Genomic DNA, 288358 nt, shown 5'->3' on the forward strand with positions numbered 1-288358 from the left:
ATACACACATGAAGAAATGCTCAACCTCCCTAGCCATAAAAGAAATTCAAACCAAAACAACATTAAGATACCAATTCACCCAGTTAGAATGGCAAAAACCAAAAACTCTAATAACAACAGATGCTAGAGGAGATGTGACAGAAGGGAACCTTACTTTATTGTTGGTGGGAGTGTAAACTTCTTCAACAATTTTGGAAAGTAGTATGGAGGTTCCTCAAAGACTCCACATAGAGCTCCCCAATGACCCAGCAATGCCACTTTTGGGCATTTACCCAAATGTTTGCAAGCAAGACCACACTGAAGCTACCAGCACAACTATGTTTAATGCAGCATTATTTACTATAGCTAAGATATGGAACCAACCAACCCAGATGCCCCTCAGTAGATTAAGGGATCAAGAAAATGTGGTATATATACACAATGGAATTCTATGCCTCCATCAGAAAGAATGACATTGGCCCATTTGTTAGGAAATGGAAAGACTTGGAAAAAATTATATTAAGTGAAGTAAGCCAAGCCCAAAGAAACATAGGTCCCATGGTTTCCCTTATTTCTTTGTTGCTTTGTATGTCCCTCCCCCACAGTGTAACCCCTGCTTTCACTGTATTTGATGTCTATATAATTTGTAGAGTGGAAGGGGACAAACAAATCGTTTAAATAAGGATACTGTTGGACCCGTTGCAACAACGAGAAGTACAAGTTGTCATGTCGAAAATGAACTTTACAACTTTGGTGGGGTGGAGGAAGCTTGGGTGGGGGGCGGCAGGAGGCTGGGAAGGGATGGGAAAGGGAAACAGAGGAGGAGGCAACAATGCTTGATAAGAAATGTACTCATTATCTTGCCCATGTAATTGTAACCCCTCTGTACAGTATTTTCACAATAAAATATTTTAAAAAAAGAAAAAAGAAAGGAAAGAAGGAAGGAAGGAAAGAAAGAAGGAAGGAAGGAAGGAAAAAAATGAAGGAATGAAGGAAAGAAAAATGGAATGAATGAAGGAAGGGATAAAAACAATTTAATTTAAAAAATCTGCTATTTAGCCCAACATAAATTTCATGTAAATTAACCCTTTAGTAAATGCAAGTTTGCAATTGTCACTTCTCTGCCTGTTCTCTGTCCATGAATGAAACCAACAAATGTAGTATCAGAAATAACCACGTTAGTGTTTGCATCTGTAGTAAATATGCACACAAATCGTTTTCTCGGGCTGGGAAGGTGGCTCAGTGGTAAAGCACTTGCCTTGCATGCCTGAGGCCCTGGGTTTGATTCCTCAGCACCACATAAGCAAAACGAAAAAAGCCGGAAGTGGCGCTGTGGTAGAGCGCTACTCAAGTGGTAGAGCGCTAGCCTTGAGCTGAAGAGCTGAGGGACAGTGCCCAGGCCCAGAGTTCAGGCCCCATGACTGGACCGAAAAACAAACAAACAAACAAACAAACAAAATCATTTTCTCATTTTCTATACATTATCAAATAACTATTTACAAACAATTTACATTTAGTTATAAGTATTCTAAAAATTGATGTAACCAAAGGCTGTCAATGTATTATATAATGTTAACACTAGTATTTATAATGCTAATAATATTACAGTCTTCATGTTATATTAATTATAACAATTATATTATGTATTTTATCAGAGAAATTATCATCCTCTAATTTTGGTGTCTGTGGGAGCCCTAATAGCAGACATTATTAAAATCAAAGGAGATCTGTATTGCTGAAAGCAATTAAATCAGTGGAGATTGTTCGAATACATCAGAAGGGCTTAGAAAGGTTGCACCATGTTTAAATGATTACCTCTGATGTAATTCAAGAGCCACTAAACAATCATGTCACTTTGCCATCACTATAATTATTCCATTTGTAAGAAGAATCATTCACATAATTGACATGATATAGGTTTGTCCTTAAGATATTATTTTCTATGAAATTATATCCAAATGATAAACTACACTGAGAGTTAAAGCAAAAGTTGCCAAATATATTGGACGATGTAACTCCTTCCAGATACTCATTTTGAAATTGTATTTCCGTCTGGTTACATTATAATCACCCTTTCAGAGATGACCCTGAAATAATGATCCTGATAAAAGAAGCCCAATAAAACGACCCTGCCATGTGAACATCCAGCAAATAAAGTATAATGATCCAGAAATTAGACGGCCATAAGACAAGGAATTCATTTGTATAACCATTTTTATAATCCATGTTCAAGCTTCTAGAGTATGGATAATATACTCCTGATGTTTTTAAGCCACGTACTTTGAGGTATTCTCTTATAACAGCCCAATGGTTGACAAAAAGCAAAGTAGTTTTGATTTAAATTTCAAATTTTCAGAAAAAAAGATTCATAATGTTTTATTATTTGAATTTTATTCTCCAAACCTCCAGGTTAAAAATATTTTTAAATGAGAAATAATTGAGGGGCAACTCTCTATTCAACTATCATAATTTATTGACTATTTTAGTATCTTTAAGTAGTTGTACAAAGGAGTTGCCATTCACTGAAACAGTTTATGGATGCAGTGCATCTTGATGAATGTCACCTCTTTCAATACTCTCATCCACTCCTCCCAATTAACCCCAGTCTTTAGGTATCTAAATATTATGTTATGTATGGAATTACTTGCCATTTAACAAAGCAGTTTATGTGTACAATGCACCTGGAATTGTGTTACCACTTCAACATCTTCACTTTCATTTCACACTACCCCTTGCTTTGTATATTTCAATTCTGGGAAGTATGCAATGGTTTCTTGCCTGTATTCTATCCTTTACCGCTTCAATTTCTTACCCCTCTCACACTGCCCATCACTGTCCGCTCTTGCAGTACACATTTAATGGTATTTATTTTGTTGGGCTTTGACTTAATCTTTTAAGAGCATAATAGTATTTCCACTAACTATGGACTCTGACACTTCAGATAATTCATTTGTACCTGCTTGCATACCATCCAGTATGTTTAACCCCAACGGTATAACCCCCGCTTTCACTGCATTTGATGTTGGTATAATTTGTGGAGTGGAAGGGCAAAAACAAATTGTTTAACTAGGGATACAGGTGGACCCATTGCAACAATGAGATGTACAAGTTGTTATGTCGAAAAAGAACTTTACAACTTTGGTGTGGAGATCAGGTGGGGAGAAGGGGGGAAGTATGGGAAAGGATGAGAATGGGAAAAAAGGAGGCAATAACGCTTGATAAGAAATGAACTCATTATCTTGCCAATGTAATTGTAACTCCTCTGTACGGTATTTTCACAATAAAAATTTAATTAATTAATTAATTAAAAAATAATTTTACCTTTATAAGCCCCTGGTATCTACCACAAATGAGGAAAATCAAGCAACGTAAGTTTCTCTGGGTGCAATTAATTTCACTTAACATTATTATTTCTAAGTGTTTCATTTTCCTTAAGAATAGTGCAATATTATTCTTTTTGATGGATTAATGGAATTTGATTATTTATGTATATATTTGTATGTATACGTGTATACATGCATACATATATACATACTTGTAAATTGGGATCAATAATTTTGTATATATATGTATATATGTACATATGTGCATATGTATCTGTGTGTGTGGGTGTGTGTAAGTTGCCTGATTTCGCTCATTTGTTGTATTAGAATGTGCCTATAATTTTACAAGTAAACAAACTTGGATGGTAAAAGAGAAAACATTAGGCTTGGACAAGATAAATTATATGGGAGTCTAAAAATTTATGCAGTGAGATCAAACGGAGGATGCTCTTGGGAGAGGATCACAAAGGCTCAATAGCTATATGAATATTATCATATAAAATAATATTCAGCAAAATGATCTCCAAGAAATGATTATAGTTTTATTATTTTGCTTTTCCTTCTGTCGTCTGTTGCTGTTTTGATTTTTGTACCTTTGGTCTTATATGTAAGTTTGTAAAGGGCAAGGGGAAACACAAATGCTGGGACAAAGAGTGAACAAATCTAGCAGTGCTACTCACTAAACACTACATTAAAAATGAACTATACTACCAGCATCCTTCAGTGAAGTTACTCCCTTTTTCCTTTTGTAATAATGAAAAACTGGGAAAGGTACTTTGAGATTATGTAAATATCTTATGTCTCATTAAACGTTTACTCACTAATTATAAAAATTAAAATTAAAAAAATGAACTATACAACTTATGGGGGAGGAAGGTTGAAAGGGAAAATCTGGGAGAACATGACGGAAGAGGTGACACTGTTCAAAAGAAATGTGCCCAATATCTGATTATGGAATTGTAACCCTTCTGTACATAATCTTTTTTATTTTTTTAATTGTGAAAATAATGTACAGAAGGATTATAATTACAGGGGCAAGATAATGAGTACATTTCTTATCAATCCTTGTAGCCTCCTCCTTTGTTTCCCCTTCTCATCCCTTCCCATCCTCCCCCCACAAACCGAATCAACCTTCACCCCTCCACCCCCTCACCCAATTTGTAAAGTTCATTTTTCGACATAACGATTTGTACATCTCATTGTTGCAATGGGTCCACCTGTATCCCTATTTAAACAATTTGTTTTTTCCTTCCCCTCCACAAATTATACCAACATCAAATACAGTGAAGGCAGGGGTTATACCATGGGGGAGAAACATACAAAGCAACAAAGAAATAATCTTATAAATATGTTGGAAACAATCGCAGAAAGAAAAAAAATTTGAATACATATATTAGGGTTCAAAAATTAAAAATGAACTTCATAAGCAGGCCAGAGTAGGTATACAAAATTGGATAAAATAGGCTTTAAATCAAAAATGGTATGAAAGTAAAAAGAGACAAAGAAGGACATTAAATATTGACAAAGTAAACCCTCCATCACGGGGATATAACAATTCTAAATAAGAATGCCCTGAATCCTAGGGCTTCCAAGTTGATCAAATACTACTTAACCTAAAAATACACATACATCCAAACACATTGTTTGTTGCTTGAGCACATCATTCTTAACTCTGGACAGGCCAACCAGGTAAAAACTTAGCAAAAAAACTTCAGAGCTAAATAACTGCAATGACAAGCTATACCTAATAGATAGCTACAGAATATTTCACCTACCAGCATAACAAAATATATCTCTCTCAGCAGCCCATGGAATGTTCTCCAAAATATATATCTTAAATCACAAGGAAAATCTGTGAAAATTCCAAAATAAAAATGAAATTACTCTTTGTATCCTGTCAGACTATGATGGGACCAAATTAGATCTTGGCATCAAAAGGCATCACAGAAAATTCTGCAACTCACAGAGACTGAATGACACATTGCTAAATCATCTGTGAATCACTGAAGAGATATGGAGGGAAGTTCCAAAGTTTATGGAATTCAGTGGAAGTGAACACACAAAATACTACCTCCTCTGGGACACAACAGCACAGGCAATACTCAGAGGAAAATTTATAGCTTTGAGTATGTACAGCAATAAATTAGAACAATCTTGTATCACAGCACTAGGTCATTGAAAAAAGGAACAAGCCAAACCAAAAATCAGAAGACAAATAATACAAATTAGATTAAAGAAGTAAATAAATCAGAGTCTAAAAAACCATACAAGCAATCATAATTGACTTTTATCTATTAGTAACTCAGAAATTTGCCCAATGAATGTCAATGTAGCTATTTTCAGATAGACTCAACCAGCTCAAACTAGTGAACAAAAAATCTTCTAGAATTCTAAGAAGTAACATTCTGTTTGACTTAAAAAAATTCTCTGTTGTTATTATTAAGCTGATTCATAGAGGGATTACGATTACATGAGTTAGGTAATGAGTACATTTCCTTTTGTGAAATGTCTTTGGTTCCCTCACTTGTTCCTAGTCCCTCCCTCCTGTCCCCATCCACGTGTTAAATAGTTCACCTTCATAAATGTTCAATTAACTCCACTGTTGCAATTTTTCACCATTTTCCCTAAAGCTCTGTCCCCACCCCTCACCTTCCTGAAGACCTTCAATGAATATACCGGCATAAGGTAAAGACAGAATCATCACAAACTATAAAGAACAATAAAAACAAAACAAAAAAGGAGACTTCTGTTTCCATGTTTTATAGTTTGTTTGAGTATGTATATCATGTTATATAAATATAATTGTTTTTTATCATAAAGTCAACTCAGGCACTAAAGTATGATAAGTTATAATGTTGCTTTCTATTTAATAATGCTTTTTATTTTAACATTAAAATTGTAAGTAACACAATTCAAGTCCTAGTGAAATTTTCAGATTTAAAGTTAAATTTTCAAAATGTCTAATAGTTCCATTTTGGCAACCAAAATGAAAAATAGGGATGTTTTATGCTCAATAATGTCATTATTACATATGTACAAAAGTAAAATAAATGTAATATTAATTCAGTGGAAATAAGAAATCAAATATATACGCAATGAATCAATTCCATATATTAATAGATCTATTGATAAAATTAGTGAAACTAGTAAAGTTGTTTTTTCGACATAACATCTTGTACATTTCATTGTTGTGATGGGTCCGCCTGTATCACTTTTTAAACCATTTATTTTTACCCTTCCCCTAAACAAATTATACTAATGGGGAGATGGGAAGGAATGGGAAGGGGAAACAAAGGAAGAGGCAACAATGCTTGATAAGAAATGTACTTATTACCTTGCCAATGTAATTGTAACCCCTCTGTAGGGTATTTTCACAATAAAAAATAATAAATAAATAAATAATAAAACCCAGGACTGGCAAAAGAAATTATTTTAAGAGAAAAAAATTAATAAAACTTGTTTTAAGTAGATTACTTAAGACATGAAGCAAGTGATAATTTTCTTTTCCAGGTGAAGTTGATATACAAATCAAAACCCAAAGATTCCAGAGTTCTGTGTGCTTAATACGTGTCAATTTACACATTTGCTTGATTCATCTCAACACTATATGAAGATAACTGAAAACAGGACTAGAATAAAAAACATCATTGAAAATGTTTATTTTGTGAATGAATATGTCTTTTTTATATATCTTTATTTAATTTGAAAAATCTGGTAATTAATTTAAGTCACATCAACAATAATGAGAAATAAACAGCCTCTAGCTCCTTAAAAGGCAATCAATAAGACAAAAAAGAAACAACAAAGAAGAATATTGAACCTCATTTTGCACGTAGTCTTTGTATATTGTGGTGGCTTGTAACTGTAGGTTATGTGCCTATCCCATGAATATGGGCTCAAATCACTTCGGTTACTAGACGAAAATTTCAAAATCTAAAGCAGCTAACATAGCTGTGCAACTGTTGTGGGTTTCTCTACAGTAGCAGCTGGGCATAAACTGTACAAGGGAAATAATTTTAGTGCTTTGCAGGCAAGAATGTGATGAAAAGCATACTTTTATCTTCTTAGATGAAATAAGAAGACCACATTTTAAAAGCTTACTAAATGACCAACCTTTTAAAGAACAATGCCATTTTTAAGGCACTCTAGATAATTCAAGTCTTTCATTCCAACCACAAACATTGCTGCCATTCACAAATCATTGCCAAGGTGAATTTCCAGTTCTTTTTGATATTTCAAATGGTTTAGGAGTAACATAAACAATAATTCAAATTGTTGAGAAAATATAATTTAGAATAAACGAACGAATCAGATTCAACTCCATAGCATAACCTTTAGGAAAAATGAACTAAAGAATATGGGGTATCCTTTGTAATGTAATATTAGACATTAGGGAAAAATGCCAGAAACAGACTCTGCAAAGAAAAAGAAGTCTTTGATAAGATATACAAAAGATTACCCAGGTAAAAGTAATTTTACCTACATGTTCTATTATGTAACATGTTTTTGTCTGCTAATCAGAGAGACTCAAAAATATTTTTAATTATGATATGAAAAATACATTGTCATAAATGAATTAAATCAGGGAGTTGATGGTATAGGAACTGGGTGATTCTGTTAAATATTCTCAGTATTTTAAATGATCTGGTATTTTTGTATGTGTGGAATTATGAATGTATTTTATGTCTGGGCAGGAAAGATTGATTATTAGATGATTGTCTGGTACCCAATGTCAGGAGCCTAACCTGAGTCAGAGTGGTAAATCTGTGTGTGTGTGTGTGTGTGTGTGTGTGTGTGTGTGTGTGTGCCTGGAAGCATGTATTTCGAAGAAAGAATCTTATTTTCCTCAAGGTATATACTTAACTGTGTTAGTTATACTATATTAATGCAGCAGATAAAAGTAATTAACATTGCTGGGAAGGTGGCTCATTGCTAGAGCGCTTGCTTTGCATGTATGAGGCCCTGGGTTTGATTCCTCAGCACCACATAAGCAAAAAGAAAAAAGCCAGAGGTGGCGCTGTGGCTCAAGTGGTAGAGTGCTAGCTTTGAGCTGAAGACCTGAGGGACAGCGCCCAGACCCAGAGTTCAGGCCCCACGACCGGAGCCCCCCTCCAAAAAAATTAATTAATATTTTGGTCATATGTTTATGTTTCTATGATTGCATGAATAAACTAAAAAGTTATGTTTGGGATATGAGTTTTATGAAAGGTCAGCTGAAAGTCTAAACATTTGGAATCTTGAGAAAGCTATCAATGGCAATCATTTCAGTGTAGGTCAGTTTTAGGCAACACTTGCAAGGATACTTAATTCTATATGAAAATGCAACATTTATTGATTTTCCAAAGCAACACTATTCTCTATATTTGTAGAAAAACAAGCTAAATTATGGAAACATAAAAATGTGATTATTTATTGCAGTTTTACACTTTAGTTTTGTCAAATCAAAATACCCTTTATTTCTACTGTATAGGAAGTAAAACCCTAAATATTACAGTTTGTGCCATATTTCACATTGGGAAGCTTTTTCTATATAAATAAGATTATTTCTTTTGTTTCTGCTTTCCTATTCATAATTCTATTTCTCATAGTACTTTTCTAAGGACTTTTTCTCTCTCACAATTTGGGGCTTGAACATAACTCATGCTCAGTTTGCTAACAGTAGTCAGTCTATCATTTGAACCATGCCCCAGCCCAGAAATTTTTGTAGTTAATTGGAGGCACAACCTCATGAACTGTCCTACCAAACTGAAAACCATTATCCCCCAAGTCTCACCTTTCTTAATCACTACCATTATAGATGAGTCATGGGACCCAAGAGTCAATGACTTTTTATGTTTTATAGACTACACGTGTTTGCTAATAATTGTAATAATAAACTACCACAGATTGAATAACATTAATACTGTAAATACATTTCCTCTGAGGTCATGGAACTAAAACTCCAAGATCAGTGTTTTCTTCTTCTGAGTCCTCTTTCCTTGTATTTTCAAGGCCTTCTACTTCTCGTGGAAGCTTCCACTTAAATGCTACTTTTGAGATTCTGTTTCCAAATGCAGTCACTTTTTAAGGCATTGGGTTTTTTATCGTTAGCATGATTTCAGTGGGACAGTATTCAACAGATAACATATTACTTAATGGATAGGAAAAAATCTCTAATAGGAAATTATTTGATTTGGGCATGAAAGTTATGGTATATTTTTGTAAAAATAGCAAAAGGGGTAAAGATTTCATTAGAGCTTGTAAAATGAGTATGAAGTCTTGACCTTAGACATGCCTAATTTTTACCTTGTCATACTCTTAAGTGCCTACTGTTACTGGAGGATTAAACCCAAAACCCTATACTTGTGAAACAGCATGTCTGCTACTGCCATGCCTACAGATTGTAATTGGATTGCTTATTTTGAGGTAATATCACTATTCCTGGGCCTGCTTGGACTGTGGTCCTCCTAACAAAAGCAAAACACTTTGCACCCAGCAAATGCTTAGAGTTTCTGGAACTTCTTTTTTTATCTGGGCTTGCCTGGAAGTGGAATTTTCTAATCTCTGTTTTCCAAGCAGATAATATTACAGGTTTGAGCCACTTTATTCAGTAAAATATACAATTTCAAAACATCTTGATATTGCCTATATTTGTGCTTAACATATATTGCTAACCTTTATTTTCTCCCTCTTTTCTTTAGTACTCTGAGTTGAAAACATTGACTTTCTTGATATGCATGGCTTTGTTTTGGATGGAATCCCCTCACAATCAAAAAAATCTCCCAAAAGTTTATGTCAAAAATCATGGAAAAGAAGGCTTCAGGTTGGAAAAAAACACTGATCTTTAAGTTATAATTGCAGTATATTTATAGTGTTAGTCAATGCGTTCTGAAGTATGAGAAGAGAAAGAAGGCAGAAATGTGAAAGGTGTCAAGTCTCTGTAGAATCTCTGTAGTTTTCACTTCATGTTATCTTTCTTCCTTAAGGCTTGCTTTATTAAAGCCCTCTGGGGACTGGGACGGTGTCTCAATGGTAGAGTGCTTGCCATGCATACCTGAGGCCCTGGGTTTGATTCCTCAGCACCACATAAGTAAAAAGAAAAAAGCTGGAAGTGGTGCTGTGGCTCAAGTGGTAGAGCACTAGCATTGAGCTGAAGAGTTGAGGGACAGCACCGAGGCCCAGAGTTCAGGCCCCACGACTGGACCCAAAAAATAATATAAAGTGAATAAAAATAATATAAAACCCTCTGGGTGGATATTGGTTGGACTGATTCGTAACCTTACCCAGGAAATGAAGCAGATTTTAGAAGGCAAATGGTTTGGTAAATAAAGAATGATGAAAATGAGCACAGATATTGTCACAGAATGAGCTGACAAGGTTCAATTGCTAAACAGCAAAACAAAGCAGTTTCAAGTCAGATAATCCAGATAGAAACATATATAGATAGATACATACACTTATACATATACACATATGTGAAAAAGTAAATCTCCAGTAGAATATAGAAAAATTTGGTGTGACAAGTATTAAACTATATCAAACTGATTGCAGGAAAGGTACAGTAAAAAATCAATAGTTTAGCATAGATTTTGCATGGATTTGTAAAGGATGAAAATTCTTCCTTCATTTTATACTTTACAAATACCCTTCGTATGTTTTAAACTTTTTTTTATATTGTATTTGGGGCATCTATACAATGCTGAGAATTGAAATTATATAAATTATGTAACATGTCTAGGCCAGCCTGAATAAGAACGTTCATTAGATTCTTATTTGCAATTAACCACAAGGAGAAATGGAGTTCCAGATCAGATTTTATGTAGAGCACTGGCCTTGAACACAAAAGCACCATCCAGGCCCTGAGTTTAAGCCATAAGATCTACAGAAACAAAAACACAAAATACAACATGGAGTTAGATATTTTATAATAAAGCACATTTTTATATACTCCACATTGTTAGAAAGACTAGAATTCTGTGTTAGCTTTATAACCTACCATAATAAGTGATAATGTCCATTTATTAAGCAGAAAGGCTTACTCAGATTTACAAGTTGGAAGGCTTCAGTGTATGTTCAGTTGGTTTTATTGCTTTGGGGGGCCGTGACAAGACAATGTCAAGGTGGGTAGTATGTCAAAGAGAAAAGTTTTTGACCTAGAATGGTTAAAAGATAAAAGAAGAAAGTAGATGAGAGTCCATGTTCTCATAGGTTTCACTCTGAAGAACATAATCTCCAGAAAAATTATTCAGATATTCTCCACAGCATGGGAGGAAGTGGAAAGTCATTTTTCATTAACACATATGTCTTTTTGGGACATTCTAATTTCAAATGGCAACATCTTCACCAATGATAATGACTTGCCCAGGGGTTGAAGCAAATAGATATTGCTATAAATTCGAATCAGATCTCAGCAGACTAAATATTTTATGGAATTCCTATTGAAATGTTTTATTGAAGACTGGGTCTTCATATTTCACATGTGTATATCTGCGTGTACGTGTGTATGTCTGAAGGTGGCTCAGTGGTAGAGCGCATGCCTGCATGCATGTGGCCCTGGATTCGATTCCTCAGCACCACATAAGCAAAAAGAAAGCTGGAAGTGGTGCTGTGGATCAAGTGTTAGAGCCCTAGCCTTTAGTTGAAGAGCTGAGGGACAGCGCCCAGACCCAGAATTCAGGCCCCACAACCGGACCCCAAAATTTTTTTTAAGCTAGGGATGGGAAGGTGGCTCAATGGTAGAGCACTTGCCTTGCACGCATGAGGCCTTGGGTTCAATTCCTCAGCACCACATAAGCAAAAAGAAAAAAGCCATAAGTGGTGCTGTGGCTCAAGTGGTAGAACACTAGCCTGGAGCTGAAGAGCTGAGGGACTGTGCCCAGGCCCAGAGTTCAGGCCCCATGACCATACCCAATAGATAGATAGATAGATAGATAGATAGATAGATAGATAGATAGATAGATAGATAGATAGATAGATAGATAGATAGATAGATAGATAGATAGATAGATAGATAGATAGATAGATAGATAGATTGTAGAACACTTTAGCCAGAAAATTGAAGGAGTATACATTATAGGATTTAATTTAAATATTTATTCACTGAAATGGATATTCTATAGTCACAACTTAGAGCACTTTTAAACTATATAATTACAAACCTCATCTATTACCATCTTCCATGAAGACAGTCCTTGCTGAAAACAATCCAAATATGGTAAACCAGTTAAAATGTACGCCTTTGTCAAATGCTGTTGTTATAAAGCATGGAAGTGACAGAGCAGTTAATGCAATTCTACAAGGCCTTCAAAACAGAGCTCACACCAATATTCCTCCAACTCTTCAATGAAATTGAAAGAGAAAATTCACTATCGAACTCATTCTAGGAAGCCATCATACCCCTCATTCGAGATCTATAGACCCATTTCTTTGAACACCGATGCAAAACTTCTCAAAAAATTTTGGCCTATAGACTTCAACAATTCATCCAAAAAATTCATACACCACGATCATACAGCATTCATTTCAGGGATGCAAAGCTGGTACAATATACCCAAATCAATTAATATAATTCATCACATCAATAAGAGCAAGCATAAGAACCACATGATTATCTCAATAGATACAGAAAAAGCATTTGACAAGATATAAAACCCATTTATGATCAAGGCTCTTCAAAAATTAGGAATCCAGGGAACATTCCTCAATAGAATAAAGGCTGTATATGACAAACCTACAAACAGCATTACGCTTAATGGTGAAAAACTCAAGCCATGTCCTCTTAGGAACGACACAAGGATGTCCACTTTCTCCACTCCTCTTCAATTTAGTATTAGAATGCCTAGCTCTAGCAATAAAACAAGATGAAAACATTAAAGAGATCCAAATAGGGAAAGATGAAGTAAAACTCTCCAGATGACATGATCTTATATTTAAAGAATCCCAAAGCCTCCACTCACAAATAACTCATGGTCATTGAAAACTTTAGCAAAGTAGCAGGGTATAAAATTACCCTCATAAATCAATGGCTTTTCTTTATGTCAACAATGAGAAAAGTGTGGCTGAAATCAGGAAAGCAACTCCATTTGTAATAGCGCCACAAAAAAATGTAATACCTAGGAATCAACTTAACCAAAGAAGTGAAGGACCTCTATGATGAAAAACATGAAAAAGGAAATCAAAACAGAACTTAGAAACTGGCAAAAAATAAAAAAACAAAAAAAATGCTCCTGTATTGAAAAGATCAACATCGTGAAAATGGCAATACTTCTCAAGCTATCTACAAATTCAATACAATACCTATCAAAATTCCAACCTCCTTCTTCAAGGAAATAGAAGAGGCAATCCAAAAATTCATATGGAAACATAAAAGACCACAAATAGAAAAACGATCCTTAACAAACAGAACTTTACAACTTTGGTTGCGGGGAGGGGAGGGCTGGGTGGAGTGGCGGGGGGAGGTTGGGATGGGAAGAGGAAACAAAGGAGGAGGCTAAAATTCTTGATAAGAAATGTACTCTTTATCATGCCCATGTAATTTTAACTCCTCTGTACAGTATTTTCACAATAACATAAAAATCTTAAAAATAAAAAGTCCCATAAAAAAAGAAAGTGGCAAAACCTCCCATGCTCCTGGATTGGGAGGATCAACATCATGAAAATGCCAATACTTCCCAAAGCTATCTAAAATTCAATGCAATACCTATCAATATTCCATCCTTGTTCTCCAAGCAAATAGAAGAGGCAATCCAAAATTTCATATGGAACAATCAAAGACCACAAATAGAAAAATGATCCTTATCAGACAGAACAGTGCTGGAGGAATATCAATACCAAATTTCACACTTTACTACAAAGCCATAGTAATCAAAAGAGCTTGGTACAGGCACAAGAACAGTCTTCAGGTCCAAGGGAATAGAATTGAAAACCTAGAAATGAACCCACAGACCTATAACCATCTAATCTTCAATAAGGGAGCTAAAAAAACAGAATGGAAGAAAGACAGCCTCTTCAGTAAATGGTGATCTTAAAATTGGTTAATCACTTGTAGAAAACTAAGGCTAGACCTTATATATCACCCTGCATCAGAATCAACTCCAAATGGGTCAAAGTCCTGGAGTCATATCAGACACACTTGGTCTACTTGGCACAGGCCAAAATTTTCTTAATAGAGACTCAGAAGCACAACACATCAAAGAAAGGTTGGACAAAATGGGATTTCATGAAATTGCAGAGCTTCTGCATGGCAGTGGATAAAGCTATCAAGATCAATAGAAAGCCCACGGATTGGAAGAAGATCTTCACTAGCCATACAACAGACAAGGGTCTCATAAATAAAATATACCTGGAACTCAAAAAATTAAATTACCCAACAACAAATTCTCAAAGGCACATCTGCCCAATAAATAAGTGAGCTAAAGACTTAAAGACAAACTTCTCTGAAGAAGAAAGAAAGATAGCCAATAGACACATGAAGAAATGCTCAACCTCCCTAGCCATAAATGAATTGCAAATGAAAAGAACATTGAGATGCCACCTCACCCCAGTTAAAATGGCTATAAATAAGAACTCTAATAACACCAGAACCTGGAGGGGATGTGGAGAGTAGGGAACCCTATTGTGTTGGTGGTGGGCATGTAAACTTGTTCAACCACTGTGGAAAGTAGTATGGAGGTTCTTCAAAAGACTCAATTTCACTTTTGGGCACTTACCCAAATGATCACAAACATGACCATACTAAAGCTACCAGCACAAGTATGTTTATTGCAGCATTATATACCATAGCTAAAATATGGTACCAACCCAGATACCCCTCAGTAAATGAATGGATAAAGAAAATGTGGTATATATACACAATGGAATTCTATACCTCGATCAGAAAGAATGCAATTGCCTCATTTTATTAGGAAATTGAAAGACTTGGGAAAAATTATATTAATTGAAGTAAGCCAGACCCAAAGAAATATAAGTCTCATGTTTTCCCTTATTCGCAATTACTAGTATATGTCTTGGACAAGCAGAAATGATCAGATAAGTTGATGTTAGGTGAAATGAACCCAAAGATAAGGACTCAAATTTCTTTTTTCTCTTGCTATTGTTTTTAGCATATTTATAAGATGATTTCTTTGTTGCTTTGTCTGTCCCTCCCCTGTGACATAACCCTTGTTTTCACTGTATTTGATGTTGGTATAATTTGTGGAGGAGAAGGGAAAAACAAGTTTTTTAATTAGGTATACATGTGGTCCCATGCAACAATCAGATACACAACAACTTATGTCAGAAAATGAATTTTACAACTTTGGCGCCTGGGTTGCTTTGGGGGGAAGATGGGCAGGAATGGTAAGGGGAAACAAAGGCGGGGGAAACAATGTTTGATAAGAAATGTAATCATTACCTTGCTCATGTAATTGTAACCCTTCTGTATGTATTTTCACAATGAAAAATCATGAAATAATAAAGTAAAAATCCATGTCAATTTTTTTTGGTGGTCGTGGAGCTTGAACTCTGGGCCTGGTCGCAGATTTCAATGAGCTCTTTAACTCATTTATACCACTGTACCACTTGAGCCACAGTGTGGTTTCTAGTTTTCAAGTGGGTTATTGGAGATAAGAGTCTCACAGACTTTTCTACCCAGGCTTGCTTTGAACCACTATCCTCGATCTCAGACTCCTGAGTAGTTAGGATTATAGACATGAGCCACCAAAGCCCAGATCCAAGTCATTGTTTACGAAGCAAGCTTACTGAAACTTCTGGCTTTTTCCAATAAACAAACTTACTTTCTAGCATTAGTTTATAACTATGAGTTATTTTTAGATGTAACTGTGAACTTTTTAATAGAATCAAATATAATTTTTAATATTGCTCAGTATCTCACAAAATCCACTGTAATTGACTTTCCCCAAAGTTAATTATTACATACTATATTACTCACTATTATTACAGTCAATATTACATATAGTGTGAAGCGAAAATAGTTTGGACCATTTCACATAAATTAGTAGATGCTATTTTAGCATCATAAATTCACATCTGTGATTTTAAAAGATGGAAAGAAGTTTTTAGAGTTAAAATCAATTATAAATGTGTAGTGTGTCCCAATGAAAGCAAAAATTCTGAGTTCATACAGACAAAATTATTTTATTTCCACTAAAGACTTTGAAGTAATACTGTTTGAAATAGTGAGGCAGTAAGAGTAAGAATTCAAATCATGTCAAACAATGTCTCTGTTATTCTACTACCCCCTCCACTAACAAGACCTATCTGGTCCCAGATGTCACAAAACTTCAAGTATCTGTCTTAGAAATCTATTTTGAAAAGTTCTAAATCACTGATTCTTTTGGTACTTTCTGTTATATGAAAAAAAATATAGACACAAAACAATTGAAATAAAATGCACAGATATGTTGAAGTCACCACAGCTGGAAAAACAACCAAAAAAGTAGAACTCCCTCAGGAACAAAAACATGTGCTCAGTTATTTTTAAGCACAAAAACCTAAAATACATGTTACCCTTGACTAGAACCATAAAGATAACTGTGTCTCAGAAATACGGTTGTGTTCATTTGTAATTCAATTCATCTACATGAACCTAATATAGCAAATCCCTTGAATGGATCAAATTGTTTAAAAGAAATGTGACTGTAAGTGGAGTGAGATCTGCACATATTTAAGAGAATAAAATAACAAAAATCATGACATTTTAAAAAATTCAGAAATGCAATGAATGTCTAATAGTATCCATATTGAGACATAAATCCTACTGATTTAACAAGAACAAAATATGCAAATAGTAGAATCTAAGCAGTGTACCCGAGTGTACATAATTTTAAACTACTCCAAATTACACTTTGTAGAAGATAGAATGTGGTTTATCTAAAAGAAAATATCAACCCATGATATAAATGACATTAAAAATCTCATGAAAAGGGCTGGGAAGGTGGCTCAGTGGTAGAACACTTGCCTTGCATGCATGAGGCCCTGGTTTCGATTCCTCAGCACCACAAAAGCAAAAATAAAGAAGGCGGAAGTGGCGCTGTGGCCCAAGTGGTAGAGCACTAGCCTTGAGCTGAAGAGCTGAGAGACAGGGCCCAGGCCCAGAGTTCAGGCCCCATGACCGGACCCTAAACAAAAATCGAATGAAAAGAGAGTAGTAGTTTCTGGAAAATAATAGTTTAATAAATGTTGGTCAAAAAATCTTTCTACTACTGACAAAATTGCACACATATTTAGTTAGATCTAAAAAAGACCAAAGATACTCAAGCTCATTTGAAACTTTGCCAAAGTAGCAGGATACAACTGTAACATTATTATGGATGTTGACTCTGGCATGGAATTCATTTCCTCTTTGATCTGACAAATGAATATATGAAAAAACCGAACTTCAACTAAATATCAAGACCTAACTAAACATATAACCAGAAAAGTCATCATGCAAGCCATATTGCAACTGGGATAAAAGAAAAATCATTCATACTGATTCTGTATTTATTGTAAATGTTGACTTTTTCATAAATTATTTCCTTTAGCTTGCATTTTTAAAACATTGTTTTAAGTGTATATCTTGGTAACTAATTTTGGATTCCTCCTTCAATATAATTCTGAGTATAATGTCTCACATCAATTCCTAACCCATGAAATGATTTGTTGATTACAAAACAAATGGTAATAACCACTGTCTATAATACACAAAATCTCATAAGCATGACACCAGTAAGCATTGGTTAACATTTGGTGTCATGGTCTCATGACTGATGAGGCCTATCTGCATGAGCATAATTGTACCTAGATTACTTAGCCTAAATTTAACAACTGTTAAAAAATGTTTATATCTTTTTTTGTCACCCATCAGAGATAAAACCTGAATATAAAGCCTAAGGAAAATGATACGGTAAGAATTTAACTTTTCTAAATATAAAGTAAACAAAATGCAGCACAGAGTAACTCTGGTGTAAAGTCAATCTATTTGTCCAAAACATTCTAAGCATTTCCTTACAATGTGTATTATTCTCAAGAAATGAATGGGTAATGTGAAAAGAGGACTAACCAAGCATTGTCTTCAAATATACATAAATTGGATTTACCTCTTTATTTTGCTATAAGCATTTTTGATAAAAAACAGTTTGAATAATTGATTTCCAGATCAAGTATAATATATCCTACTTGCATATACCAAAGTACATTCAGAAAATGGTATATAGCAATTAAAGTCCCGGAAGAAAAAATCGCATTTCTATACTATGTGATCCCCAATTCTTCGGTATTTCATTCTGCCTCCATTTAATGAATGTGATTATTTAAATGCTTTATAAAGTATTAATTAAAATCGATCAGTGTCCTAGAATACAATTTTGTATAATTTTATCCTAGAATCATGCAAGAACTGCCCAATCAATCATGACATACATCACATTCCATTGGTATTCATATGGATAGGAATGAGTTTCTTAGGATCTCCTGCCATTTGGAAGTGGCAGGACCAGGATTCCAACTGTGGGCTCCAACTCCCACCACTTAAACCTGAGGATAGGGAACTCACGGGTGTGTCCAAGAACATCAGCAAAACCAATGATGAGGCAGGCACCAGTGGCTCCTCCTTGATACTTACAAGGCTGTGATAGGAGGATCATGGTCAAAGTCACTCTAAGCCAGAAAATCCTTGAGACCCTGTCCAACTTCAATGCCAACAAAGCCAGAAGTAGAGCCATGTGGCTCCAGTGGTAGAGAGCTAGCCTTGAGCAAAGAAGCTCAGGGACTGTGCCAGATGCTGAGTTCAAGTTCCGAGACTGGCAACAAACAGACATACACAACAATTTGTGCAGCCATGGGGCTCAAGCAGGTCACCTGCTTGTCTCCAACTGAATTGGACAGAGTTCCCTGGGAAAGGGGCTGGGGGAACCACTGTCATCTTAACTCTGCCCATTCTGCCTGCATCACAGGATGCTGGCCACACCCCCCATTATTTCATGATTCTTTCTGACCAATGGAATACAAGAATTGTGGCCACGCCCACATTCCATGTTGCCTGGTAGATGGATACACTGAGGTTGATATCTACATGGGGGAAATCATACCACAGGAGCTTCAGGCACCTGGCCCACCTGGCAGCTCAGTGCCAGACTGAGCTGGAGCTACAGCACCCAGCCCCATGAGCTGCCACCACAGCATTCATGATGATGGGAAGTGGGACACGTGGGCGTCCAAGAAGAAAATCTGCTTCGTCCACAACCTGCCTGATGAGGTGGACTTCCAGAATCCACCAGGTGAGCTCCACCATCGATGCAGCCAGCTGTCAGCACACATCCAAACTATTGAGGAGTCCCTAGTGGCGTGTAAAGAGCAGATGTTAGTCCTGAATGAGCTGTTTTGGGAGAAAGACGAGTTTGTGTGCTGGTTGTCCCAGAAGAAGATGGAGAAGAGGAGAGTGCTGCAGGAGCTGCTGTCAATCCTCACAGGGGAAGGCATGGACAGCAGGCTCCAGATGCCAGCACAAGCTGAGCCCCCCCCCCCACCAATGCTGCTTCAAATGCATCAGGGCCTGTGGTGGATGAAATGAGGGAGGAGCAGAAAGGTTTTGAAGAATTGCAACTTGAAGACAGTGTGGAAACTGCCAGAGGATAGGTCAGGGTTCTCGTCACATAGAGGCCTCCCCCAAGGAGCATGTCCTGCTGAAGATGCCCCAGGAACAGATCTGCCCACAGCTCAGGTGAGGAGTGCTCCCTCCCTTTCTTCTGTAGACTGATGCAGATAATGACTCTCCATGTGACATACTGACTCTCAAAAGCCTTGGCAGCGACCAGAAGTAGGTGGTCAGGTGGCCTTCTCTCAGGCCTCCATCTGCTGGGTGATGGGAAAGTTAAACTGGGGGTTGGGTAAGGCAGAGGCTGCCAGGAGGTGGCCCAAGCTCAAGGGACATCTAATGGCTCATTGTTGGCCAGGGAAGAGGCCCATGTTATGCTTATCACAAAGAATACATTGTTTTCAAAGGGGAAAAAGCCTCCAACAAGGATTTATTCTTCCAGTCCTGGGGCTTGAACTAAGGGCCTGACCACTGTCCCTGAGCTCTTTTAGATCAAGGTTGGTGCTCGACCAGTTGGTCCCCACTTCCCCTTCCAGCTTTTTCTGCGGGGAATCAAGCACAGGGCTTCAGTCATGCTAGGCAACCATTCTAACACTGAGTCACATTCGCAGCTAGGATGATTCACCACTCCCAAACCCATATGGCCATTCCTCAGATAAATGGGAAGTAGAGGCTAGGATGAATATGAAGCACCTCTGCTTCACACCAAAATACTTCCCCGCCCCCTATTCCCACATCCTTAGTTGAAGTTTCTCTTCTACCATTGAGGAACGAGGGCGGGAGTGTGGAGTCCCGAGAGAGGAGTATCAACAACAGTGGCTCCCTGAGCCCCACATCCTCCCCCACACAAGGGGTCCTCCAGATTCCAATCTTACCTGACTCAATGTGGAGTCTACACTGTCTTCTCACCACTGCAAGGCTCAGGATGAAATAAAAGTCAACCCTGGGCTCAGCCCACACCCAGGGTGGAAGCTCCTAATCCCAGACCTACTTCCACCGCTTACTGCCTGGAGTTAGGCCAGATCCACCCCTCACCACTATGTTGGCGGTGATGACCTCATGGATGGATTGCAGGAAGAAGGTCTATGGCAAAGAGCAGAAGCAGCAAGGTGAGCATGGCAGAAGGAGGTGGGGTGATTGCTCTGGGATCTTCCTCCTTGGAGCCCTCCCTTCCATCCAGAGCCATGCTGACCCAAAGCATGGACATGGCCAGGGGTTGAGACAAGATGGACCAGCATGGGACTAAAGGAGGCACTGCTTTGTTGTGGAGCACTTGAAAATTCCAAATATATTTGGCCAATGCCAATCCCAAAGCCAACGTGCAAAGCTTCTCCTTGTTGTTGTTGGCCATGAACACCCTCCCTGAGCTCTTATTCTCAAGGCTGGTACTCTACCACTTGAGTCACAGGACGAGTTTTGTTTTCTGACGGTTCATCAAGGACAAGAGTCTTGCTTGGCACCATGATCCTCCAAATCTCAGCTTCATGATTAGCTAGGATGCCAGGCATGAGCCACCAGTGCCCAGTATGCGATGACTTTTAAAGGCATCTTGGCGGTTTTGTAAAGGAGCTCCAAAGGGCCTGGATAGACCATAACCAAATCAAGGAGCTGGGATCGGATAAGGATGACCTTCTCCCCATTCTGTTCCCCAAAATTGAAGATGCCAGGTAGTGGTGTATGCATCAAACACCTAGGCCAGCAGCCACCAGGCTTAGTGGGGAAAAAGTAGAGAATACCCAAAGATTGCAGTGTAGAAATCTCTATTTGCATGCATGTGGGGTGTGTGTGTGTGTGTGTGTGTGAACTCAGGGCCTAGGCTCTATTCATGAGTTTTCTTGCTCAAGGCTACTGCTCTGCCACTTGAGCCACAGCCCCACTTGCTTTTCGATTGTTAATTGTAGGTAAGTGTCTCAAGGATTTTCCTGTCCAGGGTGACTTGGAAGCATGATGGAGACCCCAGGGAAGCAATAGTAAACACAACTCACAGGTACAACCCCTATGGTGGGCGACTCCTGCACCCTGGTGGCCAGATGCAGGATATGAGGTCCTGTGCCATTGTCCTCTAGAGTTCAATTTTGAGAAGTGACCAGGGCCGAGCTGATTTTTGCTCACCCTGGGTGCTGATGCCAGAGCAGGTCTGTTCCACCCTAGCCCAAGAGAGCTCCAAGAGGCCCAGCTTCCCAGGGGCACAAGGAAGAGAGAGGTCAGCTCCAGGCTGAGCTAAGAGCCTTTGCCCACATACAACCCAACTTGGCCTTCCTTATCACCATAAGACCTGTCAAAGAACAGCCCCCAAAAAACCAAAATTGGAGCTGTGCCTCCAAATGGTAGAGCTCTAGCATTGAACCAAAGAGCTCAGGGACAGGGCCCCTAAACTTTGAGTTCAAGCCCCCAGCTGACCCTCCCCCATAAAACACAGGTTGGCTAAATGTGAACTACTACGATTTGTGAAGTGTTTCTGAAGAATGGGTATACTGAAGAAAGCACCCTAATTCTAATGAAAGCAGAACCTGTGACATACAGCTATGTGCTGAGTCCTTCAAAGAGCACTATTTGCTGGGTCCTTCCCACATGGGGGTTTTGTGCTGAGTCCTCAAAAATGTGCTGTTTACTGAGTGATCCCAAAGGGTGCTATGTGCTGAGTCCCTGAGAAGAGTGGGCCGTGCTCGGTTTTTCAAAGGGTGCTGTGTGCTGAGTCTGTTACATGATGTACTGTATGCCAAGTCCTTCAAAAGGTGTGGTGTGCTAATTCATCCCAAAGGGTCCTGTTATGTGCTGAGCCCTTGAGAAGAGAGGGATGAGGTGAGTTTTTTTAGTGCTGTGTGCTGAGTCCTTTACACAGGGTGCTCTGCACTGTCTTTCATATATTGCTGTGTGCTGAGTGCTTTCACAGTGTGGTATGTGCTGAAACCTTCAAAATTGTTCTATGTGCTGAGTTTTTGAAGGGTGCTGTGCATTGAGTGTTTTACACGGGGTACTTTGTACTCAGCCCTCCAAAGGGCTGTGTGTGGAGTCTTAAAACAGGGTGCTATGTAATGAGCCCATGGGAAAGAGTGCTATGTGCTGAATTTTTCAAAACATGCAATGTGCTGAGTCCTTTACACTGCAAGCTATGGACTCCCTCCTTCAAAGGGTGCTGTATGCTAATTACTCTACACAGGGTACTATATGCTGTGTCATTCAAAAGGAGCTGTGTGCTGAGTCCTTTGCACGGGTACTTTGTGCTGTTTTTGGAAGTGTGCTGTGTGTTGAGTCATCCCAAAGGGTGCTATGTTCTGAGTCCTTGAGAGGTCATCCTCAACAATCACACACACACAAACACACACACAAACACACACGAGGGTCACCATGCACCTGCTTAGTATGTGGAGTGAAGGAGATGGAGGAAAGTCTCCTCCAGCGGTGGGGCTGAGGAGAGATTCGATCCCTGGGCCAGGTACTGGGATTGGGGGGGGGGGGAGTGCTAAGTTGAGGTAAGGCTGCAATTGCCATGGCCTGGAAGCCTTAGAGCCCAGTCAGGGCTGTGATTGCGGCCAGGGGTAGGATGTGTGCCCTAGGGGGGAGGGGGGCCTAATGGAGGAGGAGTCGTGGCCCTGGGGTGCGCTGTGGTTGCAGCGATGGGGGGAGCAGCTGCACCTGCATGGTGGCCCAGGAGTGGAGTGGGGCAGCAAAGAGAGAGAGAACAGAGAAAAGAGCAAGCACAAGCAGGAGGGGAAGCCTTTTCAGTGGCTGGTGGCCGCTGCAATCAAAGCACAGTCCTGGACAGGAGCGTAGAGCACTCAGAGCCAGCAAGGCAGGCACATCACCTTGGGGAGCCCCACGGGGGCCCAGCGGCCATGGCTGCCCTGAATCTGGCATGGGAAGCATGGTGGCGGCTTCGGTTGTGGAGGCAGCTGAAGCAAGCAGCTGAGGAGGCGGTGGCAGCGGTGATGGTGGGGTGGCCGCTGGTGCAGCCTGCCTGCAGCTGCCTCTACCCCTCCCAGCAGCGCAGCATTTCAAACATGGCTCTGTGGGCTCAGATCAGTGCCCTCTCGCATTGTCCCAGCGGAGATGTCAGGTCCCTGGCTGACTTGCAACCCCGACCCGGTCCCGGCCCCTGGTCCTTGCACTCCGGGCCTGGGTGCACCCAGAGCCATTGCCTACAGCTTCTCCCACCAGCAGGCTTGAGTGGCTCTACATGGGCCCGCATTTGGGGACTCCCACACACTGCGAACCCTCTCCCTCCTCCCTTCCTCGCAGACCCAGAGCGCCTCCTGCCTCCTCTCTCCAATTCTGCCCAGGCCTCTCCTGTGCCCAACAGTCCACCCTGGCTCTGCCACAAATATGCCCCAGGAGTGGGGGATGGGTGTCGACCCGGGGATCCCACCCCCATCCCTAGTGGCCAGTATCCAGGAAAAGGGCAGATGCAGGGATGGGTGCGGAGGGGGCACCAGAGAACCCTTGGCCTAGAGCAGTGGAAGCACACAGCCACATCTGCACCCTTCCTCTCCATGGTGGAAACCTTGTGGCTTTAGTCAGAGGTGGGAAGCAGCACCTCCACACCTGCCTTCTCGGGTTTTTTCCTTTTTGCTGGAGGTGATGGGTGTTGGATGCAGAAGATAGGCCTCCCTTGCTGTGTGAACCCTTGTCTTCTGTGTTAGGTTACGCTTTTACCTGAGGAGGGTCGCAGACAAGCCCACTAGGGAGGTGAGGGCACTGGGGGTCAGATAGAAGGTAACTATCTGGGAGGAACACACCCCCTCTGAAACACATACACCTGTCCTGTCCTTCCCCCACCCCAGCTGTGAACAGCACTCACAGGGTGATCAAATTTCCCAGCTCTGCCAGCCTCTGCTGGTGCTCCTGGTCCATCTGGTCTCCTAGTCCTCCCCAGTCACCCAGTAGCATCTAGGCTGGAAGTAGGTGCCGGAACCAGCCGGCAACGAAAGGAAGTCCTGATTTAGGGGGCGAGGATGGAAAAATAAAGACATAAGACAAAGGATGGGGTCGGGAGGTCTGCAGCTCAAGACTGCAGCCCCGTTTATTTTTAACTCTCCTTATTTATACTATTAGAAGTCAAGAGGTAACCTAAGGTCACCATAGTGCAGAAAAGCAAGAAAAGTCTTTAAGAAAAACAAGGGTGCAGAAAGAAACAAGAGAAGGTCAACTGCTAGAAAGTAAAGCAAATTCTACAGACATAGCAAGGTAAACCGGGACACCTGGTGTTTTTCTTGAAAGCCAATTCCTTGTACGTGCCTTCAAGTGAGCACAAGGGTCAAGATGACCTTGGAGCTTTACTGTCAGCTCCCAACAAGTAGGGAGTGCATCCATGTATGTAGCCTTTAGGATCCCATCAAATTCCCCAACAACGCTCCCACCCAAGGTCAGACAGCCCTCTGGATGCACCATGACCACCTGCTTTGTTTTCTGTCCCGGCTCTGAGGAGTCACCTGTCTCGGCATTCCTTCACACAGTGTCCTGGCGTAGGGTTTTGGTGAATGGGGAGTCAAGGGTGGTTGTTCCCAATGGGAAGGGTTTGGCCCTGGGGAAAGGGAGAGGCAGGGTGGTTCTGTGTTGTTAGAATGGTGTTCCCCTTGGGTGGGAGCCCCTGGTTCTTAAAAGGGAACCCCCATGCTTGACCTTGTACATTGCCCAGATGAGGAACCAACAAACTCAGGAGAGGCACTGCTCTAAGTCTGTGTGCTTGTGTGTGTGTGTCTGTGTGAGAGAGAGACAGACAGACAGACAGAGATCATCTTTCTCCTTGTACAGCCTGACTGTGCTTAGGTGAGTGATCAGTTGGCATATTGCGGGTGCTGCATGGTGAGTGTTCTGTGACCAGTTTGGATTTGTGTGTGTGTGTGTGTGTGTGTGTGTGTGTGTGTGTGTGTTGGGAGAGCAGGGAGATGATAGAAATGAAAATATATTTAAGTCACCATATTTAAAAAGAGCAAAAGCATTTTATTTGTGTGTATGTGTGTATTTGTTGTTCTTTTTCATAATGCCCAGTATGAGCCCAGCCACAATTTTTGTTTTCTCCTTCACTGTTTCATGGCTCCTTTGGGGAAGGTTTCAGTATATATTCATTTCCACCTCTTTCCACCTCCCTCTTCCCCTTTCCTGTAGCCCACAGTAGCTGCTGGACCTGCGTGGGTCTCTCCTAGGAGGCCTGTGTGAACTGAGTGGACACTTATCATTCTGTCTTCAGCCAGAAGGCTTGTGAGGCTAGTGGGACCACAGCTCACTCATCCAGCCAGACATTCTGCTCTCATGTGTATAGTTGGAGCTAATTCAAGGGTTGAGAATGTGTCTGCCAAACATAATTAAGGAACAAGATAGGTGGGAGTAGGGCAGGGGCTGTGTAGCTTGGGGAGTGGTGAACACTGTGACATGGCAAAAGGTTCACCACAACCGAGGATGAGAGGAGAACCTTACCCAGGGCATTGATGGTGTCTGTGGGCATCTGAGAAGGGGGATCTGGACCCTCACTGGTGGCATGGATTCCCTCCTGGGCCAGTGCATCCATGTGCATTCCTCCCTGGAGTCCTGCAGTCTCCAATCTGTGTCCCTCCTGGCCATTTCCAGCTGGGCAGTGGTAGGTAAGTGTGTTTCCCTTCCTGGAGCTTGCTCAATATCAGGCTGTGACAGTTAGCTAGGGCTCTCTGAACGCCAATTTCTGTAACCTGCTCCAGACTGCCTGGAAGGAAAAGGGGACCACTGACTTTGGAACCCTTTAAGATTGATTGGGACAAGTGAAATGCCACCTTTTCCAGGTTTTTTTCTTGAAGCTGGCAATTTCCACTAATACAACTAACAGCCAAAAAGAAAATGCCAGAAATGGATGTGTACCTCAAGCCATAGACTGGTGGCCTTGAGTAAAAAGGCTCAGGGACAACACCCAGGCTCTGAGTTCAAGGCCAGGAGTGAGACAAAGAAAGGAAACAGAGAGAGGAGGGAAGGATGAAGGGGAAAAAAGGAAAGGAAGGAAGAAGAGAGCATGCGAGCCTTGGTTTGGAGTCCCTATATCAAAGGAGCCAACCATTCACAATCTCTGTGAGTAACATTTCAGAGCCTAAAGCCAGTATGTAGGACTAAGCCACTGAGCCTTCAGCAACTTCATGACATCTAGGAGCTCTGTGGAAACCAACAGCAGGGTTGAAGCAGCCTCGGGTAGACACGAGGGCTCAGGGTGGGTCACCAGGTTTCAGTCATCTGGGCCCCAGCAAGTTTGTTTTCTGGTCAGATAAAAAGAAAGTGTCTAAGGGCTAGGGAGGTGTTGGGTGTTGGGGTGAGGGAGTGTCAAGGGCAGGGCAAAGGATAAGCAGGAAGATGAAAAGGGAGGACAATCCCAGGTCAGGTGTGTCAGGACATTGGGGCTATGACCTTGCAAGACAACATAGACCACCAGTTATACAGTCTTTGACCCAGCCACACTTCTATTAAGAGTCCTAGCACCTTGGATTCACCATTGACTGCCTGGCTGTCGTCCACTTCAGGGTGCCTGTGGAGTACATCCTTGGGGACTGGGACTTTCGATGGCTCAATCTGAAGATGACACCTCCGGTGTTCATTCCTACACCAGAAACAGGTAAGTGGACCACTGGCACAGGACAGCCAGGGAATGAGGACAGAAGTCGGGACCTGAGTTACTTCGAGGCTTCCTCTAGGGGGCGTAAGGACCACGTGTCTGCCACTCTCAGAGGCAGAGGTGGGTCTCTTTGCTGGCTCAGACTTTAGTCTACATGGCAGATCTGGGATTCATAGAGGGCTGACTGAAGGTGGGGCAGGGTTGGGTAGAGGCTGGTGGGAAAACAAAAGGCAATGGGGTCTGAGCAGGGTTGTTTCTTTGAGGAAATTCACAACCAAAGAACATTGCTGCGATGGATCAGCCCTTTTCTCCTTCCTGAGAGAGAGGGACCTAGAGCCCTCCAGTCTGAGTCCCTTGGCTGAGAAATCCTTTCATATTCACATCCTGTGGTTGGATAACTAGAACTCATCTTGCTGCTCAGTGTCAAGGCAGGACAGTGAGAGATCCTGAGTCGTTGATAAGATCAGGGGATCCTCAGTGTGAGATTGTACTTGAACGTCCTAACTTGGTGCATGGTCAGTCCCATCTAAGACTGCCATGATGTAGGACATAGAATATAGAGAATCAGAGCAGGATGGGGTCTGTTCTGGGAGGCTTGAGTATTTTGTGTGAGCTTTGAGCTCCCGTGTGCCCACCTGCTTTCCTTTCTTGGGTGGGTCTTTGTGAGAAAAAACTTGAAACCAAGGATTGGGTCTTGTCCCTTGTCTTTGATGCTCAAAGATAGTACTCTACCATTTGAACAAAAGCTCCACTTCCAAATTTTTTGGGTGTTTAATTGGAGATAAAGAGTTCTCATGGACTTTGCTGCCAAGGGTGGCATCCAACTGCAGTCCTCAGATCTCAGTTTTCTGAGGGGATAGAATGAAAGGGATGGAAAAGTATCTTTGGCCGGGTGCCAGTATCTCATGGCTGTCATCCTAGGTACTCAGGAGCTGAGATCTGAGGATCACAGTTCAAAGCTGTCAAAAAAGACCTTGAGACTCTTATCTCCAACGAGCCACCAGAAAACTGAAAGTGGTGCTGTGGCTCAAGTAGTAGAGTGCTTGCCTTGAGCTGAAGAGCTCAGGGACAGCACCCAGGCCCAGAGTTCAAGCCCCACAATGGAAAAAAAGAAAAAAAAGAAAAAAATCTATGCCTGCAAAGGATGGTAGAGGTGTGTGGGGTGGAGGGTGTGGGGGTGCTGTGGTTGGGAGACCAGGCTTCACTGTACAGACATTTCCTCCCCAATTTTTCCCCAGTTTGAAGCCAAAGCTTCAAGAGGACATGGCCTGTGACAGGCAGGGAGTGGGCGAATGGGTGCAGTGGTGGGATTGTTGTGTCTGTATTCTCTCCATTGAAGGATGGATTTGGATGCTGGGTGACAAAGTCTGATATGAAGGGTTGCAAGAAGTTTGTAGCCTGATGAAGTTGGGTTTCCTCTGGGTATGCGAAGGTGGCTGAAGCCTAAAGCCGCTGGTGGCTCACAACTGTCATCCTAGCTACTCAGAAGGCTGAGATATGAAGACCATGGTTCCAAGCCAGCTTGTACAGAAAAGTCTGTGAGACTTGAAGGCCAATGGAACACCAGAGAACAGGAATTGATGCTGTGGCTCAAGTGGGAGAGTGAACACCTGAAGATCTAAGGGACAGTGCCCTGGCCCAGAGTTCAAACGCCATGACCAGCTACAAGAAAAGAAGGGGCTAAGTTTTCTGCACAGCGGTGTGTACAGTTGGAACTGCCATGCTGGACTATGAGACATTCCAGATATGTAAGAGGCTTACTGGTTTGTCTATAGTAGGTCTGATGAGGGTAGTGCCAACTTCTTGAGGGTGGGATGTGATCCTAATGGAGAGAGTTCATGGTTCTGTTCTCAGGAACTGCTGAAGCCTTGGGCTGGGCTGTCCATGTGTGTGTGTGTGTGTGTGTGTGTGTGTGTGTGTGTGTGTGTGTGTGTATGTGTGTGGGTGTGTGGGTGTGTAGGTGTGTCTGTCTGTCTGTGTCTGTATCTGTGTTTGTGTGTGTTTGGAGGTAGAAGACCTGGAGCTTGAACTCATGGCCTAGGTGCTGTTCCTGAGCTTCTGTGCTCAAAGCTATTGCTCTGACACTTGACCCACAGCTCCACCTCTGGCTTTTTGGTGGTTCACTGTAGATAAGAGCCTCACAGATTTTCTGGCATGGGCTGGCTTTCAACCGTGGTCCTCAAACCTCAGCCTCCTGAGTAGCAAGGAAGACAAACATGAACCACCCCTATCGGGTGTGTTTGTGTGTGTGTGTGTGTGTTTGTATGTGTGTATGTGTGTGTAGAGTGGGCTGTAACAAGGACTGCTGGACCCTTTGGTAACTTCTGACTGCTTTTTTGGGGGAGGTACATGGGCTTTGTGGCTGAGGTCTGGGGACCTGGAAGGGTGAGATGCTTGATGGGGACTCAGTACCGTTAAATTATAAGACCAAGGTATCTGTGTGCCCTGGAGCTATCTACTCCCTTGGGCCTGGTTGGTGGCAGAGGGAGCTTGAAGGACGTGGGGGTTATGCCCACAGGGGGTGGCTCCCCAGTGGGACAGAGAGCATGGCCAGCACTTAGTAAGGATGAGAGCCCTGTTACTATGGAGCGCACTGTTATGGGTCAGTCTTTGGGTCTTCTCATCATGATATCTGATGGGCGAGGCCAACCCTATTTTTAATATTGACCCGTGATCTTCAGATGTCAGCCTCCTGAGTAGCTAGGATTATAGGCATGAGCCTCTGGCACCCAGCCTCTGATTCTTTTTGGTATATTAGAGTTTGAATTCAAGGCTTAAGGTCTTCTACCGTTTGAGCAAAGACTTTCTGTCTTGGGCATTTCCAAGATAGAGAATATATGCTCAGCCTGGTCTGGATCAGGATTCCCCACTGCTACCTTTCTGGCCAGACCCTGTTTATAAGAAAGTGATTTCACTCCATGTCTATTTCGCTTTGCTGGGGTGTTTCATTTCAGCGAGTGGAGGTGGTGTGAAGAGGAAAGACCCCAGAATTGACACCTCCTGGGGGACCTTTGTTCTTGTGACAGAGCCAAGTTATTACTGTGTATGACGAAGAAGCTGCCATCAGACTAACCTGGAACAATGCTCAAAGGTACGTAGGCTGTTGAAATATCAAACCCACCCATGTCTGCTTCCCACACACAACAAGGGGGGAGTGCAGCGCAGGTGGTCCAGCACTGACCCTAGGTGATTATAAATGGATGGTGGTGGTCAGGTGCCGGTGGTTCCCGCACATCCTCCTGGCTATTGGGGAAGCTGAGGTCTGATGGACATGACTCAAAGCCAGTCCAGGCAGGAGAGTCTGTGAAATTCTTCCATAAACGAACAACCCTCCCTCCCACAAAAAAAAGGCCAGATGTGGTGCTGTGGCTCAAGTGGATAGAGCCTCAGCCTTGAGTAAAAGAAGCTCAGAGATGACAACCAGGCCCTGAATCCAAGCGCTAGGACTCACAAAAAAAAGTAATGAAATAAATGAATTGTGGCACCTGTTATCTTACTACCAAAAAGGATGGATTCAATCTTCTCTCTGGTTCTTATAGCCAAAGGTAATGGGCTTCTCTTGATGTTCCTCTAAACCTCTCCTTCTCTCCATTTTCTTTCCAGGCTTCAGTTGCAGGATAGAATTCAGATCATTCCACTCGATATAACCTTATGTACCCTCCCCTACCCGCCTTCCTTGGGGTGGAGATCCTGGATATACTCACCTTTGGGAGGATGAGGCACCGGAGAGATAGGGTAGGTATCCCGAAACTTACACATACACAAACACACACACACACACACGCACACACACACAAACACACTCACACACATTCACCCAGGCAAACTCAGACTAGCCTTTTCCAAAGACATTTTATCCCTTTGGATTATTAACTGAACTAAGAGAGGAACTTGATTTCCTGTAACTGAGTATTTAAACTAGGGCTTGCTAGTTGACATGAAATAAACAGAAGCTCAAAAGAAAGGCTCTGGTGCCTATCACCTCTGGCTCAGGCTCACACCTGAAATCCTGGCTACTTGGGAGGCAGACATCTGAGGATCAAAGATTGAAGCCAGCCATAAGCTGGAAAGCTGGTGAGACTATCTCCATGGAGCCACCAAAAAGTCAGAAGTGGAGCTTTGGCTCAAGTGGTAGAGCACCAGCCTTGAGCACAAAAACTCAGAGAGACAGCTCCCAGATCCTCAGTTCAAGCCCACACAAAGAAATGGACCCATCTTGTTGCCCCAGACTGCCTCGGCCTCGAGTGGCCTCTCATGGAGTGTGATACAGCACCAGTCCCTGGGTAGTGTATCAGAGCCTTCAGAAATTGGGTGGTGGAAGCCAGGCCTTCCCCTTCGTGTGCTCTCAACCCACACCAGCAGGAAGGCAGAGCATGACAAGGCCAACAGCCTGCAGAGCAGAGAAGACCCCCACTCTGCCAGGGTGATTGGAGCAGGCTTCTTAAAAGCAGCACTTAAAAAGGGGTCTTGCTTAACAAGGAGGATCTGACAGGAAGCACAGAGAGTTAAGATGCTATACATAAAGGACAAGATAGAGGAGTATGTTCATTTCCAGCCAGAGCTGCTGCTGAGAAACTCGGTACAGATGTGCAAGACTGTCCTGAGACAGGCCCGAGGGGTTACAGAAGAACAGCTATCCAGGGTTGGAATTGTGTCTTAGCAGTGCTGGGCTTGCCTAGCACACAGGAAAACCTGGGTTCGATTCCTAGGTCCTGCATACACAGAAAAAGCTAGAAGTAGCACCGTGTCTCAGGTAGAAGAGCCCTCGCATTGAGCAAAAGAAGCCTGGGTACAGTGCCGGGCACCAAAGTAAAGCCCCAGGACTATCAACATAAAACAGCACTCTGAGGGACCTTGGAGACAGCTGGATGGCTATGCCCTGTAGCTCTTAGTAGATCCATTCATTTTTTTTGTGTCTCCTTCTTTGACAGAGGGGAGCTGGACACACCTTCTGCCCTGGTACCCCTTGGACCCAGTTATCAACAACCCTCTCATCATCTTCCACCAGGAAATTGAGCAGCTGGCCCCAGAAATCCTCAAATACCAGTTGGGTGGGGAGGGGGAGATAAAGGGCAGGCCCTAGAATTCCTAGTTGGTCTGATCTGCCTCAGATGACCAGGCCATCCAGAGGAGGCAGAGGGGAGCTTAGAGAGAGGTATTGATGTGGAAGGGACCCTTTAATGCCTATGGCCCTACCCAGATTCTGAGCCTCTCCTTTGCTGTCCCTGAAGGATCTAGAGGAGTGACCAGTTGGTAGTGTCTAGAGGGGGACTAGTTGGAAATTCTACAGAACGAAACACCATAAACCATGTGCCAATAGCTCATGCCTCTCATTCTGGCTAATAGGGAGGCTGAGATCCAGAGGATCTTGTTTCCCCAGCACAGGCAGGAAAGTCCCATGACCGTCTCATCTCCAATCTGCAACCAGGAGTGACACCATGGCTCAAATGGTAGAGCACTGGCCTTGAGCAAAATTCATCATCAGGGACAGTACCCAAGTCCTGAGTTCAAGCTCCTCAACCAAAAAAAAAAAAATAACAAGAAAGAAAGACACCCCTTGCCTGCAAGAGATGGTGAAGGAGTGGGGTTGCTGTGATTGGGACACCAGCTTCTGGACTTAGTGTACAGACATTTCTAAGAATTCCCCAGTTTTGCCCGTGTAAAGTTACACCATGGTGGGCGTTGCCTTACCAAGAACTCCAGAAGTCGTGGCCTTTCTTAGGCAGGGAGTGATTGAATGGGAACAGGAGGGGGAGGGTAGTGTCAATTATATTCTCTCCATCCATGGAAGAAAGTTTTTGCATGCTGGTGTCAAAGTTTGAAGTGAAGGGTTGCATGTGGTTTGTGGCCTGACAAGTTGGGTTTCCCCTGGGTGTAAGAAGTTCGCTGAAACCAGGTGCTGCCAGTGGCTCACAACTGTCATCCCAGGTATTCAGGAGACTGAGATCTGAGGATTGCGTTTCAAAGCCAGCTTGGGCAGGAAAATCTGTGAGACTTTATCTCCAGTGAACCACCAGAAAACTGGAAGTGGCGCTGTGGCTTCAGTGGTAGAGCATGCACCTTCAACTGAAGAGCTGAAGAACTGTGCAAAAGTCCAAAGTTCAAACCCCATGACCAACAACCAAAAATAAGGTAGGTGCGTTTACTACATATTGGTGTGTAGAGCAGGAAATGGCATGCTGTGTCATGAGCAATTCCAGACATGTGAGAGGCTCTCAGTTTTGTCTACAGTTGGTCTGAGGATGGCAGTGCCATCTTCTCAAGGGTTGGGATGTTCAGGTGCTCAGGAACTGCTGAGGCCTTGGGCTACTCATGTGGTGTGTGTGTGTGTGTGTGTGTATTTTTCCTTCATCTTTCTCTGTCCCCTTCCTGGGTTCCTGTCTGCCTCTCTCTGACCTCAGATGGTGCCCCTACTCTGCAGCAACCTTGCCTTTAGCCCCCTATCAGGGTCTACAATATGTCATAAATTGCCAGAGACTTGCATATTCCAGCTTTTCTTTGGGACCCAAGTCCAGTTGTCCATATCTTTGGCAACCTCCAGGGGATTCTGGGTTAGCAGGGCTGGCTGGCACAGGTTCTCCCCTGCCACAGGGTAGGGGGGGCGGGGGCTCAGTCATGCAATGTCCTGTCCTTTTCCTCTGCTGGGCCTCTGGCTTCATGTCCCTCCCTGGAGGCAAGCAGTGGAGTGGGGGAAAGGTGGTTGCCAGTGGCTCTGGCCAACTCGAACCTGATAGCTGACTGAAAGCTAGCCAAGCAAGGAGGATCCAGGGCTACATGTGAGGTGAGGCCAAGGTGGCTTGGAAGTTAACCGTCGGTGTCTAGGAAATGTCAATGTACTTTACCACAGGAAAGTCTGTCTTTTGGCCCCAGCTGGGCCTCTGTAGGTCCTTTAGACAATTCCAGATGCCAGATGTCCAGAATACAGAGGCACAGACTTTTGATTCCTGGGCCAGGGAACTGGGGGATGAGAGACTGGTATGGCCAATACCTCAATGTTCTGGGGCATTGGCCTTGATGTTGCGATGCCCCTCTTGTGTATGTTCACTTCTTAATCCAGTGCTGGCCACACACTGGCCACTTGTGGAAGTGCTGTGGAAGTGGCAGGAGCGGAAGTGAGATATAGGATGACCAAAATCTGGATTTATGGTCTGTGGGAATGGGGATGGAAAGGGTGTCCATTAAGAAAAAACATCTCAGAGCTGGAACTCAGGGCCTAGCCACTGTCACTCAGCTAACACTCTACCACTTGAGCCCCAGCTCACCTTCCATCTTTTATAGTAGTTTAGTGGAGAGAAGAGTCTCATGGACTTTCCTGCCAGGGCTGGCTTCAAGCTGCCATCGTAAGAGCTCATTCTCTTGAGTAGCTGGGATTGATGGTATGAGCCATTGGCAACTGCTAAGGATGTTACCGTGTGTACGTGCATGTTTGTGCACGTGTGTGTGTGTGTGTTTACGAATCTTGAACTCAGAGCCTAGGTGGTATCCTTTAGCTTTTTCGCACAAGGTTGGTGCTGTACCACTTGAAATATGGTAACTCCGCTTCCCAGCTTTTTGGTGATTCATTGGAGAGAAGAGTGCCCAGGCTAGCTTTGAATCTTGATTGATACTCAGGTGTCACTCTTGAGTAGCTAGGATTAAAGGCATAAGCCACTGGCATCCAGGTACAAGGATGTCTTCTCATACTCTCTTCTGTTCTAACACATTGTCTACTTGCCCTGGCCTAGATCCTCTGACCTTCACATCAGCTCCCAGAAGCCGCTGACTGTGTGGAGAACATAAAGCTCAAACTTGATCCTATTTCTTTGTCCTCACGGGAGGGAATGTTTCCTCTGAAGCCTGGGGTAGAAGGGGTAGCTGCAGATGGGTTCTGGGCTGGGAGAGAGGTACTCTGTTTTAGCCAAGAAGGGAGGTGTGGCCAGATGCCAATAGCTGAAGCTGTCCTATTCCTAGCTCCTGGAGAGGCTGAGATGTGAGGATTACCATGCAGAGCCAGTCTAGCTAAAAGAGTCTGTGAGACTCTCTTCTGCAAATAACCAACCAAAAGCTGTAAGAAAAGCTCTGGCTCAAGTGGTAGAGTGGTAGCCTTGAATGATAAAACTGAGGGACAGAGCCCAGGCCCTGAGTTTAAGCCCTAGCAAGAAGATGCGTGGGTGCCCGTGCATGCACACACATGCTCACACACAAACACACACACACACATCCCCCCCCCACACACACACAAAGAGGAAGGTGGTAATGATGAGCTGAGCTAGAACTGGGGGCAGTCCTGAGGCATAGTCACAGTAAACTCTCAAGGCAGATCAAGTGGTTTCTCCCTAAGTCCTTCTTGGGCTGAGTGGGTCTGGGCCATGGCAGTAAGTTCCATGGAATCTGCCCCTCCATCCGTGCATGGTGCCATAGGACGGAGGAAAGGACACTATGGGTGCTCCTTTGTAGTCAGTCCACAATTGCAAACTTTTATCTATCCCCAAGCACTGGAGAGGAAAGCAGGGCTCCAAGCCCTGGGACTCCTGGCATAGCGACTGCTACAAGCATCAGCCAGCCGGCTGTGGATTCCTGAGCCTACAAGTCTGTCACGAGCCCAACTAAACACCTGCCCAAAGTGTGCCTATAGATTCACACTCTTGTGATACCCACGTGAGTGGGCATTACCTGCTATGCCATCTTGTAGCTCCTGCCCCTCCTGGCCCAGAACTATGATCTGAGATGTCAGTTTACTGCTCAGATGCACACTGCACCCATGACTGATGCCATTCTGATGACCCGGTTGATGACCTCCATGCCCCAAGGCTGGACCCTTCTCTGATACTCTGGCCTATTCCATACACAAAGGCCGCCAAAGAGGCTGCTCTGAAGACACCTAGACATTGGGTGACCCGACCCTCAGGGGCCCATTGGAAAGTAGTCTGCCTAGAACCACAGAGTGAGGTCCAAGCAGGTGTGGGTCACGGGGCTCAAACTCTGGGCCTGGAGACTGTCCCTCAGCTCTTCAGCTTACCACTTGAGCCACAGAGCTTCTTCTGGTTTTCTGGTGGTACCTTGGAGATCAGAGTCTCCTGGATTTACTTGCCTGGGCTGGCTTTGAACCACGATCCTCAGATCTCAGCCTCCTGAGGACCTAGGAGGACATGTGTGAGCCACATGCGCTTAGCTGATCTGGCCTTTCACCACAGTGGGCTAGGAGCTTCTGAAAGCTTTTCTTTATTTTTTTCTCTGCCAGTACTGGGGCTTGAACTCAGAGTCTGGGCCCTGGTCTCTTAATTTTTTCTCAAGTCTGGCACTTTACCACTTGAGCCACATTTCCATTTCTGGCTTTTGGTAGTTCATTGGCAAGAAAAGAGTCCCACTACCTTTCTTCCCCTGAGCTGACTTTGACCCACGATATCTGATCTCAGTCTCCTGAGTAGCTAGGATTTACAGGGGTTAAGCCACTGGTGACATCTTTTGTTAAAGAAGAGTTCTTCCCTGCATTTGCCCTGACTCCTCCATGCAAAGGAGGCCTCTAAGGGTCAGGAGCTGTTAAAAATAAGCTTCCAGCCACTGGAAATGGCTGGGGTCCGTGGTGAAAAGCCAGGCTAATATTTCCCCTGGGCCCCATTCTGGGACCCCACCCTCTGCCCTACCTGTGACTCAAGTACAAACTTGACCCAGTCTTGAATGTCCTGCCAGACTTGTCTGAAGCCACAGAACCTTCATTCCACCCACACCACCTGCTCTAAACCACACCTCAGGAACTTTACCCATGCTGTACCTTCTGTCTGAGGATCTCTGTCCTGTTCCACATCTTAGAACTCCTGTGGAATTTTGGCACTGGTTATATCACCTCCTGGAGCAAGTCTTTCCTTCCCTTTTCCCTCTTTTTTTTAATATTGAATTGCTACTGATGGAACTTGTGAAGACTGACTGGCAAATGGTCTATCTTGGTGTGTGTTTGTGTCAGTCTGGGGGTTTGAATTCATGGCCTTGACAGTATCCCTGAGATTTGTGCTCAAGGATAGCACTCTAGTACTTGAACCACAGTTATACTTCTGCCTTTTTGGGTGTTTAATTGGAGAAAAGTGTCTCATATAGTCTTTCCTACTTGTAATTTTGACCCTCAGATCTCAGCCTCCTGAGTAGCTAAGATTACAGGACACCTGACCTCTACCTCTTACTTCTAACCTCGGCCCTCCTCTGAGTCCTAGAAGAATATGTCTCACCAGGGTCCGGTTTTTGCCAGTCTTGGGGCTTAAACTCAAGGTCTGGGCATGTTCTTGAGCTTCTTTTGCTCAAGGCTAGTACTCTATCACTTAAGTCACAGTGCCAATTTTGGCTTTTTCTTTTTCTGTGGCACTGAGGAATTGAACCTAATCATGGAAGGGTGCTAGTTAAAGTTACATAAAACATGAATTATAATGTGAATGAAATTCATGGTTCCATTACTTGCTCTAAGAAAACAATTATGCCTTTTGTTTTCAATTATATTTCTTTGAGAATGTGTAACATTCATAGATTTCACTCTTAAAATTGATAACAATTATATTATATCAAGTTGATTCAAACTTGTATTTGAAAATTGCACACTTAACACAAATATACTCCCACTTTCTTTAACACATAATAAAAATAACAGTATAGCAAAACTTGGTGTTAGCCGTTCATTTGTAGAATCCTAGAAACTCAGGAGGCTAAGACCTGAATATTTTAGTTAAATGTCAGTGCAAACAGACAAAAATGTGAAAAATTACCTCCAATTATCCAGCAAGGTGAGGATGTGGCTCAAGGAATAGAGTGTCATCAGCCATCAGCAAAAAATATAAGGGAGACCATTAAACATTGAGTTCAAGCCCTAAATATGGCACATACACATAAGACAACAACAAAAAAGTAGGATGAGCATCAATAATGAAGACAAAATAGGAAAGATCATGAGAAATGTGTAAACATCTTGCAGACAGAAATCATTTGACAGAATTTTGATTCATGAGAGGGAAAAGTCACAGACTCATTTGTACAATCTTATTGTAGTCATTTGTGTTGAAACTTGGCTATGGGTAACTTGTGAAAGAACAGACTAGACTACCTGACAGTGCAGACATTGCCTGTGACTATGCACCATCCCATTCTGCAAAAATCTAAAATAGTGCTTGTAAATTTTTTGTAAAAAAAAAAAAACCACATTAGAGACTGGTCCACACAGACTAGGGTCCTTATTTTGAGGCTTCAGACCAGTGCTTTTGTTGATAAACAGTCATATTTTATGTCTCTTCCTTTGTGCAGCTATACCTTACTTAGCTGGCACCAACCCAAGGCTTTGAACTAGACCCCTGCCTAAATCCCTCCCTTTTTTCAGCTACAACTCATTTCACATGCTATCTATGTTTTAACATTGTCTTCCTATTCTCCACAAGAAAACTCTTATACTCATGTAAACCCACTACACATAATCTAGGTAGATAAGGGAGTAAGGGTTTAGCATTGGCTGAGGCTCTCATCTGTTGGTTTGCTCCCTAATAAATCTGTGCTATACTATCTCTTTTTTCTTCATGGCTTTTGAGTCTGACAAATGATTGATTTGGTTTCATGTAATCCCATTTATCCAAATTTACTTTGGAAGTTTTGACCTGTGCCAAGGAGACCTTGTGTTTCCCCTAACTCTTCCTGTAACATTCTCAAGTTATCCCGACTTACATTGAGGTCTTCGATCCACTTGGGATCAATTCTGGTGCAGGGGTATATATAAGGATATAACTAAAGTTTTCTGTGTACAGACAATTCTTTCAGCACAATTTTTGAAAGAGGCTGTCTTTCTTCCATCCTGGGTTTCTGACTTACTTATCAAAAATTATGTGCCTATAGGAGTAGCTTTATTTATGGACCTTCACTTCTGTTGTATTGATTAAATTCTGGGCTTCCTTTGGAAAGAATGGCATTACCCATTCCTGAGGAAATGGAAAGAATGGAAAAAAAATGATATTAAGTGAAATAAGCCAGATCCAATTAAATATATGCTGCAAGGTTTTCCTCATTTGAAATAGCTGCACTATGTCCATAAATCTACAAGTTAATCCAATAGATAGTAAAAGACAAATAATTCCTCTTGGACATGATTAACTAACAGCACTCTAAATATTCACATGGCAAGAAGAAGGGAAGCTATTCTTAGGAGAGGATAACAATGGCTCAAAATGTATGTGCATATGACCAGATAAATGTTGCTGTTGCCATAAACTCTAAGAATCAATCATACATGTGAAGTGCATATATCTGTATATAATTTTAAAAGATGTCATAGAAACAACCTACTTCTCTGTAAACTCAACAGCAAGATTCTAAGTTTAGAAGATAAAATTGAGGAAAGTTTTCAACACAAACTAAAATGCACAGTGGAAAAGGTGGGAGAGAAAAGAGAAGATGAAAAGTAGAATAGCTAACTATTGAAGAATTCATAAACAATTTCCAAACTATACAAGAGAGCTGGGGTACAGTTCAGTTGTAGAAACAGACTAATATATACAAAGCCATGGGTTCAATCTCCAAGAAGGCCTAATAATAAGTTAATAAATAGTAGTAATACAATAGTTACTTGAAATATATACTTTCATATTAGAGAGGCCTGAGTCCTCAAAAAGTAAACAAAATATTTTCAATTCTTGTACCCATTGACATAAAACTACAAGAATGAAAAGGAAATAGTTTCCTTTTCTATACTTTCTTTTCCTTTTCTGTTTTCTTCTTTTCTTTTTTCCTTTGGCACTACTGGTGCTTGAATTTGCTCAGCCTCTAACCACTTTAGATTATTTTTCTGGCCAAGCCTTTCTTGAGCAATCATCTTTTACCTGTGATTTCCACAAACGTGAGATAACAGGGAAATTACACTATATCTAGCTTACTTTGGTTTTGTAATTTCTCACTATATTTTTGTCAAAACTGGCCCTGATATCAGTCTTCTAAATCTCTGCCTTCTAATTAGCAGGGTATATTTCATCTGAAGCTTGGACCCAGACTATTTTTCAATGTAAACATTCAATATTGACTTCTGTTTTCTAGATATCAATAAATTCTATTGAGGTTAGTATGGATCTTTATGAAGTTATAAGAAGAACACAGAGATATCCTTGGAAAAATTTTCCTGATTTCTTTAAATATTTATAGTATGACATCACAAGTAGGACATTAATATTTCACAAGTACTTTATGCAGATTTCAGTAGTTTTATTTTGCACACATATTAAGTCCAATATAATTTTATCAATTCTATATGAATATACCATATTTACAGATACGTTTCTTTACCACAAATGAGTCTGTCTCATGCTTCCCTTTTATAATTAAACCCACTACTTCTCTTTGTCCCATCCCAAACCTATTTCATCCTGGCAAACATGGCAATTTTTTTCTCTGAATTATAGATCATGCAATAAATAAGCTTTTAAGATTGCCTTCAAATATATGATAGATTATTCCCAGTTATTGTATGCTTTAATATTGTATTGTATTCACTCGAGTTGCTTTTGGTTCTGTCAATAGAGAATGTAGTACAATTTGTTTCCCATTCACCTGAAGAAAGACTGAATTGATTTCCATTTCTTTGACTAGAGGAAGTAATGCTGCTATAAACCTCTGTGTTTTGGCCTTTGGGTAAATGTTACATTTTATTTCTATGAGACAAATCCTAAAGAGCTCAATTCCTGTGCTATACTGTGCGTGCTTGCATATTTCATATTCTAGGAACCTGTCACAATGTTTTTAGAAGTGGCTTTCCCATTTGACATTCCTTCCTGCATCCAGTTTCTCTGTTTCCTGATAGCATTTAGTATGGTCATTATTGTATTATGAGGAGTAATTCTCATACATGTTTTATGATGTCATTTTAATTTTAATCTGAGGATGTGCAGAACAACAATTAAGTCACATAAAGAAGAACGAAAGAGAAGAAAAGGTGAAAAGGATAAGAAAGAAAGAAAGAAAAAAGATCAGATACACTTTAAATCACATCAAGGTTATATCTATTACCATCATACATGTAACAGTATGTAAATAGTAGTTTTATTGCATATTGGGGAAACAAATTTTTTCCTGAATATTTTAAATTTCTGGTTGGTTAAACACCTAGATGTGGGAATTCTGGTTACTGAAGGTTAACTCTATAAAGTACTTCATTGGTTTCAGGTATCCACTTGGAATGTATATCCAGAGGCTAAGCAGGAATTACTGTAAAGATCAACAAGAAACTTGAACCTCTTGTTTTGCCATAATTATTCACTAAATACAACATAGATAAATTGGATTCTGTACCTCCTCCTCTTCCTCCTCCTCCTCCTTGCTCTTTTACTTCTTCTTCTTCTTGCTCTTCTTCTTCTTGCTCTTTTTCTTATTGATCTTCTTCTTCTTGCTCTTCTTCTTCTTGCTCTTCCTCTTCTTGCTCTTCCTCTTCTTGCTCTTCTTCTTCTTGCTCTTCTTCTTCTTCCTTCTTCTTCTTCCTTCTTCCTTCTTTCTTCTTCTTCTTCTTCTTCTTCTTCTTCTTCTTCTTCTTCTTCTTCTTCTTCTTCTTCTTCTTCTTCTTCTTCTTCTTCTTCTTCTTCTTCTTCTTCTTCTTCTTTCTTCTTCTTCTTCCTCTTCTTCTTCTGTTTCTTCTTTTTCCTCTTCTACTTTTCTCAGTGCTGAAGATCCAACCCAGGTCCTCTCACATGCTAGGCTTGGTCTTTACCAGAGTTCTACATCCCAACCCTCTACAGCATCTAAAAAGCTAGTTTGATAGTTTCTCAATGTTTAATAATCAACATAAATTTTTCTTTTCCTTTCTAGTCTCCAATACAGGGAAAAGTGGTGGGGGAAAAATGGGACAGTCATCTAGGGAAAACTTTTCTGATTATCATATTTTAGTATTTTTGTTCAGTTGACAATTAAAAATATGTTAACATATAATTTAAATCCTATTTTTAAAATTTCTTCATAGGAGCAAAGACCAACTAAAAATTTTGGTCAATTTTATGTATAAAGTTCACAATGCTGTGAACGATTCTATAAGAATCTTTTAAAACATTCTTCTGACATGACTTTTACCATCTCCTTCGAGGCAAAGCTGAAGTCTATAGATTAAATATTCGAATCATTGTATGCATTAGAAACAATGAAAAATATGTCAAACAATAAAAAGGACAATTATCAATCAAACAGATGCTTATCATCTTGACAGGTGGAAAACAACTGTCTGAGAATGTGCAGAATTACTGAAAGGACAATACTTGAATTCAAAACAAAAAGAAATCATTTAAAATATTGAAAGACAAACATGCACCAATAGGTCATACCTGTAATCCTAGATGGTCAGGAGGCTCATTAATGGCTAAAGAAAAGCAAGAATAACCTGGAAAACATCAAGTGATAACCTTTCATAATTCAAAGGACACTATCACAGAAGTGAAAACATATCTAACAGATAGAGGACACATATTTGTTAATACTACAATGTTAATACTACAATTATCCTGAATCTTAAGTATTTATATATCTTCTAATTCTATATACATTTTTTGTGAATAGGATATTTCTTTAAAGAACATATGTAAATTAATAGTCAAAAGGAGGAGCATATGAAATAAGCTCCTCTTTAGTATCTAACAAAAATTAAAAGAAAATTCACTAATGTGACCATTATATAAAAAGACGACACAAAATATAGTAATGCATTTGTGGAGAAATTGATATACTCCACATAGCGTATCAAGTTGTATAATACTGCAATCATTTTAGCAAGCAAGTTTTCAAGTCTTTGAAAGGTCAAAGAGAATTGTATACGATCATGCCATTACATTTCTATGTATGTATTAAGGAGAAGTAAAAAACTTTTTTGGACTGGTAATGTACTTCATTGACAGTGCACTGGAACAGTACATGTGCGATCCTGGAAATAATCCCCCAAAACAAATTTTGAAAAGACACACTATAGATGATATATGCTGGACAATTTCATGTACAAGATAATGATTACATTTCTGGTGAAGTATTGTTGTTTCCTCTTTTGTTTCCATTTCCAATCCCTTCCCCTCTCCCTATCTCTACCCCCTACCCTCCCACCCCACCACCACCAGCAAAACCACCACCACCACCACCCTGCCAAAGTAGTAAAGTTTGTTTTTTGACATAACGACTTGTATGTCTCATTGTTGTAATGGGTCCACATGTATCCCTATTTAAACAATGTTTTTCCCTTCCTCTCCACAAATTATACCAACATCAAATACAGTGAAAGCAGGGGTTATACCGTGGGGGAGGGACATACAAAGCAACAAAGAAATCATGCTATAAATATAAAAGAAACAATCGAAATAAAGAAAAAAACATTTGAATCCTTATCTTGGGGTTCATGTCACCTAACATCAACTTGTCTGACAGTTACTGTGTGTCTCAGACATATAATAGTTATTGCAAATAAGAGAAACCTTGAGACCTATGTTTCTTTGGGCCTGGCTTACTTGACTTAATATACTTTTTTCCAAGTCTTTCCATTTCCTAACAAATGGGGCAATGTCATCCGTTCTGATGGAGGCATAAAATTCCATTGTGTGTGTGTGTGTATATATATATATATATATATATATATATATATATATATATACCACATTTTCTTGATCCATTCATCAACTGAGGGGTATCTGGTCTGGGTCCATATCTTAGGATGGTAAATAATGCAGCAATAAACATAGATGTGCTGGTAGCTTTAGTATGGTCTTGATTGGGATCATGTGGGTAAATGCTAAAAAGAGAGATTGCTGCATCACAGGGGAGCTCTATGTGGAGTCTTTTGAGGAACCTCCATACTGCTTTCCAAAGTAGGTGAACAAGTTTACCCTCACACCAACAATGTAGAAAGGTTCCCTTCTGTCCACGTCCCCTTCAGCATCTGTTGTTATTAGAGTTTTTGGTTATAGCCACTCATTTGTTTATAGCCCACTTATTTATTGGGCACAAAGTGGCAAATCCTTCCATGCTCCTGGAATGGAAGAATCAGCATCATGAAAATGGCAATACTTCCAAAGGCTATCTACATGTTCAATGCGATACCTATCAATATTCCTACCTCATTCTTCAAGGAAATAGAAGAGGCAATCCAAAAAGTCATATGGAACAATAAAAGACCCCAAATATCAAAGAACTATCCTTCCCAGAAAGAAAAGGGCTGGAAGAATATCAATACCAAATTTGGAACTCTACTACAAAGCCATAGTAATTAAAACAGCTTGGTACTTGCACAAGAACAGACCTCAGGACAAAAGGAATAGAATTGAAAACCCAGAAATGAACCTACAGACATATAGCAATATAATATTTTTTTCAGGAAATGGAAACAAGAAGTTTTTTATTACACTGTTTGTGTTTTTTTTTATTTTTATTTTTTATTGTGAACATACTGTACAGAGGGGTTACAATTACATGGGCAAGATAACGAGTACATTTCTTATCAAGCATTGCAGCCTCCTCCTTTGTTTACCCTTCACGTCCCTTTCCAGCCTCCCCCCCGCCCCCCCTTTCAATCTCTCCCCCCACCAAAGTTGTAAAGTTCGTTTTCAACATGACAACTTGTACTTCTCATTGTTGTAACGGGTCCACAGTTATCCTTAAACGACTTGTTTTTTCTCTTCTCCTCCACAAATTGTACCGACATCAAATATAGTGAAAGCAAGGGTTATACTGTGGGGAAAGGACATACAAAGCAACAAAGAAATAATCTTATAAATGCGTTAGAAGCAAATAGATGAAAGAAAAAAACATTTAAATACATATCTAAGGGTTCATTTTCCTAACATCACATTATCTGACCTTAACTGCTTGACTCATACATATATTAGATATTGCAAATAAGGGAAACCATGGGACCTATGTTTCTTTGGGCTTGGCTTACTTCACTTAATATAATTTTTCCAAGTCTTTCCATTTCCTAACAAATGGGGCAATGTCATTCTTTCTGATGGAGGCATAGAATTCCATTGTGTACATATACCACATTTTGTTGATCCATTCATCTACTGAGGGGAATCTGGGTTGACTCCATATCTTAGCTATGGTAAATAATGCTGCAGTAAACACAGTTGAGCTGGTAGTTTTAGTGTGGTCTTGTTGGTAAACATTTGGGTAAATGCCCAAAAGTGGGATTGCTGGGTCATAGGGGAGCTCTATGTAAAGTCTTTTGAGAAACTTCCGTACTGCTTTCCAAAATGGTTGAACAAGTTTACACTCACACCAACAATGAAGTAAGGTTCCCTTCTGTCCACATCCCCTCCAGCATCTGTTGTTATTAGAGTTCTTGATTTTTGCCATTCTAACTGGGGTGAGGTGGTATCACAATGTTGATTTGCATTTCCTTTATAGCTGGGGAGGTTGAGCATTTCTTCATGTGTCTCTAGGCTATCCTTTCTTCTTCAAAGAAGTTTCTCCCACTTATTTATTGGGCAGTTGTTTCTTTGAGGATTTGTTGTTGGGGGATTTAATTTTATGAGTTCCAAGTATATTTTAGATATGAGACCCTTCTCCGTTGTATGGCTAGTGAAGATCTTCTCCCAATCCGTGGGCTTTCTATTGATCTTGCTAGCTATGTCCTTTGCCATGCAGAAGCTCTGCAACTTCATGCAATCCCATTTGTCAAACAATTCTTTGATTTGTTGTGTTTCCGGGTCTCTATTAAGAAAATTTCCTCCTGAGCAAAGGAGACCTAGGGTTTCTCCTATTCCATCTGTAATGTTTTCAGAGTGTCTGCTTTGACTCCGAGGTCTTTGATTCAATTGGAGTTGATTCTGGTGCAGGGTGATATATAAAGTTCTAGTTTGAATTTTCTACAAGTAGTTAACCAATTTTGCCAGCACTATTTACTGAAGAGGCTGTCTTTCTTCCATTCTATTTTTTTAGCTCCCTTATCGAAGATTAGATGGCTATAGGTCTGTAGGTTCATTTCTGGGTTTTCAATTCTATTCCATTGGTCCTAAGGTCTGTTCTTGTGCCAGTACCAAGCTGTTTTGATTACTATGGCTTTATACTAGAGTTTGAAATTTGATATTGATATTCCTCCAGCAGTGTTCTTTCTGTTGAGGAGCATTTTTGCTATTCGGGGTCTTTTATTGTTCCATATGAATTTTTGGATTGCCTCTTCTATTTCCTTGAAGAATGAAGTTGGAATTTTGATAGGTATCGCATTGAATTTGTAGATAGCCTTGGGAAGTATTGCCATTTTCACGGTGTTAGTCTTTCCAGTCCAGGAGCATGGGAGGTTTTGCATTTTCTAAGTTCTGTTTTGATTTCCTTTTTCAATTTTTAAAATTTTTCATCTTAGAGGTCCTTCACTTCTTTGGTTAAGTTAATTCCGAGGTATTTTATTTTTTGTGGAGCTATTACAAATGGAGTTGCTTTCCTAATTTTAGCCACACTTTTCTCATTGTTGGCATACAGCAAAACCATTGATTTTGTGGGGTTAATTTTATACCCTGCTATTTTGCCAAAGTTTTGAATCAGCTTGAGGAATTTGGGAGTGGAATTTATGGGATTCTTTAAATACAAGATCATGTCATCTGCAAAAAGGGAGAGTTTTATTTCTTCTTTTCCAATTTGTATACTATTTATGTTTGCATCTTCTCTTATTGCTGTAGCTAGGCATTCTAATACTACATTGAAGAGAAGTGGAAAGAGTGGACATCCTTGTCTTGTTCCTGAGTTAAGAGGAAATGGCTTTAGTTTTTCACCATTAATTATAATGCTGGCTGTAGGTTTGTCATATAGAGCCTTTATTGTATTGAGGAATGTTTCATGGATTCCTAATTTTTCCAAAACCTTCATCATAAACGGGTGTTGGATCTTGTCGAATGCTTTTTCTGCATCTATTGAGTTAACCATGTGGTTCTTATCCTTGCTACTGTTGATGTGATGAATAATATTAATTGATTTGCATATATTGAACCAGCTTTGAATCCCTGTTTGATCGTGTTTTATGATTTTTTGGATGAATTGTTGAAGTCGATTGGCCAAAATTTTGTTGAGAAGTTTTGCATCAATGTTCATCAAAGAAATTGGTCTATAATTCTCTTTCTTTGATGAGTCCCTGCCTGGTTTTGCGATGAGTGTTATGATTGCTTCATAGAATGTGTTCGGTAATGAACTTTCTCTTTCAATTTCATTGAATAGTTGGAGGAGTATTGGTGTGAGCTCTGCTTTGAAAGCCTTGTAAAATTCTGCTGTAAAACCATATAGTCCTGGACTTATCTTAGCTGGGAGGTCTCTTATTGCCGTTTCTATTTCAATGCTTGATATGGGCCTGTTAAGATGGTTTAACTAATCTTGGTTTAGTTTTGGCATGTCAACATTTGCTACGAAAAGGTCCATTTCTGCCAAGTTCTCAAACTTATTAGCATAAAGTTTTGAGAAGTATTCCCTTATAATGTTCTGAATCTTGGTTGTTTCCATGGTGATGTTTCCATTCTCATCTCTGAGTTTACTTATTTAGGAGTGTTCTCTTCTTTTTCTGATAAGATTTGCTAAGGGTCTGTCAATTTTGTTAATTTTTTCGAAGACCCAACTTTTTGTTTTGTTGATTCTTTCTATAGTTTTTTTGGTTTCTAATTCTTTTAATTGATTTAATTTTAATTATTTTTTTTCCGTCTACTGGATTGGGTTTTATCTTACTGCTCTTTTTCAAGGAGGTTTAGATGTCTCATTAAATTGTTGGTTTCAGATCTCTCCAATTTGTTGATGTAGGAGCTCAGAGCTATAAACTTGCCTCTGAGTACTGCCTTTGCTGTGTCCTAGAGGAGCTGGTAATTTGTGTGCTCAATTTTGTTGAATAGCATTAACATTTGAATTTCCTTTCTAATTTCTTCCATAACCCACTCGTGATTCTGCAGTGTGTTGTTCAGCTTCCATTATTACCGGACTTTCTTTGGTGGCTTTGGTTGTTGAGTTCTAATTTTATTCCCTTGTGGTCAGAGAGAATGCAAGGTATAACTTTAAAGTTTCTTAATTTGGACAAGTTTGCTTTGTGGCCTAAAATGTGGTCTATTTTAGACAATGTTCCATGTGCTGCTGAGAAAAACATGTGTTCTGTTGCTCCTGGGTGAAATATTCGGTAGATGTATGTTAAAACTAGTTGATCTATGCAGCTGTTTATATCTGTGGTTTCTCTGTTGAGTTTTTTCCGAGTTGATCTATCTATTGGGGAGAGTGGTGTGTTAAAATACCCAACAATTAATGTCTTTGGATCTATGTGGGATTTGAGGGAAAGTAATGTTTCTTGGATAAATTTGGGTGCTCCATTGTTTAGCGAATAGATATTTAGAATTGTAATATCCTCCTGAAGTAGATATCCCTTAATTAGTATGTAGGGACCTTCTTTATCTCTTCTCAAGAATTGTAATTTGAAGTCTATTTTATCTGATATTATGATTGCAACTCCTGCCTGTTTATGGGGCTGTTTGCTTGGTAGATTTTGTTCCAGCATTTAACATTGAAAATGTGTTTGTTTTTATGGGCAAGATGTGACTCCTGAAGGCAGCAGATAGAAAGATCTTGTTTTTTAAACCAACTAGACAGTCCAAGACGCTTAATAGGACAGTTAAGTCCGTTAATGTTGATAGATAGGACTGAGAGGTATTTGGGAGTTCCTGCCATGTTATCCACCTTCTTGGGGGGCTGCAAAAACTGGGGTTTTCCTATGGTTCTTGGATTCTCAGTTTGGGTGCAGTTTCTTGGCCTTTATTGTGGTCTTGTTAGTTGTCTATGAGTAGGACATCTATAAGAATCTTTTGTAGGGCTGATTCGGTGGAGATGTGTTGTTTCAATTTTTCTTTGCTATGGATGGTTTCTATTTGGCCTTCATTTATGAAGGAGAGTTTAGCTGGGTACAGTATTCTTGGTTGATAGTTGTTTGTTTTTAGGGCATGTCATACATCCTTCCAGGCTCTTCTTGCTTTGATTGTCTCTGCTGAGAAATCTGAGGTGATTCTAATTGGTTTCCTTATATAGGTGATTAATCTTTTCTCCTTGACAGCTTTAAGGATCTTTTCCTTGGTCTGAGTTGATCCTGTGTGGATTATAATGTGATGGTGGGATGTCCTATTTTGTTTTGGTCTATTTGGAGTTCTAAAAGCTTCTTGTATCTGAGTACGCCTACCTTTTTGCATGTTTGGGAAGTTCTCTGCTAGGATCCTGTGAAACAAATTTCGTAGACAATTCACTTCTGTTTCTAGGTGCTCTTCTACACCAATTATCCTTAGATTAGCTCTTCTGAGGCTGTCTTCCAAGTGTTGGATAGAGCTATCATATTTCTTGGACTTGTCTTGGATGATTGTATGTTCTTTCTCTATAATATCTAGGCTGACTTCAATCCCCGAGATTCGATATTCTTCATGGTCTAACCTGTGTCAAGACATTCTACTTTGTTTTTTATTTCTTTCCTTCTAATTGGTCAGATTTGATAGCTTCAAGTTCTTTGTTGAAGCTTTGTTTTAGATCTTGTATTTACTTCTTTTCTTTCTTAATTTGGTGGTCAGGGTTTATTCTCAAATCAACTTGTTGATTGGTTATGGTTTCCTTGGACTCCCATTCCTTCTGTAGGGTTCCATTCAGCATTCCCTTTGTGGTCTCCCTGACTTCCTTCAGCTCTTTGTTAGTGGAACCCATGAATGCCTTTAGTGATCTTTGTGTATTTTCATCCTGCTCTCTCAATTCCTGTATTACTCTTTGCTTAGCTTCCTCCCATTCATGCCATTCCTGTAGTTCTCTTTGAGTGTTCTCAAGCTGCTCACACAAATCCTGTATCCGTTTTTGAGTAGCTTCCTCAAGCTCATGATATTCCTGTATAAACCTTTGGATTGCCTCCTCTCTCTCCGTATCACACTCATACAGAGTCCTTTGTAGGTTTTCAATCTTTTCGTTTATCATATTTCCCAGCAGTGTTTGTAGAGCTATTTGGGAACTCTCCTCTGGATTATTCATTATCTGTTCTGTCCGTGATTATCATGAGTGGGAGTGGAGATCCCCGGACTTGCCATTTTTCTTGTGTTTTTCCGGCTTACTCTGCCCATTTGGGATTTAAATAACACCAGTTTTGTGCTAGAACTCTATCTTAAGGCAAGCATCAACCAAAGTCAGAATTTCCACAGTCAATAGTCTGCAGATACAATCTAGTTCAACAGATATATATTAATGGGCTAGGAACCGCAGAGAAGAATTTGGAAAACCAGAAATTATTAAGTTTAGGGAGTAATGTGGGTAAAAAGTAGGAATAGAGTGATGTGGGAAGGTACAGGGAAAGTAAACTTAACTAAGTCCTAATCTCAGAGCAGGAAATAGTTTGGATAGGATGAAAGTAGAGAGAGAGAAAAAAGAAGAAATAGAAAGGGAAAAAAAGAGAGCAGAAAAAAATAGAAAAGTAAAAATTACAAATATTATGCAGACACGAGAACAAACTATTCAAAGAACGTGAATATAATGAGAGAAAGGGAAGGATATAAAGGAGATGTGAAAAATTTAAAAATAAAAATACCTAAAATATTATATAGGTATAAAGAGGTATTAAAGGTATAGAGGTATAAAGCTGCTATTAAGGGATTTAAGTCTCAGAAGTTTTGAATTGAGTAATAAATTTGTGGATTATGTGTGTACACAATGGGAGATAGGATCTAATAGTCAACTACAGGTTTATCTGAGGATGTGCAGAACAATTAGGTCACATAAAGAAGAACGAAAGAGAAGAAAAGGTGAAAAGGATTAGAAAGAAAGAAAAAATGATCAGAAGTTCAGTAGAGCTAAACAAAAAACAAAAAGAAATTTAAAAAAAAAGCAAGAGAAAAAAAAGAAAGAAAAAGGCACACACCCATGTATCCCTAAAATAAAAATTATAAGAGGAAAAAAAGAGTAGAAAACAATTTTTTTTCAAAAAAGGTAAAAGTTAAAAATTAAAAAAAGTTTTACGAAAGAAAAGAAAATTTATAAAAGGAAAAATAAGAAGAAGAAAAAGCAGAAAAAAAAAAGTTTTTTGATTTTTTTGGGAAGGTGGGAAAAATCCTGTATCTCCCTTGTGTCCATAATCAGCCTCTTGTTGGAGTCACTGGTCTGCTTGTGGTCCTGTGGCTTGGTTGGTTTCTTAAGTCCGTTTGTTTGGACAGGCAGAAAAATGCTCTGCTTTACCCAGGATTTTGCGATCCTCCTCCCAGGTTAGTTCAATGGGTGGGAGATCTGCTTTGAGTATCACAAAAGAGGGAGATGGCTCTTTCCTCAAGTTTGGAGATGAAGTGATGAGGCCAGGTTCTGGGTAGTGTTGAGGCCTTTCAGAAAACAGTAGCTTTTCCCAGAGGCTAGTTTGTGAGAAACTCACAGAGCACTGGAGCCACACTCAGGATTTATGTTTACTGAATTTCAATTGATTTTCAAGGCTGCTAAAGGGAGGCGCAGCCTATGGTTCTGATTACCCAGTGCAGAAAGCCACTTCTGGGGCTGGTGCCTGAGCTTGGTGACTTTTCCCTGGGTGGAGCTGAGTCTGGCAGGTCATTTTAGGTTTTTGTGACCTGCTAAGTGACTCTAGATTTCTTCCAAGGCCTGAGTTGGTGCTAGCAGCTCCACTGAGCTTTGTCGGTATCCAAGATGGAGATCTCTGGTACTGGGGGAGGCGGAAGGGTGGCCTTCCCTCCTCTGCTCCCTGAGAAAGAATGAGGACGTCAGGCTTCTACTCACTCCGTCTTGGTTCCTGGGTCGTCTCTGGTCTGTGAACTGCAGGATGAAGGTGTCCACTCCTTGTCGGTTCTTGCTGGTGTTGATTAGAATCCGCTGCCCCGCTGGGTCTGGCTCCTTCTTCCTGGACTCTCTGTGATTCAGGTATGGCGGGTTCGGCCATCGCCACCACCGTTGCCATCGTGGCAGTGGCGGCTGCTGGCAAGAGCTCAGATCTGTCTCCTTGCCTGGCTTTTCCTTCTCTGGCCTAACTCTCTGTCCTGTGATAGCACACTTGTTGTGATTCTCTGGCTTAGGACTGGTCACTGGTACTCTAAAACTGCTTTCTATGCGAGAGCTTGATTAGCCTCCAGCTTCTCCTCCACCATCTTCCTGGAACTCTTAGCAATCTAATCTTTGATAAGGGAGTTAAAAAATTAAAATGGAAGAAAGACAGCCTCTACAGTAAATGGTGCTGGCAAAATTGGTTACTCACTTGTAGAAAACTAAGGCTAGATCCTTAGATATCACTCTGCACCAGAATCATCTTTAAATGGATCAAAGACCTCAGAGACAAAGCAGACATTCTGAAAACATTACAGGATGCAATAGGAGAAACCCTAGGTCTTGTTGGACAGGCTGAAATTTTCTTAATAGAGACCAGAAACACAACAAATCAAAGAAAGGTTGGACAAATGGTATTGCATGAAATTGCAGAGCTTGTGCACGGCAAACGACATAGGTAGCAAGATCAATAGAAAGCCCATGGATTGGGAGATCTTCACGAGCCATACAATGGACAAGGGTCTCATATCTAAAATATACTTGGAACTAAAAGAATTATATCTATTTTAATGTCTGTCCTAAAGTTTACAGCATTTCTATGTGAAGAAATGCCTATTTGTGAAAAACAGGCTTAGAAAACCTATAATTTTACATTTCAATTCCAAAGTTCTAAAATGTATATAATAAAACGAGATAATATATTTTATGTGAATTACATGTCAACCAAAAAAAACTCTTGTTAAAAATACTCCACATAAAATCATAATACCTAGAAAGATGTTTTCTATGTTGGCTAAAAATGTGTCAACTACAGTTTTTGAAACAAAGATGTGATTCTGTTTACTTTGAATGTATACAACGATTACTCAGTCAACAAGTGTTTGTGATGACTGGATTACCTAGGAATTATGTATCACTTATAAGTAATTGATATTTTCTGGAAGAAACTTTTATCTAATGACAGAAGCCACAAATCTATGCATCTGCATTTTATGAAAGACATATGTTACTTGCTCTATCCAATTGCTTTATTCTACTTTGCTAGGAAAAATGTGTTCTCGAGATAAGAACCAATAGTAGTGAAATGAAACAAAATACACAATCATCTTGATTTATTTGTGAAAATAATAAATCAGATAAAACAATTCCACTTAAGGGACTCCAATGTTCTTGTCTATGAACATGTTCCTAAATGGCAACATCCATTGACTTTTTGGAATTTTAATTTTTACGAACATATGAAAACTAGAACAAGGAAACAAATATAGTCTTATAGCAAACCAGCCTCAGAAAAATTTTCTTAATTGTTTTTAAATTACAAAAGTATTAATACCATTAAGAAAATTATCCTTTCTATGGAAATCATTTAAAAATGTTTATCACTTATTATAATACAAATGCCAAACAAGAGTAATTTTATATAGTTATTACAAATATCATTTTATTACTATCATAAAAAAGAATAAAAGACCAGTCCCAATGTATTACCTACCTATCATTATTCTTAATTTGTAATCATTATGTAAATATCTTAAACAAACTAGTCATGTCTTTAACATAGACATAAATATTCTATACTTTTTAGAATACATTTTCCAAGGGAAGGTATTCATTTTTCTAAGAAATGTTCACAGCACTTAAAAGATGCTTTGCGAAATTAATGTGATATATTATTTGTTGTGGTTGTTGTTTGCAAAGCCTTGGCATTGTCCCTAAGCCTTTTTCTGCCCAAGAAAAACACTCTACTACTTGAAGCACAGAGCTAATTCCTGTTTTTTAGTGGTTAATTGGAGATAAGAATGTAACAATTAATTTTCTGTCTGGACTAGTTTTGAAAACAATTCTAAGATCTCAACCTCCAGAATAGTTAGAATTATATGTGTGAGTTACCAGAACTTAGTTTGATGTATTTTGTTAAATTTTAATAATGGTTTAAGATGTTTGTTTCAGTATAATGTACATCATTCTACACATACATTTAGATATATGAAAATATTGCTGATGAAAATTCCCTCTAAAAATGTATGACTTTCTACACATAACCTTTATATCTATATCTATATCTATATCTATATCTATCAATCTATCTCTTTATCTATATATACTTCTGAAGACAAACTTCCTCTAAAAATTTTATGCTGCTTTCAGCCACACTTTTCTCGTTTTTGGCATGGAGAAAAGTCATTGATTTTTGGGAGTTAATTTTATACCCTTCATTGTTGGTGGGAGTGTAAACTTGTTCAACCACTTTGGAAAGTCGTATGGAGGTTCCTCAAAAGACTCCACATAGAGCTCCCCTATGACTCAGCAATCCCACTTTTGGGCATTTATCCAAATGTTTACAAACAAGACCATACTAAAGCTACCAGAACAACTATGTTTATTGCAGCATTATTTACTATAGCTAAGATATGGAACCAACCCAGATGCCCTTCAGTAGATGAATGGATCAATAAAATGTGGTATATATACACAATGGAATTCTATGCCTCCATCAGGAAGAATGACATTGCCCCATTTGTTAGGAAATGGAAAGACTTGGAAAAAATATATATTAAGTGAAATAAGCCAAGCCCAAAGAAACATAGGCCCCATGGTTTCCCTTATTTGAAATATCAAGTATATGTATGAGTCAAGCAGAAAAGGTCAGATAAGGTGATGTTAGGAAAATGAACCCTAAGATATGTATTTAAATGTTTTTTTCTTTCATGCATTTGTTTCTAACACATTTTTTTTTTGTCTTTTCTTTTTTGGTACTGGGGATCGAACCCAGGACTTTGTTGCTTCGTATGTCCCTCCCCCACAGTATAACCCCTGCTTTCACTTTATTTGATGTCGGTATAATTAGTGGAGTGGAAGGGGAAAAACAACTCGTTTGAATAAGGATACAGGTGGATCTGTTGCAACAATGAGAAGTACAAGTTGACATGTCGAAAATGAACTTTACAACTTTGATGGGGGGGGGAGATTGGGTGGGGGGTGGGGGGAAGGCTGGGAAGGGATGGGAAGGGGAAATAAAAGAGGAGGCTACAATGCTTGATAAGAAATTTACTCATTATCTTACCCAAGTAAATGTAACCCCTCTGTACAGTATTTTCACCATAAAAAAATAAAAAATAAAAAAAGATAATAAAAATGTAATTAAAAGTAAAAAAATTTGTTACAGTACATTTGGTTTAGTAAACCAACTCAACTACAGCCTTTTCCTGATGCAACTACAGGTACACCACATGTCCTTGTTTCTGAGAATAAGAAAAAGTTGCCACCGGCCTTGTACACATGTATGATGTACATACTAACGGCCTTGCATTAATGAAGTCTTGAAATTCTAAATAATATCTAAATAAGAAGCTCCTTATCTTTATTTTCACATTTGGGGATCACTAAGTACCAAAGTTATGTAAAAGGCTAGGGTAAGTATATGGAAATGAAATCTGTCTCCTAATATTATAAAGATAAATTACATCATTTTGAGTTACACTTTCTAAAATAATAACAAAAAGTAAAACAGAAACAGAAACTCAATTTTCTATCCTTCTTATCATTCCAACAGAAATTTGAGAATCCAGTAAAGATACAGCAATCCTAGGTTGGTATAGGATGTTATAGGATCACTAGATAGTGCAAAAAAGTTAACAAAAATGCATCTCCTGATACAAAGGAAACAAAATCTACACCTGTAGATTGTGATATAGGTAGAAAATAGTTTCTACTCTTCTAAGTCATTTCCTGTCAGGAAATGACACAAGGGTTTGCAGCTTAAAACCCAGCAACAAATAATGCTTCTAAATGTAAACAATCATGATACTAAGAGTAATCAAGTCTACTCCCATTGCTATCGCTGATAAATAAGAATGATATTGGGGAATAGTCAATCTTCAGCATTTTCATACCTTTCCTTTTCTCCAACATGACAAGTCCTAGGCAAGATATGTAAAATATTAACAAAGGATTTTTTATATTTTTTTATTATGCACACTAAAGCAAATACACTTTTTCTTTGCAAGCCTGACTTTGAAAGAGTCAGACCCTCACAATTATTTTATAGAAAAAAGTTTAGTCCTTTGACTTAGGTATTTTCCTGCCTTTCAACGTTGCTCTCTATTATTTTGGCAACTACATAGAAAAACATAAATCCATTAAGCTTTTGTTGGATTGTTCAAGGTCAAGCTGTCTTCAAAGTTTTCTGTTCCCTTCTTCACTGCTAATTAAGGTTTAATTGTTGCTCTTTAAATGATAACAAAACGTGATACTTTAACATATATTCTCATTGAAACCGGTGAAAACAGGAAGTCTGCGATGGCTTTTTTAATTGTTTTCATATATTTTCCTTGGATATCTTCATTATTGCCTTTATTCTCATCTTCTAATCAGGAACACAGTGTTACACAAAAAGATCTTCTTATGATATAGGATGTTAGGCAGGAAAAAAATAGATGTATAATTCATATCTTAAGAGACCGAGAAACTCAGAAGACATCTTGCTATTACTGGCATGGTTAAGATGACTTGAATGTGTTGGTTCCTCAGCTAAGTGAAATGCAATAAAATGTTACAGTTGTTGCAAACAATGAATATATCATATACTTTTCTGCTCCAATGAGATGAAATCTCTGACAAGGTTAGAGGGCATATCGATTTTATGGTAGAAGGGTTAACGTTAGAAATCCAAGGGAGATTATTAAAACAGCACTGCCTATCACGAATCAGTTCATTATACTTGTGGCATATTAGTACATAAACATACAAATATGAATTGAGTGAGAAATGTCTGATTTATACAGTTGATTCAATGACAACTAAAACCAGAAAACACTTCTCTACATTTATATAAACTAGTATATCTATTGATGACTTTAAAAATTTTAGAATATGTTTTAATATTTATGTCAAATTATTTGTTTATTTCTAACTATTTATTTTTAATTGTTGTCAGTCGTGGGGCTTGAAATCTGGGCCTGGACACTGTCCCTCAGCTCTTCAGATCAACACTAGTGCTCTACCACATGGGCCACTGACAGTTTTCTGGTGGCTCATTGGAGATAAGAGACTCGTGGACTTTCCTGCCTAGGCTGGTTTTGAACCATGATTCTCAGCTCTCAGACTCCTTAGTAACTATGGTTACAAGCATGAAACATTGGCACCTGTCTACCTAAAAATTATTTTTAATCATTTATGAAATGGGGATTGGTAATCACATTCTTTTATATGTTGTGTAATGATCAAGCTATATCACATCGACTAATTTCTTTATGTAACATTTCGTTTTTGTGAGACTTCTAAAAGTCTTATCTTTTGGCTGTGATAAAATATCTATTCTTAACTATAATCACTTTGCTTTTTGTTGCATACAATTGATATATTTAGTTTTAGTCTTGGAAGTCTTCTAAACTCATGTAAAACATGAGTTGTAACGTGAAAGAAATTTATGGTTCCATTACTTGACTTAGGAAAACAATTATGCCTTTTGTTTATAATTATATTTCTGTGGGAATGTGTAAAATTCATTTATTTCACTGTTAAACTTGATAAGTTATATTATATCAAGTAGATTCAAACTTATATTTGAAAATTGCACACTTACCTCAAATACACTTCCACTTTCTTCTTCCTCATAATTAAAATAACAGTAAAGTAAAGCTTGGTGTTAGCCGTTCATTTGTAGAATCCTAGAAACTCAGAGTCTAAGGCCTGAAGATTTTGGTTCAATGGCAGCCTAAATAGACAAAAATGTGAAAACATATCTCCAATTGTCCAGCAAGAAAGAGAAGGTGAAGAAGTGGCTCAAGGAATAGAGTGTCATCAGCCATGAGCAAAACATTCAAGGGAGCCCATTAAACATTGATTTCAAGCCCTAAAAATGACCCATACACATGACAACAACAAAAAAGTACTATGAAAATCAGTAATGAAGACAAAATAGTAGAAAAGATCCTGAGAAATATTTTGTGAACATATGGAAGACAGAAGTCATTTGACAAGATTTTGATTCATGAGAGGGAAAAGTCACTGTCTCATTTGTATAATCTCATTGTACTTTTTGTGTTGAAACCTGGCTTCTGGATAACTTGTGAAAGAGTAGATTGGATTACCTGAAATAGCAGAAATTTCCTGTAACTATGCACCATCTCACTCTGCAAAAATCTAAAATTGTACCTATTAATTTAAATAAAACCTCATGATAGAAACAGTTTGGTTCACATACACAAGGATCCTTATTTTGAGGTTTCAGACCAGTGCTTTTGATTATAACCACTCCTGCTTTACCCCCATCCCCATGTGCATCTAAACCTTACTAAGCTGCACCAACCCAAGGCTTTGAACTACAGCCCCTTGCCTTAATCTCGTTTTTCTCCTGCTTCAACTCATTTCACATGGTATCTCTGTCTTAGATTTAGTTGCTTTCATTCTAATCTCCACCAAAAAACTCTTATATTCATGTCAACACACTATAAATAACCTAGTTAGAATAGGGAGTAAAGCTTTAGAATTGGCTGAGGCTCCCATTTGTATATTTGCTCCCTAATAAATCTGTGCTACACTATCTCTTTTTTTTCCGTGGTTTTTCAGTCAGACAAATGATTGATTTGGTTTGATGTAATTCCATTTATCCAGACTTATTTTGGAAGTTTTGACCTGTACCAAGGAGCCCTCTTGTTTCCCCTAACTATTCCTTTAGTATTCTAAAGGTATCTGGACTTACATTGAGGTCTTTGATCAATTTGTAATCGATACTGGTGCAGGGGGATATATAAGAATCTAACTACAGTTTTCTGTGTACAGCCAATTCTATCAGCACACTTTTGTGAAGAGGCTGTTTTCCTACCATCCTGTGATTCTGGCTTCCTTATCAAAGATTATGTGCCTATAGGAGTGGCTTCCTTTCGGGCCTTCAATTCTGTTGCATTGATGGAATTCTGTGCTTTCATTGGAAAGAATGGCATTACATCATTCCTGAGGAAATGGAAAGACTGGAAATTAGCCAGATCCAATTAAATATATGCTGCATGGTTTTCTTCATTTGTAATAACTAGATATGTCCATAAATCTACAAATTAATCCAATAGATAGTAAAGGACAAATAATTACAATTGGACATGATTAACAACACTCTAAGCATTTACATAGCAAGAACAAGGGAAGCTATTTTTAGGAGAGGATCAAAATGGCTCAATAGCTATTTGCATATGACCACATAAAGTGTTGCTTGTTGCAATCAACTCTAAGAATCAATCTAACATGAGAAATACATATATCTGTATATAATTTTCATTGATGTCACAAAATTAACTTACTTCCCTGTAATCTCAAAAGCAAAGTTTTAAGTTTAGAAGATAAAATTGAGGAAAGTTTTCATCTCATAAACTAAAATACATAAGGGAAAAGGTGGGAGAGAAAAGATAAGATGAAAAGTAGAGTGCTATCAATTTAAGAATTCATAAACAATTTCCAAAAATGTACAAGAGAGCTGGGGTAGTTTTAGTACTAGATTAATATATACAAAGCCATGGGTTCAATCTCCACGAAGGCCTAATAATAAGTTAATAAATAGTAATAATAAAATAATTCCTTGAAATAAATGCTTTCATATTAGAGAGGCCTGAATCCTGACAGTAAACACAATACTGTCAATTCTTGTATCCAATGACATGAAACTACAAGAATGAAGAGGAAATAGTTTCCCTTTTCTATCTTTTCCTTTCCTTTTCTGTTTTCTTCTTTTCTTTTTTCCTTTGGCACTACTAGTCCATGAAGTTGCTAAGGCTCTGACCACATTAGACTTTTTTTTCAGCTGAGGTCCTACTTTTTGGTCAATCCTCCCTCCCTGGAACAATAATTTCTTACCTATGGCTTCCACAAACGTGAGATAACAGGGAAATTACACCATATCTAGCTCTCTTTGTTTTTGTAGTCTCTCATGAATTTTTTTTTTATCAGATCTGGCCCTGGATATCAGTCTTTTAAACCTCTGCCTTCTAATTAGCAAGGTACATTTCATCTCAAGCTTGGACCCAGACTATTTTTGAGTGTAAACATTTAAAATTGACTTTTTTTCCCTAGATATCATTAAATTTAATTGAGGTTAGTATGAGTCTTTATCATGGTATAAGAAGAACACAGAGAAATCCCTTGAATATTTTTCCAATTTATTTAAATATTTCTAGTATGACATCACAAGTAGGACAGTAATATTTCACAAGTAACTTATGAATACTTCAGTTATTTTAATTATTTTGTGCACATATTAAGTCCAATATAGTTTTATCAACTCTATGTGAATATACCATATAATGTTTTATTATTTGAATCTTATTCTCCAAACCTCCAGGTTAAAAATATTTTTAAATGTGAATTGAATTGTGGTTCAACTCTGTATTCAACTATCATAATTTATTTTTTGAACATTTTTATTATCTTTAAGTTGTTGTACAAAGGATTTGCCATTCGCTCAAACAGTTTATGCATACATTGCATCTTGATCAATGTCACCCTTTTCAATACTCTCATCCACTCCTCCCAATTAACCTCAGTCTTTAGGTATCTAAATATTATGTTATGTATGGAATTACTTGCCATTTAACAAAGCAGTTTATGTGTACAATGCCCCTGGAATTCCGTTACCACTTCAACATCTTCACCCCCATTTCACACTACCCCTTGCTTTGTATATTTCAATTCTGGGAAGTATGCAATGGATTCTTGCCTGTGTTCTATCCTTTTCCACTTCAAATTTTTACCCTTCTCACATTGCCCCCCCCCCACTTTCCTCTCTTGTAGTGCACATTTACTGGTATATATTTTATTAGACTTTGACTTAATATATTAAGGGAATTAGAGTATTTTCACTCTCCATGGACTCTGACACTTCAAATATTTCATTTGTACCTCCTTGCATACCATGCAGTGTGTTAACTTTTATGATTATAGGCATTTTCTATCTACCAGAAATGAGGAAAATCATGCCACCTAAGTTTCTCTGGGTCCAGTTAATTTCACTTGACATGATTATTTCTAAGTTTTCCATTTTCCTTAAGAATGGTGCAATATTATTCTTTTTGATGGATGAATAGAATTTGATTGTGTATGTATATATATTTATACAGATACATATATATACACATACATACATATATACATACTTGTAAATAGGGATCAAAAATTATGTATATATAATTCATACACACACATACAATTATTGATCCTTTTTTAGAATGAGAAGCATCTGGGCAGATTCCATAGTTGGCTTCAGAAAATAATGCAACAATGAACATGATTGTGCTGGCAGCTCCAGTGAGGCCTTCTTTCTGCTCTATTGGATAAACGCCCAAAAGTTGAATTGCTGTATCATAGGGAGGTCTCGATTCAGTTTTGTGAGCCACCTCCATAGTGTTTTCCAAAGTGCATGAAGAAGATTAATTTCCACTAACAGTGTAATACAGTTTCCTTTGGGCCACATCCTTATCAGTATCTGTGATTGTTCGTTTTTACAAAAGACATTGTAACAGGGTTGAGATGAATCACAGCGTTGTTTGGATTTGCCTTTCTTTTATGAAGAGGTATCTATTTGTCATTTAACTTCTTTTTCTAAGAAATTCTCTTTAAGCCTTTATCCAATATATTAATTAGATTGTTGTTTATTTGAGAGCTTATTTTTGTTGGGTTTAAAATTTTTGATTTCTCAGTATGGGTTAGTTATGAAAATCCTTGTCTGGTGCTTAGCTAGTAAAAATATTCTTCCATTCTTTTCTATTTCTATATATCTTGCTAATATTTTCCTTTGCCATGAAGAAACTCTTCAGTTTCATGCAATTCTATGGATTAGAAAAGAATTATATCACACCATTATTCATAAGGAAATGGAAAGACTTGGAACAAACTTACATTAAGAGACATGGAGGTCAGTTCCAACGTTTATGGAATTCAGTGGAAGTGAACACACAAAATTCTATATCCTCTGGGACACAACAGCACAGGCAATAGTCAGAGGAAAATTTATAGCTTTGAGTATGTACATCAACAAATTAGAATCAGCACTAATGATGCACCACTAGGTCCTTGAAAAACAGGAACAAGCCAATCCAAAAACCAGTAGACAGAAATAATATAAATTCGATCAAAGAAATAAATTAGAGTCTCAAAAAACATACAAACAATCATAATTGACTTTTATCTACTAGTAGCTCACAAATTCGCCCAATAAATATCAATGTAGCTACTTCCAGTGATAGACTCAACCAGCTCAAACCAGTGAACAAAACAAACTTCTAGCATTCTAAGAAACAATGCTTTAATTGCTTTTCTAAAATAAATTTATTCTGTTGTTATCATTAAGGTGATTTATACAGGGATTGCAATTACATGAGTCAGGTAATGAGTACATTTCCTTTTATGAAATGTCTTCAGTTCCCTCACTTGTTCTGAGTCCCTCCCTCCTGTCCCCACCCATATGTTAAGTAGTTCACTTTCATTAATGTTCAATGAACTCCACTGCTGCATTTTTTCACCTTTTTCCCTAAAGCTCTGTGCCCACCTCACATCTTGAAGACATACAATGGATATAACATGCATAAAGTAAGGAGACAGAATCACCACAAAATATAAACAACAATAACAAACACAAAACCAAAAAAGGAGTATTCTGTTTCCATATCTCATACTTTGTTTCAGTATGTATATCATTATATATATATATTATATATATATATGTATATATATATATAATATATATATAATTATATTTTCTCATAAAGTCAATTCTGGGAATAAGGTGATAACATAATTTTGCTTTGTATTTAAAAATGCCTTTTATTTTAACTTTAAAGTTGTAAGTAACACAATTAAAGTCCTAGTGAAATTTGAAGGTTCGGATTGAAAATTAAATTTTCAAAATGTCTAATAGTTCCATTTTGACAACCAAAATCAAAAACAGGTATGTTTTATCCTGAAGTGTGTCATTATTTTATTTGAAGAAACTAAAATAAATGTAATATTAATTCAGTGGAAATAAAAAAAGACATCAAATACTTATAGAATGCATCAATTCCATAGATTTTGAGATTTATTGATAAAATTAATAAAACTTGTTTTAAGTAGATTACTTAAGATATGAAACAAGTGATAATTTTCTTTGCTAGGTGAAGTTGATATAGGAATCAAAACCCAAAGATTCCAGAATTCTGTGTGCTTGATACGTGTCAATTTACACATATGCTTGGCTTATCTCAATGTTATATGAAGATAACTGAGAACAGGAGTAGAATAAAAATTCACTCAAAATTTTAGCTTTATTTTGTGATTAAATATGTCTTTTTTAATATCTCTTTATTTTATTTGAAAAATCTGATAAATTTATTTAAGTCACATCAACAATAATGAGAAATAAACAGCCCCTAGCTCCTTAAAAGACGTGAGGAAGCTAATCAAAGAGTAATACAGGAATTGCGAGAGCGGGATGAGACTAGAAAAGATCAATCGAGGCTTTCATGGAATTCATAAATAGACAGCTGAAGGAATTCTGGGAGACCCCAAATGCAATGGTGAATGGAGCCCAACAGAAGGAATTGGAGTCCAAGGAATCCATAACCAATCAAATTTGAGAATAAATACTGACCATCAAATTAAGAAGGTAAAAAATTCATACAAGATCTAAAACAAAGCTCCAACAAAGAATTTGAAACCATCAAAGCTGACCAATTAGAAGGAAAACAAATAAAAAACAAAGTAGAAAGTTTTGACATAGGTTAGACCATGCAGAAGATCGAATATTGGGGATTGAAGACAGCCTAGATATTGTAGAGAAAGAACACACAACTATCCAAGACAAATCCACGAAATATGACAGATCTATTCAACATTTGGAATACACCATCTGAAGGCCTAATCTGAGGATAATGGCTTTAGAGGAGCAGCTGCAGACAGAAATTAATGGTCTAGGAAATTTCTTTAAAAGAATCCTAGCATAGAACTTCCTAAACACGCAAAAAGATAGGCCTATTTTGATACAAGAACCCCAAATAGACCCTACCGGAAAATTATATCCCACCATGACATTATAATCCCCACAGGATCAATTCAGACCAAGGAAAATAAGATCCTTAGAGCTGTCAAGGAGATAAGATCAAACATTATAAAAGGAAACAAATTAGAATAACCTCAGATTTGTCAGCAGAGACAATTAAAACAAGAATGGAATGATGTATATCATGCCCTAAAGACAAACAACTATCATCCAAGAATACTGTACCAAGCTATACTCTCCTTCATAACCAGAGGTCAAATAAAAACCTTCCATAGCAAAGAAAATCTTAAACAATATGTCTCCACCAAACCATCCCCACAAAAGATTTCGTCATATAGAAAATCAAAAAGACCACAATAAAGGCCAAGAAACTGCACCCAAACTGAGAATCAAGAACCTTAGGAAGAACCCAGTTGCCGCAACCCCCAAGAAGGTGGATAACATGGCAAGAACTCCCGAATACCTCTCATTCCTAACTTCCAATATTAACGGACTTAACAAAGACTGTCTAGTTGGATTAAAAAGCAAGATCCTTCTATCTGCTGCCTTCAGGAGTCACACCTTGCCCATAAAACAAACACATTTTGCATGAAAGGAAAAGAAAAACAAAACAAAAAAAAACATTTCAATACTTATCTAGGGGTTCATTAAGGTGGACCCATTGCAACAATGAGATGTACAAGTCATTATGTCCAAAAACGAACATTACAAATTTGGTGGGGGGTGGGGGGAGGAGCAGGTGGAGGGAGAGGAGGAGTGTGGGAAGGAATAGAGAGGGTAAATACAGAGGAGGCAACAATGCTTGATAAGAAATGCACTCATTATCTTGCCCATGTAATTGTAACTCCTCTGTAAGATATTCTCACAATAAAATTTAAAAAAAAAAGAAAACAACAACAACAACAAAAAACATATTTTGAAAGTGAAAGACTGGGACAAAATCTACCCAGCAAATGGCCCACATAAACAGGTGGAAGTTGCAATCCTAATAACAGATAAAATAGACTTCAAATTAAAATTAGTGAGATAATATAAAGAAAAACACTACATACTAATTAAGGGATCTCTCCTCTAAGAGGATATTACAATTCTAAATATCTATTCGCCAAACAATGGAGCACCCAAATTTTTACCAAGAGACATTACTTTCCCTCAAGTTTCACATAGATCCAAAGCCATTAATAGTCTGGGACACCACTATCCCCACTAGATCGATCAACTCAGCAAAAACTCAATAAATAAAAATAAAACAAAAAACAAAAAAGCTCAAAGGTCATTTAAACTATCAGTTAATGTAGGTGCTCTCAACTTTCTTCATCAAATCAGTCACCTGTAATACAGCAAGCTAAATTATATTTAACTTTTGGAAACTAACTTCATCAACTATGAAAAAGTTTCATTTGAAAAGCATTTGAATGCTGATCTGTTAAGATGTTAATGAGATGTACATGTCGTTATGTCAAAAAACGAACTTTGCAACTTTGTTAGGGGGAGGGTGGGGATGCGAAGGGATGGGAAGGGGAAACAAAGGAGGAGGCAACAATACTTGATAGGAAATGTACTCATTATCTGCCCATGTAATTGTAACCTCTCTGTACGGTATTTTTAAAATAAAAAATTTTATAAAAGAAGAAAAAAAACTCAACAGATCTAAACAACTGCATAGATCAACTAGATTTAACAGACAATCTACTGAATATTTCAACTAGCAGCGTCAGAATACACGTATTTCTCAGCAGCACACGAAACATTTTCCAAAGTATACCACATTTTAGGTCACAAGGCAGAAGTGCAAATTCAGAAACATTGAAGTTATACCATGCATTCTCTCAGAACACAAGGGAATACAATTTGAACTCAACAGAAAAAGCCACCAAAGAAAGTACTGTAACACATGGAGTCTGAACAACACATTGTTTTTTTGTTTTTAATTTAATTTTATTTTATTTGTGAAAATACTGTACAGAGGGGTAAAAATTACATGGGCAGGATAATGCATACATTTCTTAGGAAGCATTGCAGCCTCCTCCTTTGTTTACCCTTCACATCCCTTCCCAGCCTCCCCCCGCCCCCCCACCCAATCCTTCCCCCCCTCCCTGCACCGACGCTGTAAAACTCGTTTTCTACATTACAACTTGTACTTCTCATTGTTGCAACAGGTCCACCTGTATCCTTAAACGACTTGTTTTTCCCCATCTCCTCCACAAGTTATACTGACATCAAATATAGTGAAAGCGGGGGTTATACTGTGGGAGAGGGACATACAAAGCAACAAAGAAATCATCTTATAAATACGTTAGAATCACATGCATGAAAGTAAGAAAACAGGGCTGGGAAGGAGGCTTAGTGGTAGAGCACTTGCCTTGCATGCTCCAGGCCCTGGGTTCGATTCCTCAGCACCACATAAGCAAAAAGAAAAAAGCTGGAAGTGGTGCTGTGGCTCAAGTGGTAGAACGCTAGCTTTGAGCTGAAGAGCTGAGGGACAGTGCCCAGGCCCAGAGTTCAGGCCCCACGACCGGACCCCCCAAAAAAAAGAAAAAAGAAAAAAGAAAAAAGAAAAGAAAGAAAAAAAACTTTAAAATACATATCTAAGGGCTCATTTTCCTAACATCACATTATCTGACCTTTTCCTCTTGACTCATACATATACTAGATATTGCAAATAAGGGAAACCATGGGACCTGTGTTTCTTTGGGCCTGGCTTACTTCACTTAATGTATTTTTTTCCAAGTTTTTCCATTTCCTAACAAATGGGGCAATGTCATTCTTTCAGATGGAGGCATAGAATTCCATTATGTATATATACTACATTTTCTTGATCCATTCATCTACTGAAGGACATCTGGTTTGGTTCCATATCTTAGCTATGGTAAATAATGCTGCAATAAACATAGTTGTGCTGGTAGCTTTAGTATGGTCTTGTTTGTAAACATTTGGGTAAATGCCCAAAAGTGGGATTGCTGGGTCATAGGGGAGCTCTATGTGAAGTCTTCTGAGGAACCTCCATACTGCTTTCCAATGTGGTTGAACAAGTTTACATTCACACCAACAATGAAGTAAGATTCCCTTCTGTCCACATCCCCTCCAGCATCTGTTGTTGTTAGAGTTCTTGATTTTTGTCATTCTAACTGGAGTGAGGTGGTATCTCAACGTTGTTTTGATTTGCATTTCTTTTATGGCTAGGGAGGTTGAGCATTTCTTCATGTGTCTATTGGCCATCCTTCTTTCTTCTTCAGAGAAGTTTCTCTTTAAGTCTATAGCCCACTTATTTATTGGGCAGTTGTTTCTTTGAGGATTTGTTGTTGGGGGATTTAATTTTTTGGGTTCCAAGTATATTTTAGATATGAGACCCTTATCCGTTGTATGGCTAGTGACAATCTTCTCCCAATCCGTGGGCTTTCTATTGATCTTGTTAGCTATGTCCTTTGCCATCTGAACAACACATTGTTGAATCACCAGTGGGTTGTGGAAGAGATTAGTAAAGAAATTCAAAAGTCCATGATATTCAACAAAAATGAACATACAAATTACCAGCTTCTCTGGGACCCAGTAAAGGCAGTCAATAAATAAGGAGATATGAAACCAACAGTTCAAGGAGACATTTGATTATCCTTGAAATAGATTAGCAAGATAAACCTCAATACAGTAGATGGAAAAATACCATTAAAATTAAATCAGAATTAAATGAATTAAAATCCAAAAAAACCCCTAGAATCAACAAATCGTTGGTTTTTCGAAAAACTTACCAAAATTGACAGATCCTGAGCAAATCTTACCAGAAAAAACAAGAGAACACAACCAAATAAACAAACTCAGAGATCAGAATGGAAACGGTACCACAGAAACAAACAAGATTCAGAGCATTATAAGGGAATACTTCTCAAACCTCTTGCTAATAAGTTTGAGAATCTTGCAGAAATGGAACTTCTCCTAGCAAATATAGACACGCCAAAACTAGACTAAGATGAGTTAAACCATCTTAACAGCCCCATATCAAACATTGAAATAGAAACAGCAATAAGAGAACTCCCATCTAAGAGAAGCCCAAGACAAGATGATTTTACAACGGAATTATAAAAGGCCTTCAAAGCAAAGCACACACCAATACTCCTCCAAATCTTCAAAGAAATTTTAAAAGAAAGTTCAAGACCGAACTCATTTTATGAAGCCATCATAAACGTAATCCCATAAACAGGCAGGGACTCAGGAAACAAAGAGACTCATTTCTTTGATGAACATTGATGCAAAACTTTTCAACAAAATTTTGGCCAATCAACTTCAACAATTACTCCAAAAAATTATAGACCACAATCAAATAGGACTCAGTTCAGGGATGCAGAGCTGGTTCAATATACACAAATCAATTAATATAATTCATCATATCAAAAAGAACAAGGATAAGAACAACATGGTTATCTCAATAGATGCAGAAAAAACATTTGACAAGATCCAACATTCCTTCATGATGAAAGCTCTGGAAAAACTAGGAATCTAGGGAACATTCTTCAATGCAATAAAGGCTGTATATGACAAACATACAGCCAGCATTATACTAAATGGTGAAAAACTAAAGCCATTTTCTCTTAACTAAGAAATGAGACAAGGATGTCCACTCTCTGCACTTCTCTTCAATTCAGTATTAGAATGCCTAGCTACAGCAATAAGACAAGATGCAAACCTAAAAGGTACAGGAATAGGGAAGATGACGTAAAACTCTCCCTCTTGCAGATGATATGATCTTGTATTTAAAGAAGCCCATGGATTCCACTCTCAAATTATTCATGCTGATTCAAAACTTTGGCAAAATAACAGGGTATAAAATTAACCCTGACAAATCAATGGCTTTTCTGTACACCAACAATCATAAAAGTGTGGCTGAAATCAGGAAAGGAACTCCATAATAGCCTCACAAAAAATGAAATACCTAGGAATTAACCAAAGAAATGAAGGATCTCTATCATGAAAACTATAAAAACCTGAAAAAGGAAATCAAAACAGAACTTAGAAAGTGGCAAAAACTCCCATGCTCCTGGATCAGAAATATCAAGATCGTGAAAATGGCAATACTTCCCAAGGCTATCTACAAATTCAATGTGATATCCATCAAAATTCCAACCTCATTCGTCAAGGAAATAGAAGAGGCAATCCAAAAAATCATATGGAACAATAAAAGAACCTGAATATCAAAATGATCCTTAACAGAAAGAGCAGTGCTGGAGGAATATCAATACCAAATTTCAAACAGTATTACAAAGCTATAGTAATTAAAACAGCTTGGTACTGGCACAAGAACAGGCCTCCGGACCAATGGAATGAAAGTGAAAACACAGAAATGAACCCACAGACCTATAGCCATCTAATCTTTGATAAGGGGGTTAAAAAAAATAGAATGGAAGACAGCCTCTTCAGTAAATGGTGCTGGCAAAATTGGTTAATCACTTGTAGAAAACTAAAGCTCGATCCTTATATATCACCCTGCACCAGAATCAACTCCAAATGGACCAAAGACCTAGTAATCAAAGCAGACACCCTAAAAACATTACAGGACAGAATTGCACATACCATAGGTCTCCTTGGCAGAGGCTGAAATTTTCTTAATAGAGACCCAGAAACACAACAAATAAAGAAAGGTAGCACAAATGGGATTGCAAGAAATTGCAGACCTGCATGGCAAAGGACATAGCTAGCAAGATCAATAGAAAGCCCACGGATTGGGAGAAGATCTTCACTAGCCATACAACAGACAAGGATCTCATATCTAAAATATACCTGGAACTCAAAAAATTAACCCCTCAACAACAAATCCTCAAAGAAACAATGGCCCAATAAATAAGTGTACTAAAGACTTAAAGAGAAACTTCTCTGAAGAGGAAAGGATGGCCAATAGACACATGAAGAAATGCTCATCCTCCCTAGACATAAAAGAAATGCAAATCAAAACAACATTGAGATACCACCTCCCCCTAGTTAGAATGCGTATAATCAACAACTCTAATATCAACAGATGCTGGAGGCAATGTGGCCACAAGGGAACCGTATTGCATTGTTGGTTGGAGTGTAAAAATATTCAACCACTTTGGAAAGTAGTATGAGGTTCCTCAAAAGACTCTATGTACAGTTCCCCTATGACCCAGCAATCCCACTTTTTGACATTTACCCAAATGATCGAAAATAAGACCATACTAAAGCTACCAGCACAACTATGTTTACTGCAGTATTATTTACCATAGATAAGATATGGAACCAACCCAGATGCCCCTCAGTCTATGAATGGATCAAAAAAGATGTGGTATATATACACAATGGAATTCTATGCCTCCATCAGAAAGAATGACATTGCAGCATTTGTTAGGAAATGGAGAGACTTGGAAAAATTATATTAAGTGAAGTAAGCCAGGCACAAAGAAACAGAGGTCCATGGTTTCCCTTATTTGCAATTGCTAGTATATGTCTGATGCAAGTAGAAAGGGTCAGATAAGTTGATATTAGGTGAAATGAAACCCAAGATAAGGACTCAAATGGTTTTTCTTCCTTGCTATTTTTTTCTAGCATACTTACATTATGATTTCTTTGTCGCTTTTAATGTCCCTTCCCCATGGTATAAGCACTCTTTTGATGTTGCTACAATTTGGGGAGGGGAAGGGAAAAATAAATTGTTCAAATAGAGAAACTGGTGGACCCATTGCAACAATGAGATATATAAGAGCTTATATCAAAAACGAACTTTACAACTTTGGGACGGAGGGGGGACCAGGAGGTGCGAGTGGGGGAGAGATGGGAAGGAATGATTAGAGGAAAAAAAAGGAGGAGGCATAATACTTGATAAGAAATGTACTCATTACACTGCTCATGTAATTGAAACCCCTCTGTACACATTTTCACAATTAAAATATCATTAAATAATAAAAATCCATGTCAGATTTCTTTTTTGTCGGTTGTGGGGTTGAATCTCTGGGCCTGCACACTGTCCCTCAGCTATTTAGCTCAAGGCTACCACTCTACCACTTGAGCCACAGTGCGGTTTCTAGTTTTCAGTTGGTTTATTGTAGATAAGAGTCTCACAGACTTTTCTGCCCAGGCTGGCTTTGAACCACTATCCCCAGATCTCAGTCTTCTGAATAGCTAGGATTATAGGCATGAGCCACTAAAGCACCGATCCAAGTCCATTAAAGAAAACATACTTATTGAAATTTCTAGCTTTTTCCAATAAGCAATCTTACTTTTTCAGCATTAGTTTATAACTATGAGTTATTTTTAGATGTAACTGTGAGTTTTTTAAATAGAATCAAATATAATTTTACTGTTATTTATTATCTCACAAAAATCCACTGTAATTGATTTCCCCAAAGTCCATTATTACAGACTATATTAATCACTATTATTATTACACTCTAAATTACATATAGCATGAAGTGAAAATAGTTTGGACTATTTCATATAAATTCATAGATGCTATTTTAGCATTATAAATTCATATCTGTGATTTTAAATCAAGGAAAGAAGATTTTAGGGTTAACATGAAATATGAAAGTGTAGTGTGTCCCAATTAAACCAAAATTTTGAGTTCATACAGAAAAAAATTATTTTCTTTCCAATAAAGTCTTTGAAGTAATACTATTGGAAATAGTGAGGCAAAAGGAGGAAGAATTCAAATCATGTCAAACAATGTCCCTGTTATTCTGTTATCCCCTCCACTAAGAAGACCTGCCCATTCCTAGTTGTAACAAAATTTCGAGTGTCTATCTTAGAATTCTATTTGGAAATTTCTAAATCACTGAGTCTTTTTGTACTTTGTGTTATATGAAATAAAATATAGACACAAAAATTTGAAATAAAATGCACACATATGTTGAAGTCATCACAGCTGGAAAAACAACCAACAAAGTAGAAAGAAAGGGAAAAAATGAAAAGAATTACAAAATAGGACCAAAAGTTCCAAGGAGATTATTTTAAAAGCACACACACACATATACAGCTAAAATAAAAATTATGAGAGGAAAAAAAGTTAATAGAAAACAATTATTTAAATATAAAAATTTAAAAAAGCTTATAAAAAGAGTTATTTGAATTTTGGCTTTTTTTGGTGGGGGGATGGAAAGATTATGTATCTCCCCTGTATCCATAACCAGTCTCGTGATGGAGTCTCTGTTCTGCTTTTGGTGTTTGGTTTTCCTGTGGCTTGATTGGTTTCTTAAGTGAATTTGTTTGAGCAGGCAGAAAAATGCTCTACATTACCCACAATTTTGGGATCCTCCTCCCAGGCTAGTTCAGTGGGAGGGATATCTATTTAGAGTCACAAAAGAGAGAGATGGCTCTTTCCTCTAGTTTGGAGATGCTGTAATGAGGCTAGGTTCTGGGTAGGGTTGAGGTCTTTCAGCTTACAGTGGCTTATCCCTGAGGGGCTAGCTCCTGAGACTCTCACAGAGCGCAGTCTGGAGCCATTCTTAGGATTTATGTTTACTGAGTTTCAACAGTTTTTCCAGGCTGCTGTAGGGAGTGTTAGCCTCTGGCTCTTCTAAGTGTAGAAAGTCACTCCTCTGTGGGCAGAGCTATTTCTGCCTGGGCAGGGTGACTTTCACCTGGGTGGAGCTGAGCCTGCCAGGTCAGGTCAGGTTCTTATGACCTGCTAAATGACTCTTGAGGCCTTAGTTGGAGCTAGTTTGCTCAGCCAGGCCTTTGTCAGTATCAAAGATGGAGATCTCCAGTGTTGGGGGTGAGGGGTGGCCTTTCCTCCTCTGATCCCTGAGAAGGACAGAGGATGTCAGGGTTCTATCATGCCAGAGTCTTGGTTCCTGGGCCGTCTCTGGTCTGTGATCTGCAGGATGAAGATATCTACTCCTTGTCTGTTCTTGCTGGTGTAGTGTAGAATCGCTCGCCCGCCACATCTGCTGCCTTTGTACTGGACTCTCTTCATAGGTTTGGAAGCTTTGGCCCCCTCTGCTGCCAATGCTGCCACTGCTGCTGCAGCTGTGGCTACTGGCAAGTGCTCAGATCTGTCCCCTTGCCTGGATTTTCCCTCTTTTGCCAAATTTTCTGTACTGTGATGGCACACTTGATGTGATTCTTTAGCCTAGGACTGTTCACTGGAACACTAAAACTGCTTTCTATGGGAGAGCTTGTTTAGCCTCCAGCTTCTCCTCCACCCTCTTCCTCTGAAACGTCACTCACTCTTTTAATGTGAAGTATGGCTCCTATTTTTTATAAGGTGAATCAAGCAGAGGAATCCGTTTAAGATGTGAAAGAGCCTGTGAAAGAGTCTTTGACATTGAAAATTGTCCTGGGTATGAATTTTTGGACAAATATCCCCATTCAAAGACGAATGATTTTTTTTTTTATTGAGCTGGTAATGGGGTTTGAACTCCTGGCCTTGAGCTCTGGGCTTTAATTCTCAATGTTTGGACTATATCACCTATACACCTTCACTTCTTCCTTTTACCAAAAGTGAAAGAAAGAATCCCTTAGATTTATTTATTTGGAATAGCTTTGAATATCAATTGTCAAATTTGAAGCTACCCAGTAGGTAGGTGTAAGCCACTGGTTCTATTGTAGAACTAACTTCTCAAGAGTAAATAATCACAAAAAAAGAGAAAAAAATTCAATCATTTATGTGTTGTCGGATAAGCCATATTACTTGCTACTAGAAGAGAAAAGAGAGCAAGTAAAGATGAATATGGAGGAGTGAGACACAAAGAGAGAAGGTAGGGAAGGGTAAGTGAGGAAAGGGAAAAGGAGGAGACAAGAGGAGTGGAGAGATGAGTAGAATTGTGTATTCCTCACTAAGGTACTGTTGGACAATCAGTGCCTTTGCATGTATGTAGCCAAAGATTTATATTTATGATAGTAGTAAGTTGAGATATAAAATACCGGTTTATAGGTAATATCCTGGTAGTGTGCTTCCTCCTGCACCAAGGGCACCACAGTTAGATTGTTACAGAAAAGGCAAGAGTCAGCAGTTTTAGTGATTCTGAGAAACAATAATTGACATGCCAGGAATGCTCCTTTGTATGGTGAAGTCAAGCATCACTCTTGTGCCCTGATCCAGTCTTCCTCTCAGCAAGAATAGCAGAAACAGAAGAGGAAGGAGATATCTGAGTAATGATCACCTCTCTGTTTTTTCTTCCTTTGGCCTCTCAAATAATAAAGCCCAAGGAGACTTAACATGAAGTAGTGGGGAAAGTGGGGGGAGGGAAGATCAGTCTAGCTTAATGTGAAAGTTGTAAAATAATTGGGACAGCGTTTCAAATACTGAAATAAAACCATTGTAATTATTAATAAAAACTAACTCTAAGTTTATTTGAAAATGTAAAAGACTACAGGACTCACTGCATAGTGGAATCTGTATAATCAAACTTACTCAATCGTCTATCATCAGAAATTGAAGACCGTTCCTAAACTTTCAATACTAGGTTAATTACCCTCGATATTCACTTAAACTGTGTGAATATGATGCAGAAAACATGACTTTAAATTTAGATTGCTGAAGTGATAAGCAATGGATTTTCATGATGGATAGCACAATGCAAAGAGCATGGAAATTATTTTCCTTCCATCTTCAGTGCGTAGGGAAGGATAAAAGCTCCAATTCTGAATTTAGGACTGAAGGTGAATAGTAAAGGAGACCTATTTCAGCCATTCAGAGATTAGTAATGTGGAGAAAATTCCTCATTTATGTAGGCCAAACATGGAAGTGAGGATGTGGCAATCCCAAAGCCAAATCCCAAAGTCAGAGATATTTAACAAAATACCATGAAGTTCAAACAAGACTTAAAAGGGAGAGTTGGACTTAAGGGGAGTAGGGCATAAGAATGGAGAGGGAAATGGTGGACTAATACAATCATACACATGTAAGAATATAAGTAGGAAACCTGAAGGAATAGATGGGGTTGGCGTAAGGGAAGGAAGAAAAATAGAAAGTTTGACAATGATCCAGATGTATTGAAACGCACATATACTCTATTCAACACTGACATGATGAAGCGAAACTCCTTTGCACAACTAGCTAAAAATTAATTTTTTAAGTTTTAATATTAAGAGAGCAGAAGCATAAATCTTTAGAAATAAATAAAAGGATAGCTTTGACATATTACTGAGGCTTGTGCTCCTTTCAATATGCAAAATTTAATGTGTCAAGCCTGTTGCAAATGTAAATCTTATTTTGCCAATCCTTTTTGCAAATTGCTTAAAATATAGAGAACCAAAAGCCACTATCCCTTCACTTTCAATAAAAAAATCTTATACACCTTTAGGTTTCTCAGGTGTTTATAAATATTTTAATGTAATGCATTGGAACTAATTTTATTCTACATTTAAGTTTAAATTTTAAATCACTTAATTCTTTTAAAATCCTCTCACTCGGGCACAGGTCTGGATAGATAACTTATGTGGGCAGAATCAGAATTATTAAGAAGGCTATAAAAGAATGTTTACCTAATTTTCTCTCTGCAGGATCATAGAATACAGACTGTCCTTATTAGGAAAATGGAAAAGGTATAGGACAGACTCAATAATCAATGGGAGATGATTGTTTATTAAGGAACAGCGAGAGGCATAGCCATTCCAAAGGGTTTGAAGGTTGTGTGAGGGATCTGGGACAGGATTTTTGTTTTTATAGGAGGTCTGAGCAAGGAGAGGTTATTGAAAAACCCCTAGGTCAAAAAGGTGGGGGCTTTTCAGTTGGGCCCACAATGGAATATTTACAGCTAGGCCTATGTGGATTGCCCTGCCTTCACTTCAAAGGAATTCAAACATACCTGGAATTTTGCCTGGAATCTGTATTGGCCTAGGACAATAGGATGGGGGTCAATCCCTCATATTCCATCTTTAGATACATAAAATGATAGGGCAAAGAGGGGAGAGGCTATTCTTCATATAGGATCTTTGGAAACATAAAAAGAATTGGGCTGAGAGTGAAGTATCATTAAGTTATGAGAACAAAGCAGATTCCAATGGTTTTAAACCCTGGAGTATAAAAGGTGGAGGTCATTGTGGTCATTTCTGGCAAAGTCCTGCTGGCATGGGAATGTTGAGCAGTCATTGGGGCCGGGGCCTTCAGGTCCAGGTCTGTGCTGGGTCTAAGCCAAAGCCTCTGGTTGCCTGCAGTAATAGGATGGCCTTGACTTGGTCCCAGGTCTAAGTGAGGGCTGTTATCCTGTTATAGAGAAAGTTGAAAATGCTGAGATCAGCCAAAAGGCTGACATGGTGGCAGGACTAGATACGAGTGATACAGGAAAACACACCCTGGACACAAGCCAGAAAAATTCCATTTGGATCATGTGTCGAAAACCAGTCAGAAGCCAGACCTGAATTGGAGTAGATAAGAGCCTGGTGAGAGAGTTTGATCATTTCCTATAAATAGCAGGTAACAAAGGCAAGAATATAAATTCCTGTCCAGTTAGAAGTTACACAGATATGGACAGTAGATGGACAAGCTTCTCAACTTGTTTCTATTGACCTCCTGGCTCTGGTTAATTCTGAAAGGGCAGGCACAAAGTGGCTGATGTGACATCATCTCCTCTTACTTTTTTCCACCTTGTCCGGTGGTCTAGGTGCTTGTGGCTGGGATATGGGCTTTGAACTCAAAGCCAGAGCATTTTCCCTGAGCACTTCTGCTCGAGGCTAGTGTCCTACAACTTTGACTTGGAGGGCCATATTTAGTATTTTGATGGTTAATTTTTGAGCCAGCTTCCAGACTGCTCTTTGCTGGTTAGCTGGGAGATAGAGTATCTGAGGGAATTTTCTGCCGGGCTGGTTTGAACTGCAATCTTTGCCACAAAACCCTTTAATATTTCCAATTAAAGCAACAAGGAGATCAATGGGAACAAGCATAGCTTACATGCACCCTGTCAAGAATTGATCAACAAATACTTGCCAGAACACTGCAATGACACAACTCAATAGATGGGATGAGAGTTTCAGCATAGCTTGGATGCCTGTGAAACCTGAAAAACAAAGTTTACAAGAGGCTTTCCTGGCCTACATATGTTTCAAAAGCAAAACAACATAGCTGGCTTTTTCAGGTCAGGCTGTGTAAGGTTTACAGAGAGTGTTCCACAAGAGTCTTAAATTTGTAAACGTAAAGCAGTCTTATATCAAAAATCAGCTGTGTGTGATGGAGTCAGACAGGAGTCCAGTTTCCATAGTGGAGGCAGGATGGTCTAGGCAGGATCTGGGCTAGACTGCATACCTCAGATGAATTGTCAAATCTCCTGGGTAGTTGCTTTCATATTTATAAACAGACCGTTTGAAGACACTTGAATTTAGATGGACATAGAGAATGACATGCTAGATTTAATGTAAATCAAAGCCAACAATTATATACCAACTTTATTCATAAGGTATCTTTTAAGGCATACTCATACCATGTGCTACATACTTGAAATTTCTGAGGACAGAAAGATGTGAAAAAAATTTTTTAACACAATTCTTACCTGAAGCAAATAGTTTAAAATGCCTACTCTCTTTCTTTCAATGTAGTAATATACATTTCATATTCTTTCTGCCTCTTCAAACAAGCCTGAAATCACTATTTCACAGTAACACAAAGAGCAAAACAAAAATAATCTGATACAACAATCACAATCCTAATTTACCTGAAAAAATCAACAATATATGAAATAAATCTGAGGAAGAGGAAAAACAATGGCATAATAACAAAAAAACTACCCTAGTTCTCTCTAGTGAAACAGAGATTTAGGGTCCTACCAGGTACTCCACTTATAGAGGATCACATCAAGTCAGCTATAATTATATATAGATACACAATTCAAAAGAAGATTTTATATTGTCTTCATAAGAAAACAGAAATCTATGAAAAGTTGACCAGGCAGGCAGGTGATTGCTGTGACTGTGTTGGCTAATATATTGAAAAGCACAGCTGCAGTGTGGAAATAAAAATGCCACATGGGAAAAAAGTAGGAACAGTGACAGCCCATCCAAACACAGATACAATTCACCATAGCACTGACAGTCAGAACTGTCACTGGAACCACAAGTATTAACATCAGAACATCTCACCACACTGATTTCTATTCCTACACTTAATGGTCTAGACAAAAACCTAATTCCAGAAAAACAAATCACAACACAATATCAAATCAACATCTTGCAAATCAACCAAGAACATAGAGAATCACCTATTAATATCGTAGATCCCTTAAAATAAATCCTCCAAATGGATGAGAACGATTCACAAAAATACAAGAAAAGTGATGTCAAGGTAGTATAATTCACAGTAAATAACCAGGCACTACAATACCCAATCAAGAACATAGAAGATAGTTTTCAAAATACATTACAAATACTGCTAAACAATGTGATTAATGAAAAGATACAAAACCTCTACAAGGAAATTGGTGAACAAGATGAGACCAACCAAAGATTAGTAAAATAATTCATGGAGACTACAAACAAAATGTTTAATAAATTCTGGAAGTCAAGGGAGTCCAAGGAAAAAATGGATCCTACTTAAAAGATATAAGAGAATGGCTAGGAAGGTGGCTCAGTGGTAGAGCGCTTGCCTAGCATACATGAGGCCCTGGGTTCGATTCCTCAGCACCACAGAAGCAAAAAAGAAAAAAGCCAGAAGTGGCGCTGAGGCTCAAGTGGTAGAGTACTAGCCTTGACCTGAAGAGCTGAGGGACAGTGCCTAGGCCCAGAGCTCAGGCCCCATGACCGGACCCTCCCCCCCCAAAAAAAAGATATGAGAAGACACATATGAAAAATCAACCCTCCCAACCCCCTCCACTCAAAGAAAAGATGTAAAGAAAGTCCATACAAGACCTAAAACAAAGCTTTAATAAAGAGATAGAAGCTCTGAAAAATGACCAATTAGAAGACAGGGAAATCAAAAACAAAGTAGAAATTATCCACAGCAAATAGATGACATAGAAGATAATCTCCAGAGTCAAAGGCAGAATAGGTCTAATAGGAAACAGGAAATAATCACTTAGAACAAATCCAAGAAATAAGAAGTGATCTTGCCAGAACTTGAAGACTCAGAAGATCAAATTTGGGGGAGACAGGTTCAAGAAGGAGAAGAGCAGGAAACTAAATGCATGGGAAACATATTACAGAAATCTAGCAGAGATCAGGCCAAACATCCAAAGAAGCTCATTCAGAGAAGAGAAGCTTTTAGAACACCAAACAGAGAATTCCAGAACAGAACAGCCCACCACCACATCATAATCCATTAGAAGATCATTAAAGATCAAGAAAAGCGTTTTTAAACCTGCCATAGTGAAAAGATTGATTATTTATAAAGGATATACAGTCATAATAAATATAGATTTCTTAGCTGATATGGTAAAAACAGAGCTTGGCATGATACATGTCAAACATAAAGGCAAACAACTACCAAACGTGAACTTGCTACCAAGCAAAACTCTCCTTTATGTTTAAAGGATATATAAAAATATTTCATGATGAAGAAAATTTGAAAAAAATGTATCTTCACCAAATCAGCAGTATAGAAGTTAATTAAATATATCTTACATAGAGAAGATCAAGAACAGTAACTGGTTATATACAATGCTCCCTACCAAAGAATAAGGTAAATATATTAAGAGTAGATGAGGCATAGCTGTTAAGAGCAGGTGTATAACATAGCAGGACTTATCAGATATTTCACAGTCTTACCTCTCAATATCACTGGACTTCAATTTCCAAATAGAAGACATAGATTAGATAGCAGCATTAAAAAGCAAGACACATCCATCTACTTCCTACAAGAGACACATTTTATTAACATAAACAAACCCATACTCAAACTGAAAGATTGGAAGTAAAATTTTCAAGCAAATGGACACCATAAACAGACCACAGTCGAATTGCTAACATAAGATAAAATAAAATTCAAATTGAAATTAGTAGGAATAGACATTACATATTAATAAATGCAACTCCATTAGCCCTGAATCCTGGAGCACCCCACTTCATCAAACAAATACTACTTAACCTGAAAACAAATCTCAACACATCATTGTCATCCATGGATGGCCTATCCAGGAAAAACTCAACCAACAAACTGAAGACCTAAAGAATTACATTGACAACCTAGCCCTAACAGACATCTACAGAATATATATCAGAATATACATTTTTGATAGCAGTTCATGGAAGATTCTCCAAAATAGAACATATCTTATTTCACACATAAATTCTGTCCAAATTGAAAGAAAAATTATTTGAATTCTCATATCTTGTCAGACCACAACACAATAAACTTAGAATTACATAACTTAAGCAAAAAAATTCTCAAACCCATGAAGACAACCACACGTTGCTGAATGACCAGTCGGACACTGAAGAGATTAGAATAGAAATCTGGAATTTTGGGGAATTTAACAAAAAGGAAGTCACAAAATACCAGCTCCTCTGGGATACAGTAAATGCAGTACTTAGAGGAAAATTTATAGCTCTGAGTGCCTACATCAAGCAATTAGGGATATCTCAAATGAATATTTTATTATGTACCACAAGCTCCTTGAAAACAGGAACAATACAAAACCCAAAGCAGTAGACAGAAACAAATAAAAAATTAAGGCAAAAATAACTAGAGACAAAATAAAACTTAAAAAGAATCAACAAAACAGAATTGTATCTTTCAATAACTTAACAGACTTGAGAGTCCCTTACCAAATATAAGAAGAGAAATTATATATATAGATAAATAGAAAGCCAGCAGATAAAGATCTTTACTTGCTCTGCAACAGGTAATGGTACTCAAATACATTAAAAGCCCCAAAAGTTAACCCCCCCACAAAAAAAAAAAACAAATCTTCACAGAAACAACAGCCCTGTTAATAAGAAGGATAAAGATTTAAAGAGGAAACTAATTGAAGAAGAAATATGAAGGCCAATAGACACATGAATGAATATGCAACATTTCTGGCCATAAAAATGCAAATCAAGGTAACGTTGAGATTCCACCCCACGCCAGTTAGAATGACCATTATGAAGAAAACTAATAATAACAGATGCTGGGCTTGTGGGGATGTGGCCAAAATGGAACATTAGTACACTATTGGTGGAAATTTAAACTTGTTCAAATAATCTGTGAAGAAGTACAGAGATTCCGCAATAGTGCTCACCTATGACGCAGCAATGATGGATCAAGAAAATTTTGTATATATTCACGACAAAACTCTATGCTTTCATCAGAATGAATGACATTGCCCAATTTGTTAATTAATGGAAAGACTTAAAATCATGTTAAGTTTAACAAGCCAGCCCAAAAGAAACATAAGAGTACATGTTTTTACTCATTTGGAAAAACTAGAATGTGTTTAGGATATTCTTAGGAAAGATCACAATAACTCTAATAGCTATATGCATATCACCATATAAAATAATGCTTATAGAAATGAGTTCCAAAAATGGATACAAGATGATTGTATAGTGAACTGTTTTTAGTTATGTATATATAGTTTTACCCTTTGGTATTCACTGTTTTTGATTTCTGTATCCTTTCTCTTATACATAAGTTAATATGATTTGGGGAAGGGAAGGAAAATCACAGAAATGACGGGAAAAAGTTTAACCAAAGCAACAGTGCTATACACTAGACACTATGTTAGAAATGAACTTTACAACTTTGGGGGAGTGGGTTGTCGGGGTTGGAGGAAGCAGGAGAAAATAAGGAAAGGTAACACTTAAAAATGTACTCATTACTTATGTAAATGTAACCCACCCCTCTGTATATCACCTTCATAATATAAAATCCAAAATAGAATAAGAGAACTCACCCAAATAGAGAAAATTAGAGACAAAAATGAGATATCACAACAGAAATAAGCAAAATTGAGAACGTTATAAGAGCGTATTTGCAAACCTTATGCCAATCACCTGGAGAATCCTAGAGAAATTAATGCTTTCCTGTACTCGATCTGAACCAAGAAGTAACACACAAGAAGTAATGAAAATGAAATGTCAATAAACTACTTCCCATATCGGAAAAATCTAGGACTCAATGAATGAACCATGAAATTAAGGCCTGCAAAGAACTTACAATACACAGATCTAAGTCTTCAATGGAATAGAAAGGTAAATGGAATTATTAAACATTCTATGAAGCTAGAATTAGACTCATTCCCAAATCAGAGAGGAACTCACCAAAGAAAGAGAACTATAATTCTACCTCATCCCAGTTAGAATGGCTATTATCAAGAAAACTAACAATAGCATAAGCTGGCGAGGATGTAGCCAAATGGGAACTCTATTACGTTGATGGTGGGAAATTAAACTTGTTAAACCACTCTGGAATGCAGTATGGAGTTTCTTCAAAAGACTAAATATAGATCTCACGTATGACCCAGTAATTCCCTTCATGGGCAGTAATCCAATAAATAACAAACAAGCTCACATTAAAGCTACCAGCATAACCATGTTCAGGGCCCAGGCCCAAAGTTAAGGACTGGAAAAAAATTACCACTGCTATTATTTGTTTTTGCAAAGATGAATCTTTTGATATAAGGTACCAATTCATTGTATTACAGGAGCTAGGATAGGACTTAAACGTAGTGGGTGATAAAATGGCCTCTTTGTTGAATATCAGGAAAAGTTGTAGGCAGTCCAAGAAAAGGGAGATTTTTTTGTTGTTATTGTTTGTCGAGGAGCTTGAAGTCTGGGCTTGGGCACTGTCCCTGAGCTCTTCAACACAAGGTGAGTGCTCTACTTTTTGAGCCACAGTGCCACTTCTGGTTTTCTTGTAGTAAAATGGAGATAAGAGTCTCAGGGACTTTCCTGCCAATGCTGGCTTTGAACCACAATCCTCAGATTTCAGCTTCCTCAGTAGCTATGATTACAGCTGGGATCCACTGGCACCAGGCTAAAAATGGGGGATTTTTAGAAAATAAAATCCACCTGTTCACCTTTGTCTAAACCTCAGATATCACTATTAGAACACTTCACTCTCAACTTATTTCATCAGACATTTGTAAATTTTCTCTTTACCTTCATGTGAGAATACTGCAGTCAATATCAATTCAGCTATGAGACTGGATCAATTGTATGGTAATGGCTATCAGATAAATCAAGAACTGTTACATCAAAACAAATGAAACCCTCATTTGGAAAGATATTTTTCTCTTTTTATTACAAATATGTACTTGATTATTCCTAATTTGATATTGGACCTCCTAACAGAGTGATGACATTTTCTTTCTCTTCAGCAATTGGCCTTTACTCACAAATGGTCAAATATTTAAGAATTCAAAGATTTCCATTGATAATTCATTAAGCTGACCTCTAAGAAAATGTGCATTTCTGGAATTTGGTCTGTTGTCTTGTTCTCATATACACACGCTTTTTATGATTTACTTGTTCTACAAGGAATTCTATTTTTAATCAATGAGTGTCCAATTTTAGTCTCTCTGATTAGTCTTTCAGACTCTCTCTCGAGTCTCATTTCAGTCTGCCTCATAAAATTATTTAGTTATCTGCTACATGACTCTGTGCTTCTGTTTTTTGCTTGACTTCATGTACGCTGTGATGGAAGCACTGCCTGGCTGTGCTTACTGGAATTTTGTTGTTGTTGTTGTTTTGTTTTGTTTTGTGGGTTTGTTGTTGTTTTTTTTGGTTTTAGTTTTAGTTTTAGTTTTTAAGAGATCTAGGATTACTATTCAATGTAATAGCTTCTCTTGGCCCCAGTGATTCCCTGGCTTAGAGTCAAGGGGTTTTTCTCCTAAGGGTACAAAGAATAGCTGACTAAATTGCTGTTTTAATTGTCACAAAATGAGGCAATCTGGCTTCCTTGCAAAGACATAAATGATCCTGTGTAACCACTTACAGAAATGATCTATCAAGGTGGCTTTTCAAGGTTGACTGTGAAAGATGTTCATTTCCAAGTCACCACCATAGAACAGATCATATCCCTTGGAGCATACTTTTGGAAGGAAGGTTCCCCTTTCTTCCTTCTCTTTTGATAGATCAAACCATAATATTCTGCAGTCGTGGTCAGCCTGGAGCACCTTTTCCCAAGAATATTCCGTCGTGTAAAAGAGGACTAACTATCAAAATAAAGGGGAAAATACTTGTCTACTACAGACTGATTCACCTGGCTTATATCTGTTGTTAATTTCATTACTTCAAACACATGGATAATTTATATTGGGATTAGACAAGTGGCAAAATACTAATGGAATAAACATTCAGTTTACTTTTATATATCCAATATTATACATTTAACCCCTTATGAAAAATTAAACAAATTGTAGAAACAATGTATACTCTGGCACACATACACCATCATCTACTCAGAAATTCAGTCTCCCTATAAATATTTATTTGGTTCAAAATAATAAAAAAATTAATTAATTAATGTGACTTTTAACTATCATCTGAAATACTCCTCGTTTATATAATTGTATATAATTTTATCGATGTCACCTAGACAGGAATTTAACATGCAAGTAGAAATCAAATTTCTATAACTTAAGTGATATGAGAGGAGTCATACCCTCGTGTACTATGTGGTGTGAATTTTACCATAGTGCTGAACCCTCCCATCTAATACAAAGAGTCATGTGCAATAATTTATTATTTGATGTTAAGATGAGCGCTAAGTGTAGGATACACTTTGAAATATTACATTAATTCACAGAAATGAAACAATAATGATATATTATTTGTTTAAATTTTAATGCTTCTCAATTTTTCAATTCATGAAATATATTATTAAAATTAGTTTCACTTTCTTCTTTTCTTTTTTTTTTTTCCAGCAGGTAGAAAAACTCATTTATTAACAGAGAGCAGCCCCTTTTAAAGGCAAAAAGGGTGGGTGGCATGGTAAGGGAGGAAGAGGAACCAATCACTGTCAAGGTCACACCCTATCATTCACCTGAGCTTTCACGGGCTGGTTAGGCACTGATCGGCAGATCAATTGGGCTCTGCCCACTCTACTCTCTCCCAGCGCCATCTTGGCTGCCCATGTGCTCCAGATTCCCCCCTTTTTTTTTGTTTTAATGGCAGACCCACCTAGCACAGTAATAAACATCAGTCCCACCACAGTTAGAAATGTCCAAAGCAGTTCAATTAATTCCTGGGCACCTGGTGTCTTTTAAGTAAGCCAGTTCCTAGTACGTGCCTTTAAGCTAGCACAGGGGTCAAGATGACCTTTGAGCTTTACTGTCAGCTCCCAATGGCTCCCAACATCATCTTCCCCCCCCCCCCCCCGTCTTTGTTTAAAGAAGTGAACCCGCCTGTCTTAGGTTGGGTGGATCACCTTGTCTGCCTTACCCGTCATCGGGAACTTCTTCAGAGCAAAGCTGAAGGCCCTGTCTTAGAGGTTGGTCAGACTGACACCCCCTCTTACCCATCTCTGGCTGCGATTCCTCTCGGTGGAGGGAGGGGGAAATTCATTCATTTGGAGCTTGGTAACTGGCTGGCTAAGCTCATAAGAGTTTTGCAGTGCACATATAATGCAAGGAAGGCATAGAAAAAACCATCAGCAAAAGCATTACCAGGCCAGGAAATGTCACTACTAGTCCTTTAACCTTAGTGAAGGATGGCATAGGAGTCTTTGCCACTTCAGAGTCCAGAGGTGGGGATTGTTCTAATCCAGCTATTTGCCTGTGGGGTTGGACAAGATCTAAGCTGGAAGCATAACAAAAGGTGGTTGTTTAACAATAAGTATGGATTCAATGCTGCTATGCAAGCAATTAGTAAAAGAACAATTAAAGCGGGTAACATTAAAATAATTAACTCCTACAAAAATATTAAAACAGTCCATGGGGTGGTGATCAAAATGAAGGTCAGGCCACCAGGTCAAAGGGACAGCTTCTCTTGTGGTGCTCCTGACGATTTCTGCATTGCCAGTGTTGATCACTGCCCAGGTCACCTGTTGAGGTTGATGCAGGTTCCATAGGGACATTCACAGGATTGAGAGAGTCAGGACAGCCAACAGCTGGAGTATCGCCATCTGCAATTGTTAGAGAACACAAGAGCTTCTCAAGGGCTGGTTGCCCTTGGGGATGGTTACTAATTGTCTTTCTGGCTTTTGTCTTTAAAACACAAGCCTCAGCCATGGCCTTTTTTTTTCCTTGTTGGTTAGCTTATTCTTGGGCATCCTCCTGTATAGAGGAAATGGGTAAAAATTTAAGGTTCCTGGCAGGGATCCAAATGGGAGTGGACTCCCCTATGGGGAAAACACATCCAAATCCCCTGCCCATAGTAACTAGGGGGTCAGGTCCTCTCCATTGTTGTGTCAGGGGGTGCTTCCACCTGACTTTCACTTGGGGCTTAGGGTTTAGTTGTCCCCAGTGCTTCTGAAACCTGGATTCAGTTGCCCCTTTTGAAAAATTTAAAATGTTAATGGCAAACAAAGCTATCTGTAACTGTATATGGGGGCTAACTCCCCCTTTTTTGTTTTATAGGCTATCAGAATACAAATTAAATGGTTTTTGAATGTCCTGAAGGGCCATAATTACGGCCAGCATTTCCTTATATTGTAATAACTTCTTGTGGTGTCTTGTCTTTTAGCAGGGCAAATAAGGGCACAAGACTATCTTTAGGGACAGAAACCCATGGCAACAGCCAATTGATTTCCCCTAAAAGACTCTGAAGTTGGGTTAAGGTTAGAGAGGCTGGAATATCCAGCAAAGGCTTAAGGGGGCTGGCCTGAGTCAAGGTAAGGTGGGTCCCGAGCACCTTAAAAGGAGCTACCTTTTGAATTTTATTAAGGGCTATGGTAAAACCCCCCTTTTTTAATATGGTGAGAACCTGGGCCAGAAGGCCCTCCAGGCAACTTGGGTCCCGGTGCCCCAGAATCATATCATCCATGTAGGCATAGACAAGGGAGGTATCTGAACCCAGCACAGGCCCTAAAAGTGTGGCCAAGTATTGTTGGCAGAAGGCTGGGCTATTGGCCATACCCTATGGCAGCACTGTCCATTCAAATCTCCGATCAGGCTGGGAAAAATTAAGAGAAGATATAGAGAAAGCAAACTTCTCGCAGTCATCTGGATGCAGAGGAATAGAAAAAAAACAATCTTTGATATCAATCACAACCAAAGTATATTCTGAAGGTATAGCAGGAGTCTAGGGCATGCCTCTTAGGGGCGTTCCTACTAGCTCCATCCTTTCATTTAGGTCTTGGAGCATTTGCCAAGCCCCAGAGGCTTTTTGAATAACAAATACGGGTGTGTTCCAAGGACTTATAGAAGGGCGGATATGCCCAAGGCTTATCTGTTCCTCCACCAGAAGGTGGAGGGCTTCAAGTTTAGGTTTGGTCAATGGCCACTGCTCCACCCAGATTGGGCTTCCTGGCTTCCACCTAATGGGAGGTACTGGGGGGGGGCAGTGGCCTTTAGGATTGGGGGTGCACCCGAGCGGGTCCCCTATGTTCTTCTCTGTAATTATGAAAGTTAAAAAAATCCCCTTCCTTAACTCCCTCTAGATCCTGTTTAAGCCTTTGTGCTTCTTCCCCATCCAGGATATCATCATAGGATGCTCGATGGTCTGTAGTGACCACGGCATCCATTTGTCTTAGCATATCTTGCCCTAGTAAATTGGCAGTGAGGTTCTTTGCCACTAAAGGGCGTATCTTTCCCTGTTCTCCATCTGGGCTAGTCCATGTCATAAGGGCAACCGTCTCTTTGGTCTGGGAGTTGCCCCCTACCCCCAATATCGGGGGCCCAGGTGCAAACTTCCAGTCCAGGTGCACTTCCTCCTCCCTGAGTATGGTTCGGTCTGCCCCAGGGTCAATTAAGCAGTGAAACCTCTTTCTGCCTATGAGAATACTCATTTTAAGGCGGAGTCCGTCCACCAGGGGGACGGTCCAATGGACCTGGGTAGCCCTGCCATGAGGCTGCCTGGGCCTCACAGCAGGGGGGGGGGTCCTCCTTGAGTTAAAGGGGCTAGAGGATGCCCCTCCCCAAGTTTAAAGACTTCCCATCTAAATCAAACTTGTATCCCCCCCTGCCCCTGGGGCAGGGTATAGGGGGCAGTTTGCCCACGGGCCAGTTGGCAGGGGATTGTTGTAAACAATCCCTCTTAAAGTGCCCCTCCTGCCCCCATTTAAAACAAGTCCCTCTCCCCAATGGCCTTGGGGTTCCTTGGCCCTGGGCTGCCAGAGCCTGAGTAATGACCTCAGTCATTGTAGATGCCTGAGCCTGCAAAGCTAAAGCTAGTGATTGGGACTGATGCTGTTGTGTTCCCACATCCTGTGAGGCCACCACCCATCTGCTCAGGGAACTCTCTCTCAATCCCATGCAGGCCATGCAGTGGTCTGCATTCATCCCTTCCCAGACCAGCAGCTTTACAAACTGATCTCGGAGGTTCCCTGTCAGCAGCTTGCAGTGAACGCTCTGTTGGACTCGGTCTATGAAATCAGGTAGAGGCTCACCCAGTTTTTGTCTCATTTCTGCTATGGGGGACTCAGTAGGCCCATCATCTGGTTTGTACCACGCGGCAAGTCCTGCCTGCCTCACCTGGTCACGGTACGAGCCAGGTTTTGCGGCCTGTTGGACGCCGGTGGAGTACCCTTCCCCCGTCCCTGCTAGCATGGCATAAGTAATAGGTATTGCTGGTTGAGCCTGCCGGTTTCCCTCCGCTCGCACTCTGAATTCCTCCTTAAAGAAAGCACACCATTTAATAAACTGAGAACTAGTGGCCTGGGCCCAGGGAGAGTTTGGGCCATCCTCCACCACCGCCTTGCGGAGCTCTTTAAGATCCTTAGCTTCCCATGGATACCATTCCAAGGGCCTGTTAGCCCCTGATGCCACATTGACTGGATACGCTTGGGGAAGCAAATCCTGTGGCCGAGAGTCTGGGCTCTTGGGTGGCCCTTCCTTTCCAGAGGAGGTCTTTTCCAGAGTAGGTTACTTCCTCAGCCCTTGGTCCCTCCATGTGGTAGGGGTCTAGGTTTTGCAAGTCCCTCTCGCAGGTCTCGTAGGGTGCTATACCTCCCTTCCAATCAGGGGAATAGGGAGGGGGCCTAGGACCGTCCAGGGCACCTGAGTAGCTGCCTCCACCCCTGCATGCACAGATAGTGCGTTCCCGGTCGAATTTGACCTTTTCCTTTTCCTTTTTACTTTCCAAGTCTTCCTGTACTCTTTCTAGGCCTAATGTTGCCTCCTCCTCCTTCTTTTGTGATATAGAATTACCCATACTTAGGGTTTCACTTACCCCAAAAGACCGTCTATCTACTACCTTCTACATTGTAAACTAAATGCCTCAGCAATTCTCATTTGCTTTACTTTTTAAAAAATTTCTCTCTTAATGTTTGAGGTTGGGGTGTGTGAGTGTGTGTGTGAGTGTGTGTGTGTGTGTATGGTTTTACAAAGATCAGAAGACAACGTCTTTCTTCATTTAGAATACATCTTTCAAGTCATTGTAAGTTGTGGCTAATGGGAGAAGTATTTTGCTATTTAAAAGATGAAACAGAAAAATATATTTGTTCATGTACCACAGTTGTTTTATTAGTCTGTAGTTGAAAACTTAACTTCGATTTATATCTTGGCTGTTGATGTGAATAATGTGAATAACAATGAAATACAGATATACTTAAGAGTTACTCATACAGAAATAATCATATGATTGGTGGGTCAGATGATATTTCAACTTTGCATTTCTTTAGAAAACTGCATACTACTTTCTACAATGAGAATACTAACCTGTATTTTGAACAAGAGTGAAGAAAATTTTATTTCTCTACACTCTCACCAACATTATTACCTTTAGAGTTTTTATAAAGGCAGGTTTTTACAATGTGCAGTACCCCAGACTGGCCTTAAACTCAAATTCTCTTACTCCAACCTCCTAACTGCTTGCACTTACTAGCCTTTACCATCACACCTGACTCCTTTGATGTTTTGATTAGTTTTAATAGTTATGAAGTAGTATCATAGTAATTTTGAATTGCATTTCTCTATAATGACTTCTGTTCACAAAGCATTAAGCCAACATGGAAGTGGTATTAAACCCAACTTTGTAAACCCACTGGTGATTTTCAGGGATTTTTGGAAAACAGGTCTATTCAGAACTTTTGTTAATCTCATCTTTAATCTCTCTATACAAAATCAATACTTAATTCAATATAGTAGAAAGGAAAAAAATTAAATTCCTAACATTTTTCAATTTTTAATAACATGATATTGCTTAAATCGTTTTCTGTTTACACTTGAGACTATATAACTCAATTTAGTTGTACCATTTACAAGGCGATACGTATTTTATTTATTTTATGTTGATTGCTCTTTCCAAAGCCTGCGAGTCTAATTTCCCTTAGCTTCTTTCAGTCTCATGTAGTTCAGATTTCAAACTGAAGAATAAATGGAAGAAAGCAAATAAAAAAATACATTTCCTCTCATCTGATGATTCCTCTACAAGAGTGAGGAAAGAGTTCATCCTTCTTAGGACCCATGAAAATATATCAAAAAGAGAATTCATTCTGCTAGATTTTCCCTATCTTTACAATGTAACTTAAATGATGTAAAAAACAATATACTGCTGAGATATGTTTATGTTTTATCAGGTTTGTACTTTTTTATATGGACTTAACCTCAATCTACAACATTACTTCATGATTCTGTCCCTGATATTTTTAAACTACCAAGACATAAGATAATCAACTTGATGTGCAGCATGGGAAGTTATCCATCTGGCTTCCTTCGAAGCAGAGCATGGTAAATAGATAACATTACATCTGGTTATTCACTACATGTAATGGTTTCTGTAATACTTATTGCGTTCTATTTAGTATTTTAAAAAACTGCTGGCTAAACTCAAAGCTCATTCATAGAATTTTATGTTAAGTATTTCACAAGTTTTATTTTTTAATTCTTAAGATAAAATTTGCTTTAATGCTAATGTTATTGCCATTTTAATGTTGGGAAAAATTGTAATTAAAGGCATGAATTGTATGGCCCAAAGACACACAGTGAGGAAGGAAATGAGTTAAAGTTTCCAACAGTCTTTCAGCAATACAAAATGATAAGTAAAATCTCTCCATTCTCTTACACTCTCAATTCAATATTCATGTTATCCAAGAAATAATAGCATAGCAATGCCCATGGTTATTTTTTTCTGTTACATTTTGTCTTCAACCCAGATTGTTTTGGTGACATTGGCTTATCATCCACAGAACTGAGCGCATAAATTGAGGTCCAAGGAGGGGCAAATTTCTTCTGTCCCATAGTTCGTTTCCTTTTTAAAAAGTAATAAAACTTTCAAATATCATCACTTACAGTTTTTAAGAATCCAGAAGCGAAATGAATTCACATACAATCAGTGCAAAATGCTTTAAAATTAGTAGATAATAAAACAGGCTCCCGTGAAGTAAATATTTTACTACTTTTAAAATTATTTTTAAAGCCTTGTGCTGGATGGCCACACCTGTAATCCTGTCTACTTGGGATATCTACTCAGGAGCGCCAGATCTGTGGATAACAGTTGGAAGACAATCAGAGCAAAAAAAAAAATTCATAAGATTATTTTTCAAAACTTTTAATGAACTACCAAAGAGCCAGGAATGGTGATGTAGCTTATATAGAACCTCATCAATCTAGAGAGGAAATGCCTAGCAAGACCTTGAAGTCCTGAGTTCAAACTCTGAGCATGCCAACACAAATGCAAGAATACTCACATGTGCACGGGTGTGCACAGACACACACACACACACACACACACACACACACACTTTTGCAAAATACTTTCATGTAAGTGTTTTGCATTAATTTCTTTGTTAACGATATTATATAGGGAAAATGGGGAAAATAAACTTTTCCTTCTCAGATCATTTTCATACATTTTTATTGGAAAAATAACTGTACACAGGGGTCACATTTACATGAGAAAGGTAATGAGTACATTTCCTAAAAAGCATTGTTACCTCCTCCTTTATTTCCCCCCACAATCCTTTCTCTCTAACCTCCACAAGTAGCCTCTGCTCCCCGTCTCCCCCACCCTGCCTAAATATAAACTTCATTTTTCATCATAATGTCTTGTGCATCTCATTGTTACAATTGGTCAACCTGTATCCCTATTTAAACATTGTGTTTTTACCTTTCCCCTACCCAAATTAGAGAAGCATATATATAAGATATTGGTGCACCAACTTCAAATGCAGTGAAAACAGGTGTTATAAAGTGGGGGAGGAACATATAAAGAAACAAAAAAAATCACATCATACATTGTAAGTCCATTAAAAACAATAGCACGAAAGAAAAAAACCACTTGTGTCAATATCTTGGAGTACATTTCCCTTAACATCACCTTATCTAGTCATATGCACATAGCTTTTGACCTTTTTTATTTATCCCAGACATATATTAGTAACTGAAAATAAGGGAAAGCAGGGGTCCTATGTTTCTTTGGACTTGTCTTACTTCATTTAATAAGTTTTTTTCCAAGTCTTTCCATTTCTTAACAAATTGAGTGATGTCATTCTTTCAGATGGAGGCATAGAATGAATCTGTCTGTCTATCTATCTATCTATCTATCTATCTATCTATCTATCTATCTATCTATCTATCTATCTATCTAATCTATCTATCACATTATCTTGCTCCATTCATCAATTGAGGGGAATCGGAATTGGTTCCATACCTTAGCTATCGTAAATAATGTTGCAGTAAACATAGTTGTGCTGTTAGTTTTATTGTGGTCTTGTTTGTGATCATTTGGGTGAATGCCCAAAAGTGGGATTGCTGGGTCATGGGGGGCTTTATGTGGAGCCTTTTGAGGAACCTCCATACTGCTTTCCAAAGTTGTTGAACAAGTTTACATTCCCACCAAGGATTCGGTAGGGTTCCCTTCTGTCAACATACCCTCCAGCACCTGTTGTAAAAATATGGAACACTTCAAGAATTTGCATGTCATCCTTGCACAGGGGCCATTCTAATCTTCTCTGTATTGTTCCAATGTTAGTGTATTTCCTGCTGAATTGAGCACAGAACATTTTTTATATATGAAGTGTAATTCATTTTCTTTCTTTTTATTGTGAAAATACTGTACAGAGGAGTTACAATAACATGGGCAAAATAACGAATACCTTTCTTATCAAGCATTGTTGCCTCCTTTTTGTTTCCCCTTCCTCTCCCTTACCCAAACTCCCACTAGCTTTGACACCTGATCCTCTCCCCCATCAACGTTGTAAAGTTCGTTTTACGACATAACGACTTGTATATCTCATTGTTGCAATGGGTCCAACTGTATCCCAATTTAAATGATATTTTTTCCCTTCCCCTCCAAAAATTATACCAACATAAAATACAGTGAAAGCAGGCGTTAAACCTTGGGGGAGGGACATACAAAGCAACATAGAAATCATCTCATAAATATATTAGAAACAATTGGATTAAAGAAAAATCATTTGAATACTTATCTTTGGGTATATTTCCCTAACATCAGCTTATCTGACCTATCCTGCTTGACTCAGACATATACTAGTTATTGCAAATAAGGGAAACCATAGGACCTCTGTTTCTTTGGGCCTGGCTTACTTAACATATTTTTTTTCCAAGTCTTGTCATTTCCTAACAAATGGGACAATGTCATTCGTTCTGATGGAAGCAAAGCATTCCATTGTGTATATATACCACATTTCCTTGATCCATTCATACACTGAGGGGCATCTGGGTTGGTTCTATATCTTAGCTATGGTAAATGATGCTATGAAAACATAGTTTTTTGAGTTCTAGGCATATTTTAGATATGAGACCCTTGTCCATTGTATGGCTAATGAAGATCTCCGAATCCGTGGGTTTTCTATTGATCTTGCTAGCTATGTCCTTTGCCATGCAGAAGCTCTGCAATTTCATGCAATCCAGTAAGTCCAACTTTTTTTGATTTGTTGTGTTTCTGAGTCTCTATTAAGAAAATTTTGGGATGTGCAAGGAGACTTAGAGTTTCTCCTATTGCATCCTGTAATGTTTTCAGACTGTCTGTTTTAACTCTGAGGTGTTTGTTCCGTTTGGAGTTGATTCTTGTGCAGGGTGATATATAAGGATCTAGCTTTAGTTTTCTACAAGTAGTTAACCAAATGTGCCAGCACCATTTACTGAAGAGGCTGTCTTTCTTCTGTTCTATTTTTTAGATTCCTTATCGAATATTAGATGGCTACAGGTCTGTAGGTACATTTCTGGGTTTTCAATTCTATTCCATTGGTCTCGAGGCTTGTTCTTGTGCCAGTTCCAAGCTGTTTTGTTTACTATGGCTTTGTAGTAGATTTTGGAATTTGATATTGATATTACTCCAGCACTGTTCTTTCTGTTAAATATCGTTTTTTTCTACTCCATGTTTTTTATTGTTCCGTTTGAATTTTTGGATTGCCTGTTCTATTTCCTTGAAGAGTGAAGTTTGAATATTAATAGGTATCACATTGAATTTATAGATAGCCTTGGGAAGTATTGCCATTTTCAAGATGTTGATCTTTCCAATCACAGAGCATGCGTGTTTTTTGCCACTTTCTAAGTTCTGTTTTGATTTCCTTTTTCTGGTTTTTTAAGTTTTCATCATAGAGGTCCTGCAATTCTTTGGTAAAGTTAATTCTTAGATATTTCATTTTTTGTGAGACTATTATGAAAGGAGTTACTTTGCTATTCAAGCCACTCTTTTCTCATTATCGGCATACATAAAAACCATTGATTTTTGAAGGTTAATTTTATACCCTGCTACTTTGCCAAAGTTTTGAATCAGCTTGAGTAATTTGGGAGTGGAGTCTATGGGATTCTTTAAATACAAATCATGTCATCTGCAAAGAGGGAGAGTTTTATTTCTTCTTTCCCTATTTGGATCCCCTTTATGTTAGCATCTTGTATTATTGCTGTAGCTAGGCATTCTAATACTAGATTGAAGAGCAGTTGAGAGAGTGGACATCCTTGTCTTATTCCTGATTTTAAAGGAATTGGCTTTAGTTTTTCACCATTAAGTATAACGGTGGCTGTAGGTTTGTCATATACAGCATTTATTGTATTGAAGAATGTTTCATGGATTCCTAATTTTTCCAGAACCTTCATCATAAAGGGGTGTTGGATCTTGTCAAATGCTTTTTCTGCATCTAATGAGATAACCATATGGTTCTTATCCTTGTTCTTGTTGATGTGATGAATAATGTTAATTGATTTGTGAATATTGAACCAGCTTTGCATCCCTGAAATTGAATCCTGTTTGATCATGGTGTATAATTTATTGGAGTAATTGCTGAAGTCGATTTGCCAACATTTTGTTCAGAAGTTTTGCATCAATATTCACCAAAGAAATGGGTCTATAGTTCTCTTTCTTTAATTAGTCCTTTCCTGGTTTTGGGATGAGGGTGATTATGGCTTCAAAGAATGAGTTTGGTAGTGAACTTTCTCTTTCTATTTCATTGAAGAGTTGGAGGAGTATTGGTGTGAGCTCTGCTTTGAAGGCCTTGTAGAATTCTGCCCTAAAACCATCTGGTCCTGGGCTTTTCTTAGATGGGAGGTCTCTTGTGGCTGTTTTTATTTCAAGGCTTGATATGGGCCTGTTAAGATGGCATGACTCATCTTGTTTCAGTTTGGGCATGTCCATATTTGCTTGGAAAAGGCCTATTTCTGCCAAGTTCTCAAACTTATTAGCATAAAGTTTTGAGAAGTATTTCCTTATAATGTTATGAATCATGTTTGTTTCTGTGGTGATGTTTCCATTCTCTTCTCTGAGTTTATTTGGGTGTGTTCTCCTGTTTTTCTAAGAAGATTTGCTAACCATCTCTCAATTTTGTTAATTTTTTCGAAGAAACAACTCTTTGTTTTTTTTTTATTTGTTCTATGTTGTTATTGGATTTTAATTCATTTAATTCTGATTATTTATTTCCATCTCCTGGATTGAGGTTTATCATGCTGCTCTTTTTCAAGGATGCTTGATGTCTCATTAAATTATTGGTTTTAGATCTCTCCAGTTAGTTGATGTAGGAACTCAAATCGATAAACTTGTCTCTGAGTACTGCCTTTGCTCTCTCCCAGAGGAGCTGGGAGTTTGTGTGTTCATTTTTGTTGAATATCATAAACACTTGAATTTCATTTCTAACCTCTTCCATGACCCAATGGTGGCTCAACAGTGTGTTGTTCAGGCTCCACTTGTTACAGGAATTTCTTTGGTGGCTTTAAGGTGTTGAGTTCAATTTTTTCCTTGTCATCTGGGAGAATGCAAGGTATAACTTCAATATTTCAATGTTTCTTTACAAGTTTGGTTTGTGACCTAAAATGTGTTCTATTTCGGAAAATGTTCCATGTGCTCTTGGGATGAACGTGTATGCTGATGCAGCTGGATGAAATATTCGATAGATTTCTGTTAAATCAAATTGATCTATGCAATTGTTAAGGTCTGCAGTTTCTCTGTTGAGTTTTTGCCGAGTTGATCTATCTAGTGTGATAAAGTCCCGAACAATTAATGCCTTTGGATATATGTGAGATTTGAGAGAAAGTACGATTTTCTGAAACTAGACAATTCATCAAAAAGTAAGTCGTGATATTTTAGAACCATGTAAGAATAAAGGCAAGATTGACATGACAAAAACAAAATAAGTCCAGATATTTATTTTTCAAGAGATGTGTAGGAGGAGAAATTCAATTATTCTATACAAGCACCTGTCTTAATGGACACTGCAGCAAGTGGTAAGGTTTGTTAAAATTTTTAAAGTTTTAAATATATTTAATTTTGGGAATTTGCTTATATATGCCATAATTAGGACTGTTTGGCAGGTCATAAAACTTTTCTATAAAGTATTTAAGATTAACGGTAGCAGACATACTACTAAGTATGTTCATTTTCAGAAACTTTACTAATGAGAAGTTGCAAAGTCTTTGTGTAAAGAAGTCGAGTGAAGAGTTAAGACTTTGTTAACTACACAGTTTATGTTAAAACTTTAGGGCTTCCTTACTTTATATTTTTGCGAGGAACAAATGATGATATAAGCCATATAAAAATCATGAGATGAGTCATAAATAGTCATCTTAGTGGGTAACTTTAAAGACTACACATAGCCTATAAAACTCTTGTTGAACATCATAATCTTAGCCAGTTTTAAATATACAGGAATATGAGAAAATAGTAAAACCTAATATGTAGTACACCATCAAATACTGAAAAAACTGGTAATTGTTTTGTTTTTTTATTTTATTAATCATTAATATTTAATCATTGGCTTTCTTTATTTGTAGCATTGTTTCCCTTGTAACATAATAACACTTTTTGTAAGTCGTCATCAGGAGATACTTTGAGAAGGTTACTGGGTTGGCAAAACCATTTTTTATAGGTGCATGTGAATTTATAAAGAGGAAAATTAAGAACAAAATATGTATTAAAAAATCTTCAAGTAAAGTGTGAATCAGGAGTATTGATAAATGTCCACACCTAAAATCTTAGCCCTAGGCTGAAGCAGCGGTATTACAGAGTTGAAGCCAAAAATGTGAGAGACTCTGTTTTGTTTTGTTTTATATTTTGATTTTGTTGATCATTGGGGTTGAACTCCGGGGCCTGGGTACTCTTCCTCAGCTCAAGGCTACTGCTATCATCTGAGCCACAGCGCCACTTTCATCTTTTTCTACTTATGTGGTGCTGAGGAATTAAACTCAGAACCTCATGCATGCAAGACAAGTAATCTACCACTGAGCAACCTTCCCAGATCCTGAGAGACTGTGTTTTAAAAAATAATCTAAAAATTATTTGCTTTCTGCTTTGGGTTATAAAATAAAATATATGAATATGAATATATATCTATATCTATCTATCTATCTATAGTCTGATATGGTGCTTGAACTATTGGCTTGGGCACTGTCCTTATGATCTTCAGCTCAAGGCGACCCCTCTACCGCTTGAGCCACAGAGCCACTTCCAGTTTTCTAGTGGTTTATTGGAGATGAGAATCTCATGGACTTTCCTGCCTGGGCTGGCTTTGAACCATGATCCTCAAATCTCAGCCTCCTGAGTAGCTAGAATTTCAGGCAGGAGCCACAGGCACCCAGCTCTTTTTATATTTTTGTGAATTGTCATACTTCGAAATTTATATTAACTACAGCCACTTTATCCTTTTCAAAGTCATGAAATATCTCTGAGAGTTTGCTTCTGTGCAGATTGTTTTTGCATTTATAATTTCTTCTTAGTCATTTTTATTTTTTATCAAAATCACTTTACATTTTATGTTGATATGTTATCATACATCAGATACCGACAAATGTACATTTAGGGTCTAAAGATAGCAGTATGAATATTCTCATACAACTCTTGCTTATCTGTTATGCACTTTCAGTATTATGATATTTTTCTGTCTTTTTTTCTTTCTCATTCATTCTCTTTCTCTTTCTGGCTCCATGTCTTCTACTTAGAATTTCTGCTGGTCTACTATTATACTTCAGGATCCACTGGTTTTGGGGGAACATGATAGGGACCCTCAGTTATCCTTGCATTCTTCGAGAGTTGTAACAGTGACGTGATATTATTCTTTGCCATTCTAAATGACAAGAATTCCCTTTCACTTTTACTACTATTATAAATTTTATATATTTTATATAAAATATTATATATTTTATCTCATAGGAATCATTGGGACAGATAAGATACTTTTAACCTGTGACCTAAATGTCCTTTTTCTTTTAAAAACATCATTTTTATTTTATTATCAGGAAGGAAATACATGTAATGAAAACAAATCTATCCTATGGAAATTAGACCGAAGTTGTTCACAGGGATGAAGAACAAGGTAATGGGGGAAGTAACTACAAAGGATGCCCATCATAGAGCACAGATCCTCATAGTAGTTTATCATGAACACTTTGTGAGAATGGCAAGGTGCTGGGAACTAGAGATTAAGTCACTGAACATTTCATATATATGCACTATATATATATATATATATATATATATATTTGTATATGCATATATATGTGTATATGCCATTATATATGTACACATTTATGCCACTATATACACAAATACACACATACATTTACACATGTATACATGCACACCTGGAGAAAGACACATAGTCACAGCCAACACAAATTTCACTACTTGCTGAATATGCCTTAGATGGAATGCTTGGAACAAAATATGTTGAAGATGTATTTGTCTCTAAGAGTTCTTTTACCACTCCTCTTATCTCTTAAAACTGGTAAGTTTGGACAAATTGACTTGCAAAGTTCAGTACAAGTGATAGCAAGTTAATCAGAAATATCAGTATGTAAAGGTCATATGCTGACTCCCTGCTTCGCATGGAATGCTTGCTCTTGTAGACACACTCAACAACCAAAGCAGCAGGAGAATATCCTGGTATAGAATAAAGTTATAAGGCTTTAAATGGCATCCTTCCTTGACCTCTTTTCCAACAGCAAGCATCATTTCCTAAGCACATGAGTGAGTCCTCAGAAGACTGGAGCTCAGGCCAACATTTAACCAACGCATGTGAAAAGTCCTATGTGAGAAATGTTGACTGAGGTCTTGCTGATTTCCTGACCAAGAAAATAAGAAAAAAAGTAAGTATTTTTAATGTATTAAAATTTGAAAATAATTTGTAACCTGTCAATAAATATGTAGAACACAATTAAAGCAATTGACAAAAAATGATGTGCGTTTCATTTATGTGCTTTTGAACTTGGCGAGTGATTTTATTTCTGTCTACACAAGTAGAATCAGATTAAATCAAACCATTATTTCTTTATTTAAATAAATGGAAAAGATACAGATTGACCCATTGTAACAATGATATCGACAAGACACACTATCAGAGGGATGGTGGGGGAGGGGTTGGGGAGGTGTAAAGGGAAGGGATGGGAGGGGAAAAACAAAGGAGGGCTTAAAAATATTCAGTAAGAAATGGACTCATTACCTTAGTTATGTAACTGTGACCCCTCTGTACTGTATCTTTACAATAAAAATATATATTAAAAAGATACAAGGAAAACTTCTGTACTTATATGAAGTTGTATTTATCACTCAATATCAATAAGGTATTGGTTTTAGGACCACAGGCATATTAAAACTTTGGATACTCAAATTCTCTACATAAACACAGTATATTATTTACATTAGAATCAGTCCACAACTTTAACTGGTTTTCCTACAAATTTATAGAATAGTGTAGCTAAGGAAAGATAAATAAATATTGCATTTTCATATTGGATTACATATCCTTTCAAGTGTTGTCTAAAATTGGTCTACAATAAAATCATTCCCATTGATATCTTTCTCAAGATTGCAAATGTTTGTACTTTCAGCTGACCTTTCATAAAGCTCATACTTCAAACATAACTTTTTAGTTTGTTCATGCAATCATAGGACATAAACATATGGCATAAAATGTTAATTACCTTTATCTGCTGTCATTAATGTAGTATAACTAATACAATTAAGTATATATCGTGATGGAAAGAAGATTCTTCCTTCTAAATACATGCTTGCAGGCATGTACACACGCACACACAAACGCACACACACACACACACACACACACATACACACACATATATTTACCACTCTAACTCGAGTTAGGTTCCTGATATTGGGTCTCAGACAATGATCTAATAATCAAACTTTCTTGCCCAGACATAAAATACATTTATAGTTCCAAACATGCAAAAACACCTGATCATTAAAAAAGGAGAATATTTAACAGAACCACCCAGCTCCTGAGCTATCTATTCCCTGATTTCATTCATTCATGATGATGCATTTTTCATATCATATTTAAAAATATTTTTGTTTCTCTGATTAGCAAACAAAAATATGCTGTCATAAAATACAAACTGTAGGTGAAATTACTTGTCTTTAATATACCTTATCAAAGACTTCTGTTTGCTTCTTGTAGAGTGTTTCTGACATTTGCCCTAATGTCTAATATTAAGTTACAAAGGACATGCCATATTCTTAATTAATTTTTCCTAAAGGTTATGCTATGGAGTTGACTCTTATTTGTTTCCTTATTCTAAATTAAATTTTCTTAACAACTTGAATTATTTCTTATGTTACTTCCAAGCCATGTGAAATATCAAAAAGAACGGGAAATTCACATACTCAAATCTATAAATTTTCCTCTGAGTATTACCTGTGCTGTTGTGTCACAGAGGAGGTAGAATTTTGTGTGTTAACTTGCACTGAATTGCATAAATGCTGGAACTTCCCTCCATATTTCTTCAGTGACTCATTGATGATTTCGCAATGTGTTATTCAGTCTCTGTGAGTTTCGCAATTTTCTGTGATGCCTTTTGATGTTGAGATCTAATTTGGTCCCATCGTGGTCTGACAGGATGCAAGGAATAACTTCATTTTTATTTTTGAATTTCACATATTTTCCTTGTGATCTACGATATGATCTATTTTGGACAACATTCCATGGGCTGCTGAGAGAAATATATATTGTGACTCTGCTAGGTAAAATATTCTGTAGATATCTGTTAGGTATAGCTTGTCAATGCAGTTATTTAGTTCTGAAGTTTTTTGCTAAGTTTTGACCTGGATGGCCTGTCCAGAGGTAAGAATGATGTGTTCAAGCAACCAACAATGTGTTTGTATGTATGCATGTTTTTATGTCAATTCGCATTTGTTTGATGAATTTGGGATCTCTAGGATTCAGGGCATTAATATTTAGAATTGTTATATCTCCAGATAGTTCTCTTTATCAATATTTAATGTCCTTCTTTGTCTCTTTTTACTTTCATACCATTTGAATTTAAAACCTATTTTATCCAATATTAGTATAGCTACTGAGGCCTGTTTACAAAGTCGATTTTTCATTTGTAAAGTTGATGTATAGAATTGTTACAGTTACATAAGTCAGATAATGAGCACATTTCTTTTTGAACAGTGGCACGTCTTCCCTAATGTTCTCCCAGTTTTTCCCTTCCAACCTCCCTCCCCCACAAGTTGTATAGTTCATTTTCAATGTAGTGTCTATTGAGTTGCACTGCTGCATTTGTTGACTCTTTGTCCCACTATGTCTGTGTTCCCTATTGCCCTTTCCAAACTGACATATACGACCTAAGTTGTAGAAACAGAAAACATCAACAGAAGGCAGAAGGGAAAAAGCAAAATAATAAATAAAACCTTACATATCCATTTCCTGGAGATCATTTGGATGAACATTATTTTATATGATAATATTGATATAGCTATTGAGCCTTTGTGATCCTCTCCAAAGGGCATCCTCCTTAGATCTTAGTATGTAAATGTTTAGAATCCTATATAATTTATCATGTCCAAGTGTAATGGTTTCTCCTTTACCTTCCAAGTGTGTTTACTTGTAGAATTAGAGGCACATTCTAATACAACAGAATGGAAGAAGATTATTTTTTTTTCTTTTTGCTTATGTGGTGCTGAGGAATCGAACCCAGGGCCTCATGCATGCTAGGCAAGTGCTCTACCACTGAGGCACCTGGAAGAAGATTATTACTACCTAAGCATCAGACAAGGGTTTTCAAACATAACTCGTATTTAAAGATAAAATTTAAACCCAACGAAAATAAACCCTAAAATAAACAAGAACCCAGTTAATATATGGGATAAACACTTAAAGAGAAACTTCTCAGAAGAAAATTGACAAATAGACATATCTCTCTCCATAAAAGAAATGCAAATCCAAACAACACTGAGATTCATCTCACCCCTGTTACAATGTCTTTTGAAAAAATGAACAATCACAGATACTGATAGAGATGTCGACCAAAGGAAACTCTATTAAACTGTTGGTAGGAATGTAATATTCTTCAAGCAGTTTGGGAAACACCATGGAAGTTGCTCACAAAACTGAATAGAGAGCTACTTATGATCCAGCAATTCCATTTACAGGCATTTATACAATAGAGTAGAAATAAAGGGACACTGAAGCTGCCAGCACAATCATGATAATTGTTGCATTATTTTCTGTAGCCAAAATATGGAATCAACCCACATGCCTCTCATTGTAAAAAGGGATCAAGAATTTATATATATATGTATATATATATATATATATATATATAAATTTATATATTTTTTATTTTATTGAATCCTGTTTACAAGTGTGTATGTGTTTATATACATATATTTACATACAAACATACAGCTATACATACATAATGTACTTCTGTTCATCCATCAGAAAGAATAATATTTCCCCATTCTTAACGAAAGTGAGACAAAATATTAATCTTAAGTGAAATAAACTAGACCCAGAGAAACTTAGATTACATGATTTTCCTCATTTTTGGTACAGAGAAAGTGCCTATAAATGTAAAAGCAAACACACTGGATGGTATGCAAGGATGTACAAATGAATTATCTGAAGTGTCAGAGTCCATGGAGAGTGAAAATACAATAATTCTCTTAAAAGACTAAGTCAAAGCCCAACAAATTAAATACCAGTAAAAGTGTACAGGAGAGGAAAGTGGGGGGAAAAGTGAGAGGGGTAGGAAATTGAAGGGAAAAAGGATAGAATACAGACAAGAATCCCTTGTATAGTGCCCAGATTTGGAATACACAAAGGAAAGGGTAGTGTGAAATGGAGTGAAGATTTTGAAATGGTAACACAATTCTAAGTGCACTGTACACATAAACTGCTTTGTTAAATGGCAAGTAATTCCATAACATAATATTGGGATACATAAGGATTGAGGTTGATTGGGAGATGTGGATGAGACTGTTAAAAGGGGTGACATTGGTCAAGATTCACTGCATGCATAAACTATTTCAGAGAATGGCAACTCCTTTGTACAAATAATTAAAGATAAAAGTATTCAAAAATTATGATAGTTGAATAGAGAATTGAACCTCAATTAAATTCACATTTAAAACTATTTTTAACCTGGTAGTTTGGAGAAAAAATTCAAATAATTAAATATTATGAATCTTTTTTACCAGAATTTGTGAAATTAGAATCAAAACTACTTTGCTTCATGTCAGCCATTGGGCTGTTATAAGAGAATATTTCAAAGTGACTTAAAAAATCAGGAGTATATTATCCATACTCCAGAAGGTTGAATATTGATTATAAAAATGGTTATTCAAAGCAATTCCTTGCTTTATGGGGGCCTGCTTTCTGGTTCATTAAAATTTATTTGCTGGACATTCACATGGCAGAGTAATTATATTGGACTTCTTTTATCAAGATCATTATTGCAGGGTCATCTCTGAAAGGATGATTCTAATGTCACCAGAGAGGAGAATAGATTTTCAACATGTGTATCTGGAAGGAGTTACATCGTCCAATACACTTTGCAACTTTTTCTTTAACTCAGTGTGGTGCGTCATTTGGATATTATTTCATAGAAGATAATAAGTTAAGGACAAGTTTATATCATGTGAATTATGTGAATGATTCTTCTTACAATGGGAGTAATTATAGTGATGGCAAAGTGAAGTATGATTGCTTAGTGGTTCTTGAATCACATCATAGGTAATCATTTATATGTGGTACAGCCTTTCTAAGGCCCTTCTGATGTGTTTGAATAATCTCCGATGAGTTATTTGCTGTCAGAAATATTCATTTGAGCCAACAAATTTAGATGTCCTTGATTTTAATTCCGGTCTGTTATTAGGACTCCCACAGACATCACAATCAGAGGATGATAATTTCTCTGATAAAATACATAATAAAATTTATTATAATTAATATAACATGAAAACTGTAATATTAATAGCACTATAAATACTAGTATTCATTTTTAAATATATTGACATCCTTTGGTTACATCAATTTTTTGAATAGTTAGAATTAAATGTAAATTGTTTGCAAATAGATATTTGATGATGCATAAAAAATGAGAAAAACATTTGTGTACATATTTACTACATATGCAAACAGATTCACCTGCTTATTTCTGACCCTTCATTTGTTGGTTTCATTCATGCATGGAGAACATGCAGATAAGTGAAAATTGCAAACTTGCATTTACTAAACGGTTAATTACATGCTGTTTATTTTGGGATAAAAAGCAGATTTTATAAATTAAATTGTTTCAAGTATCACATTTTACTACTATCTTAGATACCAATAACTTTCTATTCCTTTGAGGCATGAGCCCTCAGGATGTTGACCAAATTTCTTAGTTCATTTACACAATTAATATAAGTATGTATTTTCTCATCTATCTTTCATTTCACCATAGAATCTGTATTTATACTTTATGTCATGCATGAATATCAATGCCTTTAGAAGATATTTATTAATTGGAGTATATTATTTGTAAAAGGCAATCTTATTGAAATATTTTACACACTCACATATTGATCAAAGGCCTGATTAACTTGTTTCTGACTTTCTCCATTCCCATTGCCCCTTATTTTTCAACTGTTTTCTGTGAACTTCTTTGTGCTATCTTCACACATGTCAAAATGTATTATAGTGTTGTTCACCCTCTGTCATTGAAAATTATACAATGCTGAACATAAAAGCAAAAATCTAAACAAATAGAGATATATCATTCTTGTGGATTGGATGATACAATTGAAAAAAGATATAAATTGTCCCCTCCCCTTTGTTTTGGTCATCCATTGGGCTTGAAATCTGGTACTGGGCACTCTCACTCAGCTCTTCAGTTTAAAGTGAGTTTTCTACTCATTGAGCAACTGTGTCACTACTGGTTTTCTGGTGGTTAATTTGACATAAGAGTCACCCGGACATTCCTGTTTCAGCTGGCTTTGATCCACAATCCTCAGATTTCAGCCTCCTATGGAGCTAGGATCATAAGCATTAGGCAACATTGCCCAGATTCACAGTTTCATTTATAAGTTTATGACAATTTCTAAAAACACCTGACCAGCTATTTTTGGCTCACTGACAAAGAAAATAAACTGGAATATATTTCTCTATCCAATATTAAAACTGAAAGTGTAAAATTGTTATATTTGTAAGGGAAGATTATACAGCTCAATGGGTCTGTAGGGCACCAGATTAGATCCATATAAATATTATCAAGGGATATTTAATAAAGGGTAAAAGAAAACATTGGTGGAATTAAATTCTCTTTAATAAGTGGTGATAAGGTAGACCGTATTGGGGGGAATTAAAAAGTGAACATTGACTTAAACATAATTTATTCAAATGTTAACTTCAAGCAGGATTAAAATGTGGCATATAAAACAAAAAGAGTGATGTAAATGTAAAGCAAAGAAAGATGTCGACAATTTTGGAGATGAAGCACTCTTAAATTTGGCATTAAAATTACAGGAAAGGAAAACTTGATATAGCAGAACTCAATACAAGTGTAAAATAATTTGGTCTTTGAAAGCTCATATGCAAGTAGTGAATAGAAGTTGGAAGTTGGGGGCTCATGTATCTCATCCTAGCTATTTGGGAGGCTGTGATTTGCGTATTGCTGTTTGAAGGCAGCCCACAAAAGAAACTCCCTGAGAATCTTACCTCTGATTAACAGCAAAAAAGCTATAAGTGCGGCATGACTCAAATGGTAAATTGTTAACAAATTGCAAGAAATCTCAGGGACCATGAGTTCAAGCCCCAGGAGCATACATGCATGTACAAAAGTAATAGTAGTGATGATGATGATGATGATGATGATGATGATGATGATGATGTTGATTATGATGAAGGGTATCCATAGTCAAAGATAAAATATTTGCAAATCCTGTACCTAAAGAATGTCTCAAATCTAGACTCTGTATAGGACTCTCAAAACAATGTTAAAAAGAACACCAAGTATAAACCACCAAAATACATATTGTGAAAAGTAAACACAAGAGAAGCATCATCAGTCATCAAATAAATGCACACTAAAACTAAAATGACATCATAAGTCATGTATGAGTATTACTTCACATAATACAATAATGACCATACTGAACGCTACCAAGAAACAGAGAAACTGGATCCTGGCAGGAATGTCAAATGGGAAAGACACTCCTGAAAATGTTTTGGCAGGTTCCTAGAATGAAGAATATGCAAATACCCACAGTATAGCACAGGAATTGAGCTCTTCAGGATTTGTCTCATAGAAATAAAATGTAACATTCACCCAAAAGCCAAAACACAGAGGATTATAGCAGCATTATGTACTCTAGTCGAAGAAATGGAAATCAATTCAAGCTTTCTTCAAGTGAGTGGGAAATGAATTGTGCAACATTCTCTAATAACGGAAACAAAAAGCAACTTGAGAGAATACAGTATAATATTAAAGGATAAAATAACTGGGAATAATCTACCATAGATTTGAATTCAATCTTAAAAGCTTAGTTATTACATGATCAAGAAGTCAGAAAGAAAAAAATGTGTTGTTTGCCAAGATGAAACAGGTTTGGGATGGGAGAATGAGAAGTAGTGGGTTTAATTACAAAAAGGGAAGCATGAGACAGACTTATTTTTGGTAAAGAAACGTATCTGTAAATATGATATATTCATATAGAGTTGATAAAAATTATATTGGACTTAATATATTTAGAAAATAATTAAAATAACTGAAGTATTCATAAGGTACTTGTGAAATATTAGTGTCCCACTTGTGATATCATACTAGAAATATTAAAATAAATTGGAAAAGTATTCAAAAGATTTCTCTGTGTTCTTCTAAGATCATAAAGATCCATACTAACCTCAATAAAACTTAATGAAATATAGAAAACAGAAGTTACATTTATAAATGGGGACCAAGCTTGAAATATACCTTGATAATTGGAAGGCAGAGATTTAGAAGACTGATATCAGAGCCAGTTCTGACAAAAGAAAATTCATGAGAAACTAAAAACAAAGAAAGCTAGATATAGGGTAATTTCCCTGTTATCTCACATTTGTGGAAGCCATAGGAAAGAGATCTTTGCTTAAGGGAGGCTTGGCCTGAAAAATAATATAAAGTGATTAAAGCCTTAGCAACGTCAAGCACCAGTAGTGCCAAAGGAAAAGAAAAGAAGACAACAGAAAAGGAAAGGAAAGGATAAAAAAGGCAACTATTTACTCTTCATTCTTGTAGTTTCATGTCATTGGGTATAAGAATTGAGAGTATTTTGTTTACTGTTTTTAGATTCAGGCCTCTCTAATATGAAAGTATTTATTTCAAGTAATTATTTTATTACTACTATTTATTAGCTTATTATTAGGCCTTCATGGAGATTGAACCCATGGCTTTCTACATATATATATATATATATATATATATATATATATATATATATATAGAGAGAGAGAGAGAGAGAGAGAGAGAGAGAGAGAGAGAGAGAGAGAGAGAGAGGGAGACTAATATTCTACAACTGAGCTGTACCTGCAGGTCTCTTGTATAGTTTTAGAAATTGTTTATGAATTCTTCAATAGTTATCTATTCTACTTTTCATCTTATCTTTTCTCTCCTACCTTTCCCCCTATGTATTTTAGTTTATGTGTTGAAATTTTTCCTCAATTTTATCTTCTAAACTTAGAATTTTGGTTTTAAGTTTACAGAGAAGTCGGTTATTTTATGACATCTTTTTAAATTATATAGCAATATATGTATTTCACATGTATGATTGATTCTTAGAGTTCATTTCAATAAGAAACATTTATATGGTCATATACACAGAGCTACTGAGCCATTGTGATCCTCTACTAAGAATAGCTTCCCTTGTTCTTGCCATGTGAATGCTTAGAGTGCTGTTAGTTAAGCATGTCCAATTGTAATTATTTGTCTTTTACTATCTATTGGATTAACTTGTAGATATATGGACATGTCTAGTTATTACAAATGAGGGAAACCGTGCAGCATATATTGAATTGGATCTGGCTTATTTCACTTAATATCATTTTTTTCCAGGCTTTCCATTTCTTCAAGAATGGGGTAATGCCATTCTTTCCAATGAAAGCACAGAATTCCAACAATACAACAGAATTGAAGACCCAGAAATTGGCATATAATCTTTGATAAGGAAGCAGAAATGAAGGATGGAAGAAAAACAGCCTCTTCAAAAAAGAGTTCTGGTAGAATTGTCTGCACACAGAAAACTGAAGTTAGATCGTTATATATCCGTCTGCACCAGAATTGATTCCAAATGGATCAAAGACCTCAATGTAAGTCCAGATACTTTGAGATTGTTACAGGAAGAGTTAGGGGAAACAGGAGGGCTCCTTGGCACTGGTCAAAAATTCCAATGTAATTGTGGATAAATGGGATTACATCAAACCAAATCAATCATTTGTCAGACTCAAAAGAAATGAAGAAAAAAGAGATAGTGTAGCACAGATTTATTTGGATGCAAAGCTATAGATGAAAGCCTCACCCAATACTAAATCCTTACTCCCTTTTCTATCTAGGTTATTTATAGTGGGTTGACATGAATACAAGAGTTTTCTGGTTGGGATTAGAATGAAAACAGCTAATGCTAAGACAGAGGTAGCATGTGAAATGAATTGTAACTGGAGAAAGGAGGAATTAAGGTAGGGGGGTCTAGTTCAAAGTCTTGGCTTGGTACCAGCTAAGTAAGGTATATCTGCACCAGGGAAGGGGAATAAAACAGGAATGGTTATAAACAAAAGCACTGGTCTGAAGCCTCAAATTAAGGACCCCAGTCTGTGTGGAATGATCTCTAACATGAGGTTTTATTTAATTAACAAGCATGATTTTACATGATTGCAGAGTGGGATGGTGCATAGTCACAGGAATGTCTGCTATGTCAGGTAATCCAATCTGCCCTTTCACATTACCCAATAGCCAGGTTTCAACGCAAATGATTACGAAGAGATTGTACAAATGAGACTGCGACTTTTCCCTCTCATGAATCAAAATTCTGTCAAATGATTTCTGTCTTCAAATTTGATTATACATTTCTCATGATTTTTCCTACTATTTTGTCTTCATTATTGATATCCATAGAATGTTTTTGTTGTTATCTTGTGTGTATATGCCATTTTTAGGGCTTGAGCTAAATGTTTAATGGGCTCCCTTGTATTTTTTGCTCATGGCTGATGACACTCTATTCCTTGAGCCACATCCTCATCTTCTCCTTCTTGCTGGATAATTGGAGATAAGTTTTCATATTTTTGTCTGTTTGGACTGACATTGAACCAAAATCTTTAGGTTTTAGCCTCCCGAGTTTCTAGGATTCTACACATAAACGGCTAACACCAACCTTTGCTTTACTGTTATTTTAAGTATGTGTTAGAAGAAAGTTGAAGTATATTTGTGTTAAGTGTGAAATTTTCAACTACAACTTTGAATCATCTTGATATAATGTAACTGTTATCAATTTTAACAGCTAAATCAATTAATTTTACACACTCCCACAGAAATATAATTGAAAACAAAAGACATAATTATTTTCTTAATACAAGTACTGGAACCATGATTTTTTTTCACGTTACAATTCATGTTTTATATAATTTTGATTAGCAGACATCCATGAATAAAAGTAAATATATTAATTGTAAACCACAAGAAGCAAAGTGATTTTAGTTAAGAATAGGTATTTCATTACAGTCAGAAACTATGTTTTTGAGAATTCTCACTAAAAGTAGAAGTTACATGCAGAAATTAATGGATGTAGATTGATCATTACAGAACATATGAATGAATATGTAAATATGTAAAATATAAAATGTAAATATGTTAAAACATAATTATGTAGCCAGGTGCCTGTGACTCATGCTTCTAACCCTAACTACTAAGGAGTATGAGAGCTGAAATCATGGTTCAAAACCAGCCTAGGCAGGAAAGTCTGTGAGATTCTAATCTCCAATTAGCCACCAGAAAACTGGCAGTGGTCCAAGTGGAAGAGCAGTAGTCTTGATCTGAAGAGCTGAGGGACAGTGTCCAGGCCCAGATTTCAAGCCCCACGACTGACAACAAACAGTGAGAAATAAACTATGCTTTAAAGAGTTAGCCAAGGCAAATGGTTTATTAGATATTTAGAGTCATGTTCAGACTTTGTGGTGGAAGCCAGAAAGAGAAAAAAAATCATGTTTTTATACTTCCTTGAGCCACTCTAATTTACTTCATCTATTTCTGGAAGAATGAAATTCTTGATGTGAAGCCTTTTGCTTGATATCCACAATGTGTCATTCTTCCTTTATTAATAGGAGAATTTGGAGAAAGGATGAGAATTCACACTAGGAAAAGGAGAAGAGGAAAAGAGAAGGAGAATTCTAGATATTTTGTTCTTCCTCATCTCAATCACAAGGTTTGGATAATGATTGTGGATTTTAGATACATACTCTAGAGTGATTAAAAACATAATGGAATTCTATGCCTCCATCAGAAAGAATGACATTGCGCCAATTGTTAGGAAATGGAAAGACTTGGAAAAAATTATATTAAGTGAAATAAGCCAGGCCCAAAGAAACATAGGTTCCATGGTTTCCCTTATTTACAATATCTAGTATATGTATGAGTCAAGCAGAAAAGGTCAGATAAGGTGATGTTAGGAAAATAAACCCTAAGATCTGTATTCAAATGTTTTTTTTTTCTTTCATGCATTTGTTTCTAACGCATGTATAAGATTATTTCTTTGTTGCTTTGTATGTCCCCCCCACAGTACAACCCCTGCTTTCACTATATTTGATGTCGGTATAATTTGTGGAGGGGAAGGGGAAAAACAAGTCATTTAAATAAGGATACAGGTGGACCCGTTGCAACAATGAGAAGTACAAGTTGTCATGTCGAAAACGAACTTTACAACTTTGGTGGGGGGGAGGATAGGGTGGGTGGGGGATGCTGAGAAGGGATGGGAAGGGGAAAAAAAGGAGGAGGCTACAATGCTTGATAAGAAATGTACTCATTATTTTGCCCATCTAATTGTAACCCCTCTGTACAGTATTTTCACAATAAAAAATAAATAAAAATTAAAAAAAGAAAAAAGATAACCCCACAAGTGATCACATGAAGAATGCTTATTTATAAAATATGTAATAGCATCAAACAGGAAATGTTATCTATTTGTTTAGTTCTTGTTTAGTATTTGTTAAATTCTGATGTGCTATCGTCAACTATCATAAAGGTATATAAGAATGGTAAGCAACTAACTTCTTTTTTTGGGGGGGGGGGTCTGGTTGTGGGGCCTGAACTCTGGGCCTGAACTCTCCCTCAGCTCTTCAGCTCAAGGCTAGCCCTCTACCACTTGAGCCACATCACCACTTCTGGCTTTTTCCTTTTCTTTTTTGCTTATGTGGTGCTGAGGAATCGAACCCAGGGCCTCATGCTTGCAATGCAAGCACTCTACCGCTGAGTCACCTTCCCAGCCCTGCAACTAACTTCTTAATATCAAATTGTAATATTAGCTTAGTGCTGCCTGTTATATATATGTGGCTGTATTTGAGTTTTGCCTCAATTTTACATGCTATATTCTTCCAGTATATAAGTTGAAAGAAGACTCCCTCTGGAAATATGCTATTTTTATAGCTAATTGAAAACAAGTCAGCTGTTTGACACAGACAATGAGATAGAAATCTTCCCCTAGAAATACCCTTTCACCATTTATGGTTTATATTTGTAACCTGAAGTAAGTCACATGACCTATCTTGACACTTCAGAGTAGAGATAAATCTCACCTACGGGAAGCTGAAGCAGGACATAAAGTAACATGCCAAGTTATGCAACACTTGACATAAGGAAGAAAAAGAAGGAAACTATAATACAACCAATCATACTTGCCATAACATGTCACTTCCGGAAGGAAGATATTATTTACTTTTGTTTCTAAAAGTACTGAGATCTTCAAATCCTGCCTTTTATTCTCGGCTAGTACAGGAATTAGAGAACATTTGCATACTGAGGCAGCAAAAAATCTCTAGAAAGCTGGAGTAAGCATTTTAATACTACATTTTGTTCTGCTAGGAAAGGAAATCATTTTATAGACAACACTTTATATTTTCTTACCTATTATCTTTTTTTCCAGAACTTGTTTTTGTTAATATATGTGACTATCCACTAGAATAAATGTCTTCATTTATCTGCATCTTGTGCAGAGAGCTTAGGCAATTAGATGTAAGTGGGAGTTCATCAGTAGCACTTTTTAAAAATGCAAAAAAATGTGGATAGGGAACCAATATACATATTTTTCCACCATCACCTTCTACATCCTCCTTCTTCCTTCCCAGGACACACCCAATCTATAAAAAGGCTACGATATTTGACTCTTGACTTTGAAAGTGGAAGCAGAATGCTATGGATGTTGGAGATGACTGTTAATAGTGTTTTCCATAATAATGTCACATACAACAGTCCTATGAGTCCTGCAGCTCGTAACACTATATTTCCTTAGTTATGTGATAGGAATGTCAGCCTTACTGGACTTAGTATTGTTTTCCACTTCCTTTTCTACCACCTGGTCTGAATTATAATATATAGTAAAAGAATGAAAAAGTAATGCCATCTTAAAAATTCCCATTGCAACTTTAGAACTTTGGCACAGGGCAGGCGGGGGAGGATTGGGGGGAAATTTGTGGGCACGGATGGTAAAGGGAAGCAAAGGATGAGGCAGCAATCCTTGATAATAAATGTACTCATTACCTTGCTCATGAAATTGTAACCCCTCTGTACAGTATTTTCACAATAAAAATAAACTTATGAATATAAAAAAGAAAGTCAATCAGAGGGTAAAAAACAGTTTTGACAGAAGAGAAGGAATAAATCCAGATGGAAAGAATAAATAATAATATTAACTAACGCATACCAGAAACTCTTCTAGGGAACCATTTTTGGTTATTGAAGAACTTGTTATCAACTAGTCTTATTCCTCATTGCCTTTGGAATTCTAAATCTCTTAGGCTATTTCTCTGTGTGATAAATGATATATTCTTCTATGCTGTTCTTTTATAACTGATGTACTTTGTTTTCTAAAAATCTCAGTTTTTCTCTATTTTTATATGAACAATATCTGATACTATATTCACATACACAGACAGTGGAGGATGGTAATGTAAGAGTCTCATAGCTCATGAGTCATTAATGAAACAACATGCAAAAGGAGGACTTATTTGTTACTACTTCAATTTTTCTGAAAAGTTGCAATGTCATCCTTTGCTTCAAATTTCCATTCTTTGTCTTCATAGTGTCATTAAGTGCACTAAATGGACATATGAGCCAGACACTAGTGGCTCACGCCTGTAATACTAGCTACTCAGGAAGTTGAGACCATAAGATTGTGGTTCAATGTCAGCCTGGTCAGGAAAGCCCATGAGACTCTTATCTTCAATTAACCCCCAGAAACCAGGAAGTGGTGCTGAAGCTAAAGTTGTAGAGTATTCAATTTGAGCTGAATAGCTTAGGGACAGCACCCAGGATGAACGTTCAAGTCCCACAACCAACTAAAATGTGCAAATATGACTTTGAATTTCCCCAAAAGGAACAACAAGGTCAACAGTAATCTTTCCAGGCAGAAAAAAATATAATTCTAAAATGATTCAGTGCACCTACTTTTGCTGAGTTATTTAAGATATGCCTTTTTTACTGAATGTATTCTCTTCTTTTAAAAATTGTCAAATATTATCTTTATAATAAACTTCATCTAATATTTCTTGTTTCAAAAGAGAAGTCTTTAGAGTTGATGTCAGTTGGCTTTCTTACAATCTTAGTTCAAAGCCAACCCAGGAAGGAGAGTCTGTCAAACTCTTATCTGTAATTAAACACCAAAAAAGCCAGAAGTGGATTTTTGTCTCAAGCAGTGGAGTACAAGCATTGGGGCAAGTGGGCAAGAAAGACAACTGTTCAAGGACAGGGTCCAGCCTCTGAGTTCAAGCCCCACAACCAGCACAAACTAAGCAAACAAACAAAAAAAACCCCACATATTTCTTTGGGACCTTCCTTAAAGCACTGGTTTGAAAAGAGGGTCATTTTGTTGATCATACTTACTGGATCCTGCTTTTTGGAATCCTTATTAGTATAGAGAACTCAGGAACATACTAAAGGAATGGACAACTGACTTCTGCAACAAGAGAATCATCTCAGGAGGGAAATATCCATGCACAAGACACTTTAAAACCACCATTTCTTTCTTTCTTTGCAGTAGAACACTTTTTTTGTTTGAGTGTTTTGTTTTTCACCTTTTTCTTTTTTGTTATTGTGAAAATACCGTACAGAAGGCTTACAATTACATGACCAAGATAATGGGTACATTTCTTATCAAGCATTGTTTCCTCCTCCTTTGTTTCCCCTTTCCATCTCTTCCCCTTTCCTCCCCATCCCCACTGCCACCCCCCCCCCCCCTCCAAAGTTGTAAAGTTTGTTTTCAACATAAATTCTGGTACATCTCATTGTTATTTCCATTTTTCCTATTCTGGCCTTTCTTTAGTAATACTTTCAACTAGAAATTTACAGAAAGGTTTTATATGAGTAAAGAGCAACCACACTCCAAGAAGTCAGGGATAGAATTTACTTCAAGCCTATTCTTTTCTTGTACAGTAAAAGGACAGCACAAAATAATTGGAATTTTTCATTTCTCTATGTTCAATTCCTCTTTTGGATTCAGTTTCCACTTGCAGTAACAGTTCTTTCCACTTACTTCCATTAACAATCTATAGTGCTTCTCCAGGTAAAATGAATGTTTTCTGGCCTCACTGAAATAGCTCAAGAATATTTTTGGACATGAGGTAACACGTGTTTCAGAAAAAAATTCGTAAGGAGAAATATGATATTTAAATGGCTTATAAAACATTATCTAAGTACATATGGTCATATAAGATGATGTTAAGTGAAATGGACCCCAAGATAGGGACAAAACTTGTTTTCTTCTTTCTTGCTATTGTTTTTAATGTATCTAACATATACTATGTGATTTTTTTGTTTCTCTTCTATTTTCTTCCTCCACGGTATACCCCTGTTTTCACTGTATTTGATGTCATTGACCTGTACCTTGCATATACATTTTTCTAATACAGAGAGGGGAAGGTAAATAACAAAATGCTGAAACATGGATACAGTATGACCCATTGTAACAATGAGATGAACAAGACACTATGTAGAAAATTTACAACTTGGGGAAGGGAGGGGGGAGTTGGGACTGTGAGAAGAAAAGGGTGGCAGGGGAAAAACAAAAGAGGAGGTAACAATGCTTGATAGATAATGTAATCATTAACTTATTTATGTAACTCTAACCCTTCTGCACACTATTTTTTTAAAAGAGTGAAAAACCATTTCCTGGAGCACATTATGTTCAAATTTCATAAATGCTCTGTAAATTAAAACCAATTTTAAGTGGGAAGAAGGTTCTCAGAAATATATTTTGTGGATGAATGTGTGTGTTGTGCATTATTTCCCAAGGGTACATAAGTTAACAGTAGGAAAAACAATAGGAGTCATAGGAGAAAGAGAAGCTCTGTGTTTAAGTATAATGGTTCAATCCACTTTAGAAGAATTTGCATATAAGACAACTTTGAAACAATAATGCTAAGACCAGTATGTTGATTAATGAGAATGATATAGAGAGACATTACTACTAAGTGAAACATGAAGGATGAAGCCACTCTCTTTCATCTACCAGGGCTAAATCATGGTAGCTAATCATGAAAATTTGTAAAAAGAAGAATGGAAGAATAATTCTGGTTCCAACGAATGTCGGATATAAGAGCATGGACTTAACTGGAAATAATATCATGTTGAGAGAGCAGGAATTATACTAGCAATGAACTGGTTGCTAAGATCACATTTCATTTTTCCTTTTCCTATTTTTTTTGATGGTTGTGGGGCTTGAAGTCTGGGCCTGGGCAATGTTCCTCCACTGTTCAGCTCAAGGCTAGCTCTCTATCACTTGAGCCACAGCGCCAATTCCAGTATTCTGGTGGTTAATTGGAGATAAGTGCCTCGGAAACTTTGAATTGCAATCCTCAGATCTCAGCCTCCTGAGTAGCTAGGATTAGGCCTGAGTCACTGGCACCAGGCTTAAGATCACATTTCTAACAATGTACATTCAGGATATGTAATGTGTATGTTCATCTAACTTTATATGAATTATTGTGTTAAAAATCTGTGCTACAGATTAGACTTTACACTTACAAAAATGTTTCTAGTTAAAAAGTTGATACTCCTGTAAAAATAAAACCTAAGAATTTAAAGAGGTCTGGGAAGTTCAGTTTGCATCCAGTCTGGGCAGAACAGTCTTTGAGACACTACCTATCATTAACCAGCCAAAAGCTGCATTGGAAGAATTACTCAAGTGATTTAGTACTAGTTATGAGCAAGATTGCTGAATAAGAGCTTGAGGTTTTTGCATACATACATACAAACATGCACATACAAACAGAAGCACTTATATGTGCAAACACATATATGCAACAACTCTCAGAATGTATATAAATGTTAGAAAATGATAGAAAATTTGTCCTGAGGAAGACTACAACATGTGCTAATTTTTAATATTAGAAAGTCGTCAAGTAGGAGGCAACAATGCTTGATAATGTACTCATTACCTTGCCCGTGTAATTGTAACCCCTCTGTATGGTATTTTCACAATATAAAAAACTAAACATAAAAAAAGTCCTTAAGTGAACTTTCCCCAAAAAAGGTTGAAAATATTACATAGATAGGTCGCAGAGATAGTAAGAAAATCAAGTCATCATAAGGGATCAGATCCATCCATGGAGGAATGAATCAGAGACAACTGCACGTGCATCTGATAATATTAATATCCTGTGTTAAATGTTAGAACATCTTTTTAAATTGTACATAAACATCCTGAGCAGTCAGTCTAGTGGATAAGATCATCAGAGAAATTCAGAATTGCTAGTCTGTTTCTAGATTAAATAAACCATCTAACTATAGCAGGGTAATGTGATACAAGTATGGAATTCTAGCACTCAGACTAAGACAGGAGTGGAATTACAAAGTGATACCTTCCCTGGACCAGGTAGTATAATTTCGTGTCAATAAAACAAACCAAAGAACATAATACAGAGTTGGGAAGTTTGTCATTATGTTTTGGGAAGTCAAGTTTCCTATTGAAATGCAACTCATATATAATCCTCAGTTGTGTTTTAAATGCTCTCTTCATTACAGAATATTCCTAGATGGTTCATGATTTCCAACCAAAAATTTGAAAAAGTAAGTATCATTCGGTTGGATTCCAAAGAAATGATGAAGGATTACAAAATGTTAAGCATGGAGAAACAGAGAAGTTCCTCTAATATAGGAATTTGTAGACCTGGCTAATTGGAATTTAGATTTAAAATAAATATTTTTCTTTGTAATTTCATATTCTATTGGATATTACAAAATTCTTTTCAAGTAAAAGATTTAATTTGCAAATTCAGAAATAATTCTGGCATTCTATTTGCCTAGAATATTCTTTCAAGTGAGATATAATTAGAACTGAGTTAATAGATAATTCCAACAGTTCATATATAGTATGATAATGTGATAATCTAGACAGAGTTGCCAACAAATGGATGATACTAATTTATAAATTTAGAAAAAGAGCAATTTTTGAGACTTTAGTATAACATGGTATGAAGAGTGTAATTGTGTGACATCTTTTTTTTTCTACCTACACTTAACACAGGAAGAAATTTCCTTAATTACGTACCTTTGTATACAATGATAAAAAATGCTAGGTTTGGGATTTGTTTTTATTTTTTTGTTGTTGTTGTTTGGTTTGTCCTAGGGCTTATCCTCTGGCCCTGGGCACTATCCCTGAGCTTGTTTTTGCTCAAGGCTACTGCTCTTTCACTTGAACCTCAGTGCCACTTGTGTCTGGCTTTTCCTGGGAAGTTTATTGGAAATAAGAATCTAAGGTACCTTCCTGCCTCGGTGGGCTTTGAACCATAATTTTCAGATCTTAGCCTCCTGAATGTCTATGATAGATAAAAAAATATATCTAAGTATATATAATATTTGCAAGTGTTCGGATTTCAAGAATACCACTGGGGAGAAAAGGAGATGCAGAAAAGTTTAGTGTAGCATTCTTTCCACCAAAGGAACAGCATCCCATTAGGAGAAGTGTAATACTTTTTCACAATAGTGATAAGCTAGTCATGACGTGAATTTAGGGATTTTAAGGTGTACCTTACATGTTGGAACCTGTTAGGCTAGTTTGACTTTACGGCATAAAATCTTGGGATTGATTGTCATAGAAATAATAACTTACTTTGATGAACGAATGTGTGCTCTTGAGGAATTAATTATTATATATACTTCATAGTTTTATCTTCTACCAGAATGTGGCTATTTTTTCTGTTCTCTTTTAAATATGCAATGCCCCATTGGAAACTGCATCTATTGCAGAACTGAATAAAATGCAAATAGGTACTGTTTTGAATGTCTCTGGTGTGGCATGTTCAGAATTTGAAAATGAATAAATAGTAGTCATAGGAATTTTGAAGAACACGTATATTCTATCCTCTTACAATTATTCAGTTTTAAAAGTTAGGAGTTTCCATAGAATTGAACTGTTTTCTGTTTAGTATGAGGCAGTATTAAAATAATGTTTTTTTCAAAATTATGGCAAATATATTGTGAAAATATTGTATACTTAGATAACATTCAAGTTGATGACCCTCTGAAAAGGGGTAATTAATTCAAATTAGAAGCCATATAGTGTTCATTTTCTAAAAAAGTTAATACACATAGAATGACATTTACTATAGCATTACAGTGAAATTATTTGTAGCTTATTTTTTAATTTAATTTTATTGTCAAGGTGATATATAGATGGGGTTGCAGTACTTGTAAGGTAGTGAGTACATAATATGTCAAACATTTTGCCCCTCCCTCATTTTTCTCACACTTTTCCCTCACCTCATACCCCTCAGAAGTTGTAATGTAAATTTCCAATATGTTGTCTTGTGAGTATTTCTATTGTATTGGTTTGTCCTTTGTCTCTCCATTTTTTTGTTCCTCTTCCCTTGCCAAATTAAGATAGATGTATATAAAATACACAGGATACTGAAATCAAATACAGCAGGGGATAAACCATAGGGAGAAACAAAAAACAAAAAAGAAATCACATAGTACATTAAAAAGAACAACGACAAAGAAAAAACTCTGTTTCCATATCTAGGACCTCATTTTGCTCAGCATCATCTTTTATGGTTATATATACATAGCTATTGATACATTCTGCTCATCTGCTAGGACTATCCTAGACATTTCCTAGTTATTGCAAATGACAGAAATCATGGAATCTGTTTCTTTGTGTCTTGTTTATTTTACTTAGTAGGATTTTTGCAAGTCTTTCAATTTCCTTATGAATTAGAAGCATTGAATTCCACTGTGTACATATATATGTGTATGTATACATATATATATGTGTGTGTGTGTGTGTGTGTGTGTGTGTGTGTGTGTGTCTGTGTGTGTATATATCATATTTTGTCAATTCAGTCATCGACTGAGTGGCATATTTGTGTAAAACCTGATTGCATGTAAGTGTCACTTAGGGTCATTCAAACATGACAAATGCCACTTCTCCAGATGTTCTAAAATCACGATTTCTAAGTAAGATAGGATTTTATGGTAGTACAAGTGTTGAGATATCTGCATGAGTCTAATGTATATCTTGGGCTGAATTAGGCAGAAAGAAATCCAATATCAAATAGGACAAAAATGGTAGTGAAGAATATTCCCTTGAGAAAAATATAGGAGGCTGCCAGAAGTATGAAGAAATTCAGATAATTTTGAAGAATTTAGAATTGCAAGTTCAAGTATGTCTCTTTAAATAAAAATTATGTAAGTGGAAGGGTAAAAGATGTTAGAGAGAAGAAAATAACTGACAGCAAATCATTGTCCCAACTTAAAGTACAAAAGAAATAATCTATAAATTCCAAGTAAAAAAGAGACCAATATAATATGTCCCACTAAATTTAGGTACATGCAAAATATTTACTTGGCTTTTTCCTACTTTAATGCTTCAAAATAAAGAAGACATAAGAAAAGTTATGTGATTGTCATTACTTCAACCTGAACTCTAACTGTAATGAGCCCTCTTTTTCTCACTTTGCACTTGGAAAATAGTCCCTATGTTGATGATGTTTTGGCTAATTAGAGTCAGAGTTAGGGGCTTCTATTTGTAAAATTAACTCAGAATAATTTAAAACAGTTTTCCTCACGGTATCCAACTACATTTTCTGAAGCTGTACTTTCAAAACACCATCATACCTGAGCACATTATTTGAATTCACACTTCAGCATTTCCTTGACACATTCGACTTTGTGCCTTCCTTCTTTTTTATACATTCCTTTTCAGTTTATAGTTGTCCTATTGCCATTTCATCTGTACAAACTTCTAAGAACATGGTTCAACTACCACTTCTTGTTTGCACACACCCAGTCTATGTAAGAAGGTACTTTGTCCATGTTAAGCAATAGAGTAGTACTCACTCTCTGAGGAGAAAACTTCCACAGTATAACCCTATGTCCACATTAGAGGATGTAGAATGTAAAGCAGTTTGACACAAACAGTGATACTAGAATTGAAACGCTCCTTTGGGACATTTTTTGTAGCTCAATTTGCCCAGGAAAAATATAAATATCCACAAACTTTGGAGCCAATTAGTAACTAACCACATTAAGACTAGATCATAGATGTTGTGTTGATACACGTCACCATTGTATTATTATTACATCAGAATCATTCCTTACTTGCAAATGTGTATGAGAAAATGAAAGAAAGGCGTTAAAGCAAAATGTCTTACCTTTTTAAGCATTTAATCTTAGTGGGGACGGTAATGTCTGAACTCTTCCATTCAATAAAAGCTTGAAGTATATAAGAGCACTTCCTACATATAATAATTTCTGGCAGGTTGATTGACAGGGTTATTTCAGTATGGAGATATCTCTAACAATATCTTGACTTAAGTAGAGTGTATGGCACTTATGATGGGTCAATGGCTATTGTGGCATTTTCTGTTCTAAAGAAAAATCAACTTGAGGAGTTTTCATTAACATCAGTAAAGCTGTATGTTCAACCAAATACTTGGTGTTTCTTTTCCTACGTTTATAGTAAGTAGGCTGATAAGATAACAAACATTTCTAAAGATATTTCAATAAAATCCCAAACAAATGTGGATACATGGGTCACTTGTGCTGTAGTTCAATCTATAATCTCGTGGCTAAACAAAGTCTTCAAAAATATTCGCAAAATAATTCTAATTAAAGTTCATGAGAGTTATATCTGTATAATTCTTCTAAGGTCAGGATAAAAGCATTTGTTCCCAACACTTAAAATCAATAGGATCTGTTGAATTCATGGATCAAGAATTTTATGTCTTCATATTCATATCCCAAAATTTTATCAATACGACTTTCACCAAAACACTGTTCTTATTGAACTTGTTTATGTCCTTTTAATTTTCATATTCAAATAGTATATTTCCTCCAATACCTTCTTGCAAATTCTATCCTTTCTTTACTTCCGTAAATCTGTTTTTATTACATTTTTGTTTCCTTATTTATCTCTTTCTTCAAAATTGTTCACACTGTTGCTCATATTGCTCACACTTGTGTCAGAACTTTCCTTTACCTCTTCCCTTTAATAATTCACCCGATTTTATTACTGTTTTTCACATTCATGGTCGTGGATATTTTCATGATGTCAAAACAGACCTATCTTTCCATCTGTTCAATAAAAACTTTAGAACTATCAGAGGGGTTTTCCCCCTGCATCCATCATTTGCACATGTAGTCCTTATCACCAAGAATATCACTCACACAGTTGCCTGGCCAGAGATGTAGAAGCCCTTTAGATTTCTCCTTACCCTTCTATTCCCGTACATTAGGTCAGATGTATGATGAAGGTTTTCTCAATTTCTCTCACTAATATGATTTCTATGTACTTCTTTTTACGCCCCTGACACGAGCCTGTTTCAAGTACTAATCACTGGTCACATAGTCCTAAAACAACTATTTACAAAGTATGCTTTTTCCCCATAGTATTTTCATATTGGTCCTCTCCATCAATAAATTATTCTCCTTGTAAGCACACAGAGTGAAGAGCTCAGACACAAATTCTATTATCATTATTTACTCAGTATTGACTGTTGGCCTTACATTTCTCATCTGTAAATGGATGTAATCTACCAGAAATATTGAAGGATATATTTGTTGACTTCTAGAGCAAGAAAAAAGAAAAGTGAAGAGTCACTTTCCACCTTAGCTTACAAATAAGGAAAGAGTCAAATTCAGTTTGCTGATATAAAGTCACAAATTGTTTCATGCAGAAATAAAAATAAATTTTAGCTCCTGGCTCTAAGAACTGTGTCCCTTTAAGGCAACTACAGATATGAACGTGTTATTAGGTAAATTATGTCATGTGTATACAGCTGTATTGAGCATTCTTTCAATATATCATTAGAAAACATTGGTTATTGAATAGTATCTTTATGAGAATGTTATTTGAACTAATCACACTAAGTTGAAAACTACATCTTAATCCATCAAAATGTGGAAATAAATAATTTTATTTATAAGAAAACAATACCACCATGAAACGTGAGTATACATTAGAGAGACTGCAGGAATAACATTAGGGTTTTTACTGTCTCTACCTGTTTATGTGATTGTATTTCTTGATATTGAAACTCTCCTCTTGTTATTCTTGATGTATATAATCCAACGCTGTCTATTACTATGTATCCAATGTGGGAAATAAAGCTTCAAATATATCTAAACTTTTTTCCTTTTCCATTATAACGTCATTATCAAGGTACACTGTGGTCGTCCACACCTAACTTGCCAGTTTCGGCTATGGCTTCCTTAATAGTCCGCCAAACATCAGCAATGCAAGGTCATGTACTCTTTCTTTGCCTTGTCATTTACATCCAGGATGGTCACAATACAAAGGAACAAAAAGGAGCAGCCCCAAGATTTGAACTGAGGTCCTAGGATCCAAGGGTTGGCTGTGGCAGAGGTGCCAAGACCTGAGAGCAAGCCCTGTGCTCAGCTAACAATAATAATAATATTAATGTCCTTGTTTGGAATTTGCACTATTTTTCTGGCAGGCCTTGTATTTGATCTCAGAGTCTGGATAACTTTGTGGCACTGTGGATAAAGGGGAAAGGCTCACCATCCTTGAAGACAAGAAATTCAGACTTCTTCCCAGACCTTGAAATGAAGCCCCAGCACTGGAAAAATAATATTAATATATGAGATCTATTTACATACATGGGTTTAGTTCATATGATGTTTATTACCCTTATTTATTTAGTATTATTACACATATAACAGATCTTTTATTACATCATATCACATAGAATATATTTGCATATGGATTATACATCATACTGAGACCCAGGACTTTCACAGAAAAGGAAAAAAAAATGTGTCAAAATTGTTCTTACTCCAAATAAATTTTTGGACATGCTGAGATTTCAACTTATAGCCTACAATGACCAATCCTTAAATGGGGTCACAGTCTTAGCACACAAGCCTCTAGCAACCTGAGCTGCCAGAAAGTTCTGAGGACCTGTGATCAATCCACAGGAGTACTCAATATAGAGAGATAGATAGATAGATAGATAGATAGATAGATAGATAGATAGATAGATAGATAGATAGATAGATAGAATTGATAGATAGATAGATAGATAGATAGATAGATAGATAGATAGATAAAAATAGATGTGTAGATATATATATGCAGAGAGAGAGAGGGAATGTGAGGATATTAAATTATATATATATAATAACCAATTATTAATTATCAAATTATGCCTCCATTTAATGAAGTATCATGTTTGAATACTTATAAAAGCATTAATTAAAAATTAGTCAATAACCTTCCATTAGGGGAATCATACCATGGTGCTAGAATGGAAGATATAAATCCAATAATTTTTATGTGGCATTCTAAAATAGAATCATGAATTAATTGCAAATTTAATTATTACTTTTATAGCATTCCATTAGCATTCACATGAATAGGAATGAGTTTGTCAGGATCACCTTCAATTTGTGGGTGGCAGTCTTGGCATTAGAACTCCAGGCTTGGGTAGTTTACTTATAATGCAAACCATTGGAATGACAGCGTGAAGATTTCAGATTGTTATGATTACAAAAAAGAACAAGAAGAAAAAAAACCCAGGAGTCACCGGCTCCTGCCTGTAATCCTAACTCATCAGGAGGCTGAGATATAGAGAAGGACAATTTGAATTCAATCAGGACAGGAAAGTCCAAGACATTCTTATTTCTAAGAGATCACAGGATAAAAACAAACGAACATGAATTGGGCTGTGGCTCAAGGGCCGAGCACTACCTTTGAGGAAAGGAGCTCAGGGACAGGGTCTAGGCTCATAGTACAAACCTAGAACTGTCCCCACCCCAAAAATAGAGGCAATAACTCCATGTCTCTGTGTATGGATGGATGATGGATGGATGAAAAGCATTCAGCAGGTTGCCCATGCCCAGCTCTCCAACCTGGGCAAGCTGGGAAAAGCCTTGAATTGTACTAAGTCTGAGCCGGAAGCTTGAACATAGCATCCTTTTCTGCCATTTAATAAATGAAGCCTGATGGGACACCTAGCAGCCAGCCACTGCTTCCAGGGAGACCACAGTACCTATACTGTAGGAGTTGTCAAAGTTTCTGGCTCCATATTCTCTATCCCTCTGTAGAATGTGAGACTATACCTCTGGGGCATGGTCGCTATCACTCATTTATCATACTTCAATGTTGAGTCACAGGCTGGTCCCAAATCTTGGCAAAGATAAGAAATAGTCAGCAATATCTATGCTGAAAGGGGTATGCCAATCAATCTCATCCTCATAATTCCTATTAGAAGTGAGCCTTGATCTGTGAATGTGGCTTAGTGGTAGAGTGCTTACCTAGCACGCACTAAGCCCTGAGTTTGATTGCTCAGTAAACACAAACAGAAAATGCCTAAAGTGGCACTGTGGCTTAAGTGATAGAGTGTTAGCCTTGACAAAAGTAGCTCAGAAACATGCCCAGAACCTGAGTTCAAGCCCGAAGACTGGCAAAAAAATTGAGCCTGGTGAGACATATTCTTCTGGGACTCAGAGGAGGACCGAGGTTATAGGTAAGAGGTAGGGTAGATGGCCGATGCAGGTGGCTCACCCCTGTAAGCTACCCTGGAGGCTGAGCTCTAAGGATCCCAATTGCAAGCAGGAAAGTCTATATGAGACACTTTTCTCCAATTAAGCATCCAAAAAGCCAGAAGTAGAGCTGTGGCCCAAGTAGTAGAGTGCTAGCATTGAGCACAAAAGCTCAGGGATAGGATAGTATGCAGGCCATGAATTAAAACCCCAAGACTGGCATGCACACACACACACACACACACACACACACACACACACACACACACACACACACACACACACCAAGATAGAGCATTTTCCAGTCAGCCTGCAAAAGTTCCATCTCTAGCAACTCAATATTAAAAAGAAGAGGGAGAAGGGAAGGAAAGACATGCTCCACGAGGTGATATAACCAGTGCCAAAATTCCATAGGAGTTCTAAGTTGTGGATTCAGGAGAGAAGGTCTCAGGCAGAAGGTGCAACATGGGCAAAGGTCCTGTGGTGTGGTGTAGAGCAGATGGTGTGGGTGGGATGAAGGTTCTGTGGCTTCAGACAAGTCTGGGAGGACATTCAAGGCTGGGTCAAGGTTTGTACTTGAGTCACACGTAGGGTACACGGTTGGGTCCCAGAATGGGGACCATGGGGAAGATTAGCTTGCTTTTTACCAGGTACCCCAGCCATTTCCTGTGGCTGGAAGCTTATTTTTCACAGATCCTGACCCTCAGACCTCCTGTGCATGGAGGAGTCAAGGCAAACGCAGGGAAGAAAGCTTGCTTAAGAAAACCTTCTAGCCCAATGCCAGTGGTGGCTCAACCCCTGTAAATCCTAGCTACTCAAGAGACTGAGAAAGAGATCGTGGGTCAAGTCAGCTCAGGGGAAGAAAGTTAGTGAGACTCTTCTTGCTAATTAATTACCAAAACCCCGAAATGGAGCTGTGGCTCAAGTGGTAGAGTGCTAACCTTGAGGGAAAATGTTAAGAGACCAGAGCCCAGGCTGTGAGTTCAAGCCCGCGTACTGGCACAGATGAAATAAAGAAAAGCTTTCAGAGGAGTTCCGGGAAGATGGCAGAGGAGAAGCTGGAATCTAAACAAGCTCTCGCATAGAAAGCAGTTTTAGAGTTCCAGTGAACAGTCCTAAGCCAGAGAATCACACCAAGTGTGCCATCACAGGACAGAGAGTTAGACAAGAGAGGGGAAGCCAAGACAAGGAGACACATCTGAGCGCCTACCAGCAGCCGCCGCGGCGGCGGCAGGGTCGCAGCGGCGACCACAGCCGCAGCCATACCTGAGCGCTCACACAGAGAGTCCGAGACGAAGGAGCCAGATGCAGCGGGCGAGAGGATTCTACTCAACACCAGCAAGAACCGACAAGGAGCGGACATCTTCATCCTGCAGTTTGCAGACCAGAGACGACCCAGGATCCAAGACTCGGCGTGAGTAGAAGCCCGACTTCCTCACTCCTTCTCAGGGAGCAGAGGAGGGAAGGCCACCCCTCCCCCCCCCAGCACCGGTGATCTCCATCTTGGATACCAACAAAGCTCGGAGGAGCTGCTAGCTCCAACTCAGGCCTTGGAATAAAACGAGTCATTTAACAGGTCACAAGAACTTAACGGTGAAGTGACCTGCCAGACTCAGCTTCATCCAGGGAAAAGTCACCCAGCTCAGGCACCAGCCATTGGAGTGGCTTTCCTCACTGGGTAACCAGAGCCAGAGGCTGCCCCTCCCTCTAGCAGCCTCCACAATCAATTGAAAAACAGAAACCCTGAGAATGGCTCCAGGGTGGGCTCTGTGAATTTTTCACAAAATAGCCCCAGGGAAAAGCTACTGTTTGTTGAAAGGCCTCAACTCTACCAGAACCTAGCCTCATCACCCCTCTTTTGTGATTCTCAAAGCAGATCACCCTCCCATTAAACTAACCTGGGAGGGGGATCTCAAAATCTTGGGTAAAGCAGAGCATTTTTCTGCCTGTTCGAACAAACTGACTTAAGAAACCAATCAAGCCACAGGACCTCAAGCTGACCAGAGACTCCAACAAGAGGCTGGTTACGGACAAAAGGGAGATACAGGATTCTTCCCACCCCTCCCAAAAAAATCAAAAAAAAAAAAAATCAAAGAACTTTTTTTTCTTCTTTTCTTTTTTCTTTTTTTTCTTTTTTTGGTACCTTATATATATAAAAAAAATTTTTCCTTTTCTAAAACTTTTATTAATCTTCAATTTTTGCCTTTTTTGAAAAAATGATTGTTTTCCAGTAACTTTTTTCCCTCTTATAATTTTTATTTTAGGAATACGTGAATGTACGTTTTCCTTTCTTTTCTTGTCTTCTCTCTCTTTTTCTTTCTTTCTTAATTATCTTTTTGTTTTTTGTCTAGCTCTACTGAACTTCTGATCTTTTTTTTCTCCCTTTCTTATCCTTTTCACCTTTTCCTTTCTTTTGTTCTTCTGTATGTGACTTAACCCTTGTCCTGCACATCCTGATAAACCCATAGTTAACTAGTAGACCCTATCCCCCATTGTGTACACACTTAATCCACAAATTTAGTACTCAATCCAAAACCTCTGAGACTTAAATTCCTTAATAGCAGTACTACCTCTTTATACTTATATAATATTTTAAGCATTTTTTAAGTTTTTCACATCTCCTCTATCTCCCTCCTGTTTTCTCATTATATTCACATTCCTCTCTAAATAGATGGTCTTTCAATCTCCATAACTATATTAATTTTTACATTTCTAATTTTTTTTTCTGGTCTCTTTTCATTTCCCTTTCCCTTTCTTCTTTTTCTCTCCCTCTCTACTTGCATCCTACCCAACCTATTTCCTGCATTGAGATTAGGACATAGTTAACTCTCCCTGTGCCTCCCCACACCAATCTATTCCTAATTTTTACCCACATCTCTCCCTAACCCTAAAAATTTCTGGTTATCCAAATTCTTCTCTGCGGTTCGAAGCCCATTAACATATAGTTGTTTGATTTTGAATAGATGTATCTGTTGAACTAGATTGTATCTGTAGACTATTGACTGTATAAATGCAAACCTTGGTTGATGGTTGCCTTAAGATAGTGTTCTAGCACAAAACTGGTGCTATTTTCATCTCAAATGGGCAGAGTAAGCCGAAAAAACACAAGAAAAATGGCAAATCCGGGTATCTCAATTCCCAATCTTGATAATCAGGGGTCAGATCAGATAATGAACAATCCAGAGGAGAGTTCCCAAATAGCTCTACAAACACTGGTGGCAAACATGATAAATGAGAAGCTTGACAACTTACAAAGGACTCTGTATGAGCGGGATAGGGAGAGAGAGGAGGCATCAAAAAAGTTTATACAGGAATATCATAAGCGTGAGGAAGCTACTCAAAAAATGATACAGGATTTGCGTGAACAACTTGAGAATACTCAAAGAGAAAGGGAGGAATGGCGTGAGCAGGCTGAGAACACTCAAAGAGAACTGCAGGAATCCCACGAACGGGAGGAAAGAGAACTGTAGGAATCCCACAAACGGGAGGAAGCTAATCAAAGAGTAATTCAGGAACTGAGAGACCAGGTAGAGAACACACAAAGATCAGTAAAGGCATTCATGGAATCCATTAACAAAGAGCTGAAGGAAGTCAGGGAGACCACAAAGGGAATGCTGAATGGAACCCAACAGAAGGAATGGGAGTCCAAAGAAACCATAACCAATCAACTAAGTGATTTGAGAACAAACACTGATCACCAAATTAAGGAAGTAAAGAAATTCATACAAGACCTAAAACAGAGCTTCAACAAAGAACTTGAAGCCATCAAAGCTGACCAATTAGAAGGAAAAGAGATAAAAAACAAAGTAGAGAGTCTTGACAGCAGGTTAGACCATGCAGAAGATCGAATCTCAGGGATTGAAGACAGCCTAGATATTATAGAGAAAGAACATACAACCATCCAAGACAAGTCCAAGAAGTATGATAGATCTATCCAACACCTGGAAGACACCATCAGAAGGCCTAATCTAAGGAAAATGGGTGTAGAAGAGCACCTAGAAACAGAAGTTAATGGTCTAGGAAATTTGTTTAACAGGATCCTAGCAGATAACTTCCCAAACATACAAAAAGATAGGTCTATTCAGATACAAGAAGCTTTTAGAACCCCAAATAGACCAGACCAGAATAGGGCATCCCACCGTCACATTATAATCCACACAGGATCAACTCAGACCAAGGAAAAGATCCTTAAAGCTGTCAAGGAGAAAAGGTTAATCACCTATAAAGGGAAACCAATTAGAATCACCTCAGATTTCTCAGCAGAGACAATCAAAGCAAGAAGAGCCTGGAAGGATGTATGACATGCCCTAAAAACAAACAACTATCAACCAAGAATAATGTACCCAGCTAAACTCTCCTTCATAACTGAAGGCCAAATAAAAACCTTCCATAGCAAAGAAAAATTGAAACAATACATCTCCACCAAACCAGCCCTACAAAAGATTCTTAAAGATGTCCTTCATATAGAAAACCAACAAGACCTCAACAAAGGCCAAGAAACTGCACCCAAACTGAGAATCGAAGAATCATAGCAAGAACCCAGTTTTCACAGCCCCCAAGAAGGTGGATAACATGGCAGGAACTCCCAAATACCTCTCAGTCCTATCTCTTAACGTTAACGGACTGAACTCTCCAATTAAGCGACATAGACTGTCTAGTTGGATTAAAAAACAAGACCCTTCTATCTGCTGCCTGCTGGAGTCACATCTTGCCCGTAAAAACAAACACATTTTCAATGTTAAAGGCTGGAACAAAATCTACCAAGCCAACGGCCCCCATAAACAGGCGGGAGTTGCAATCTTAATATCAGATAAAATAGACTTCAAATTAAAATTCGTGAGAAGAGATAAAGAAGGTCGCTACATACTAATTAAAGGATCTCTCCTTCAGGAGGATATTACAATTCTAAATATCTATTCGCCAAACAATGGAGCACCCAAATTTATCAAAGAAACACTACTTTCCCTCAAATCCCATATAGATCCAAAGACATTAATTGTTGGGGATTTTAACACACCACTCTCCCCACTAGATAGATCAACTCGGCAAAAACTCAACAGAGAAACCGCAGATCTAAACAGCTGCATAGATCAACTAGACTTAACAGACATCTACCGAACATTTCACCCAACAGCATCAGAATACACGTTTTTCTCAGCAGCACATGGAACGTTTTCTAAAATAGACCATATTTTAGGCCACAAAGCAAACTTGTCTAAATTCAGAAACATTGAAGTTATACCTTGCATTCTCTCTGACCACAAGGGAATAAAATTAGAACTCAACACCAAAAGCCACCAAAGAAAGTCCGGTATCACATGGAGGCTGAACAACACACTGCTGAATCAAGAGTGGGTCATGGAAGAGATTAGAAAGGAAATTCAAATGTTCATGCTATTCAACAAAAATGAACACACAAATTACCAGCTCCTCTGGGACACAGCAAAGGCAGTACTCAGAGGCAAGTTTATACCTCTGAGCTCCTACATCAACAAATTGGAGAGATCTGAAACAAGCAATTTAATGACACATCTAAACCTCCTTGAAAAAGAGCAGCAAGATAAACCCCAATCCAGTAGATGGAAAGAAATAATCAAAATTAAATCAGAATTAAATGAATTAGAATCCAAAAACACTATAGAAAGAATCAACAAAAGAAAGAGTTGGTTCTTCGAAAAACTTAACAAAATTGACAGACCCTTAGCAAATCTTATCAGAAAAAGAAGAGAACACACCCAAATTAATAAACTCAGAGATGAGAATGGAAACATCACCACGGAAACAACCAAATTCAGAACATTATAAGGGAATACTTCTCAAAACTTTATGCTAATAAGTTTGAGAACTTGACAGAAATGGACCTTTTCCTAGCAAATATTGACATGCCAAAACTAAACAAAGATGAGTTAAACCAGCTTAACAGGCCCATATCAAGCATTGAAATAGAAACAGCAATAAGAGACCTCCCAGCTAAGAAAAGTCCAGGACCAGATGGTTTTACAGCGGAATTTTACAAAGCCTTCAAAGCAGAGCTCACACCAATACTCCTCCAACTCTTCAATGAAATTGAAAGAGAAAGCTCACTACCGAACACATTCTATGAAGCCATCATAACCCTCATCCCAAAACCAGGCAGGGACTCATCAAAGAAAGAGAACTATAGACCAATTTCTTTGATGAACATTGATGCAAAACTTCTCAACAAAATTTTGGCCAATCGACTTCAACAATTCATCCAAAAAATCATACACCACGATCAAACAGGATTCATTTCAGGGATGCAAAGCTGGTTCAATATACGCAAATCAATTAATATTATTCATCACATCAACAGGAGCAAGAATAAGAACCACATGGTTATCTCAATAGATGAAGAAAAAGCATTCGACAAGATCCAACACCCCTTTATGATGAAGGTTTTGGAAAAATTAGGAATCCATGGAACATTCCTCAATACGATAAAAGCTGTATATGACAAACCTACAGCCAGCATTATACTCAATGGTGAAAAACTAAAGCCATTTCCTCTTAACTCAGGAACAAGACAAGGATGCCCACTCTCTCCACTTCTCTTCAATCTAGTATTAGAATGCCTAGCTACAGCAATAAGACAAGATGCAAAAATAAAGGGGATCCAAATAGGGAAAGAAGAAATAAAACTCTCCCTCTTTGCAGATGACATGATCTTGTTTTTAAAGAATCCCTAGACTCCACTCCCAAATTACTCAAGCTGATTCAAAACTTTGGCAAAGTAGCAGGTTATAAAATTAATCCCCAAAAATCAATGGCTTTTCTGTATGCCAACAATGAGAAAAGTGTGGCTGAAATTAGGAAAGCAACTCCATTTGTAATAGCCCCACAAAAAATAAAATACCTAGGAATTAACTTAACTAAAGAAGTGAAGGACCTCTATGATGAAAACTTTAAAATCTTGAAAAAGGAAATCAACACAGAACTTAAAAAATGGCAAAACCTCCCATGCTCCTGGATTGGAAAGATTAACATCGTGAAAATAGCAATACTTCCCAAGGCTATCTACAAATTCAACGCAATACCTATCCAAATTCCAACCTCATTCTTCAAGGAAATAGAAGAGGCAATCCAAAAATTCATATGGAACAATAAAAGACCCCGAATAGCAAAAACGCTCCTGAATGGAAAGAACACTGCTGGAGGAATATCAATACCAAACTTCAAACTCTACTATAAAGCCATAGTAATCAAAACAGCTTGGTATTGGCATAAGAACAGACCTCAGGACCAATGGAATAGAATTGAAAACCCAGAAATGAACCCACAGACCTATAGCCATCTAATCTTCGATAAGGGAGCTAAAACAATAGGATGGAAGAAAGACAACCTCTTCAGTAAATGGTATTGGCAAAATTGGTTAACTACATGTAGAAAACTAAAGCTAGATCCTTATATATCACTCTGCACCAGAATCAACTCCAAATGGATCAAAGACCTTGAACTCAAAGCAGACACTCTGAAAACATTACAGGATGGAATAAGAGAAACCCTGGGTCTCCTTGGCTCAGGCCGAAATTTTCTGAATAGAGACCCGGAAACACAACAAATCAAAGAAAGGTTGGACAAATGGGATTGCATAAGGTTGCAGAGCTTCTGCAGGGCAAATGACATAGCTAGCAAGATCAATAGAAAGCCCACGGATTGGGAGAAGATCTTTACTAGCCATGCAACGGACAAGGGTCTCATATCTAAAATATACTTGGAACTCAAAAAATTAAACCACCCAACAACAAATCCTCAAAGAAACAACTGCCCAGTAAATAAGTGGGCGAAAGACTTAAAGAGAAGCTTCTCTGAAGAAGAAAGAAGGATGGCCAATAGACACATGAAGAAATGTTCAACATCCCTAGCCATAAAAGAAATGCAAATCAAAACAACATTGAGATATCACCTCACTCCAGTTAGAACGGCAAAAATCAAGAACTCTAACAACAACAGATGCTGGAGGGGATGTGGACAGAAAGGAACCTTACTTCATTGTTTGTGGGAATGTAAACTTGTTCAACCACTTTGGAAAGCAGTATGGATGTTCCTCAAAAGACACCACATAGAGCTCCCCTATGACCCAGCAATCCCACTTTTGGGCATTTACCCTAATGTTTACAAACAAGACCACACTAAAGCTACCAGCACAACTATGTTTATTGCAGCATTATTTACCATAGCTAAGATATGGAACCAACCCAGATGCCCCTCAGTAGATGAATGGATCAAGAAAATGTGGTATATATACACAATGGAATTCTATGCCTCCATCAGAAAGAATGACATTGCCCCATTTGTTAGGAAATGGAAAAACTTGGAAAAAATTATATTAAGTGAAGTAAGCCAGGCCCAAAGAAACGTAGGTCCCATGGTTTCCCTTATTTGTAATATCTAGTATATGTATGAGTCAAGCGGAAAAGGTCAGATAATGTGATGTCAGGAAAATGAACCCTTAGATGTGTATTTTAATGTTTTTTTCTTTCATGCATGTGTTTCTAACACATTTATAAGATTATCTCTTTGTTGCTTTGTATGTCCCTCCCCCACAGTATAACCCCTGCTTTCACTATATTTGATGTCAGTATAACTTGTGGAGGAGATGGGGAAAAACCAGTTGTTTAAGGATACAGGTGGACCTGTTGCAACAATGAGAAGTACAAGTTGTCATGTCCAAAACGAGCTTTACAACGTTGGTGAGTGGGGGGGGGGCGGGGGGGGGGGAAGGAGAAGGATTGGGATTAGGGGGGGAGGGGGGAGTCTGGGAAGGGATGTGAAGGGTAAACAAAGGAGGAGGCTGCAATGCTTGGTAAGAAATGTACACATTATCCTGCCCATGTAACTGTAACTCCTCTGTACAGTATGTTCACGAATAAAATTAAATTAAATTTAAAAAAAAAAAAAAAGAAAAGCTTTCAGGAGCTCCTAGTCTATTGTGGTGAAAGGCCAGATCAGCTGGGCACCGGTGGCTCACACCTGTCCTCCTACCTCTTCAGAAGGCTGAGATGTAAGGATCACTGTTCAAAGCCAGCCCAATTAGGAATCATGGAGACTCTGATCTCCAAGGAACCTACAGAAAACTGGAAGTGGCTCTGCAGCTCAAGTGGTAAGCTGAAGAGCTTGGGGACAGCGCCCCGGCCCAGAGTTCAAGCCCCATGACCAACACCTGGCCTGCTTGGACCTCCCTCTGTTGCTCTAGGCAGAGTACTTTCCAGTGGTCCACTGAGTGTCTCCCAATGTCTAGGTGTCTTATAAGTCTTGAGAGCAGCCTGTTTGGAGGCCATTAACTATAGAGCAAGCAACAGTACCAGAAATGGGTTGAGCCTTGGGACATGGAGATAATCAGAATGGCATATATCGTGGGTGTAATGTATATCTGAGCAGTAAATTGACATCTCAGACCACGGTTCTGGGCCAGGAGGGACAGAAGCTGCAAGATATCACACCAGGTAATGCCCACTCATGCGGGTATCACAAGAGTGTGAATTTGTCTCAGGAATTCATAGCCAGGTTGCTGCTTGTAGCAGTCGCTGTCCCTGGAGTCCCAGGGTTCAGAGGCATGCTTTACTCACCAGTGCTCAGGGGCAGATGAAGGTCTGCAATCGTGGGCAGACTACAAACGAGCATCCGTACTGTCTTTCCCATGGTCCTCTGGACCTGTACATGGATGTATTTCTTGAGAGTTTACTGTGACTATGCCTCAGGACTGCCCCCAGTTCTAGTTCAGCTCATCATAACCACCTTCCTGTGTGTGTTGTGGTGTGCGTATGTGTGTGTGTGTGTGTGTGTGTGTGTGTGTGTGTGTGTGTGTGTGTGTATATCTGTGAGTATGCGCATAAGCATCTTGGGACTAGGGCTTGATCTCAGGGCCTGGGCTCTGTCCCTTACTTTTTTCATTCAGGACTAGCACTCTACCAATTAAGCCCCAGCTTTTCTTCCAGCTTTCGGGTGGTTATTTGCAGAAGAGAGTCTCACAGACTTTTCCAGCTGGGCTGCCTCTGAATGACAATCCTCATATCTCAGACTCCTGAGGAGCTAGGAATATGAGAGCATGAGCTATTACCATCTGGCCACAGTTTCTTTCTTGACTAAAACAGACTACCTCTCTCCATCTGAGCACCCATCTACAGCTACCCCTCCTAACCCTGGCTTCAGATGAAACATAACCTCTTCCCCTGAGGAAAAAGAAATGGGATCAGGTTTGAGCTTTATTTTCTTCACACAGTCAGGGGCTGCTGGGAGCTGATGTGGAGGTCAGAGATCTAGGCCAGGGCAAGAAGACAGCTGTTAGAACAGAAGAGATTATGAAAATACAGCCTTGCAGCTGGGTTCCAGTGGCTCATGCCTATAATCCTAGCTACTCAAGGCTGAGACCTGAGAATCAATCAAGATTCAAAGCAAGCCTGGGCAGACTCTTATCTCCAACGAATCACCAAAAAGATGGGTAGTAGAACTACTGTAGTTCACGTAGTACAGCAGCAACCTTGTGCAAACAAGCTAAAGCATACCATGGAGGCTCTGAGTTCAAGCCCTGGTACACACACACACACACACAAACACACACACACACACACACACACACACACACACACACATCCTTAGCAGGTGCCAGTGTCTCATACCAACAATCCAAGATACTCAAGTTGCTGAGCTCTTAGGGTGGCAACTTGAAGCCAACCCAAGCAGGAAAATATGTGAGACACTTCTGTTTACTAAGCTACTAAAAGAGATGAAAGGTGAGCTGTGGTTCAAGTGTTAGAGTGTTAGCCTTGAACAAAGGAAGCTCAGGGACAGTGCCAAGGTCTGAGTTCCAGCTCTAAGATTTTTTTTAAAGACACCCCGCACCCCAATCAGGCCATAAATCCAGATTTTGGTCATTCTAGATCTCACTTCCGCTCCTGCCACTTCCACACTATAAGTGGCCGGTGTGTGGCCAGCACTGGGTTAAGAAGTGAACTTACACAAGGAGGACATAGCCAGGTCAAGGATAATGCCCCAGAACATTGAGGTACTGGCCAAACCAGTCTCTCATTCCCCAGTTGCCTTGCCCTAGAGTTCAAAATCTGTGCCTCTGTATTCTGGACATCTGGAATTGTCTAGAAGGACCTGAGAGGCCCTGCTAGGGCCATAAGATAGACTTGCCTGAGACAAGACATCGACCAATACTTCCAAGCCACCTTGGCCTCACCTCCCATGTAGACCCTGATCATCCTTGCTGGGTCAGCCTTCAGTCATCCATGAAGCTCGATTTGGCCAGAGCCACTGGCAACCACCCTTCCTCCACTCCACTTCCAGCCTGCTGGGAGTAGGTTATGCAGCCAGAGGCCCAGCTGAAGAAAAGGACAGGATTGCATGACGACTGAACTTGCCCCCCACCCAGAGGCAGGGGAGAACATATGCTAGCTGGCCCTGCTGACCCAGAATCCTCTGGAAGTGGACAAAGATATGGACAGTCGAACTTGGGCCCCAAAGAAAAACTAGAATATTCAGGTCTCTGGCAATTTAGGACTCATTATAGATCCTGATAGGGGGCTAAAGGCAAGGTTGCCATGGAAGAGGGGCACCATATGAATTAGGAATAGGCAGACAGGCACTCAGGAAGTGGACAGAGAAAGATGAGGGAAAAATACACGCACGCACACACACACACACACACACACACACACACACACAAAACAGGTAGCCCAAGGCCTCATCAGTCCCTGAGCACATGAATATCCCAAACCCCGATAAGATGGCATTATTGTCCTCAGACCAAATGTAGACAAAACTCAGAGCCTCTCACACATCTGGAATGGCTCCTAACACAGCATAGCATTTCCTACTGTACACAACGCTATGAAGAACACTCAGCCACCTTATTTTTGGTTGTTGGTCATAGGGTTTGAACTTTGGGCCTGTAAACAGTCCCTCAGCTCTTCAGCTGAAGGTGTGTGCTCTACCACTGGAGCCAGAGCACCACTTCCGGTTTTCTGGTGGTTCACTGAAGATAGTCTCACAGACTTTCTTGCCCAAGCTAACTTTGAACTGTGATCATCAGATCTCAGCCTCCTGAGTAGATAGGATGACAGTTGTTAGCCACTGGCATCTCCCAGACTCAGCCACTTGCTCTACCACTTGAGCCACGGCCCACTTCCAGTTGGAGTTTGGAGATGAGACTCTCATGGGACTTTCCTGCCTCAGCTGGGAAATAAGATCCTCTGGATCGCAATCTCCCAAGTATCCAGGATGACAAGTGTGAGCCACCAGCACAAGGCTTATGGTCTCTCATTCTTAAGAATTCCCACCTAGTCCTCCTCTAGATAGTGCCACCTAGACACTCTTTAACCTCCCTCAGGGACAGCAAAGTGAGGCTTGGAATCTGGGTAGGACCATGGGCATTAAAGGCCTCCTTCACATCACTACCCCTCTCTAAGCTCCCATCCACCTCCTCTGGATGGCCTGGTCATCTGGGGCAGATCAGACCCACTAGGAAATCTGGTGGATGCCCTGTATCCCCCGCACCTACCAACTGATACCTGAGGATTTCTGGGGCCAGCTACTCCATATCCAGGTGGAAGACATTAGGAATGTTGCTGATAACCAGGTCCAGGGTTGCCCAGGGCAGAAGGAGTGTCCAAATCCCCTCTGTCAAAGGAGACACAAAGCATGGATAGATCTACTAAGAGCTACAGGGCATGGCCATTCACCTGTCATCCAGGTCCCTTGGAGTGCTGTTATATGTTGACAGTCCTGGGGCTTGACCTTGGGGCCCAGGCGCTGTCCCAGAGCTACTTTTGCTGGAGGCAAGGGGTCTTCCACCTGAGCCATGGTGCCACTTCCGGCTTTTTCTGTGTATGCGGGACGTAATAATCAAACCCAGGGTTTCTTGCGTGCTAGGCGAACTTACTACTGCTAAGATACAATCCCAACCCTGGATAGCTGCTCTTCTGTGACACCTTGGGCCTGTCTCTGGACAGACTTGCCCATCTTTACTGAGTTTTTCACCACTAGCTCTGGTTGGAAATGAACATGCTCAGCTATGTTGTCCTTTATGTACCGCATCTTTGCTCTGTGTGCTTCCTGTCAGATCCTCCTTGTTAAGCAAGACCCCCTTTTAGGTGCTGCCTCTAAGAAGCCTGCTCCAATCACCCTGGCAGAGAGGGATCTTCTCTACTCTGCAGGATGCTGGCCTTTTCAAACTCTGCCTACCAGCTGGTGTGTGTTCAGAGAGCACAAAGGGGAAGGTCTAGCTTTTACCACCCAATTTCTGAAGGCTCTGATACACTACCCAGAGACCGTTAATGTATCACACTTCGGAAGAGAGCACTCAAGGCTCAGGCAGTCTGGGGGCAACACATGGGACCATTTCTTTATTTGGGCTTGAACTGAGAATCTGGGAGCTGTCTCTCTGAGTTTTTGTGATCAATGCTGGTGCTCTATCACTTGAGCCACAGCTCCACTTCTAACTTTTTGGTGATTCCATGGAGAGTAGAATCTCACTGGCTTTCCAGCTTATGGCTGGCTTTGATCTTTGATCCTCAGATCTCTGCCTCCTGAGTAGCCAGGATGTCAGGCATGAGCCTGAGCCAGAGGTGACAGGCACCAGAGCCTTTCTTTTGAGCTTCTGTTTATCTCATGTCAACTAGCAAGCCCTAATTTACAGGGGATCAATTTCCTCTCCTAGGTCAGTTAGTCCAAGGAGATAAAGTGTCTTTGAAAAAGGATACTCTGGGTTGGCCTAGGTGAGTGTGTGTGTTAGAGTATGAGTTTCAGGGATACTTACTCCCATGTCCGCAGTGCCTCATCCTCCCAGTGGTGAGTAAATCCAGGATCCCCATCCCAAGGAGGGAAGGTAGGGGATGGTACTTAAGGTCATATCAAGAGGGATCATCTGATTTCTATCCTGTAGCTGAAGCCGGGAGAAAAAATAGACAGAAGGAGAGGTTAAGAGGAACATCAAGGTACGCCCCCTACCTTTGGATACAAGTACCAGAGAGAAGACTGAATCCATCCTTTTTGGTAGTAACATAACAGGTGCCCACTATTCATTTATTTTATTTTTTGTGAGTCCTAGGGCTTGGATTCAGGGTTTCGGTGTCATCCCTGAGCTTCTTTTACTCAAGGTTGAGGCTCTTCCACTTAAGCCACAGCACCACATCTGACTTTTTTTCTGGTGCGGGGGAGGTGGTTTATGGGAGATAAGAATATCACAGACTCTCCTGCCTGGGCAGGCTCTGAGTCACAACCATCAGACCTCAGCCAGGATGAGCAAGAGCCACCAGCACCTGTTCACCACCATCCATTTATAATCCCCTAGGGCCAGTCCCAGGCCACCCACACTGCACCCTCCATGTTGTGGGAAGCAGACATGGGTGGGTTTGATACTTCAACAGCCTACCTAACTTTGAACATTTTTCTGGGTCAGTCTGATAGCGGTTTCCTTCTTATCCACAGCAATGGCTGGGCTCTGTCACAAGAAAAAATGTCCCCCAGGAGGTGTCAGGCCTGGGGTCTTTCCTCTGTACACCACCCCCTCTCCCCAAAATGACATAAAACAAAAGTAGACATAGAGTGAATTCATTTTCTTATAATCAATGTCTAGCATGATATGTGGTGGTAAGGATCAGAGGCCTGGGATAGTGCTGTGCAGTTGGACAACGTGATGTCTCCTCACCCACTTTCCTTAACAGAGAGTAGTGGAGAAGGACTCATCAGACGGACTGACAGTGAATAACCATCATGGTTTAGCCCGGGCACAGAGGGGCTTACCTCAGGGAGCTAGTTCAATAGGCTGAGCAAGACAGCTCCTTACGCACAGCCCACCTCCAGAATTAGAGGGCCATCTTGGGTCCCAGCCACATGGGGACACTAAGCCACCTCCTGCATCACCCATTCAACAAGTTCCTATGAGAGAGAGAGAGACAGAGACAAGAAGACCGACAGACAGACAGACAGACAGACAGACAGAGACTCTTATCTCCAAAGAACCACGAGAAAACCGGAGTGGTGCTGTGGTACAAGTGGTAGAATGCTAGACTTGATCTGAGGGGCTTGGGGACAGCACCCAGGCCCAGATTTCAAGCACCATGACTGACAAGAAGTGGACTTCCTACCACAAGAAGTGGACTGATTAGCACCCATAGTCTTAGGGAGCATGACAGAGAAGTCCAGCCAAGCTTCCTGTAAGCTGGGGCACATGAGTAGGCCATCCAGCTTCTCCATTCCTCATTTTCCCCAGATGCAAAACTGAACACAGTGAAGGAACCCTTTCCTCATGGGGATAGGGTAAGGATTAAAGAGAGCCATGTTTTGTTTCACAATCTCATATCTGTTACATGATAAATAGCAGGCCCCATCTGAGCCCTTTCCAGCTATCTTCCTGTCATATACTCACAGAATTGCCAAGAACCTTCTCTGACGACCGCTCCTTCTATGCTGGCCCTGCCCAGAGAGGCTCCTGTATTGATCCTTTGTTTCCTCACAACTTACCTGTGAGGAGACTGAGGTCCGATGGTTCCAGGCCCAACCCAGAGCTTCAACTTTGGTCAAGAATCGGCTGCAATGGACTAAGAGTTTGGGATAATCCATCTAAACCATTGACTGAGCATGGCGCAACATGTCTTCCATCCCAACTACAGATGACCACGCATGGCCCATGCCTGTCACAGGAGGACCATGATCCAGCCCAGCCTGAGCATATATTGAGTCTCAAAATGCCAAAGACAGAAAGATTTAGCTCCCATGGTAGAAGACCTGACAGGAAAACCTAGGCCTTGAGTTCAAACTCTAATATACCAAAAAGAATCAGAGGCCTGGTGCCAGAGGCTCATGCCTATAATTCTAGCTACTCAGAAGGCTGAGATCTGGAGATCACAGGTCATGATTTAAAATAAGGTTTGCCCCGCCCCTCAGACGTCATGATCAGAAGACCCAGAGTCTGACCAATGCCAATACGCTCCATACTAACAGGGCTCACATCCTTACTAAATGCTGGTCACACTCTCTGTCCCCCTGGGGAGCCACCCCCTGAGGGCCCCACCCCCAGGTCCTCCCAAGCTCCCTCTGCCACCACCAGGCCCAAGCAAGTAGACAGTTCCAGGGCACAAAGATCCCTTGGTCTTATAATTTAATGGTGTTGAGTCCCCTTCAAGCATCTCACCCTTCCAAGCCCCCAGAGTTCTGCCACAAAGCCCATGCACCCCCCCCCCAAGATAGTGGTTAGAAGTTACCAAAGGGCCCAGCGCTCCTTTTTGCAACCCATTTCTACACACACTCACTCACACACAAACATACAAACACACACACACACACACACACACAAGGCCCGGCACGGGTGGCTCCTGTCTGTCATCCTAGTTACTCAGGAGGCTGAGGTCTGAGGATCACTTTTAAAAGCCAGCCCTTGCAGGAAAGTCTGAGAGGCTCTTATATACAGTGAACTACCAAATAGCCACAGGGGGAGCTGTGGCTAAAGTGTCAGAGCACTAGCTTTGAGCCCAAAATTTCAGGAACACCACCTAGGCCTTGAGTTCAAGGCCCACTTCTTGTACCTTCAAATACACACAGACATAGATACAGACAGACAGACAGACAGAAAGAAACACACAAACACATACACACACACACACACACACACACACACACACAGGGACAGCCCAAGGGTTCAGCAGTCCCTGAGAACAGAACCATGAACTCATTCCATTAAGATCACATCCCACCCCCAAGAAAGTGTCACTACTGACCTCAGACCGACTGTAGACAAAACATTGAATATCTCACATATCTGGAATGTCTCATAGACGAGCATGGCATTTCATACCATATACACGGCTATGCAGAAAACTTAGCCACCTCTTTTTTTGTTGTTGGTCATGGGGTTTGAACTCTGGGCAAGGTCACTGTCCCTCAGCTTTTCAGCTAAAGGTGAACACTCTCCCACTTAAGCCACAGCAAAACTTCCTGTTCTCTGTTGGTCCATTGGACATCAAGTCTCACAGACTTTTCTGTCCAAGCTGGCTCTGAACCATGGTCTTCACATCTCAGCCTTCTGAGTAGCTAGGATGACAGCTCTGAGCCACTGGCGACTTCCGGTTTCAGCCACTTCACATACCCAGAGGAAAACCATCTCATAAGGCCACAAACTTCTTGCAACCCTTCACTTCAGAATTTGTCACCAAGCATCCAAACACATCCTTTATTGGAGAGTATACAGTCACAGCAATCCCACCCCTGCTACCATTTGCCCACTCCCTGCCTACCACAAGCCACATCCTCTTGAAGCTGTGTCTTCAAGCTAGGGTAAACTTGGGGAGTTCTTAGAAATGTCTGTACAGTGGGGCAAGCATCTGGTCTCCCAACCACAGAAACCCCCTCTTCGACCATCCCACACCTGGACCATCCTTTGCAGGCAAATATGTTTTACTTACTTTCTTTTTTCAGTTGTGGGGCTTGAATCCTAGGCCTAGGTGCTGTCCCTGAGCATTTCAGCTCAAGGCGAGCACTCTACTACTTAAGGCACAACACAACACCACTCCTGCTTTTTTGGCAGTTCGTTGGAGATAAGAGCTTCAGAGTTTTTCCAGCCCAGGCAGGCTTTGACCCCTGATCCTCTGATCTCACCTCCTGGGTACCTAGGATGACAGTCATGAGCTACTGCCACCCGGCCAAAGATACTTTTCCATGCTTGTCATCCTATCCCCTCAGGAGACTGAGATCTGAGGACTGCAGTTGGATGCCACCCTTGGCAACAAAGTCCATGAGAACTCTTTATCTCCAATTATAAACACCCAAACAAGTTGGAAGTGCAGCTGTGGCTCAAATGGTAGAGTGCTTGCTTTGAGTATAATGACAAGGGATAGGACCCAGTCCCTAGTTTCAAGCTTTTTCTAACAAAGACCCACCCAAGAAAGGGATGCAGGTGGGCATACGCGAACTGAAAGCTCACACATAATACTTAAGACTCCCAGAACAGACCCCATCCTGCTCTGATTCTCTAGATTCTATGTCCTACATCATGGTAATCTTAGATGGAACTTACCATGCACCAAGTCAGGATGTTCAAATACAATCGCATATTCAGGATCCCCTGACCTTATCAAAGACTCAAGATCTCTCACTGTGCTGCCTCTACACTGGGTAGGGAGGTGAGGTCTAGTTATCCAATCACAGTATGTGGGAATGGAAGGATTTCTCGGCCAAGGGACACAGACTCAAGGGCTCCAGGTCCCTCTCTCTCAGGAAGGAGAAAAGGGATGATCTCTCCCAGGAATGTTCCTGGGTTGTGAGTATCCTCAAAGAAACAACCCTGGTCAGAAACCAGTACCTCTGGTTTTCCCACCAGCCTCTATCCAAACCTGCCCCACCTTCAGTCTGCCCTCTCTGAATCCCAGATCTGCCATCTAGACTAAAGACTGAGCCAGCAAACAGACCCATCTCTTCCTCTGAGAATGGCAATCATGGGGTCCTCGCACCCCCTTGAGGAAGTCTGGGGCAACAAGGGTCCTTACTCCCACCCGCATTCCCTGGCTGTCCTGTGATAGTGGCCAGCTTACTTCTGTTTCTGGTGGAGGAAAGAACAGGGCGGGTGTGTCAACTTCAGATTGAGCCCTGGAAAATCCCAGTCCCCAAGAATGCACTGCACAGGCATCCTGCAGTGGACGATAGCCAGGTGGTCAATGGTGAACCCAATGTGCCAGGACTCTTAATAGCAGTGTGGCTGGGAAAAAGGCTCTATCACTTTTGGTATAGGTTGTTAGGCGAAGTCATGGCAACAATGTCCTGACACTTCAAATCTGTGACTGTCTTCCCTCTTCCTCTTCCTTCTTATTCCTCTCTCCCCCCCCCCCCCCCCGCACAGACACTCCCTCACTACAATACCTCCCTAGCCCTTGGACAGCTTGTTCTTATCTGACCAGAAAATAAACTCATTGGCACCAGGGATGATTGAAACCTGGTGACCTGCCCTAAGTCCTCGTGTCTACCTGAGGTTGCTTCCCTCTGCAGTCGGCTACCACACAGCTCCTGAATATCAGAAAGTTGCTGAGGTGTCAGTAGCTTGGTCCTACATACTGGCTTTAGGCTCTGAAATTGTCCCCACATAGATTGTAAATGGTTGGCTACCTTGTTACAGGGACTCCAAACCAAGTCTCACATGTTCTCCCTTCTTCCTTCCTTTCCTCTTTTTCTCCATCCGGACTTCCCTCCTCTTTCTCTCTTTCCTTCCTTTCTCTCACTCCTGGACCTTGAACTCGGAGCCTAGGTGCTGTACCTGAGCATTTTTACTCAAGGCCAACGGACTATGGCTTGAGCCACATATTCATTTCTGGAGTTTTCTTTTTGGTAGTTACTTGTAGATAATAGTTTTACAGGCTTTCCTGCTTGGGCCTCAAGTATCCATCCTCCCATCACAGCCTCCTATGTAGCCAGAATGACAGGTATGAAGCACCGGCATCCAGCTCAAACCAAGGTTTCTTCATGTGCTGTGGAACCAGCACTGGAAACTCTCATTGTCTATGACCACTCCAGATCCTGGTGCACACTGTAACTCTTTGTTGGATAAATAAATGAGCGTCTGTCTTCAAAAATACTACAAAGTCCCATCCCCTTCAAGTAAGCATCCTGGTGGCTAGGGCAAAGCCTGATGTAGCTCTCCCACAGTTCTCCCTTCTCCCTCTTCCCACCCTCCTGGTGCCACAGAACTTAACTGTTTTGGCTCTGAAGACTGTATCCATGGTGTGCTCGCTGGATTCCGGGGCCTCTGGGATGCCTATCTTCTCAAAGATCTCTGGCCAGCGGCTGACCGATAGGTGGCACTCAATTCCCCACTCAGGAGTGAATGAGGTTGCCATGAGCTGAAGGCCAGGCTCAAGGGGTCTACTCTCCTACCCCTGGGGCCAGCCAGGATGGCCCACCACATCTGGCCTCCAAATTTCATGTTGCAGATAAAGGATCCTCGAGGCATCTTTGGTTTCTGATTCTCCCAGAGTCCAGTGCAGGGGCTGAGAATTCTCTCTACTCACAGCTGGCTGCCTAGAGATGGTGAGGTCACAACCTATGCTCCCCATGACATCCTCAATGTTATGTATAGGTCGTGGGACCCCTACCAAGAAGACCACCAAGAGTCAGACTCTACAGCTGTTTTATTTAAATGGGCCTCATCCTACACTCTGACACAGCAGAGCCCAGAAGAGAGCCCCGTGCTAAGGATTTACAGGACTTATGAAGGCACACAACCAGGTGCTTTAGTACCACGTGTTGCTCTGCTCTGAAACAAGCAACAAATTGTGACTGCCTCAAGTATTTAAGCCTTCACTCAACTGTGGTGGTCACACTAGAGAGAGTCAGAGGAGAATCAACAGCTGCTGCATAAAAGCAATCAAGGCACGACGTTCATAGCAGGAGACCATCTGGCTTGAGAACTCTGCTTGTAATACTTTGATTGTCATTGATTGTTGGCTGAAATGGTTCATCTAATTTGACCCATAATCCCAGGTGTTAGTGGAAATTGCCAACTTCAAGCAAAAAACCCTGGAAAAGGTAGCATTTTAGTTGTGCCAATCAAACTTGAAGGGTTCCAAAGTTAGTGGACCTCTTTTCTTTTGAGACAGCCTACATCAGGTTACAGAAACTGGCAGTCAGCAAGCCCTAGCTAACTGCCATGGCCTGATAACAAGCAGGCTCCAACAGGGGAATGCACTTCCCTACCACTGCCCAGCTGGAAATAGCACAGGCAGGACATAGATTAGAGTCTGCAGGATTCCAGGGAGGACTTCCCACCAGTGCACTCCCCTGGGAGGTAATACAGACAACCAGTGGGATCACAAAGCCCACTGCCCAGATGCCAATGGACACCGTCAATGCCCTGGGTAAGGTTGCCCTCTCATCCTCAGTAGTGGTGAACCATCTGCAATGTCACACCGTTCACCACTTCCTAGACCCTCCTAGCTTCACAGCCCCTGCCATACTCAACCCCCTCCATCTTATTCCCTAATTACATTTGGCAGACACATTCCCAACCCTTGAATTAGCTCCAACTATACAAACGAGAGCACAGTGTCCTGCTGGAAGAGTGTGGCTGTGGTCACACTAGACTCACAAGCCTTCAGGATTAAGACAGAAGGTGTCAACTTTGGTGTGTGGTTCACACAGGCCTCCTAGGGGAGACCCACGCAGGCCCAGCAGCTACTGTGGGCTATAGGAAAGGGGGAAGAGAGAGGTGGGAAGGAATGTCTACAGAAATATTCCCCAAAGCAGCCATGAAACAGTGATGGTGAAAACAAAAATTATGGTTGGTCTCATACTTGGCATTGCTGAAAAAAAGAACAACAAATACAAACACACACACACGCACACACAAATCCAGAACAGTGACTGTAGACTCATCCATGCAGCACCTGCAATTTGCCAACTGATCACTCACCTGAGCACAGTCAGGCTCTCTCTCTCTCTCTCTCTCTCTCTCTCTCTCTCTCTCTCTCTCTCTCTCTCTCTCTCTCTCTCTGTCTGTCTCTCTTTCAAGCACACACACACACACACACATAGACTCAGAGTAGTGCCCCTCTTGAGTTTGTTGGTTCCTCCTCTGGGACAATGTACAAGCTGGAGCACGGGAGTTCCCTTGTCAGAACCAGGGGCTCGACCCAAGGAAGCACCGCTCTAATAATGCTGAACCACCCTGCCTCTCCCTTTCTCCAGGGCCAGACACTTTCCCTTGGGAATAACCAGCCATGACTCCCTATTCACCAAAACCCTAGGCCAGGACTCTGGGCGAAGGAGTCCTGAGACAGGTGGCTCTTCAGAGCCTGGACTGAAAACAAGCAGGAGGTCATGGTGTACCTAGAGAAGTGTCTGACCTGGGGTGGGGGCAGTGTTGGGGAAATGGATGATATCCTAAAGGCTACATACATGGATGAACTTCCTACTCCAGCCTAGATGCTTCTGGGTGATTGGTGGATTTTGGGGATGATGAGGAAACCAGATGGGCCTGGAGCACCAGCAGATGGTGGCAGAGCTTGGAAATGTGATCACTCTGTGAGTGCTGTTGACAGCTGGAATGGGGGGGGGACAGCAGTGTGTACCTGTGTTGGAGGGGCGTGTTCTTCCCAGACAATCACCTTCTATTTGACCCATAGTACACTCACGTCCCTAGTGGGCTCTTCTGGAACTCTCCTCAGGGGAAAGGGTAAGCGAGCACAAAAGACAAGGGCTCCCACAGAATGGAGGGCTATGTTCTGCATCCAACACCCCCCCACCCCCAGAAAAAAGGAAAACTCACAAGAAGGCAGGTGTTGAGGTGCTGCTCCCCAACTCTGACTAAAGCCACCTGGTTCCCCTAGGGATAGAAAGGGTGCAGATGCATGGCTCTGTGGCTCCCACTGCTCTAGGCCAGGGGCTCAGTAGAGCTCCCTGTTCACCCATCCCTGCATCTGCCTTTTTCCTGGAACACTGGCCACTAAGGATGGGTATGGGATTCCAGGATCAACATCCACTCTCCCATCCCCCACTCCTGGGGCACATTTGTGGCAGAGTCAGGGCTGGCCTGCCTGGTGCTGGGGAGGCACGTTTGGGACACAAGAAGGGAGGCAGGAGTCACGGGTCTGGGTCCGTGGGGGGTGTAGGGTAGGGGGAGGTCGTGAGGTGCAGACCCGCGGGGCTTCCACTGAGGACCAGGACCGGGTCAGGGCTGCAACGAGAACAGGGGTGCACCATCGCTGGATGACTCCAAGAGGCACCACGTGTCCAAGCTAGCATCAACCTGTTTCAAACAAGGTGCCACAGGTAGGGCAGGTGAAGGGGCTGGGGCATGGGCGAGCAGGTGGCAGGGCTGAGCTCACCCCCTCCACAGCTGAGCTCCTGGTGCAGGGGCCTTGGACTCAGGGCCTACCTGGCCTCTGAGCCTCCCTGGGGCTGTGAGAGGGATGTGCCTGCTGTGCTGGCTTTGTGTCCTCTGTGCTCCTGGCCCAGACCTGTGATCCTACAGCAGTGGAGGCCAGTCATGGATGCTGCCACCCCTGGTGCATGTGCCTTCTCTTCTCTGCTCTCTCTCTCTCTGCCCCCACTTCTCACCCAGGCTTCCCAGCCCCTGCTGCACAAGTATGCCAGTTCCCCTGTGCCCCTCTCTGCAGCAACTGTGTGCCCCTTCAGCCACGCCTTGTCCTCCCCTCAGTCACACTACTTCCCCACCTCGGCCATGCTCCTGCCCCTGGCTTTGTGCTGCTCTGACTCTTCCTTAAGGCTACCAGGCCATGGCAGAAGCAGCCTCACCTCAGCTCAGGGATTCCCCCCAACCCAGGCAGCTGTCTGGGGGAATTGAAGATCCCCTCAGCCCAACCACTGGGGGAGACTCTTCTCCATCCACCCCACAAACCAAGCAGGTGCAAGGTAACGCTCTGAGTTTGTGTGTGTGTGTGTGTGTGTGTGTGTGTGTGTGTGTGTGTGTGTGTGTGTGTGTGATTGTCTTCTCAAGGACTCAGAACATTGAATCTTTTGGGATGACAGCACACAGCACACTTATAAAAATGGAAAGGCTTGCAAAAAATTATATTAAGTGAAGTAAGCCAAGCCCAAAGAAACATAGGTCCCTAGGTTTCTCTTCTTTGCAATATCTAGTATATGTATGAGTCAAGCAGAAAAGGTCAGATAATGTGATGTTAGGAAAATGAAACCTTAGATATGTATTTAAATGTTTTCTTTCTTTCATGCATTTGCTTCTAACTCATTTATAAGATTTTTTCTTTGTTGCTTTGTATGTCCCTCCCCCAAAGCATATCCCTTGCTTCTAATATATTTGATGTTGGTATAATTTGTGGAGGAAATGGGGAAAAACAAGTCGTTTAAGGATACAGGTGGACCCGTTGCAACTATGAGAAGTACATGTTGTCATGTGGAAAACGAACTTTGCAACTTTGGTGCCGGGGTGGGGGGGTGGGAGGGAATTGGGTGGGGGAACGGGGGAGGCTGGGAAGGGATGTGAAGGGTAAACAAAGGAGGAGGCTGCAATAATTGATAAGAAATGTACTCATTATCTTGCCCATGTAATTGAAACCCCTCTTACAGTATGTTCACAAAAAATTAAAATTAAAATAAAAAAAAGCAATAAGAACCCTGTGTAATGGATTCAGCACAATGTGCCTTTTGAAGGACTCAGCACATAGATACTTTTGGAATCCTCATGGTAATTTAATTACCAATAAGATTAGACATGCCATTTTGACATCACTAAACTTAAATATCATAATATTATGGCATTATATATCATAGTGACATTAGAGACATATTGTGAATTCCTATTCTGTGATTTCATTCTATTACAAGCTAGCAATATTGGTGGATATCAGAAATCTTTTGTGACCTCAAAGCCATTAGGACATGAAAATTACTTTGTGACATCACAATGCCATTGTGATATCATTAACCTGTTCTGACATCACAAACCTGTCCTGTCCATTGTTACCTCATCATCAATGTGACATCACAAAGCCATTGTGATATCACATTGCTATTGTGACATTACAGTCACCTTGATACCTCCCAAACCCATTATGACATCTTTTGCACCTTTGAAAAAACACATGGCCTTTGTGACATCACAGTCCCTTTGTGTATCCATATCCTCATTGTGAAATATCAATTGAGATCAGATATGCCATTGTAATATCACAAAGCATTTACAATATAATCATTGGTGTGACATCACATTGTCATTATGACATCACAAATCTGTAATGATATCATACCAATATGACACCACATTGTCATTGTGACAACATATATACATTATGAAGGCCTATTATGTGATTTCGTTGTATGTCAAATTGGGTTCATATCAAAAACATTTGGACTTCATAACCATTGTAATATGACAATCCCTTTGTGATATAAGATTGCCATTGTGATGTCTCTAAACTGTGACAACTCAAACATGTACTGTCCTCATAAGTTTTGTGACATGTTGCCACTGTGTTATGCCCATTGAGAGCTCAATCTATTTTCAATCTCATATTATTTCAGGTATGACATTACATATTAGAAATATACTGTGATAGTATGAATATTGTGACATCACACTGCTAGACGTAATGACCATTGTGTCACATTGTCACATCACAAATCTGTTCTGACTTCATCACATTTGGGCCAACAAGTGACTTTGGAATCCTCACAATCCCATTCTAAACTCATATACTCATTATGAGTTAATGACAATTGAGGTCTGAAATGCCATTGTCACATCACCAAACTACTGCGACATCACAAAACTATTTTGAACTCATCACTATCATGGCATTACTAACTAATTGTGATATAACAACACTCTTATGACATTATAATTTGACATCATATTGCAATTGTGATATTACTGAACACTCATGCTTTCACAAACCTATTATTATCTTATCACATCTTAGAAAATTATGGCCTTTGAGACATTAAGCTCCTTCCGTGAACTTGTATCATTGTGAACTTGTAGCAATTGAAAATTGAAATAAGATGTGATATTGCAAACTAGTTTTGACATCACTAACCCATTTTTATATCATTAACACTTTGACAACCAGAACCTGTTAGGAACCCTAGCACTTTTGACAAAAAACATGGCCTTTGTTTCATCACAGTTCATTTGTATATGTCATTGTGACTTCATCCTCATATCCTCACTATAAACTAATGGCAATTAAGATCTCACATGCCATTGTGACATCATAAACCCTTTGTGACATTATCACCAGCGTGACATAAGACTGTCATTATGACACCATCAGCTCATTGTGACATCACCAAGCTACAGTGACACAAAGCATTATGACATTGCATTGCCATTTTGCTGTCATAGACACATTGTGAATGTATATCTTGTGATTTCATTCTATTTCAAATGTGGCATATCAGTTGATATCAGAAGCACATTGTGACCGCATAACCATTGTAAGATAATAAACCCTGTGTAACATCATAACCAGTATGACATTATATTGTTGTTATGACATCTTTAGCTTATGTTGAAATCACAAAATGATAATGACAGTATAGCATTTGGCATTGTCATTGTGACATCATTGTCACATTATGAATGCCAAATCTGTGATTTCATTGTATTTGAAATGTGACATGTGGGTTGATATCAGAAACTCATGGTGATGTCATAAACATTGTCTCATAAAAGTCCCTTTTTGACATCAATTTGGCAATGTGACATCACACTGGCAATGTGATGCTAGTAAGGCATCGTGATATCACAATGGTCATGAACTCACAATGGATTCCTGGTATCAACCAACATGCCACATTAGAAATAGAATCAAATAACATAATAGGCAAACACAACATGTCTATGACATCAGAATGTCAATGTGATGTTGCAATGCTATGATGTCATTGTAGTTTTACATGTCAAAATGAGCTGATGGTGTCATAATGGCAACATGATGTCACAATTATGATTATGTCAGAAAGGATTGGTTATGTTTCAATGGTATATCTTATGTCAGTTTTCATTAGTTCCCCATGAGGATATGCATACAAAAAGGTTCTGTGTTGTCACAGAGGCCATGGGTGTTTTCAAAGGTGGTAAGAGGTCATAATAAGTTTGGGATGGCCCAATGTGATCCATAATGTCACAATGGAAATGAGATATCCCATTAGGTTTTTGATGTCACAGTGGTGATGAGGTCACAACGATTTTGTGATGTCACAGTTTGTAATATCAGAATGATATATCAAATTTCAAAGACTCATAATTCAATATGAGGATACCAGGTGATAGAAGAAGCTCCATAGTATGAGGTCATACTATGTGAAAACCCAATGGGACAGTGATTTCACAATGACAATGTGATATCTCACCATCATGTTATAAGAATGTTTTGATGTCACAATTGATGATGCAATACTGATGAGGAGGTCGCAATAGATTTGAGATGTCCCAAGGGGTTGGTGATGGCACAATGCCATGTGGGATCTCAATTGTCATTAACACACCATGAGTATATGAGTTTGGGAAGGGATTATGATGTCAATAAAGCATATGTAGTCAAAAAGGTGAAGAACCAACAGATCTGAGATGTCACAAAGTGACATAATGGTTATGATGTCCAGCAGTGTGATATCATGATGTTACACTGGATTTTAGATATCTCATGTCATATCTGAAATACGAGGTCGAACACAGATTTTCAACTCACAAATGGCCTAAGATATCACAATGGCATGTCACAAAATTATGAGAACAGGAGATGTATTTGATGTCACAGTGGGTTAGTGATATAACAAAGGGAATGTACTGTGACAAAGAAATTTAGATGTCACATAGGTTATGAGTTCACAATGGTTTCCTGATATCAAAGCAGATGCCACATTTCAGATAGAATGAAATCAAAGAATAGGCATTCAAAATGGGTCTATGACATGAAAATGACAATGTGATGTCAAGGCAGCAATGAGGATAGTATATGTACTCATTACCTTGCTCGTGTAACTGTAATCCCCTGTACACTGTATTTACAATAAAAAAAACTCACAGAAGAAAAAAAAGAAAAATATGGTATCGTGTCATTGGGGTTTGGTGATGTCACAATGAATGGTGGTGTCATAATGATAATGTGATTTCACAGTCATAATTATTGCACAAAGTATTTGTGATGATACAATGCTATATGTGATAACAATTTTCATTAGTTCACTATGAAGATATGAGTACACAAAGGGTCTGTGATGCCACAGAGGTCATGTGTCTTTTTTTCATTTTTTCATGTTTTGTTTACTGTGAAAATACTGTACAGAGGGGTTAAAATTACATGGGCAAGATAATGACTACATTTCTTATCAAACATTGTAGCCTCCTCCTTTGTTTCCCCTTCCCATCTCTTCCCATCCTCTCCCTGCCCCTCCACCCAATCCTCCCCGCTCCCCCTCCTCCCCCAATGAAAGTTCTAAAATTTGTTTTCAACATAAGGACTTGTATATCTCAAGAGTTCACAATAGCTTTGTGATGTCACAATGTGATTGTGAAGGCACAACAGCAATGTGATGTCACAATGGTTTTGTGATGTTACAGTGGTGATAAGGTCACAATGAGTTTGTGATGTCATTATGAGTTTGCAATATCACAATGACATTTCCAATTTCAATTTCTACTAGTTCACAATGAGGAAACAATTTCAAAGAAAGAAAAGCTCCAAATACCATGAGTTTTTAGACATAATTTTTGCGATATGCTGCCATTAGGATATTTTAGGCCTTTAGTAAGTTTATAATCTGTTTTCAAACTCATAATAATTCAGGTATGACATATGATATCAGAAATTGACTCTGACATGAACATTGTGACATCACATTGATAGACATCAAGAACATGGTGTCACATTGTGAACTTACAAATTTGTTAGGGCTTCATCACTTTTGTGCCAACACATGACTTTGGAGACAACACAGTCCCTTTGTGAACTCATATTTTCATTGCGAATTAATGACATTTGAGATCCGGCATGCCATTGTGACATTTTCAACAAATTGTGACAGCACAAACCTATTATAGTAGAAACACATTGTGATCTAATAGCCATTGTGGTAGCACAATCCTTGCATGACCCCATATTTCGATAGTGATATCACTAACCCAATGTGAAATTCCAATCCTCTCATACCCAATCCAGGTATGAAATGTGATACCCGAATCCAGTGTGACATCTTGATCATGGTGACATAACACTGATAGATGTTATGAGCATTTTGTCACAGTCTGACAACACACACCTGTTAGGACTTCATCACTTTTGTGACAACGCATGCCTTTGGAGACATCATAGTCCCTTTGTGAGCTCATATACTCATAGTGGGTTAATGACAATTGAGATCACATGTGTCATTTTGATATCACCAACACATTGTGACATCACACACCTCTTGGAAACTCATCACCAGTGTGGCATTACCAATTGTGGTATCAAAACATTATAAAGTCATCATATTGCAACATCACATTGCCATTGTGATGTCACTGTTCCACTGTGTTTTCAAAAACCTACTGTGTCTTCACAGCATTTCAGAAAATTCATAGCCTTTTATACTTCAGTCTTCTTCCGTGAACTCATATCCTCATTGTGAAAGAGTAGCAACTGAAATTGGACATGCGATTATGAGATGTGACTTCACAAAATTATTTGATTTCATCACCAATGTGACATCATAAACCCCTTGTGAGCTTTCGATGCCATTTGACATTACTATCACATTGTGACATCCCAAACCTATTAGGACCTCTTAGCACCTTTGAAAAAACACATGGCCTTTGTGACATCACAGTCCCTTTGTTTAACTATACTCTCATTATGAACTGAAAATTGATACAAACATGCCATTGTAACATCACGAACCCTTTGTGACATCACAAGTGTGACATAATATATTGTCATTATGGCAGCATCAACTACTTTTGACATCACAAATCTACAATGACAAGATAGCATTATGAGATCCCACTGCCATTGTGATGTTATAATAAGTTTATGAATGCCTGTTTTTAATCTTTTTTTTTCCGTTGTGGGGCTTGAACTCTGGGCTTGGGTGCTGTCCCTGTTCTTCAGCTCAAGGTGAGCACTCTATTGCTTCAGCCACAGAGCCACTTCTGGTTTTCTAGTGGTTTTCATTTGAGATAAGAGTCTCATAGACTTTCCTGCCTGAGCTGGCTTTGAACTGCGATCCTCAGATCTCAGCCTCCTGCGTAGCTACGTTTACAGGCATGAGCCACTGGCGCCCGGCTTTTTCATTCTATTTCAAATTTGACATGTGTGTTGATAGAAACATAATGTGACCTCATAACCATTGTAACATCATAAATCATCAGTGATATCATATTGTCATTATGACACCATCAGCTCATTGTGACATCACCAAACAACAACGGCATCATAGCATTATAAATCACTGTGACATTGTTATGTCTTAACAGTGTGAAGGCCTATTCTGTAAATTCACTCTGTTTCAGAAACCCATTTTGACCATATAACCAATGTGATATCACAATCCTTTGTGACATAACATTGCCATTGTGATATTATTAACTTGCTGTGCCATCACAACCAGTCCTGAACTTGCAAGTTTTGTGACATGCTGCCATCATCATATAGTAGGGCCTTTGTGAGCTCATAATCTGTTTTCAATCTCATATTTCTGGTATGACATGTGATATCAGAAATCCCTTATGACATCATACTGCCAGATGTAATGACCATTGTGTCACATTGTGACATCACAAAGCTGTTAAAAAGGCATCACATTTGTGACAACACATGCCTTTGGAGTCATCACAGTCCCTTTTTGAACTCATATATTCATTATCAATTAATGACATTTGAGATATCCCATGCCACTCTGACATCATGAACCTATTGTGACATCACAAACTTATTGTGACCTTATCACGAGAATGGTATCAACAACTAATTGTGGTATCAAAGCATTATTTTGACATTATATTGTGGTATTGGCATTGTTATTTCACTGTCCCATTGTGTTTTTACAAACCTATTATGGCCACATCACATCCTAAATAATTCATGGCTTTTGAGACTTCAAGCTCTTTCTGTGAACTCGTGTACATATTACCTCTAAGGCAAGGAGACAAACCATTGAGTCACATTTAATACAATAAATCAATTTACACTAGAAAGGAGACTGTGATTACCTTATCCTGAACTGGATAACCAGGTCCAAGATCAGCCTTGACCACCAAACCTCAGACCTCCAATGGGCAGCCCCGCCCTATCTTAATTGGTCTGCAAACCACCAGCCAAAAAATTATGAGCTTCAAAGCTCCAAACCACAATGGGCAAGGCTTTTAACTTTTCCATTACTCCCTACTTCACTACAGACCTGTTATTCCTTTCTGGTCTTTCTTTTTTTCCCTTCCACCATTTCCTTCTTCTCTTCAGGCTTCTCCAGGCTCCACAGGCCTACACTACTCTGCCCTAATGACCACTTTTCTGCTTCCTCTCTTCTCAGGTTTTTAGCTTCCTGCTGTCTTACCACTTTCTTCCATCCGGGTAGCTCTCATTTTTATCTCCCCTTCCAATGCTCTGAAAATGCAACTTATACATAGGTTGTACCTGTCCTCACTCCAATGGGTCTTCTGCCTAACAGTTTTCAACCGTCACTTCCCAAACTGCCCAATGTTCAATCACTTCTTGACAGCTCACCATGTGAGGCTTGACACCTTCACCTTTGGTGGCATTCCCCACACTCTCTGGTGGGCCAGGCCAAGAATTGACAAAAATTAATGGCTCCGACAGATAATTCTGGCTCCACTGGTTATTACAGTATCCTCATAGTGAATTAGAAGAAATTGAAATTGTATATGTCGTTATTATATTACATACTTGATGAGACATCACTAACCCATTGTGACCTCATCACTGCGGTGACATCATAAACTCATTGTGATATCACATTGCCATTGTGCCACTATGATCACATTGTGACATCCCAAACCTATTATGACCTCAGAAGCTTTGAAAGAAAGCATAGCTTTTGTGACGTCACAGGCCATTTGTGTACCCATAGCCTCATTTTAAGATAATGAAAATTGAGATCATACATGCCTTTTTAACATCGCAAAAACTTTGTGACATCATTACCAGTGTAGCATCACATTGTCATTATGACAACATCAGCCAATTAGGACACCATAAAACTATGACATCATAGCATTACGACATCATATCGTCATTGTGATGTCACAGATATATTGGAATGCCTATTCTGTGATTCCATTCTATTTCAAATGTGGCAGGTGTGTTGATATCAGAAATATATTGCGACCACATAATTATTATGACATCACAATACCTTGATGACACCACATTGCCATTATGATATCACTAACCCACTGTGACATCACAAACCTGTCCTATTCTCATAAATTTTTTGACATGCTACCAGTGTGATCTCTTCGGCATCACTGAGTTCATATATTGTTTAACTCATACTTCAGGTATGACATGTGATATCAGAAATCCACTGTGACATCATGACCAGTGTGACATCACACTGTCAGATGTCATTACCACTGATTCACATTGTGATATCACAAACCTTTTAAGACTCATTACACTTGTGCCAACATATGCCTTTGGATACATCATTATCCCTTATGAACTTATATAATCATTGTCAATTAGAGATCTGGCATGAGATTATGACATCACCATCCCATTGTGAAATCACAAACCTATGTGACCACATCACCTGTATGGATCACCATTTGTGACTTCAAAACAATACTATCTCATGTAATGGTAACATCACATTGCCAATGGGATATCTCTGTCCCATTGCATTTTCACCAATCTATTATATCCTCATAATATTTTACAAAATTTATGGCCTTCCTGACTTCTAGCTCCTTATGTGAACTTGTATCTTCATTGTGATCTAGTAGAATGAAATTGGACATGTAGTGGTGATATTACAAATTCATTGTGACATCACTATCCAAGTGTGACCTTATGACCACTGTGACATCACAAACCCATTGTGACATCACATTGCCATGATCACCTTCTGATATCCCAAACCTGTTGTGATCTCTTAGCACTTTGAAAAGGCACATGGTGTTTGTAACACCACAGTTCTTTTGGGTAACCATATCCTCATTATGAACAAAGGACAACTGACATCAGACATGCCAAACCATTACAAACTCTTTGTGACATCATCTACAGAGTGAGATCACATTGTGGTTAGGATACCATCAGCCCACTGTGACATCCCAAAATGACAATGACATCATAACATTATGACATTACATTTTCATTGTGAGGTCATAGAGACAAAGTGATTGCCTATTCTGTGATTTCATTCTATCTCAAATGTGGCATATAGAAACCCATTGTGACCACATCACCATTGAGCCATTGCAATCCCTTTGTGACCTCATATTGATATTGTGATATCATTAACGCAATGTAACATCACAAACCTGTCTTGTCTTCATAAATTTTGTAACAAGCGACTACCTTGATCTGGGCTGGATGCCCAGAGCTAATTGCAGCCTCAACCATGAACCCTCAGACCTCCAAAGAGCAGCCCAACCATTTGTTAACTGGTCTTCAAACAATCAACCTCCAAAATAATCATCTCCAAGGCTCCACACTTCAAAGACAGGGCTTTTCCTTTCTCTTCATCCTCCTTCTCTACAGACATGTCCTACATTTCAGGTCTTTTCATTTTTTCCTTCCACAATTCCCTTCTTCTCTACAGGTTGCTGTACTCTTGACAGGCCTTCCCTGCCCTGTCCAGGTGGCCAGGTGCTGTCCTTTACCTCCTGCTCTCCCTCAATTTCCTCTCCTCCCAGATCTTTACCCTCTTGCAGTCTCATCACTTCTTTCCTTTCAGGTCTTTCCCTTTTTTCTTCCCCCTTCTGTTGCTCTGAACATGCAACCTATATATAGGCTGTACCCTGCCCCCACTAAAATATGTTTCCTGCATAACAGTTTTCAGTCATCACTTCCCAAATGTCCATGCCCAATAACTTCTTGGCAGAGCTTAACATCCTATCTCTTCAGCAGCATTTCCTGCCCAGTCCAGCGGCTTGCACCCCCCTCTCTGGTGGTCCAGACCAGGAGGTCATGATGACTATCTGTTCCCGTGGATTATAGGGGTACTGCTGGTAATTACAGTGTCCTGATGGTGAACTAGTAGTGATTGAAATTGGACAAATAATTGTGATATTACAAACTCATGACCTAACTAACCCATTGTCACCTCAAAACCACTTTGACATCATGAACCCATTGTGACATCACATTGCTGTTTAGACACCAGGATCACATTGTGACATCCCAAATCTATTATGACCTCTTATAAACTTCGAAAAATACATAGCTTTTTGACATCACAGTGCCTTTGTATACCCAAACCCCACTGTGAAATATTGACAATTGAGAATCAGACATGACATTTTAACATCAAAAAGTTTGTGAGGTCATCACAACTGTATATAAAATTATAATTTCACATTGTCATTGTCATATCATCGACACATTATGCATGCCTTTTCTGTGACTTCATTCTACTTCAAATGTGGCATATAGGTGCATATCATAAACAAATCATGAGCTCATAACCAATGTGACATCACAGTCCCTTTGCACATCACATTGCCATTGTGATATCACTAAAACACCGTGATATCACAAACCTATCGTGTCATCATAACTTTTGTGACATGCCTTTTTTCCTCATAATATGTTGACGACCTCATTAGATTTCACATATGACATTTGATATCACAAATTCCCAGTGACATCATGACCATGGTGACATCACCCTGCCAGATATCATAATCATTGTGTCAAATTCTGACATCACAAAACATTTAGGATTTCAATATGTGACAACACATACTTTTGTAGGAACCACAGTCCCTTTGTGAACTCTTATACTCATTGTAAGTTAAAGACAATTGAAAACAATCATGTCATTGTGACATTGCCAGCACATTGTGACATCACCAATCTTTTGTGACTTCATCACCAATGTGCCATCATCAACTATTTGTGACACCAAAATAATATTCTGACATGATGTAGTGAGTTGTCATTGCCAAGTTGATATCACTGTCCCACTGTGTTTTCAAAAACCTAATATGACCTCATAACATTTTTAAAAAATTCATGTCCCTTAGGAATTCAAGCTCCATCTGTGAACTTGTATGCACATTGTGAAATAGTAGCAATTCAAATTGGACATGTGTTTGAGATATTACAAAATCATTATAGCATCAAAAACCCATTGTGACCTCATCACAACTGTGAATCATAAAGCTATCATGACTCCTAAGTACATTTGAAAACACATAAATCATTTGTGACATCACAGTCCCTTCGTGTACCCTTACCCTCAATTTGAACACATGACAGTTGAATTCATATATGCCATTGTAACATCACAAACCCATTGTGAATCCATCACCAGTATGACAACATATATTCATTATGACACCATCACCTCCTTGCAACATCACCAATTTAGAATGACCTCATAGCATTATGATACTATATTGTCATTATGAGGTAATAGACCCATTGTAAATGTCTATTCTATTTCATTCTATTTTAAATGTGGCATGTGGATTGATATCAGAAAATCATTGTGAACTCATAAATATATGGCATCACAATCACTGTGACATCACAGTGCCATGGTGATATCACTTACACACTGTGATATCACAAACATGCCCTGTACACATAAGTCTTGAGACGTGCTGAAATTGTGATGTCTTAGGCCCTTTATGAGCTTGTAATCTGTTTTCAAACATAATATTTCAGTTATGATATGTGATATCAGAAATCCACTGTGACATCATGACCATTGTGACATCATACTGACAGACATTATGACCATTGTGTCACACTATGAGATCACAATCCTCCTAGGACTTCATCACATTTGTGACAACACATGCCTTTGGAGATACCACAGTCCATTTGTGAACTCATATTCTCTGTGATTTCATAACAGAAACTTTATGCCATTTGGATATCACCAACCAATTGTGACATCATAGACCTACTGTGACCACTTACCTGTATGGCATCACCAACTAAATGTGACATTAAAACTTTTTGTGATGTCACAATGTGACACGATGTTCATGACATCTGTCAGTGTGATGTCACAATGGTCATGATGTCACAGTGGATTTCTGGTATCTCGTGTCATACATGAAATATGAGGTTGGAAACAAATTATCAGGGCAAAAAGTTCTAAGATATCACAATGTCAGCATGTCACAGAAGTTATGAGGATAGGAGAGGTTTGTGATGTCACATGGTATTAGTTATATCACAATGGCATTGTGATGTCACAACGTGATTATGATGACAAAATGGTTATGTAGGCACAAAAATGTATTTCTGATATCAACTCTCATGCCACTTTTGAAATACAATGAAATCACAGAATAGGCATCCACAAGGTGTCTATGATGTCACAATGACAATTGTTGTCATAATGTGATTATGTCATTGAGTTTGGTGATGTCACAATGAGCTGATGCTCTCATAATGAAAATGTGATGTCACACTGTTGAGGATACCACAAACACTTTTTGATGTTACAATGGCATGTCTGATCTCAATTGTCATTGGTTAACAACAAGGATATGGGAAGACACAGGGACTGTAATGTTGAAAAGGGCATGTGATTTTTCAAAGGAGCTAAGAGGTCATAATAGATTTGAGGTGTCACAATGGAATCATGATGTCACAATGACAGTATTGCCACAATGGGTTTGTGATGTCGTGCTAATGATGATGTCAAAATGGGTTTGTGATGTCACAACGAGTTGGCAATATTACAATCAAATTTCCAATTTCAATTGCTACTAGTTCACAAGGAGGATACTGTAATAATCAGCAGGGCCCCGATAATCTATAGAGTCCAATAATCAGCCTGGCCCCATCTCCTGGCCAGCTGGAGAAGACAAGGCATTCTGTGGGAGGGGCTGGTACATTAATCACCAAGTGTTGAGCTGTTAAGAAGTGATTAGGCTGTGGGGAGTTTTGGATGTTACAGTAGAAAACTGTTGGCAGTTGGAGTGGAGAAGGGCTACAGACTTTATATATGCTGCTTGTTCAGAGCAATGGAAGGGAGATAAAAAATGAAAAGTTCTGGAAGGAAGGAAGTGGTGTGATAGAAGAAGGGGAAAGGCCTGAGAGGAGAGAAAGTTGAGGGAGAGCAGGAGGTGAAGGATGGCAACTGACGACCCAGGCAAAGCAGTTCAGGCCTGTGGAGAGTAGAGAGGCTTGAAGAGAAGAAGGAACTGGTAGAAAGGAAAAAGGGAAAGACTTGAAAGGACGTATAGGTCTGTAACGAGGGAGAGACAAAGGGAAGGGGACAAAAAGGCTTGCCCTTTGATGTTTGGAGCTTTGGATATCATAATTTTGGGGGTTGGTGGTTTGGAGAACATTTATTATATTAAATGTGTCTCGATGGATTCTCTTGAACACTAGAGGTCCTAATTTTTGGAGACCCCATGGAGATTAATCCGTTTGGATGGCATCAAGCCTTGGCCCAGGGAATATTCCCCATAGGTGAGAGTGTCAGCCTTCAGGGCCTCGAGTGTTTGTCTCCAGAGGACAAACATGGACAAAAATCATGTAGGTACCTTTAGGGGTGCGTCTGGGCAAGCTTGCCAGCCTGTTTTTGGAACCCCCTCTAGAGGTCATTTGTGGCTTCCTTGGGAAACCATCTGGAACCTCCTTGAGAGGTCATGTAGGGCTTCCTTGGGAAGCCATCTGGAACATCATCAAGACTGCATCTGCAACTTCCTTGAGAAGCTATCTAAGACCTACCCTGGAGGTCATCTTGGGCCTTCTCCAGTGGCCATCTTGGAATTTCTCCAGAGGTCATCTGGGGCTTCCTCAGGAGGCCACCTGAGACCTATTCAAAAGTAGTCATTGGGGATTCCTTAATTGCCAACTTAGGACGACCTCCTGAGGTCATGTGGAGCTTCTTTGGGAGGTCATCTCGGGTTACCGTGATGAAAAATCTGACTGTCTTCAGACGTCATATAGGACTTCCTTGGGAAGCAATATCGGACCTTCTCTGTCGCTTTCTCAAGAGGGTTATCTGGAACCTCCTCTGGAGTTCATATGTTGCCTCCTTGAGTGGCCTTCTGGGAGCTACTCAAGCGGTAATCTCAGCCTTATTGAGAGGACATCTGGGGCCTCATTTGGAGGTCATCTGACACTACCTTGGGAAGCCATTTGGAACCTCCGTGAGAGGTCATCTAGGGCCTCCTAGGGAAGATATATGTGAAATCCTCCAGAGGTCATCTGCAGCATCCTCAAGAGGCAATCTGGGATGTTCTCTCTGTCATCTGGGATCTCTGTAGAGGTCAAAATTGAGTGGTGTGGGACATGTGAGTTAAGTGTCTGTGGCTCTTGGTCTGTGTGTGTATGCTGATAGTTCTATCTGTGTCCTGTATGCACCTCTGTTTACTCCTTTTCTCAGGATGGGAGAACAGGCCTAAAGTTGTCATATCCAAAAAATATTCTCCCCCAGGTTTACAGAATCCTTCAGAGGAAGATGCACTGATGTACTCTCTCTCCTATTCTTTGCCTTCAGCACATCTAATCTAAAGTCTTCCCATACCAAAAGTGGTTACTTGTACCAGCCTGAGGTGTTACAATGTGGTATGTTACCCTTATTACCCTAGAGACAGGAACATGGAAGAGATGGTGGGCAGGCCCCCTTTCTAATATATTTTCCCTTTACAACTAGTGACCTGTATAACTGGAAACAGCAAAATCCATCCTTTTCAGAAAAAATAAACCAGGCGCTCATTAAATCATTAGAGGCAGTAATTTTTACACACAAGCACATCTGGGATGTGGGTCAGCAAATTTTACAGGTGTGTTTCACCTGGTAGGAAAGGGAATGAATCCTGCTCAGTGACTTAAAGTTGGTCCTTGGAACACACAGTAGCCCCACTATTGAACCAGACCATTTGGAACAAATCTTTCCAGAGATTTACTCAGGCTGAGACTAACAGCCATCGAGTTATGGAGGTGTTTACCAATAATTGCTAGGTTCGGTTAGCAGGGATACCACAGTGGCTAGAAAGCCAAATCATCAATCTAAGTTTAGTGATATGGGACAGTTCCCCAGTGAGTACTCTAATTCTTTTCTGGAACTTCTCCCAGGAGCCTATAGGACCTATAGGCCTATAGATCTTGAAGCCCTGGAGAATTAAAGATCCCTACACATGGCCTTTGTTACCCAGTCAGGCAAAGATATTAGAAGAAATCTTCAAAAGTTTCAAGGTTTTGAGGGAAAGGTGTATTTTAAGTTGGAAATGGTTGCCCAGTGGGTGTTTGATAACAGAGATAACCTGGAAAAAAAGAGTCTAAGAGGGGAGTTTGAATTTTGGTAGGAGCACCAGAATAGGGATCAAGAAACCTTTGGCAAAGACAGTAAAATTCATTTGAAAATGACAGTAGGGAACCTCTAGGATTAAACCAGTGTGCTTATTGCAAGCAAAATGGACATTGGGAAAAGGAATGTCCAAGGAGGAGAAAGACAGAAAATGACAAGTAAGTAATCACATTAACCACCTGGAAAATGTATTCATATCTCTGGAGAAACATGCAAAGGAGCTTGGGGTCCCGAATTCCAACTGTGTTCAATTTAAAAAGCTGCCCTCTGAACTTAAGAAGAAATGTGGTAAAGAAAAAATTCACCCACTTCTAACTCAAAACACAGGCTTATAAAAGATTGAATCTCCTATAGGTGCCACCAAGAGGTTAAAAACCACATAGAGCACACAGGAGAAAACAGAATTATTTAACATGAAGAAAAGATTTGAAAATATAAATTAGGAACTTGTGCGAGTCAAAAATGAGAAGAAAATCCTCAAACGGAACCTAGAAAACACTCAGAATCAAATGAAATTCAAGTACATTAGCCTGGATTAGCGAGGAGAATTAGGAGACTACAGGTCAGAGGCCAACAGAAGCACAGGACAGCAATGCCGCCATCCTTGCTAACCACAAGTGAGGCCAAGGAAAGATCTTGATGCTGCATTAAGAAATCATAGCCATGACAAAGAAGCTGGACCTGATATAAGAATGTATTAGGGTGAAGTACATGTTGATTATTAGCATTGAAGGGTGTCACCAGAAATTCAAGGCAACAGAGAAAGAAGGAAAGAGTAGTTAGCAGAGAAGACAGGGAAGTGCTCTGTCATAGAAGATCAGGCCAAGAAAAGTGAACAGGAAAATATCAGGCTGAAGAAAGAGATTGTTACTCTTCAGAAAGATTTAAAGGACCACATGCTCTGATAGAGAATGCCGGGGAAAGGGAAAGAGCATTGGGAAGAAAAACAGAAAAGCTAAACAAACATTTGAAAGATCTGTCAAAAAATTACACTGAAGTGGAAAACCAGAAAGTGAAAATACTAGAGTAAAAGGCCAAAAAGACTGCTGAGACCTTCACCCTAAATGTAATGCAGAAGCATCGAGTCCCAATGGAACAGATGGAGGTGGGAAAAAATACCTCTCAATAGCACATTTGTGAACTTAAGGGAGGAGTTGAAGAGCAAGAACAGGTCATGTGAGAAGGAGCAGCAGTTGGCCAGTCAAAGGAACTCTCCTGTGACCCTGTCAAAATACTTGCAGGTTAAGGAGCACATTGAGAAGGAGAGTAAGATCATGAAAGCAAGTTTGAGAGAAAAGGAGCAGAATAAAATAGAAGAAGTCTCCAAGGTTCAGAGTTCTATACAGGAGTTAAACTAGAGACCCTAAGATACAGGGAAACATCTAGCTGATCAGGTAGCTTGGGAGACCACTCTAAAACCAGTGGGGTCTCTAGAGCTACTAGTTAATATTAAAGGAAGAAGCAAAAACAGTTGTAATAAGTGTGCAAGTGTTGACACTGACCTTGTGAAAAATGTATACAGGCTTAAGCTTTCTGTCAGTTTACATGTAGATATTTGCATCCTGGTAAATTGCCCCAGGCCACTGCCTATAACTTCGAAAACCAGTGGGGCCTCAGCTTGACAATCCTTTGTAATGTTTGTAGGTAATTTCCAACAGGTAAATGCTGAAAAGCTGGAACGTATGGAAACAATTCATATGTGAGGAACCTCAGATGGTGAATTTGGGAAAGTGGGCTTCACCGAGGTAAAGCCTGGAAAGTATGGTTATTGGTATCTGTTACTAATTGTAGACACTTTTTCAGGCTGAGCTGAGGCATGTGATAATTTCTTGATTTGGCTTACCTTTAGCTATGGGGTCCAAAGATGCCCCTTCATTCAGGGCCCAAGTTCTCAATTATTAACTAACACCCTAGGAATAAATTGGAAGTTACAATCCATTTATAGATCTGAGAGTTCAAGGGATACTAGAAAGAATGAATATGACCTTAAAGGAAACATTAACTAAATTAAATACAGAGATTGGCCATGGGTAGGTAAGCCTCCTGAACTTTGCTCTCCTTCGAGCAATATGTAGCCCTTATGTTAAAGGATTTAATCCCTTTGAAATACTTTAGGGTAGACCACCCCCTTTGATTGCTAAACTTGGAAAGGCTATATTAACAGAAATGTCGAACTACAATCTGCAGGCTTTACAACATATTCTTTTATGTACCTATCCTTTGGTAACCAAGGCCCAGAGGTCGCCTAAGAAAAACTCCACCTGAAGGGGAGGGCTCTGTCGGGACGAAGGAGGACACCTAGTGGAGGAACTGGAATAGGTGGGGAGATGGCAAACAGACAACTCACACACAAGAGGAGTGAATGCCAAGTGCGTTTAATGCAGAGGATAACAAGCTTTTATAGCAAAAGTCTCCATGAGAAAGGGTAAAAGGTTACACAATCTTGCTGCAAGGCTTCGTTCTTGGGTGGTCACCAGCTGGTCGCCTGATCTTGTTTTTAGGATGACGAGTTATGACGATAGGCACTTGTTTTCAGCTTTACCTCTATTTTTAAGAAATACAATTGGTTTCAATGTTTATCACCTATTAACCATTAACCAGAGCATATGGGCAAGGTGCTGAACAGAAAGGCATGAACTCTAGTACTTTATTATTACTTTTGTTTAGTTTTGTACTTTATGCATTTTAAATCTTTTCTAAGCAATTGTGCTTCTTTGCCATTCTTTAGAAGGTCCCCAATTTGTGACCAAAAGTCATGATATTCAGTATACTTAGTTAAATCTGGCCATATATCAAATTTAAGCTCATAGTGTCTTTTCTGTAACCCTTTCACATAATCGTTTACTCTTTTCTATAGAGGCCTTAACTGTCTCATAAGATCTTTCTTGTTCCTTCTTTAATAGTAAGCATCAAAGAGGCCTAGATCTAGCAAGTCTATCAGTAAATGAAAGAGAGTAATAGGAAGTTCTTTCTCCTAAGTAGTTTTCCCAACATTGCCATGCTTATCATACACACCTGTAAAACGTTATGGATCTGGGGGAAGTCTTTGGGGTCCTCTAGATAATGGAGGATCCCACCATTTTCCTCTGATAAGCCATTGCCACCTTTCATCTACCAATCTTTTAGGAATCTTATTTAGCTTTTGGCCTAAATATCCCTCTACATCTTTCTTATCTACAGGATATCTATATGAGTCTATTGTATATGCTTTAGGATTAAAGGAAAGTCTCCAGTAGCCATACACTCTTTCTGCTGTATCTGTGCCTACAGCTTCTTGTAAATCTCTCACAAACAATTCCTTCTGCTGAAGTGATGTCATGAACCCCCAATACTTTAGTATTTACTTATGACTTGTCTACTAGCTTCCGTAGGAAGGGCTTTCAGGGTAGCACTTAACTCTGGTGAGTTATTCATATTTTCAGAATACTCATTAGATGTTGGAGTCATCAACACTTTTAAGAAAGAGCCTTGAATAAGTGAACGTTGAGCATGAGTAAGTACAACAAGAAGCAGGAACAGTAAAAGATTAATAGGCACTTCTATACAGTGAAGAAAAGAAAAACAGCTACACATCTTTCCCAGGGGCTTGCCAGCCTTTTCCAGGAGGTAGGCCTCTTTGAAGCCCCATTCTCAGATCTGAAAGCAGGTTTCCCATGCTAAGCAGACTCTACTGGAGTAGGAGTGGCAGGGGTCAAGATGGCGATGGAAAAGCAGGGAAACACCACAGCCCTCTCTAACCAAATACAGATTTCAATGCTCTGTTTCTCCAAGTGACCCACCAGAAAAAGGGCGATTACTCAGAGAGCTACAGGAAGTGAAAAAAGAAAAGGGAAAAACTTACACAGACATTAAAGTGGGAAGACCCTTCCCACACCCCTTGTTGTTGAAGAGGCTCCACACTGAGCAGCTTAAGTGGCAGGGCTTCTTACAAGGCTGCTTAAGTGGCCCGGCTCTGGACCTTCAGAGGACAACACACTCGCAAGCATCCCAAGGCTCCCAGAAGACTCCCAAGAGCCAGTGCCAACCAAGAGAATTCAAATAGAAATCTCAGAAGGCAGAGCCAGCACAAAGACTCCCCTCACCCTCCCTGGCACAGCACCTCTGCCTGGCTGGTGCAATCAGCCCAACCCAGTAAGGAGCAGCAGTAGCTGTCAGCAGTGGCTAACGACCCTAGACTCACAGCATGGCACCTCTGTCCTGCTGGCGTAAACATCCTAGCCTAACCTGGAGCAGCAGTGGCAGCTGGCAGTGGTGGTAAACCACCCAGACTCTGGGCACAATGCCTCTTGGCACTAGCCACAGGAACATCCCAGACCAGCCCAGGGAGGCAGCGGTGGCTGGGGCGGGGACAACTGCAGTGAACAACTCCAGACCCATGGCAGTTTGTGCCTCTCCATACTGGCCCGCATCAGCAGTCCAGCCTAGCCCGAGGCAGAAGCAGTGGTTAACACCTGACTCGTGCTGTGGTGCCTTCCTTGCATAAGTGGCCCAGCTGATCCTGCAGTGGCAGCAGCTGGGGTAGTGGCAACAGCTGCAGCAGCAGCTTCAGAGGCAGCAGCAGCAGCGGCATCGACAGGAGCAGCAAATGACTCTGGACCCTTAGTGGGGTGCAGCACCTCTCCAAACTGGCTTGTATAAGAAGTCCAGTCCAGCCCATGGTGGCAAAGGTGGTGAACATCCTGACTTGAGTCAGGGTGTGGTGCTGAACAACAACCCCAGAAAATCCTCATGAACTTTCCTGCCTGGGCTGGCTTTGAACCTGAATACACAGATCTGAGCCTCCTGAGTAGCTATAATTATAAGCATTCACACAAGCAGGGTCTTTTTCTTTCCAACCCCCTAACTTTTTCTAAAATAGATAATTTCTTAGTTCATACAAGGAATTTAGGAAAATACAAGAGGATCGACATAATATCCTGTATTCTATCTGACCATAGTGGAATCAAACTAGTTCTCAATAACAAGGCATAAAGTAGAAAAAAACTTAAACACATGGACATTAAACAGCACTCTATTGAACAATACATGGGTCACAGAAGAAAATAAAGAAGAAATTTAAAAGTTCCTACAATTCAATGACAATGAAGATACATCACAAAGAAACCGATGGGACATAGCAAAAGCAGTCCTAAGGGGCAAATTTATTGTTCTCTGTGTGCACATCAAGAAAACATAGACCGATTAAACAATCTTATGATACAAATAAAACTGCTAGAGAAACAAAAAAAAAATTGAACCTAAAATTGCTAGACAGAAAGAGATAACCGAAATAAGAACTGAAATTAATGAGAGACTAAGAAAATTATAAGTAAAATTAATAAAACAAAAAGCTGTTTTTTTAAAAAAAATCAATAAAACTGATGGACCACTGGCAAGAGCAACAAAATAGGAGAGGAGACCCAAATCAATAATATCAGAGATGCCAAAGGGAAAATTACATCAAACATGCAAGACATCCAAATAATCATAAAGAAATAATTCCAGACTCTACTCACAAAGGAAGGAAAACCTAACAGAGACAGCTGAATTTTTACAAAAATACAAATTGTTATTTCCCCCTTTCCTTTTCAGCCATGCTTCTCCACCATGTATGGTGGGGGCAGAAGTTCAGTACATAAACTTCTTTTCCTGCCTGAATAGCATGTGGTGTTCTCTTCATCAGCTATCTAATGAAACCTACCTATTTAACATACCTTACATATGGTGCTCTGTCTAGGATGGGGTTTTTGAGTTGGAAATGTTAGAATTTCCTAACCACCCTTTTTTTCTGCAAACCAAACTGCCTTGAGACACCACATGAGACTTTTCACCAATACCATTGCTGGCCTTGACATCCACGTCCACACCACTTCTCTACTCTGGTGAGTGAAACTAGTCTCTATGGCTCTCTGTTTCTCAATCTCTGTTCAGATGTGGCGCCATGCTTAAGAGATCCTTTGGCCTTTAGCCGAAAGGCTTGTCACTCTGGATCCGAAGATGCTTGTTTTGGCGGCTTGGACATTTCTTTCTAGAGAGTTCTGGGGGAAGTCGGGACGCCACTTCTGCCTGGTCAGCTCTCCTTCATTCACCAGACTGACAGTCCTACACATATATTAGGGTGCTGCGAGCCATGCCTGAGCTGTGAAACCCCTCTGAAATGCTTCCTGCACTCCCTGGATAGACGGGACACATAATATTTTTATGCTGCTGTCAGATTTAGACAATTTTTGCCTCTGCAATGGTACATGGTCGAAGTCTGTTTACTTTCAGGCTCCCTTTGCTCTCTGCCATTCATGTCTAACTTTCCATATCTCTCCCTTTCTTTTCTACATTTTGGATTGTGCCCTGAAGAATGCTACATGGGCTGGGTCCTGGGGACCCCCTCTAATTCCCTCATAAAGGCTAGCCAAACTAGGCTTGATTTTTTGTTAAGATTTTCTTTGCATTTTTTCAGAAATTCGCCATCTTGAGTTTGCCATCTTAGCCACATGGTGGGTTAAGGGTTTGGCCCCATCCATCCTGTACCCTTCCACCAAGCTTACTACTCCTCCATTCATCTATTTCTAATGTGCCTTGCTAACAAGTTGCCCTTTTCACAGACCCTGGTAACTGATGCCCAACCATCTGATGTGATTTGTTAGCAGAGATATCTAAATATTTTTGTCAAAAATTTTAAGTTTTGAGTTTTGCCTTTTTTGTTTTGTGTTGTGTAGTTTGGTACTAAGTGATTCTAAAATATTGGGTATATCTGTGCTAAGATTCTCACGTCTAACGAGGTTTGTCATTGCAGATTATTTGGTCAATTCTTGATAAGGGTCAGGTAAGCCCTACTTATTCTATTTGATCTCCTTGTTGCTTTAATTGGAAATAACAAAGGGTTTTTGTGGCAAAGATTGCAGTTCAAAGCCAGCCCAGGCCAAAAATCCTTCAGACTCCATCATCCAACTAACCTGCAAAGAAAGGCTGGGAGTATGGCTCGAGCCTCTTATCTCTAACCTTCAAACACTGGAAGAGGTACTATAACTCAAAGTGGTAGTGTGTTAGCCTTAAGCAGAAGTGCTCAGGGACAGTGTCCCGGACTTAAGTACAAACCTCCTTGAATACCAGCTGGGACAAACTATTCCAGCAATGAGCAACTAGACTCGGCCAGTCTGGGGAACAAGAGAACATGGAGAGGAATAAGAGGAGATGATAGCACATCAGCCACTTTGTGCCTCCTCTTTCAAAATAAACCAGAGCCAGGAGATCAATGGAAGTAAGAAGGCTTCCCATCTAATGTTCCTTGCTGTCTAACTTTCAATTGGACAGGAATTTATATTCTTTCCTTTGTCACTTTTCTTCTCTACCTAGTCGCCAGATGTCAGAAGTAGCTAGGGACATTTCTACCAACATATTCAGCCCCAAGTCCTTCCTCTTGTCATTTACTTGCTCTCTAGTACTTTTTTCAGTCCCTCAATGCCTCATGAGACTTCTCTAGACTTGATCCAAGACTCCAGACTTCATCTAAGGACTCAATGCCCAAGTGACAGCTGTTGCCTGCTTCCTTCGCCCAGAGGGGACCACATCTCAGCCTTTTATCCCTACTGTTGATGGCCCTTGCAAACAAGAAGTAGCCAGAGAGAATGTTCATTCTTTTTCATAATTATGAAAAGGCTGGAATATCAGTTCTGAACAGGGACACCTCCTTCCATTTTGGCTAAGTTTCTGCCCAGCATCTGTTACATAGGTAACTGGCAGACCTGGAAGTCACATCCTGGGCCACGTCTGGTCACATGCCTCCCATCTGACCTTAGGAGGGTCCAAGACCCTGAGGTCACATCCAGTGTGGCCACACATTTCCCCCACCTAGCCACACCTCTTCCTGTCCCTGGCCTAGATAAGTCTTGGCCCAGAGGTGGGTCGCCCCCCTTCCTTTTCAGCCATGCTTCTCCACCATGCATGGTGGGGGCAGCAATTCAGTAAATAAACTTCTTTTCCTGCCTGAAAAAAAAAGAAATACAAATTGCCCAAACAGAACCAAGAAGAAATAAATCAATAAAACTTGTCAATAACCTACAATGAGATAGTAGAAGTAATCATAAATCTTCTAACAGGAAAATCTCAGGACCTAATGGATTCACTACAGAATTCTATAAGGCCTTTAACGAGGAACTAATACCCATACTCCTCAAGATCATCAGAGAAATAGAAACAGAGGGAGTAATCCTAGACTCATTCTGTGAAGCCAATATCACATTCATCCCAAAACAAGGCAAAGACACCCCAAAAAAGAACTACAAACAAACCTCTTTGATTAAGACAGATGCAAAGCTCCTCGATAAAATTGCAGCCAACAGAATCCAGAAACATATCAAAAAATCATACATTATGACCAAGTAGGCTTCATCCCAGAGATGCAGAGATGGTTTAACATGTAAGTCAATAAATGTAATCCATCACACCATTGGATCCAAGGTCAAGAACCAGATGATTATCCCCATTGATTCGGAAAGGGTTTTTGATTAAATTCAGCATTCATTCATGTTAAAAGCTCTGGAAAAAATATGAATAGTAGGAATACAATAGAAGACTTACATGGCAGATCAAAGGCCAATATTATACTTAATGGGGAAAAACTATAAGCAATTCCCTTAAAAACAGGAACAAAGCAAGGATGCCCAATCTCTCCACTCCTCTTCAATATAGTTCTGGAATTCTCAGCCAGAGCAATGAGGCAAGAAAAATACATTAAAAAGATCCACATATGAGAGGAAAAAGATCGATCCACATAGGAGAGGAAGAAGATCAAGTACCTCTTTTTGCAGATGGCATTATTTTATAAATTCACGATCCCTAAAGCTCCATCCCCAAACTCTTAGAGCTTTTAAACCAATTTGGCAAAGTAGCAGGATACAAAATTAACCCACAAAAATCAGTCACCTTTCTATACAGCAACAATGTCCAAGCAGAAACGGAAATCAAGGAAACAACCCCATTCACAATAACCTCAAAAAAAAGTATCTAGAAATTCCTAACCAAAGATTCAAAGGGTCTATTTCATGAAAACTATAAAAGCCTAAAGAAAGGAACCTTAGAGGATACCAGGAAATGGAAAGACTTCCCATGGCCCTGGATAGGCAGAATTAATATGGTGAAAATAGCTAATCTGCCAAAATTAATAAACACATTCAATGCAATACCCATTAAAATTCCAATGACCTACTTTACTGAAATAGAGAAAATAGTCCAAAAGTTCATATGGAACAACAAAGGACATAGCATAACCAAAACAATTTTAGGTAAAAGAAAGAATACAGGGTGGATTATGATACAGGACTTCAAGCTCTATTATAGAGCCATAATAACAAAGACACCTTGGTACTGGCAGAAATAGAGACCTGAAAATCAATGAGACAGGTTAGAGGACCCAGAAATATAGCTGCATATGTACAGCCAGTTGATATTTGACAAAGGAACCAAAGACCTACAGTGGAAGAAGCATAATCTCTTCAACTACCTGTGTTGGGAAAACTGGCCACATGCAGAAACTAAAAGTGGACCCTAGTCTTTCACCATGCACTAACATCAACTCAAAATGGATTAAAGACCTTAACATCAAGCTTGAAACTCTGAAACTACTGCAGGACCAAGCGTGAGAGACACTTGACCTTATAGGCACAGGCAGGAACTTCCAGAACAGATGCCCCGGGTCACAACAAATTGGAGAATGACTTGATAAATGGGACTACCTTAAAATAAAAAGTTTCTACACAGATAAAAAGTAGCAACTAACTAGAAAGAAAGCCAAATAATTGGGAAAAATGTTTACCAGCAATATATCAGACAAGGGTCTAATATCCATTATATATGGTGAACTCAAGAAACTAACCTTTCACCAACCTAACAAACCAATCTTGAAATGGTCAAGGAAGCTAAAGAGAGACTTCTCAGAAGAAGAGATAAAAATGGCAAAGTAACACATGAAGAAATGTTCATCATGCCTGACTGTAAAGCAAATGCAAATAAAAACAATTCTGAGTTACCACCTTACCCCAGTCAGAATAGCCCACATTCTAAATTCAGCCAATGACAAATGCTGGAAGGAATGTAAAGAAAGAGAAACAATACTGCAGTACAGGTGGAAATGTATACTAATATAACCACTTTGGAAAGCACGGTGGAGGTACCTCAGAAAGCTAAATATCGACCTCTCCTATGAACTGGCCATACCACTCCTAGACATCTATTCTGAACAAGAGGAACCACTATACAAAGACACACACACCTCTATGATTATTGCAGCACTGTTCACAATAGCCAAGATTTGGAAACAACCCAGATGAAACACTACTGAAAAGTGGATCCCAAAAATGTGGGACCTATATACAATGGAATACTATGCAGCCATTAGAAAGGACAAAATGATGGCATTTGCAGGGAAATGGATGGAACTAGACCAAATTATTTGAGTGAGGTAAGCAAAGAACAAAGAGACAAATGGCACAGGGTCTACCTGATACATGGATGCTAAAGCCAAAATGCAAGAAGGTATGACAGAGTAAACAGGGCTCAAGAAACAAAAGACAGCCACTCATTTTGCTGTATCACCATTAATGACTCCATGTTATTGACCATGTAGATAATAGAAATATGCACGCAATGGAAGAAGCCAGGAGGAGGAACAGAATAAGTGGGAAATGGAAAAACTTACAACAAAGGGGCCCATCAGTTGCACTGGACATAGAAGAAAAATATCTAAGCAACCCAAACACAGTGATGGGAAGGGAGGAATGAGAGGGAAAGAGGGAATAGCCCACACTAAGCAAGAGGAAAAAATGTAAACATCACCTGAGGTGGGAAAAATAATTTGGATTGTCAAAGCTCATAGAATTAACAAATTTTAGACCATAATAACAATAACTTGCCTTGTCAAGGTTAAAATGTGTTTGTGACTTTACGCATCACAATTCCACAGTACTGTGAAATATGTGAAATAGATGTGATCACCTATCTCAAATTTTACAAAAAAGTGTGAGAAGGGAAAGGTTACGAGGGATGGGTGACAATGTTGTCAGACACCTTGAATTCATGTACTGTTTTGTAGAATGGGAACTTCTCTGTACAACTACTTAAAGATAATAATAATAAAAATTGTTTAAAAATAAATAAACATTAAGATGACAATAAAAATGTTCAAATATAAAATAAGAAATTAAATCCAGTTGGAAGGAAAATTTCTTTGTGGGGAGTAATGTAGTTTATTCTATAGCAAATCTCACTTCAGAAATAAATTCAAAAGCTAGACCTCAAGTAAGTGAAATAAACTAAGAAGTAGAGTTTAAAAAAGAAACTCTACCCATTCTTTCTTGTCTGGACAGCTGGTGTGGGTAAAAATGTATCATGCTCCTGAATTGGAATCGAGGTGGCAAGGACCTTACTTGGTGGTGCTAATTTCACTGTCGGCTATTAAATTAGTAGGAAAACAATATTAGATCATCAGTCTCAAGTGAAAACGGCAGTGAACCAATATACAGAGAAGGCTGCAAGATTGACTCTTCAGAGACACTCAGAGGATCCCTTAAGGATAAGGCTTACTAAGTGTTAATTAGTGCTAAATAGTGTGTTTCTATAATTTACTTGCTTTCTATTAAGTTTACAATTTAAGCCTGTTCATTGGGAGGAGAGAAGGGAATTTTTAGGATTTGGTAAGAAGGAATCAGGGTTTGAATTGACATGAAAACCAGTGGGGGATGTATAAAGCAGTGGGGCCCAAATAACCAGGAGGGCCCACTAACCAATGTGGCCACATGTCATGGCCCACTGGAGTGCATGGGGCATGCCACCAAAGGGGACAGGGCATGCTGCTGGAGGGGGTAGTGTGTTGTGCTCACATGACGACCTGTGAAGAAGTGATTGGGTAATGGGCAGTTTGTGAAGTGATGGTTGAAAACTGTTAGGCAGGAGACGCACTGGAGTGATGGAGGGGTTCAACTTATATATAGGCTTCATGGTCAGAGCAATGGAATTGGAGAAAATCAAGGCAAGACCTGGAAGTAAGAAAGTGGTGTGACAGTAGGAAGGGAAAAACCTGGGAGAAGAGGAATTTGTGGGAGAGCAGGAGGGGAAGGATATCAATTGGCCACCAGGTTAGAGAATTGTAAGCCTGTGGATAGTCTTAAAGAGAAGAAGGAAGTGATGAAAGGGAAAAAGGGAAATGAAGTAAAGGTCTATAAAGAAGAAGGGAGTAAGGGAAAAGGGAAAAACCTTACCTATTGAAGTTTGGAGCTTTGGAGATGATAATTTGGGGGGTTGGTGGTTTGCAGACCAATTAACTATGTGCGGGGCTGCCCATTGGAGGTCTGAGATTTGGTGGTTGGGGCTGGCTTGTCACTGAGTGCACAGCCCAGAACAAGGTAAACGCATGCCCATTTCTAGTGTAAAGTTATCTTCAATGTGTCTCATTGGATTTTCTTGTGCTTTATGCATCATAAGTATACGAGTTCAAAAGTTAATAATCTCAAAGGCCACAAATTTTGTAAAATGTTATGTCATAATAGGTTTACAGAACCCAAGGAACAGTGATATCACAAGGGCAATATGAGGTCACATATCAAGTCATAATAATATTTTGATGTCATAATTAGTTGGTGATGCCATAACAGTCATGAGGTCACAATAGGTTTATGATGTCACAATGGCATGCTGGACTTCAATTTTCATTAACTCTCAATTAGAATATGAATTCAGAATGGGAATGTGAGATATACAAAGTCATGCCTTGGCCCAAACATGATGAACTCCCACCAGGTATGTGATATCAAAATGTGACACAATGCTCATGATATCTGATAGAGTGATGACACAATTTTCATATAAGAGTTCATTTCTAATATCACATGTCATAACTGAAATATGAAGTCAAAAGCATTATGAGATCACAAAGGGCCTATGAATCACAAGGGCATCATGTCAAAGTTATGAGGATAGGACCAGTCAATGATGTCAGACTGGTGAGCCTTCCTCCAAGGTTTTGTAATATTACAATGGTATAACTGATATCAATTGTTAAAACACAATGATTATATGGGTAAACAACAACTTTGATATCACAAAGGCCATCTGCTTTTTTAAAGGTGCTAAGAAGACATAACCGATTGAAATTTCACAATGTGATCGTGATGTCACAATGGCAATGTGATGATGCAATAGGTTTGTGTTATGGTGGTAATGAGGTCACCCATGGAATAGTGATGTCACTACGAGTTTGTAATATTACACTCACATGTCAGATTTTAATTACTACTAGTTTACAATGAGGATAAGACTTCAAGGAAGGAGCTAGAAGTCCTAAAACCCATGAATTTTCTAACATGTGGTAATAGGTTTGTGAAAACAGAATGGCACAGTAATATCACAATGTCAATGTGATGTCACAATATCATGTCATAATAATGTGTAAGGGAGTTCGGAGGAAGATGGCGGAGGAGAAGCTGGAAGCTAAACAAGTTCTCCCATAGAAAGTAGTTTTAGTGTTCCAGTGAACAGGCATAGGCTAGAGAATCACACCAAGTGTGCCATCACAGTACCGCGAGTTTTGCCAGAGAGGGAAAAGCCAGGCAAGAAAATAGATCTGAGCACTTGCCAGTAGCTACAGCTGCAGCAGCAGTAGGGACAGCGCCAGTGTCCATAGCCACCATACCTACAGAGAGTCTACAACAACGGCCCCAGATGTGGTCCGTGAGCAGATTCTACTCAACACCAGCAAGAACTGATTGCGTTATTTTGCAGGTCAGTGGAAATAGAAGTGACATTCCAGGCTCAGTTCCACACAGAGGAATGTCACCCGGCACAGGCAGAGAAGATCCACCCTCGGAAGAGTGAATTTCTTCACTCGGTAAACAGAGCCAGTGTCTGCCCCTCCCTACAGAAGCCTAGACAATCAATTGAAATTCAGTAAACATAAACCCTGAGAATGGCTCTAAGCTGGGCTCTGTGAAGGTCTCAGGGAAAAGCTACTGTTTGCTGAAAGGCCTCAACACTACCCAGAACCTAGCCTCATCACAGCATCTCCAAACAGGAGGAAACATCTATCTCCCTCTTTTGTGATACTCCAAGCAGTTCTCCCTCTCACTGAACTAGTCTGAGAGGAGAATCACAAAATCCTGGGTAATACATAACATTTTCTGCCTGCCCAAACAAACTGACTTAAGAAACCAATCAAGCCATAGGAAAACCAAACACTACAAGCAGACAAGAGATTCCACCAAGAAACTGGTTATGGACACAGGGGATACAGAGTCTTCCATACCCCCAAAAAAAACCCCAAAAATTCAAAGAACTCTTTTTTGAAACTTTTTTATAATTTTAATTTTTTAAGTGTTTTCTGTAAATCTTCTTTTTTTCATAACTTTAATTTTTGGTACATATATGTGTGTGTGTGTGTGTGTGTATTCAATCTCTTTTGATCTTTTGGTCCTTTTTTATTGTTTTCATTTTTTTCTCTTATTTTTGCATTACTTAAATGCTGTTTTGCTCATCCCCAGATATATACCTGTTGTCAGTTATTAGACCTTTTCCCCCATTGTGTACATACTTAATCCATAAATTTATCACTCAATTCACAACCTCTTAGGCTTAACTTTTTAATAGCACTATTATCTCTTTATACCTATATAATTTTCAAGTAACTAATTTTAAATTTTTTATTTTTTATTTTTCATGTTTCCTTTCTATCCCTCCCCTCCTCCCATCCTATCCTTTTCTTCTCTCAATATCATTTCTTTAAACTTACATATTTTAAGTGTTTCACTTCTTAAATTTAAATTTTTGGTATTCCATTTGTTCTTTTTTTTTTAAATCTCTCTCCTATCATTCTGTCCAATCCATTTCCCTCTCAGAAATTGGGACTTGGTTAAATTTACTCTCCTTTTACCTCTCCACATCCCTTTAGTCCTATTTTCCCCCACATTTCTCCCTAAAACCAATAATTTCTGGTTTTCCATATCCATCTTTGCTGTTCTTAACTCATTAACACATGGTCCTTTGATGTTGAATAGATTGTATCTGTTGAACTAGATTGTATCTGCATCCATTTTGATTGTGCAACTACTGGACTATGGTTGATACTTGCCTTAAAATAGTATTCTAGCACAAAATTGGTGTTACTTTCATACCAAATGGGCAGAACAAGCTGGAAAAACACAAGAAAAATAGCAAGTCCTGGTATCTGAACTCCCACTCATGATAATCAGGTGAAAGAATAGTTAATGAATAATCCAGAGGAGAGTTCCCAAAAAGCTCTACAAACACTACTGGTAAACATGGTGAATGAAATGATTCAAAACTTGCAAAGGACTCAGTTTGAGCGTGATAGGGAGAGAGAGGAGGCATACCAAAGATTAATATAGGAATCTGTGAGCATTAGGAAACTACTTAAAGATTAATACAGGAATTAGGTAAGCAGGTTGAGAACAGTCAAAGAGAAATACAGGAATTGTGTGAGCATGCTGAGAAGAGTCATAGAGAATTACAGGAATTGCATGAACCTGAGGAAGCTAATCAAACAGTAATAAAGGAATTGCGAGTGCAGATGAGAATAGACAAAGATCAACACAGGCATTCATGGAATCCATAAACATGCAGCTGAAACACTTCAGGGAGACCACAAAGGCAATAGTGAATGGAGCACTACAGAAGAAATGGGAGTCCAAGGAAACCATAACCAATCAACTAAGTGATTTGAGAATAAACACTAAACACAAATTAAGGAAGTAAAGTTCACATAAGATCTAAAACAAAGCTCCAACAAAGAATTTGAAGCCATCAAAGCCGACCAATTAGAAGAAAAAGAAATAAAAAACAAAGTAGAAAATCTTGAGAGTAGGTTAGACAATGCAGAAGATCGAATCTCAGGGATTGAAGACAGCCTAGATATTATAGCGATAGAACATACAACCATCCAAGACAAATCCAAGAAATATGATAGCTCTGTTCAATATTTGGAAGACACCATCAGAGGGCCTAATCTGAGGATAATGGGTGTAGAGGAGCACCTAGAGACAGAAGTTAATGGCCTAGGAACTTGCATAGCAAAGAAAAATTGAAACAATATATCTCCACCAAACCAGCCTTACAAAAGATACTTAAAGATGTCCTACACATAGAAAATCAACAAGACCACAGTGAAGGCCAACAAATGGCATCCAAGTGAATAAAATTATAACTCAACACCAAAAGCCACCAAAGAAAGTCCTCTAACACATGCAGTTGAACAACACACTGTTGAATCAACAGTGGGTCATGGAAGACATTAGAAAGGAAATTGAAATGTTCATAATATTCAGCAAAAATGAACACACAAATTAGCAGCTCCTCTGGGACACAGCAAAACAGTACTCAGAGGCAAGTTTATAGATCTGAGTTCCTACATCAAAAATTAGAGAGATCTGAAACCAACAATTTAATAAGACATCTGAACCTCCTTGAAAAAGAGCAGCAAGATCAACTCCAATCCATTAGATAGAAAGAAATAATTAAAATTAAATCAGAATCACACAAATTGGAATCCAATAAAATCATAGAATGAATCACAAAACAAAGAGTTGGTTCTTGGAAAAAATTAACAAAATTGACAGACCCTTAGCAAATCTTATCTGAAAAAGAAGGGAACACACCACACCCAAAAAAACAAACTTAGAGATGAGAATGGAAACATCATCACAGAAATAATCAAGATTCAGAACATTATAAGGGAATACTTCTCAAACCTTTATGTTATAATAACTTTGAGAACTTGGCAGAAATGGACCTTTCCTAGCAAATATCAACATGCCAAAATATAACCAAGATAAGTTAAACCATCTTAACAGGCCCATATCAAGCATAGAAATAGAAACAGCAATAAGAGACCTCCCATCTAAGAAAAGCCCAGGACCAGATGCAAATACAGTAGAATTCTGCAAGTCCTTGAAGCAGAGCTCATACCAATAATCCTCCAACTCTTCAATGAAATTGAAAGAGAAAGTTCACTACCGAACTCACTCTATGAAGCCATCACAACCCTCTTCCCAAACCCAGGCAGGCACTCATCAAAGAAAGAGAACTATAGGCCCATTTCATTGATGAACATTGATGAAAACTTCTCAAGAAAATTTTGACCAATCGACTTCAACAATTCCTCCAAAAAAATTACACAACAATCAAACAGGATTTATTTCAGGGATGCAAATCTGGTTCAATATATGCAAATTAATTAAAATAATTCATCACATCAACAAGAGCAAGGATAAGAAACTAATGGTTATCTCAATGGATGTAGAAAAAGCATTTGACAAGATCCAATACCGTTTTATGATGAAGGCTCTGGAAAAACTATGAATTCAGGTAACATGCCTCAATACAATAAAGGATGTATATGACAAAACTATGAATTCAGGTAACATGCCTCAATACAATAAAGGATGTATATGACAAACCTACAGCCAGCATTATACTTAATGGTGATAAACTAAAGCTATTTTCTCCTAACTCAGGAACAAGACAAGGATGTCCACTCTCTCCACTTCTCTTCAATCTAGTATTAGAATGCCTAGCTACAGCAATAAGAAAAGATGCAAACATAAATGGGATCCAAATAGGGAAAGAAGAAGTAAAACTCTCCCTCTTTGCAGATGTCATGATCTTGTATTTAAAGAATCCCTCAGACTCCACTCCCAAATTACTCATGCTGATTCAAAACTTTAGCAGAGTAGCAAGGTATAAAATTAAATCTTAAAAATCAATATCTTTTCTGTATGCCAACATGAGAAAAGTGTGGCTAAAATCAGGAAATCAACTCCATTTTTAATAGCCCCCCCCACAATAAAATACCTAGGAATTAACTTAATCAAAAACGTAAAGGGCCTTTATGACGAAAACATTAAAAACCTGAAAAAGGAATTCAAAACAGAAATTAGAAAGTGAAAAAACCTCCCATGCTCCTGGATTGGAAGGATCAACATTGTGAAAATGCCAATACTTCCCTAGGCTATCTACAAATTCAATGCGATACCTATCAATATTCCATCCTCATTCGTCAAGGAAATGCAAGAGGTAATCCAACAATTCATATGGAACAATAAAAGACCCCGAATAGCAAAAATGAAACTTAACAAAAAGAACAGTGCTGGAGGAATATCAATACCAAATTTCAAACTCTACTACAAAACCATGGTAATCAAAACAGCTTGGGACTGGCACAAAAACAGACCTCAGGACCAATGGAATAGAACTGAAAACCCAGAAATGTACCCATGGACCTATAGCCACCTAAACTTCCATAAGGGTGCTAAAAAAATAGAATGGAAGAAAGACAGCCTCTTCAATAAATGTTGCTGGCAAAATTGGTTAATCACTTGTAGAAAACTAAAGCTAGATCGTTATCTATCACCCTGCACAAGAAACAACTCCAAATTGATCAAAGGCCTCAGAGTCAAAACAGACACCCTGAAAACATTACTGGACAATATAGGAGATATACAAGGTCTCCTTGGCACAGGCTGAAATTTTCTTAATAGAGACCCAGAAACACAACAAATCAAAGAAAGTTTGGACAAATGGGATTGCATGAAATTGCAGAGCTTCTGCGTGGCAAAGGACAAAAGTAGCAAGATCAATAGAAAACCCAAGGATTGGAAGAAGATCTTCTCTAGCCATACAATGGACAAGAGTCTCATATCTAAAATACACCTGGAACTCAAAAAATTAAATTCCCCAACAACAAATTTTCAAAGAAACAACTGCCCGATAAATAATTGGGATAAAGATTTATAGAAAAACTTATCTGAAGAAGAAAGAAAGATAGCCAATAGACACATGAAGAAATGCTCAATCTCCCAAGCCATAAAAGAAATGCTCACCCCAGTTAGAATGGCCATAGTCAAGAACTCTAACAACCGAAGCTGGATGGGATGTTGGTGGGACTGTAAACTTGTTCAACCAGTTTGTAAAATAGTATGGATGTTCCTCAAAATACTCTACATAGAACTCCCTGATGACCCAGTACTCTCAATGTTGGAAATATTCCCAAATGATCACAAAGAAAACCATACTAAAGCTACCAGCACAACTATATTTATTGCAGCATTATTTTTTTGCAGGGGGGTGGGGTCCGGTGGTGGGGCCTGAATTTTGGGCCTGGGCGCTGTCCCTCAGCTGTTTAGGTCAAGGCTAGCGTTCTACCACTTGAGCCACAGCACCACTTCCAGCTTTTTTTCTTTTTGCTTATGTGGTCAGGGGAATCGAACCCAGGGCTTCATGCATGCAAGGCAAGTGCCCTACCACTGAGCCACCTTCCCATCCCATATTGCAGCATTATTTATCATAGCTAAGATATGGATCCAACCCAGATGCCCCTCAGTAGATGAATGGATCAAGAAAATGTAATATATATACACAATGGAATTCTATGCCTCCATCAGAAACAATGACATTGCCCCATTTGTTAGGAAATGGAAAGCCTCAGAAAAAATTATATTAAGTGAAGTAATCCAGGCCCAAAGAAACATAGGTCCTGTGGTTGCCATTATTTGCAATAACCAGTATATGTCTGAGACAAACTGTAACTGTTAGACAAGTTGATGTTAGGTGAAATGAACCCCAAGATAAAGACTCAAATTCTTTTTCTGCTATTGTTTCTAGCATATTTATAAGATGATTTTTTTGTTGCTTTGTATGTCCCTCCCCCACGGTATAACCACTATTTTCACTGTATTTGATGTTGGTATAATTTATGGAGGGGATGGGAAAAACAAATTGGGATACAGGTGGACCTATTGCAACAATGACATATACAAGGAATTATGTCGAAAACCGAAGTTTACAACTTTGGCTTGGGGGGGAGCGGATAGGCCCAGAAGGGGAGATGGGAAGGGATAGGAAGGGGAAATAAAGGAGGAGGCAACAATGTTGATAGGAAATGTGCTAATTACCTTATTCATGTAATTGTAACCCCTCTGTATATATGTTCGTAATAAAAAATCATGAAATAATAAAGTAAAAATCCATGTCATTTTTTTTTTGGATCTAGTCGTGGGGCCTGAACTCTGGGCCTGGGCACTGTCCCTCAGCTCTTCAGCTCAAGGCTAGCACTCTACCACTTGAGCCACAGCGCCACTTCCGGCTGTTTTTCTTTTTGCATGTGGGGTGCTGAGGAATCGAAACCAGGGCCTCATGCATGCAAGGCAAGCGCTCTATCACTGAGCCAGCTTCCCAGCCCCCATGTCAATTTGTTTTTGTCGGTGGTGGGGATTGAGCTCTGGGCCTGGGCACTGTCCCTCAGTTGTTCAGCTCAAGGATACCACTGTACCACTTGAGCCACAGTGCTATTTCTAGTTTTCAAGAGATATATTGGAGATAAGAATCTCACAGACTTTTCTTCCCAAGCTGGCTTTGAACCACTATCCTCAGATCCCAGACTTTTGGGGACCTAGGATTACTGGCATGAGCCACCACAGCCCAGATCCAAGACAATTTTTAAAAAGCAAACTTCTAGAAACTTCTGGCTTTTTCCAGTAAACAATCTTATTTTTCAGCATTAGTTTATAACTCTGAGTTATTTTTAGATGTAATTGAATTTTTTAATAGAATCAAATATAAGTTTTACTATTACTCAATATCTCACAAAAATCCACTATAATTGACTTACCTGAAAGTTAATTATTACATACTATATTACTCACTATTATTATTACACTCTATGTTATATATAGTGTGAAGTGAAAATAGTTTGGACCGTTCCATATAAATTAGTAGATGCTATTTTAGCATTATATTTCACATCTTTGATTTTAAAAGAAGGAAAGAAGATTTTTGAATTAAAATGAATATGAATGTGTAGAGTGTCCCAATTGAACCAAAAATTCTGACTTCATACATACAAAATTATTTTCTTTTCACTAAAGACTTTGAAGTAATATTATTGGAAATAGTGAGGCAAGAGGAGGAAGAATTCAAATCATGTCAAACAATGTCTCTGTTATTCTGCTAACCCCTCCAATGTGAAGACCTGTCCATTCCCAGTTATCACAAAATTTCAAATGTCTCTCTTAGAATTGTATTATGAAACATTCTAAATCACTGATTCTTTGTGTACTTTCTGTTATATGAAACAAAATATAGACACAAAACAATTGTAATAAAAGGCACACATATGTTGAAGCCACCACAACTGGAAAAACAACCAACAAAGTAGAACTCCCCCACCAACAAAAACATGTTTTCCCAGTTTTTTTATGCACAAAAACCTCAAACATATGTTAACTTGGAGTAGAGCCATAAAGATAACTGTGTCTCAGAAATACGGTGGTGTTAATTTGTAATTAAATTCATCTAGATGAACCTAATATAGCAAATCCCTTGAATGGATCAAATTGTTTAAAACAAATGTGACTGTATGCAGAGTGAGATCTGCACATATTTAAAAGAATAAAATAAAAAATCATGACATATTTAAACAATTCAGAAAGGCAATGAATAAGTACAAGAGTATCCATATTGATAACTAATTCTTGCTGATTTAACAAGAAAAAATACACAAATAATATAATCTGAGCAGTGTAGCTGAGTGTACATAATTTTAAACTACTCCAAATTACACTTTGTAGAAGACTGAATGTGGCATATGTAAAGGAAAACATCAACACATGATATAAATGAAATTAAAAATCTCATGAAATGAGAGAAGTTGTTTCTGGATAGTAAGTTTAAAAAATGGTGGTCAAAATCGTTTTAGTACTGACAAAATTGCATACCTATTTAGTTAGATCCAAAAAAAGACCCAAGTTACTCAAGCTGATTTGAAACTTTGGCAGAGTAGAAGGATCCATCTGTAACATTAATATGGATGTTGACTCTGGCATGGATTTAATTTCCTCTTTGATCTGACAAATGAATATATGAAAGAACATAACTTCTCCAACTAAATATCAAGACCTAACTAAACATATAACCAGAAAAGTCATCATGTAAGCCATATTGCAACTTGGATGAAAGAAAAACCAGTCATACTGATTCTGTATTTATAATAAATGTTGATTTTTTTCAAAAATTATTTAGTTTAGCTTGCATTTTTATAACATTGTGCTACATGATGTATATCTTGGTAACTAATTTTGGATGCCTCCTTAAATTTTGTTCTGAGTATAATGTCTCACTTCAGTTCCTAACCCATGAAATGATGTTAATTACAAAAAAAAATTCTAATAACCACTGTTTATAATACACAAAATCTCATAAGCATGACAACAGTAAGCATTGGTTAACATTTTGATATCATGGTCTCATGACTGATGTGGCCTATGTGCATGAGTATCGTTGTACCTAGATTCCTCAGCCTAAATTTAGCTACTGTTAAAAAAATGTTTATATCTTTATTTGTCACCCATCAGAGATTAAATCTGAGTATAAAGCCTAAGGAAAATTATAAAGTAAGAATTTAGCTTTTTTGTATATAAAGTAAACAAAATGCAGTATAGAGTTACTCACTGATTTAAAGTCAACCTATATCTCCAAAAACACTCTAAGCATTTCCTTACAATGTGAATTATTCTCATGAAGGGAATGGGGAATGTGAGAAGAGGACTAACCAAGCATTGTCTTCAAATATACATAATTTGGCTTTACCTCTACATTTCACTATAAGCATTTCTGATAAAAAAAAAAAACTCTTCAGGCATAATATATCCTAGTTTCATATACCAAACTACATTCAGAAAAAGGTATATACCAATTACCTAAAGAATGTCCTGGCAGAAAAAAATGGCATCTCTCAAATATTTGACGCCCAATTCTTAGGTATTTCATTATGCCTCCATTTAATGAATGTGATTGTTTAAATGCTTCAGGAAGTATTAATTAAAATCAATCAGTTTAATATAATACAATTATGTATGATTTTATCCTAGAATAATCCAGGAATTGCCCACTCAATCATGACATATATCACTTTCCATTAGTATTCATATGGATAGTAATGAGTTTCTGAGGATCTCCGGCCATTTGAAAGTGGCAGGACCAGGATTTGAACTGTGGGCTCCAGCTCCCATCACTTAAACCTGAGGAAAGGGAACTCACCAGTCTGTCCAAGAACATCAGCAACACCAGTGATTAGGCAGGCACCAGTGCCTCTCAGCAGTCCTCCTTGATACTTACAAGGCTGTGATAGGAGGATCATGGTCAAAGTCACCCTAGGCAGGAAAGTCCTTGAGACCACTGTCCAACTTTAGTGCCAACAAAGCCAGAAGTAGAGCCATATGGCTTCTGTGGTAGAGGGCTAGCCTTAAACAAAAGAAGCTCAAGGACTGTGCCCAGATCCTGAGTTCAAGGTCCGGGACTGGAAACAAAAAGACATACAGAACAATCTGTGCAGCCATCAGACTAAAGCAAGTCACCCTCATCAGCCTTTTTTGCAATTTATTATGAGGCCAATGCAGGAACAGTCCCAAACCAGGCAACCGAAGAGAAGATAAGCTTTCGTAGAAGTAACCTGTATTCAGAAAATTAAACTTGGGGATGTAAAATGGCAGCATGCTTATGTTAAAACTACCATTAAGAAAAAGATGAGGGGGCTGGGAAGGAGGCTCAGTGGTAGAGCACTTGCCTTGATGCCTGAAGCCCTGGGTTCGATTCCTCAGCACCACATAAGCAAAAAAGAACAAAAGCCAGAAGTGGCGCTGTGGCTCAAGTAGTAGAGTGCTAGCCTTGAGCTGAAGAGCTGAGGGACAGCGCCCAGGCCCAGAGTTCAGGCCCCATGACCAGACCCCCCCCAAAAAAAGAAAAAGATGAGGGGGCTGGGAATGTGGATTAGTGAGAGAGTTCTTGCCTAGCATTCAAGGACTTCTTGGTTTGATTCCTTAGTAGCACATACACAAAAAGCCAGAATTGGTGCTGTGGCTCAAGTAGTAGAGTTCTAGAGCCAGTCCCCAGGCCTTGAGTTCAACCCAACAACCGGCAAAGAGATAGCCAGGAAAGTAGGTAGGTAGTTAAGTAGGTGGGTAGATAGATAAATGATAGGTGATAGATAGATAGATAGATAGATAGACAGACAGATAGATAGATGAATCTGGTGTTGGTTGTCAGGAGGAAAGAAGGGAACAAGTCCCAGTCATGAGGCCTTCTGCAGTGTGCCAGTCCTCCAGCATCACCTTCAAACCACTACAGAGCAGGAAGATTGTCTCTTTCCCACTTCTCAGGCAGGGCCCCAGAGTCAAGAGGGCAGAGCCAGGTTCTAACTCAGGTGCTTAGAGACAGAAGAGAAAAGGCCCTGCCTCTCCTGGGACTGGGGATTTACATTAATGATGGGGAGAATGAAGGAAGGAGAATGGTCTGGTAGAGGTAGAAGAAAGGCCTTCAAATCTGACAGATGGAGAGTCAAGAACCCACTCCCTAAGACCAAAGAGCAGGGTTTGTCTACTGTTCCTCCCCTCTCCCCCACTACACTGGCTCTCTATTGGTATCCTAAAGATAGCTTGTGGTTCCTTCACTTGAGGGAGGAAGGTTAATTAGTCATTGTTTGAAGAGGCTGAGAAAAGCCTGACCTTGTTGTAACTCTAACAAATGTTTCCAGTTTCCCCTCATTGCTGGCCATGCCTGGAATGAATGAAGTGGTTTTGCAGCTCACTTCCCTGTTGAGTGTGTACATTCTGCCTCCTAATCCTGCAGGCCTAGGTCTCTTCACCTAGCTTGGCTTTTGCAACTGTTTTCTGCCTTCAAATACAGTGTTACACTGGAGTTCATCCTGTTAACATGACTAGGGCTTGGATCCTGAGAACTTCATTTGAACCCAGGATGGGTCAATAATGTTTCTTTCCTGCTTCTATAGCTCAAGAATTCTAAGAACATTTAGAGTGCAAGTAACTTCTCATCACCAAGGGGAACATAGGAAGCTCTTCAACATCTGACCTTTCAGAAGTGGAAGTCAGAGTGTCATAGACTTTCCAGCCCTTGTGGGCTTCACCCTGTATTCCTCAGACCTCAGTCTCCTGAGCTAGGGTGACAGGCATGAGCTACTGGTGCTCTGCTAGGTTCAGAACTGTAATAACATTAACAATATAAGTCAACTGCTTATCACAAAGGGCTTTGGGAACGTATTAAGCTATTCAACATTGGACCTTTCAGAACCCTGTAGGACACACAGTTATAATGCTAGAGCATAAGAGGCTGGGCATATGGATGTTCTACACTTCAACCTGGAGCTCTGACTTCAATTCTGGTGTACATCAGCATTCATTTTCCAGAGAATGTTCTCCTAATTTACAAATAGGAAAAATACTTTGATTAACCCTCACTTTTTCCCCTGATGTGTGTCTCAAACTCAAGCCTAGGCACTATACCTGAGCCCTTCTGCTCAAGGCGTACACTCTATCACTGGAGGCACAGCATCACATGGGGTCTTTTTGTGGTTCACTGGAGAGGAGAGTCTAACAGGATTTCCTTGCCTTGGCTGTCTTTGAACTGTGGTCTTCAGATGTCAGCCTCCTGAGAAGCTAATATTCCAGTTGTGAGCCACCGGCACGTGGCCTATTGTTTCTGACAGTCCTGGGGCTTGATCTTAGGGCCTGGGTACTGTCTCTGAGCTTCTTTTTCTCAAGGCTAGCACTCTACCACTTGAGCCACTCCACAGCTTTTGGCTTTTTCTGAGTTGTGGCCCTGAGGATTCAAACCCTGGCATCCATGAATGCTGAGCAAGCTCTCTACCAGTAAGCCAAATTTCTAGACCCACCCTTACAATTTTATCCCTCAACTTGCCTATCCTCAAGAAAAGGCTTCTAAGTATCTGAAGAAATCCCTATGGGAAGGTGTCCAAAGATAAATAAGACAAAGCTCATACTTGGGAGAGACTCTAAACATGTGAAGACTGTGACAAAGGCTTCCATTTAATTATGTATCATGTTCAACACTTAAAAAGTATTGATGAAAAAGGAGTCAATGTCCTAAATTATTGTGTATAATTTTATAATAGATGCACAACATGTACTAAATATTATGTATATAATAATACTAAATACAATAAACAATAAATAAATGAATCAAGTAAAAAATAAATGCATAATCAATAATAAAAATCATAATATGTAAACTTACATATGTAAATATATATCATATATTACAACTATATAGAAATATTTTTCCATTGCAGGGCCTTTATTCAGACCCTGGTATCTCTAGCCTGAATTTCTTTTCCTCAAGGGCAGTGAGCTTTGCCTTCACCCAAGGTGCAAAATATTTGCTTGGATGGTGAGATCAAATCCCAGCAATGCTGGAAATACTGGCCCCAGTTCCAAGACAACGCCTTAATTTTTTTAATGGAAGCAGTTATGTTTATTCAGTTCCATACTTAACATTAAAAAAGCAGTGTAGAATTTTCTACATCTATTCAGACATCTTTCCCTTAACCCCAAAATGCTTCTCTGAGCACTACTTTTTTTTCAATTTGTATTGTAAAAACGTTGTACACAGAAGTTACAGTTAAATGATCAAGGTAATGAGTACATTTCCTATTGAACATTGTTGCCTCCTTCTTTGTTTCCCCCCCTACCATGCCTTCCTTCCCATCTCCACAACTACCCCCCCTTTCGAGCTCAGTCACTTAATTTTTTTTATTTTTGGCTTTGCATGGAGTTTGATCTCAAGAAGTGGAAACTCTGCACTTTCCCTCGCATTGCTACAGATTTACCAAGACCTTGAGTTCAAATCCCAGGCTAGGAAAGAAAACTGCCAGAGAAGAGGTCAGAGTTCCGGACCCCATAGATAACTCCCCCATGGAGCACGTCCTGCAGCAGATGCCCCACATCCAGAGTGGCCTGCAGCTCACGAGCTCAGACTAGGAGGGAGTGCTCCCTCCCTTTCTTCTGTAGACTGATCTGGATGATGACTCTCTATATGACATACTGACTTTCAAAAGCCGTGGCAGCCACCAGAAGTAGGTGGCCAGGTGACCTTCTCTCAGGCCTCCATCTGCCAGGAGATGGGATGGATAAATTGTGGGTCTGGTAGGACAGAGGCTGCTGGGAAGCGGCCCAAATTCAAGGGACATCTAATGGCCCTTTGGTGGCCAGGGAAGAGACCCATGTTATGCTTATCACAAACAAAAATTGTTTTCAAAGGGAAGAAAAGCCTCCAACAAAGATTTGTCCTTCCAGTCCTGGGCATTGAACTCAGGGCCTGGCCACTGTCCCTGAGCTCTTTTGGTCAAGGCTGGCACTCTAACAGTTGAGCCCCACCTCTCCTTCCAGTTTTTTCTGTATGGAATGAACCCAGGGTGTCAGTCATGCTAGGTGACCATATATACCACTGAGCCACATTCTCATCTAGGATGATTCTTCCCCCCCCCCCAAACCCATATGGCCATTCTTCAGATAAATAGGAAGTAGGGGCTAGGATGAATATGAAGCACAAGTCTGGTTCACACAGTAATACTCCTCTGTCCCCTCTTTGATCCACTTAGTTGAACTTTCTATTCTAACATTTAGGGATGAGAGTGGGAGTGGGGAGTCCTGAGAGAGGAGTACCACAAACAGTGGCCCCGTGAGCCCCACAGCCTACCTCACACAAGTGGTCCTCTAGATTCCGATCTTACCTTACTCAATGTGGAGTCTACACTATCTCTCCACCACTTCAAGGCTCAGGATGAAATAAAGGTCAGCCCTGATTTCAGCCCACACACAGGGTAGAAGCTCCTAATCCCAGACTGACTTCCACCTCTGACTTCCCCGAGTTAGACTGGACCAACCACTCACCACAATTTTGGCAGTGATGACCTCATGAATGGATTCCAGGAAGAAGGTCTATGGCAAAGAGCAGAAGCAGCAGGGTGAGAAGCGTGGAAGGAGGCAGGGTGATTGCTCTGGGATCTTCTTTGGAGCTCTCCCATCAAGGCAGAGCCATGCTGACTCAAAGCATGGCCAAGGCCAGGGTGCGAGACAAGATGGAGGAGCACGGGACTAAAGGAGGTACTGCTTTGTCTTGGAGCATTTGAAAATTCCAATTATATTTGGCCCATACCAATCCCAAAGTCAACATGCAATGCCTCTCCTTGTTGTTGTTGTCCATGAGCACTGTCTGTGAGCTCTTTTTCTCAAGGCTGGCACTCTACCATTTGATCCACAGGGACACTTCTTGTTTTATGATGATTCATCGAGGATAAGATTCTCACACACTTTCATGCCCAAGCTGGCTTGGCACCATGATCCTCCAGATCTTAGCTTCTTGAGTATCTAGGATGGCAGGTATGACCCACCAGTGCCCAGCCTGTCAGGCCTTTTGAAGGCATCTTGGAGAGACTGTAAAAGGAGCCCCAAAGGGCCTGGATAGACCAGGACCCAATCAAAGAGCTGGGATAGGGGAAGGCCATTCTGTTCCCCCAAATTAAAGATGCCAGGTGGTGGTGTATGCATCGAACACCTAGGTCAACAGCCATCAGGCTTAGTGGGAAAAAGACAGAGAATACCCAAAGAATGCAGTGTAGAAAACTCTGATTTTGCATGCATGTGGTGTGTGTGTATGTGTGTGTGTGTGTGTGAACTCAGGGCCTAGGCTCTATCCCTGAGTTTTTTTGCTCAAGGCTAATGTTCTGCTACCTGAGCCACAGCCCCACTTGCCTTTTGATGGTTAATTGTAAGTAAGAGTGTCAAGGACTTCCCTATCCAGGGTGGCTTCGAAGCATGATGGGAGCCCCAGGGAAGCAAGAGTAAACACAACTCGCAGGTACAATCCCTATAGTGAGCGACCCCTGCCCCCTGGTGGCCAGATGCAGGTTATGCAGCCCCATGCCATTGTGCTCTAGAGTTCAATTTTGGGAAGTGACCAGGGCCAAGCCGACTTTTGTTCACCCTGAGTGCTGATGCCAGAGCAGGTCTGTTCCCCCTAGGCCAAGAGAGCTCCAGGAGGCCCAGTACCCAGGGGCACAAGGAAAACAGAGGTCAGTTCCAGGTCGAGCTAAGAGCCTTTGCCCACAGACACCCCAACTTGGCCTTCCCTTCCTGATCACCATAAGACCTGCCAAAGAACAGCCCAAAAAAACAAATGGGAGCTATGGCTCCAATGGTAGAGCTCTCACATTGAACCAAAGAGCTCAGGGAAAGGGACCCCAAGCTTTGAGTTCAAGACCCCCAGTTGACTCTCCCCCATAAAACACAGGTTGGCTAAACTAGTAGGATTTGTGAAGTGTTTCTGAAGAATGGTGATACTGAAGAAAGCACCCTAATTCTAATGACAGCTGAACTTGTGACATACAGCTATGTGCTGAGTCGTTAACAGCGTGCTGTTTGCTAGGGCTTTTCCACATTGGGGTATTGTGCTCAGTCCTCAAAAGGGTGCTATTTGCTGAGTCATCACAAAGGGTGCTATGAGCTGAGTCCATTACATAACGTACTGAGTTCTTCAAAAGGTGCAGTGTACTAATTCATCCCAAAGGCTGCTGCTATGTACTGAGCCCTTGAGAAGAGAGGGATGAGGTGAATTTTTCAAGTGCTGTGTGCCGAGTCCTTTACACAAGGTGCTCTGTACTATCCTTCAAATGGTGCTGTGTGGTGAATCCTTTGACAGTGTTGTATGTGCTGAGTCCTTCAAAATTGTTCTATGTGCTGAGTCTTTCGAAGGGTCCTGTGCACTGTTTTACACAGGGTGCTACATACTCAGCCCTTCAAAGGGGGCTGTGGGTGCTCTTAACACAGGGTGCTATGTACTGAGTCCCTGGCAAAGAGTGTTACACGCTGAGTTTTTCAAAGCATGCTATGGGCTGAGTCCTTTACACTGCGGGCTATGGACTCCCTCCTTCAAAGGGTGCTGTGTGCTGAGTACTCTACACAAGGTACTAAATGCTGAATCCTTCAAAGGGAGCTATGTGCTGAATCCTTTACACAGGGTGCTTTGTGCTGTTTTTTGAAGTGTGCTGTGTGCTGAGTCATCTCAACGGGTGCTATGTCCTGAGTCCTTGAGAGGTTGTTATCCCCAACAATCACACACACACACACACACACACACACACACACACACACACACACACACACAGGGAAGTCACTGTGTACCTGCTTGGTGTGTGGAGTGGACGGAGATGGAGGAGAGTCTCCCCCAGCAGTGGGGCTAGGGGAGAATCAATCCCCTGGGAAGGGGCTGGGCTTGTGGGGCAGTGCTGAGCTGAGGTGAGGCTGCAATTGCCATGGCTTGGAAGCCTTAGGACCCAATCAGGGCTGGGCTTGCAGCCAAGGGTGGGAGGAGGAGCCTAGCGGAAGAGGGGACATGGCCAAGGGAAGGAGGGGGTAGGGACCAGTGCTCACTGAGATGGCAGCAGTGGCCAGGGGCATGGGGGCAGGCACTGGGGGAGGGGGCAGGCACTAGGTGTCCCAGGAGAGGAGTGGGGGCAGATAGAGAGAGAGAGCAGAGAAAAGAGCAAGCACACGCACAAGGGCAAACAGTTTCATCATCTGGCGGCCTCCCTGAACATTGCACAGGTCCTGGTGGGGAGCACAGAGCACATGGTGCTGGCCCAGCAGGCACACTGCCACAGGCAGCCATGAGGAGGCGCAGTGGCCATGGTGGCCCTGAGTCTGAGGTCCCGGCATAGGGAGCACGGAGGTGATGTTGGCACCTGAGGCAGGGTGACGTTGGAAGAGGAGGAGGAGCAGAGGACTCGTGCAGCCCCTCTATGTTTCTGCAGAGACATCTGTGCCCTCCCAGCAGCATGACATTTCAAACATAGTGCTTTCAGCTTGGACCCGCGTTGTCTCTCACAGTTGCCCAAAAGAGATGGCACACCCCTGGCCGGTTTTCGGCCCCAACCTGGTCCCAGCCCTCAGTTCTTGGACTCCAGGCCCACATGCACACAGAGCCAATGCCTACAGCTTCTCCCAGCAGCACAGGTGAATGGCTGCCAAGAGTCCACAACCTGTGAACCCTCCTGCCCTCTTCTTCCCCCGCCGACACAGACCCATGCCTCCTGTCTCCCCTCTCCCACCCTTCCTTCGCCTTCGCCATCCCCAACAGTCCGCCATGGTCCTGCCACAAATATGCCCCAGGGGTGGAGGGTGAGGGTGTGTGTCGACCCAGGGATCCCACCCCCAACCCTAGTGCCAGTGTCCCAGGAAACGGGAAGATGCAGGAAAGAGTGACAAGGGAGTGCCACAGAGCCCCTGGCTGGAGCAGTGGGAGCCACACAGCTGTGCATCTGTACCCTTCTTCTCCCTGGTGGGAACCTGGTGGCTTTAGTCAGAGGTGGGGAGCAGCACCTCACCTGCCGTCTTGGGTATTTTCCTTTATACTGGGGGTGGTGGGTGTTGGATGCAGAAGACAGGCCCTCCTTGTTGTGTGAGCCCTTGTCTTTTGTGCTTGGTCACCTTTTTACCTGAGGCGGGTCCCAGAAGAGCCCACTAGGGAGGTGAGGGCACTGGGGGTCAGATAGAAGATGAATATCTGGGTGGCACACACCCCTTGTGACACACATACACTCGACCTGTCCCCCCCCCCCATCCCAGTTGTCATCAGTCCTTACAGGGTGATCACACATTTCCGAGCTCTGCCAGCATCTGCTGGTGCTCCAGGTTCATCTGGTCTCCTAGTCCTCCCCAAGAATCCACAAGTCACCCAGAAGCATCCTGGCTGGAAGTAGGGAGTCCATCCATGTATGTAGCCTTTAGGATCCCATCCATTTCCCCAACATTGCCCCCACCACAGGTCAGACACACCTCTGGGACACTATGACCCCTGCTTGTTTTCAGTCCTGGCTCTGAGGAGCCACCTATCTCGGGACAACTTCACCCACCATCCTGACCTGGGGTTTTGGTGAATGGGGAGTCAAGGTTGGTTGTTCCCAGGGAATGAGTCTGGCCCTGGAGAAAGGGAGAGGCAGGATGGTTCAGCATTATTAGAGAGGTGCTTCCTTGGGTCGAGCCCCTGGTTCTGACAAAGGACTCCCGTGCTCTAGCTTGCATTTGTCCAGAGGAGGAACCAACACTCTCAGGAGAGGCACTGCTCTGAGTCTGTGTGTGTGTTTGTGTGTGTGTGTGTGTGTGTGTGTGTGCGTGTGTGTGTGTGCATGAGAGAGTGAGAGAGAGAGAGAGAGATCATCTTTCCCTTGTACAAGTTGACTGCTCAGCTGGGTGATCAGTTGGCAAATTGCAGGTACTGCATGGATTAGTCTTCTGTCACAGTCTGGATGTGTGTGTGTGTTGGGAGAGCAGGGAGATGACAAAAAATGAAAATATATTTAAGTCACCATGTCTAAAAAGAGCAAAAGCATTTTATTTGTGTGTGCATATGTGTGTGTGTGTGTGTGTGTTTGTTGTTCTTTTTTCATCAATGCCAAGTACGAGTCTAGCCATAATTTTTGTTTTCTCCTTCACCGTTTCATGGCTCCTTTGGGGGAAGGTTTCAGTAGATGTTCCTTTCCACCTATCTCTTCTCTCTGTCCTGTATCCCAGAGTAGCTGCTGGGCCTGCATGGGTCTACTCTAGGAGGCCTATGTGAACCGCAGACCAGAGTGGACACCTGTGCTTCTGTCTTCAGCCTGAATGCTTATGAGACAAATGTGACCACAGCTGCACTCTTCCAGCCAGATAGTCTGCTTTTGTGTGTATAGTTGGAGCTATTGCAAGGATTGGGAATGTGTATACAAAACGTAATTAGGGAATGAGATGTGAGGGAGTAGGGCAGGGGGTGTGAAGCTAGAAAGGTCTGGGGAGCGGTGAACATTGTTACAGAGTAGATGGTTCACCATGACCGAGGATGAGACGACAACCTTACCCAGGGCATTGACAGTGTCCATGGGCATCCGGGCAGGGTGCTCCAGGCCTCCACTGGTGGTGTGTTCCCTCCTGGGGGAGTGCACCAGTGGGCAGTCCGACCTGGAGTCCTGCAGACTCCAATCTGTGTCCCTCCTAGGCCATTTCCAGCTGGGCAGTGGCAGGCAAGTGTGTTTCCCCTCCTGGAGCCTGCTCGGTATCGGCCATGGCAGTTAGCTAAGGCTCTCTGAATACCAGTTTCTGTAATCTGCTGTAAGCTGTCTGGAAGGAAAAGGGGACCGCTGACTTTGGAACCCTTTAAGTTTGATTGGGACAACTGAAATATCACCTTTTCCAGGGTTTTTTTCTTGAAGCTGGCAATTTCCACGAACAGCTGGGATTATGGGTCAAATTAGATAGATCACTTCAGCCACCAAACAATGACGTTCAAAGCAGCACAGGCTGAGTTCCCCAGCCAGATGGTCTCCTGCTATGAACGTCCTGCCTTGACTGCCTTTATGCGGCAGCTGTTGATTCCCCTCTGGCTCTCTCTAGGGTGACCACCACAGTCGAGGATGTCGTGGGGAGCAGAGATTGTGACCTCGCCATCCCTAGCCTGCCATCTGTGAACAGAGATGATTCCCAGCACCTGCACTGGACTCTGGGAGATTCAGAAACCCGGGACACCTTGAGGATCCTTTCTCTGCAACATGAAACTTGGGGACTGGATGTGGTAGAACATCCTGGCTGGCCCCAGGGGGAGGAGAGGAGGCCCCTTGAGCAAGGCCTTCAGATCACTGCAACCTTGTTCACACTTGAGTAGGGAATTGAATGCCACAGAACTGGTCAGCTGTTGGCCAGACATCTTTGAGAAGATAGGGATCCCAGAGGACCCAGAATCCAGCTAGTACATTGTGGCTGCTCACATCCTTGGAGCCAAAACAGTTAAGTGCGGTGGCACCAGGAGGGCAGGAAGTGGGAAGAAGGAGAACTGGGGGAGCTACATTAGATTTTGACCGGCCCCCCAGGATGCTTACCTGTATGGGATGCGACTTTTCTGTAGTATTGTCATTGGCCGAAGCTCATTAATTTATACAACAACGAGTTACAGTGTGCCAGGGTCCACTGTGTCGGGAGGTCATAGACGATGAAAGGTTCCAGAGCTGGTTCCACAGCACATGAAGAAACCGTGGTTTGGATGCTGGAGCATCACGCTTGTCATCCTAGCTACTTAGGAGGCTGAGTTAGAAGGATAGAGGCATAAGGAAATCCTTTAAGGCACTTATCTCCAACTAACTACCAAAAAGAAAACACCAAATCGTCTGGTTCAATAGTGGGGGTAGTGTGTGTTCCAAGGACCACCTTTAAGTCACTGAGCAGGATTCAGTCCCTTTCCTACCAGGTGAAACATAGCTGTAAAAATTGCTGACACTCATCCCAGATGTGCTTGTGTGTGAAAGTTCCTGTCTCTAATGAAGTAATGCGCACCTGGTTTTATTTTTTCTGAAAAGGAAGGATTTTGCTGTTTCCAGTTATACAGGTCACTAGTTGTAAAGGAAAAATATATTAGAAAGGGGGCCTGCCCACCATCTTCTCCATGTTCCTGTCTCAAGGGTAATAAGGGTAACATACCACGTTGTAACACCTCAGGCTGGTACAAGTAGCCACTTTTGGTATGGAAGGACTTTAGATTAGAGTTGCTGATGGCAACTTCCTCTGAAGGATTCTGTAAACCTGGGGGAGAATATTTTTTGGATATGACAACTTTAGGCCTGTTCTCCCATCCTGAGAAAAGGAGTAAACAGAGGTGCATACAGGACACAGATAGAACTATCAGCATACACACACAGACCAAGAGCCACAGACACTTAACTCACATGTCCCACACCACTCAATTTTGACCTCTACAGAGATCCCAGATGACAGAGAGAACATCCCAGATTGCCTCTTGAGGATGCTGCAGATGACCTCTGGTGGATTTCATATATATCCTCCCTAGGAGGCCCTAGATGACCTCTCACGGAGGTTCCAAATGGCTTCCCAAGGTAGTGTCAGATGACCTCCAAAGGAGGTCCCAGATGTCCTCTCAATGAGGCTGAGATTACCTCTTGAGTAGCTCCCAGAAAGCCAATCAATTAGGCCACAGATGAACTCCAGAGAAGGTTCCAGATATCCCTCTTGAGAAAGTGACAGATGACTTCCAGAGAAGGTCCTATATAGATTCTCAAGGAAGTCCCAGATGATGTCTGAAGACAGTCAGATTTTTCATCACGGTAACCCGAGATGACCTCCCAAAGAAGCTCCACATGACCTCAGGAGGTCGTCCCAAGTTGGCAATTAAGGAATCCCCAATGACTACTTTTGAATAGGTCTCAGGTGGCCTCCTGAGGAAGCCCCAGATGACCTCTGGAGAAATTCCAAGATGGCCACTGGAGAAGGCCCAAGATGACCTGCAGGGTAGGTCTTAGATAGCTTCTCAAGGAAGTTGCAGATGCAGTCTTGATGATGTTCCAGATGGCTTCCCAAGGAAGCCCTACATGACCTCTCAAGGAGGTTCCAGATGGTTTCCCAAGGAAGCCACAAATGACCTCTAGAGGGGGTTCCAAAAACAGGCTGGCAAGCTTGCCCAGATGCACCCCTAAAGGTACCTACAGGATTTTTGTCCATGTTTGTCCTCTGGAGACAAACACTCGAGGCCCTGAAGGCTGACACTCTCACCTATGGGGAATATTCCCTGGGCCAAGGCCTGATGCCATCCAAACGGATTAATCTCCATGGGGTCTCCAAAAATTAGGACCTCTAGTGTTCAAGAGAATCCATCGAGACACATTTAATATAATAAATGTTCTCCAAACCACCAACCCCCAAAATTATGATATCCAAAGCTCCAAACATCAAAGGGCAAGCCTTTTTGTCCCCTTCCCTTTGTCTCTCCCTCGTTACAGACCTATACTTCCTTTGAAGTCTTTCTCTTTTTCCTTTCTACCAGTTCCTTCTTCTCTTCAGGCCTCTCTACTCTCCACAGGCCTGAACTGCTTTGCCTGGGTCGTCAGTTGCCATCCTTCACCTCCTGCTCTCCCTCAACTTTCTCTCCTCTCAGGCCTTTCCCCTTCTTCTATCACACCACTTCCTTCCTTCCAGAACTTTTCAATTTTATCTCCCTTCCATTGCTCTGAACAAGCAGCATATATAAAGTCTGTAGCCTTTCTCCACTCCAACTGCCAACAGTTTTCTACTGTAACATCCAAAACTCCCCACAGCCCAATCACTTCTTAACAGTTCAACACTTGGTGGTTAATGAACCAGCCCCTCCCACAGAATGCCCTGTCCTCTCCAGCTGGCCAGGAGATGGGGCCAGGCTGATTCTTGGACCCTATAGATTATCAGGGCCCTACTGATTATTACAGTATCCTCCTTGTGAACTAGTAGCAATTGAAATTGGAAATTTGATTGTAATATTGCCAACTCGTTGTGACATCACAAACCCATTTTGACATCATCATTAGCACGACATCACAAACCCATTGTGACAATATTGTCATTGTGACATCATGATTCCATTGCGACATCTCAAATCTATTATGACCTCTTAGCTCCTTTGAAAAATCACATGCCCTTTTCAACATTACAGTCCCTGTGTCTTCCCATATCCTTGTTGTTAACCAATGACAATTGAGATCAGACATGCCATTGTAACATCAAAAAGTGTTTGTGGTATCCTCAACAGTGTGACATCACATTTTCATTATGAGAGCATCAGCTCATTGTGACATCACCAAACTCAATGACATAATCACATTATGACAACAATTGTCATTGTGACATCATAGACACCTTGTGGATGCCTATTCTGTGATTTCATTGTATTTCAAAAGTGGCATGAGAGTTGATATCAGAAACACATTTTTGTGCTTACATAACCATTTTGACATCATAATCACGTTGTGACATCACAGTGCCATTGTGATATAACTAATACCATGTGACATCACAAACCTCTCCTATCCTCATAACTTCTATGGCATGCTGACATTGTGATATCTTAGAACTTTTTGCCCTGATAATTTGTTTCCAACCTCATATTTCATGTATGACACGAGATACCAGAAATCCACTGTGACATCATGACCATTGTGACATCACACTGACAGATGTCATGAACATCGTGTCACATTGTGACATCACAAAAAGTTTTAATGTCACATTTAGTTGGTGATGCCATACAGGTAAGTGGTCACAGTAGGTCTATGATGTCACAATTGGTTGGTGATATCCAAATGGCATAAAGTTTCTGTTGTCATGAAATCACAGAGAATATGAGTTCACAAATGGACTGTGGTATCTCCAAAGGCATGTGTTGTCACAAATGTGATGAAGTCCTAGGAGGATTGTGATCTCATAGTGTGACACAATGGTCATAATGTCTGTCAGTATGATGTCACAATGGTCATGATGTCACAGTGGATTTCTGATATCACATATCATAACTGAAATATTATGTTTGAAAACAGATTACAAGCTCATAAAGGGCCTAAGACATCACAATTGCAGCACGTCACAAGACTTATGAGGACAAGGCATGTTTGTGATGTCACAGTGTGTAAGTGATATCACCTTGGCACTGTGATGTCACAAAGCGATTGTGATGCCATATATTTATGAGATCACAATGATTTTCTGATATCAACCCACATGCCACATTTAAAATAGAATGAAATAAGAGAATAGGCATTTACAATGTTTCTGTTACCTCACAATAACACTGTAATGTCATAATGCTATGAGGTCATTTTAAATTGGTGATGGTGTCATAATGAATATGTGTTGTCACACTGGTGATGGGGTCACAAAGGGTTTCCTGATATTACAATGGCATATATAAATTCAATTGTCATGTGTTCAAATTGAGGATATGGGTACACAAAGGGACTGTGATGTCACAAATAACATTTGTGTTTTCAAATGTACTTAGGGGTCATGATAGCTTTATGATTCACAGTTGTGATGAGGTCACAATGGTTTTTTATGCTATAATGATTTTGTATTATCTCAAACACATGACCAATTTGAATTGCTACTATTTCATAATGTGCATACAAGTTCACAGAAGGAGCTTTAAGTCCTAAGGGACATGAATTTTTTTAAATGTTATGAGGTCATATTAGGTTCTTGAAAACACAGTGGGGTAGTGATATCACCATGGAAATGTCAACTCACTACATCATGTCAGAATATTGTTTTAGTGTCACAAATAGTTGATGATGCCACATTGGTGATGAAGTCACAAAAGATTGGTGATATCACAATGTGCTGGCAATGTCACAATGATATGATGGTTCTCAATTGTCTTTAACTTACAATGAGAATATGAGTTCACAAAGGGACTGTGGTTTCTACAAAAGTATGTGTTGTCACATATTGAAATCCTAAAAGGTTTGTGATATCAGAATTTGACACAATGGTTATGACATCTGGCAGGATGATGTCACCATTGTCATGATGTCACTGGGAATTTGTGATATCAAATGTCATATGTGAAATCTAATGAGGTCGCCAACAGATTATGAGGAAAAAAGGCATGTCACAAAAGTTATGATGACAGGATAGGTTTGTGATGTCACGGTGTGTTAGTGATATCACAATGGCAACATGATGTAAAAAGGGATTGTGATGTCACAATGATTATAAGTTCATGATTTGTTTATGATATCCACTTACATGCCACATTTGAAGTAGAATGAAATCACAGAAAAGGCATTCATAATGTGTCGATGATATCACAATGACAACGTGAAATTATAATTTTATCATATTTTAGATTTGTGATTTCACAATGAGCAGATGGTATCACAACGACAATGTGATGTCACAGTTGTGATGACCTCACAAACTTTTTGATGTTAAAATGTCATGTCTGATCCTCAATTGTCAATATTTCAAAGTGGGGATTTGGGTACACAAAGGCACTGTTATGTCACAAAGCTATGCATTTTTTCAAAGGTTATAAAATGTTATCATAGATTTGGGATGTCACAATGTGATCCTGGTGTCTAAACAGCAATGTGATGTCACAATGGGTTCATGATGTCACAGTGGTTTTGAGGTCACAATGGGTTAGTTAGGTCATGAGTTTGTAATATCACAATTATTTGTCCAATTTCAATCACTACTAGTTATCCATGAGGACACTGTAATAACCAGCAGTGACCCTATAATCCACGGGAACAGATAGTCATCATGACCTCCTGGTCTGGACCACCAGAGAGGGGGGTGCATGCCGCTGGAGTGGGCAGGACATGCTGCTGAAGAGATAGGTTGTTAAGCCCCACATGGTGAGTTGCCAAGAAGTTATTGGGCATGGACATTTGGGAAGTGATGATTGAAAACTGTTATGCAGGAAACATATTTTAGTGGGGTCAGGGTACAGCCTATATATAGGTTGCATGTTCAGAGCAACAGAAGGGGGAAGAAAAAGGGGAAAGTCCTGGAAGGAAAGAAGTGATGAGACTGCAGGAAGGTAAAGACCTGGGAGGAGAGGAAATTGAGGGAAAGCAGGAGGTGAAGTACTGCAACTGGCCACCTGGATAGGGCAAGGAAGGCCTCTCAAGAGGACAGCAACCTGAAGAGAAGAAGGGAATGGTGGAAGGAAAAAATGAAAAGACCTGAAAAGTAGGACATGTCTGTAGAGATGGAGGATGAAGGGAAAGGAAAAAGCCTTGTCCTTTGAAGTGTGGAGTTCTGGAGATGATTATTTTGGGGGTTGGTTGTTTGAAGACCAGTTAACAAATGGTTGGGCTGCTCTTTGGAGGTTTGAGGGTTCATGGTTGAGGCTACAATTAGCTCTGGGCATCCAGCCCAGGTCAAGGTAGTCTCTTGTTAATAATTTATGAAGACAAGACAGGTTTGTGATGTTACATTGCATTAATGATATTATAATATCAATATGATGTCACAAAGGGATTGCAATGGCTCAATGGTGATGTGGGTTTCTGAAATTAACCTATATGCCACATTTGAGATAGAATGAAATCACAGAATAGGCAATCACATTGTCTCTATGACCTCACAATGAAAATGTGATATCATAATGCTATGATGTCATTGTCATTTTGGGATGTCACAGTGGGCTGATGGTATCCTAACAACAATGTGATCTCACTCTGTAGATGATGTCACAAAGAGTTTATAATGGTACAATGGCATATCTGATGTCAGTTGTCCTTTGTTCACAATGAGGCTATGGTTACCCAAAGGGACTGTGATGTTACAAACACCATGTGCTTTTTCAATTGTGCTAAGAGCTCACAACAGGTTTGGGATATCACAAGGTGATCATGATATCACTGTGACAATGTGATGTCACAATGGGTTTGTGATGTCACAGTGGTGATATGTCACACTTGGATAGTGATGTCACAATGAATTGTAAGATCACCATTACATGTCCAATTTCATTCTACTAGATCACAATGAAATACAAGTTTACATACGGAGCTAGAAGTGAGAAAGGCCATAAATTTTGTAAAATATTATGAGGACATAATAGGTTGGTGAAAATGCAAGGGGACAGAGATATCCCATTGGCAATGTGATGTTATCATTACATGAGCTAGCATTGTTTTGAAGTCACAAATGGTGATCCATACAGGTGATGAGGTCACATAGGTTTGTGATTTCACAATGGGATGGTGATATCACACTCTCATGCCAGATATCTAATTGACAATGAATATATGTTCATAAGGGATAATGATGTATCCAAAGGCATATGTTGGCAAAAGTGTAATGGGTCTTAACAGGTTTGTGATGTCACAATGTGACTCAGTGGTGATGACATCTGGCAGTATGATGTCACAGTGGTCATGATGACACAGTGGATTTCTGATACCACATGTCATATCTGAAGTATGAGTTAAACAATTTTATGAACTCAGAGATGCCAAAGAGATCACACTGGCAGCATGTCAAAAAATTTATGAGAATAGGAAAATTTTGTGATGTCACAGTGGTTTAGTGATATCATAATGGCAATGTGGTGTCATCAAGGTATTGTGATGCCATAATGATTATGTGGTCACAATATATTTCTGATATCAACCCACCTGCCACATTTGAAATAGAATGGAATCACAGAATAGGCATTCCAATGTATCTGTGACATCACAATGACCATGTGATGGCATAATGCTATGATGTCATTGTTTTATGATGTCCCAATTGGCTAATGTTGTCATAATGGCAATGTGATGTTACACTGGTAATGATGTCACAAAGTATTTGCGATGTTAAAATGGCATGTATGATCTCAATTTTCATTAGCTCAAAATGAGGCTATGGGTACACAAATGGCGGTTTGGGATGTCACAATGTGATCATGGTGGTACAATGGCAATGTGATATCACAATGAGTTGTGATGTCACTGCAGTTTTTCTGATATCAACTATGGTTACCCAAAGGGACTGTGATGTTACAAACACAAATGGCCTGTAATGTCACAAAGGCCATGCTTTCTTTCAAAGCTTCTGAGGTCATAATAGGTTTGGGATGTAACAATGTGATCATGGTGGTGCAATGGCAATGTGATATCACAATGAGTTTGTGATGTCACCGCAGTGTTTCTGATATCAACTATGGTTACCCAAAGGGACTGTGATGTTACAAACACCATGTGCTTTTTCAATTGTGCTAAGAGCTCACAACAGGTTTGGGATATCACAAGGTGATTGTGATATCACTGTGACAATGTGACCTTGATGACACCACATTGCCATTATGATATCACTAACCCACTGTGACATCACAAAATTTTCCTATTCTCATAAATTTTTTGACATGCTGCCAGTGTGATCTCTTTGGCATCTCTGAGTTCATAAAATTGTTTAACTCATACTTCAGATATGGCATGTGATCATTTGAAATAGAATGAAATCACAAGATATACATTCACAATGTGTCTATGACAGCAAAATGGCAATGCGATGTCATAATGCAATGATGTCACTGTAGCTTGGTGATGTCACAATGAGCTGATGGTGTCATAATGACAGTCATGTCACACTGGTGATGATGTCACAAAGGGTTTATGATGTCACAATGGCATGTCAGTTCTTAATTGCCATTAGTATATAGTGAGGATATGAGAATGAAGTCACAATGACATATACAAATGAACTCTGATGAATCAAAGGTCATGTTTTTTTGTCAGAAGTGGTAAGGTTCCTAACAGGTTCTGGTTGTCAAAGTGTTAATGATATAAAAATGGGTTAGTGATGTCAAAACTTGTTTACAATATCACATCTTATTTCAATTTTCAATTGCTACAAGTTCACAATGATACAAGTTCACGGAAGGAGCTTGATGTATCAAAGGCCATAATTTTCTAAGATGTGGTGAGATTATAATAGGTTTGTGAAAGCATGAGGCTTCAGTAATATCACAATTGCAATATGATATCATATTATAATGTCATAAGAGTGTTTTATGTCACAATTAGTTGGTGATGGCATAATAGTGATGAGTTCAAAATAGTTTTGTGATGTCGCAGTAGTTTGGTGATGTGACAATGGCATTCTAGACCTCAATTGTCATTAACTTATAATGAGTATATGAGTTTAGAATGGGATTGTGAGGATTCCAAAGTCATTTGTTGGCCCAAATGTGATGAAGTCAGAACAGATTTGTGATGTGACAATGTGACACAATGGTCATTACGTCTAGCAGAGTGATGTCACAATATTCATAATATCACAGTATATTTCTAATATTTAATGTCATACCTGAAATAATATGAGGTCAAAAATAGATTGAGCTCTCTATGGGCCTAATACAGTGCAACACGTCACAAAACTTATGAGGACAGGACATGTTTGAGTTGTCACAGTTGTTTAGAGATATCACAATGGCAATGTTATATCTCAAAGATTGTCATATTACAATGGTTATGTAGTCAAAATGTGTTTTGAAATACAACGAAATCACATAATAGGCCTTCATAATGTATATATGTTGTCACAATGACAATGTGGTGTCATAGTGGTATGATGTCATTACAGATTTGTGATGTCACAATGACCTGTTGTCATAATGACAATATTTTGTCACACCAATGATTATATTGCAAATGCTTTGTGATATTACAATGGCATATTTGATCTCAATTGATATTTCACAATGAGGATATGGATACACAAAGGGAATGTGATGTCACAAAGGCCATGTGTTTTTTCAAACGTGCTAAAGATGTCATAATGGTTTTGGGAGGTATCAAGGTGATTGTAATGTCACAATAGCAATGTGATATCACAATGGCTTTGTGATGTCACATTGGTGATGAGGTCACAATGCACATGACAGGTTTGTGATGTCAGATCAGGTTAATGATATCACAATGCCACTGTGATGTCACAAAGGGATTTTCATGTCACAATGGCTTTGAGGCCCCAATGGATTTCTGTTATCCACCAATATTACTAGCTTGTAATAGAATGAAATCACAGAAATGGAATTCACAATATGTCTCTAATGTCACTATGACATTAATGTCATAATGTTTTGATATTTTAGTGATGTCAAAATGGCATGTGTAATCTTATTGGTAATTAAATTACTATGAGGATTCCAAAAGTTGCTATGTACTGAGTCCTTCAAAAGGCACATTGTGCTGAATCCATTACACAGGGTTCTTTGTGCTTTTATTTTAAAGTGTGCTGTGTGTTGTCATCCCTAAAGATTCAGTGTTCTGAGTCCTTGAGAGGACAATCACACACACACACACACACACACACACACACAATAACAGAGTGGTACCTTGCACCTGCTTGGTGTGTGGGGTGGATGGAGAAGAGTCTCCCCCAGTGTTTGGGCAGGCACCTGCTGGGATTGGGGGGAAGCCCTGTGCTGAGGTGAGACTGCTAATGCCATGGCCTGGTAGCCTTAGGGCAGAGTCAGGGAAGCACAAAATCAGGGATGGGGGCATGGCCGAGGTGGGGAGGGGGTGTGACTGAGGGGAGAACAAGGCGTGCCCGAAGGGGCACATAGTTGCTGTAGCCAGGGGTACATGGGAGCTGGCATACTTGCACAGCAGGGGCTGGGCATCCTGGGTGAGAAGTGGGTGCAGAGAGAGTAGAGAAGTCAGGCACATACACCAGGGGTGGCAGCATCCATGACTGGCCTCCGCTGCTGTAGGAGCACAGGTCTGGGCCAGGAGCACAGAGGACACAAAGCCCGCACAGCAGGCACATCCCTCTCACAGCCCTAGGGAGACTCAGAGGCAAGGTAGGCCCTGAGTCCAAGGCCCCTGCACCAGGAGCTCAGCTGTGAAGGGGGCGAGCTCAGCCCTGCCACTTGCCCACCCCTGCCCCGGCCCCTTCTCCTGTCCTACCTGTGGCACCTCGTTTGAAACAGGTTGCTGCCAACTTGGACCTGTGGTGCCTCTTGGAGTCACCCATTGATGCTGCACCCCTGGCTTCTTTGCAGCCTTGACCCTGTCGCGGTCCCCCGTGAAAGCTACACGGGTCTGCACCTCACGACCTCCCCCTACACCACACCCCCCACGGACCCAGACCTGTGACTCCTGCCTCCCCTCTTGTGTCCCAAACGCACCTCCCCAGCACCAGGCAGGCCAGCCCTGACTCTGCCACAAATGCAGCCCAGGAGTGGGGGGTGGAGGGTTTGATGTTGATCCGGGGATCCCACCCCCATCCGTAGTGGCCAGTGTCACAGGAAAAGGGCAGATGCAGGGATGGATGAAGAGGGGGCTCCACTGAGCTCCTGACGTAAAGCAGTGGGAGCCACAGAGCCATGCATCTGCACCCTTCCTCTTCCTGGGGGGACCTGGTGGCTTTAGTCAGAGGTGGGGAACAGCACCTCCACACTTGCCTTCTTGCGATTTTTCCTTTTTTCTGGGGGTGGGAGGGTGTTGAATGCAGAAGATAGTCCACCCCGATTCTGTGTGAGCCCTTGTCTTTTGTGCTCAGTCACCCTTTCCCCTGAGGAGGGTCCCAGAAGAGCCCACTAGGGAGGTGAGGGCACTAGGGGTCAGATAGAAGGTGAATGTCTGGGAAGAACACGCCCCTCCAACACATGTACACCCTGCCTGTCCCCCCCACTCCAGTTGTCAACAGCATTCTCAGGGTGATCACATTTCCGAGCTCTGCCAGCATCTGCTGGTGCTCCAGGTCCATCTGGTTTCCTGATCCTCCCCAAGAATCCACCAAGTCACCCAGAAGCATCTAGGCTGGAATATGAAGTTCATCCATGTATGTAGCCTTCTGGACCCCATCCATTTCACCAACACTGCCCCTACCCCAAGCCAGACACTGCTATGGGGGCTCCATGACCTCCTGCTTGTTTTCAGTCCAGGCTCTGAAGAGCCACCTGTCTCAGGACTCCTTCACCCAGAGTCCTGGCCTAGGGTTTTGGTGAATGGGGAGTCAAGGCTGCTTATTCCCAAGGAAAAATATCTGGCCCTGTAGAAAGGGTGAGGCAGGGTGATTCAGCATTATTAGAGCGGTGCTTCCTTGGGTCAAGCCCCTGGTTCGGACAAGGGAACTCCTGTGCTCCAGCTTGTACATTGCCCCAGATGAGGAACCAACAAACTCAGGAGGGGCACTACTCTGAGTCTGTGTGTGTGTGTATGTGTGTGTGTGTGTGTGTGTGTGTGTGTGTGCATGAGAGAGAGAGAGAAAGAGAGAGAGAGAGAGGGAAAGAGAGAGAGAAAGAGAAAGAGAGAACCTGACTGTGCTCAGGTGAGTGATCAGTTGGCAAATTGCAGGTGCTGCATGGATGAGTCTACAGTCACTGTTCTGGATGTGTGTGTGTGTGTGTGTGTGTGTGTGTGTGTGTGTTGTACTTTTTTCATCAATGCCAAGTATGAGACCAGCCATAATTTTTGTTTTAACCTTCACTGTTTCATGGCTCCTTTGGGGAAGATTTCAGTAGACATTCCTTTCCACCTCTCTCTTCCCCCTTTCCTGTAGCCCACAGTAGCTGCTGGGCCTGCGTGGGTCTCCCCTAGGAGGCCTGTGTGAACCACAGTTCAAAGAGTACACCTTCTGTCTTAAGCCTGAAGGCTTGTGGGCCGTACTCTTCCAGCCAGACAGTCTGCTATCGTTTGTATAGTTGGAGCTAATACAAGGTTTGGGAATGTGTCTGCCAAATGTAATTAGGGAACCAGATTGGGGGGTTAGTAAGGCAGGGGCTGTGAAGCTGGGAGGGTCTGGGAAGTGGTGAATGGTGTGACATTGCAGATGGTTCACTACTACCGAGGATGAGAGGGCAACGTTACCCATGGCATTGACGGTGTCCATGGGCATCTGGGAAGGGAGCTCTGGGACCCCACTGGCGGTGTGGATTCCCTCCCGGGGGAGTGCACTGGAGGGAAGTCCTCCCTGGGGTCCTGCAGACTCTAATCTGTGTCCTGCCTGTGCTGTTTCCAGCTGGGCAGTGGTAGGCAAGTGCATTCCCCCTGCTGAAGCCTGCTCGGTGTCAGGCCGTGGCAGTTAGCTAGGGCTTGCTGAATGTCAGTTTCTGTAACCTGCTGTGGGCTGTCTGGAAAGAAAAGAGGACCGCTAACTTTGGAAACCATTAAATTTGATTGGGACAACTGAAATGCCAGCTTTTCCAGGGTTTTTTCTTGAAGCTGGCAATTCCACTAATGCCTGGGATTATGGGTCAAATTAGACGGACCATTTCAGCCAACAATCAATATATTACAAGCAGAGTTCCCAAGCCAGATGGTTTCTTGCTATGAATGTTGTGCCTTGATTGCTTTTATGCGGCAGCTGTTGATTCTCCTCTGACTCTCTCTAGTGTGAACACCACTATTGAGTGAAGGGTTAAAGTACTTGAGACAGTCACCATTTGTTGCTTGTTTCAGAGCAGAGCAACACGTGGTGCTAAACCACCTGGTTGTGTGCCTTTATAAGACCTGTAAATCCTTAGCTCGGGGCTCTCTTCCTGGGCTCTGCTGTATCAGAGTGTAGGACAAGGCCCGAGCTGCAGTTCGTTTAAATAAAACAGCTGTAGAGTCTGACTCTTGGTGGTCGCCTTAGTGGGGGTCCTGCGACCTAGACATAACATTGAGGATGTCATGGGGAGCAGAAATTGTGACCTCACCATCCCTAGGCAGCCAGCTGTGCGTAGAGAGGATTCTCAGCACCTGCACTAGACTCTGGGAGATTCAGAAACCCAAGATGCCTCGAGGATCCTTTCTCTGCAACATGAAACTTGGAGGCCAGATGTGGTGGGCCATCCTGGCTGGCTCCAGGGGTAGGAGAGTAGGTCCCTTGAGCCTGGCCTTCAGCTCATGGCAACCTCATTCACTCCTGAGTGGGGAATGGAGTGCCACAGAGCTGGTCAGCCGCTGACTAGAGAATCTTGAGAATATAGGTATCCCAGAGGCCCTGGAATCCAGCGAGTACACAGTGGATCATGTCTTAAGAGCCAAAAGAGTTAAGTTCTGTGACACCAGGAGGGTGGGAAGAGGGAGGAGGGAGAACTGTGGGAGAGCTACATCAGGCTTTGCCCCACCGACAAAGATACTTACCTGAATGGGATGGGACTATTCTGTAGTATTATCCAACAAAGAGGTACAGTGTGTGCCAGGCTCTGGAGGGGTCATAGACAATGAGAGTTTCCAGTGCTGGTTCCACAGCACATGAAGAAACATTGGTTTCAGCTGGATGCTGGTGCTTCATGCCTGTCATCCTAGCTACATAGGAGGCTGTGATGGGAGGATCGATGCTTGAGGCCCAGGCAGGAAAGCCTGTAAGACTCTTATCTCCAACTAACTACCAAAAAGAAAACACCAGAAGTGGATATGTGGCTCAAGCCATAGTCTGTTGGCCTTGAGTAAAAATGCTCAGGGACAGCACCTAGGCTCCGAGTTCAAGGCCCAGGAGTGAGAGAAAGGAACGAAAGAGAGAAAGAAGAGGGAAGGCCAGATGGAGAAAAAGAGGAAAGGAAGGAAGAAGGGAGAAGATGTGAGCCTTGATTTGGATTTCTGACATCCAGGAGCTGTGTGGTACCCGACTGCAGAGGGAAGCAGCCTCGGGGAGACACTAGGACTCAGGGCAGGTCACCAAGTTTCAGTCATCCCTGGCACCAATGAGTTTATTTTCTAGTCAGATAAGAACAAGCTGTCCAAGGCCTAGGGAGGTATTGGTGTGAGGGAGTGTCAGGGGAGGGGGGCAAGGGATAACCAGGAAGATTAAGAGGGAGAACGATTACAGGTCAGGAGTATCAGCACATTGGAGCCATGACTTCTCCTTACAACCTAGACCAAAATTGATAGAGCTTTTGACCCATCCACACTGCTATTAAGAGTCCTGGAACATTGGGTTCACCATTGACCTCCTCTTATTGCCCACTGCAGGATGACTGTGCAGTACATCCTTGGGGACTGGGACTTTCCAGGGCTCAACCTGAATTTGACAACCCCCTCCCCTGTTCTTTCCTCCACCAGAGACAGAAGTAAGCTGGCCACTAGTACAGGACAGCCAGGGAATGAGGGTGGGAGTAAGGACCCTTGAGGCCCCAGACTCTTCTAGGGGGCGCTAGGACCCCGTGATTGCCATTCTCAGAGGAAGACATAGGTCTCTTTGCTGGGTCAGCATTTAGTCTAGATGGCAGATCTGGGATTTAGAGAGGGCAGACAGAAGGTGGGGCAGGTTTGGATAGAGGCTGGTGGGAAAACCAGAGGCACTGGTCTCTGAGCAGGGTTGTTTCTTTGAGGATACTCACAAACCAGGAACATTCCTGGGAGAGATCATCCCTTTTCTCCTTCCTGAGAGAGAGGGACCTGGAGCCCTTGAGTCTGTGTCCCTTGGCCGAGAAATCTTTTCATTCCCACATCCTGTGGTTGGATAACTAGACCTCACCTCCCTACCCAGTGTAGAGGCAGCACAGTGAGAGATCTTGAGTCTTTGATAAGGTCAGGGGATCCTGAATATGTGATTGTACTTGAACATCCTAACTTGGTGCATGGTAAGTTCCATCTATGATTAGCATGATGTAGGACATAGAATCTAGAGAATCAGAGCAGGATGGGGTCTGTTCTGGGAGTCTTGAGTATTATGTGTGAGCTTTCAGCTTGTGTATGCCCACCTGCTTCCCTTTCTTGGGTGGGTCTTTGCTAGAAACTAGGGACTGGGTTCTATCCCTTGTCATTTATACTCAAAGCTACCACTCTACCATTTGAGCCACAGCTGCACTTCCAACTTGTTTGGGTGTTTATAATTGGAGATAAAGAGTTCTCATGGACTTTGTTGCCAAGGGTGGCATCCAACTGCAGTCCTCAGATCTCAGTCTCCTGAGGGGATAGGATGGCAGGCACGCAAAAGTATCTTTGGCCATGTGGCACTAGCTCTGACTGTCATCCTAGGTGCTCAGGAGGTGACATCGGAGGATCAGGGGTCAAAGCCAGCCTGGGCAGGAAAACCTTGAAGCTCTTATCTCCAACGAACTGCCAGAAAAGCAGAAGTGGTGTTGTGTTGTAGCTTAAGTTGTAGCGTGCTTGCCTTGAGCTGAAATGCTCAGGGACAGCACCCAGGTCTAGGGTTCAAGCCCCACAACTGAAAAAAGAAACTAAGTAAAACATATTTGCCTGCAAAGGATGGTCCATGTGTGGGAGGAACGAAGATGGGGTTGCTGTGGTTGGGAAACCAGGTGCTTGCCCCACTGTACAGTCATTTCTAAGAACTCCCCAAGTTTACCCCAGCTTGAAGTCACAGCTTCAAGAGGACGTGGCTTGTGGCAGGCAGGGAGTGGGTGAATGGCTGCAGGGATGGGATTGCTGTGTCTGTATTCTCTCCAATAAATGATGGATTTGGATGCTTGGTGACAAAGTCTGAAGTGAAGGGTTGCAAGAAGTTTGTGGCCTTATGAGATGGTTTTCCTCTGGGTATGTGAAGGTGGCTGCAACCGGAATTCTCACAACTGTCATCCTAGCTACTCAGAAAGCTGAGATGTGAAGACCATGGTTCAGAGCCAGCTTGGGCAGAAAAGTCTGTGAGACTTGATGTCCAATGGACCACCAGAGAACAGGAAGTGGTGCTGTGGCTTAAGTGGGAGAGTGCTCACCTCAGCTGAAAAGTTGAGGGACAGTGACCTGGCCCAGAGTTCAAACCCCATGACCAACAACAAAAAAAGAGGTGGCTAAGTTTTCTGCATAGCAGTATGTACGGTATGAAATGCCATGCTGGTCTATGAGACATTCCAGATATATGAGACGCTCAATGTTTTGTCTACAGTCGGTCTGAGGTCAGTAGTGACACCTTCTTGGGGGTGGGATGTGATCCTAATGGAATGAGTTCATGGTTCTGTTCTCAGGGACTGCTGAAGCCTTGGGCTGTGTGTGTGTGTGTGTGTGTGTGTGTGTGTGTGTGTGTGTGTGTGTGTGTTGTATCTGTGTCTGTGTCTGTGTGTGTTTGTAAGTAGAAGAACTGGGCCTTGAACTCAGGGCATAGGTGTTGTTCCTTACCTTCTGAGCTCAAAGCTACTGTTTTGACACTTGAGCCACAGGTCAATCTCTAACCATTTCGTAGTTCACTGTAGATAAGAGCCTCTGAGCCTTTCCTGCATAGGCTGGCTTTGAACTGTGATACTCAGACCACAGCCTCCTGTGTAGCTAGGATGACAGACATGAACTACCTGTGCCGGATTTGTGTGTGTGTGTGTGTGTCTGTGTGTGTGTGTGTGTGTGTGTAGAAGTGGGTTCCAACAAGGAGAGCTGGACCCTTTCGTACCTTCTAACTGCTATCTTTGGGGGTGCATTGATGTTTTGTCTTAGGTTTGGGGGCCTGGAAGGGTGAAATGCTTTAATTATAAGACCAAGGTGTCTGTGTTCCCTGGAGCTGTCTTCTCCCTTGTCCCTGGTTGGTGGCAGAGGGAGCTTGGGAGGACCTGGGGGCGGGGCCCACAGGGGGTGCCTCCACAGGGGGACAGAGAGTATGGCCAGCACTTAGTAAGTATGCCAGTTCTGTTACTATGGAGCGCACTGGATGGGTCAGACTCTGGGTCTTCTCATCATGAGGTCTGATGGGTGAGGCCAACCCTATTTGAAATCTTGACCTATGATCTTCAGATCTCAGCCTTCTGAGTAGCTAGGATTATAGGCATGAGTCTGTGGCACCGGGCCTCTGATTCTTTTTGGTATATTAGAGTTTTAACTCAAGGCCTTAGGCTTGCCAGTCAGGTATTCTAACATGAAAGCCAAGCCTTTCTGTCTTGGGCATTTCCGAGATAGAGACTCAATATATGCTCAGGTTGGGCTGGATCACGATCCTCCTGTGACAGGTGTTGGCCACCATGACTGGTTCTCTGCATCAGGATGCTAGACAGGTTGCACCACGTTTAGTCATCGGTTTAGATAGATAGTCCCAAACTCTTAGCCCACAGCAGCTGATTCTTGACCACAGGTGAAGCTCTGGGCCTTGACCATTGGACCTCAGTATACTCCTGGGACAGTTGTGAGGAAACAAGGGATCAATATAGGGGGATCACTGGGGCAGGGCCAGGCATAGAAGGAGCATTTGCAAGATATGGTTCTTGGAAATTCTGTGAGCATATGTCAGGAAGATATCCTGCAAGGGCTCAGATGGGGCCTGTTATTTATCGTGCAACAGGTATGGGATTATGAAACAAAACATGGCTCTCTGTCATCCTTACCCTATCCCCATGAGGAAGGGGATCCTTCAGTGTGTTCAATTTTGCAGCTGGGGCAAATGAGGCACGAAGAAGCTGGGTGACCTATTCATGACCCCCAGTTTACAGGAAGCTCAGCCTGACTTCTCTGCCATGCTCCCTATGACAATGGCTGCTATTCAGTCCACTTGTTGTGGTGGAAAGTCCAATTCTTGTCAGTCCTGGGGTTGAACTCTGGTCCTGGGGGCTGTCCCCTAGCTCCTCAGTTCAAGGCAAGCACTCTACCACTTGAGCCCTCATCACCACTTCTGGATTTCTGGTGTTTCTTTGGAGATAAGAGTCTCATAGGCCGTTCCTGCCTGCGCTGGCTCTAAACCATGATCCTCATATCTCATTTTCCTGTATAGCATTATGCCTGTGCCACTGGCATCAGGCATAATTCCAATTCTGACTTTCTTTCTCTCTTTCTCTCTCTCTCTTTCTTTCTTTCTTCCTTTCTTTCTTTCTCTCTCTCTCTCCCTCTCTCTCCCTCTCCTCTCTCTCTCACTCTCTCTCACTCTTTCTCTCTCTCTTTCTCTCTCTCTCTCTCTCTCTCTCTCTCTTTCAGGAACTGGTTGAATGGATCCTGGAGGAGGTGGCTCAGCGTCTCCATGTGGCTGGGACCCACGGTGACCCTCTCATTCTGGAGTGGGCTGTGGGTCAGGAGCTGTCTTGCTCAGCCTTTTGAAATAGCTCCCTGAGGTAAGCCCCTCTGTGCCAGGGCTAGAACATTACGGTTATTCATCGTCCATCCATCCTTTGAGTACTTCCCCACTACCCTCTGCTAAGACAGTTAAAGGAAATTGGATGAGGAGGCATTGTGTTGTCCAACCACCCAGCATGATCCTGGGCCTCTGATCCTCACCGCCATCTATCTGGCCAGACCCCGATTATAAGAAAATGAATTCATTCTATGTCTACTTCTCTTTGCTGGGGTGTGTTATTTCAGGGAGGGGGGCGGTGTGCAGAGGAAAGACTCCAGACATGACACCTCTTGGGGTACATTTGTTCTTGTGACAAAGCCAAGTCATTGCTGTGGATAAGGAAGTAGCTGCCATCAAACTGATCAGGAACAATGCTCAAAGGTAAGTAGGCAGGCTGTTAAAGTATCAAACCCACCCATGATTATTTCCCACTCACAATAAGGGGGGTGCAGTGCAGGTGGCCGGCACTGGCCCTAGGGGAATATAAATGGATGGTGGCCTTCAGGTACTGGTGGCTCCCACCCATCATCCTGGCTATTCAGGAGGCTGAGGTCTGATGGCAATGACTAAGGGCCAGTGCAGGCAGGAGAGTCTGTAATATTCTTATCTCCCAAAAACCACCTCCCCCCACCAGAAAAAAGCGAGATGTAGTTCTGTGGCTCAAGGGGTAGTGCCTCAGCCTTGAATGAAAGAAGCTTAGGGAAGACACTGAGGCCCTGAAACCCAGCCCTAGGACTCACAAAAAAATAATAAAATAAATGAATAGTGGGCACGAATTATCTTACTACCAAAAAGAATGGATTCAGTCTTCTCTCTGGTACTTGTAGCCAAAAGTAAGGGGCTTCCTTTGATGCTCCTCTAAACCTCCCCTTCTCTCCATTAGCTCTCCAGGCTTCAGTTTCAGGATAAAATTCAGATCATCCCACTCAATGTAACCTTATGTACCCTCCCCTACCCACCTTCCTTGGGGTGTGGATCCTGGATGTACTAACCACTGGGAGGATGAGGCACTTCAGAGATGGGGGTAGGTATCTCCGAAACTCTCTCTCTCTCTCTCTCTCTCTCTCTCACTGTCTCTCTCTCTCACACACACACACACACACACACAATCACACATACACACACACACACACACACACACACACGACTATGTTTATTGCAGCACTATTTACTATAGCTAAGATATGGAACCAACCCAGATGCCCCTCAGTAGATGAATGGATCAAGAAAATGTGGTATATATGCACAATGGAATTCTGTGCCTCCATCAGAAAGAATGGCATTGCCCCATTTGTTAGGAAATGGAAAGAGTTGGAAAAAATTATATTAAGTGAAGTAAGCCAGGCCCAAAGAAACATAGGTCCCAGGGTTTCCCTTATTTGCAATATCTAGTATATGGCTGAGTCAACCAGAAAAGGTCAGATAAGGTGATGTTAGGGAAATGAACCCTAAGCTATGTATTCAAATGTTATTTTTTGTTTCTAACACATTTATAAGATTATTTCTTCATTGCTTTGTATGTCCCTCCCCCACAGTATAACACCTGCTTTCACTGTATTTGATGTCGGTATAATTTGTGGAGGAGAAGGAGAAAAACAAATTGTTTAAATAGGGATACAGGTGGACCCATTCCAACAATGTGATGTACAAGTCGTTATGTCGAAAACGAACTTTACAATTTTGATGCGGGGGGGGGAGGGGGAGCCGGGAGGATTTGGTGGGGGGGCAGGGGAAGGATGGGAAGGGATGGGAAGGGGAAACAAAGGAGGAGGCAACAATGCTTGATAAGAAATGTACTCATTATCTTGCCCATGTAATTGTAACCCTTCTGTACAGTATTTTCAAACGAAAAAAAATTATGGCAGGTAAAGTTTAATTGTTCAAACTTTTTAATAACGTAGCCTATTAAGAAAATTTAAGATTGCCTGGTAAAATAGGCTTTCATTCAAAGAAATTCATGGAGATTTAGCTGAGAGGGTGCAATGTGGGTGAAGACGGATCATTTTCACTATAAACAAACAAACCTCAAAAACCTTGCTATAAATACTGTAGGTTCCCTTGAGATTTCTCCTTACCCAGGAAATATACTCTTATTGTGTGAAACAAGGTTCTAGTGGAATTTAAATTCAAAGTTCTTAAAAAAAATAAGACAGCAAAATTGGTGAATTGTCCTTTGATTACCAAACAGTAATTCTCTGAAAAAGATAATTTGGGTCAAAATATTTAGGGAGAAAGTGCCCTCCACAATGAAAGAAGGTATTGGGGTTACATTTTTCTGTTTGCAATACTTTCCACAATGTCTTTGCACGTGAAGCAGTGAAACACAGAAAAACATCTGACTGGATTCTTCAAACTAATTATTTCATATTTCTAAGTAGTTCACAAAATATAATATCCTTATTAACATGAGATAGTGAAGACTTCCATTATTACATAAGCCAAAAAGTTTTGGGATCAGAAAAGAATTGAGCAGGGCTGGGAAGGTGGCTCAGTGGTAGAGAGCTTGCTTTGCATGCATGAGGCCCTGGGTTCGATTCCTCAGCACCACATAAGCAAAAAGAAAAAAAAAAAGCCAGAAGTGGTGTTGTAGCTAGAATGCTAGCCTTGAGCTGAAGAGCTGAGGGACAGTGCCCAGGCCCAGAGTTCAGGCCCTTCGATGAAACCTGCCCCAAAAAAGAAAAGAATCGAGCAAATTGAAAAGGTAAGAAAAGGCATTCTTAGAAGCCCTAGCTAAGCATATTGGCTTCAGCAGTGGAGGGAGGCCAAAACTTTTTGATATAGATTGTGTTAATATTTTTGGTACCTCAAGTGACTTTACAGAGCCTATTTGGCTCACTACAATTCAGAACAGACTGAATGAAGACATGAAAATAAATTCCACATCCAAATAAAAGAGTTTAATAAGAGAAACCCTGACAATGTAGCATTGGGGTAGGCCTTATAGTCCTTCAGCTTGACTAGACTTGAAGTCAAGAAGCTGTAATTAATTGGAAATCAGGCAAGAGCTAAGAGGAGGACGTCGAAGTAGGACAAATAAGTATTGTCCGTTGTAAGAAACACTGTCATACAAGATATGGGTGATTTAAGTCTGGTCATCTTCATGCACCTTGTTGAGCAAATGCAAGACCAAGAGAAAAAGAATCTATTGAAATAATTTTACAAAGAATAACTTCACTGTTTCTGATATGGTATCTAAGGAAAGTATTAAGAGAGAAGATAAAAGTGGAGTATACTTCGGTTTCCTCTAAGCATCTTGTTAGGAAAATATATCTTTGAGTTTAGAAGTGATTGAACCAAAAATTTGTGGAGTACTTATTTTTGTGGGCACTTTAGACACAGGAAGACTTTAAAGGTAAAAGAAAAAAGAAAAACGAATAGCTAAATATTTGTGATCACAGCTTCTTGGACTGGTTTTTTGGAGACAAAGTTTTACATTAAAGTTTGTCTTCATTAACATAGATGTTGGGTTTTCGTGGCTACCAAATACAAGGGTGAAGTTTAATGGACTTGTTTGTACAAGTAAATAACATGATAGAAAAAAAATGGCAAGTAATATTTAGTGAATTAATTTGACCAATTACTTGCCAGAACAAAGAAGGAAAGATATAATTCAAAATCACTTGACTTAAAAGTATGAAAAAAGAGTAGTGAAGAGAGATGAGAGAAAACATAGAGGACTGTTTTGTCTCCAGTGGAGTAATGGGTTCTTGATCTTGTTTCTTCCATTCTATCTTCACAAGCTATCAAGTGTGTCTCAGGACTGGAGTATCCAGTTCAGGCAAAGAAAACTCACAGAAGAAAATATTTGCAGCAGATATAGGTGATTTATAACCTTAGACAATCTATTTGAATCCTGTCAAAATTCTCCCCTACCCCAAACTGCCCTTTTGAACAGCTTTATTTGCTTTTCTGAAGACTGCCCTTGATTAACTATTTAAAATTTTGTGAGGTCATAATCATACTCTCTAGAGATTGCTGTTTGGTTGTGATTTTTGTGTGTTTTTGTTTGTTGTTGTGTTTTTTAACTGAATTTCAGAAGTTTGTGCAAGGGTGTTACAATTAAATATGTCTAATTGTCCAACGCTCCTGGATCAGAGTCACTCCTTCTACCATTCTCAACCAACTCCTTCTCCAAGATTTATTTCAGATTTACTACTTCCTTTATCACATGTGTACATTGAGTATTCTAGCTTGACTTGCCTCTTGTTCCATTTTTCATTCATTCTATATCTTTACAATTATTCCTCTCTGGTTTCAACTTCCTGATAGTCATTCTGTTAAACTGTCTGTTAATACTTTGAAAGGTTTATATATATTCCATGGAGTTTCAATCCTGCATATACTTGAAGTGATGTCAACTTATATTTCCATAATTCATTCATCTGCAATAACAATTTGCAAGACTGGAGACGTGAAACACCTAGACATGATTTTATTCTCATCTATTTGGAAGATTACTCTGTAGTCAACAAGAAAGTTTAAAAATGACTTAGAATGTATTCCTAACTACCAGTTTTTATAAATGGCTTTGTACAATGGTTTCCAATTATTTTATTTTACATGGGATAATATTTTCTACTACCTACAAGTTTTGCAAAAAGAAGAAAACTGCAATTTACTACTATAGAGGAATATAATGGAAATAGAAGACAGATTTTATGTTCGTCACATCTCTGATGTGTACCCATATTCAAGACTTAAAATCATATTTCTTACTATGTTAGACACATAGGGAAAAACATAAAACAACATATGATAAAGCAACTATTCGTGACTTTTTAAAATGTTCTTATTATGTGATGAAATTTACTTTATTAGCTAATGTTTTGGTTTGAAATATGGGAGGCTGATTTATTTAACAAATTTTCGAAGGCACCTACTGAACAACACAAATGGTGGGGGGTACTATTTCTACACTTTAATGAATGGTTGAACCTGTTTGGCATTAGTGCTGGGAAAATAAATCAACTCTATTGTAATTTGCTCCCTACACATGAAAAACTTGTAATGTCACTAAGTATCATCTACTTGTCAAATATTTTGGTGAATGATTTTAAAAAGTTTATTTGAAAAGTAATATACTTTCAGGAGAGTAAATGTAGGTTATCATTGGTTTGAGAATGACAACATTTTTATACTACAGAACCAAGTTTTACTGAAGTACCAATGTTTTGAAGCACTAATGATCTTCTCAATGTTTTACTGAATTATATTTGACTTCTAAGTCGTTTACCTAGCCTTGGTAGACCAATTATGGATCTATCATTCCAGGAAATATTTTTTGGTTTACTTTCTCTGGACTGAAATTTTTCAGTAATCATTAGAGGAGGGGTATTAAAAATAATCTTGTGACACTGGTGATCTTGTTCACTCATATGGGCTGGTCATTTGTAAACTGAAATTTTGAATTACTGTAATTTTTCTCAGATTTTGTGATATCATCTTTCATTTTAAGTTGCCTTGTACTTCACAATTGCTTACCGCTACTTTCTGTGTCTTAAGGAATTGAGGCCCTGAAATATTATAGGAAATGAGAAATTGAGATGGGTTTTCAATTTCTTTTTGTTGGCATGCTAAATGTGCTTAGGTGAGAAGTCTTGCCCTTGTTGTCTGATGATGCGGATAACTGGGACCTGAGATCCTAGGACCTGTGGGGCCTGCAGAAGAATAATACCTTTTAGATATCATATCATCAAAATTTGGGTATAATCAGTAGGAATGCTTCAGAAATATGGAGAAAAACAGTTTGGAACTGGTGAGTTAAAATACTAAACAGAGAAGCAGAGTAAAATCCCTTATAGATTAGAGGAAAACAACAAAATTTTTTACCATGTGAATTCAAAAGACCAAGAACACTTAGAACGTATCACAAGTTTATACTGAAGACATTGCATTGATACTTTTTATATCCTAATATATATTCTAAACCTATTTATTTATATTCCAATCTATTTATTGGCATAATTATCATTTATTTGTCAAATTATCAATTAATTTTACTAAGATTCACTGTGTGAAATATAAAATCAGCACGTATAAATATAAAATATATAACTATATATAATATAAAAAATTGTTTTGCATTGTTCTGTTATGGTTAGGGTATCAAAAGCAACTCTGTTTTAAAGTATTATTTCATTATCTCTACCTCAGTGTTTGGTAGAGTTAGACCTAATGCTTTACCATTTGTAGATGTACAGCCTAGAGGCAAGAGGAAACACTGTGATTAAACATTACCAATTTAAGGCCTAATATCGAGGAGAAACATGGACTTCTCCTGGAGCTATGGAAATATTTGGTGATAGAAAGTCAGTAGTGTGAGTTCCTGGTTGGTTGGATGGTAGACAGGCGAAGACACTAGGTAATCATGCATATGAACAATTTTTTTATCTTCTTGACGTCAGCTACTTTTGAAACGATAGGTATAATAAACAATTACATTTTGATAAAATACCTTCTATTCTGAACAATTGTCTGAACTGTTCATCTCTCTATGATGCCTTGTAACATTTAAGTTTTGTTCCATTACGACAACCTATGCTGTCAGGTTAAGATATTCTGGTTGGTCTGTTCCTACATGGCAAAAAGGTAAAGGGTCAGGTAGACATTTGTGCCAGTAAGACCTCATTTGGGAAATTTTAAACTTCAGAAATTTAGAAATAGCTCTTAAGCGAAGCTTATATTGAATCCATTAGCTCCACAAAGGTAATTCAGTTGATATATAAGTACTTGAAAAGCCATCACCTTTTTTGGGAGGGGTGGTCCGGTCGTGGGGCTTTAGCTCTGGGCCTGGGCGCTGTCCCTCAGCTCTTCAGCTCAAGGCTAACAATCTGCCACTTGAGCCACAGTGCCACATGCCTCCAGCCCTAAAATATCCTGATTAATTTTCAGATAGGATCTGGCTTCCTACTTCTGTATGATCATGGGCGATGTCCATTTGATGTTATTCTTCCTGGTAATTAGAATAACAGGTGCCAGGCATAGTGTATAGTTCTTTCTGTCCAGTCTGGGCTTTATCCACTAGCCTCACAACAGTAGACTCCCATATCATCAGGATTTTCATAAGCTTATCATACCTGATTTTTAAAAAATCGTTGCATTTCCTGCTGGTTCTTGAATACTGAATTAATTTATGTTTTCTTGGGTTGTTTTGTTTCATTTGAATGTATGTGTTGACTTATTCCTCACTTTTCCTTTTCCTTCACTCATGTTCTTACCTAAAATTCTGAGAAATTAATTCTTCTTTCTCAAGATAGTCAAGGTGAACATTATTAGTCCAAAGCAATTTAAGTAATATTTAAACACCTTCATATCTATGAATGAGATACGAAAGCTAAGCGCTGAGAAAGGTCTTTTTATTTTCACAGTCGCCTTTGGCATACACAGACAGATCATGGATTATATGAAGATAATAAAACTACAGATGCTTGCCAGGAGGAGAAAATCCTATTACTAATTGTTTGATAGAGGCTTCCCTTCTTGTGAAAGAAATATGCTGCTTGATGCAGGATTTCAAAAAATCATATTGCTAGGAAGATCCTAAACAATCTCCTAACACTACAGAGTTGAGAGAGATGAACTGACCTCCTGCATAATTTACTTTTGGGTCAAATAAAATCAGGTTTCCAAAAAGAGAGTAGACTTTAGAGAAACGTGATGAGTTGCATATAAATAGGTGCTTAGCTGATTTGGTCAATTGGTGAACTAATACAGGGAAAGTACAGCAAGGTAAAAGTATAAAGAACTCTGCATTAAAATACTCATTTGTGTGTGTGTGTGTGTGTGTGAGACTGTGTGTACATGTGCCTGTACACACACGTGCATGTGCATGTGCTCATGCATGCATTCATCATTCCTGAGGCTTAATAGTGCCTGGGCACTATCCCTAAGCTTCCGTGCCCAAGGATAGTGGTCTACCACTTTGAACAGTGGTCTTCAGATCTCAGCCTCCTGAGTAGCTTGCTAAGGTGATTCAGCCTCTGAGTAGCTAGTTAAATTCTTCTTGTCCTCTATGGTTCATTGCTCTTTCATTCTTTCCTGAGGTAATCACAAGCCTGTCATAATATGTCTAATTGCTTTACAAATACGATTACTGCTTGGCAGCAGAGGCTCCAATCTGTACTCTTAACTACTTAGGAGGCTTGAGAACAGAAACTAGGCCAAATTTTAGTGGACTTCCTTCTCAATCTATAGCTGGGTGCATTGGATCATTTCCACCATCCTGCACTATCTAGAGACTAAGATTGGAAGAACTGCAGGATCAAGGCCGGCCAAGGTAGGAAGCTAGAAAGTTGGTGTGCAACTCTGATGGCATTGATGATGGGAAGGCTTAAAGGACAGAACAGGTGCATGTTCTTGTGGAAAGGGAACCCCGATCCTAAAATTAACCACTGATATGATGCCAGCCTAGCAAGAACAATACTCCAATTGAAATCCCCATAATTGCCCACAACCAAACTAGGTATATACATTAACATCCAGAAACGTATCACAATCTGTTCTTTGCTCTAATATAATCTTTATCTGATTATCATATGATGTGAAAAAATAGTTTCTTCATTGACTTATGATATATTTTAAAAGACCTAGAAAATTCTTTCTCACGTATTAAGTGAAAACAAATGGCAAATTGCCTCATTCCTTACATATTTGACTACCACTAAAAATGCATCTAATTATTATAGTAATATATTCTGATTTATTACTTTACTTTGTAACAGTTTTTAAGCTTTTGGCTTTTCTGCTGAAGTTTAAGTATTCAAATAGAATCATCAAATTATATTCCTCGGGTACTTGGAGCAGTTTTTTACAAGGTTTTTAATCGATGACTTCTAAGAATTCTTAATTGGTATATTATTTGGTTTATTTTTAATTTCAATTTAATTACATTGTAAAGGTAATATACAGAGGGGTTACAGTTACATAAGTAAGGTAATGAGTATATTTTTAATGGAAAGAGCATTGTTATCCACTCCATCGATTTTTTTTGTACACTCAAACAACTACTGAGGCTTTTGCTGTTGCTATTGATCAATGGGTACTTTTGCTTTCTTTGTTCATGCATTTTGTTATTATAAAATTGATATACAGTGGGTTTACAGTTACTTAAGTCAACCAAAGGGTACACTTCATTTTATTTTCTAAATTTCAATTTTTGAACTTAATTATTTTCTTTTGTTTTTTGGGGTAATTCTTTTTTCAGAGTTGTAGGATTAGTTAATTTAATTTTGCATGATTTTTACACATGTAAATTATTCAGATACATACATTTTGCTTTAAAAATAGTTAACATGTGAATTTCTAAGATTATTTTCTTAATTTTTTTGGGTTGGTGAATTTAAATAAATTTTTTTTTTTAGGTTCTAAACATATTTTTCCAGTTATCAAATATTTACTGTATTTTCAAGAAGCACAAACTTTATTAAGAAAGGTTTCATTACCTGGTCACATTTTTTGTAAATATTTGTACTTGAATTAAAAAAAAAAAGTTTAATCTGGGCATGGTGATTTGTGTCTTCCATTTTCAAGCTATAGTAGGAACTTTAAGGAGGGTTTGTAAATAGGGAAAGCCTGAGAAACTATGAGATCTTAGTACAAAAATATCCAGAGTGGGGCTGGGAAGGTGGCTCAGTGGTAGAGTGCTTGCCTTGCATGCATGAAGCCTTGGGATCGATTCCTCAGCACCACATAAGCAAAAAGAAAGAAGCTGGAAGTGGCACTGTGGCTCAAGTGGTAGAACACTAGCCTTGAGCTGAAGAGCTGAGGGACAGCGCAAAGGCCCTGAGTTCAGGCCCCACGACAAGACCCCCCAAAAATATCCAGAGTGAAATGAATAGAGATATAGCCATCCCTAGCGCAATATAGAGCACCTGGATATCATATTCTAAATCTTGAGTTAAAACTCCAATAACATCAATCTTTTGTAAAACTAAAAGGATACATGTTTCAAAATGTTTATTGTTTAAAACTCTTTTCGAAGGTTCTCCTGTCTTCTATTTCTTAACTTTCAATTTACTTAATCTATAAGAATCCAAGTATATCGTGACTATTTTATTTCTACTAAATTTTAAATAGTATAAGCAATATTATGATTCAATATATTAACCTACTTTTACTATTTGTAATAATTTACTCTGTTAATATGATAATAATATTCCAAATGTGTGTATTGTGTGTGTGTGTGTGTGTGTTTATGTGGTTTGTGTGTGTATGTGTGTGCTTTGTGTGTACTTTGTAATGCTTGGGTGATCACTCTACTGTTTCACATATGCTGAGCCAAGTTTTTACCACTGAACTATACTGTCTAGTTATAATGTAAATATTGTTTTAAATTATGACTTTTAAATTTTTATTCCTAGTATGTTTTTTCAAAATTATATATGATGAAATGTGATCCATATTTTATCCACGATAGGAATTTTTATTGTTATTTTATTGTTTCTTAGAATATTTCCACTGCTTGTCTACTTCCAAACTCTTGTGTTTGTTATTGATAAAGGTTTTACTTTGCTTCTTTTCTCTCTTCATTCTTTTTGCCTTTAGGGTTTATCTATTCTTTCTTTTATTTCTTTGGAAATTAGTGATCATATTCCTATTGCAATTTCTTTACATTGTAACAGGTCTATACAAAGCTTTATTTTCTATTTTATTTTTTCCATCTTCTCTGACTCTTAGTCCACACTATTAGGTGGAATAAAAAGAAACTTGATTCAGAATACTTTGATTATTTTCCTCCTTCTCTTTTCTGAAGTCTTTCTGTTCTTTGAAACACAATAGCAATTACATATATCTCCTATGTGGTCCATCATTCTATTCTATCCCCTCTCACTTTCCTCTGTAGTACAGCTCAAGTCGTTATCATTCAAATTTATTATGCTATAGTGTTAACTAAATCTTAACTCATTCCTAAATTAATTTAAATGCTTAAACCATTCTCTAAGGACATTTTTCTATATATAATATCTGTGGTCTTGTGTTTTCACAAGGTGCAAAATATGAGTGACTATCAAACATCTAGATATCTCTGTAGAATATTGGTCCACCTGTTCAATAAACTCGTCTGTAAATTCAAGGAATACAGGTCAGTCAGAACAATTGTGTAAAATGGTGTAGCTTGAGCTATCATACTAGATTTGAACCTTATTAGCATGTTTAGTAGTGAAAGAACAGACACATAGAAGAACGTAACAGATTTATCAAAAATAAATTCTTAGTTTTTTTTTTAAATTTAATTTTATTTTATTTGAGAACATACTGTACAGAGGGGTTACAATTACATGGGCAGGATAATGCATACATTTCTTACCAAGCATTGCAGCCTCCTCCTTTGTTTACCCTTCACCTCCCTTCCCAGCCTCCCCCTTCCTCCCCACCCAATCATACCCCCCCCCACACTGACATTGTAAAGCTGGTTTGACATGACATTTTGTACTTCTCATTGTTGCAACAGGTCCACCTGAATTCTTAAACGACTTGTTTGTCCCCATCTCCTCCACATGTTATACTGACATCAAATATAGTGAAAGCGGGGGTTACACTGTGGGGGAGGGACATATAAAGCAACAAAGAAATAATCTTATAAATGCGTTAGAAACACATGCATGAAAGAAACAAAAACATTAAAATACATATTTGAGGGTTCGTTTTCCTAACATCACATTCTCTGACTTTTTCCGCTTGACTCATACCTATACTAGATATTGCAAATAAGGGAAACCATGGGACCTAAGTTTCTTTGGGCCTGGCTTACTTCACTTAATATAATTTTTTCCAAGCCTTTCCATTTCCTAACAAATGGGGAAATGTCATTCTTTCTGATGGAGGCATAGAATTCCATTGTGTATATATACCACATTTTCTTGATCCATTCATCTACTGAGGGGCATCTGGGTTGGTTCCATATCTTAGCTATGGTAAATAATGCTGCAATAAACATAGTTGTGCTGGTAGCTTTAGTGTGGTCTTTTTTGTAAACATTAGGGTAAATGCCCAAAAGTGAGATTGCTGGGTCATAGGGGAGTTCTATGTGAAGTCTTTTGAGGAACCTCCATACTGCTTTCCAAAGTGGTTGAACAAGTTTACATTCCCACCAACAATGAAGTAAGGTTCCTTTCTGTTCACATCCTCTCCAGCATCTGTTGTTGTTAGAGTTCTTGATTTTTGCTATTCTAACTGGAGTGATGTGATATCTCAATGTTGTTTTGATTTGCATTTCTTTTATGGCTAGGGATGTTAAACATTTCTTCATGTGTCTATTGGCCATCCTTCTTTCTTCTTCAGAGAAGCTTCTCTTTAAGTCTTTCGCCCACTTACTTATTGGGCAGTTGTTTCTTTGAGGATTTGTTGTTGGGTGGTTTAATTTTTTGAGTTCCAAGTATATTTTAGATATGACACCCTTGTCTGTTGTATGGCTAGTAAAGATCTTCTCCCAATCCGTGGGCTTTCTATTGATCTTACTAGCTATGTCATTTGCCCTGCAGAAGCTCTGCAACTTTATGCAATCCCATTTGTCCTACCTTTCTTTGATTTGTTGTGTTTCCGGGTCTCTATTCAGAAAATTTTGGCCTGAGCCAAGGAGACCCAGGGTTTCTCTTATTCCATCCTGTAATGTTTTCAGAGTGTCTGCTTTGAGTTCAAGGTCTTTGATCCATTTGGAGTTGATTCTGGTGCAGGGTGATATATAAGGATCTAGCTTTAGTTTTCTACAAGTAAAATCTTGAAAAAGGAAATCAACACAGAACTTAAAAAATGGCAAAACCTCCCATGCTCCTGGATTGGAAAGATTAACATCGTGAAAATGGCAATACTTCCCAAGGATATCTACAAATTCAACGCAATACCTATCAAAATTCCACCCTCATTCTTCAAGGAAATAGAAGAGGCAATCCAAAAATTCATATGGAACAATAAAAGACCCGAATAGCAAAAACGCTCCTCAACGGAAAGAACACTGCTGGAGGAATATCAATACCAAATTTCAAACTCTACTATAAAGCCATAGTAATCAAAACAGCTTGGTATTGGCATAAGAACAGACCTCAGGACCAATGGAATAGAATTGAAAACCCAGAAATGAACCCACAGACCTATAGCCATCTAATCTTCGATAAGGGAGCTAAAACAATAGAATGGAAGACAGACAGCCTCTTCAGTAAATGGTGCTGGCAAAACTGGTTAACTACATGTAAATTTCTTAGTTTTATGGTCAATAGATTTTGAAGAGGATGCCACGACGTTTTGAAATAAAAATAGAATCTTAATTGGGTGTATTGGCACTATTGCCTCTCTAGATTTAAATTGATCTTAGACTACTATCTCAAACCCTATACAAAAATTTAAAATAAAAAATGATTATCAAACTAAATGTGAGATGTAAAAACCTATAAACATAAATGTACAAATTCATCACATTGGATCAGTAAAGTTTTCTAAAAATTTGACATGTAAAGCATTAGAGGTTAAAGATAACCAAGAATTAACTGGTTAATATCAACTGATAACCTTTCATAATTTTATGAAAGTAATGAAAACATCTACAACAGACAGAGGACACATATTTGTTAATGCTACAATGTTAATGCTACAACAATACTGAATCTTAAGTACATTCAAATCTTCTAATTCTATATAAAATTTTTCCCGAACAGGATATTTCTTAAAGAACATATGTAAATTAGTAGTTAATAGGAGGAGCATATGAAATAAGCTCCTCTTTAGTATCTAAGAAAAAAGAAAAAGAAAACTCACTAGTATGACCATAATATAAAAAGATGACATAAAATAAACTAATGTATTTGTGGAGAAATTGATATACTCCACATAGCACAATGATTTGTATAATACTGCAATCATTTTAGCAAGCAAGTTTTCAAGTCTTGATAAGGTTAAAGAGAATTGTATGTTATTCAGCCATTACACTTCTATGTATGTATTAAAGAGAAGTAAAAAAAAATTGGACAGGGAATGTAGTCCATTGACAGTGCACTGGAATAATATGTGTGAGACCCTGGAAATAATTCCCCAAAACAAATTTGAAAAAACACACTATAGAGGATATATGCTGGACAAATTCCTGTAACTGAATTTTATATCTATTTTAATGTCTGTTCTAAAATTTACAGCATTTCTATTTGAAAAAATGTAAGTTTGTGAAACTTAGGCTTGGAAAACCTATGATTGTACAATTCACTTCCAAAGCACTTAAATGTATACAATAAAAGGAGATAATATATTGCATGTGAATTTCATGTCGGCAAAAAAAATTGTTAAAAATACTTCACACAAATTGCAGAATACCTGAAAAGATGTTTTCGGTGTTGGCTAAAAATTCTTTGTGAACTACAGCTTTTAAAATGAAGATGTGATTTTTGATTATTTTGAGTTTTTTTGGTCCTTTTTTGAGTTTATGCAGAGATAACTCAATCAAAAAGTGTATGTGATAATTGGAATATCTAGGAATTGTGCATCACTTATAAGTAATTGATAACCTTTTCTGGAAGAAACTTATAGCAAATGACAAAAGACCCAAATCTATGCATCTGTATTTTATGAAACCTATATGCTACTTGCTCAATCCAAATGCTTTTCTCTACTTTGCTTGGAAAAAAGTATTCTCAAGATAAGAGCGAACAGCAGTGAAAAGAAACAAAATACACAATCATGTTGATTTATTTGTGAAAATAACAAATGAAATAAAACAATTCCACTTAAGCAACTCCAATATTAGTATCTATGAAGATGTTCCTGAATGCCAACATCCATTGATTTTTTTGGAGTTTTAATTTCTACAAACATATGAAAACTAGAACACAAAAACAAATATAGTCTTAGAGCAAACCAGCCTTGGAATAATTTTCTTAATTGTTTTGAAATTACAAAAGAATTGATACCATTGAGGAAATGATCCTTTCCTATGGAAATCATTTAAAAATGTTTATCATTTATTATAATTCAAATACCAAACAAGAGTAATTTGATATAATCGTTACAAATATCATTTTATTACTACCATAAAGTAGAATAAAAGACCAGTCCAAATATATTATCATTATTCTTAATTTCTATTCATTACCTAGAAATCTCAATCTAAATAGTCATGTCTTTAACATAGACGTAAATATTCTATAATTTTTACTTAACATTTTTCAGGGGCATGTATTCATGTTTCTAAGAAATGTTCACAGCAGTTAAAAGATGCTTTTGTGAAATTAATGTGATATATTTTGTTGTTGTTTGCAAGGTCTGAGCATTGTCTCTAAGCCTTTTTATGCTCAAAGCCAGCACTATACAACTTGAGGCACAGAGCTAATTCATGTTTTTAGTGGTTAATTGGAGATAGGAATGTAACAAGTACTTTTCTGTCGGGGCTAGTTTTGAACACAATTCTAAGATCTAATTACAAAGAATAGCTCGAATTATAAGCTTGATTCACTGGCACTTGGTTTGATGTATTTATTTAATTTTAATTATGTCTTAAGATTTTTGTTTCACTATAATGTACATCGTTCTACACAAAAATTTAGATATATGTATATATTTCTGATGACAATCTCCAAAAATGTCTTTCTACACATTATGTATATATATAATATATATTTCTGAAGACAGACTCCCTATACAACTTTATGCTACTATTTTTGACCTTTTTTAATTTCAAAGATATGCCATCAAATTTCCTAAAGTTTCCTAGAATAAAATAACTAATATTTAAATAGAATATAAAGTTTATTATTTTCAAGGGAATTTTCGATATACCCATGATATTGTAGTAGCATTTACAGTATATTAATAGAAATAATTCTGGTCAAACTCTTAAATATTTGTGTGTAGTGATGAGGAGAGAGGAAATTAATTCATACTGGTTAGGAATTTGCAATACTTCAAAAATCTATTCTACAATTTTTTATAAGCATATAGTCAAGCTACCTGTTATGGTTTAGTGTTTTTATTTCTTTATTTGTTCTAAATTTTAATATGGATGCATGAACAGTGGTAACATTAAAATCATTAATCAACAGACAAATAATTGCAAAATCATAGATACATAACAGACTTTCAATAGTTAGCACTTACGATGTTATTAATAATTTTGGTGAAGATGATGATGACCACAGTGTACCCAGATAATTACAACGTTGTGATTGAAAAGGAAAAAACTTTACACATTTTTGAAGCTAGATTTCCCACATTGAATATATGGTAATAAACAGCGTTGGATTACATACAGTAAGAATAACAAGAAGAGAGTTCCTATATCAAGAAATAGAACCACATTAAACAGGTAGAGACAATAAAAACCCTAATGTTATTCCTGCAGTCTCTCTAATGTATACTCGCTTTTCTTGGTGGTATTATTTTCCTATAAATAAAATCGTTAATTTCCACATTTTGTTGGACTAAGATGTAGTTTTCAACTTGGCTTGATTAGTTCAAAGAATATTCTCAAATAGATACTATACAATCACCCTGTTTTCCAATGATATATTAAGAGTATGTTCTTCAATACAGCTGTAAACACATGACACAATTTACATAATACCACTTACATATCTGTAGTTACCTTAAAAAGACATAGACCTTAGAGTCAGGAGGTGAAATTTATTTTTATTTCTGCAGGAAACAATTTGTGACTTTATACCAACAAACTGAATTTGACTCTTTCTTTATTTGTAAGGTAAGGTGGAAAATGTAAGGACTCTGGAGTTCAAGCCGCATTACCAAGAAAAGTATAAAGGGAAAAAAAGGCAGTAATGAAATATTTTAAAGCTAATGTACACAAAAATTGTCTAGAAATAAAATTATAACAGCACCTGGACTGGCAAAAAAAGATTAAAATTAAATTGCCTTCAATCAATCATTTAGACAATCTATACTAAGGGCAGGATATTGGAGCTCACATCACTAACTCGAATTTGAGAAGATGACAGTTCAGAACCAGTGTGCAAGGAACGTGATAACATTCTAATATCATCCTAAGCCTGGCATGCTGCAATGCATTTGTGATCAAGTTACTGGGCAGACAGAGGTGAGGAACTTAGGCTCTGTTCAGCCCTCAGCAAAATTGATAACCTATGAGCAAATAACTAAATTGAAAAAAGATTGTTCTAATGGTAGAATACTTGTTCAGCCAACAAAATATCTAAATTCATACTCACTTCCTAAAAGAGGAAAAAAGGGAAGAAAGAAAGAGAAAGAAGAAAAGAGAGTAGAGAAGGAGGAGGAGAGAAGGGAAGGAAGGAAGCAAGCAAGTAAGGTAGGTAGGAATGAAAGAAGGAAAGAAGGGTGGAAGAAAGAATGGAAGGGAGAAAGAGAGGTATAAATAAAAACCTTAGCATGTGTTAGATGTTAATTATGACCCTAAATCATTTTAGCTATAAATGCCATCATTTAATTCCCTGGGAAGAGACATTTTATATCAAGCCCTATTGTTTGTACTTGGAATCCCCGAAAGGCCACCAGAGACCATGACCAATGCAAACAGCAAAAGAGTCGTATATTTGCAAGCTCAAGCTTGGTCCATTGCACATCCGGTAACCGGTGACGCTAAGAGTCCACGAGCACAAAATCAGCACAGCTTTTATAGTATTGAACAAACAAGTTTAGGGAACTTCCACACAAGCAGTTACATGATTGGTTTGAGTCCACCCTAACCACATTGCCCTTTTTCTGAACTATTGGTATGTTCTGTTCCTGGAACACTTGGGCAACTGTTCTGCTTTCTTAAGGTTGGGCAAGCTTGGTGGCAACCTGTGTTTTTTTTTCTCTCTTGGGGTTACTCTGAGGGCAGTCTAGCACAAGATGGTTGGGGGTAATCTCAAATTGGAGTTACTGTGGCTCTTCATTCTCTCCTCTTCTAGAGCATCAGGGACCAATCATGGTCCCCTAATTGGCACAGTCTTCTTTATTTTTTTGATATTGGGATCTCAGAACTAATAGATGGACCGTGCTGATCTACAAGGTCTACAAGGTCTAATTGTGAGTAACAAAAATTAACAGTACCAAAGGTCATACATTTTCTTCCAGCAATCCTGACTCCCTATACCACAGCTAACTTACCTTTATACCAGTTGTACTCGTAAGCTCCAATTTTAAGACATACTTATACCATTTGCTACATACTTAAACTTTCTGAGGTTTGTCTTCTTTACAAACTTTTTAAGACAATCCTTACATTTTTAATCCTTTCTTATCTAGAGGATACCAATTTTCCCCAATTTCTTCCTAAGGCTTTCTTTTCTACACTCCTATTCTTTACAATTCCTTGAGCTCTTTTGTGGCTAGAGTTTAAAACTACACATTTTTCCTTTGATTTGTGGAACCAAGTTATCTCAGAAAGCCTTACGGCACCAGTGGGATGAAAAGCTTGTGAGATTTTTAAGGCTAAGATTAGGGCTGGGTCTCATTCCTCCTCTTACCTCCATTGATTTAAAAAAATTCTCTCCTTTATCTTTAAAACACACCTAGGGGGAAGAAGATAATTACCATACCAGAGCCAAACTAGGCTGTGACCCTGAAGTACCTAACGCAAGGCAGTGATTTCCTTGGCCCAAATATCCACTGTGGGAGTAGAGAGGTTACTGGATATCACCAAAAGAATGTCCCACAAGATCTTACTTTCAACCAGGAAGCATTCTCAGGTGATGGAATCAGGCAGGAGTTCAGTCTACTTTTACCAGGGTGGAGATGGTCTGGGTGATGATATAGGGTGATGATGTAGATTTCCTCCAAGTGACTGTCAAGCTGTCGTTGAACTTTACTCATTAATGTGTGCAGCACCAGCACCAGCAGGGACTCTCTGTGGCTTCAAGGGACTGTCACACCTCGTTCTGGGCTACAAATTCCTACAAAGACTGGTTAAGGATTCATTGCATAGGCTTGGCAAGCTATGACCCAACTAGTTTTTTAAGACTATTTACAGAGTAGCCCAGGACAATTAACCAAGATGACAATTTTTTAAAGTAGATCGTATTTTTAATAAGATTAGGATTTTCTAGGCAGATATAGAGGGTTCAGGCCTGTACTATTATTTCCCATGCCTTTTCCTTCTATCTATTCTGTCTATTTTGTCACATTAAAAAAAAGATACTCTGGTCCCTTGTTCTTAAATGGGGATGATGGACGAAGATTCATCTTTTGTCACTTCTTCAAGCTGACTCAGGTGTGTTGATCCTACCTAACCAGGAAACTATAATCTTAGCCTATTTTACAAAGAGGTTACCAGGGTTAGATGTCATTAAGAACAACATTTTAACTTTTGACAAATGCACAGACCTTTATTCTGGCTACAGCAGTGCTGCTTAATTAGCCTTCTGCTTTGCAAAAGGATCTTTCAGGATGGCTTAGGAATGTGATCTCTTGTAATCTTAACAATGTCTGAGTTACCTATGCAGGCCTTCAGCAGATAGCAATAGAAAAAAAAAACTCTCAGGTATACAAACTTTTCCTGAGCAAATAAAATTTATGTAGCTGGTGTCAGCTCAAAAGTTACTGCCAATTAGAGCTTTTGGCACATACAGGGGTTGGGATTTAAACTAACCTCCACAATTTACAACCTTAGCCTTTTAGTACTATCACAGATGACTGACAAGTTCCTGTCCCTTACAAGGTAGATAGTCATAGACATTAGGCATGCTTACAAACTATCTTTCTATGACCTCCTGGCTTTGACCAATTTTTGAAAGGCCACACACAAATGACTCTAGCTAGGATCTGACATTATTTCTGCCATCCAAGCATTGGCTTACGGTCTCTGGATGCTCCTCCATTGCTTTCATCCAAGAGTGTCTTCTCCACACTGGGAAAAATGCCTCATTGCCATTTCCCTTAGTTGTTTGCTGGACTTGAACGTGGGGCCTGAGTGCTGTCCCTCAGCTCTACAGCTCAAGGCTAGCACTCTGCCACACTGAATCCTAAAGCAGGTCTGCTTGCTCTTTCAGCCTTCTGGTGGATGAGTAGAGGTGACAGTCTCACACGGTCCTTTTTCTGCCCAGGCTAGATTCAAACCAGTTACAGATCAATGAGTCTCATGAAAGGACACTTTACTCCAATTAAAAGCAACAAGGTGGTCAACATAGAAGTAGTTTTAAGCATATTCTTACCTGAAACATATTAAGAGCCAAAGTTACATCTGACAAACTGACAAGAATCCTCACTCCTTTTTGTGGGCCTGATGAGAACTGTTACAAAAAAACCATGAGAGCAAACTGAAATAGGAATTAAGCAATTATTTTGGTAATCCTAATTTTTCCTTTTTGCACTTTGAGGCAAATGTTTAGAACAATTATACTTTTAAACTTTATATACAGAACCCCATTCCTAATTTATAAGCCTCCTATTAATGTCTGTTTTAATATTCTATACTTTAGTTTTAGTTGCATTTTGAAAAAATCCCTTGAACTTTCAAGATTAAGTGTCACTAATATCCTCTTGGCTGCTTGTTTTGAAAAAGATACACATAAAAACTTTTAAACTCAAATAACATTTTTTCTTAATGCAAAAATTACAATCACCATCACTGTACCAAGAAGCTAGACTTAACACCTTTATGCCTTAAAAAACACATACACAATGGCAGAATATCATTGAGAGCAAATCACATTATACAAATAAAATTTTAAACCTCTTTTTAAGGCCTTCTTAATTTTAATTTTAACACATCCAAGGGGCAGTTTTAGCAATGCTAATAAGATCTTTACATCACTCGTTTTTACCATCATGTTTCCAGTGTCTATGTGAAGGGAAAAGGGACAGAATAAAGATGGGCCACTTGGCCCTTCCTGTGGAATGGGCACACACACAATTTGACTCTTTAGGGTTAGATGAACTGCTATTGAGCCAGTTTGCCCTCTTTCACCATGGGTGGACTTCTCCTATGGCCTATTCCACCATGCATGACCAGCTGAACTGCACTTCTGCCTGTTCACTCCTAAAGAGAGGTTTTTTTTGTTAGCTTCTAAGTTTCTCCTTTTTGTTAATTCAGATATCTTGAGTACAGTATAAACAGCCTTATGCATTCTAAAATACCAGATTTTCTATTTTTCAAGTTAAAGTATCCTTAAAAAGCTATTTAAAACCATGTGAAAATTCTTTAAAAATGTTTTGGTAATGTCCAAACCTCATAACCTTTTGAATTTTAAACTTAATCTCATCCACTTGTTACATCATGCTGACAATTTCTATCATGAATATGTTCACAAACACATACAAAACACAATCAGATCTTTAAGCAACCAAAAATCAAAATCAGTTGTACATACATTTTCTAAAGTTTTCAAACAAAAATTTAGGACAATATTTCTTTGAAACTAAGCAATATTGTAGAGCTTCATTTTCTCAGGGCTTTAGCAAGTCATTTCACCAATTGATCTTTTGACTCACTTCTGTTGGAGGAAGGCTAGGGGGTGGGGGGGGGGGGTCACCTGAAACTAAACTGTCCTGATTTTTATCCAATTTTATTTTTATTTATTTTTTCTTTTTAATGTGTTTTTAATTGTAACAGTACTGTACAGAGGGGTTAAAATTACATGGGCAAAACAATGAGTACATTTCTTATAAAGCATTGTAGCCTCCTCCATTGATTCCCCTTACCATCCTATCCCCGCCCTCCAACCCAATCCTCCTCCCCCTCCCCCCCTTACCACCAAAGTTGTAAAGTTCGTTTTTGACATAATGACTTGTATATCTAGTTGTTGAAATAGGTCCACCTTTATCCCTATTTAAACGATTTGTTTATTCCCTTCCCCTCCACAAATTATACCGACATCAAATACAGTGAAAGCAGGGGTTATACCGTGGGGGAGGGACATACAAAGCACCAAAGAAATAATCATATAAATGTGTTAGAAACAATCACATGAAAGAAAAATACATTTGAATATGTATTCAAATTATCTGAATTTTTCTGCTTGACACAGACATATACTAGTTAGTGCAAATAAGGAAACCATGGGACCTATATTCTTTTGGGCCTGGCTTACTTCACTTAACAAAATTTTTTTCCAAGTCTTTCATTTTCCTAACAAATGGGGCAATGTCATTCTTTCTAATGGAGGCTTAGAATTCCATTGTGTGTATATACCACATTTTCTTGATCCATTCATCTACTGAGGGGCATCTGGGGTGGTTCCATATCTTAATAATGGTAAATAATGCTACATTAAATGTAGTTATGCTGGTAGCTTTAGTATGGTCTTGTTTGTGAACATTTGGGTAAATGCCCAAAAGTGGGATTGCTGGGTCATAGGGGAGCTCAAGCTGATTCAAAACTTTGGCAAAGTAGCAGGGTATAAAATTACCCCTCAAAACTCAATGGCTTTTCTGTATTCCAATAATAAGAAAAGTGTGGCTGAAATTAGGAAAGCAACTCCATTCGGAATAGCTCCACAAAAAAATAAAATACCTCGGAATTAACTAAACCAAGGAAGTGAAAGACCTCTATGATGAAAACTTTAAAAACCTGAAAAAGGAATTCAAAACAGAACTAAGAAAGTGGAAAAATTGCCATGTTCCTGGATTGGACAGATTAACATCCTGAAAATGGCAATACTTCCCAAGGCTATCTACAAATTCAATGCTATATCTATCAAAATTCCAACCTTATTCTTCAAGGAAATAGAAGAGGCAATCAAAAAACTTCATATGGAACAATAAAAGACTCCGAATAGCTAAAACAATTCTCAACAGAAAGAACAGTGCTGGAGGAATATCAACTTCCAAACTCTACTACAAAGCCATAGTAATTAAAACAGCTTGGTATTGTCACAAGAACAGACCTCAGGACCAATGGAATTGAACCAAAACCCAGAAATGAACCCACAGACCTATGGCCATGTAATCTTCGATAAGGTAGCTAAAAAAATAGACAGGCTTTTCAGTAAATGGTGCTGCCAAAATTGGTTAACTACTTGTAGAAAACTAAACTTAGATCTTTATATATCACCCTGCACCAGAATCAAATCCAAATGGATCAAAGACCTCGGAGTCAAAGCAGACACTCTGAAATCATTACAGGATTGAGTAGGAGAAACCCTAGGTCTCCTTGGCACAGGCCGAAATTTTCTTAATAGAGACATAGAACATAACAAATCAAAGAAAAGTTGGACACATGGGATTGCATGAAATTGCAGAGCTTCTGTATGGCAAAGGACATAGCTAGCAAGATCAATAGAAAGCCCATTGATTGGGAGAGGATCTTCACTAGCCATACAATGGACAAGGGTTTCATATCTAAAATATACCTGGAACTCAAAAAATCAAATTCCCCAACAACAAATCTTCAAAGAAACAACTTCCCAATAAATAATTGTGCTAGAGGCTTAAAGAGAAACTTCTCTGAAGAGGAAAGAAGGATAGCCAAAAGACACAGGAAGAATTGCTCAACCTCCCTAGCCATAAAAGATATGCAAATCAAAACAACATTGAGATATTGCCTCAACCCAGTAAGAATGGCTGTAATCAAGAACTCTAATAACAACAGTTGCTGGAGGGGATGTGGACAGAAGGGAACCTTACTTCATTGTTGGTGGATATGTAACCTTGTTCATCCACTTTCATCCAATTTTAGACAAGAGCACTTTCCATTGTCGGGACTCGCTGAAAAGTCAAAACAGGCACACATCCTTCCATGTGACTGAGCTCAGCTGGAGACTGGAACTTTTATTTCCCCAGAGATTTTCAAATAAATAACAAAAACACTGAAACCAAAAACCCACATTTAAAAGTAGTACAAATTCTAAAACAGAACTAGAGAAGACAATAACCAAAGGTTGAGTTTATACCTACCAGAACTCTGTGCCGTTCTCACTCAGCAAGCTGAATCCAGAGTCTGTTGAGTGAGCCTACCACTCCCACCCAGAACTTCCCTATCTCCAGAAACATACAACAGAGAACAATCAGGTCTCAGTGAATGAGGTGACATCTCATCAACATTTGTTGACACAGGGGCCTTCCAAGGGGGAAGAGAAGTTCAAGTCATTTTGGGGCTAGGGAAATCAGTCCCTCGAGGCCATCCCCTCAGACTGGCAGATTCTACCCCATACCCCGATCTCCCTGAGCCAAGGCCTAAGGCTAAGATAAACCCCAAATGACAAACAGAACACTCAACACAAAGACACAACTTACAAAGGCACACTGCAGCTTTGTAAATTGCCAACCAAAAAGTGCCAGTCTACAGACTTAGAGTTTCCCAAAAATGTCCGTCCTAAACAGCAATCTACCCTGAGAGGTCTGGGGACGTCTACTCACAGACTCCATTAGCAGTCTTATAGCGTGTCTACTAACACAACTTGCCAACCAGAGCGTAGACCCCTCGGGAAACCAGAATTACAGATACAGAACCTGCTGGCAAGCAAATATACAGAACGGCATTGCCTTGACTTAAGAGCTGGGTTTTTTGGGATTCTGTGGTGGGGCGTCTAGAGGATCTTATGAGGGAGGTTCCAGATGAGCCCCCAGAAATGTTGTATGGACTTCGGACCCCCAAAGATCACTGGAGACCATGACCAATTCGAACAGCAAAAGAGTTGTTTATTTGCAAGCTTAAGCTTGGTCCCCCGCACACCGGGTAACTGGTGATTCTGAGTCTCCGAGCACAAAATCAGCACAACTTTTATAGAATTAAACAAATAAGTTTAAGGAATTTCCACACAACAAGTTACATGATTATTTTGAATCCACAATAACCGCTCTGCCCTTTTTCTGAACTATCAGTATGTTCTGTTCCTGGAACACTTGGGCAATTGCTCTGCTTTCTTAATGGTGGGCAGGGCTGGTGGGAGCCTGTGTTTTTTTTTCTCTCTTGGGGTTACTCTGAGGGCAGCCTAGCAAAAGATAGTGGGGTTAATCTCGAATTGGAGTTACTTTAGCTCTTCAGCCTGAAAAAACCATATCATACCACATACAAAGCTTGGTAAAACACAGGTCTGGTTTACACTGTTGGACCAATAGGAAGGTATGTCTAGTGCTGTTGCAGGTGTGTCTTAAGGTGTGTGGAGTTTTTCATCCTGATGATCTTGAAATGATGAAATAGACTAACTACAGAATTACCTAGGCAGATACCTGCTGAGACCTATATTAAGTCACAGCTAAACAAAGAGCAATATTTACAATGAAATATATTGAACAAGACAACGCAACCAAATTATTTTTTTCTTGAATCAGTGTATTTTTTACACTATATATTACATGTACAAGTTCCTCATTTCCTTCTGTCTCATTATGTTATCTTTGTTTTGGTTTGGTTTTCAGAACCATGGTATAACAGGCCATTTCTTATATTTTTGTGTTCTAGTCTTCAGAAAGTCTGCAGTTAAATAGGCTTATGTTCCTTTTGTTAGAAAATAAAAAGCATATTGGGTGGGGTCTTCATCATAATATTGTTATGATCTCAAATATGTTTTTATTTCTGACAGGTCACCTGTATAATCTCACTTCAAACTTTTCCAAAGGGCACTTTAGTGGAAGGAGGAAATTCAAAGTGGATTCTGGTAGAAAATTTCTGTTACTAAAATCTCTGGTACAGAGTAAAGTAAGCAACTCCAAAATTATTCATTAGAGAGATGAGTTGTAACTCATCTTTTTACACACTAATGCTCTTTCCTCAACGAAACCAGAGGATTTAAAATAAGTATTTTTTGAAGTTAATGGGCACAAATGTGCACGAATTTTCTAGAAATAAAATGATCACTTATGAAACCTTACTGATACTTCAAAGAATGCTTTCCAATAAGAGGAATCACCTTCACACATGTTCACACAATATGTATCTGCCGTGTAACAGAACCCCAAACTAGACTAAGGCATCTAAGAACTATCTAATTGCTGTTGCCTTTTTGCAATACTGCTTTCCTATCATATTGATTAGTATGAATTCTGTGGCCAGTATAAAATCACATTTGTAAAAAAGTTACTAGATGGGACCTTCATGGATGAAGGTGGTATTGGGTTTTTGGTGGAGTCCTGGCAGGTGGACGGGTTTTCAGTGGAGGAAGGACTGGTCACTGGGGAGGAGGCTGGGGCAGAGTTTTGAGAAGAAAGAACAAGGCTACAAAGGAGGAAGTTAGTTAGAGGAGGGGTGCAGTTAGAGCACTGTGAGCCCTTGTGGGATATGTAGGGTGAGGTTTCCCATAAGGCAGGGCAGGAAATGGAGGCAAGAGGCTGAGAGAAGGTAGGGATTCTGGTGCAGGAATGCGGAGATATGAGGGTGAGGCTTTTCAGGGTGTGGCTTTGAGAGGGCAGGGTAATACTAGGAAGACATGGGATAGTAAGGGGTGGGGTTTCTGGTGGAGAATGGCAGGCCTTTGGGAAATGTATTAGGGTGGAGGTGGGGTTTCTGGTAGAGCAAAATGTAGTCGCAATGTATGGAGGTGTTTTTCAGAACCATGGCTTTGTGAGAGCAGTGATAGGATCCAGTGCACTAGACTAGTTAGGATGCAGTTCCTGGTGTAGTCAGTCACCACTTCGAAAAGAGGAGTAAGGTTGGGTTGGTATTTTAGTCTTGCAAGACAGGACATGGACTTTGGACAGGGTTTCAGGTATGGCAAAGCAATCTTCCGAAAGGGACTATGGAGGGACAGGGATTTACAGTTGTGCCTGGTGAGGCTCCCAGAAGGTGGCTAACTGGTGCAGTGGTTTCCAGTGGAGCAATGTGGGTGTCGAGAGATGGGACAATGTGGTGGGGGTTTTCTAGGCTTCTAGAAGGAGGCCACCTGGAGCAGTGGTTTCCAGTGGAGCAATGTGGGTGTCCAGAAATGGCATAGTGTGCTGGGGTTTTTCTAGTGGGGTTTTGCAGGAACAGGGCAGGGTTTGGAGCCATTGGGTTAGTTGGAGCAGGGGCTTTGAGAACGAGTGGAAAGGCTGCAATGGTGTAGGATAATTATGGGAAGGGTATTTGGTGTAGTAGGGTGTGGATCTGAGGGAGGAGCCAATAAGGGGTGGGTTTATCTGTGGAGCAAGGCATGGCATTGAGAGAGAAGATGTGGGAGGTAGAGAGGCTTGTGTTGGAGCAGGTTGGCTTTCCAGGCAGGAGATGGGCTGTGCAAGAAGGTTCTGGCCAAGTAAGGCAGGGCTTCAAGGGCAGTTATAGGGAGGTGAAGGGTTTTTGGTATAGCAGGATAGGCTTTATGGGAAGAGGTAGGTTCAGGGCTGTGTTTGAAAGGTTAGGCCATTTAGAAGTAGGCTAGTTATGGGCGAAGTTTCTGATGAAACCAGGAGGGGCTTGAGGGAGAAGGCTTTTTGGAGTTGGGGTATGAAAGGGATGGGAGGAGCTTGGAAGTACTAGAATATGGGAGCAATGGGACTATGAGGGACTAGAATAGTTAGGGGCAGGGTATCTGGTGGATGAGGTGGGGTTTGGGGGGAGGACCCTGATGTAGGCTGGGTTCTTGGTGCAGTAAGGCGGGACGTGGAAGGAGATATGGATGTGGCCTTGTTTTTGGTGGTTCAGAGCAGGGATTCCAGGAAAGGGTGGAATGGAAGAGGGATTTCCCTATAGCAGAGGAGGGCTTTCAGGAAGGAGTCTGGTTGCAGTCAGGACTTTGAAAGTTTATAGGAGGTCTACCAGGGGTATGTTACTTAAGGTTAGGTTTTTTAAGGAGGAAGCTCCCTGGAAGTGGGTTTCCAGTGGATCCAGTCAAGTTTTATGGGAAGGGAGAAAAGGAAAGGGGCAATACTTAGTGAAGAGTGGGGCTTCCAAAATAAACAGTTACCACTAATAAATACCATATAAGAACACCATTTTCTGTCAGTGTAGACTTATATAGCTTTTATGTATGCGAGGGATACTGGAGAAAATAACCTAGTAATAAGTCCTTCCTAGTGAAATTTTTCTTTATTCCAGTTGAGTGAAAATAAAACCACAGGTCAAATCAAGCTCAGAGGCACACAGTAGACTAAGACAAATGAAGGACTAGAATTGATTCCCAAGGACCAACATTAAGGACCACAAATAAAAGTTTAAAATGTCTCACTTGGTCATAATTGACAATATTGTCTTAAAATTATGAATGAATAGAACTTTTACTTTGACAACTTTAGAAATCCTAAAACTAAGTAAATAGTAATGTTTTAACTTTGTACAATATTGGAAAGTATACTAAAATAATTAGGAAAATATAAAATTGCACACAGAATGTTCGTCCTCCAGTATCAATTCTAATCTAAAAGAATTTAAAACCAGAAAATTGTCATGTAGTGTGTTTGCTGCATGTTTTCGTTTCTGTCATCAAAATGGTGACTTAACAATGTGTCTTTATCACTGGATGCATCGATGTTAAAACATATCTAAGAATGTGAAACACAATTATACAGACCCTGAAAAAACTCAGAAGGATATATGAAATAATGTTGGAATAAAATTAATGACTAACTACAGTAGGAATTGCTCTTCACTAGGTAGGCCTATAAATACATTCCAGAAGAAAAGGCTACATTGAAAAATAAACAGTGAAATGGAAGCAGGAAGGCAGACCATAAAGTAAATATTATCCAATGAACAACATCTATTGAAGCTTGATTGCAACCTTCTTTTACCTAAGTTAGTTACTGACCTTTGTTCTTCTCTAATGCCAAATAACAAAGTCATGAAAATGCAGTAATCATTTTCAAGACATTAGACTTTACAGAAAGAATTCAGTGAATGTATTGCTAGAAAGTAAAGATAGATGTCTGAGCAAAAGAGTGAAAAAAATATCCCCAATCTCTGGACCTCTGCTGTGAGAAGGGTACAAGATGAAGCACAAGGAGAATGGACAGAAATACAGTAGTGTATAACAGTAGTTCCCAAGATGCAAACAGAGGAGAAAATCAACAAGATCATCACAGGACTTAGCATGGGAGAGTAGAGACAAGAACAGTGAAAATGCAAGGAGAATTACAAAGGATGCCCTTGCATATTTGGCAGAAGACTGCATGGCATTGAGGTCTAAACTATGTGGAGGTATTATAGGAAACTACCTGTACTCATATGGTGCCACAAGAAGTGAATAACTTATGATTTACAAGAAATTGAATAATCATAAAGGTCTTGATTCAGTAGTGTAGAGTTAAACCTTGATAAATTCTGTTTTGAAACACTTAACAAACTTTAATACCAAGACAAGAAGATTCAAATTGTATATAAGTGACTTGACTGTTTGCAACAATAGAGTTCAAAAAATCAAATCACATAATGTGGATGCAAAAGCATAACATTATTAAGGTAATCTTTAAACAACACATATTTTATGGGAATAGTCCTGATTATAAATGATTCGTTTTCCTTACAGATATTGGATGTACAAAATCAACCAAAAACAAAAACAAAACAAAGCAAAAGACAATTGAGTATACCAGTGCCTCATCCCTATTCCTAGATAGTCATGAGCCTGAGATTGGAAGATCATGGTTCACAGATGGCTGGAGTACCAATCCATGAGACATTTATGTTCAATTATTCAATCAAAGCAGAGTGAAACCTTGGTTCAAATAGAACATACTCAGTCAGTCATGAGTGAATAAACCAAGCAAGAGTTTAAGGCTCTGAGTCAACTTTAATTACTCTGTGTGCGTGCATGCACGCTCACACATGCACACACGCACACACACACACAAATGGAATGAGAGAGGAAGACGGAGAGAGAAAAAAAGGAATATTAAGAGTTTAAGGACTATCCTAAGCAATATTAATTAATAAAATGAGGGAAATCATGGAACCTATGTTTCTTGGAGTCTGGCTTCCTTCACATAATATGATTGTTTTCCAAATCTTTCCATTTTTTTTATGAAAGGGGCTTTGCCATTCTTTCTGATAGAAGCATAAAATTCCATTGTGTATATAAACCACATTTACTTGATCTATTCATCTATGGAGGGGCATTTTGATTGGTTCTAAAAGTGCTGCCAGAAACGTAATTGTAGATTTAGTGTATTTTAGCTTGAGATCATTTCAACAAATGCCCAGGAGTAGGATTGCTGGTTCCAGAACTATGTACATTTGACCTTACAAAATGATGCTAATTGAAATGAACTCCAAGACATGGAAAAAAGTCTTTTATTTTTCAGAGGTCAACCTTGATGTCCATAAAGTAGAGCATCTAGATCTTATTTTATTTAATTTGTCTTTTGCCATTGGTTTATCCCTGGCAATCTCTGTCTTGATTCTGGTACCTTCAATTTTGTATATACATTTATCTGATTTGGAGAAAGAAAGGGAAAAATTATAGTGATGAAACAAGTACAAAGAGTGACCCATTGCACCAATGATATTCAAAAGGCACTATATCGGAAGTGTACTTTACAACTTTGGGGTGGTGGGGGAGGTGTGGGGGATGGGAAGGGAGAGGAGAAGAAAAATGGAGTGGGTATCCATATTCAATAAGGAATGTATCTTACTCATGTAACTGTAACCACTCTGTACAGTATTTTTGAAATAAAATAAAATTTAAAAATTGAACCTATCCTAGAAAAAAATATAGTTTTCAAAATAATACATCTGTCACAGCACTTGTGAGGGATTCTGAAGTCAAGCTGTTAGACTTGGAAAAGGATAGATTGGGAAGCCATCGCAAACAATAATCAAAAGGCTGAGAGCTGTGCTCTGGAAAGGTCAAACAGTTAAGGGAAGACAGGGGTATGAGTTATTATCTCAAGAGTATTTAAGTTTGAGCTGTTGGACATTAAAAGATTAAGATTTGGAGACAAGATGGATGTCTGTGTTATGGATGTAATCACTATTGCTCCCTTTTGCTCCCTAACAATAAGGCATTCAATTATCACTATGTATACAAACAATACCTCATGTTAATAGTTGTAACCACAAGCTAGATTTATGCCTTAGTTTGTGGACATACCTATAGCCACTGACCACCCCCCTTGCAAGTCCCTATCTTTTTTCTTGAAATTCTTCAGCCACTGGTTGTCTCATTTCTCATTGCCTATTTGGGTGGGATTTGAGACTCCTTCCTCTCTTCACCCAGCCACAAGGCCCCAGGGGCCAAACTCTGAACCTCAGAGACACTCCCAGAACCCAGCTGCCTTTGGGGCTGCTGCTTCCTTAGCCATTGGCCTACTGCCTCCTTCCTCCCTTCACCAGCCTCTGCCAGTGCCTCCCGTAATCTCCCTACTACCCCATTCCCAACCCCAGCTCGGCCTCCCCCAAGGCCTCCCCTCCTCTCCACACAGCCCAACACCAGCAGGGCCACTACTCTGGAGAAGACAACTGTGAGCCTGGCCCAACAGAATCAAAGGTTCCACAACATGCAGCCGGCTTAGAAATGGAGGCAGCATAGGTCTCTGCTCAGTGTCTTTCACTTCACTTACACAAGTATTACACTTCACTTACACAAGTATTAGTTGTATTCATTTGATATTTAATTTTGGTTTTTGTAACTTCTAATTAAGATTTTGAAGAATAACTGGTAGAAATATAGTCCCAAAATTTGAATTGTCTCTTGTTTAATTCTTTCAAGATTCAGAGATGTTTAAATAGTTATAACCATCATGAACTCTCAATTCCATAGCAGAGTCTATTCAGAAAATAATTGCTTATGCATCTGTTATCAATTATTTTCAAGACTTGAAAGTTTTAATGTTTCAAATATTACAGGAAGATCTTTGATTCATGTTGAATGGATGTGAGTAGGTTGAGCTGCTGCATACATACTTGTGTGTTTGTGTGTTGGTATGTGTGTGTGTGTGTGTGTGTGTGTGTGTGTGTGTGTAGAGGGGTGTATGTGTATGTGTATCATTGAAATCAAGGATAAGGATGTTGAACCCTGGTCTGAACTTGTCTCCTTTTTATGAGATATAATTTTGGTGTTTTTGGCTGTTTGTATGATCTGATTGCTTGCCTTTGCCTGATGTGCACATTCCAGCTCAATTTTTTAATTAAAACTTCTTATTATTTATTATTGAGCATATAGGGCTCTGATATTCCTTTGTCTTTAGTCTGCCATCTAGGATCTTTTTTTCCTCTTCAAAAATTAACATTCAATATAAATTTTACCTCCTGACTGATTTTTCCTTTAATTTGAAATTTGAAATATCTATTATAAGACCTTTGATATCTGTATTCATGAAAAAAAATAATTTTGAATTCTCTGTTTAATGTAATAACACCTGGACAGATATGTTTGCACCAAGATCTTAAAATTTATTTTGTAGTTTTATTTTAAAATATCTCCTCCATGTTTATAGTGTGGGGAGACAAACAATTCCTAGTAACAATGATAACTGTTTTATTCGTTAAAATATCTGATAATTAATAATTTTGAATATGTCTAGTTTCAAATGAATGCATTTGCTCAATAAGTTTGCTTGATAGACCCATGCACAAAAATACCAGTTCTAGGGGCTGAGGACACGGTGGATCAGTGGTAGACAGCTTATCTTGAATGCACCAGACCCTAGTATTGATTCCACAGCACCACCTAAGCAGAAAAAGCTAGATGTGGTACTGTGGCTCAAGTGGTAGAGCACTAGTCTACAGCTGAAATGCTGAAGGACAGTGACCAGGCCCAGAGTTCACCAACAACAACAAATTAAATAAATAAATGAAACTCATATTCAAGTACATTAATTTCAATGGTTGATTACCATTTTAGGTAGGGGCAGGTTGCCAAGATACAGCACCTGACAAATACTGAAAACGAAAAGTAAAACATTAGCTCTGCCAACAACATGTAGAATTGCCGCTCAAAGAGAAACCGGTACTAAGAATGAAATACTTTTTATAACATTTCTTAAGAGATTATGGCTTTATGTTAATTATCAAATAAATTGACCTTCCAAAACTCCATTGGTGGGCCTGAGTCTTAAGGGAACCTACAAAAACTGGAGGAGAAAATCATCAACCTGTATTTTTAAAATTGTTATTGTTAAGGGAGTGTACATACAGATAAACATATTGTAAGTCAGGTAATGAGTTCATTTCTTGTTTGACAATCCCATCCCTCGTTTCCCTGTCCACAGTGATATAGCTCATTGTGAATACAGTATCTACAGAGTAAAATTGCTGCCTTTGTTTCCCTGTTCTCCTTGAATATCTCTGACTCCCTCAATGCCCATAAATTGATAAACAAGAACAGAAAAATCCCTCTTGTTTCCAATTCCTGGAATACATTTCAATATAAACATCAGTAGTTTTGTGAGAGTGTCAGGCTCTGTACACACATCCCAAGCACGTATACTTCCTGCACCCAGTCATAATTCCCACCCAATTCTAAGGTCCACACAGTAATTCTTTTCACTTTCCACACAGGAAGAAGCTGAAATTCAGAAAGATTAAGTAAATTACTGGAAATACAGGGCTGAGCATAGTGGCTCACTCTTATACCTTACCTACTCCAGAGAGTAAGATCTGAAGATCATATTCTGAAACCAACCCAGATTGACATATCCATTACATGTTTACCTCCAGTTAATCAGAAGAAATTGAGAATTGTGTGTTACAACTCGTAGAGTTAGAACATCACCAGACTTGAATTGGAAACCTAAAGGACAGCATCAATATTATGATTTTTAAGAACCAATTTTGTCTCATACATAATCTCAGACAACACCCACCCACACACACACATCTTAAAATAGATGTTAGTACTGAAATCCAAATAGTTTTTTTTTAATTTTATAAGTTTTATTTTTTAGCTTTAGTGAGGTTTGACTTGATAGTTTGTACTGATGAGCCACAACTTAGAACTTTGTTATAATTATACCCCTGTGGGTATTAAGAAAAACATTCTCCTAGTTAAGTCTTCCTCTTTTTCCAGCAATGATAACTTTTCTCTTCTTGGTCTAGTTTCTTCTTTTGGGACTCAATCTCTTAGACTTTTCTGTCTTGCATTGTCTGTAAGTTCATTGATCCAGTAGATCTCAGCCATCCTAATAACCTAGACAGAACTTGCCTTGGGAAAAGTGTTCCAAGCTCACCATTCAGTGGATGTTGTTAGTGCTCACCCATAATCACGTTCTCTTCAGAACTGCGAAGTTGTTAGGTCCAGGAATTCAGGAAAAGCACTCACTGTGTATTATTTCATACTTTTTAATTTAATGGCAGCTTCCACCTATTGTGTACTTTAAGCATGTGTGAAGAGAAAGATTGCCCCTAAGAGACAGAAGCACTGTACTAACTGTTGCTGTCAAAACATAGAAGGAGGGAAAAAAGTTCTGAAGGAACCTTAGAGCCTAGAAACTGATTTCGTAGAAACCCAAACTGCATTTTATCTTACCTTCAAAATAGAAAGTCGGAGACTGAAGTTACATGTAAGCTCCATTTATATTCCTGAGCATGGGGCTCCCTTCCTCTGACCATTTACAACAGGGACAGGTGGGAAGCTGTAACAGGAACACCTAGAGTTTGGGCCTGGGATTAAAAACTCCTTTTTGTGATCATAAACATTCCACCATTTCCTGAATTGGATCTGAGGGGCAGAAGGAATTAAGGTTAGGAATTCAGAAACTTATAATTACTTCTAAGTTTGCTATCTAAACTCATCCCTTCCCACCCCTCAGAATCCTATTTCCCAACTGTGTAGACACCCTTACACTCTGTTCTCCAGGAGCGTTTGTGTGTAGGGCATCTTCTGCTTCTTATATGTACTGCTTTATAAATGGAGATTTTCTCCTAGGCTCAAAATTATTTCATTGATTGGGACATTGTGCAATTGATAAACAGAGAGTTACCTGGAAGGAAGATCCTACGAGGCAAAGCATCTACTAGGACAATGAAACCCATGGTTTGGCATGCTTAATGTTTTAACTTGTGCACTGAACTAACAGGAGAAAATGACACAATAGGAAATCTGCCAATTTTGCCAAATAAAGAGATATGGTGAAGGTCAGAGAAAGGACATTGATTTCATCATAGTCATGACAAGACAAAACCTTAGCACACTATCAGAATACTAATCCATACTCACCTACTTTTTTATTCACCCATATCATTAGGTCTGAGTTGTATGCAGGTGTCCTCAGGACTTGCAGAACAGGAAGATCTCGGGGCTAACATTGGCCTGCCATTTTGGACATAAAATACCTAGTTGATGAGAGCCCTTAGTAATATCCACATATATGTGCATTTATCCTACTATACTTGATAAGTATTCCCTCACTATATTATCTTTGGTTTGGTCACTTGCTGACATAGCAGCTGTCTGGTAGCTCCATTGTGAATTCACTTTATTCACCAGAAATGGAGAAGGAGAGACTGACCACAACACATTTGCATTTTTCTCAATGAGCAGTGAGTGGCAGGGGAGTATTTCAGAAGCTCCCCATGTTCTCAGTTAGCTAGTACCACCTAGATTCCAGCTCAAATCTTGATAAACAGATATAGAACATACATGTAACTAATTGTGCCAGATTCACAGCTAGAGAGGTAGATGAGAAATTGGAAGGGGTTGGTGTGAAAGCCACAGGTTGATATGAAGCAGAATTCAAAGGATATGGAGATGAAGCGAGCTATGTGGAAGGAAAAGGAGAGGCAGCTGAAGAAGAAGAGCAACTAGAGAGAGAAGATAGAGCACGTTTGAAGCCACCTGGACATCAAGGTAACCCATCTGAGGTACATCAGTCTGGTTGTGCAGAGCCACAGAGAGAAGCTGGAAGAACATCAGCAAGTGCTCTTGACCATTTCTAGGGAGCTCCCAGAATGACAGGGGAGCTTCCCAGAGCACTGCTGTTGAGCACATCTCAGATCCCTTGCTACCATGATAATTGACATGGGAGAAGAGCAGCAAGAGTTGTATGAAGTGATTGCAACTCACTATGTGGAGGTTGTTCTGCAGAATTGTGGAGTGTGGTCTCTCAGGATGCTTAGGGAAAAGATCCTACAGCTTGTGTCAAAGAATGCAATCTACTTGGAGTAGACATTTATAGATGGCACGTGCCTGAACACAACAAGCTGATAATGAGCTGCTAGAGGTAGTTTCCCTAAAGATCTAACAGCCAAAACTGGACAGGCAAACCCAGAGCTCTGCATCACATCAGGACACCATGCCAATTGTTTCTACCTTAGTATTGGCTACCTAGTTTGCACACCCATGATCTTGTTACCCTCATTGTGCCCCACAATCCCTCACAACTTTTACTCTTTCACTTTGTCTATGTTTCCTTTTCCCTGCTAAACAGTTCTGGATGCCTGTATTAGCTACCCCAATCCGTGCAAAACTGTTGCTTATAACCAATTTCCTGACTCTGTAACTCAGCAATTACAGTCACAGTTACCCTTTACCTGGTATCCTAGTCTCTACTACTCTTTTCTGCTACCCACAATTCATAACACCATGGTTCAAGCCATCTGAAACCTGATACCCCTTTCTCTGATACCCCATTCCCAAACAAAGCAAGGAAATAGTGGGCACAGATAGTCGAGTTGGATACCTCTTTTGCAGGCACATTGGGACAACTTATTACTCAGGTATTTAACACGAGGGACTAACGTGGTGGAAAGAAAACAGCTTACTCAAAGGTGACTAAAATCCAAGGACATGACTTATAACTTATTGCTAGAAAAAGAAGGCCTTGCAGTGAAAGTCAATGAGAAAGAAAATTTTAGAAGAAATATTGGGGATGATGCAAAAGTTGAGCTTAGTCTCTTCTTCTAGTGGTCTGAATTATGTAATTACTTTGCATTTAAAAATTATATGAAGACACACATTTATGCAGTATTATGTTAATTGATGGAATAGTTGCATAGTATCACGTTAATTATATTCAATATTTTATGCTCTATGATATGCTCATGAGTCTGCCTTTGGCAATATGAATTGAGCTCTCTGACAAAAATGGAATTTCATTGTCAAATACTACAAGGAGATTACAGATGCTAGTACCAAAATGAAAGGTTGAACCATAAAACTGAATAAAGCTACAAGTTTGAAGTGAGGGGTCAGTGGTAAGGGCTATGATAAAAGAGAAATTATTCACCATGAAATCTTGGAAAAATAGAAGGTGTTTTCTTGAATTACTAGCTTTTAAAACATTCTTAGAAAGAAAAACATTGTTTTTTTTTTTTTGGTTTTTTTTTGTTTTTTTTTTTTTTGCTATTTGGAACCTCTTTAATGAATGTTTTAACAAAAAATTATCAAAACGACTTTGAAAATTCAATGATGTGAATTATCATAGTAACATTATATTCAAAGTTGCCTTGAGATGCAGGAAGGCTGTATTCCTTCTATTAAATTAATGGAATAAGCGTCCTTTTGCATGATTGGACAGTCCATGACACTTGTTCCAAAACAAAAAATATACTGGAGAGAAAAATAAAAGGAGTACTTCTGGGAAAATGTCAGAGAAAAGCTGGAGGCTAAATAAGCTCTTGCATAGAAAGCAGTTTTAGTATTCCAGTGAACAGTCCTAGGCTGGAGAATTACAACAAGTGTGCAATCACAGTACAGAGAGTTTGGCCAGAGAGGGAAAATCCACGCAAGGAGACAGATCTGAGCACTTGCAGGTAGCCATGTCTGTGGTGGTGGCAGCCCCCTCCATACCTACAAAACAGAGAATCCTGGACAAAGGTGGCAGACACAGCAAGCTAGCAGATTCTACTCAACACCAGCAAGAACTGACAAGGAGCAGATATCTTCATCCTTCAGATTGCAGACCAGAGACTACAAAGGAACCAAGACTCTGTTCCACGGAGGAGAAAGTCACTCTGCCCAGGCAGTGAAAATTCTGCCCCTAAAAGAGTGTCTTTCTTCACTGGGTAAACAGAGCCAGAGGCTGCCCCTTCCTATAGCAGCATAGATAATCTATTGAAATTCAGTAAACATAAACCTTGAGAATTGCTCCAGGCTGGGCTCTGTGAATGTCTGAGAAGCTAGCCCCTCAGGGAAAAGCTACTGTTTGCTGAAAAGCCTCAACTCTAGGGAGAACCTAGCCTCATTACAGCATCTCCAAACTAGAGGAAACAGCCATCTTCCTCTTTTGTGAAACTCAAAACAGATCTCCTCCCACTGAACTAGCCTGGGAAGAGGATCACAAAATTCTGGGTAAAGCAGAGAATTTTTTTGCCTGTCCAAACAAACTGATTTAAGAAACCAATCAAACCACAGGAAAACCGAACACCACAAGCAGACCAGAGATTCCACTAAGGGACTGGTTATGGACAAAAGGGACGTACAGGATCTTCCCGTTCACTCCCCCCCCCCCCCAAAAAAAATCAAAGAACCCTATTTTTATACCTATTTTTAATTATTAATTTTTTTAAAAAATTGTATTCTATTAATCTTTTTTCCTCTAATAATTTTTATTTTAGGTAAATATGCATGTGTATGTTCTTTTTTATTTTTATTTTATTTCTACTGAACTTTTGGTCCTTTTTCTTTCTTTCTCATTCTTTTCATTTTTTCTTCTCTTTCATTCTTTTTTTGGGTGACTAAATTGCTGTTCTGCTCATCTTCAGATATACCTGTCATCGATTATTAGACCTTATACCTCTTTGTGTACACATATAAACCAGAAATTCATTACTTAATTCAAAACCATTTAGGCTTAAATTCCTTAATAACTATATTATCTTTATTATATAATATTTTAAGTATTTTTATTTTTTAGTTTTTCATATCTCCTTTGTACTCCTCCCCTCCTCTCATCCTATCTGCGTTTTTCTCTCAATATTACTTCATTAAAATTGCATAATTTTTGTGCTTCACAAAAACAAAAAAAAAATTTGTTTTTCCATTTTTTCTTCTCTTTTTTACTCTTCTCTTTCTCCTATCACTCTGTCCAATACATTTCCCTATTTAAGATTAGGACTCAGTTAATTTTATTCTCTTTTTACCTTTCCACATCTCTCTAATCCTATTTTTCCCCACATTTCTCCCTAAACCTAGTAATTTCTGGTTTGCCAAATTCTACCTTGCTGTTCTTAACCCATTAATACATAGTTGTTTGACATTCAATAGATTGTATCTGTTGAACAAGTTTGTATCTGCAGACTTTTGACTGTACAACTACAGGCTTTGGTTGATGCTGGCCTTAAAATAGTGTTCTAGCAGAAAGCTGGTATTACTTTCATAATAAATAGAGGCATTCATGGAATCCATTAAAAGACAGCTGAAGGAAGTCAGGGAGACCAGAAAGGCAATGTTGAATGGAGCCAACAGAAGGAATGGAAGTCCAAGGAAACCATAACCAGTCAACTAAGTGATTTGAGAATAAACACTGAACACCAAATTAAGGAAATAAGAAATTCATACAAGAACTAAAAGCTCCAACAAAGAATTTGAAGCTATCAAAGCCAAGCAATTAGAAGCAAAAGAACTAAAAAAACAAAAAAGAAATTCTTGACAATAGGTTAGACCATGCAGAAGATCGAAACTTGGGGATTGGAAACAGCTTAGATATTACAGAGAAAGAATATTCAACTATCCAAGACAAGTCCAAGAAATATGATAGATCTATTAAACATTTGGAAGACACCATCAGGAGGCCTAATCTGAAGATAACAGGTATAGAGGAGCACCTAGAAACAGAAGTTAATGGTCTAGGAAATTTGTTCATAGGATCCTAGAAATAAACTTCTCAAACATTCAAAATGATAGGTCTATTCAAATACAAGAAGCTTTTAGAACCCCAAATAGACCAGACCAGAACAGGACGTCGTATCACCACCTTATAATCCCCACAGGATCAGTTCAGACCAAGGAAAAGATCTTCAAAGTTGTCAAGGAGAAAAGATCAAGCACCTATAAGGGAAACCAATTAGAATCACCTCAGATTTCTCAGCAGAGACAATTAAAGCAAGAAGAGAGTGGATTGATGTAGGCCATGCCCTAAAGACAAAAAACTATCAACCAAGCATACTGTACCCAGCTATACTCTCCTTCATAACTGAAGGTCAAATAAAATACCTTCCATACAAAAGAAAAACTGAAACAATATATCTCTACCAAACCAGTCTTACAAAGATACTTAAAGATGTCCGACACAAAGAAAACCAACAGGACCACAAGAAACCACACCCAAATTGAGAGTCTATGAACCATAAGAAAAACCCATTTGGCGCAGCCCTCAAGAAGGTGAATTAAATGGCAGGATCTCCCAAATACCTCTCAGTCCAATCTCCCAACATTAACAGATTTAACTCTCCAATAAAGCAACATAGACTGTCTAGTTGGATTAAAAATAAAGATCCTTCCATCTGCTCCCTTCAGGACTCACACCTTGCCCATAAAAACAAACACATTTTGAAAGTGAAAGGCTGGAACAATTCTACCAAGCAAACGGCCCCCAAAAAGAGGCAAGAGTTGCAATCTTCCTATCAGATAAAATAGATTTCAAATTAAAATTAGTGAGAAGAGATAAAGAAAGTTGCAACATACTAATTAAGGGATTTTTCCTTCAGGAGGATATTAAAATTCTAAATCTCTATTCACAAAACAATGGAGCACCCAAATTTATTCAAGAAACACTACTATCTCTCAAACCTCACCTAGATCCCAATATATTAATTGTTGGGGACGTTAACACACCACTCCCCCCCCCACTAGATAGATCAACTCAGCAAAAACTCAACAGAAAAACCGCAGATATAAACAACTGCACAGATCACCTAGATTTAATATTTCACCCAGCAGTATCAGAGTACACGTTTTTCTCAGCAGCATATGGAACTTTTTCCAAAATAGACCACATTTTTAGGTCAAAAAGCACACTTGTCCAAATTCATAAACATTGAAGTTATACCTTGCATTCTTTCAGACGACAAGGGAATAAAATTAGAACTCAACACCAAAACCACCAAACAAAGTCCTGTAACACATGGAGGCTGAAGAACATACTGTTGAATCAAGAGTGGGTCATGGAAGAGATCAGAAACAAAATTCAAATGTTCATAATATTCAACAAAAATTAACACACAAATTACCAGCTCCTCTGGGACACAGGAAAGGCAGTACTCAGAGTTAAGTTTATAGCTCTGAATACATACATCAACAAATTGGAGAGATCTGAAACCAACAATTTAATGAGACATCTGAGCCTCCTTGAAAAAGAGCAGCAGGATAAACCCCAATCCAGCAGATGGAAAGAAATAATTAAAATTAAATCAAAATTAAATGAATTAGAATCTATATAAACATAGAAAATATCAACAAAACAGGAGTGGTTCTTCAAAAATTAACAAATTGACAGATCTTTAGCAAATCCTGTTAGAAAGAGAAGAGAGGTGCTGGAAAGGTGGCTCAGTGGAAGAGGGCTTACCTTGCATGCATGAGGCCCTGGGATAGATTCCTCAGCAGCACATAAGCAAAAAGAAAAAAGCCAGAAGTGGCGCTGTGGCTCAAGTTGTAGAGAACTAGCCTTGAGCTGAAGAGCTGAAGGACAGCACCGAATCAAGTATTAGAATACCTAGTTACAGCAATAAGATAAGATGCAAATATAAAAGGGATCCAAATACGGAAAGAAGAAGTAAAACTCTCCCTCTTTGCAGGTGACATGATCTTATAATTAAAGAACCCCACAGACTCTAATCCCAAATTAGTCAAGCTGATTCAAATCTTTGGCAAAGTAGCAGGGTATAAAATTAACCCTCAAAAATCAATGGCTTTTCTGTGTGCCACCAATGAGAAAGGCATGGCTGAAATCAGGAAAGGAACAACATTCATAATAGCCCCACAAAAAATAAAATACCTAGGAATTAACTTAACCAAAGAAGTGAAGGATCTCGATGATGAAATTTTAAAAACCTGAAAAAGGAAATCAAAACAGGACTTAGAAAGTGGCAAAAACTCCCATATACCTGGATTTGAAAGATCAAAATCCTGAAAATGGCAATACTTCCCAAGGCTATCTACAAATTCAATGCAATACCTTTCAATATTCCATCCTCATTCTTCAAGGAAATAGAAAAGGCAATCCAAAAATTCATATGGAACAATAAAAGACCCCGAATAGTTCAAACGATCCTCAACAGAAAGAACAGTGCTGGAGGAATATCAATTACAGATTTCAAACTCTACTACAAAGCCATAGTAATCAAAACAGATTGGTACTGACAAAAAAACAGACCTCAGGACCAATGGAATAGAATTGAAAACCCAGAAATGATCCTACAGACATATAGCCATCTAATTTTTGATAAGGGAGCTAAAAAAGTAGAATGGAAGAAAGACAGCCTCTTCAGTAAATGGTGCTGTCAAAATTGGTCAACTACTTGCAGAAAATTAAGCTAGATCCTTTTGTATCACCATGCACCAGAATCAACTCCAAATGGATCAAAGACCTCAGAGTCAAACAGACACCCTGAAAACATTACAGGATGGAATAGGAGAATCCCTAGGACTCCTTGGCACAGGCCAAAATTCTCTTAATAGACACCCAGAAACACAACAAAGAAATGTTGGACAAATAGGATTGCATGAAATTGCAGAGCTTCTGCATGGCAAAGGACATAGCTAACAAGATCAATTGAAAGCCCACAGATTGGGAGAAGATCTTCACTAGCCATACAACAGACAAGGGTCTCATATCTAAAATATAACTGGAACTCAAAAATTAAATCCCACAACAACAAATCCTCAAAGAAACAACTGACCTGAAAATAAGTGAGCTAAAAACTTAAAGAGAAACTTCTCTGAAGAGGAAAGAAGGATGGCCAATAGACACATGAAGAAATCTTCAACCTCTCTAGCCATAAAAGTAGTGCAAAGCATACCAACATTGAGATACCACCTCATCCCAGTTACAATGGCTATAATCAAGAACTCTGATAACAGCAGATGATGGAGGAGATGTTGGCAGAAGGGAACTTTACTGCATTGTTGGTGGGCATGTAAAGTTGTTCAACCACTTTGGAAAGTAGTATGGAGGTTCCTCAGAAGACTCCACATAGAGCTCCCCTATAACCCAGCATTCCCACTTTTGGGCATTTATCCAAATGGTCACAAACAAGATCATAGTAAAGCTACCAGCACAACTCTGTTTATTGCAGCATTATTTACCATAGCTAAGATATCAAACCAACCCAGATGCCCCTCAGTAGTTGAATAGATCAAGTAAATGTGGTGTATATACACAATAGAATTCTATGCCTCCATCAGAAAAAAATGACATTGCCCCATTTGTTAGGAAATGGAAAGACCTGGAAAAATATTATATTAAGTGAAGTAAGCCAATCCCAAAGAAACATAGGTCCCATCGTTTCCTTTATTTGCAATAACCACTGTGTGTCTGAGACAAGCAGAAAAGATCAGACAAGTTGATGTTAGGCGAAATTAACCCCAAGATAAGAATTCAAATGATTTTTTTTTCTTTATTGCGATTGTTCCTAACATATTTATAAGATGATTTCCTTGTTGCTTTGAATATCCCTCCCCCACGGTATAACCCCTGCTTTTACTGTATTTGATGTTGGTATAATTTTTGGTGGGAATTGGAAAAAAAAAATCGTTTAAATAGGGATACTGGTGGACGCATTGCAGCGATGAGATATACAAGTCATTATGTAGAAAAGGAACTTTCAACTTTGGCCAGTGAGAGTGGGAGGCGGGCAGGGGGGTGTCTGGAGAGCCAGGGGAGGGAGGAAGGAGAACGGATGGGAAGGGGAAAAAAAGGATGATGCACCAATTCTTGATGAGAAATGTACTCATTATCTTGCCCATGTAATTGTTACCTCTCTGAATGGTATTTTCACAATAAAATAAATAAATGGATTGCTACAGAATAGATTCTAAATGTAATATTTAATGCTATTGGATTACTTGAAGACAAAGGTTTACAGAAAATTTTAAATTTCAGATAAATTTTAATATTCCAATAAACACGTTAAAGAAATATAATTTAAAAATTCACGGTTAAAGGCAAACCCTGACAGGAGAGTCTGAAAGACACTTATCTGGAAACAGGAAGGAACACTGTGGCTCAACTCGTAGAGGGCTCCTCTTGAGCTGAAGAACTCAGGAATATGTTTAAACCCAGGTCCTGAGATTAAACCTCATTACTGACAAAAAGAAAATAAAATTTAAAGAATTAAAGCATTAGGCCTGGGAAGGAGATTCAGTAGTAGAGTGCTTCTCTTGAATGCATGAGGTCCTGGGTGCAATTCCTCAGTACCACAGAAGTAGAAAAAAATTGGAAATGGTTCTGTGGCTCAAGTGGTAGAGCACTAGCCTTGAGCTGAAGAGCTCATAAGGGACAGTGCCCAGACCCAGAGTTCAGGCCCTCCAACCACCACCACCACCAACAACAAATTAAAGCATCAAACAACCTGAAGATGTTGTCTAGAATAATGAGTGTGGCATTATCCATTTACATGACTTAGTGACTTTAAACCTAGCTTACAGGGGAGGTGGTGGGCAATTTGTGTGTTCGCCAAAACCTGCAAGGAGGTTTCCCAAGGAGGAAGAAAGGAGGGAATGGGGGGGAGGAGTGAGGTGTTTGGTGAACTTGCCTTTTGGTTCAGTGGTTATTTTCTGGAGTCAAATTCAGAGAAATTCTGCTTGCAATCCTAGTTGCATGGGGAATGAGGAAGCCATGGCCTGGAAGTGGTTTTGTCCTGTCCTTGGCCTGGTTCCAACCACCATTGGATAATCCATGTCCCACTTCAGGACCATGATGCCTTGAAGACTAATGATCCAAGGGCAGGTGGAACTAATCACAGCCAGAAAGGGCCAAAAATGCAATGCCGAGGGCAACACTGGAAATCTACACCAGGCAGAGATTTTTTAAAATATTTTGTATTGTAAAATACTATACAAAGCTTTTACAGTTACATGAGTAGGGTAATGAGTACATTTCCTATCGAGCATTGTTACCTCATCCTTTGTTTTTCCCCTACTACCCTTTCCCTCCCCAACTTTCCAACTCCTCCCTCCTTGACCCCTGCCCGACATTAAATTCATTTTCTACTCAGTGTCTTGTACATCTCATCATCATAATGAGTCAACCTGCATCCCCATTTAAGCATTCTGCTATATCCCTTCCACTCCCCAAATTACAAAATATGTATATAAGGTGCAGAACACTGGAATCAAATACAGTGAAAACAGGGATTATACCATGGGGGGATAAACCTACAAAAAATCACATAGTGCATTATAAGTATATTAAAAACAAAAACAAGAAAGAAAGAAAGAAAGAAAGAAAAAACTTTTGTCTCTGACTTGGGGTACATTTCGCTTAATATCATCTTATATGGTCATGTTACAACAGTCTTTGATCTTCTCTGCTTATCCTAGATATGTGCTAGTCCTTGCAAACAAGGGAAACCATGGGTTCTATGCTTTTAAAACTTATTTATATCTCCCACTTCTTTTTATCTCAGTGAAGGAAAATGTTAGAAAGTAGAAATTATATGTGGCACCTCTTTCTTGAAGTACCACGCAGAGGAATGGCACTTCCTATTGGGAGTCCTGGGATGAAAACCACACCAGCCCATGTAGACCCATCAGAGGTCTGTGTGGTGACTTTGAGGGGATTCAGGACACCGCCTTTCTGCTGCGTGTGTGCAGCACTTGTTGCGGTGGGCTGTAGCCAACAAGGTTCCATGAGTGACCAAACCCAGCTTCAGGTGCCAAAGCCAAGAGGGAAGGCAAGGCTGACCCTAACTCCTGCCTTCCATCTGTGCAGCCTACAGTGACAAGGCCAGGGGCTGGGAAGATGGCTCAGTGGTAGAGCGCTTGCCTTGCATGCTTGAGGCCCTGGGTTCGATTCCTCAGCACAACATAAGCAAAAAAAAAAAAAAAAAAAAGGACAAGGCCAGACCCATTGCCCTGCTTTGGAGCCCAGTGAGGTTAGGGGGTGAGCTCATTACATCCAAACGGATCATCCCCAGAATGGCACTGAGAGCTGGGCCCATGTGGACCAGAAGGACAATGGAGGAGGCTACACAGCAAAGCCAAAGGGGCTTCGGGCCCCAAGTGCTGCAGCTGGTGCACTGCAAGTACAGGCTCCTCTGGCACTGAGGGTATAGCGATGGCCTTATACCCTGAGTCCACAGAGTCCACAGGGACCATAAAATGGAGGTCTGCAGAGATGCTGAAGGGGCTCCAGGTTGCTGAGCTGCTGCAGCTGTCTCAAGCCGGCGGGCAGAGCGCCAGCACATGGCTCCAGTTCCCAGATGAGGTGAACCAAGGCTGGGCTGCCTGGCCCCAAGCGGGCAGAGTGCACGCCCAGCCTTACTTCTCCTCCTGGATTGTGCAGTGCACAAACATGGTGTCCCCCCACTCCACACTCATGGGGGAAGGCAGTGACTCCAGAACAGAGTTTTCCTGGGATGGCCCACATACTCAGGACCACCGCAGAATAGTACCAGCACAGCTGGAGGAGGATGGGGCAGCAGTGGTCTCAACTCCAACCCTATGGCTGCCAGCTCCTGGGTGAAATTGAGCAACAGAGACCAGGAAGTTAGGTGGGCAGGGTGGGCGGGGCTCATCCGGCAATGCTGGATAGCATGCAACACATCCTCACTGCACATCCGCCAAGGGAAGGGGCCCCACTTCTCAACTGGTGACTTAAGGAGGCACCCATACCCACAGGGACTACAGAAATGGAGGTTCATGTTGTGATTCGAAAATTGCTCCAGAGCACAGGCTTGCTGCAGCACTGAATAATTGGCAAAAAAGAAATAAAAAGGAAAGACATCCACTAAAACTTTTCATCAGTGATAACCTATTATAATTTAAAAAGAGTTACTTTCCTCTTGTCCTATATTTTTGCATAGGGCCCTATGAATTAACCAGAAATCTCCAGAATTTCTTCATGCACAGTAATACAAATAAATATAGCTATACAAATAAATATGTGCTACTTCCTACATTGTAGCTAGTAGGTTTTGATTATGCTTTCGGTAGCAGCCACAGTAACACTAATCCAAGGATTGCTGGGGATCAAAAGATTAAGTCCAGAAAGGAAAATCCATGAGATCTGTATCTCAAATTAACTACTAAAAAGACAGATGAAAACCTATGGCTAGGTGGTTTAGTGTCATCCTTGCACAGAATAAGCTGACAGCAGAACCCAGGCCTGAGTTGAAGACCTGTGGTGAGTTCACACACACACACACACACACACACACACACACATTTCCTAGTTAGAGCAAGTAGAATATCTGTTTTCCCAGTAACAAATCTGAGTAACTATCCTATATGTTTGGATATTTTTGAAAGCTGTAGCATCAACTTACCTAATTTTAATAAATGACACCCTATTCATTATTATTTAATCCTGGTTGCAAGACACATTTTCATGTAGAAAACTGTTTGTTCCCAAAATCCTGACTGTTTTGGTTTGTAAGAATGAGATAATTGTACCTTTAATTCATTAGTTCATAAATTAGAAAAGTAACCCTAACCCTAGAACCAATTGCATTTGGATTCAAAAAGCCACACAAATACATTAGATTTTATTCATCCTTTGTTTCAACTCATCTTTCTTAAAATAGTTCGTGCCATTTTACTCCATATAGGGCCATAACCTGAACCCTAACTGGAACTTTTAGATTAACCCTCACACTAATCATACCCTAATCTTAATATTATTAGCAGTTTCCTCTTTCATAGCCATCCTAATTCTAACTTGACTTGTTATTCGAAGATTTACTTCCAGTTTCACCCTAAATTTTCCATTTGCCTAATGCTAAAACTAAGCCCAGCTGGAACTGAAACCTAACTTTCCACCTAATGAGAGTCCAAAATTAATGTTAAAAAATACTCTAATTTTTAATTATTCTAATGAATACTCCAATTTGCACTCTGGAAATGGGGTTCAATTTGCCCTAATTCCAACAAATTTCCTGACTCTACCTCTGAAGTGATCTTGTTCCCTAATATGAACCATTATATTAATTGTCCTCTAATTCTCTTATCAGGAAAAACACTGTGGTTTCCATTGATCCTACCATTTCCTAAATCACTGTATCCTAAAACAGTTTCAGATTACCTACCATCTAGTCCATTACTTAAAGCTAACTCTCAACCTAAACCTGGGTGGAAAACTCTCATTAATCATTACAAGAATGATCACTGAGAAATAAATATAATGATAATGCTATAGTTACTATTCCATCTGACATTTTTGCTTCTAGTTGTTAGTGAAATCTTAATTTTATACAAAAAACTTTCGTATTTATAACACTAATTATAATTAGAACAAAATACTGACCCTGATCTTAATCCAAATTATATATAAATACTAACATTCACACAAGTACACTAGTTTTCACTCATCCTAACTTGATTCAAATAAGCCTTCCAAACATAGATTTCAATTTTTTTCCAAAATCTTAGTCATTTTCTAACCCTAAACTTAATCTTAACTGGAACATTGAGAATAAACATAAGCCTAATTGCAAGGTGATTCTAATATCAATAGCAATACTCTAGTTAACATTCATTCTAATTCTTACAAGGTTTATTCTAAAATTTATCTTCAATTTGAGCTTTATTTTTTTTAATCTTTCACTCTAACCCTAACCATGGCTGGAATCCTAACCACATCCTTGACACTAATGCTATCCCAATTCTAAATTTTATGAAAAATGCTCATTTTCTGTTATTCTAACTGAAATTCCACTTGGAATTCTTGAAATAAATTGCAGGTTTTCCAAAACCCTATAGATTTTCTTACTCTTAATCCTGAATCTATCTTGTTCCATAAGAGGAATCATCATACCCATTGACTCAAATCCTGATCTAATGAAATACATTGTACTTCCATTATCCCAGCATTTCCTGAAGTCCTAGAACCTAAAATAAGTTCATATTTACTTAACATTTATCCCATTCCTTTTTTTTTCTTTTTGTTGGTTGTGGGGCTTGATCTCTGGGCCTAGACATAATCCCTGAATTCTAGGCATGGGCATGATCCCTGAGTTCTTTAGCTCAAGGTGTGCACTTAACCACTTGAGCCACATAACCACTTTCTGGTTTTCTGGTGAATAATTGGAGATAAAATTCGCACAGACTTTCCTGCCCAGGCTGGCTTTGAATTGCATCCTCAGAAATCAGCTTCCTGCGTAGCTAGGATAATAGGTGTGAGGCACCAGTTTAATCTATTTATTTACTCTATCCTCAACCCCATTTAACATGAAACCTAATCTTAATCACAATCTGAATTAACACCAAGTGGTTAATGTAAGGAAAATTGTCTCTATTTTATTCAATCACACATTTTTTTGCTTCTACTTCTTAGTGGAAAACTAAATTTTACCCTAAAGCTTATCCGTCTTTAATCCTGACAAGAACTAAAACAGTAACTCACACTTTAAACCAAATTATATCTGAATTTTTAAAGTAACACCGACACTGGTTTTCATTCATTCTTACTTTGATGTCATTCATTCTTCTTAAAATATGTTGCAGTTTTACACAATATCTTACATCTTTTTCTCATCCTAAGCCCAACTCTAATTGCAACACCTTTCCTAATCCTATACCTACATATGACTGAATTATAATGTTAATAGCAAGCCTCTATTTCACATTTATCCTATCTCTTGCTCAGCATGAAGGTCTAAATTTTACTTGCATTTTGAACCTAAATATTTTTATCATTATTATTTTAATTGTGAAAATACCGTACAGAGGGGTTACAATTACATGGGCAATTTAATGAGTTCATTTCTTATCAAGCATTTTTGCCTCCTCCTTTGTTTCCCCTTCCCATCCCTTCCCATCTCCACCCGCTCCCCAGCCAAAGTTGAAAAGTTCATTTTTTGATATAACGTCTTGTACATCTCATTGTTGCAATGGGTCCATTATGCAGCAAAAATATCTCTAAGAAATATATTTTTCAATAAAATGTCTCAATCCTTAAGTAAAGTGCATTATAGTTTAATATAAAGTATATCTCAAAATAGAAATTCTGCAACTAATCTAATGTATGTTTTCCTGCACAAAATGCTGTGACTTCTAGTCTTGTTATTTGATTTTAATTATATTTTTTATTTGTGACATGATCCCTACTTACATTTATTACAAACTTCTGTAATTATACAAATCATGCCTGTACACACTAATTTGCATAATTTAATATTCAATCAAAATTATTTTTTTCCTGTCTCGCACAGGGAAGGATTTGGGGCTGAAGTATATGGAATGGAATTTTGCAACGTGAGGATGGGATCATGAGCACTTTCTACTTGGCTGAACAGGAATTCTTGTTTCTACAGTACATTCTTACCATTTAATCAGACAAGGAATGCCACAACATTTGAAGTTCATATGAAGGAATTACATTCCTAAAACATGTGGCAACCCAGCTCTAAAGTTCAATCTTATCACTAGTTTTTTGTGCTTGTGGGCTGATATCTTTCTCTCTCATATGTTTCATATTATTAAGCATATTAGTAATTCAGCTGTCAGTAGATGGCAGGAGACTCCTGAAAATCACAGCTATTCCTGTGTAATATTCAGAAGAGAGGAAAAAATTATACTGATCTCCAATTCCTCCCTTTGGCCTTCAATATACGAATTAATTGTCAAAACAATCATGTAAGATGTTAGTTCATTTTTCCCTTTTTAAATAGAGATTAAGCAAGTGTTTTTCACAGTAAAAATTAATGACAGTTGTATCAGAGCTCTGATATGAGTACCTGCTCCCTAAGAAGTAATGCTCTATGGAATGTAAATATGGAAGCCACTCTCTCTCTCTCTCTCTCTCTCTCTCTCTCTGCCTCTCTCTCTCTCTCTCTCTCTCTCTCTCTCTCTCACACACACACACACACACACACACACACACACACACACACACACACAGAGCTGCCACCCAGACACATCAGAGATCAATTCCATTCCTTTGTAATTATAGTTGATTGACTGGACCTGTATGTTTCCCTGAGATCAAGTCCCTTGTTCTTAGTATCCTGTGTTTCTTTGTATGCTTCAGGCCGATTAACAGTAGTCTGAATACAATATCCTCAAACTTTACATTCAAGTCAAACTCCATGAATTCATACTACTGTTCCAAAATACTAAAATGTATTGGTTCTAGAAACCAAAAAAAATACACCTTGTTATTTTAGTAGGAATTGACATCATGAAAGCAGAAGAATATTGATCAGGAACTGAGGTAAGAGAATCTGAGTATGTGGGAAAATGTAGAATACTGTATGTATGTTGGAGATACAGAATCATCTTCTATAGGCCCATTTATTGAATACTTCTCATCCTTTATTGAGAGGTCAATTTATATATACAGTTTTCCAGTTACTTTGCTTACCTATCACTTCTGATCACAAATCCTTTTGTGAATGTTTATACTAACTTTGAATAATTCACACGATTTGCATGTACTTAAATCTTGAGACAGTCTGCTACTACATCTTTCATTCTATGTGACGAACCCTTATGTTTTGTTTCTCTGTTTGCTGAATAAATATATTCCTGGAAACAGGATATTAAGAGCAAATTTGAGTGTAATTTTTATTTTGTAAATTTCAAATATAATATAAACTGTTTTATTTATTTTTATTTTTTTATTTTTTGTGAACATACTATACAGAGGGGTTACAATTACATGGGCAAGATAATAAGCACATTTCTTATCAAGCATTGTAGCCTCCTCCTTTGTTAACCCTTCACATCCCTTCCCAGCCTCCCCCCTGCCTCCCCCAACCCTCCCCCCCCCGGCACCAAAGTTGTAAAGTTCGTTTTTGACATGAAAACTTGTACTTCTCATTGTTGCAACGAGTCCACCTGTATCCTTAAACGACTTATTTTTCCCCATCTCCTCCACAAATTATACCGACTTCAAATATAGTGAAAGCAGGGGTTATACTGTGGGGAATGGACATCCAAAGCTACAAAGAAATAATCTTATAAATGAGTTAGAAACAAATGCATGAAAGAAAATTTAAATACATACTAAGGGTTCATTTTCCTAACATCACATCATCTGACCTTTTCTGTTTGACTCATACATATACTAGATATTGCAAATAAGGGGAACAATGGGACCTATGTTTCTTTGGGCTTGGTTTACTTCAATTAATATAATTTTTTCAAAGCCTTTCCATTTCCTAACAAATGGGGCAATGTATATATCAAATATAATATAAACTTTGTATTGACTAATCATATTCTAAAAATGAGTGATATTCATGAACACAATATTTTGGTGCCTTTAAGTAAATTGATTCTTGATGTGGTGGTTCTTGTGCCTGATTGAGTTAAACATGATCTTATTCATTTATGAACATGTGCATTGCACTTTTAAATTTTTACATATAAAATAGTCCCCAAGAATTTTGTTTAAAGTGATAATCGGGAAAGTGTCTTCCTATTCCAATCTTTATGTGTACTTCAGTAAAAGTACTACAAAAACATGATGTTTACTGGAGCAATATAAAAGATGAGAGCTTATTTCTAAGGGGAATGGATTTATTGATTAAAACATACAAAAGAGTAAAAAAAGGTTTCTTGCTTAAGACTGCATAAATTACATATGAATGTAGCTCAAGATGAGACTCAAAGATAAATTCATATTTATATTACTGAGATTTATATCACAATATATGCAATATAGGTATTTAAGGAGTTGGTCATTCAAAGCCCTAGATATTTAATGGATAAAGAATAGAATATAAAATAGCAGAGGAAAACAATTCAACATGCAGCTATCATGATTTTATAATGCAAATATGAAAGAAATGGAGCTTTTGCTTTCCTGAAAAAGAAAGTTTAGCCAGTAATTTCAATCTAAGTCTTCAGTTGTCATGAGTCTAAAGTCTTTTCCTCCAATATATCAAAGAGTACTATACTCATCCTCAGAAATGTAAATCAGTAATTAATTAACTTTGGTTAATATTAATTTACATGTGTAGTAAATAAGTTAAAATATTTGCTCTCTTTCCCTCAATTAACACACATTCCATACTTTACTGTCTCTTAATACAAGCCTGAAATCACTACTTCAAAGTAACACAAACAGAAAAACAAAAATAACCTGATACAACAATCAGAAATCCTAAATTATGTGAAAAAGTCCACAATATAAAAAATAAATCTGAGGAAGATAAAATAGAGATAAAATAGATATTTAGAGTCCTAGCAAGGACTCCTCTTCTAGAGGGTCACACCAAGTCAGCTATAATATACAATTCAAAAGAAGATTTTATACTGTCTTCACAAGAAAACAGAAATCTATGAAAAGGTGCCCAGCCAGGCAGGTGACTCCTGTGACTGTGTTGGCCAACATATTCAAAAGTACATTTGCAGTGTGAAAATAAAAGGGTAACATGGAAAAAAGCAAGAACAGAAATGTACATTAAAGAAAGCCACATCCATACAGAGAGACAATTCACCATACCACTGGACAGCCCGAACTGTCACTGGAACCACAAGTATGAAAATCACAACATCTCACCACACTGGTCTCTACTCCTACACTTAATTGTCGAAAAAAAAACTTATTTCCAGAAAAGCAAATCACAACAGAAGACCAAACCAACACCTCAAATCAACCAAGAACATAGAGATTCACCTATTAAGATCATAGATCCCCCAAAAAGAAAACCTCCAAATGGACAGAACAAATCGGAAAAATACAAGAAAAGTGATGTCAAGGTAGTATAATTCACACAGTAAATAACTAGGCATTAGAACAGACAATCAAGGATCTAGAAGATAGTTACCAAAATACATTACATATACGACTGAAAAATGTGATTAATGGAAAGATAGAAAACCTCTACAAGAAAATTTGTGAACAAGATGAGACCAACCAATCATTAGAAAAATAATTCATGGAGACTACAAACAGAAAGATAAATAAATTCTGAGAATACAAAGGAGTCCAGGAATAAAATGGATGCCTAGTTAAAAGATATAAGAGAAGACACAGCTAAGAAAACAGCCCTTGCAACTCCCCCAACCAAAGAAAAAATGTACAGAAAGTCCATACAAGACCTAAAACAAAGCATTAATAAAGGGATAGAACCCCTAAAAATGACCAATTAGAAGACAGAGAAATCAAAAACAAAGTAGAATGTCTCTACAGTAAAAAGATGACATAGAAGATAATCTCAGGGTCAAAGACAGAATAGGCCTAATAGGAAAGAGGAGATAGTCATTTAGAAAAACTCCAAGAAATAAGAAATGATCTTGCCAGAACTTCAAGACTCATTTAGAAGATCAAATTTCAGGGACATAGGTGTCAAGAAGGAGAAGAGCAAGAAAATAAATGAATGGGAAGCATATTACAGAATTCTAGCGGAGAACATGCCAAACATTCAACGAGATAGGCTCATGCAGAGAAGAGAAGTATTTAGAAACCAAACAGAATTCTAGAACTGAACAATCCACCACCAGATCATAATCAATTAGAGGATCATTAACGATCAAGGGAAGGATTCTTAAAGCTGCCATAGAGAAAAGTTTAATTATTTATAAAGGATATACAGTCAGAATAAATACAGATTTCTTAGCTGATATGGTAAAAAGGAGAGCCTGGCATTATATATGACAAACATTAAAGGTAAACAACTACCAACCGTGAATATAGTCCCAAGCCAAACTCTCCTTTACATTTAAAGGATATATAAACATATTTCATGACAAAGAAAATTTGAAACAACGTATTTCCACCAAATCAGCAGGATTGAAGTTAATCAAATATATCCTACATAGAGAAGATCAAGAAGAAGAGGAAGAGGAACTGGTTATATAAAATGCTCCCTACTACAGAACAAGGTAAATGAGGCACAGCTCCTAACAGCAGGTGTATAACATAGCAGGATTTATCAGATATTTCTCAGTCTTAACTCTCAATATCAATGGACTTAAATTTCCAAATAGAAGACATAGATTAGAGATTAGTATCAAAAAACAAGACGCATCCATATAGTATCTAAAAGAGACACATTTTATTGACAAAAACAAACACATACTCAAACTAAAAGGCTGAAAGGAAAATTTTCTAGCAAATGGAGACCATAAACAGTCCACAGCAGAATTACTAACATAAGGTAAAATAGAACTCAAATTAAAATTAGTGGGAAGAGACATTATATATTGATAAAAGCAACTCTCCATTAGGAGGATATAACAAGTCTAAATATCAATGCCCTGAATACTGCAGCATCCCACTTCGTCAACCAAATACTACTTAACCTAAAAAGACATCTCAACACCTCATTCCCTTCCATGGATTGGTTATGCAGGAAAAAAATCAACCAAGAAACTGCAGACCTAAATCACTACATTGACCACCTATCCCTTACAGACATCTACAGGATATACATTCAATGTCAGACTATACATTCTTCGCAGCAGCTCATGGAAGATTCTTCAAAATAGAACATATCCTATGTCACATAGAAATTCTGTTCAAATTGAAAGAAAAATTAATTGAATTCCAATTTCTTGTCCGACCATAACAGAATAAACTTAGTATTAAACAGCTAAAGCAAAAAAATTGTCAAACCAATGAAGACTGAACAAAAAGTTGCTGAATGACCAGTGCAACACTGAAGGGATTATAATGGAAATCTGAAAGTTTCTACAATTTAACAAAAATGAACACACAAAATACCAGCTACTCTGATATTTGTAGTACTTACACGAAAATTTATAGCTCTGTGTGCCTACATCAAGTAATTGGGGAAATCTCAAATGAATATTTTACTTATGTAGCTCAAGCTCCTTGAAAACAGGAAGAAGCCCAAACCCAAAACAATAGACAGAAACAAATAAAAAAATTAAATCAGAAATAACTAAATAAAGACAAAATAAAACATAGAATGAATCAGCAAATCAGCTGGTTTTTTAAATAAATTAACAGACTTGACAGACCCTTACTAAATCTGACTAAGATCTGTCTTGTTCTTACATGCATAGGCTTTCTATGATTTATTTGTTCTACAAGGAATTCTACTTTCTAATCTATGATTTATTTGTTCTACAAGGAACTCTACTTTCTAATCTTTGTGTGATCAACTTTAGTGTCTCTGGTCAGTCTTTCTGACCCTCTCTCTGGAGTCTCATTTCAGTCTGCCTCATAAAAAATATATTATTTATCAGCTAAATGACTTTCAGCTTCTGTTTCTTGCCTGACTTCATGTAGGCTGTGATAGCAGACATGACTGGCTGTGCTTACTGGAGTTTTTGTTTGTTTGTTTGTTTTGTGTGTTTTTTTTTTTTTTAGAGGTCTAGGATTACTATTCAAGATAGTAGCTTCTCTGGGTCCCAGGGATCCCCTGACCTAGAGTCAATAGGTTTTTCTCCTAAAGATACAAAGAAACAGCTGACTAAATTCCTGTTAATTGTCTCAAAATGAGGCAATGTGGCATCCTTGCAAAGCCATCAATAATCCTCTGTAACCACTTATAGAAATGGTCTATCAAGATGGCTTTTCAAGGTTGAGCGTGAAAAATGTTCATTTCCAATTCAGCACCATGAAGCAGATCACATCCCATGGAGCAGACTTTTGGAAGGAAGGTCCCCTTCCTTCCTTCTTTTATGATACATCAAACCATAATATTCTGCAGTTGTGGCCAGCCTGGAGCACATTTTCCCAAGAATATTCTGTAGTGTAAAAGAGGACCAACTGTGAAAATAAAGGTGAAAATACTTGTCTACTACAGACTGATTTATCTTTCTTTTATTTGTTGTTATTTTCATTACTTTAAACACATGGATGAATTATATTGGGATTAGACAAGTGGCAAAGGATTACTGGAATAAACATTCAGTTTACTTTCATATATCCTATATAATGCACTTAACCCTTTATGGAAAATTAAATCTGACTGTAGAAACAATGTCAGAAATATAAAATAAGCCTCAATATGAATAATCTGGCACATATATACCATCATCTACTCAGAAATCCAGTCTCTCTTTAAATATTTATTTGGTACAAAATAATAAAAATTTAATTAATGAATGTGACTTTTAAGTATTATCTGAAATACTCCTCGAGTATATCATTGTATATGTTTTAGATGTCACTTAGACAGGAATTAAAAATGCATGTAAAATTCAAATTTCCACAATTTAAGCTAGATTAGAGGAGTAATACCCTCCTGTATTGTGTGGTGTGAATTTTACTACAATGCTGAACCCTTCCACCTAATACCAGGAGTCATGTGCAATAATTTATTTTTTCATGTTAAGATGAGTGCTAAGTGTAGGATACATTTTGAATTATTACATTAATTTATTAATATTAGTTTCAATTTTTCTTTTCTATATCTGCAGAAAATAAAATTATATATTAAACATTGAATATGAAGTAATCAATAAGTAAACTATTATTAAAATGACATACTATTAAACTGTGATTTGAATTATAGTTCTAACAAATTGTGATGTAAACAACATTTAATAGAATTATGGGTAATGTTTTTTATTTTTTATTTATTTTTTTTTGGGGGGTCCGGTTGTGGGGCCTGAACTCTGGGCCTGGGCGCTGTCCCTCAGCTCTTCAGCTCAAGGCTAGCGTTCTACCACTTGAGCCACAGCGCCACTTCCGGCTTTTTTTTTTTGCTTATGTGGTGCTGAGGAATTGAACCCAGGGCCTCATGCATGCAAGGCAAGCACTCTACCACTGAGCCACCTTCCCAGCCCTATGTTTTTTAAACTTACCACCTTGTTATTGTTTTCTAATTGTGTCATTTGTTATACTTGATCCAAGTCACCCCTTCACCTCAATTGCTTAGTTTTCTATTTTATCTCTATTGGTTTGCTAATTATGCATTTTGTTTTCCCTTTTTAGTGACTGACATGAGGCTGAAAATCTGTATGCTAGTTTATTATTTCTTACGTTAAAGTCAAATTGTTGCTCTCCATAGCTGTTCTACTTTTCTTTGTATAGTACAGAATTTCCCCTAGTCCCACTGACTGTATTGCTGCTCTCATATATTTTATTTTATTTTTTATTTAAATTTTATTGTCAAGGTAATGTACAGAGGGGTTATAGTTACATAATTAAGGTAAGGAATTAATTTCTTTTCTAACTTGTTACCCCTTTACCCATTTTTCTCCCTCTTCCCTCCCAATGCACCTCCCAAGATCCGTTTCCAACCTATTGTTTTGTGAGTATCACTGTTGCATAGGTTCCCCCTTTGTCCTTTGTCTCACTATTTTGTTTTTTTTCCTTCCCCTTCCCCAGTTCAGATCAACATATTTACAATAACCAGGGAATCAAAATCAAATACAGTGACTACAGGGGATAAACCATAGGTGGGGAAAACACAAAAGGATAAAAATAAATCATGTAGTACATTAAGAACAACAACAACAAGAACATGTCTTGGAGTTCATTTCACTTAGAAGCACCCTACATGGTCATATGTACATAGCTATTGAGTTATTCTACTCATCTACTAAGATTATCCTTGATGTACACAATAACGCTCCTATGCCCCAGCAATCCCACTTCTGGGCATTTAACCAGATGATCATAAACAAGGCCACACTAAAGCTACCAGCGCAATTATGTTTATCACAGTAATATTTACCATAGCTAAGATGTGGAATCAACTCTGAAGCCCCTCAGTAGATGAATGGATCAAGAAAATGAGACACACACACTTACATACACACATAGACACACGTATCATGCTTCCATCAGAAAGAAAGATACCACCTCATTTGTAAGGAAATGGAAGGTCTTGGAAAAAACCATATTAAGTGAAATAAACCAGACTTAAAGAAACATAGTTCCCATGGTTTCCCTTATTTGTAATAATTAGTTTACATCAAGGATAATCTCATGTATTTTAATTTGACAGTTTGTTCTATGTTGAGTATGCAACATTATTACAATATTGTTTGTTATCATTTCTGCAAACAGACAGGTATATTGAAAGAATTACATTCATCTTTTCAATTACTAAAAGAAGAACAACTAAAAGAGCAACCCCTACTAGGAAGAACAACTCCTACTTACTTAGCTTCATTCCTATGTAAGGCCACTGTTGTCCCCTGTATCCTCATGTTGTACATTTCAACTCTATACCTCATACTGTATATCTAGTATCTTCTACATTGTGAACTAAATGCCCCAGAATTTCCAATTTGCTTTACTTTAAAAAAAATCTGTCTTAATATTTGAGTTTGTGTGTGTGTGTGTGTGTGTGTGTGTGTATGTGTGTGTGTTTACAAAGATCAGAACACAACATTTTTATTCATTTCGAATACATCTTTCAGGTCATTGTCAGTTGTGGCTAATGGGAGCAGTCTCTTGTTATTTTAAAGATGAAACAGAAAAAGATATTTGTGCATGTACCACAGTTGCTTTATTAGTCTGTAGTTGAACACTAAACATTGACTTATATCTTGGCTGCTCTTGTGAATAATGTGAATAACAATGAACTACAGATATATTTATGAGGTACGCAGAGAGAAATAATCACATGATTGGTGGATCAGATGATATCTCAACTTTGGATTTCTTTAGAAACTTGCATACTACTTTCTACAACGAGAATACTAAACTGTTTTTTGACCAATAGTGTAGAAAATTTCCTTTTCTCCACACTCTCACCAACATTATTACCGTTTATTCAAAGGTAATAAAGGGCAGGTTTTTACTATCTGCAGTACCCTAGACTGGCCTTAGAATTAAATCCAACCTCTTAAATGCTTGGAATTACAAGCCTTTACCACCATAACTGGATCCATTGATTTTTTGATGAGTTATAATAGTTATGAAGTTGTTTCATAGTAATTTTAAATTATATTTCTCTAATGACTTCTGCTCAAAAAGCATTAAGGCAGCATAGAAGTTGTATTAAACACAACTTTGTAAACCCACAGGCAATTTTCAGGGCTTATGGAGAACATGTCTATTCAGAACTTTTGTCCATTTTTAATCCAGGTTCTGGTTAGTCTCATCTTTAATCTCGCTAAATCAGATCAATAATTAATTCAAGGTAGTAGAAAATAAAAAAAATGAAGCAACTCTTAACATTTTTCAGTTTTCAATAACATGGTATTGCTTACATCATTTTCTGTTAAAAATTGACACTATATAACTCAATTTAGTTAGACCTGTTACAGGGCTGTAGTTTATTTATTTTACATTGATTGTTCTTTCCAAAGCCTGTTTGTCTAATTTCCCTTGGTTTCTTTCAGTCTCAAGTAGCTCAGATTTCAAACTGAAGAACAAATGGAAGGAAGCAAACAACAACAACAAAAAACTACAGTTCCTCTCATCCGATGATGCCTGTATAAGAATGAAGAAAGAGTTTATCCTTTTAAGGAGCTATGATAGGACAACAAAAAAGAATTTATTCTTCTATGACTTCTTTATCTTTGCGATGTAACTTAAATGTTGTAAAACACAAAATACTGCTCAGATACTTTTATGTTTTATCAGTTTTGCACATTTTCATATGGATTTCACCTCAGTCTACAATATTCCTTCATCATTCTGTCCCTGATATTTTTACACTATCAAGACATAACATAACCAGTTTGATTTACAGCATGAGAAGTTATCCACCTGGCTTCCTTGGAAGCAGAGCATGATCAATAGATATTACTTCTAGTTGCTCACTACATGTAATAGTTTCTGTACTACTTATGACGTTCTATTTAGTATTTATAAAAGATTGCTGGCTAAACTCAGCTCATTCCTAGAAGTTTATTTTAAGTATTTCACAAGTTTTATTCCCTTAATTGTTAAGATAACATTTGCTATAATGTTAATGTTATTTTAGTGTTTGGAAAAATTGTAATTAAATGCAGTAAGTGTACGGCCTAAAGACACACACAGTGGGGAAAGAAATGAGTCAAAGTTTCCGAAAGTCTTTCAGCAATACACAAAAGGTAGATAAAATCTCTCCATTCTATTACACTCTCAATTCAATATTCATATTGTCCAAGAAATAATAGCATAGTAAATACTGCCCATGGTGATTGTTTTCTATCACATTTGTCTTCAATACAGATTGTGTTGGTGACACTGGGTTATCATGCACAGAACTGAGCTTATACATTGAGGTCCAAAGAGAGGCAAATTTCTTCTGTCCCACAATTCCAGTATCCTCTTTAAAAAGTACTAAAACTTTTAAATATCATCACCTACTGTCTTATAAGTATCCAAAAAGAAAAAAAAATCATAAATAATCACTCCAAAATGCTTTAAAATTGGAGATGCTAAAACATGCACTCTGAAGTAAATTTTCTTCTACTTTTAACGTTATTCTGAAAGCTTTTGCTGGTTTGTCACACCTGTAATCCTAACTACTATGGATATCTACTCAGGAGCCTGAGATCTGTGGATAGCAGTTGGAAGCCAATCAGGGCAAAATAAATTCAGGAGATTATTTTTCAAAAAATTTAATGAACTAGCATAGGGCCAAGAATGGAGATGTAGCTCATTTAGTAGCTCATCAATCTAGAGAAAAAAGGCCCAGCAAGACCTTGAAGCCCTGATTTCAAACACTGAGCACTTCAACACACATTCAAGTACTTGAGCACATGCGTGCATTCACCCACATGTGTATTCAAAATGCCTTCATATCGGAGTTTTGCATGAATTCCTTTGCTAACGATATTATATGAGTAAAATAAAGGAAATAAACTCTTCCATCTCAGAACATTTTTATACGTTCTTATTGTAAAAATACTGTACATAGGGGTAACACTTACATGAGCAAGGTAATGAGTACATTCCCTAACAAGCATTGTTACCTCCTCCTTTATTGTTCCCCTACATCCCTTCCCTCCCACCTCCACAAGTCCATTAACCTCCTCCCTTTCCCGGCCTCAATTGTAAAGTTCACTTTACAACATAGTGTCTTGTGCATCTCATTGTTACAATGGGTATAACTGTATCCCTATTTAATCATTTTGGTTTTTTTTTCCTTCCCATCACCAAATTAGAGGAGAGTATATACAAGATGTAGGCGCACCAACTTCAAATACAGTGAAAACAGGTGTTATAGCATGGGGGACGAACATACAAAGAAACAAAAAAAAACACACTGCACGTTACAAGTACATGAGAAACAATAGCAAGAAAAAAAAAACCACTTGTGTCCCTAACATGGGTTTCATTTCCCTTAACATAATCTTATCTGGTGATATACACATAACTTTTGGCCTTTTCTGCTTATCCTAGACATACATTAGTTATTGAAAATTAGAGAAACCATGGGACCTAAGTTTCTTTGGACTTGGCTTACTTCAATTAATAATTTTTTTTCCAAGTCTTTCCATTTCCTAAAAAATTGGGCGATGGAATGCTTCAGGAATTTGCCTGTCATCCTTGCGCAGTGGCCATGCTAATCTTCTCTGTATCATTCCAATGTTAGTGTATGTGATGCAGAATTGTGCACAGAACATTTTTATATATAAATTATAATTGATTTTCTTTAACTAGACAATTCAACAAAAAGTAAGTTTAAAAGAATTTTCGTGAAATTTTAGAACCATGTACTTCTTACATAAGTACACATTTAAGAATAAAGTCAAGATTGACATGTCAAAAACAAAATAATTCCAGATATTTGTTGTTCAAGAGATGTGTAGGAGGAGGAATTCAATTATTCTATACAAGGGACCTGCCATAATGAACACTGCAGCAAGTGTTAAGGTTTGTTAAAAGTTTTAATGTTTTCAATATATTTAATTTTGGGAATTTGCTTATATATGCCAAAAAGTGGGACTGTTTGGCAGGTCATAATACTTTTCTATAAAGTATTTAAGATTTATGGTAGCAGATAAGTACTACTAAGTATGTACATTTCAGATTTTATAGAAAGTTTAGTAATGAGAAGTTGCAAAGTCTTTGTGTAAAGGAGCAGAATAAAGAGTTGACTATGTTAACTACCCAGTTTCTGTTAAAAGTGTAGGCCTTCCTTACTTCATATGTTAATGAGGAACAAATGATGATATAAGCCATATACAAATTATGAGATGAACTATAAATAGTAATCTTAGTGGGTGTCTTTATATAAAATTCTTGTGGAACATCATAATCTTAGCCAGTGTTAAATGTAAAGAAATATGACAATAATAAAATCTAATTTGTAGTACACTTCAAATACTGAAAACACTGGTAATTGTTTTGTTTTTTATTTTATTATTCATTAATATTTCATAATTGGTTTTCTTTATTTTTAGCATTGTTTTCCTTGTTGTAATATAATACAACTTTTTGTAAGTTGTCATTAGGAAGTACTTTGAGAAGGTTACTGGGATGGCCACACCATTTTTTATAGGTGTATGTGAATTTATAAAGAGGAAACTTAGAACAAAATATGTATTTAAAAAATGATCAAGTGGAGTCTGATTCAAGAGTGTTAATGTATGTCCTCACTTAAAATATTAGCCCTAGGCTCAAGGAGAGTTATTACAGAGTTGAGGGCACAAAAGTGAGAGACTGTGTTTTGTTTTGTTTTTTATTTTTATTTTGTTGGTCATGGGGTTTGAACTCTGGGGCCTGGTGCTGTCCCTCAGCTCAAGGTTAGTGATACCACTTGAGCCACAGCACCACTTCCATCTTTTTCTGCTTATGTGATGCTGAGAAATCAAACCCAAGGCCTCATGCATGCAAGGCAGGCACTCTACCATTGAGCCACTTCCCAGTACCTGAGAGACTGGGTTTTATAAAATCATCTAAACAACATTTGCTTTCTGCTTTGGGTTATATAATGAAATATATGAGTATCTTTTTTATGTTTTTGTGCATTGTCATACTTCTAAATTTATACTAACTTCACCACTTTATCCTTGTCAAAGTCATGAAATATCTCTGAGAGTTTGCTTCTGTGAAGATTGTTTTTGCATTTATAATTTCTTCTGAGTCATTTTTTTAAACAAAATCACTTTATATTTCATGTTGATGGGTATTTACACAGAGACAGGAATATAGAGGATTTAGTTTACCAAATGAACATTAAAATTAGTGCTCAAAAATAAAAATCAGCCTTAACACATATTTTCATATCTTTCCCTACAATGTATGAGGGAGGCATTTTAGCTCCAATTTTCTTGGGATTCCTAGGTTTACAATTCTTAAATCACAGAGACATGCTGTAATGGGAGTAAGATTTTTTGGTACACTTTGCCCTTCAGTCTGTGTTTCTTGTTCCTCCCTTTTCTCAACTCCATTATCAGAGATTTTTCTCAGAGATGACTCCATCTCCAACTTTTCACTCTTCCTAGCTGGACAAATGAATTTGCAGATCAAGACTCTTAGACAGAAAGAATTTAAGAGCCTGAATCTAAGACACTTCTCTCATACACCATCCCTACAAAGACACAAGTACCAAAAGAGGATACATAGTTTCATTTTTTTCTACCAAGGCCAATGCATGAGGTTGCTTGCTTCTGAGGGTGCCTGTTTGTGGCTCTTACTTATGTTGCAGATTAACTTTATACCTAGTTCCATTATCAGCTACCAAGGATGGCATGTTTAGGCCATCCAGGAGGTTGGCTCAACAGGGCGGCTGGATGTGTGTCCTATGAGGGGTTCCTAAGATCCCTCATGAATGGCACAGAAGATCTGTGTTGGAAAAACCGGGGGCAATTAAGGTATTCTACAAACACCATCTCAGCAAGGCAAAGTTTACTCCTGCAGAAAGCATGCTGTCGCATGTCGAAGTTGAATAAGCACACTGGATAGGCAGCCCACCACTGGTTCCCATAAATTTGAGCTTTGGTATCATCTTTTATGATGGCTCAAACTTTTGACTCCTTTCAAACTAGTCAAAAGTTTTAATATTCAACCAAATCTGAACACCTGGCCATATGAAAAATAAACAACTTTTACCCAGTTGTTGTTCTACTACTGTTGCCATGCCTCTAGCCCCTAGCACTTCTCTAAAATAGCATTGGTAAGGTTTTGACTACCTTTACAAGGGCAATGCTTATATCAGTCAAGCACTTCAAGATTTAACTTCTATAATTCTCCCATCTGATTTTGTTTCTTTTCTTCCAAACAATAATCATTGACTTTCCTATTCAGCAGTATCCAATAAGATATTTTGATTTAAAAAAGGGTTTGATTAAGGCAGTTTTACAGTCAGTCACAGAAAAAAAACCTGTTATAGAAGAGATAAAGCACACATTACTATGAAAACAATTACTAAAGAGGTAAATATTGACACCATGACTTATTGTTGAAATGCTTGTTCTATCATCAAACTTGTAAAAGAATCTGCCACCACACACAGACACACAACCTTTTTTATAAGTGACTGGGAGCTGGACTTGGGCTTGATCTCATGCTGTGGGCATTGTCCCAGAGCAGTTTTACTCAAGGCTACCACATTAGCCACAACTCCAGTAGTATCTTTTTTTGCACCTTTATTGGAAATAAAAGTCTCATCTTTCCTGTCTGGGTTGGCTTCAAACACAAAATTCAGTCAACTGAGCATTTAGGATTATACTCAGGATCATTTCAGTTTTTAGGTAATTTGTTTCCAGTATTCAATCCTTGTAAGTTTTTCTGTATCATTGGCCTCCAACCACCACACAGATTACCTTTGAAGTATATTTATTCTTTTATTTTTATATATTTATTTTAAAAATACTGTACAGAGGGTTAGTTACATGAGCAAAGTAAAGCATACATTTTCTATCAAGCATTGTTACCTCCTCCTTTATATGTCCCCTACCATCCCTAACCTCTTAGCTTCAAAACTACCCTATACACTCCCCCCGAACCCCGCCTAAATTGTAAAGTTTGTTTTTCAACAGTGTCTTGTGCATCTCATTGTTACAATGGGTCAACCTGTATTCCCATTTAAGTATTCTGTTTTTTCCCTTTCCTCCCCAAACTAGAGAAGTGTATATACAAGATGGAGGACACCAACATCAAAAACATTGGAAACAGGGGTTATGCTGTTTTTTGGGGGGACAGCATACAAAGAAACAAAAATCACATGGAACATTATAAATATGTTAGAAACAATAACAAGAAATGACAAAAAACACTTGTGCCCCTATGGTGGGGTTCATTTCACTTATCACCATCTTATCTGTTCAAGTACTATATTTAGACCAAATTTTTCCCATTCAATCCTACCAGTGGCTCCTAGTTACTTTTACATGGTGGCATTTCCAGTAAACAAATCCAGCTGATAAATAAAAGCACCTATTGGAATAATTCGATTATGGAGGTCATAGATGGTGGAGATCAACAGAATAAAACTAATTTAAGCTGCTGTTTCTGGTTTCTAGCTTGAAGCTCTTTAAGCTCCTAAGTAAATATGAAATTTGTAAATATGTAGTTTGTATTTGCAAATATGAAGTTTGAATGACCCACTAGCTAAGAAGTCTCTTCTTACTTAATTTAAGGTGTTTGAGAATGGTCAGGTATGGATTGGCCAATGGAACCAAAGCACAGATTCCACTCCAGTTGGCCAGTAACATCTCCAATAGTGGTCTCCTGGAATACCACCAGACATTTTCCCTGGCTATGATTTGTACTTACTGTTCATCTTCACTACATCCAGATAAGTTTCCCAGAAATGTTCAATTTTCCCCAGGTAGTTGATCTAGAAAGAATGGAGCTGATCAGTTTCAAGGGTTTTTGAAATAGACTCTTGCTTCTGAGAAGAGAAACAAGGTGTTCCAAGTTGTCTCGGATCACATTTTGCTGACCTATCATGAATTTCATGCACATGGGGCCTGGGCTCTATGACAGCACAAATAGAACCTCTTGTGTGGCCTCCCTGCAACACAGTAATAGCAGTACTCCGTATGTGGACAGAATCACCCTAGTATTTCCTCACTTATTCAGTCTCAATTTGAATCTGGGTAAACTCAAAATTGGAAGACATACACAAAGTGTCTGCTCCAAGATTGAATTTGCAATCATATCATAAGATTAAGTAGAGGGTCCATTGAGGCCCTGGAACTAAGCATGATCACTTTAAGGGCATTAAGAGTGTTTGGATTTCCCCAAGTAGGATGTTTTCACAAGTCAAACATTAGACATTTATCTGGACATTATGAAACTGAATCATATTTTGACCAATTTTTTCATTAACACCCTCATTACTAGATGGCAATGCCCCTGCCCACTAAAAGGGAAACTTGCATTCTTGTTAGATAGAAACGCCCAAAACTCCTTCCCTCTTGGTAGGAAACCCTTCCTCCCTCTTGGTAGAAAACGCTTTAGGTGTAGCTTGCCTTTGTTTTTTTTTTGTTTGTTTGTTTTGTTTTTTGGTCGGTCTTGGAACTGAACTCTTTGCCTGGGTGTTGTCCCTCAGCTCTTCAGCTCAAGGCTAGTCCTCTACCACTTGAGCCACAACACCACTTCCAGTTTTCTGAGTGGTTTATTGGTGATAAGAGTGTCACAGAATTTACCTGCCTTGCCTAGCTTTGAATGACCATCCTCAGATCTTAGCCTTCAGAGTAGCTAGGATTACATGTGTGAGCCACCGGTGCCCATATTATTTTTTCTGTTTTCTTTTCTTTGTTCTTGGATTTGTCGGTTGTGAGGCCTGAAATTTGGGCCAGGACACTGTCCCTCAGCTCTTCAGCTTAAGGATAGCTCTCTACCACTTGAGCCACAGTGCTTTTTCTGCTTACATGGTGCTGAGGTTTTGAACCCAGGGGTTCATGCATGCAAGACAAGCACTCTACTGCTAAACCACCTTCCCAGCTCTTCGTCTGAGTTTTTAGTTAACTCACTTGCCAATGTTCAAACCTTCTAAGGTCTTTGTGCAGGGGCTGGGAAGGTGGTTCAGTGGTAGAGTGCTTGCCTTGCATGCCTGAGGCCCTGGGTTCGATTCCTCAGCACCAAATAAGCAAAAAAGAAAAAAGCTGGAAGTGGCACTGTGGCTCAAGTGGTAGAGCACTAGCCTTGAGCTGAAGAACTGAGGGACAGTGCCCAGGCCCAGAGTTTAGGCTCCATGACCGGACTCTCCCTTCTCCCCCACCAAATAAGGTCTTTGTGCAGCTTTCGTCTCCAATCACCACAGAAGCTCTTCCCTTGTCAGATAATGTTTCTAGAGCTAATTTTCCCATGCCATCCTACTAAAGCATTTAGTTTATGGGTTACATTTTTTTTTAGTATAATTAACAAACCTCTTTTTATTTTATTCTACTCTATATTTTATTTTTGCCAGTCCTGGGGCTCCCTGAGCTTCTTTTGCTCAAGGCTTACACTCTACCAGTTGAACCACAGTGCTATTTCCAGCCTTTTCTGTTTATGTGATTCTGAGGAATAAAACCCAGGGCTTCATGCATGCTGGACAAACAAAGCCATATTCCCAACCCCCAAAATATTTTATTTATACTAATCATAAGAATAAAATTTATTCATAAGGTGCTGTCTGGTTTCAGGCTTTGAACTTTTTGGAAACTTTGGAGGGGGGGGATCCTGAAAACCACCTAAGTAATTAGGAAATACGAATGACCCTCTAGGGAAGGGGTCTCTCCTAACTAGTATAAAATGTTTGAGAATGGACAGGTGGATGAAATGCTATGGTGAAAGGGATGGTCAATTGAACCAAAGTACAGGTTCTACTCTAGTTTTCCAGGAAGGTCTACAACACTGGTCCTCCACAATACCATTAGACATCTCCCCTGGCTATATTTACTGATTACTGCTCATCTCTTCAAGGTTTGGATTTCAGTGCATCTTGATAAGTTTCCCAGATATGCCAATCATCCCTCCCGATACCTACAGAAGCAAGGGGTATAGTTGGCTTGGGAAAAGAGGGTTTTTGTCTTAGATCCATACTCTTGTGAACAGCAACAGTAGGGTCTTACAAGTTTCTCCAGGCCATGTTTGACTGACAGATCATGCACTCCATGCTCTTAGGGATCTGAGGTTCATCATAGTAGGAAGTGGACCACGTGTTTTTCTGGTTTCTGTGCCACAGAATCTTAATGGTGGTCAGAATATTTAACCCATTTCACTCAAGCATTATTTTCTTGGTCATAAGACTTGAGCTGAAGGGATCAGGGACAGCACCCAGGCCCAGAGTTCAAGGCAAAAACCCTACTACTTGAGCCACAGCACCACTTCCAGTTGCTGGTAGTTAATTGGAGATAAGAGTGTCAAGGAATTTCCTGCCTGGGCTGGTTTTGAACTCTAATTCTCAGATCCTGAGTAGCTACGATTGCAGGTGCAAGCCACTGGCACCTGGCTTTTGACTTGAATTTTAAGTCTACCCAGAGAGTCTGCTTCTGAAACTAAGGTTCAATGCCATACATCCTTGGATCAGCTAGATGATCAATCCAGGCTTCAGAGTCAAAGTGGACAGCTGAGCGAGTTTAGTGAGTAGGACTTTTTTGAGTTCCCCTTTCAGGATATAATATTTAAAACACACACATGCAAGCACATATTCATAACAAGTTTTTGTTTGGACAAGTGCACATTATGGAACTCCATAATGAAAATCATCCATTCTTTAATAGTGTTCTCAGACCTTTGTCAACATTCTCCCAATGGATTATTAGAAGCACGTCCTTAGATCATTTTCCTTGGGTTCCTTAGGCCTAGAATTCTTATTCCCCATTTTAGCAGATCTCTTGTGATTTCAGTTTTTGGTGCACTTAAACCTCCCTATTGTAAGTTTCTTGTGCACCCTTCTCATATTTGATGCTCCCGTTACTGGAGATTTCTCAACAATGGATTCCTCCAGCTCCCCCATTTTTATTCTTGGGCCAGAGAATGAAAACACATATTGAGACTCAAGTTCTCTTTGTGCCTAAGACACACTCAGCCCATAAAAATCCCCAACCAACCAGGTAGTATGCTCTAGTCCAATTTTTCCTCTCATGGCTTATGCATGAGATTACTTTTTATTGAGGTGTTTCCTTGGGCCCTTTCCTGAAATTGCTGATAAACTTTCCATCCTTTATCACAACAGATGGTGTTTAACCCAATCTTAAGCTATCTCAACAAGTCAGGATGTGTCTCCTCCTGAGGGTCTCCCTACATCCCCCTTGCATAACATGGATGCTGGATTAGTCCCCACATTGTTGGGAATACTCCCCTACTGTAATCCAATATCCCAAGAAAGACCACCAAGTTGAAAGGAACTTAGCATGGCAAAGTTTAGTTCTGTTAAAGGGCATGTTATTGACAGGAAGCAACCACTCTGAGTAGGAAGTCTGCCCAGGTTATACCCCTAATGAGTTACTACTTCTGGTATTGATCACAAGTTGTGTTCACAGTCTTGCTCTATTGGCTCTTTTGAAGCTCAGCTGATTATTTTGAAAGGGGTTAATAGTTTCAGAGCAATTCACTAGACCAGGACAACCAGGCCATAAATTGTTAGAAAATTCTTACTCAGCTTGTGCTTTATGAGTTAAACTATTCCTCAAGTCCTTAGAACTATTTTAGTAACAAGAAATACTTTAGTTATATAGCTTTTTGGAAGATAATTATGCTTAGTCAATGCTTTCCCTCAATCAATCATTTTCAGAGAAAATGATTATTCTAACTCCTACACAGTCTATTCCCAGAAAGAATTTATTATAAGCAGCTTCCTTTTTGGAATGGAAACTTATGAGCTTCCAGGTGCAAACACCTTATTTGCATATTGTCTTGATTCCCTTAGGCAAATTCGCCTCAGCAAGTGATTATGAAACCAACAGCTATGTGTGGCTGCTTCATTATAAAGAACCTGTCTTGTTCTTGTGCTCCTACTGCTAATAGAAAGAGGAAAGTCTGCTTTCTGGAAGCACATATCTATGGACTTAAGCACGCTTACTGAACCCTGAGCACAGAGCACAGTTTGAGCTGCAGCATTTCAGAGCCATAGATGAATCAGTCAGATACCAGCTGCTGGGCTGACCACAGGGCACAATTCTGATGCCACATTTCTGAGGCAAAGCAGTTCTAAGCTGCCAAGACACTATGGTAAGAAGAATCCTGAGGGGGAATTCTTGGTGGGAAGGAGAATGTGAAAGTTTGGATTTAGGTTTTAGAAAATGCAAGCCACTTTCTGAATTGCTTGAGGCAGTGAGCAGATCATCATATTTTCTAGCCCTCTAGATGCAGAGTATGAGAACACTTCCCACATCTCACATTCTATCCCTCCTGCCTAGCAGTCTTCAATTCCTTCTTACAGGAGTTAAGCAATTTTTAAGAAAGCAAAATTCAGCGAACTTGATCTAGCTTGTGAATAAAACATAGCCTCTGGCTTTAGAATAGATCAATTTCTATCTCAGAATAAGAGGAAGAAAATAAACCACATTATAGAGAATTAACACTTTGCTGCATTAACTTTTCATTTATTAGATTCATACAAGAAAAAAGAAGAAATCTGAGAATTTCTGGAACCTTTGCTAGCCTAATATCAGGTTCTTGTTGT

The 288358-nt window shown here is 39.3% G+C and overlaps 1 non-coding gene and 1 pseudogene across 1 annotated transcript; both read right to left on the reverse strand.

Moving 5' to 3' along the window:
• Positions 1-93171: 93171 nt before the first annotated feature.
• On the reverse strand, positions 93172-93282 carry LOC122101218. The gene has a single exon (XR_006146339.1). It is a non-coding gene; the product is annotated as a U6 spliceosomal RNA (small nuclear RNA).
• A 186017-nt stretch (positions 93283-279299) lies between these two features.
• LOC122101220 lies at positions 279300-279412 on the reverse strand (annotated as a pseudogene).
• Positions 279413-288358: the final 8946 nt, after the last annotated feature.

The sequence above is a fragment of the Dipodomys spectabilis genome, unplaced genomic scaffold, assembly GCF_019054845.1.
Source record: "Dipodomys spectabilis isolate Male_0828 unplaced genomic scaffold, ASM1905484v1 ptg000641l, whole genome shotgun sequence".
NCBI classification, from domain to species: Eukaryota; Metazoa; Chordata; class Mammalia; order Rodentia; family Heteromyidae; genus Dipodomys; species Dipodomys spectabilis.